Genomic DNA, 288,358 nt, shown 5'->3' with positions numbered 1-288,358 from the left:
TTAGGATAATATAGGATCTTATGAGTCATAAGTAATTGTTGACAGAGTATATGGTTTTGCATTTCTAGCCATCCTAGTTGTTTGAGGTTAAGGCAGTGGTGAGTTATTCTATCAACTTTCTGCTTTGTAGGGATGATTGTCCCTTATTGCTTTGTCCACATTCCTTACTCTGATGGGTTAGGAGGTGTGCGCTCTGTGCTTATGCTAAATCTGTTATTCTATCAACTCTTGGCTTGGTAGGGACAATTGTCCCCTATGGCTTTGTCCAGATTTTTTTCCTGATGGGTTGGGGGTGTTATGAGTGTTCTCGCCCATTTTAAATTGCTGAATGGCAATTCTGGAGTGCAGGGGGCATGTGTATTGTGATAACTCTGCTTTCAGACACACCCCCTGTGCTCGTACATGGAACCATGTCCATTTTACAGCACGGTAGTGCACCTTCATACATATGCATGGCGTGCTGCCGTGCTGAACAGGAACGGGCCCTGCCTTGCAGGAATAACTTATTCCTGCACTGCTGCTTTCTGTATCCAGGGGTTAGTGTAAGGACATGGGTAGTAAAACTTTTTCTGAAGAAACTAATAAAGAATTAGGAAAAGAGATCACACTATATGAATTAGAAAAAAAGTATTTAAATAGTTAAATGTAGAATCAGCATTTAGTCCAGATGGTATTGAGTTTGAAATGTATAAAAATCTAGAAAGATAGCTGAAAAATCATTTAATGTGCATATTCAATTAATGGTTAAATGACAGATTAAAGTATAAGGACTTGTGTAGTGGGGTATTACATTTTATATGGAAAAGGGGTGGAAAAGAAGATATAAAAGTTGCAGATCAATAGTTCTACATAATACAGATTATAAGAGATTTAAGAAAATAATACAGACAGATCTGAGAAATAGATGCAGTATATAATGAAGAAAAGTATATATGGTATAGAAGGAAAATAATGTCAACAATTATTAACAATCATAAGAGATATTATAGATAATAAAAAAAGAAAGAAGATATAAACTTATGGTAAGTAACTTTAATAAAACATTTGATTTAATACAGCATGATATACCGTGTAAAATAATGTATATTTGTTTAATGTTAATGATAAAATTAAGCAAGTGTGTAGAACAGCCTAAAAGAACAATAAAGTAAGAGTCTTAGTCAATATTTGGCTAAGTAAAGAAATAAATATGAATAGTAATATAAGACAAGGGTGTCCTATGAGTTGTATTTTATTTGTTTTAGTCATGAATATAGTTGGTAGAGAGGTCAATCAGAAAATAAGAATGCAAACTATAATATTCAAATGGAAGTTGAAAATCTAGTTGTAATATAATATGCATATTATATTATTATAACAATTAAAACAGAGAATAGACAAAAGAAGTTATTATCTATTTAGTTGAAAGTTTAAAGGAAAGCGGTATGATTCTTAATAAAGAAAAAAGTAAAGGATTTGGTAACAAAGAAGGCAATAAGAAGGGATGGGATACAATAGTAAAGGAAATAAAAGATATTTGGATATTATAGAAAATGTGCAGATTAGCATATAAAAAGTACATTGGATCAGTTTAGTAAATATGGATCAAATAGCATATTTATCTAATATTGTTATCATTTCTAGAATGTATGAAAAACTTTTATTAGAAGTATCCTTCTCCTTTATATGGGGATCAATGTTAAATCCTGTTAAAATTGATGCATTATACATGAGTAAAGAAGGAGGATTAGGTATGATAAATCCAATAGTTTATGCTGCATCATTAAATTTGCTTAAGGTATTGAAATGGTTAAATGAAAAAAAATGGAAATTAGTGAAAATATATGTAAGTACAATTATAAGGAATTCCTGGAAAGAATAAGAAATAATAAGAGAACAAAAATGTTTTAATGAAGAAACAGAGAATTATTGTGTTGTGTCTGTTATCAACAAAAGATAAAAATGCTTGACTGATAAAGTGGAAGAAGATAAAACAATATGGTATAAAACATTATGACAAAATATTATTGTATTAACCTATGGGAAAATATTCCAGAAGTAATGATTAAAGCAATTAAAGGAATAAATAAATGGTGCAGACATAATGTTGAATGTATAGATTTCTTATTGAGATTGTAAATTAAAAAAAAAATACCAATAAAGGATAATACTCCTTACAAAAAGAAAAGTAAAAAATATGTTTACACTGTGGGAAGAAGAAACAACAAAACACATTGTCTTAAAATGTGACAGTTAAAATACTGTTTATTAAATTATGAGGATATGCTTAAGTATGGATATTATGAAAATATAAACAGAAATTTGAAAGTAGACTTAGACAAGAAAATATCTTATGTAGTTTGGGTGTCATGGAATGAAAAAATTAATAACATTGTGTTTAATAGAAATTGGATATTGTCACTAATACTGAAGAAGATTAGATTGCAGTTATAGAAAATGGAGTGGGGGTTGATATAGAATATATGAATTATAAGTTTGATATATAAAATTTGAAAATGAACATGACTTAAAATGATTGTATAAATTTGTAAATGCATATACACTATATATGTATGTGTGTGTGTGTGTGTGTGTGTGTGTGTGTGTGTGTGTGTGTGTGTGTGTGTGTATGTAAATATGGTATATAAATGAAGGACCCCCTACTCTTTTTGATAGTTGCTGTGGGCGCTTTTACATCCACCTGCTTTATCAGTAACAAGCAGACATGGCCTGTGTTTAATGTCTCATCCATAGGAATGCATACTCAGGAGTGCTGAACAACCCTTATACTGCTCAGGAGTGTCAATGTTGGAAAATTAATCCCATAAGGATGTGGGAATAGATGCTACATCTTTCTGCACCACAGATGCATGTGGTACTTGTTGTTTTACTGAGACTATGTAGCAATCTTGTATGTAAAACTTACACCAGTTCCAGGATAGTAACAACTCCTCAGGGATATTGATATTATTCACATGCTTACCTTGCAAAACACCCAACTAAATAAGAACAGGTTTGAGAGCAAAATGCAAAGGATCCAGTTCACATTCTTTACTTAGCAAAACATTTCAGGAGGTGAGAAAAGCTATAATGCATAGCTTTTTACCAGCCAGATGAGTGCTTCTAGTCAGTTTGCTCCAACAGAAACCTCTTGAGACAAGTAAATAAGCACATCATAGAAGGATGACAGATTATTAATTCTCACAACAATTCTTCTGCAGTAGGCTCCTTCAGGGCCTGTGTATTTGCTAAAGCTAGTAACCATTTGGATATCTGAGACTCAGAACTGTGAATCCCTGAGCAGCAAAACTCAAAGTACAATGAAGTCCAAGGATGTTATTTTCAGAAGTTTCCTCTTTTTTAGAGGTCCATCAATCTTAGATCTAGAGCACACAAAAGAAAGAGGTAGGTGTTGGGAGCAATGTGAAGAACAGTTCTCCACATCCAGGGTGCTGAAGGTTGAGGGCTTGTCCATGCAAAAATACAATTCAGTTGGAGAACAGTGAGTTTTAGAAATGTTTGTTATATTTCAGAATTGCTTTTCCTTTTCACAATTTTAAGAATCAAAGTCCTCTCTGTGGTTAGTCAGTCACACATACTACTTTTTACACATAACTGCCTGGACTATCACTATTTCTGATCTATATTTTTGTTCACCTTCACCTTTGGTTTCACTGTCTAAATAGGTGCTCTTCTTATAACATGGACTCTGCATTTTTGACTAATTTCACTTGATTTACTAGCTTACTTCTGTATAACATAGTAAAGTGGTTATGTATTTTGTAAGTGAGACATCATTGGTATTTAGCAGGACAGCTACTGTTTTATACAGACTTTTCTCCATACTTCTTATAACATAATTGGTGTGACATTATTCTTTGCTTGCCATATGCATTGTTTTGTAATAATCTTATTTTATTATGCATCACTATAGAATACATAAATATTTATGCTATTGCTTTCGCTCATTTCTCTTTTCTGCACTTTTGATGCTTCTTAAAGTTTTGCTATACTCACATACATCTTTAAGTGTCAAATCTCGTTCTGTGAGTATCTTTCTTCCCAACTTTACTGGATGACTGCTGTTTTATTATTATCTGTGTTTTAATCTCATTACATGTGCCTATAAATCTTCTGCTGTATGATAGCATTTATTTTTTTCTCTGATACATGTTAAACTACACTGTGCTTTCTTGCATATCATTTTTGAACCTTTATACCTCAAGCAAAGATTGTTTTTCTTTTGCTAAAAATGGTGACTTTTGATATACATCTTGCTGTCTGCTTGTCTCCCCTGCCAGTGTATTAAACACATGATGTACCTTACATTTTCCCCTGTAAAAGTAGTAAGAATTTTAAGCTTGAGTCAACAGTTAAATATTAAATGCAGTTTCATAACTTTTAAAAGTCTGCATCCACCTGCAACACTAGGAAACAATATACATTGACAGTATGAAATAATATCAGAAAAAGTATAGTGTAGATATGTTTTTATAGTTTAAATAAATATTACTTTTTTATTTGTCAGTGTTTTATGTAATTCTGTCTTACACAGATTTAGACTGCGGACATGTGTGTGTGTGTGTGTGTGTGTGTGTGTGTGTGTGTGTGTGTGTGTGTGTGTGTGCGTGTCTGTTCCATAATCAGATGAATAATTGTCCATTTTTTGCTGTATGGATCTCTCATGATAAAACTAATTTGATACTTTTTTGTAAGCATGATTGTCCTGCTTAGGTTGTTTCCCTGTATATATTCCATAGAGGACAAATAACTTTCCATATTTCATTTAAATATACTGTGAAACCTTCACTTAGCCTAAGATAATTCATTCAGTGACAACATCTGGTCAATGCAGGTGTCCATCCTCAACACTATGAATATAGCAAAAAGCTTTATTTTGCAACATTATCTTATCAGTAAAATGAAGAGAACCTCTAAAGTACATTAAGTAATGTAATCAACAAACTGTCACTTATTAAGCGTTCCATACTTAGATACTCAAAATGAATAACTAAAATTTATTTTCAAAGGCAGTATAACTTTCTAGTTTTGTTACTCTCTATGGAGCAGCTTTGAACCACTTTACAAAAGACTTATCAAGATGGTGCAGAAGGCCTAGTGAATATTGAAAAGCTGTTGTATTCTAGTTATAACTACCATTGACAGGTTAACCCTTGCCACTCAATGGTTAAATCAGATTATTACAATCAAGAATCTTGTCTTTTATAAATTCATAGTAAGATGTCCTTGGATCTTCTGATATGCACAGTATTAAAGATCAGATTAATATCCAGACAGAATATTTCCATCAGCTGCTAAAAGCTAACATTAGTATTTGATAACAGGGTGGCTGGATTTGGAGAAGTTGATATAAATTTGCTGATACATAAATACTGCAAAAATGCTCCATTGCCCAAATACGTTTTCTGTTCTCATAGCCGGCCTTAGGCATAGGCCAACTAGGCGGGCCGCCTAGGGCGCCGCTCTAGCAGGGGCACTTTTCCAATATTTATTTGGTGTAGGTAGACCAGGATAGGGGCACCAGGTGGTGCAGTGGGGGGCGCCGTGGAGCCCTTTTGCCTAGGGCACCAGCTGACCTAAGGCCGCTCCTGTATTTACCTGGTATGAACACATTCATTTCATTTGTGACTACTGAGTTACTAACATATCAAATTAGGTGAATAGCATTGTCCAATTCTTGTTCCAATGTTCCACTTGTATTTATACCAAGCAATAGTTAATTTGCTTATAAAACATAATGCCACATGACAGATCATATAAATGCTAGTTATTCCTGGTACTAGATAAATTCCTGCATCTGCTAGTAACTATTCCTGGGGTCTATATTAAAATGCCAAAACCTCACTTACGCGAATCCTGAAAGGCCGACACATACACAGTGAACTGGAAGAACACCGAACGTCCTTAAGCGCGAAATTCAAAATATCGATTTGTCATAGGTGGCCAACTCCACCGCCTGCTACGTACTGCCTACCCAAACAAAATAAATATGAATGTATTACTATATATGCAGTTACCTTAACCCACACCCTAACCCTAAGGTTAGTAACTATTGCACATTTACGTTAGGGAGCTATACCAGATAAGGGAATCTTCTACTGACGTTTTACCTCACTAAACATGGTGTGGCCAACTATGGCAATTTGGTATTTTGAATTTCATGCTTAAGGACATTTGGTGTTCATGTGGTTCGCTGTTTATGTGTTGGCCTTTCAGGATTTGCGTAAGTTCTAATATAGACCCCATTCCTGTACTGCTCAAGTTACTAATGTCTTTGTTAAGTCATCATTGAGAATAACTGATCTGATATTAGCATGAGAATTTAATAATCACAGTAACCCTTTTTGATAAAAAATGTAAGGTATTGGGTCCAGAGCTTGGAACTATTCTAATAGCTAGTCAATTTCTTTATAACCTTTTTTTTTTGTTCCCTTCCTCCCTTGCTTCATACTTTTCCAGTCATCTACCCCAATGTCTCAGTCCAACACAAGGTATACCATCCCCTCAATCCATCCCCTAGACTACCACCTGAGTTTTTCATCTGGGATCACTGTGGAACTTAAGGGCATCCTGGGGGTCTTGGTGGCAACTGCTTCTTCAAAGAGGAGGGATTTTTTTATGTTATAACCTATCCCTTTATAGCTTCCCCTATGCCCATCCCAAAATTGTTCAAGATCTACTCTGTTCTTCATCAACTACACCTTCCCACAGAGTGCAGTAGGATGAACATCCATTCCCCTTACATAGACAAGCCGATCCCTCCCTTCCATTGCCTCAGATGCCCAAGCTGCTAATTTAGCCATTGACACCTGGGCCATAGTTAGGGCTTTATCTCCATATATCATAACACTAGCTTAATTTCCACACAACTTTTAGACCAAGTTGGTAGTGCCTCTGATTGCTTTTCCCAAATTTTTTCCTGCTGAACTCATTGAGGTACTGCTCATACTCTCTGCTTTGAGCCCACTGATAGTGTCACTTGTAGTTTTCTCTCATTTATTGGTGTTAATTTACAGCTAAGCTGATCCACCTGAAAACCCACGAGACTGACAAGAGAATATGTCTGTCTGTTTACCTGTCATACAAGAATCAGGCCTCTTAAGTGGATCGTCAATGAATGTGAAAGCTGACAGATTAACCAATTTTCTAGAACAAAGTAAAAAAATGAAAAAACAAACCGAAAACTCTGTAACGGCACAGTGGAAACAGTCACAAACTAAGCCCAATAGTAAAAACAAAGTATTTAATGAAGCGCTTTTCGTTACTGTAGGTACAGTAACTTCATCAGATAACATTTAAAAATTTTCAACCACATCTAAATAAAGTAGTTTAAACATCATATGACTTCATTGAGCCAACCAGAAAAGTGCACTTGAATAATCACCAGACTAAACACAAAAATTAAAGGGATACAAATCTCAAAACATCGCTGTCATATACTATAAAGTATTTAAATAAAACTTTAAGCCTTGCAACATTACCCAAACCGAGAATTTCATTCAACTATAGGAGCAGTTTTATTACTACTTTCAACTTGAACAGTCCTTAATTACCCATATTATTTTTAAAAATTGGGATCTAATAATTAATGACAAATTTTTGGTAGAAAAACTGGGTACTTCACCAAACATAGTATTCAGGAGAGGTAGCAACCTTAAAAACTTGTTGGAAAGCAGTCACCACAAACATATGGATAGAAAAGCTAGTATACTACCTTGTGGTATGTGTAGATTTTGCAAGTTGATTGAGATAGGAAGGATGTTCATAGTGAACAATAAGAAGTACTATCTCGATCTTAAATTAACATGTAACTCAAGATTTGTAGTGTACCTGGCTAAGTACAAATCCTGTACAGCTTTCTACATGGGTAAAAAAGAATGTAGATTACGTGACAGAATATACGAGCACATGTAGGCTATTGAATGGAAAAAAATGGACAATACCCTGTCTAGACACTCTCAAATGTCTGAAGGGCATACTTTTTCTATTAAAGCAATTGATCAAGTACAAGTAGATGTAAGAGGAGGTCCAGTTTCATTACAACTTGAAGAGTTAGAATTATATTGGCAGTTAGTATTAAATGCCTTTAGTAACCCTGGACTTAATGAGGCATGTAATATCGTGTGCCTGTTAAAACTTAAAAGTTTGAAGAGGTAAAATTATCTTTAAAACCTAAAGAGAGTTAAAATGACAGTCAGTGTTTATGAACTACCTAGCCGTATGCATACTTTGGTTGTTGAGAAATAGTCTTTTAAACTGTTTAAAATTATTAGAGTCAAAAGTAGTTTTGCGATTACCTTTAAGGCTTAAAGTTTTATTTAAATACTTTACAGTATATGACAGCGATGTTTTGAGATATGTATCCCTTTAATTCTGTGTTTAGTCTGGTGATTTATTCAAGTACACTTTTCTGTTTGGCTCAATGAAGTCATATGATGTTTAAAATACTTTATTTAAATGTGGTTGAAAATTTTTAGATGTTATCTGATGAAGTTACTGTACCTACAATAACGAAAAGTGCTTCATTAAATACTTTGTTTTTACTATTGGGCTTAGTTTGTGACTGTTTCCACTGTGCCATTACAGAGTTTTAGATTAACCAATTTTGGTTTTCTCAAATATATAGTTTGGCATCAGGTTTTTAGATATAAGACCTAATGGTTTAAATTAAATACAGCATTGATAAATATGACACTGAATTAAGACCATTGGTAACAGTTAATGTGACACTCTGATCCCATGTAGAACTAAAGTAAAAAGGGAGAATGCATGTTGAAGATGATGATGATGAGAAACAGGACACCGTAACTACTTCCTTTGGATATGCCCTCTCAGTTTAAGGTACATAGCTGCAATCAACCCAAGCAATAATGCAAGAAAGAGCACAAGATAACAATACTTTAAAATATTGCAAAAAACAAAAATGATGACCATTTTTTTCAGTATTTTATTACTGCTTTCTCAGCTGACCATCATGCACTTCCTTCTGGCTATCCTGTAGATCTGTCTGTTCCCCCAGAGTGAGAACCTTTCAGCTCATTTGGTCTTTTGGGTCAAGGTCATGGAGCATTGGACCCTGTAACTCCCATTCATGCTGAAGTAAGGAGGCGGGTTGCTTAAGCCTCTCATTCCACATGTGCATATGCTCATAACATCCAAGAAGGGGACGTGCAATGGTCTCCATGGGGGGCATCACTAACTGTATGATCAGTATACTGAGAGTCAGACATTGTTTTTCAGTGGTGTTATAGTACTCAACACAGTTGCATAAGAGTCTATCATTTGTGCTATTGTGCAAGGTACAGCACCAGCGAAGCACTCATTTCACATACCCACTGTTGAAAGTTCGGACTGTCTGAGGTTTTGGAGTTTCCTTGCACTAGTCCTAGTATTGCAACATTTCATTTCATTAGTGCAGAACATCTGTCACTCAATTTAGTGTTTCTGAGGATCAAACAATATTCCAACCATGTTTTTCTTCTTTTCTTATTCCTCCTATTATTTCCTTGCTACAGAGTGATTGTCTATTTAGGTGTCTCTTGTACCCATAACCAATGAATTCCAGATTATTACCTGTCTACATTTATCATTCCCTCCCCTTTCTCTCTCTCTCTCTCTCTCTCTCTCTCTCTCTCTCTCTCTCTCTCTCTCTATATATATATATATATATATATATATATATATATATATATATATGTATATATATTCATGTTTTAATACTATGGTGCTTGGTACCTACTTTTGAGAGTTTAGATTTTACTTTGTATAACTGATTGCCATGGGTTTGAACTCATCCAGAAAACAGTATGCTAATTATGTCTGTACAAAAATTGAAAGCTGATGTTATTTTTTTGCATGAAATTAAGTTAACTAAGTCATACTGTGTACCTTAAGAATCACTGGAACATCTTTTTACTAAGAATTATGCCATTAGAGCAAAGAAAAGGGAGGGGCGCTTGATAAGGACCAGAAGGAGATGAAAGCAGTTGGGTCTTAGGCATGGCAAAAATGGCAGGTCATAGCAGGGATACTTAGGGCAGCTACACCGGGCATGTAGCTCTAGATGGGCCCATGGTCAGCTGCCAAATATATTGCCATCTAACATGGAATGACAGCATATACCTAAAATGCAATCAAAGCACAGTGAGACACCAAAGAAATGCACTACTGGTTATTGTTGTGGAATGAAGGATTTGCCAGATTTCTGACACCTCCGTGACCACTTTATTTTACATACATGTAGTCCTGAAAAATATTTTCCTGCTTTTACGTCTTCTTGGTTCACATTTTCCATGAAAGTTTATACTCAGTAATAATGGTAGGTCACATTAACATTTGTTTATTTATTTTTTTGCATTTGTTTACTAGGAAACTCTGACAGGGCAAAGCCATTTTCAGCAGAGGCCTGTTGAGAAAGGCTCCATATTACATACATTTTAATGAGCTAACAGTAAAATATACTGTAACACTCAGGGTTATATAACATAGCAGGTAATCTCAATGTCACATACACTATGTAGTATTAACAACATGTTTAGCTCCAACATATCAATACAACATAGTATATACAGCATGTAAAACTCATGCACATCAGTAAAACATTTACAATTTTATTATTTATATTCTTTTCATCATTTTATAGTATATGTGTATACTTACACTGTAATATTAGCACAAAGGCAGCAAATAAGGCATATGCATATTTAATCCAAACAGTTAAATTCACTTAAGACCCATAACTGAACGATTACTAGAGTTAAAGTGTTAGAATTTAGTGATATTTATTTTACTAGACTGCATGGGGTGAAGAATTAGCAATGTAGTTGGTGCACAGGAAATACTACTATATTGATGGTATGATTTCCTTGTAAACTATTGATGACATAAGATTTAGAATAAGAAGGGGCCTTGGTTCTGCAGTTGCTATGACAGCAGAACCATTTGCTAAAGAGGCACATTTTCAAACAGATTTTAAACTGTATATAAGATGACATTTTTCTGATATCTGCTTGGATCGAGTTCCACAGTTTAGCAACATATGCAGGCAAAACCTACAGAGTATAGATAGTCAATATTATGATTTTTAGATCTTTAACAGAGTATCGTCTGTTTGTTTATTAAGCACAATTCTCTGGGGTGGTACTAGTTTATTAACTTGCCAGTGGCAGGATGTCTGTTTGATGGACAGGTTATTTTGTGGACAGTCTTAATATGAAGACAGGCTAGCAGATTACATAGCTCCAGCCATTTACGAGAATGAAGTGCAGCACAGTGATGTGTTTGATGAAGGTAGTCACTTGTAAACATTGCATTTCTATTATAAGGTTGTTCCAGTTTTGAGAGGGATATAGGGTATTGAAAATTTATAAGGAGTACAGAAGACTAAGGAGTAGACAGGTCTGAGCTATAGTCTTATTTACATATTCTGTTAGGAATGGTTTTGCTTTATAGGGAACATGAAATTTATGGTTAGATTTCTGAACTGCATGTTGAATAATATACTGATTGAATCATAATCTTTGTTCTTTTATTATTATTATTGGCAATTTTGTATTTTGTACTAAGTTGTAGTTATTGGGGCAGCCACAGTGGTGCAGTGGTTAGCATTGTTGTCTCACAGCAAGAGGTTCTCCGGTGCGATTCTCGGCTGGGGTGCCATCTGTGCGGAGTCTGCATGTCCTCCCTGTGGTTGTGTGGGTTTCCTCCGGGTGCTCCGGTTTCCTCCCACATCCCAAAGACATGCTGCAGGTAGATTGGACACTCTAAATTGATCCTAGGTGTGAGTGTGTGTGTGTGCCTTCTGTGGAAGGTTGGGCGCTGGGCTGGCAACTCGACACTTTAAAACTCCACTGCCAATCATGAGCGGACATGTGATCCACTGTGGTGACCCCTAACCGGGAAAAGCCAGAAGAAGACTAAGTTTTAGTAATTATTTATTGATAATATTGATAAGTTATAATAGTTTCATTGTCAAATTGGAGGTCAAAATACCACTAGTTTAGCTTTATTTGGATTTAAGTTTAGATTGCTGCAGACAGTTTTCATTTTTTTAGAGTAAGGTTGTAGGTCATCTTGGAGCTTATTGACTGAAGAAGCTGCCCATAGCAGTGAATAGCCATTTGCATATTGGATTAGATTAATTAATACTGTTCTTAGCTTTGTCATAGATTGTACCTGTAACAATGTGAGATATGGCCAGCTATGCCAGGAGAAGTAGGGCAGTGGATGTGTAATATGCCAGCATAGCTAGCTGGAGTTTTGTAAAGAATTATATGTCAATTGTATGTCAAACTGATTTGTACAAGTGCTTGTGTTGAGAAGGTGTTTGTAAAGTTGCCTGTGCTAAAAATATACAAACAGTGGGTCCTGATAGACAGAAAAAGAAATACACCTGTATGTCAGACTATTTTGTAATTATTGAAATTAATATATCATAACAGATGATACTGGAAGAAGAGAGGTTAATTTCACACCAGCTAAGTTTGAAAAATAGTCTTAAATTAAATTACTTGGTTTAGGCCATAAAGATTGTATCTTACAGTTCTGATTGCAGCCAGAGACAAAATGTCTGTAAAAACAAGGACTAGGAATCCTGCTGTATTGTCCTTAGCATCAAATTAATTGCTACCCTGGAAGGGTGGAAGTGTTGAAATGGTTTTATGGCTTCCAGATGCTATAACACATCTTAGGTAAGCTCTACTATGTGTATGGTAACACATATGTGTGAGAGTCTGGTTCACTTTCTAGTAAAGGGGGATAGTATGGGAACCACAAGTCAGATGACCAGATGGATGCTCTTGAAAACCTTACTGCATTGGCCAAGCACTACCATTTGTATTAGTATTAATTTTACTCAGTATAATTGGGTCCCCTTGTAAAAGCATTCAGTCTTGCTGTTAACGACAGATCAGACAATATGTTAGGCTATGGACTTAAACAGTAAAAAGCTAATACAGCAGATTCACATTTTTTAAGGAGTGTAAGACTTACATGATTCCAAGGAGCATAGCTAACTAGTTTTAAGAGTTTTAGTTATGGCTTTATGTCCCTTGGAAGCAATCTCATATGGACTATTACAAATGGTTATATGTTTTTTTTTCCATTCTACCTCCATCCCACCAAAGTGAAGATAGCAGACAGTGCCTTGCTTGTCACAACCATTACTGCTAATGAAATATGTAGGACCATGGACAGAATGTCATCGGGTAAATGTTATGACCTGATGGTCTCACTGCAGACTTATACATGAGATTTTATAAAATATTCTTCCTAATGATGTCTTCATTATTTAATGGCATTATAAAGAAGAAAGATACTCTCTTAATCTGTTCAATATTATTGTATTATCCAAATCCATTAAAAATTAAAAATAGTCAATTATAACCCATTTTTTGATTAATGAGTCTAAGATCTATGCAAAGATGTCAGCATCACATTTACAACCATTGATATTTTACCTAACATGCAAATATGAAGATGGGTTTGCTAGGTGGTGATCAAGCACTCATCATATCTAGGCATTGCTCACATTTGTACATGTTTGCATGCCTCCTGTAACCTAGTGGATAATGTAATTATTCATTCAGAAAGGCTTTTAATAGTATTAGTTTATAATACCTTTGAGATACCTTGTGAGATGTTGTTTTTCCTGATTCATTTTTACTGACAGTTCAAGACCTCTACAAGCAACCCCCTCCCATGTCTGTGTACTAGCAAATGCCAAATGATCATCTCCCTTTTCTGTGGTGTAACGTATCGCTCAGGACTTTTCACTGTCTCCTAGACTATTACTGCTGGCCAGTGAGACTTTGGTCCATTGCATTATTCATTACAAAAGCATTAATTCTTGGGTGACCTGCAAAAAGTTTATGCCATCTGACAACTGTTTAATATTATCCAAATGCTCAGAGGCAGACATACCAAAGGATTTTGTATTCTTAAAAGATTTCCCCTCTGTTATAGGCTTGAAAATGAATTGCTTAAAACCACTCACTTTCCCTCAATTCTAGCAGCCATTACCATGCCAAAATTCTACTCTACTATGCCTTTCCATTGAAGTAAGACTTTTTTTGCATTGACTTGGTATAAAACTTCTCACAAAATATGATTCCATTTTATAAATTAACCAGAAACTGGTGTGGCATAAACTGTATTTAGTGTTTCGTACCTGAAGAAGGCTAAACCTTTCACATACTAGGAAGAAAAAATATTAAAATAATGGTTTGCCCATCATTATACTATTTTTTAAATGTATTCCTACATCTTATGTTCATACAGGGCTCCAAAAACATCAACGATCAACAAGCTTCATGAGTGATGGTAGGTTGAACATATGTATTTTATGCAGAATGACAGCTGTATGAGGTTTTGGGTTTAACTGCTTCATGATATTTAGTACAGCAATAATTGATCCCTATGTCCTGCAGAGATGTACCCTACAACAATTGGAGAGGCCACAAAAATACCTCACAAAGAGGATCTTAGGCCTTAAACACTTGTAGGATCTTAGGCCTTAAACACTTGTCCTATATGGACAGACTCAAATAACTCCAACTATTCTCTGTCTCATATCGCCTACTTAGAGGTGATCTCTGCTTGATTTATAAAGCCATGTCTGACCAGCTCTGTTAGAAATGCTACAAAGAAATCCCAATCCTTCCGCACTACACACTACAGAGACCTCAACCTCATTACTACAATTAACAGAACAAGCTGGAGGGACAGGTTCATAACCCAGAGACTGCCCATGCTATGGAATAAACTTCCCATACATGTCAAGCAGAGCCCCTCACTGACCCTCTTCAAGTGAAATCTTGATGAGTGGATGGGAAATAGAAAATTCACCCCGGGGATCACTCCAGTGGCTCTACTTGACAGAGGCACTGGGAACTAAAGTCAGGTGGCATGATGCCAGGGTAATCCTATGGGCTAGGCTTGTAAAGGCTCCAGGGCCATTAGCCTAGTATACACCTATGAACCTATGAACCTATGTGGAATTCACATACTGTTATGATATAATTTTGAAGGCCCACTTATTGGAAAACATCTCCCACTTGGCCCAATCAAACAGTGGCCAGTAGTCACTCTGGAGTTCAGTGCACCAACTGAACTACGTAAAGTCACTTGTTTACACTCCTAGACTGGTTGCAATGCTACACTATGGAAGCAACCTCTGACATACAGAGACAGAGTGCAATTTTTGGAAGACTGTCATGATAATGTATTTTACTTGTTTATTTATTAATTTGCATTCATTGTCTGAAAAATTCTTTCTAGGCAAAATGTCCTTCTTCAGAGAAAAGTTCCACAGAGTTTACAATATCACCTCTAAATATTAAGAAGCAAAATTATAATAACATGAATATAATATATTTGTAATCATATCTCTCAAACTCTTAGTGAAAGAAATCTGGACAAAGCCCAATAAAATGGGGGGACAATGGCTCAAAAATAGGGACACATTTTAAATATTGCTCCTATAAACCTAGAAAGTTGCCAGAGTAACAGGATTTATTTTAACATGCATTTTCTGAAGGAATTGAAGTCTGAAACTCAAACGAATGCCATTATTTAGAGACTTCACTACTCAGATCATTTCAGTGATTTGCCAGAAAAACACAAATTTTATGAGGAACAAACCAAGCGTATGAGCCAAAAATTGGGACAATTGCGAGGTATGTTTGTAATAAAGATTTGAGGAGTGTATACCCACACACTCACACACACACACACACACACACACACACACACACACACACACACACACACACACACACACACACACACACACACACATGAATGTTTACAGCTATAAAAGTCAACATATCAAAATGCATACATTCAAAAGACTGACCCAAATAGACTGACATTTCATAATGTTGACACATCAAAATGCTGACACTCAAAACACTGGTAAAAAACATTTAAACCCAGAGGAAATACATCACAAAAAACACTCTACTAATATGATCATTTTACACTAAAAACACAATGGAACAAAACAAATTAAAACTCTATACCACATCAGTATTACAGAGCATGGTTTGTGTTAGTGCCCTAACCCTAACCTTGACTCTGCCCCTAACCTTGTACCTTACCTTATAAAAAGCCTTTCCCTAACAGTACAACTACACAAGATAGGCTCAGACACAGAAACATGCACCAAACAACAAACAACTCAAAAGTTATCCTGTTGCCTAACCCTTATACTCTAATCCTAAAGCTAACACTCACAGAAACACACTCCCACCCCTTATACCAACCCACTTAACTCTGTTTACATTCTGAACTGTCTATATTTTTATTGACATTTTGAACTGTTGATATTTTATACTACAGTTCTCACTGTTGACAGAGAGAGAGAGAGACAGTAGTAGTAGATAGCATAAGTAACTTTGCAAAAAAACTTAAATTAGGATGGGGAATTTGAACAAAGGTAAATGAAAAAAGGGATTTGGAGATGTGTTTGAAGAGAAAAGAAAAAAAGAGCTTTCCAGGAGATGGATTACACAAAAGATGACGATGTCAGATTGCATTGTCTATGACAGTGATGACGAACCTTTTGGGTTTGCCTGTCAAGAATTCGTAAAATGCCTAACTTGAATCTGCTTGCGTGTCACCCCCCAAACAAAAAAAAATTAAAATAAATTAAATAAATAAATAAAAATAAATAAAACAGCATGGCTCTTAATACATCAGGGATAAATCTCAACAGAATCAAGGACAAATCTAGAAATAAGAGACATGGACAGCTTTAAACTACTAATACTATTAATTTGAGACTGGCAGAAAAAAAATGAATGTGAATTAATATGCATTTTCTGAAGAAAAATCAGTGTATGAATCTAATTATTGTCATTAAGTTTAAAACATTGCCAGTTTTAGAAGGGATTAAGAGGAGCAGTTGAGGGGAATGTAAAAGAGCAAACTCCTAGAAATGCAGACTAGTTGCCCTTTGTAGAAGTGTAACCACAAAGAGAAAACAATGTCAGCACTGCCCTTTGCAGACTCTTATCGAGAAATTATACAGAAATAGTCTTTGATGACTTCCTTACCTCTGGAGCAGTGTTGTTGAACTGGCTCCAGGCCCAAAATAATTCAATGCACTTTACACAAGCAACAACTGCAAAAGCAGTTTCTTCAGTAACTCAGTTGTTGGTGAACCCTGGCGTCTCACTCAAAATGTCATGGAGTGTCACCTTGGACACGCATGTCATAGGCTCACCATAACTGGTCTATGAAATGAGATGTAAGTAGAATTTTAAATTGAGCAACTTTCCAAGTTTTATATTGAAGCAAAAGAAGAGAATTCAATAACCGGTTATAGCAGAGGAAAGAGCAATACCATGAGAATTGCTTGCTGACAATATTGTACCAAGCAACCTGTCAGAGCATCTGAGTGCTGATGGAGGAGAGTACTAGAATGTGAAAGGCGTTAGAGAGGAACATATTTCAAGACATTGTCGAATTTTTGTGAGCTTATTTCAGTTGATTGGGCTGAAAGATGTTAAGAAATTTGAGCCAGCTGAGTTATGACTGCTATTTAGTAATGAATTTATCTCTGTAAATTGATATCAGACTTAACAATATTTTGTGCATCTCTCCACGTTTCGAGAGTTGGGATATGTGAAAGTTGGTAAAGCTAGAGGATGCATACTAGCAGGTGGGCAGAAAAAGGGTGGGTGCAATACATTTCTTGATGAAGACTGTAAGGAAGTATTTAATTTTATGCAGCTGGACTATTTTTTAATTTTGATGTGTAGCTCAAATGTGAGACCAACAAGAATAGTATGGGAAACAATTTCAGCAATGGAGATGCCATTAGAGGACATTATGGAAAAATTGCAGCTGTGGTTCTGATAGGTTTAGGGATGAACAGTATGAGTTTACCTTTTTTTGCATTAAAGACTAGTTCTGTGTCTTTTAACCATAATTCTATCGATGAGAAGGATGATAGGATACGCGATTAAAGGTATTGTATTCTTTTGGCAGAAGAGATTATAGTAGAGCAATCAGGATATTAATACAAGCCTAGCTATCACCTCAGCTCTCTCCCTAAAAGGGGTCACTAACATAGTGGAACTGACTTGGTCAACAAAGGATGAATTAATACATATATATATATATATATATATATATATATATATATATATATATATATATATATATATATATATATATACATACATACATGCATGCATACATACATAAATAAGTATATTGAATAATGGAAGAATTACCAAAGTCTAAGTTGAATGATTAATCAAGATCTTAAATGGTAGAGGAGTAAAAGAAGGAGCCCTGATGTACTCTTACATGGATGCATGTTTTGCTGGAGAGTTGAGAGCTGAATTGGTAGAGGGCCTAATGTTGAAAGTTTAGGTGGGGGAGTTTGTGATGTGAAACAGTATCTAAAGCTTTTAATAGATCAAGTTAAACTACTAATGCAAGACTATTGCTTGTACTATGGTGGTGAAAAGTGTCTCTGAATGATTGTGCAGTGTCAGGACTGTGAGATGTGTGTATCCATGTTGAGATGTTGACAGAATGTTATTAGATAAAAAGGCATTGAAGTACTGGGTTATGAATGCATTTTTCACAGATTTTGAAGGAGGGGACAATATTGCTATTGGTCAGAAATCAGGAAGTTCAGTTGATGTGCCACCTTGATATGGATAAGATTTAGATGTGTTTCCAGAGAGGGAAACATGATGCTTTTACTGATCCCTTAATAGCATAGATATTGGATAAGCAATGACACTGACATCATATTTGAAGTATTTGTGTCTGTGATTATCTGGAACAGTTTGCTAGACTTTAGTTTGGAGAGATATGTCTTTATTTGTGAGGCTGGAATTGGCTAGGATAGGTAGAGATTAGTAAGTCAGTCTGTGATGATTTAATTGGGGATTTAGAGTGGAATTATGGTTGTAATGAGTGGTTGTAGAATTGATGAAGTTGGAGTTTAAGGTACACACTGTACTGAAATCAGGTGCACTGGGACAGGGATTTGATTGTGATGGTTTGCCTGAATTCAGGAGTTGAGAGATACCTAACCAATTTTTAAGGAATTGTTATTCAAGTTCTTGATATTTGAGAAGTATTTTCTTTTATGTAGAAGGACTTGGACTTTTGTCATATATTCTGACTGTGGTATACCTAGAAGAAAGAAAGAGTTTTATTAGTTCACCAAGTGTTCCAAGATTTGTGTCTTTGTTTTATTAGTTGTTTTGTAAGTAGGGATAGTTAATAGCAGGGGTAGACTTAGACATATGTGGTTAGAGTGGTCGATTGCTTCATAAAGGAGGAGATCTTTAAAGATACTGCAGTTGTAGAGTCTAAGGGATCCCTTAAAGATATCTTTGTTGAATTTGGATAGCTTTCTGTTGTGATTCTGTATGGTGGTCTTTTGCAAGAAAAGGTATTACCCAGGTGGAAGACTTGATGCAAATACATAATGATAATGTTACCTCTTTGAGACTGCACATTTATAGCCAAGATTAAACCCAGAGAAGCTGATCTGTGGAAATTTCTTAAAACACACATTTATTTCCTGAAACTGTTTTAAAGAAAATGATTTCCTCACTCAAATACTCACTCACTGAACTTTTATTACAGCATAACTTGCTAAACATTCATGTGAAGGCTTTGCACTTTTATAGCTTTCAGAATCTCACCTCTTCAACATCCACCCATATGTGTATCTCAGTGTATGAAGAATGACAAAACTTTGGTTTCCACAAGCAAATAAAAGTATTTCTCAGTTCTAACCACTTTTAAATATGTCTTAATTTACCTAATGACCTTTGATAAATTCCTACTGTTGCAATTGTTACATTTATTATAGAGGTAAAATTTTTATGAAAGTTATTGCTACTACATTGGCTCAGGCATAGGTTCAACAATGTTTTTAGTGTCTTTAGGTTGACTCTGCTTACTGACATAAACAGAAATGAAATCAATCAATAAATAAATAATCATAAATTGCAGGAACCCTGGCTCTTATTTATTTGTAATGGGTACTGGACAGTGTCTTACAGTTTGACAAAGAACTTTTGCACCAGAGCCATTTTAGCATTCATGCCATAGTGAAGTAAACATTTTGGAACTGCCCTCCGGTCACACATGTGCAGGCTTATGTGTCCCTGCTGGTGTCCAGTGTAACTACCTTGTTACATAACTCCCACACAAGAGTTTTGTATGTTACAGTGGTACCTGAGTGAAATGCCTCTTAATCAGACAGTTAATTGCTATTACAACTCCTTTTGTAGCTAAGCAATGGAAAAATCCCACTGTGATAGCCCTTTTTTTCAATTTCCAGAATTTACTACAAAAATGGCTGCTGCCTTAAATGCATTCTGCATTCAGTCCTTGTAGCTACCTTCCAGTTGATTCTATTTTTTCTGTTATTTTGCATTGGGAAGATTTGATACACCTAATTTATTGCTTTTCTCTTCCACTTCTCTATCATCTTGTTTTTCTTCGCTGTTTGCTTCGAGTCCAGCTCCAATATTTACAGTTATTTTAGTGTTATGTAACTTGTACTTTTTAAGTTTCGGTATAATTCAGTTTGCATATATGTGTGGAGCGTAACACAATCTAACCATTTGGAGTCTCTTAGCAATCATTTATCATTAGACAAATGTGATTGTTAAACATTATTCTTCATCATTGCTACATTTTAATAAGCCAGTACTCCAAATTTCACTCAACCAAATGTATCCTTTTCAGTAGTTGAACAATACCACTTAGATAAATTTTATGAATGGTAAAGAGGGGTCTGGGAATTTGCTCCTTTCCCACTGTTGTGTGATTTGGAGATGATATATCTATATCTATATATATCTATCTATATATATCTATATATCTATATATATATCTATATATATCTATATATATATCTATATATATATATATATATATATATATGGGACCCGGACACTTGCGCAAATTTAACTTTCACCGAAAGTTAAATTCGCGCTCACACATACCCGAAATTGCTGTTCATCGAAGCAGCACTTTCGGGTATGTGTGAGTGGTGTGCCGGTTGCACTGCAGTGCGATTAAGGGAATATTCCTCTACTCCACTGTAGTGTGACCTTGGAGTGAGAATATTTAAGTAGGGGGGGGGGTGCAGGGGGCAAAGCTCCCTTGCAAAAACATTTAATTTGTGGTTTTGTTTTTTTTTTCACAGTTTAACGGAAGCCCTTTTTCGTTAAACTGTGATCGGTATATATGGATTCGGACACTTGCTTTTTTGAGCAAGTGTCCTAGATCCATATATATATATATATATATATATATATATATATATATATGTGTGTGTGTGTGTGTGTGTGTGTGTGTGTGTGTGTGTGTGTGTATGTATATATATATATATATATATATATATATATATATATATATATATATAGGATGAGGGTTCATTATTTATGATTCAGTCTGAACAGATTGATTTTTTTCTTATTCAACCTTTTGAGGATTCACTATTTGATGAGACATTTTTTATATATATTAGTTATAAGCAGTTTACATATGTGCTGCTTTTAGTAATCCTAATGTGTAACTTCATGGAATAGACTAGCACTAGATACTTTACTGTCCTTAACAATGTATGATGTCTATGGCGTAGGTTATTAGCCGAAAGAGTCCATTTTGTCAGCTCACCTACCTAGTTATCAAATTAATAAAATATAAAAAAGGACTTATTGAACCTCATCAAAAAGATAATTTTAAACACACATACACACACACACACACACACACACACACACACACACACACACATATATATATATATATATATATATATACATATATATATAGTGTGTGCGCGCCCGCATGTGTTTACGTGTGTGTGTGTGTGTGTGTGTGTGTGTGTGTGTGTGTGTGTGTGTGTGCATGTGTGCATGTGAGTGTGAGTGCATGCGTGCCCGCATGTTTGTATACACATGCATATATATCTACCAGTACGTGCATGTGTTTGTGCGTCTGTGTATGTGTTATGTTAGGTCTAGTGGGTAATGGAAATGGGCATACTTTTCATAGTCTGTATGAGCAGAGGAAAAAGAAAACATTCCTTGACTTAGTGATGAACTGAAAAATGCAGTCCAAAGCAAGAAAGTATTTTTTTCTAGAGATATGTATGCTTAACAGCTCTCCCAGGTACAGCATCCTGGAATGGAGTGAGAATAGAAGGACCATACATTTTTAAAAAAATGTGCAAAATATGAGCAAGTTTATTTGAGACATTTTTCATTTATTTTGCATAAACTTTCATCTTCACTTGCATTACAGATGAGCTGCTGCTAAATATGATGTTAGACAAAAATAAAAATTCTAATGTGAGCATCTTCTATACCATAAAGATAACTCCAGGCAAAATCAGCAATAGTGTCATATTTTTCTAGATATATTTTTAGTCTTGCTTGCATTGTTTGGTAACCTTCTCAGAGGTTGTCCCCTTCAGTAGAATGGGACATTTAGATCTCAGATACAAAAAACAGAAAGGACCTTTAAAAATGACACGTATTTGTTACAGCCCCTGTATAAGAAGAGACAAGCAGTCTACCGTCATCCAAACCCCTGCACCCCACCTTTCACTCAGCATTATGAGCTGAAGTAAAGAAATGAAATATTGCCCTTTCACTGGCCCCAACCTTTGGAAGGCCTCAGATCTTATCTGTGTCAGCAATGATTAGCTGCCACATGGTGTACCATGACCCATTTGTAAGGCCATTGCACCAGCCTCAGTAATACAATCTTTTGGCCAACAGAAGTGCCTGGTCCTTCTGGGTTAACTACATTAACAGTGCTAGAGTGATGAAGCCTCTCTCATAAGCAGAAGGCTGCAATGTTCTGACAAGGTCTGACCTGGCTTTCCCTTCCCCCTTCCCTAGGAGACCATGTAGGTCAAGACCCCTACAGCATGCTGCTAGCTGAAACATTAACTCAGGGTGACTAGAAGATATTGGAAACATATTCCTAAGACCTAGGTGATTATGCAGGACATGGAAATGTGACGCAATTAGTTTGTAGGCTAATTTTTATGTGTGTTTACAGTTTCTTTCTTTATAATCTCTTAATAAGTCAAACAAGACCTTGCTAAGACATAAAACGGATGAAGAATGTTTCTGCATATCACAGTAAAGTAGCTACAACAGCATTTGTAGTCTTTGGTCTGTTTACATAGCTGTAACCAGGTTTTCTAATAGCATTTTATTCTGAAACGTTATGAGGAAAATTATATGAAAAATTATTTACAATGAATAATGAAATGTGTTGTCACTGAGTTACAAACAGACATAAAGCTATAGCTTGCTATATGACAGTTATGAAGTAGGAATGCTGTTTTGACTCTTGCTGACATTTCAAAATGCTGTTATTTCTCAGAAATAATGATTATAGAAATCTTTAAACTTGCAGTATAGCAAATGTCTCCCTGCAATTTCCATGCCACAGTAAAAATGGTTATTTAACTATATTTAAAAAGAAAAATACTATATAAGCATGTCATCTAATGACAAATAAAACAAATCATATCTATTCTATATTTTAAAGTGTATTAATGTTCTTCTTTAGTGGACATATTTATTTAGAGAAACAGTTTCCAAGCACAGGTGCATTAGTGGAAAAACAAATTATGATGTATTCTAGTGTAGTGATCAGTCTCTTTCAAAGCCCAGAGCATGCATGCACTATAAGATAGTATAATATAATTCGGAAACATTTAATGGCTTCACATTTCCATTTCATTGTAATGATATATTTCATGAAGTAAGGAATAGGAGAAGGGGAAGTGGTACAGAATCTTTTAATTCAGCCAGTTACCAATTTTTGATTAGTGTAGAACTCTAGAACTTTAATCTCGGATCACAAAGAATTGGAAGCAGCTTTTAGCAGAACATACCACTTGTTCATACTTAAAGCCTGGTATACTCTGTGTTCTTATATCGTGTCCATCCAAGCACATACACAGGATCATCGACCTCACAACTCCAGCATTATTATCTTTTTGAGGCACTACATACAAGTCCCCCTGGCTTAGGTTGTGCTTTTTGTAGAGTGTTATCTTTACTCATATACTTTCTGTTGTATAAACAGCTTTTGCAAAAGTATATTTTCTCTGAACAAAAGTGCAAATCTGAAAACTGATACAGGTAAGGCAAACAAGGCACTATATAACGTTTTTCTCTACTGCAACATTATCATTTTTGCATATACCCATTGGTCTAATAGGTATTATATCACATCTGTATCCCATTGATGTATTTTCTGTATATATCCAGAAAGTCTTCAAATATCTAATAACATTCAGATGTACTTTAAGTAACAAGTGTATTTCTTCTGGTACTATCAAAGAAAAAGCTTACTAAATGTATATGCAACTGTCTTATGCATTCAAAATTGTAAACTAGTCACACATTTTTTAAATAATTGTTTGTGAATGTCATTCTCTTATAAACATTTTATTTGCTTTAACATATAGTTTAAAAAAGTGTGCAAATATCATGAAAGAGGCATTGAGTATCGTATTCCATTTTGTAGAAGTCAAGCTGGCAGCTGAAATGCAAATCTATATGATGTAATCTGATCACATTATGGGTTACAATTGATCTGAAGCATAATGTCTTTCCATATAAACTTACTTTGGATTTGATGCATCTTCAGCTGTGGGAACATGTTACCTACTGCTAACTTGTTCACATAGTAGCATTATGACACTGCTTACTGACATACTGCATTGACAACATTTTAAAGTTGAATAAAAAAGAAATGGAAGACACTATGCTTTATACCAATTTTGATTGCTAAAATAATAAGAACATTACTTATAGATGTTGAAGTACAGGTCTTGAATGCAACTTTTAAAAATATTACAAAGTATATCATTTTTTGTTGCATTCCACTTGATCCTAACCTATATTGTTGAAATGCTTCACTTAAATGTTTATATTATTTATCAAACTTTATGCTTCATACATTTCAAATCTGAGCAACTGGAAAAGGTGAAATGAATCAATAACATTTTTATAGATGTGAGCCATGAAGCACAAATGAGGAAAGTTAAGCCTAATGCAGTAAATGGTGCACAATGAATACAAATTAATGCAAAGCATTAAAAGTAACACATGAAATCAGTCTAGATACATGGGGTGTTTGTTACAAATATGGTCAGAAAAGAATATGGCATGCCTTATCGCAGACAAAAAGACAATAAGTTGGGGTTAATGTATTCAAAAAGACAAACACAGCAATCACAATAATGCAAGAAATGTAAATGATCAGTCAATCATCTATCAAAAAATATGTATCAAGAAAAATGTTAACCCTCTCACCTTAAACCTGTAACCACTAAAGTACCTCAGTCGGGATGAAGCCATTCGCTTCTTCAATAGTACTTTCCTAAACATCCTAAATACACATGCCCCCATAAGAAATGCCAGAGTCAAGGCACAATACTCCCCCTGGCTACAAAAAAGCACCAAGTCACTAATGAAATGCAGGGACATGGCCTGGGAGCATTGGAGATCTACAAAACCACCCTCCTCTAGACAGTCATTCTTAGAATGGTGAAATAAGGTGAAAAAGCAAATAAAAGAAGATAAAACAAAATACTACCAACATGCCCTAAACTTTTCCCATCACAGCCCTAGGCAGTTCTGGTCCATCATTAAGTCCATTCTCCACCCAGGTAAAGTTGATACCCCCCATCAACTCTCTCTCTCCTCCTCCAACAATATTGCTACCTCATTCAGCAAATACTTCACTGAAACCTTACTAGCTTTGGCCAGGCAACACAACCCCTCCCCACCCTCTCCTCAGCAACACCAAATAACCTGTCCACTGTCTTTTCATTTACTCCAGTACCTATTTCTAACATAAAAAGACTTCTATTAAAACTGAGGCCTACTCAACTAGCTGCTGACAACCTCCCCTGTAAATACCTAAAAATAGCAGCTGAAGCCCTAGCCTACCCAGTCTCAATCTTGATCAACCAGTCCTTAACAGAAAACTAAGTCCTCACACTGTGGAAAGTTTCCCACATAATACCACTGCATAAAGGTGGCTGCTCCACTGAACTCTCCAACTATCGTCTCATAGTCATCCTCTCCCCTCTTTCCAAGATACTTGAAAGATGCATCTACCCGCAAGTCCAGGACTACCTCCTAACTAACAACCTCTTCTCCAGCACACAACATGGCTTCAGGCCATTACACAGCACTACATCTGCCTTGGTCTCTTTCACTAACACTGTCCTTCAACATAAAAAGTATGGCCTGTTCTCCTCTGCCATATTCCTGGATCTGTCTAAGGCTTTTGACATGGTCTCTCACAAACACCTAATCTCTGTTCTTACTATCCTATCCTTTTCCCAGTCAGTTACTAACTGGTTTAACAGCTAACAGACTGCCAACAGTCTGTTGTCTGGCTTAATCTATTTACTCAACTCCCTGTCACACTTGGTGTTCCCGAGGGATCCATCCTTGGACCACTATTATTCCCTCTCTTCACTAACAGTCTCTTCTCAGCCACCAAACAGGCTTCCCTCATTCAGTGTACAGATGACTCCACCCATATCTGTTCTGCCCCCACAATACCAGACCTCCATAGGATCGCCCAGGAAGCCTTTTCCTCAGTGGAAAGTTGCCTATCTGATGCCCAGCAAATTCTCAACCCTAACAAGACTAAACTCCTAATCATCCAACCCACAAAATCTAACCTTCCCAATCCCCACTTTGATATCCTAGCCAATGACAAAACCATTATCTCCCCAACAGAACACACCAAACTACTTGATGTTGAGATTGACAACCATCTCAGATTCAACATTCACATTTCACCAACCATAAAAAGAGTTCACAAAAAAATAGGCGCCCTATATAGAAATAAACAATTCCTCACCAAAACTGCAAGAATTTCTATAGCCAAGTCCCACCTTATCTCCACTCTACTTTACGCTGCTCCTGTACTTACCACCCTCAGGCAAACAGACATAAACAAGCTTGAGGCATGTAACAACAAAATTGCTAAATTTCCCACTGCAGCATCCTATTGCAGCCACCACTCTATCTCACTTAGAGAACTTGACTGGCTCAAACTCCCTCAATTTCTCCACCTGAATTAACTCTCTCTAGCCCACAAGATAGCTAACTATCCTCTTAATGTCCCATCTCTTCAAAATCTTCTCCAGCCCTACCACACCACCAGACCTTTATGCTCCAGTAACAAAAAAACAACTTCTAGTAACCAAAACCAAGAACTCTGCTGGAGAAGCTCTTTTCTCCAACAAAATAACCAGGTTATGTAACACTCTCCCCTCCAATATAACAACACTACCATCAAGAACTCTCTTCAAATCTGCTGTAATAACATACCTCAAAGGACACTGGTTATGTCCATGCACAAATCCTGACTAATAATCCCACCTTCTGTTCCTCTCCTTTCACTTCCATTCCTTTAGCCAGCCTGCCTTTCACTGTCTGAACATTGCTATAACTGTTTCAGAATATGGGATTATCTGCTAGTTCTATGTGTATATTACCTACTCGGATTTAGCAGTCCGTAGCTTGCGGCTGGTGTCTACCAATCGCTACTATGTGTTATTTATGTGTTTACAAATTGCTATTACTTATACCATTGGGTATCTTATGTTATCAATAGTTCTGCACATCACTTGTTCATATTTACCATGCTGATATTGCTTGTACTATCACTATTATTTGCATTAATATTGTTCTTCGTGTACTCTGTACTATTTTTTGTGTGGAGCTTTTCTCCCCGGGGCCACCACTGACCAAGAATTTCCCAGTAAACAAATGTAAATAAACAAATAAATAAATAAAGTAATTAAATTAATTAAGATAAATTATTGACAGTAAGAGAAGAAAAGAGAACACAGCAAACATGTCAGTGATCTGTTTTGACTAATAACACTGAGATAAAGGCAAAGCTTAAAAGGTAGATTATTCCAGGTACACTGAGTACCAAAACAGGGCAAAGAGTCTGGATGATATATGGTCTTCATAGACACTTGACAAAGAATTGAAATCCTACTGGCTCTATATGGAGGAGGGATATTTGGGCCAAGTAGCATGAAACAAAAGTCAGATGACAATTTGATGAGAGAAGCAAGTTAATGTGTGGGTGAGACAGATAAGAATTAGGCAATGCATAGCGTGTTTGGTGATCAATGAAAGATAGTTCTACATAGGAAATTGAGAAAAGGTGCATAACTCATTATGAAATAAACAGTGTCAATAGGCAGCATAGATATCAGCTTAAATGGGTGTCACAAGAAATACTGAAAATTCCATCAAGAAGCAACAAACTACATTCAGAAAATTATAAATAGGAATTTATTAGTTTTATGCCAGAAGAAAACTACAACTATTTTCTGTGATAGCTGAACTCCCAGCACGCGCGCGTGCGCACACACACACCCACACACACACACACACACACACACGCACACACACACACACACACACACACACACACACACACACACACACACACACACACACACACACACACACAAACACACATGCTTCCTGTTGCTTAATAAAGTGACTACTAAGGTGACTGTTGTTTAGATGTCTTCCTTCCGGGTTTCAGCAAAAAGTGCTTGAACCTGTCTGATGTGATTACTCGTGTTTTAGCAGAAGCTGCATTGTCTCAAGTGAGAAGTTTCCTAGTAAGCTGCCTACCAATGTTGGAAGAAATGCTGTATTTGCTATAGTAGGATATGGATAGGAAGTTGGGCAGTAGAGTGCAAGTGTGAACAATCTCTGTGAAACTGCATGCCTCTATAATGTCACTACATCTAAACATGATAGCACAGTCAAGGAATACATCATTCAAGCCAACAAAGGTGGCAGAGCATCAGAACTCACCAAATGTGGACAAACATTCCTTGAAGAATAAAACAGGATGAAAACATGACTAGGTGAATAAAAACAATCACACCTAGGCAAACTATATATTTTGTTCTTTTGAGGCAATCTCTCCTGCAGCCTCTCATTCCCTTATTTTATATTTCACGTATGAAGATGCAATATGCTATGGTCAGAGATATAATATACTGTTATAAGTGGCACATTTTCCTTTAGAAGCTACTTCCCTATCCTGACATATTATAATACCAAAGTTTAACCACAATATTGGGGGTGGTGATGGAATATGTTGGAGGATGGGGTACTTCCACCTAGAAAAACTTTTCCAATTTTTTTTTCTCAGCCAGTAAGCTGTAGATTGGACTGGTTGTTTTCTGTCAAGCCATGTTGTTCTGTCAAGCCATGTTATAGCCATGTATATTTTTGACCACATTAAGTGATCCAGACTATTTTCTGTGGACCAGCTTGTGGTAAAACATAGACCATGAATGAGGTTCTTACTGAAATATTGCAACTATTTATTGCACTTGAGAGAAAATGTTTATCTTGTTAAAAAAGAAACAAATAAAAAACTTGTACAATAATCAGCTTGAGCAGTTATTGATAACTTTAATTAAACAAAGATGTACTTTTTTGGGGTGGTATGCAGGTAGAGTGATGTAGCTAAACATATTATAGAACCTTTTGCAACTCAGAATTCTGCAAATATGCAGTGGTTCACTAACAATTGCTGCTCAACCATGTGCAGTGGACCCCTGTTTAATAACTTGAGTTACTGACATAAAATCACCCTGCTGCATGATATGAGTGTGTTTTTTTGTGTGAGTTTAAAAAGAACAAACTAAAGGACAATATATGGTTTTGAAGGCAGGGAGTTACCTGTCCCCAAACAAGAGATGCAGATTCCCCTTATGCTATAAGTTACTAGCATGTGTAAGATTTCAAACAGGACCATGTTGAACCTGGACAAAGGTGTATGGAATATTATTAAAGATCATGTTTAAATTTGCAAAATGAACTTTTCACAGAAAAAAAAAGTACTCACATGCATCTTTATCACAGGCAAACACTTTTTTCTATGAAAAGAAAATTGCATTTTGCAGCCTTTAAAAAATATCAGGTTTTATAGATTGCTTCCAAACATGGAAAGCAAAATTTACTAAGCAGGAAGTGTTACATCACTTTGGGTTCCAGCTGTAATTATACTGGATTAACACAGGGTAAATAATTGTAAATTAATTATGTAATTGTCAAACTATTAAATTAACAATCTGGCAAAAAAAAAAAAAAAAAGAAATAATAATTTTCAGTAACCCTTCTGTTTTAGAGACAGTCCCACTGCAGTGATTTTACACCATTGGAGGAATCCTTGCAATAGGTTACAATGAGGGATTTAGGGCTGCGGCTAATGCTAATTAACCATGTGGTCTCCCATGGAAGTGCACAGGGAAGAGATTTACTTGGCAAGTAATTTAAAAAATTACTCAGCTGTGTAAATTAGCACAATGAGCAATGATAATTAACATGTTTAAAATGATGCATTCTCCTATTATAGTTAAAGGGAGAAGCTGCATTGCAGGTAAGTTTGATGAAGTTCAAAGGAGAAACAGTGTTGGGGTTGTGTGAGTGTCTGTATGAGGGTGGCAGATTGTGTGCATGCCTTCAGAGATATATATGTTGCCAGATATGTGTGTGTGTGTATGAATGGGTGAGTGTGTGTGAGTGCATTCTAATGACATGGGTGTCATGTTGTATGTATGAATGTCTGTGAAGGGGGGGCATCTGTGAGACACAGTGTGTGTGTGTGTGTGTGTGTGTGTGTGTGTGTGTGTGTGTGTGTGTGTGTGTGTGTGTGTGTGTGTGTGTGTGTGTGTGTGCATGCGTGCATGCATGTGTGTGTGTGTGTGTGTGTGTGTGTGTGTGTGTGTGTGTGTGTGTGTGTGTGTTCATGCGTGTGTACGTGTGTGCAACATCGGCGTATGAATATCTGCATTTGTGTAGGAAAGATGCTGTGGGGAATTCTTGTGACAACATGATGCATGTGCTGACAGTGATAATTATTGTGAAAACTGTTGTTTAGCAGGTGGTTCAGAGACATTCAGATTAGCCAGTAATGATGCCTTACTTATTGCAGTGAAGTTGCTGAATCACATTTTATGTGACTACATAAATTGTACCTACCTGAGACATGTAGTCTACATGGCCACATGCCTTATCTTTGAATTGCGGGGATTGTTCATACTGCTTTTTGACAATATGTAATATTTAATTTTGGCAGGCCAGTTCATGGATAATCATGCAATGAGGTATACATTTTAACAGAAATGGGAAGTCTAGGTTTATATGCCAAGATGAGCATTCCCCTTTTCTTTAAGATTTGGTGGGGACCATGTTTCTTTTGAAATCAATTGTACTTGTTGAGTTTGCATTCACAGAACCAAAGGTGATGGATGTAAATTTGTTTACACTCTTTTCATAAAATTGATTGTGCCATTTTTAAAGGAATTATGATTTAACCATACAAAAATATTTGAAGATATCCTATTTATAAGAAGAAGAAACTGACAAAACAAGATAATCAACCAGAAGAAATAAAAATAAATCAGTATATTGTCCGATTTGCAAAAATCCAGCACAATTATTATTGACTTTTGGTGTTTTTTAGCATTACTGGGAAACATTTTAAGCCTGTATTAGTTCAAACCAGATTAGCGTTCACTGTTTTCATTGATGGATATTTAGCAGTCCTGATTACAATGTAGGCAGCTCCGAAAACTAGACCCACAATCTGAGGAGCTAACAAAGAGAGGTCGGAAGAATTAGTGGATGGTTTGCATCCTCATATCAATGAAAGTATTTGGAACTTTTTTCTGCAGAAACATCCTGCAGTGGAATCTAGCAATTCACTGGAGTTGGTAACAATTCAGCATGCATAAGGCAGTGTGCAGAAACACTATAGGACTAAGAATAGATGTAGTGTATAATTTTGTAACCAGAACAGGCTGGGAATGGTAGCACTCAAGAAAATGCTAACTGTATGCAAAAAGAAAACCAACACATAACAGCAGCTTAGACTCTGAGTAAGACAGTCCCCCCACCTTCAAAAAATGATATAACTCCAAAGGGTGATGCATGTACAAAAGGCCAGTGGGCTGGAGTAAAGTACAACACAATGGCCATCATTACATATTAAATGGTAACTATCACAAAGGTCCACAAACAGTAGATGTACCATTAATTACATATTTCTATTTACTATAGTAAAAGAAAATTCATGAGTATTGATAGGCTGTATGTTTAACAGTATACTTTTAAGATAACCTGCAATAATTGAATGACACAATATTAATTTGAAGAAATCCTCTATATTCTAATCCTTTCAAACCTGATATGACCTTCCCATCCCCCCCAAAATAAGAAGTAATACAAAAGTATTCTGTGTTAGTGTAGCTAGTATATTTAAGCAACTATGAAAGCTAGGGGGTTTTGTTATACAATGTTTGCTCATAAATGCTACAGTTGGATGACAACAGTAAAGCCTGGTTATTGTAATAGAAGCACTGATTCTAGTACTACATGTCGCTCTTCTTATGTGCATTAAGAAGACGTTGAGGCTTGGGTGTTCATTTAAGTAGTTTATTGTATACAACTACATCAGGATGGATGGCAGGAACATTAAACTTAAATGAACTAGCTAACTAACTGACTACATACTTGCATGCTCACGCACTGGCTGCTCACTCAAAATGGCACTCTTGGTTGCACATGCTCAGCACTTATATGCATGTGCTGACAACCTGGAAAGCTTCTTAAAGGTATATCAGACACTTTGATGTACATCCTCCCTCTTTAATGAGCTGGTTCATGTAAATAATGACATTTCAATAGGCATGCAATTATACCAACACTGATAAAGAAAAACAACAAATGTCCAGGTTACTGTGTATCTGGAACTAGGTTTCGAGATGTGACCTGGTCTCGTGACATAATAGTTAGGACTGGGTTTAGCAGTAGGGACAGTCACTTGAGAATGTTCTGCTTGAGGTGTTTCAGGGATTTTTATCAGGAATGGGGTTGCTGATGTAATGTCCTCTGGAACATAAACATTGGATAAGTCACTCTGAGAACTAGAGTCTGTGTCACAGGCAAGATGGTGTAACACTGGTTTGGACACTGGTAACACATGCATCCAATTCCATCTGAATTTCAGTCCTTCTGATTCCACAATGTACAATCTCTGCTCTTGACACAAACTTTTCAAAAATCTGATGCGATCAAAATCTTTTGTTGTTTGCATCCTCACTATCTCCCCTTTTTGTAAAGAATGGAGTGGTTTGCTGGTTTTATCACAGTAAGACATCTGGGACAAAAGTTTCTTCAACAGTTGGGCTTTTACTGCTTGGTTGTTCTTAGCACATGGAATAAATAAATTACTACTGATTGGTAATGTGGTTCTGGTTTGCTTCAACATAAGTCTCTGGGCAGGTGAACCAAGATGTGTGTCACAAGGAATGTTTCTGAGATTTAACAAGTTGAGAAAGCATTGGTATTGTCATGTCTGAATTTCTCTAACAGCTGTTTTGCACTTTGAAATGCACATTCAGCCAAGTCGTTTGACTGAGGGTATTCAGAACTACTTGTGGTATAAACCAAGTCCCACTCTTCTGCAAATCTCTTGAACTTCTGACTTGTAAACTGTGCACCATTGTCATAAATAACTCTGTGCGGACTATCATGGATGGAAAAATGTTGCTTCAACTTAGTAATGACAGTATGGGAGTTAGACGGGAAAGTAGGTAAATCTCGAACCAATTTAAATAAGAGTCTATTAACACCAAATAATGTTGACCATTCCACTCAAAGATACGTGTGATTACTGTCGACCATGGTAGTTCAGGAATCTGGCTTAACTAAAGTAGTTCTTTTGTTGAGGTGGCTTTGTACTATTGCATACTGAACAGGATGAAAGAACTTTCTTAATATCTCTTGACATAGAAGGCCAAAAGACTAGACCTCTCGCCTTTCTTTTGGTAGAATCAGTTTGTGGGTGGCCATGATGCAAGATCTTGATATACTCTTGTTTCAAGGACTGTGGAACAATCACTTTAGAACCTTTCATGATGATACCATTGTCAGACAAAATCTCATCTCTGTATGGAAAAATACGGTTGCACTTCTACTGGTAAACAAAATTGCTTTGGTGGCCATCCTTGACTGATAAAGAGGTTTAGCTTTTGGAAAATTGGATCTGAAACTGTGTGAATTCTGAACTCATCAAGATGTGTGGAAGAAACAATTCTCACTTCCATGACCTCAAAATCAAGATTCTCATTGTTATGCTGTTCTATGTTTTTTTTCTGGGTGGCCTGGATAAGGTAACAGCAAGATAATGAATTTTGCCTTTTGTGTAAACAAGACTGAAATTATACTTCTGCAATTTGAGCATCATACATTGCAGCCTAGCTGGAGCTGTATGCATTGGTTTTCTCAAAATAGTAACAAGAGGTTGATGATCATTTTCGATCTGGATAGGTTGACCATAAATATAATCATGGAACTTCAAACATGCAAACACAATTTAAACCAAAGAAAATCCAAACAACTGAAAAACAAGTAACACGGATGGACTGGGTTGCACTTCAAACAGTTTAATAAAACACAAAGCGCTTTTCGTCTAGTACAATACAGAAACTTCTTCAGGTAAAATTACACACAGTAACCAGCTCTTTATATTACTCTGCCACTCCTCCTAATTAATACAAGACACCACCTACTTGTTAAAAATAAAAGCGATAGAAACAATAAAGAATGACTAATATTATACTATTAAAAAACATTTAAAAAACATGCATCAACCTTTTATTGATTTTGGAATTAAATCTAAAAATAGATGTATGTAGTATTACATACAATATTGTAGCTACTAGATGTAGCTAAAAATATACTTGTATTGTATTTCCTATGGATCATATCTTTTCTACCTATGAACCTGTGCAAAATATGCATAATAAATATCTAAAATACCAACAAATAATAATCTGACCTAAACAATTTTTAATTAAGTGTACAGCCTAACATATAAGGCATGCTAAAATCATATATTGATTAAAACTGAATATTGAAGTTCATCATATACTCATCACTTTTATTTTTAACAAGTAGGTGGTGTCTTGTAATAATTAGGAGGCATGGCAGAGTAATATAAAGAGTTGGTTACTGTGTGTAAATTTACCTGAAGAAGTCTCTGTATTATACGAGACAAAAAGCACTTTGTGTTATTTCTCTTGGATTTATTAAACTGTTTGAAGTGCAACCTAGTCCATCCGTGTTACTTGTTTTTCAGTTGTTTGGATTTTCTTCGGTTTAAGTTGTTGCCGCCATGACCACAGAAGGTACTGGGGAGTCACTAACTGAACTGCCTTTATTACAACAAAGTGAGGTAGGGAACCTCACCTTGTTAATAGCAGCACTAATGCAGAGGGTGGATACCCTAGCTGCTAAATTGGACAATATATCTTGTATTCAATCCACTCCCCAATTATTACAATTATCTGGTTTGTTGGATGCAGCTACTAATATTGCGGGTATAACTGTGAATCAAACCAGAGACAACAAAATTAATTCTATGGAGTCAAGCAGTATTGGGCATAAATCGAGCAGCAACCAGTGTCAGTCCGTTTTATCAAATGGAGACACCAGTGAGAGGGAATCTGGACTTGGGTTTATTGGAGCTCTGAATTTTTTTGAATGGCTCAAGGAAGCACTGACAATGCAAATAGCTGTTGCCAGTCATACTACGGAGCAACCAGCTTTGGGTCCACCAGAAATTTCATCTCTCCTAAAAGAATTCAATCAGAAACTCTTTAAAAATCAAAAAACTACAGCTCGAGATTGCATACTTCCATGAGTGTATAAGTGAAGGTATAGTACCTAAAGGTTTGAGACTATGGCAGTATCCAACTGGATTAGTGGATGGATCTGCCTTCCACTGTGACTTGTTAAAATTATTTGACAGATAAGGTATTGAATTTTTAGAATTAATATGTAAGCATTATCAACTGCAATTAGACATTTTATGTGGGGAAGCAACGGTACTGGATAACTTGATCAAAGAGAATTTAGATTTTATGAGGTACCGTTAAGATTATGAACGTTTATTCACCAGCATTGACCAGTATATTTTAAAGCAAAAAGGTTTTAAATAAAAAAATTTAAACTGGGATCGACAACCATATGAAAATGTGACAGCCTATCCTAAACCACCCCCCTCACAAATTTCAATGAATCAAAAAGCACGTATACGTGGGGTAGGATTTCCTGGTGAAGAACCAGGAATAGGCAGTGTGAATCAGGTTAGGAGCACAGTAAACAATCAGGATTATATGAGTAATAATCAACAACAGAATCAGAACATTATTAATCCTACGAACCATGGGAATAATTATGCGAATATAGCAAAAGGACATCAACATTTTTGTGAGACAACCTCGAGTTACAACTTAAGCCAGCAGCCAACAAAGACTTATTACAACTCCAAAACAACCGGATGTGATTAGTGAGGCCGCCATAAGTGAAAATAGCAGTTGCAAGATCTATTATAATGACTCTAAAGACTTTAAAGTGTATAATTTTGCGAATATTGATATTTCACCAGTTCTAACAAATTTGTTAGCTAAAGGTTACACCTTTGTTCCAGACAGCCGGGCAGATATACCTACAATGCTCATAGATTTTAAATTGTTTATAAGAAAGCTGAATCTGGCAGTTTTGTTTGCCGGAATAATGTGGTATCAGATGTATTTAGGGTAGCAAGCACCTTTAATCCCCCCCTACACCCAACACTTTCTGTTTTTGAATGTGCATGTGAGATGGATGTTTCCAACTATTTAGGTAGGAACACATATAATAATAGAAGAGTTTTAAATATAACTAAACAGGAGAGAGAGGAGCTCACACTTTTAAAACAGTCAGGGCTGAGAGTAATGCAACCGGACAAAGGGGTGGAGTAATATTGATGGATTGTGTAGATTATATAGGTAGAATGGAGGAAATAGTTTCATCTGATACTTATGTAGAGGTAACAAAAGGAGAGCTTAATAAAGCCTAAAATAGAATCCGTATGTATTTAAGTGACATGTTTATTGAGGGTAGGGTAGATATAGATATGGACAATTATATGACTATGTCAGCACCTAGACTACCTATATTATTTGGAAAACCAAAGATTCATAAAAATTTGAATAATCCACCAATGAGACCATTGGTGGATTCTAGAAATAGTATAACCTATTCCTGTGCCAAAGTAATTGATCATATTTAAAAAATATATATGAGTGAAAAGCAGATCTGCAAAGATTCATGGACATTCTTATCAAACATTAATGAATTCGAATTTAAGGCAGATTATAACTTTTTAACAGTAGATGTAAAAGATTTGTATTCCTCCATTCCCCAATCACAAGGTATTGAGTGGGCAAAGGACTTACTACTATCTAAAAAAGCCCCAGATTCAGAGATCTCAATAGTGGAAGAGCTTTTAGCTATCATCCTGAGTTCAAATTTTATAACATTCAATGATAAATACTACTTGCAAAAAATTGGGGTAGCCATGGGTTCTCCATGTGGTACCAGTTTTGCAAATTTGGTTATGGCCCACTGGGAGCATGAATTTGTTGATAAAGTAGCCCCAATTTCAAGTCAAATAAAATTTTATACCTGTTTTCTGGACAATATCTTTATGTTGACTACAGGTGATGAAATAAAAGGAAAAGAGCTAGTTTCATATTTTAATGGTACAACTAATGTCCTGTCTTTTACATATGATTTCAACCAATATCAGATTTCATATTTGGATGGACACTTGAAGAAGGACATGGAGCGAGAGTGTTATGTGGCAAACATTTTTTGTAAAAAAAAACGCATTCAAATACGTTTCTTCATTTCAGTAGCTCTCATCCAACACACCAAAAAAAATCAGTTGTAAAAGGGCAACTGGTTAGGGCAGCTCAGATGGTTTCAAGGGAGGATGACTTTGGGTCTAAATGTAGTAAATTACAATCCATGTTTTTAAATTGGGAGTACCCTTTGTCATTTTTACACCCCTTAATTGGGAGGTAAGGATCAAAAGGACATCAGGTTTTTATAAACCTATTTTGACAATATGAACATCTTCTATTGATAGAGGGGATGTAAATGAAAATATAGACCAGGTGTCACATAGGACAGTAGACAAAGACTTGAACTTAGCATTGATTACACCATTTAATATTGACAGTAATGGTATCAGAAATATATTGTTTAAAAATTGGAAATTTATTGTTAGTGACCCCACGATTAAAGAGATCCTCAGTGACACACCGAACCTCATTTTTAAAATAGGAAGGAACTTAAAGAATATTTTGGAACAAAAGAACATTGAATTAGTTCATGAGAGGGGTAAAGGTATGTATAAATGTTGTATGTGCAGATATTGCACACACATGTTAACAGGATCTATATTTGTAGTCAGAGAATATTCATATATAACTACTAAAAGATTTAACTGTCAGTCAAAAGGTGTGATATATTTAGCCCAGTGTCAGAAGTGCCCTTCCTTTTATATTGGTAAGACTGACAGGAATCTAAGAGAGAGGGTGTATGAGCACCTTTATTACATTAGGAGTCAAAAAATGGAAAATGCTTTGGCCAGACATATAAAAGATAATCCAGATCACTTGTTTAAATTTAGGGCCATTGATAGTATTAGAAGTGATGGCAGAGGAAGTCCCGAATCATTGTTACTTGAAAAACTTGAGCTATATTGGCAATTACGTACAAGAGCCTGCTTGGTGCCTGGTTTGAATGAACTGCATTTGATTCCTTGTACTCTTAAATTGAAAAATTTAGAGAGGTAAATATAACAACATATGATGTATTTGGAATATCCGCGGTGGTGGTGCTGCGGTAGCGTTGTCGCCTCACAGTAAGACACTGTCCTGTTTGATTCACAGCTAGAGCGTCTTCTGCGTGGAGACATGCGTGAATGGGCGTACCTTCGTTGAAGGTTGTGCATCAGGGCTGGTAACTCGGCACGTAAAAATCAACTACCAATCATTAGTGGACCGGAGTTCCACTGTGGCGACCCCTAACCGGGAAAAGCCGAAAGTCACAAACATGATATATTTGGAATATATCTTAACTAATATTTATTATTTTTTAGTATGTTTATATATTTTTAATTGTTTAGGTTGTACCTTGTTACTAAATTATTCAATTTATTTAGGTCTGATTACCTATTGATTTTTTTAGGAATGTTCAGACATTTTGTAGATATTTATTATGCATATTTTGCACAGGTTCATAAGTAATAATGACATGGGTCATAGTAAACACACATTATAAACATACATATATATTTTTTCAGTCATGAGTATATGATGAACATCAGTATTCAGTTTTAATCAATATATGATTTTAGCATGCCTTATATGTTAGGCTGTACACTTAATTAAAAATTGTTTAGGTCGGATTATTATTTGTTGGTTTTTTTAGATATTTATTATGCATATTTTGCACAAGTTCGTAGGTAGAAAAGATATGATCCATAGGAAATGCAAGTGTATTTTTAGCTACATCTAATATTGTATATAATACTACATACATCTATTTTTAGATTTAATTCCAAAATCAATAAAAAGTCAATGCATGTTTTTTAAATGTTTTTAATAGTATAATATTAGTCATTCTTTATTGTTTCTATCACTTTTATTTTTAACAAGTAGGTGGTGTCTTGTATTAATTAGGAGGAGTGGCAGAGTAATATAAAGAGTTGGTTACTGTGTGTAATTCTACCTGAAGAAGTCTCTGTATTATAGAGACGAAAAGCTCTTTGTGTTATTTGTCTTGGATTTATTAAACTGTTTGAAGTGCAACCCAGTCCATCTGTGTTACTTGTTTTTCAGACGCAAACAATTGCCAAAAGCTCTTTCTCAATCTGGGCATATTGCATCTCAGTTTGGATAAGAGTTCTCGATGCATAGGCTACTGGTCTACCCTCTGGAAGAATGACTGCACCTAGACCAAATGTAGAAGCATCACAGGAGAGAGTAACTGGTTTGTGAACATCATAGCAGCTGAGAGTTGGTGGGTTAGCAATTTTCTATTTCAGGAAATCAAATACTCTTTGGTGCTGTTCTGACCATGACCAAATTACATCTTTGCATGTCAGCTCTCTGAGCAGTGCTGAAAGTTGACTTAAATCTGGAATGAACTTGCCTATGTAGCTGACCATGTCAAGAAAACATAGGGTTTGGACATTGTCTGGTGCTGGCATGTCTAGAATTGCTGTTTGCTTGGAAGGATCTGGTCGTAAAACTGAACGAGTAAATAAGTGACTAACATAAGTAACTTTTCATAGCCTGAACTTGCACTTCTGAGGATTTAACTTAAGATTCACTTCATGTGCTCTTTCCAGAACTTTCCAGAGCTTTCTGTCATGTTTGGCTTTGCCATTGCCTCCTACTGGAATATCATCTACTATAATAGCACAGGGATAGCCAGAATTTGCTCCATCACACGCTGAAAGACTTCAATGGCAGAATTTATTACAAATGGCATTCTCATAATTGTGTATCTTCCAAATGGCATACTGAATGTGATTAGCAATGAAGATTTTTCAGTCAAGCAAAATTTGCTAAATGAACTCTTTGCATCTAAGACAGAAAAAAAACAATGGGATTTGGCATAAGGGCAACAACCTCTTTGACTGTGTGCATTGGATGATGAGGCCATTTTAATACTTTGCTCAGATCTATTGCATCACTACAAATTCTGATATCATCTGAGCTTTTCTTATGAGCTGCTACCATGGAGGATATCCATTTGATATGTTCTTCTACTGGACAAATTACTCCTTGCTGCACCATTTTGTCTATTTCAGCTTTGACTCTGTTCTGCATAGCTACTGGAACTTTCCATGCTGACTTGACAAGGGGGCTGATCTCTAGGTCTAACCTCATAGAGTACACAACTGGTAGTTTGCCTAGCTTGTCTGCAAAAATATCAGCATACTCAGAAAAAATAGTTTGAAATTTGAACTGTTGTCATGCAGGCTGACATGGTGAACTTCTTTATTAAATGAAAGCAGTTCCATTTTTAAACTGTCTCTGAGGCCAAATAATGACTGCACATGTCTCTTGACTATGAAAAATTGCAAGTCATAGCTGTTCCCAGAAGAGTAACATGAAAACACCACTGAGCCTTGGGTTTGAATCTCTTCACCACCATAAGCAGCAAGATTTGCACACTGTCAAATCACGTTGTTCTGCAGCTTTTACTCTAGCAAATGCTTCTGCTGACATTACATTACACTTTGAGCCAGTATCTACTTTGAGCTTTACAGCACTCCCATTAATTCAAACAGTACAAAAGATCTCATTCTTTGCCGACAAATCTACCACATTAACTGTTTTTCCATACACAGACACAGACACACCATCAACATAAAAAGTAGGGTTGCACCTTTCTAATTGATCAACTTGCCTCATGGAATGCCCTCTTTTAATAAAAGAATGTGCCTTATTTGATTTACAAAATCCTTTGTAACGATTCCATTTATTGTAAGAATGACACTGCTGACCAAAAGCTAAACACTTTTCTCTTTTAGATTAATTATCTCCACCACAATTACGACAACTGACTATGAAACTGGATGGGGGCACATGTTTTGACTTTGCTGACTCAGCCTTGTGCTTCACTGAGTATGCCCTGGAATTTGCTTGAAAGAATCAGTGTTTCCCAGGGACTGTTACAGGACCTGCAGTAGCTGCCATGTGCTTGGATCTGTTTCTTTTTACCACGTGCTGCATACTATCAACATCAGCTTTGTCACTGTACCTACTACAGCTATTTTCATGTGTAAGCATACTTGTGTGCTTTTCTGTAAGCTCCTGTATCTGACAGATCTCAGTGGCCTTATTCAACATTAAATCACTGTCTTGAAGCAAAATCTTCCTCACTGTGTCATTATTAATACCACACACAAGCCTGCCCTTTATCAACTCATCTTTCAAATAACCAAATCTGCATGTTTTAGCCTTATGTGGTGCAGTGGTTAACATTGTTGCCTCACAGCAAGAGGTTCTCTGGTTCGATTCTCAGCTGGGGAGCCTTCTGTGTGGAGTTTGCATGTTCTCCCTGTGTTCGCGTGGGTTTCCTCCGGGTACTCCGGTTTCCTCCCACATTCCAAAGACATGCATCTGGAGCATTTCTCCCCGGGCCTCCACTGAAAACAGGCTCTGTGGAACCTAGTCGGACATTCCCGGTCAACAAATGTTAAATAAAATAAAAATAAATAAAATTATTTCTCAAGTCAGTTATATATGCTACAAAAGTTTCACCTGGCTTTTGATCCCTTGTATAAAATAAGTGCCTTTCCATTGTAACATTTATTTGTGGGTTACGCATTTCTCTAAATGTATGTTTTAAGCACTCAGGGTCTTCCCTTGTTTCAGACGGTACCACTATATGACAGTCTTCCCCTTCCCCTGCAAACACAGCAGGTGCATACAAAAATTGACACTCTCTTTCAATGGCCTCTGAACCAACTAAATTAAGCAAAATAAATGCCTTTGTACATGCGCCTTTGTCAGAAAAATCAGCCTGTATGAAAATATCATATTCCTGCTCAAACACTCTCTAATTTTCTGTAATATTGTTATCAAACATAAGCAGTGCGAATCTGCAAAACCCTTCTGCCATGCCCACAGATTACAGTAAAAAACAATGCAAAATTAACCCTTGTAATTATGTACAAACATTCACACACACTAGGTACTTGTAATAATATTCACATGCACAATAAACTCTTCAAAATACTGTACTCTGTAAAACATGTCTTGAAATAACTGTACTTTGTGAAATATTCTTTGAAACAATTTTACTTTGTGAAATAACTGCACTGTAATACTGCACACACTTGCAAACACTTTGCTCACTTTGAATACTTTGAATAGCTTCAGTTAATGAGAAAAAGTAACACATAGCAAAAAAATATGGCTGTTTTTCCCTTTTTTGTACATTCTATGCAATTTGGACATTGTTCCTAACATTTTCATAACTATTTTGAATACTTTTTCAATATGTTGCAGTTTGGGACATTTTGTTTAATAAGAAATTCAATCTGAACAGTCTGAGTGCTTTGTTTTATATTTGTAGTGAAAGAAATCATTTAATTGAGTTGCACTACCTAGAATTTGTTTCTGACCTGTTTGCAAGTCATTTGAGCAGCAGGGATGAGCCACTCCTGTATATTCCTCCAACTCTAACCAGTAACCTCATATCTGTAAGTCTGCATCCCATTCTGACACCATGTCACTCTTCTTATGTGCATTAAGAAGACGTTGAGACTTGGGTGATTCTTTAAGTAGTTTGTTGTATACGGATACATCAGGATGGATGGCAGGAAGATTAAACTTAAATGAACTATCTAACTAACTGACTGCCTACATACTTGCTTGCTCACACTATGGCTGCTCACTCAAAATGGCACTCTTGCTTGCATGTGCTCAGTGCTTACATGCACGTGCTGACTCACTGGAAAGCTTCTTAAAGGTATATCACACTATGATCTACACTATGTACACATACACACACACGCACACATGCGGGCATGCACACACCACACACACACAGACTGAACTTTCTTTTGCAGTTTGCAGTTTTCTCTTTCACCCTTTTTCTTTCCCATTTTCTCTCAGACCTCTCAAATGTCCTTATTTTGGAGGAACCGATTTACCTCTGCACATGATATACCTATTTTTGGAGCTGTGTTTCTATTTTTAGGTTTGATTCACCCCTTCACACAATTTTATGAATTTCCCGACATCACACAATTTTTTAACTCTCTGGTATATAGAAAACCACATGCACTATATGATTAACATACTAGTGGCACCAATCGTTTAAAGAAAGATGATACACATCTCACATCTCCCTTTTTTCATAAACAAAAAAAAATGATCTTGTGTGGTAGAATTTTGCAATACCACTCACTAAAGTCAACAGCTTTTATACTGTCTGATAATGTGCTTATATTTTTCTGTCATTTTTGTTACTCTGTTTTTAAACATATGTTTCTGAGTAGATTCCCATATTCCTACTGGAAGTGGAAAAAGTTATGTGCTATTTGTTGTTCAAATTTTATAATAATTAGATTTCCAGATACTTGACTGGATGTGCCAACTCTTCAAGGGCCTTTATACCTATTTTCAGTATCTGCAGGTTGAGAGTTATGCTCAGACTGTATCTTACTGCAAGTATCATTGTATTACTATAAGTAGTTTTTACTCTGACTTTAACTGCAGGTTATTTTTTTATCCCACAGATATATGCTGCACTTCTGAGAAATACTTTGAATGTGCTATCTACTTTGGTTGCAGATGTCTTGTGCATTCACTGCCTGTTCTGCCACTTGTAGTTTAATATACTTCATAAATGGAATGGTAGCCTTTTCATGTGGATTTAGTTTATGGTAAAAAATACCAACTGCAGTAATGAAAATTACTTTATAATTTCTTCTCACACACGTGACCATACTCACACACATAGACACAACTATACCCTCACACACAGACACACAGTCACACACAAGCAGAAACACATACGCACACATTCACACACATGCATACATACACAGACACATGTATATATACCCGTACCAATGTCTGGATTGTAGCTATGACATTATCTGCTGTTATGATGGCTGCACACATGAGTGGCAGGGTGTACAAAATGCCTGTAGGAGTTGCTCTGCAACTGTAGGAGTAGATTGTCTCTTCTACATACAATGCAGTTGATTGCACACTTTTATAGATGTAAACCTGTCCCCACACCTCCACCAGTGCTATGATATCACAAGTACGTTTGTCTCCTACCCAGTACCACTATCCTTTCATTTTTTTGGCGCCATGAAGCTGCATAGCTTAGAATCAGAATGGCAGAAAATATAATTATATTCTAAAGTGGAAAGTTTATTATCCTTCATATTTCTCCTGAGTCTTCACTGTGTAATACTTTAAACCAAGTAGTGGAGACCTGTGAAATATATGCAGATGACCCCTTAAGGACATACATACCAGTGTTCAGCTACTTGGCTTCTGAATGTCAATGACTGTTTACAACAATTACTGGATAATTCAGATGCCATGTAGCTGTAACACTGGTATGTCTTTAAAGGGACATTTGAATATACCTCACAGGTCTACTCTACAGGAGTTTTATAGTATTACACAGGGAAGACTCTAGCTTAACCAGGTCTTTATTCAGTTTTTACTGAATGGTTTCTCTGTGTGACCTTTTTACCCTTTGGTTTGGAACATATTTGTCCTAAGGCACTGAATCTATTGTATATATATATATATATATATATATATATATATATATATATATATATATACAATATATATATTTTTTTACTTTAGTAAAATTCTTTGCTAAAAATATCTGGTTGGATTTAAAACTAATTTGCTGGGAGAAATTCCAAGAGATTACCCAAAATATAAATAAAAGCTTCTAAACTTGCATTTCAGAATAATAATCATAAACCTTGCCTAGTAGATTGTTGGGAAAAGATTATAAAAGTTGTTTGTTGAGATTTGTTTGCCCCTTTCTTATATTAAACTGTGATTGTGTTAATAACTTACTGGTACTAAAGTGTGATCTATTTTCAAACTATATAAATTCCTTATTATCTTCTTTCATATCCTTACCCACAAAATATATATGTTTATTTCATCTTTTTGTTTACTGGAATATTCAAAACAGTTTTGTTTTGAACAATAATTAATATCTTATACAATGTTTATAGTAAAAAATGATTTGTATATAGATGTGTAATATTTATGTAAGTTAGGATTACTTTAGAATTAAAGTTGGACCATCTTATTTCAATTGATATATATTCTGTAAGACGTTTTTATTATACTACATAATTAAAAGGTAATAAAATGTATCTGGACAAAAATAACAAACATATGTTTTCAGTGAATCTAATTGCAAATCTAAAACTATGTATATTATATTGTTAAGAAAGGTACTGTGAAGGGTAGTCTGGCATATCCAAATGGGTGTGTTGCTGCCTCCAGTCATGAGTGAGAGCACTTCATGAATGTTTATGTCACATTGTTCATGACAGTGAAACCAATGTCATTTTCATACAACTGGTCTTTGGCTATCTAGTGCTGCCTTTTTTGTGACTGGCATCATTTGTGGCACATCAATGTAAATGTATGGCAGCTGTGTAACTCTTAGCTTGTCTTCATAGTAAGGTGGTCAAGACCACATGGTCAGCATATGTTCTTTGGTCACTGTAGATACTTTGTGGCCTTATATTGCTGGTTGGCACTATGGTGCCAAGGAGTGCAGCATAGTGTCAGGGCATTCTTCTCTGTCTATCTTATTTCTGATGCCAATAGGCTGGAGTTGTGTACCTGTAAACTGGTCACAGTAAATTCAGCACATTTTGAGCATTTTAAACCATAAACAAAGGCTGAAAGTATCATTTACATGTCTGACCTTTTCTAGATACACACAAGTACAGCTTTTATATGCAGGAGATATCCGAGCTTTGAGGCTGACACAGCATTTTGATACATGGATTCTGCATCTGTAAACATGCTCTACAAAATATGGCCAATGTTTCTCAATACTGCTAATGGTACACAGAGATTTAATCCAGAATCATTTTATTTATTTATTTTTTGTAATAAATGCCCCTTGTTTAACTTCAGTTATATGCGTGATTTTATTCATATCATGTTAGTGTTTTAATATTACATTTAAATTAGTTATTACATTCAATAGGTTGTATTTTGTGAATTATTTTATTTTTGGTATGAGTTATAGTTCTTTACCCCCTGAAGCTTTTTTTATATGAGTTTATATAGCTTCTTGAAACATGCTTCAGTTTTTACTTACTGACAAAGCTTCATAGACAAGTCCTACATCTCTATGCAGTGCTAAATGGTGAGAAACATGCATACCTCTCAACTGCTCAGATCTTCAAAGAACATCCAGATCTTTGCCTCATATTTTTTGGTCTGTTCCTCATAAACATGTGGTTTTCTGACAAATCACTGATGATTGAAACCACAAAAAAAAATGGAATACATTTGAATTTCAGACTTCACTTCTTTCAGAAAATGCATGCTAACACAAATCATGTATTTTTAACAACTTTCTAAGATTATAAGAACAGTATTTAAAATCTAGGTTCATAGGTTGGTGCTAGGCTATCAGCCCTAGGGCATATACAAGCCTAGCCATAACAGTTCCCTGGATATTTCTTCCCACAATATTTACTTTCCTGGATCCCTGTCTAGCAGGGAGACTGACGTGTTCCCCGGGGTGAATTTCCTATCTCCCATCCAATTGTCAAAGTTCCTTTTGAAGAGGGCCAAGGAGGCACTCTGCTTGACATGCATGGGCAGTCTATTCCAGAGTACGGGGAGTCTCTGGATCAGGAACTTATCCCTCCAGCATGTTTTGTTCATTGTGATGACAAGGTTTAGATCCCTGGAGCATGTGGCTCTGAGGGATTGGGATTTCTTTAAGTGGAGCATGTTCAACAGCTCAGGGTTTGATGTGGCCTCATATGTTAAGCAGATATCGCCTCTGAGTAGACTATATTCCATGGAGTATAGCTGTAGTTTTTTTAGATGGTCAGCATAGGGCATCTTCTTTAGGCCTGTGATTCTTTTAGTGAGGGTATTTCTGTGGCCTTTCCAGTTGTTGCAGATGTCTTATGAGGTACATACCAAATGGGGCGTTGCACTCTGTAATGGGCCTAATGAAGGATGAGTACAGTTGGACAATGACCTCCTTTTTTCATAGGTTCATAGGCTGGTACTAGGCTATTGGCCCTAGGGCCTATACAAGCCTAGCCATAACAATTCAGAGATCGCCTCTGAGTAGACGATATGCTACAGAGTATAGCTGGAGTTTTTTAAGGTGGTCAGCGTAGGGCATCTGCTTTAGGCTTGTGATTCTTTTAGTGAGGTATTTCTGCGGCCTTTCCAGTTGTTGCAGATGTCTTGAGAGGTACATACCAAATGGGGTGTTGTATTCTATAATGGGTCTAATGAGGGATGAGTACAGTGGGACAATGACCTCCTTTTTTCTGGATGAAAAGCCCTTAATGATGAGGTGTGCCACATAGAAGGATTTTCTGACTGTTGTGGTGATGTGGTTATTGAATGTGAGACCCTGTTTTGGGGCCTTTGTCCTCCCCCCATTATTTTAGGCTTTGTCCAGATTTCTTGCTTTAAGTGGTTCAGAGGTATGAGCATGTAGCATGACACAGCCGCATCTAATCAAATACATATTTGGGAAAACATGACACTGACATACTTAGGGAAGTACTACATGGTCAACCACAGCTGCTGCATTATGAGGAAAGGAGCAGTAGACCGACACAGTTCATAAGTGTACTACAGATGGATGTATGAGCAATATGGTGGATACAACCAGCAAACTAGGTTATCACAACACAGTTCATGTGCACCTACATGCACAATGAAGCACTACATAGCTGCTATGCTATAATGTTTACTGAGAGTCAACACGGCAAAGTAACAATCTAGTCCATTTTTGAAATGGCGGGGAAAGGAGGAGAAGGGAAAGTGAACTATACCAAAAAGAAGGATCCACACAAGGGCAACCATAAGGTATGACAGCTGAAGATAAGGATAATTTTTGTGGTGTTGAGTGAGCTTCATTTTCAATATATAAAGAAGTGTTTCTGGTGTAGATAGAAAAGAATGGTTGGTCAAGGGATAGAAGAAGAAAGGAAGGAAGCAAGGTTAGGCAAACAAGTATAAAAATTTAGACAAATGCAGACAGGGATGGTATACACACTTAGGTGGGAGTTACAGTGGATGGATACAGGCTTATTAAGTTTGGACATTTGCTGATTGAGAGACTGCACAATAAAAAAGGCATAGAGACACAATAGAGAGGGGACATGCATGGAAGCTGGCAAACCTCTCAACTGTCCAGAAATTCACCGATCTTATATTTGTTATCAGTTTGTCATAAATTTATATTTTTCTGGGCAATTACTAAAAATTAAGTCACTAAATAGTTGCAAGCATTTGAGCTTCATATATCATATCCTTCAAAAATGCATACTAATGCAAAATATGTTAGTCTAGAATATTCTTTTTACATTGATAAGAACAATAATTAAAACCTGTCCCTGATTTTAAGCCTTTATTTTCCCCATAATAATTGGCTTTTTTCTGAATGATTGCACTAAGAAGTTGAGAAGTATGGACACCAGGTTGATCCAAATATAGTCCAGCCATTAGTCACCTATTTGACTGATGGCATGAAGAGGCTATGCTTCTGGTGACCCAGTGGTTGGGGCCTGATACTCCCACAACTCAACAAACTATACCAGGACATCTTCTGCAGTGCTGATGCAGGCATTCAGTTCTTAATGCTTCTCATACGACAGTATCTCTATCTACTGACTGAGTATGGGAGACCACTCAGGGCAACTCTCAGAAGAGTAGCATATGTCTTCCTTCTGAGAAGTGGCCACATAGGCAACTGGTGATGCCTCCAGGTCAACATCAGCAGGATGACCACTGGTGACCCAGCAACTGAAATATCAGCCAATTCATGCCATGGAACAACTGCCACTCAAAGACTTTGTCCACAACTGGACTTTCAAAAGGACAAGCAAAAAAGAACACATTAGTGCACATATATGGCACAGATACAATTAGAGTTCTACATGTGGCATACCCAGTCTGATGCCTGATGAGCCATTATGTCCCACTGTAACATACTGTGATGCTTGAGTCTAGCTCCTTGACTGCTGCAAAATAAAATTTGCACACCACAGTGCACACGTACACCAGGTAAAAATGCTTACAATATATGTCCTTCTCTCCCCCTATTCTGTCTGTAGTTCTCCATCGGCCCCAACCACTACCTTACAGAGCTGAAACAGGTCAGGGTAGCACTAATGAAGTTCACTGTACTGATGGGGGAAGTTCCTACCAGAATGTATGATACCAGTGGTACCATTCACCATTCTGGCAAGCTAGTGCTAGGCATAAACTTTACACTGTGGCATCATATTGCAGTAGCAGGCATTCAAAGAAGTCCCTGTGCAAGAAGTATAAAGAATTTCTTGTTTTTTCTGCACATCATGCAGAAGTCATGATGATCATAGTACCTGAGGAAATCACAACTACTGTCCTAGTTCACTACAAGAGCAAAACAGTTGTCCTGTAAACATAGCTGCACCATCGGACATTATGTGACATGCAACATAATGCAGTAACTGGGCACTACCAAGCCTTCACAGCACAGTGCCACTGCTACAAATCCACACAGGCTGGGTGCACCAGGATACTGTTCACATGCTTTGTTAGTGCTGTGCTGAGCATGCCAAGTGCCTTCTAGTTGAGCTAGTACATTTCATTTTGGATGAAATTCTGAGAAAATGGCAATAAACTGACAAATTAGCTTAACCGATACTCTAAGAGGCCATAATCATCATCATTATCAACTCTTTTTTTCCCACTTTCTACATGGATTTGAGGTACTTTTACATCAACTGTCACCATCTCTCTCTTACTTTGACACTCATACCTGACTGTCACAGATCTTCTCTCACACAATCCATCCACCTCTTTGCTGGACGTCATTTCCTCTCACCTTCTTCCTGTCTGTCCCAAATCTTCTTCACCAGATTGTCTTCTGCATTTCATGCGCCTGAACCACTGTAATCTGTTCTCCTTGACCCTCACCTTGACTGGAGCTACATGAGCTTCTGCTCTGAAGTTTTCATTTCTTTATCTGTCCCACGGTGTGCATCATACTGATAGTCTTTCTAGCTATGATTCTTAATTCCATATATTACCCTTTATGTTCACAATGATGAGCAATTCATGCATCTACAATTACACTAAGTCTCATATGGTTTCCTTGTTCATACATTTTAGGTCAGTTATCATGACTTGCAACAGCAGGAGCACTTACTCCAATACTTAGCATTAGACAATGGGTAAAATATGCATCATTACCTCACTGGTGAATAAACATTCTCCAACATGATGTTAATGTACAAAAAAAATTCTGTTAATTCATGGCAACTTTCAGCATTTTAAGCTGTTATGAAACAAAGGCTGAAAAAAAAGCAAACAACCACCATGATTTACACTTGCTAAATGTGGCTTTGTTGTTCAGTGAGCATAAAATAACAAAATAAAGAAAAAAGAAAAAAAAAAAAAACACTCAACTAGTCAAAATATTAGGACTTGTCATTTTACCCTACCTCACTTTATATGGTTTAAAAAAGTCACATTTAGCAAGATGAAAAAGAAAAGTAATGGAAGTAAGAGAGAAAGAAAGAGAGAGACCATTTGTGTGTGCGTGTGTGTGTGTGTGTGTGTGTGTGTGTGTGTGTGTGTGTGTGTGTGTGTGTGTGTGTGTGTGTGTGCATGTGCATGCGCACACGTGTGTGTGAATGTATATGTGTGTGAGTCCGTGTCTCTGCATATGCATGTGTAAAAGATTTGTTTGAGTGTTCACTGACTTATTTTGGGTGCAAAATACTTCCACTAACAGCAATTACATATGCCACAGCAACTCTGGAACATTAGGTGGAGGAACTATTTTACATCAAAAATATAATAATCTATCTTTCTGTCTATCTATCTATCTATCTATCTATCTATCTATCTATCTATCTATCTATCTATCTATCTATCTATCTATCTATCTATCTATCTATCTGTCTATCTATCTATTTATCTATCTATCTATCTATCTATCTATCTATCTATCTATCTATCTATCTATCTATCTATCTGTCTATTTATCTATCTTTGAATCAAGATATATGGAGACTGGACAAGTGGTTGTAGCACTTGTAACTTTATTCAGTAATATTCTGAATCATGATAAAAACAGTGACGGGCATTATCTCTCTCCCACCTGGCCTGTTGCTTCAGTCCATTACAAGATCAATCATTTTTTTCATTTTTTTTTTTTACCAACCAGAATTTCTGTAACTGTAGTTAAGTCACATGTCCAACATTTTACAGTCCACAAGCATGGTGCCATTTTTCAGTCCATCAGCAGTCATCAGTATCGCTGAAGTAGTATTGTTTTGGCTCATAAAATGTTACCAGAAACAGTTTTCATCAGGTTACTAAGACATTTTCTGTATTTTACTGTTTACCACAGATTACATCAGTGCTTTGTAACATATTTAAATATCAAATATGAAGAATATTTGCATTTGTGTTGTTTGTTGAGAAAGCATTAAGCAAACACTAAACTGGTCTCCACACCTGGTGTTACTACTCATAAAATTGAGATTGTAACTTGACCGCATTAATGTCTCAGACGATTAAATGGCATGTTTGAGCACATACAATAAATTGCAGGTACAGCAGAGTAAATGTGTAACTGAAGTACACACTTTGCTATGTATACTTGTTCCTTAACAAGTGTATACCTAGTCATGGTATATGCAGTTGTATGTTTTTTTTTTTTAGTTTTTCCTTTCTTGTCTTATCTTCAGTACATCTTCAAGATTATCTCTACTAAATATACTGAACAACAATCATATGTTACTACCTGCTATACTATTAATTGTATGTCTAAACCACTATGCTTATGTAAATACCTTATGCAATCATGTTATTATCTGGTATATTTTATAACTGTATGTGTAATCCATAATGCTCATGTAAATACCTTATGTATAGTATGTTAGCAATTGTTCTGGAACTTTTCTCCCCGGGTCTCCACTGAAAACAGACAGCTCTGTCCAGTCGGACCTCCCTGGCAAACAAATGTAAAATAAATAAAAATAAGTAAATAAAATAAATAAATGCTCAAGTGCATAAAGTTTCATCATGACATGGCTGTCCATGATGTAAATGTAGTTTTGTATGTGCAGAAAATAAGAGCATGCACAGTACAATGTTAGATAAGGAATAGGCAAACAAATGTGAACTTCAGCAGGTTATAGATAACCTTGTATAGATTATGTGAGGGATATGTTTTGGGTGGGAAATTCATTTCCGTATGTGCAATGAGGCAGACAGCAGATAGCATGCATATATAATGGTCCCTGCAAAGTAAAACAACAGTAGAAAACAATGTTACTCCCATGCAAATGCCCCATTCATCACATTTATGTGCCATAGAAGGCCATGAGTAAGATCAATAAATTCCATGTCTGCAGTGGGACTTTAGGGCTGGATTGACATTCTTGGTATACTTCACATGAGGTTTAAGTGTTTGCACGAATCATTTTCATGTGGAGGTCAGCTTCTGTGCAGGCAGACAGTAATGATGTCTAGCAATCTGTGGTACAGAGGAATAGAGAAAGAGGCATGTAAGTTAGCTTTTGTCTTTGAATAGCCTGCCAAACACCGAGTCTTATAATAGTCTAGGAGGCATCAGGTCATGGTTAAATTGCAAATGATTCACAATATGAACTTAAGGACTCTTTACTGGCTACTGTAGGAGCTAGGAGATTTATTTTTAAACTGCAAATCAGTGGTGTCTTAACTGAATTCACTTTGTACATACATAATTTAAATTTCTTTTACATGCCGCAGTTTATTTTATTTTCAAAGTGCTTTCAAAATTGTATCCACATATATTGGAAACACTTTTAAATGGGATCAAAATATGTTGCACTCATAAGTAAAGATTTTTGTAAATAGCAAGATGAAGATAACTTTCATCTTGATCGCCCTCTCTTGAAAACTCACAAAAATATCCAGGCATTTCGTATGTGGTGAATTAAATATTTTGTTTATTAATTTACTGTATTCAGTTATTCTAAATTGTAAAGCCATTAATTATACTCCAAAAATCTCATAACAGTGGTGAGAAAAACAATTCCCTTACTCCACTTTCATCTGATCTCAGGAAAATGCTATGTACCATGACTTCATAACGAAAGTAAATAGTAAAAATTGTTCATATCCATCTGCATGCAGTGTTGCACATCTGTCTGTCTATCTATCTATCTATCTATCTATCTATCTATCTATCTATCTATCTATCTATCTCTCTATCTATCTATCTATCTATCTATCTATCTATCTATCTATCTATTATCTATCTATCTATCTATCTATCTATCTATCTATCTATCTATCTATCTATCTATCTGTCTATCTGTCTATCTGTCTATCTAACAAATTTATAGAAAATCTGTATGTGCCTTTAAATCTATTACCACAATATATGTCATTTAGCAAAGTTCTCACAGCAAATTAGTTAAATCATAAAATCTTCATTGAATATTAAAAGGGAGTAGCCAGGATGGTTAAATCCAGGAAGTTCGTTCCACACTAAAGGATCATCTGTTTGGAAGAAATGGAAGAGTGGAGTGAAATAAGGCCCACTTGGGGCTAACCTATTGAGTGTAATTTATGGATTATACCTTGTGGAAACACTTATTTAAGAGATGAAAGTAAGGCTCAAGAGAGGCCAGCAGCTTTAACTTTCCTTGGAGCTTGGGAGAATTCTGGGTCTTTCTTTTTGGTTATATGATAGTATGTCCATTGGAAGGGCTATGTGGACTGGACACTGTTATAAAGCTACCTATGTGGAATGGATACTGTTATAAAGCTACCTATGTGGACTGAACACTGTTATGAAGTTACCTGTTCATTTTATTTTTAAAATTAAAATGCCTAGTGGGCTAATATTCTAATTTGTGCAGTTTTAATAACTCTGTGGTAGTTTTTTACATATGTCTCATCTACACTGTCTACATGGAACATCCTATATCTATATCTATATATCTATATCTATATTACCACTTGTTTCAGTCAGATAATAGTAGGAAACCTAGGGTAACTTTAGTTAAAAACACAGTGGAAACTCCTAAATTCTAAAATAAAACAAGTATTTCACAGTGCTGTTCAAATGTTTCTGTATTCTTCAGCTGGAAAATAAATCAATCTTGACACATTTAAAGTGTTTTGCAACATTGTTCAGGTGATCAGAAAGTCCATGTGCTCTTTAGATTAAAAATAAATGTTTGTCAGTTTGCTGTTATTAGAGGATAGCATAGATGAACATATGGAAGTCCAAAAGTAAATTGCAACCTATCTGATTACCCGAAAGGTGTTTCTGAAAAGACCCTTTGAAAATGATGCCATAGCTATTTTGCAAAAGCCACAAAAATGAGCAGACGTTTGAACAAATTTAAGTGTTTGAAGTGTTTGTATATCTGCTGGTTGATTACCACAGCTTCAAGGCACAGTCATTGTTTTCAGTAATGATAAAAATAATTGACTACAGAATTTCTGAACTTTTGAGTTGTGGACATTATAGCAGCTAGTTTCTTGGTTTTCATTTAATGAACTATTTTATTTAGAGCATTCTTCGAGACTTTGACAAATTATAGCCTACAATGGAAAAATACTTTTCATGTGCAAATCTCTGGTTTTATTGAGCCTGAGTCTATGTTATAGGTTCATAGATTAGTACTAAGCTAACTGCTCTTGTGAGTCATTTTAAGCTTAGCCAAGTATTCCTTGTGAGACTCAAACCCTGCACCTTCTGTTTGTAAGGCAAACACCTTAACCATTAGGCCACCCTCCCAACCCTTTTTTGCAAAGGGGTTCTTATCTGTCTAATGGGTATTAGGTTCTTGTAAAAAGTTTGTAGCATTTTATCTCTGTTGCGAGTAAGGAAGCAGATTTTTATTTTCATTAAAGTTAATGACTTATTTTCATTATGGTTTAACCTACTCTTCACTGAGTGTAAAGGGAATGAAGTTCATACTTATTACGTTTACTTCCCCATCTCTGAAGTCATAAATCACTTTCTCCATGGGATATTGCTCCAAGTTCAACTTCTATTTGCCTGCTAGCAGTGATTACCTTGTGTCTTTTTGTTTTCTTACACTTATGAGGCCATGAAGTTATTCTACATAAGCGAAGAGGTGGTAGAGCAAAGCCCTCCACACCTAAATGGGGGTGGGTACAAGAGGGCTTGCCCCTTTGCAAAAAATAAATACCTTTTTCTGAAGAACATTGAATTACAGTTTTGACTGACCTGTTTCATGTTGTCAAAGCTTCATCACTTTCATAACTGCTGAAATCTAAGGGAAGTCTTTTGTGTCATTTAAGATTTTGAACTCCAGGGCATTTCACAGTATGTTTGAATCGGCTCTTACAGTCTATACCCTTTCTTTCTGGTAGCTCAAAAGTTTCTAACAGATGTAACACTTATTTTTGGATTCTGAATGCGTGGCTTGCTTGGGTTGAAATTGTGACTGGGAGATTCCTTTCTGGATTCCTTACTTAGAGCAAGGCAAGTTTTATACTTTGACACATTTTTGAGTGGCAGCTCCAGAATGACAGTACACAAATATATGAAGTCTCAGTCATGTTTCTTTGCATTTATTTCATGTTTATTTCTGTTTGGGCAAGTTTATGTGAGTTCCATTTGCCCACAAATATGAAGTAGAGAATCAGTTAAATTCTTCAGCAAATTAGTACATTTTCTCTTGCATGACTGTAGGAGATAAAACTTGATAAGCTTAGTAAGACATTTGTTTTCTTTACTATTTATATTAGTGTTAAAACATCACTGCTTCAACTAAAACATTTTGAACTGATTATTGTTGCAAGCAGTTGCCTTGACACTAATCCTTCTCAAATCATACTTATGTGAAGTAGAGGCCAGATGTCGAATGATTTATAAACATTTTCCACTGTGGATACTCTTTTTAAGAAACTTAATTGCATAGTTTTCTTGCCATGTTTATTTTCCAAAGTTCTACCGTACTCTTTAAAGTTAACTAATATGCCAGTGTTGTGCACTATAACAGTTACACCTGACATAGCATTTTTAATGTCCCTATATGAAGAAGCAGCAATTTTAAAGTTTGAAATGCAACAACAGGCTTTACATTTCAAAAGCTGCATTTTGCACTAAGTTATGACAGCCTGTATTAAATTTAATCAAATTTTAGATCATGAGACACAATTAAGTATTTTGAAATGAAAGCCAGAAAAGAGAGAAAGCCCTGAAGTAATCCCATGGAAAAACAAGTATTTTCTTCTGTCTGGATTTCTGAAGATATTAGTCTTCCTGCAGCTGCTACTGCATAGATACTTATATTCCTAAAAATTCTGTACTATTCTTCAATTTGATAAGCTTACTTTATCCAGTAAAGTTAGTAACAAATACTCAAGTTTGTAAACCGAACCCTGGTATCTAAGCAACCTCAGTCCCACTGCTGAACTACCAGTAGCAAACCGTATACAGCGAACACACATGTATGAAACAGATGTAGTGGAACACGTTGCTTACATGCATTTAGGCAGCGGCTACCTGAGTAATGAAACTGCACCCAAGAAATAAACATGCATGCAATAGAAAAAGCAAAAAGGAGAACAGAATCCCAAATATAAGTGAAGCACAACAGACAGTACGTAACTGGTCTGTTAGACCTTAACCAAGAGATACTGGAATTAGCTAACGACTGTACCTGTGTCATAGTGGTGTTCTTGTGTTTGGTGATTCATACTTCCAGCTCAAAACCTTTGAGACATGAGTAATGAAAGGGTTACAGTTTTAACACTCTGTCAGGACTGGCAATGTTTGAAACTCCTAACCTGCTGCACAGGCTTCTGAGTAAAGTAAGGATTTAAAGCAAGGTTTAGTCGTCATTCATGCAGGCATGAATGATCTTCAAACAACTCCACTAAGAATAAAACATGCCTGTTAGAAGATTGCAGTTGTTAGTAGTCAACTGATCATTCACACAGTCTTTGTGAAGTTTTGTCCTCTTTCTGAGGGACAAATTGTGAACCTAAAAAAATGGGATTCAGAAAGAATCCTGTCACAAAGAAACTGTTGCAGCAAAAAGGGATAGTTTTTATGATTGTGAACAACCGTGACTCCAAGACAGATTAGCCACAATGAAGAAAGACCTCATTACTGGTTAATTTCCATGTCTCTGAATCACATAGTGTTACCATTAGTCCTAGTCAGCCCTTTCTTGCAGTAATCACTGCTGGCAGCCCATGCTGCCTTTTGATGAATGCAGCCCTTTCACACACACGCACACACACACACACACACACACACACACACACACACACACACACACACACACACACACACACACAAAACTCTCAACTGCCTGTGATTTAACAGAATGCACATGATTTTGTATCTTATATTTGCTGTTTTTCTCATCACAGATGTATACTGTCAGTCAAGAATGCCATTCAATACAATTTAATGCCTCTTGTAGTTTAGTTACAGTTTCCTGCTGCAAAATCTGTTGTTCTATTAACTTTTTAAATTAGAGTAATATTTCAAAAATGCCGCAGGTGTATAGTGTCTTCCCTCTCATATTGCAGCCTTTGCTCGTTAGTTAAAAGGTATGGAATCTACACACAAACACACACACACACACACACACACACACACACACACACACACACACACACACACACACACACACACACACACACACACACACACACACACACACACACACACACACACACACACACACACACACACACACACACACACAATCCTTCACTGGAGACCATACATATCCATACAGGAATCCCCCAGCACTACAACTCTGCTTAATGTGCACAGACTTGCTTGCTACCTCTCTTCATTTGAAAGTAGTGAGTAAACACAACCTTGCTGCATTGTTATGGGAAAACACGTCTAATTATCATATGATGCTCCTCCAGAATTCCTCATCGGCACTGTGGTAGGCCGTGGAGACAGTCCACTTTGGACATTTTACAGACCACATAGAAACACTGTAGGGTGTTTAAAGGATTTAAAAGGCTACTGCCAGTTAAAGAATGGACATATCATGGCCTGCCACTGAAGGCAGCCCTTTCTAACTCCCAGTGATTGTATGTGAGCCTGCAAATTTAAGAAAAGATATAATATATTTAATTCATAAATTGCATAAATTCCAGATACAAAAACTTAGACTCCATCTTAGAGCTTTTCATAGAAAATAATTCTTTTTTCTTTACAACACAAGCATGCAAAAGCTTTAATAGCTCTTTGAAAGTGCACTGTACATACGAACATAGCCTATGCAGCAAACTTCATGAACTAAGCCTTTTAGCACCCACAATGAATACAAACTGTTAATGATTACAGAGTCATGAGATGCATTAGATCTTAATATACTAGGGTTTATAAAATATTCATATCAGAAGAACAACTTCTGGAAACAGTGTTGCTATTTTTATACACAATTATTTAATCAACAAAATAATATTACATGACAGAAAAAGAAGCAGCCTTCATAGAAGTATACATTGTTATCATTTACAAACCCTGGAATTTTAAGTCATACAGAACTATGAAAATAAAAAGTGGTAAACAAAATGAGTATTTTAATTAGCTTGCAGGCCTGCTTGAGAACAATTTCCCTACTTCTGCTGTGGGTTACTTCATCTACCCCTGTTTAGGTTGGGTAACACTGTCCTCTAACAGTTTGGCATCTGAATTTATTGGCTTATCATAGCTTTAGAATATTTATTACTTTCTCTACAAGTTGATTAACATTTTGCACCTTGTTACAAGTAATGGCATAAGTGAAATAATGATGGTTAGTTAAAAGAGAGGGAACTATCAATCCAGTCATCTCTGACTATAATTTTGTTTTGTATTTGAATTATTTCTGTACAGTATGATGAGGGGAGAGAGTGTCTGTCAAATGTAAGGATACTACACTTTTGATTAGTATTTAATATGAGACAATTTTTAATACCCCAAGAGTTTACTAGGGAATGTTCATTTTGGAGGGTTTGGGTATCAGAGGGTAACTTATTAACAATAACCCCCATTTTTCAGTCATCTGCAACCGTTGTTAGCCTGGGTCCCTGGTTGTAAATCTCAGAAGAAAATATAAAAAAAGGAATGTTACAGCTCCGTCTTCTGAAGGACACTGCTAGTAACTGGTCACATTTATACTTTCTGATGAGTCACCTGTAACTTGCACTGCGTGAGCTCTGTCATTCTACTTGTTTGTTATCCATCTTACCACATGTGGGTTGATCTTTAATTTAGCTTTTGTATAATATAAGCCATGGTGATACAGTGGTAGTGTTGTTGCCTCACAGCAAGAGGTTCTCCTATTCGATTCTCAGCTGGAGTGCCTTCTGTGTGGAGTCTGCATGTCCTCCCCGTGGTTGAGTGGCCTGTGAATGGGTGTGCCTTCACTGAAGGTTGGGCGTCAGGCTGGCAACTCGGCACCATAAAAATTGACTGCCAATCATTAGCGGACCGGAGGTCCGCTGTGGTGACCCCTAACCGGGAAAAGCCAAAAAGACAAACAAAACAAACATGATACCAGCAATAGGAATGATGTTGAAGGACTTGGCCATATCAAGATAAGCTGCATGTTTACATGGCCACTGTCATCATCCTTCATAACCCTTACAAAGAAGTTTACCAGATTCAGTAAATGAGATCTACCCTTCACAAAGCCAAACTGATGAGAGTCAAGTCCAATGAGATTCTTGATATTGTACTATGTGAGACTATCCGTAATACTGAGGACTGTAAGAATGTACAGGTCTGTAATTACCCGTGTCAATTGTAAGACCCCCTTATGGAAGGACATCATGAGTGCTTTGTGCCACTCATCAGAGAAAAAAAAACAGTAGTAGGTAAAAAGTTTAAAGAGTGTGGCTGCAAGGGTGTGTTTTACATTATTAACTAGGCAAACTGGTATATTGCCAGGACCCATGGAAAAAGTATTTCTAGTCTTGGACAGCACTTCCTTAGTTTCATAGCTTATGAATAACTGAGTATTGGTCATAAGGCCTTCCTATAAGTAGTCTCTGGGTTCAGAGAATCAACTAAATGCTCCATCCAGCAGTCAAGTGTTTTAAAAGTACTTAGTGAATTGTCCTACCTCCTAGTCATTGACAATTTGTTTCACAGACAAACCATGCAATGCAAAATAATTTTACCTTTAGAAAACTCTACATCTGTCTGTCTTGAAAGAGCCCCTCAGCAATGATAGTGTTGTGTGAAGAAGATCTATGTTCATTAGATCCCTGCATTCCTAATCATATAATTTACAGAGTGCCCAGTATAATTGCCCCTTAGTTGCCTATAACTGATAGAGTATAAGCCAAGTAACTCAAGTCTGATACAGTATCATAAAGACTTACTATAAGTTATAAATACTTTGTAAGATTTTATTTATATGTTCTTTAAAATCAACAAATCATACCTATTATGGGAACAAAACAGAGAGTTATATTAATTTTTGGACATAAGAAACAAAAAGCTTCACCAGAGTAATGAGTTCAGTGTTCACCTATCTCACTTTAACAGACATAGTTAGAGACAAAACAGAAATCAACTAAACATTACCTGCCCCTTCTGTTTCAAATATAGTCATATTTCAATTCGACAAAAGGAATCCATCCAGCCACAACCCCTTTTTCTCATTTTTGCGCATGGGGTTGGGGCGTCATTTCAACACCGCATACCTTTCAACTTCTTAGAGCAAAAAATCTGGACAAAGCCTAAAATGATAGGGGGACAAATAGGGACAGATTTGAAATATTGCTCTGACAAACTTAGAAAGTTGATAGAATAATAGGCTTTGCATTAGCATGAATTTTCTGCAAGAGTTGGAGTCTTAAACTCAAATGTTCATCATTATTTAATGACTTCAATACTCGTCTATTAGCCAGAAAAGTAAAGATTTTAGGAAGAACACACCAAAAATATGAAGCAAAAATCTGGACATTCTGTGAAAATCTATACAGTTGAGTGGTATCAACAGTGGCAATCATCTAGAGCCAAGGTTTACATTGCCAGATGTCTAGCCCTGCCACAGCTGTTCTTCCATGCCACACACTCCCATAACTATGGCCAGTTTAGAGTGTCCAACCAATCTACAGCATGTCTTTGGAATGTGTGAGTAAACTGGAGCACCTGGAGGAAACCCATACAAGCATAGGGAGTTTGCACAGAAGGCACCCCAGCTGAGAACTGAACCAGAGGACCTATTGCTGAGATGCGACAACCCTATCTGCTGCACCACTGTGCTGTCCCCAATAACACAAAAGGAATATATATATGTATATATATATATATACGTATATATATATATACATATATATATATATGTATATATATATATATACGTATATATGGGTCTACTTCATAACAATGAAATTTCCTAACATTGAATTTCATATCCCTGAGACCATAACATCGAATATTCAAAACACTGAAAACTCAAAACATTGAAAAATCAGAACATTGAAAGTGTGCTTCATAGCATTGAAAACTACATTGCTCAAGTAAATTAGATCTCCTCCACCTACAACAACACCTAACTAACAAACACTGCCCCCACACCCCCGTAAATTAAATATACTAACTCCAAGATTGCAGTACAGTGGAAAAAAGTTAATTTCCTAACCTCAGTGTATGATATAGCGAGGTTAGGAAATTAACTTTTTTCCATTGTAGTGTGATCTTCTAGTTGGTATATTTAACTTAGGGGGGTGTGGGGGATGCAGGGGGGCTTCCCCCCCCCCTGCAGAAACGTAGAACGAAGTGTGTTTGTTAATTAGGTGTCGTTGTAGGTGGAGAGGATGTTATTTACATAAGCATTGTAATTTTCAATGTTATGAAGCACACTTTTAATGTTCTGAGTTTTCAATGTTTTGGGTTTTCAGTGTTTTGGTCTCAATGTTATGAAATTTCACTGTTATGAAGTAGACCCATATATATATATATATATATATATATATATATATATATATATAGGTCTACTTGAAAACGCCAACATGCCAAAACACCGACAACGAAAACACCGAGACCGGAAGATTGACAACTGAGATGACCGACAGTTTAAAAGCCCGACACTGAGAACACCAACATGTTAAGGTAAGTGTGCGATAGTGACAAACTTTAGGGGGCAGGTTAAGTGAGTTAGGGTTAGGGTGCAGGTAAGGTAAGTGTGCGATAGTGACAGACTTTAGGGTTAGGGGCGGGTTAAGCGATTTAGGGTTAGGGTGCTGGTTAGGTGAGTGTGCGATAGTGATGGACCTTAGGGTTAGAGTTTGGGTTAAGGTTAGTACATGGATAGTTGTGTATGTAAGGTTTAGTGTAGGTTTGTGAGGTTTTTGGTGTGCTTGTGTTGTGTGTGTGTGTTTTTCGGAAAAGGTATTTGTTTTGTTTTGTTGATTGTGGGGATTGTGGCTTGTCGGGCATGTGAAGTTTTGTGCTTTTAAACTGTCGGTCATCTCAGTTGTCGATCTTCTGGTCTCGATGTTCTCATCGTATATAGATAGATAGATAGATAGATAGATAGATAGATAGATAGATAGATAGATAGATAATGTGTGTGTGTACATAACTATTTATTTATTAAGTGACTAGCATTTGGTGACCAGGAAAGTCAGACTGGGTCAGGAGCCCATTTTCAGAGGAGGCCCAGGGAACAGATAGAAACATATAAGAATTACAGTTATAACTAGGTAATGCATACATTTCTAGAACAAAGTATACACATTAATAGTTTTTACAGTTATACCTACGCATACATACACACTTCGACATTATACCATTTATCATGAAGCTAAATGACAGTTTATAGTAGATTATAAACAGTTCAGACTACAAATTCTGGTTAGTGTTGCATGGTACAATCAGAGCACACTAGGGTACACAAAGGCATAAAATATAGTAGTTTTGCTTTGTATGTATAAGGATCAAAGTTTAGTAAGGAAAAAACATAGGGAAGAGAGTATGAATGTATAAAGGTAGTAGCAGAGGTGAGAGATAATCAAGAGAGTTAAAGTCGTGGTAGGGAGGTTAATATGAATAGATATTCTATGAGGTATAGGAAAATATTAAGGAGATGAATTCAGTAGCGAGGTAATGTGATATATATTAAATGAGGTGTATATACATATATTTGTGTGTGTGTGTGTGTGTGTGTGTGTGTGTGTGTGTGTGTGTGTGTGTGTGTGTGTGTGTATATGTAGATACAGATATATCCAAGAAACATAACTGATAGAAAAACTATGACCAAAAGAAAAAAACAACCCATTTGGTGGCACATATCTGTCTATCTTTATCTGTATGTATAGATAAATATATATGTGTGTTTATATCTATCTGTCTATATAGAGATAGATAGATACATATTCACACACACGCACACACACACACACACACACACACACACACACACACACACACACACACACACACACACACACACACACACACACACACACACACACACACACACACACACACACACACACACACACACACACACACACACACACACACACACGCACACACATAAAGTTATATATAGCTATAGTAGTTACTTTGGTCAAAAGCTTATTTTATCAGTGGGTTGTGAAGCTGTCACAGTCTGGAGAGTTCACAGTTAATCAATGCATGGTATTGTCGAATGTCAGTATGTTGGCTATAGTATGCTTTTTACAGATCTACTTTGGTGATGATTGTGCAATTGTGGGGTTAGTACAACATATATAAGTAATGCTGCACTGGGGTGTAATCCCCATGTAACGCATGCTATATATTTGTGAGTTTGGTGGTGATATCTATGTGTTTGTTTGTAAGGTTTATAGTTTTAGAGTGTGTGCACACACTGCAATGCTTGTACTGGTAGTGCAGGAACTGTTTTGTGTACGTATGGCTGTTTTTTGTTTTTCTTTTTGGAGTGTGTGAAGTGGCTAGCATGTGTACTTATTCAGTGTGCTGTGCTTCAGTGTCTCATGATGTCTGATGAATGAATATTCAGTCTGCTGTGTCTGGTGATAATTAAATATAATCATGTGTGTGTGTGTGTGTGTGTGTGTGTGTGTGTGTGTGTGTGTGTGTGTGTGTGTGTGTGTGTGTGTGTGTGTGTGTGTGTGTGTGCACATACATATATGGATTTGTGCCATGTTATCTAATGGCAATTCCACTTAATGAGGAATCAGTTGATTCAAACGGTTGAAAGCCAATCTCATTTAAAAACAATTTGGTTGAAATTCCATTTTACTGAATGTGGTATAGCCACATTTAGTTCCATAATACATTAGTAGAAATGTGTTTGAAAATATTTAGCTTATACTTTTGGTAGCCTGTGCATAATCATTAATGTGAATTGGCAGTGATAAACTGTGCACTATATTTACAATTTCTATGCTGCTGTGAGACTGTGGAGTATATTTAAATAAGGGGGTATAGGTATTTTTGAATAATATTCCCTTGGATGTTTTTGATTGTATAATGATTCAGATATTTTGAATTTGATTAAATGATCTTTCAGTGAAGTAGGCTTTTGTTTGTTTTTTTTCTGAAACTCACACACACACACACACACACACACACACACACACACACACACACACACACACACGCACGCACGCACACACACACACACACACACACACACACACACACACACACACACATATTTTTTTCCCTCCATTTATTAATTTATTTTGACATTTGTTGATTGGGTTGGTCTGACTGAGCAGAAGCCCTTTTTCAGCAGAGACCCGGGCATATATATACATATACATGTGTGTGTGTGTGTGTGTGTGTGTGTGTGTGTGTGTGTGTGTGTGTGTGTGTGTGTGTGTGCGTGTGTGTGAGTGTGTGTATTTATTACTATGCTATTAGTAGCCAACAGAAATAGTAGTATCACAAGTAGTACATACCTATAAGTATTTAAGTATGTATTTATTTATCTGTCTTTGTTTACCAGGAAAGTCCGACTGGTTAATACCCATTTTCAGAGGAGGCCCGGGGAGAAAAGCTCCATTTGCTTACATTGCATTATACTAAGTTCCAGTTAAACACAGAGTTGTTACATTTCTATTTACATTTATACATGAACAGTAGTTACATTTATACATTTTAAGATTTTACAGAGGTGGGAGTTACTAAAGAGAAAGCCCTTGTACAACTTAGTGGATTGTACAGGCAACAGTTTTATATATATATAAATTGTTATATAATTTCAGTGAGAGGTTGAGTGTATTCTGTTTAAGGAGAGTATTTGGAGAGTATTTTATGGAGAAATTACATTTGGTCTAAAACTAGACTAAATACTTTAATTCTACTTAAAACTAACTAAACACAAGCTCAAAACACACAAGAACAACAAAGAAAAGTACAAGTGATTTTTGTGGGTTGACAAGCACTCCCCCTCCTCAAATCCTCCAATGTTATACATATCAACTCCATGTTCACAACAACTCATAGAAGGGAATAATCTCCCAAAACCATGGAATAACTGCTGTATACTCACAGAGAGAAAAAGAGAGAAAGAGAGGCAGAGGGAGATACATCAACATCGACATTATGTGTGTGAAATAAAGCTGGCTCTGAAGCCAGCAGTAGACATTCTAACTGTGGATTTATTTCCAAAACATAAAAAGAAATAACTCTCCAAAAGAAAATTCACAGTTTCATGTTCACTGTTAGTTTCAGTCCATAATATTCAGATTCTGCTAACAATTCAGAACGCAGTCTGCTTGGCTGGAGATTTAAATTACAGATTGTAAACCTTACTTGTAAGGACTGTAAATAACTCCACTAAACCTTTCTTCTGTACAATAGCTGCACTGTTTTGCTTTAGTATACTCAACATGGTTAATATAGCAACAGGAAGATTTCTTCTGATTTTTCTACAAACATACAGTAACATCCAGTTAAGAATGCTCCCATGTTCATACAAGATCATATATTGAGATAACTAAACTACTCTATTCCTGTCAAGAATCTGAACAGGTTAATGCTGTTACTCCAGTTGTAGTGCCTAGAGAACACTCATCTTAGTTGTCAGTGGAATCTGTCTCTGTTTAGTTCTGCTGTCCTTCAGGAAATATTTTATATCTGCCTTCATAGCCTTCCCTGTTGGAAAATACCACTCCAGCTGTAGTATATGCAGCAGTTAAAACTTCACTTTGTTTTCCAGGTGCAGTCACCATGTTACAATTTATATACACAATATGTGTCACATATGGATCCCCTTCAGAAGCTTGACATTTCAAAACTTCAAACATTAAAGGGCCAAGACCATAAGATTGAAGTTTTGAAACTGTGAATGTTTTGAATGGAGATCACTGTACAAGGTGGAATGGGATATTTACCATTTTCTCACTGCAGTGTGATCTTGGAGTTGGTATATTAAATTAACAGGGGATACTGGGGGTGCAGGGGGGGCTTGTCCCCCTGCAAAAACACAAAAAGAAATTTGTGTTTTTATTTTTTATTAGGTTTTCAGAGTTTCAAAACTTTGATTTTATGGTCTCGGCCATTTGAAGTTTGAAGTTTTGAAACTTCGAGCTTCTGCAGTAGGTCCGTTGCACACACAAACACACACACACACACACACACACACACACACACACACACACACACACACACACACACATGCACATACAGATGCACGGTAAAACAAGGCCATCTGAATAATCAAATAATTTTTCTTTTATTAATTTACTATTCATTGTAGTGTGTTACATCTTTCGGTGACTAAATCCATTGCTTTCATTAAACTTTCTCTAATTCTTATGTTAGACATTTTAATTAAAATACTGAGGAAAGTTACAGGTACTCGAGCCCAATGTACATAAAAATCACTGACTTTATCCAGTGGCTTGAGGGCCTTGTAGCTCAAGTAGACTTCTAGTCACTCTCAGACTCAAATATGAGTTCAGGCAAGCAGCTGTGGGTAGGGGCTAGAAGGACATTCCTTCTTCTATTAACCATTCACTACAGATTTTGCCTTTATAGTCCCTCATGTGTACCAAACATCCACCAGGCACCTGATATGTTATTCATAAGGTTGACATTTGAAACATTCTATGTACCTTAGCCTTCATCCAGGGGAATGTTATATTCTCTCACTTTATCCGTGGCCAGTAGACACTTCCAGGTCACATGCAATGCAGGAAGGCACACTGCTACTGTATCAAGATTAGGCTATAATAATAATAATAATAATAATAATAATAATAATAATAATAATAATAATAATGTATTTTAAAAAGAAAATACCAACATTTGCAAGCAAAAGGCTGCTTTTGCTAATTAAATTCAACATTGTGTTTCAAACATTCATTAAAATTTTAACCCAAGATTCATTATATATACATACATACATACATAAATACATACAAATATTTCAAGCACAGGCATTAATGCCTTTCTAGCCTGCCAATATACCAAAACAGTTGTTCCCATAATAAGTGTCCAGGCTGTTTTTAAAAATATCTAAACCAGTGCTTGTTTTAATGTAATTTGGTAGTCTGTTCCATGGATCAGCTGGTCTCTCAGAGAACCAATCAGTACACTTCTGATTCCTATAAAATCTTCTACACAGGTTGTCTGATGATTCTCTAGTACTTTTTGATAACCCCAAATATTTCCAGAGATAATTTTCTCTAAATGCCGTATATACCTGAATAAGATCTCTTATATATCTATAAGAGACGCTGTACAAGTTCAGATATTTTAGTGGCTCACAATAACTTAAATTTTCACATGCATGGATGCCCTTGGTATATTTTCTGGTGTACTGTTTCAAGTTTACTAATGCTTGTTTTCTTATAAGGTTTCCATATTGTTATTCCATACTAAAGTTTGGGTCTAATGCAACTAACAAACAATGATTTCATCATTTCTGATTTCCTAGACTTTATAAATCTTGTTATGCAACCTATAGTTCTATGACTATCATTAACTAATTGGTTGCTATGATTAGAAAAACTCAAAGCTGAATCTACTCATATGTACTCATGTCCTTAAATAAATCTACAGATTAAATCACTGTGTGCTGTATTAAAAATTCACGTTTTGATTTATGTCTCCCAAATATCATATGCTTAGTTTTTGATGTATTTATAGGCATATTATTCTCCTCTGTACAAATGGCCAATTTAGTCAAGTTCTTTTTTCAGACGTGCCTTATCTGTAACATATGTAATCAGTTTTCCCAATATCAGGTCATCTGCATGTAGACTGTAGAACACCTCAGATGAAAAAGTGAGGTCTGAAAGATACAAGCTAAACAATTAAGGGCCTAGGACAGAGCCATTTGGGACAACCTGACTGTAACCAAGGATTTCAACTGTCTAACTTCTATATGATACTTGCCATAGCCTATTTGTAAGCCATGCAGCTACTCTTCTTATCAAGAATATATCACCCTAGTTGCTCTAGTTTATTGATCAGCATTTTGTGTATGAACCTATCAAATGCTGAAGTTAAAACTATATAAATTACATCACAGCATTTTTTTTTTTATTCTTAGCTGTTATTATATTGTTATAGACATGATGTTACAGGTGGTAATCGATGTATTTTCAACATATGCTTTTGGGGAGAGACTAAAGCAAAGATAATACAAAAACTGAGAAAATGGAAAATTTGCTATATGGATATGCATAGTAAGATACAAGCAGTAAAAATGTTTTTAGTCCCATTAGTCTTATATTTTTATCAACCAGAGAAGAAGTTGTGGACAGCAATTAATAAAGAGCTGAAGGGCTTTATCTAAGACAGGAAGACAGCAAAAGTCAAGTTGAATAAGCTGATTCTTCCAGTAGAACAGGAACAATTGGGATTACCCAATTTGAAGGGGTGACCTACACAGTTAAGGCTCCTATGCATATTACAAGCAGAAAAATATAATTCAAGGGATGATGCTGAAACAGGGGAGGCTCAAGAAACAAGGAGAAACTGAGATTTTGTATGTAGGCCTTTAAGGAGAATAACAATAATCATACAGAATATTATATCCATAAAGTAGCAGAAAGTATTCTAAGAACTAAGCCAACATGGGAATGGAGAAAGGAGATTCTGCCAATAGGGTATTACTGCAATTAGGGATATAGACAATAGGCAAGAGGGGGCTGAATTTATTGGAGATAACTGGCATTGGAGCCAAGGTATTAGGAGGAAATAACTAGAGAGGGAAAGGTAATAGAATGGAAGATGCCAAGAATTCATTTGGACTGCAGGTTAGAGATTGCCTTCTCTATCAAGGATTGATTCTAGAGTATAGGCAAAGAGAAAGAAATAGGGGGGGTCCTAAATGAAAGACCAGCACTGGTAGAGTTTTAGTAGAATCTAGAACAGAAGCTGCCATTATAAAGGAATAATTAGTACAGCATATAAAATATTGCATAATATCTGTAAGAATATATCAAAGGAGGGTATAAAAGATTGGGAAGAGACACTGGATAAGCAATTTGCAAAAGAAATAATGGGAGGATATATTTTTTATTTTACATTTGTTGACCGGCTAGTAGTAGGCTGGAGAAATTTCCATTTTCAGTAGAGAGGGAGAAAAAAAAAAGCTCCAGTGAGATACATTCAGAGAAAAAAAAAAAACATACAAACAAAAATTGTCATACAAAAATGTAATGAATGTAATTATATAATATAAAATCTAAAAGTTAGTAATAGTGTTTGCAAGCAAAAAAAAAAAAAAAAAAATAAAAGATATATATATAAAAAAACTAAAACTACTTACTTAGTTCACTACATACAGTTCAATTCTCAATTCATTGGAAAAATACTGAAAGGAAAAAAATATAAAAGGAAGAATATAGAAGGAGAATAAAAAGAAAAATAAAAGAAAAAGGTGGGAAGAGAATAATAAAAGTGGATAAAAGTGGATGCACTAGGGAAAGAAAAGAAGGGAAGGAAGAGAGAAGACAGGTATGTCTCCCAAACATGCAACAAAATCTAGAAGATAGGATCTTTGCTTGGAAATGCTTACATAGATATTTTTATACCCCTAGTAAACCCCAGAGAATTTTTCCTCAGGTAGACAACAAATGTTGGAGGTGTTACTGGACAGAAAGAGGTACTTGGGAACATATTTTCTGGGAGTGTGGTGGGTTGGCAGACTTTAAGGATTCCCTGTGGGTTGCACTATCAGAGATTATGGGTGGATGGATTGGTGTGACGAGAGAGATGATTTTTCTGAGCTATGATACAGAATCAAAATTGCCTAGACATGGTAAGGCCTTGCTGTGTCTAATTATTGTGGCTGCCAAAAAAGCAATTACTAGAAAATGGAAATCAAGATCTAAACCAACTATATTAGAAGTAGTGAATATAGTAACAGAAATAAAACAACTGGAATTGAGATCTTAAGAAAAGGGTAGCAGCAAACTACCTAGGAAAAAAATGGGAATTGTGGGAACAATACATATAGGGACGGAATGACGTTTAAAAGATGGCAGGACCTACATGAGCTATATAATGTTTGACCTGAAAATGATTAGGTAGCTTGTAAGTGATGTATAATGTTTGTACTTTACAGTGTGTCAGTATGGTTTGTGATGTAAAATGCTTGCAGCTAGGATTATGTCAGTATGGTTCATTTTCATTTATATAAATATATGGTTGCTTACAGTGATGGTTTAATGAAGGCATTTCTTGTTTAAAAAAGGAGCAGGAATTGAATAATGTGTGTAATGTTGCTTTGGCTATATAATATATAGCAATATATGTGAAGTATAATGTTTGTTAATGTTAATTTAATACAATTTGATTACTTTTGTATACATGTAAATTTTCCTATGTCACATGTAGTGATTCGATAAAGGTATTTAAAATAAAAAAAAACATATGCATGCTGATATATACTTTCAAGTCCCAACCTGTCCAGTTCTAACAATAACTTATCCAATATTACCTTCTCCATTATTTTTCCACAACTATGACTCTGGGTTTGTCCTACTCCCCTTTCCCTTAAAGACAGGGTTAATAAGCACATCTCCAATCTTGAGGAATCTCTCCATATTCATATGACCTAGTAAATAATAGCTATAATATTACTGTAAGGTCTTGCTGAAATGTTCTCAGGTCATTATTACTAATTCCATCTCCTCCCTGTGGTTTGTTTGGATCCTTTTGTGCAGTTCTTTTTCAATATAATCTAATTTGATTCCAATTTCTGGAGTTATTTGGATGTCACTAGGACAACTTATCACCCCATTTGTGGAGGCAAACTGTTTTTCATAAGATTTTTTAAATATACCCATAATCTGTTGTGTCTGAAAATACATTTTAGAATCTAAACATAGTTTATCAGTGTGTCTGTCTTTACTCCTTCCACATCTTATGCATCTATAAAAAGGTTTCCTAGTATGCTCAGTATCTTTATATACATTTTCTTCAAATTTTTCTTGATCTTGTTTCACACTATGCTTTATTTGTTTGTGCCGCTTGTTTATTTCAGTTTTCAAAGTTGTAGTTTGACCTCTCTTCAATATTTTTTATATTTTTGTCTCTCATTCTCTTCAACTGTTTTATATTTTTTTGTTTCTCCCCTCAGTCAGATATCTTGTTGTTATGAAAATATATCCCCATGACTTTGTATGCCTAGATCCTGATATTAAACTTTTTTTTTTTTTGCACTCAGTTTCTCTTTCAAAACTTTCCACATTCCATCTGCAGTTTTTTCCACGAAACATATCACTCCAGTTAGCTTTGCATAGTGACTGTTTTGCTTCCATATAAGCTGTAATTAATCTTCTGTGCATTGGTTTAGAATTTAGTCTGGCAGAATTACCTAGCAAAAAAACTAACTTTTATAAACCCATGATCAATACACATCAACAGTGGTAAAATATGGCTGAAAATAATGGTAGTTTCTTTAGGAACACAAATTATGTCTAGTATGTTCCATTCCCTGGTAGTTTTTTTGCTACCTGAAGCAGTTGTTATTCCTGAGCATAAATTGTAATTTGTGAATAATTTCCTTGCTAATGTTTTTGAATAAATATTATTTCAATTTGTCTCTGGAAATTTAAGTCCCCAGATAATATCATTCTTCTCTCCTGTGCTTCATGTAAGAAATGCATGAATTTCTCTAGGGCATCAGCATTTGACTTTGATGATCTGTATACTCCAACAATTGTTATATTTTCCAGGGTTGTCTTTATTGTCACAGTTACACAAGCTATAGTATTATTGGCATCATTGAACAAGTAACAATCACAGGTCTCATAACTATCTTTAAATCCTATCATAATACCTCCATCTGATTTTTTGTTAGAATGTCTGTTACAGTAAAATATTTTTCCCTGACATAACTAGTTTCCAATCTTTGTTCTTTAACCATGTTTCACAAACAGTAACAACATCAGTCTTGTGGAAACGTAGTAAATTTTCCAATAAAAAACGTATTATTAATCCTCCAAGCATTAACAGCCATCAGAGATGCATCAAATTTTGTTATCTGTGAAGTGCTAAATGTTTAACTTGGCAAAAATCCTGCCTAGCGTTTGTCAGATATTGCAAAATATCTGCTGCACAATTTATCTTACCTGATCTTGGCAAACAGACACCATCCTCTGAACACATATTCCCTAAACTAGATCATACCCATTTTTTAAAACAGGACATTTTTTCGATGGAGGTATTTAGGAAAAAAAATCTCTTCATTGACGATGACCTGACTATCCTTTCTATATGTGATTTGTGAAACATGCATCCTAACACCAGTACAAACTATATTACCTAAGAGGGCTGTAAGTTCCCTAATAACAATCAGAGAGTCCATGCAGATGAGAACATTTGTACCGACATGAATAAAAACAGATCCGTGCATCCTTATATTAAGGCGTTCCAAGGCTTGTCGCACATCTTCTATTTTTGCTCCTGGCAAGTGTAATGCTATTCGATGTTCATTATCTTCTATGCAAAGTCTTATGATCCTGACTCTCAACGTTTTTATGTGAGTTAAGCTGACATTTGACTCTAGTTGGAATTTTAAAAAGAAATTGTGGAAACTATATTGCAGGAAATAACTGTGAAATTATACTTTGATACCTCACCTACTAGGGAAAGACACATTATGCTAAATATTTATTTCAACATACAAAGTATTAATTTTCTAGTCATCCGATGAAGTGCAAGTAGAAATACATCAACATTATAATTATTGATCTCAAGTCATATTCTGCAGCTGAGCACTAAACTTATATCTCGGACCATAGGAATAAGGGAACCCTATAACCCTCCCTAAGTATTGTTGTTGAGGTCTTGGTTGGATGAGGCTACAGTGGAATGATCACATAGGGATGAGAGAGATGAGGAAATTGAGTTTGATAAATTAGGTTGCATCAGTGCAATCAGAATATAATTTTCAGGGATTAGGCTCCCTCTGGTGACTTTGCTAGGGGGCTCTTCATATAAATGTGAGTAAAAATATCAAACTACAAAGAATGAATGAAAAGTCTTTTTAAATAGAAAGGAAATACACTTGTTGTTATCAAAGAATGTTTTTCTTTAGTATTGGGACTAATGCTGGTGAAGCAGATTCACACTGTGAACTTCTAAGAGGTAGCTTCTCACAGGACCTTTTAAATGATATGTGGTTATCGATGAGGATTTTTGTCTATGTTATAAACATTATTTCATATCTGATTTGCAAAGGGTAGCTGGTCAGAGCAAAGAAAATTAACCCCAAGACTCTTAGCACCAGTTGTCACTTATGAAGGATGCAGATATGGATGTTTAGAGGGAATACAAAATGGACATTTCCTCTTTTGGTATTAGAATCAAACCATTTTACTGACGTCAGGAAACTGACATATGAAGACTCTAACCTGAACGTGTGCGCACTTTTCTGCTCTCTATCAAGGCTGCACATCCTATAGTCATCTTTAAAATGTTTTTCAATAGAAATACACATAGGACAGATGACATTTTTCATTAATTTTATTGACAAAAAATAAAACTATGGTTTAATTTCTAAGCCATGATATTTTTGCATTTTCCAGAAACTGCCAGTGTTGAATTGAGCAATCCCATTATCAATGATGAGTGGTTATGTGTAAGCTGTGGGAGAAGTTTAAAAGCCACGTATCAAAGGAATCTTCAGTAGAGATGAGAAGTTTATAAGTCACGTATCAAAGGGATCTTCAGTGGAGATGAGAAGTTTATAAGCCACGTATCAAAGGGATCTTCAGTAGAGATGAGAAGTTTATAAGCCACGTATCAAAGGGATCTTCAGTAGAGATGAGAAGTTTATAAGCCATGTATCAAAGGGATCTTCAGTAGAGATGAGACGTTTATAAGCCATGTATCAAAGGGATCTTCAGTAGAGATGAGAAGTTTATAAGCCACGTATCAAAGGGATCTTCAGTAGAGATGAGAAGTTTATAAGCCACGTATCAAAGGGATCTTCAGCTGAACTGGTTTGATCACTTTGATCTAAGCTTGGTGGCGAAGAAAGTATTAGTTTTTCATTTCAGTGAGTCTAAATAAGAATAGTGTTGTTTCACATCACCAGTGGTATCCATACATGTTAATTAATAATCTGAGCTCAGAGATTAAAGGAATAGCTTCAATGCACTATGTAAGCATGAACTGACTGTGCAGTCAGGCTGCACTGATGCAAATCAACACAAAACCAGAACAATTAATACATGTTAAGGCAATGGTACACATGATACTAAAAATGGCTTGCTTTTATACACCAACATTTTTGCAACTAAACAATTAATATCATGGGAATATTTTGCACTGCTGCATCAAAATACCAGATTATTCATTTCCTATGCATGCTGTGTGAAGCTCAATGCAGGACCAAAACTGGCAATTAGTACATCTTTTTAAATAGTATTATAACAGTAACATAGATAAAAATGCATTAATAAAAAAAAATAAACCAAAGTGATATTTCTAATTGTTTTCTTGCAGTATATATTTTGAACAATTGCAAATATCAGAAATATGTCTGGATCAAATGGATATCATAAAATGGTCATAAAATGTCTGTTTTAAGCCTTTTTTGCTACAGGGCACAATTTCATGAGCATATATTTATGAATGTGTAATTACCTGAAGAAATTAATAAATTAGCTAAAATCTGCTGTGTATTGTCAATGGCGATTATATTTCAAATTAATGAGACTCTTCAGTTCATTGCAGTTCTGCATAACTGCATTTGTTTTTCTATATCAAGAAGCATTTATATACTACTCTTTGAAAAGTGGATATAATAGAACTGCCTCAGGATAGAGTTAAGCTACATAATTATGACATATTACCTTATCAATTCCTCTCTAAACACAACTTTTTTTTGTTATTCTTAGCTTCAGACATTTTAAAATGCATCATGAAATAATTGGATCTGATGTGAGGCTGTACCGCTTGATACATACTATCAAACAATTTTGTAGACTCATAAGTTTCTGCTTTACTGTCCACTACATACAATGCTTAAAAATTTTTACTTCAGCAGTGATATAAGAATTAGAAAAAGACCATATTTTATTTTGTAATAGTGACGTGTATTATGCAACAGAAAAATAGCAAACATACTTGTGAAGTCCTTGCTATAACACTTTCCCTAGAGTACTCAGATGTGACACCAAAATAGAATCCATCATGATGTGAGTACCCATCAATGGTCCAGAAAATAAAGATAATTTAATTCTTGACCATAGATATTCTGTGAAACAAAAAAATTGCAGTCAAATATATGGCATAGTGTCATTTCACATGTAATATCATGTTGTGTAATGTTATTATCCTTATAGGATTTTATCAGTTATGAGAAGTCCTTGTTTAAATGATTTCCAGATAGCATGATTTTTTATATATACATATAAATATATATATATATATATATATATATATATATATATATATATATATAGAGAGAGAGAGAGACACAGAGGGGGGTATATACTGATATATATATATATATATATATATATATATATATATATATATATATATATCAGAACATGAACTGGATATACTATCTGACAATACACAGAAACTAACAACAGTGAAAACAACAATGTTAATATTTAAACGATTTCCACAAAATGCTGAATTTCTAAATAGAGATTCAAATATACAAAAAAGTGTTTGTGCAGGGTGCAAACCTCATGGATTCTCCTCATGATGGTCTTTAACCTAATACCATTCTTCTTTATATATAGCAACTCCATTGTAATACAACAGCAGGGGGAAGGTTGATAATGAAACAAGTATGAAGGCCTTTCTGTAGAACACTTAAGTACTTTTTACCGATTCATTTTAAACAGCTTAACAGTACAGATACAAATATCTTTTAATTATAGTTTTCACATAAAATATTCCTACTTCCTAGCTAGACCATATATATATATATATATATATATATATATATATATATATATATATATATATATATATATATATATGTTTGTTTGTCTTTTCCCGGTTCTTCCGGTCCGCTAATGATTGGCAGTCAATTCACGCATGTCTTTTGTAGGCCACTCGACCGCGGGGAGGACATGCAGTCATGCGTCTGACTTCTGATGTTGGGCATTCTGCATTTGTATTTCCACTGTGGTGCACGCACACACACACACACACACACACACACACACACACACACACACACACAAACACACATATATATGTCGACTTTCAAATGGCCGAGACCATATGATCGACATTTCAAAAGTTCGAAAACCTGAAAAAAAACACATAAAAATAAATTCCTACATTTTTTTGCAGGGGGCAAGCCACCCTGGCACCCCCACTCCCCCTTCTATTTAAATATATCAACTCTGAGATTGCACTACAGTGAGGAAAAGGGAAATTTTCCCGTTCCGCATTGTATGGAGATCTCAGTTCAGACCATTCGAAGTTTTAAAACTTCAGTCATATAGTCTTGGCTATATGAAAGTCGAAGTTTTAAAATTTTGATCATGTGTAGGAGACCTATACACATATTTATATATATATATATATATATATATATATATATATATATATATATATATATAGAGCTAGATATAGATAGATAAATATGTATATCAACTTACCTTGACAAAGCAAATGACCAACAACCATATAATACAAGAAAACAGTGTGATTACACAAATACCTGACTACAAAAAACACTGAATCCAACATCATCCGATGACAATAAAAATCCTCCTCAACATAATCTGAACCAAAAATATTTGTTTTTGGTAGTGGCAAACTGCTCCTGAGCACCACTCCCACCATGTTGTTTTATATATAACATTCCCAACACCAAAATACAGTGAGAAAATTGCATATTCCATGAGTCAACTGTAAAACGATCTCGCTCCTGGCCATACAGCAAAGAAAGTACAGTTGTGTACACTTACCATAAATGTGGATGTTCGAGTGTTCTCACTGCTGCAGTCTTCACCATTGGGTTATCCCTGTGTGGTAGCCTTCAGTCAGTCTGAATACCAGAGTCAAGGTTTTGTGCATCGGCTGCTGTCACTTGCTGGGTGACGTCAAGTCGTCCGAGCTATAAAGGAGAGCAGGAGACACCATTACCTAAGTTTTTCTTGCTTTAACCAATCAAACAAGTCCAATTTTAATAATTATTAGTAGTCCTGGGGTCAGAGATCATCATAGAAATATGTGTCTCTCTAAGGAAAGCAGATATCAGGGGGAAGGAGGGAGGGAAAGCATGACTGCAGCAGTGAACACACTCGAACATCTACATTTATGGTAAGTGTGCACAAATGTACTATGTTCTTTGTTTCTCACTGTTGCAGTCCTAACCATTGGAAAGATTCCCAAAGCTGAGGAGAAGAGTGGAAGGTTGATAGAAACATAAGATTGGGAGAGCATGCCCTGCAGAATTGCAGAAGCAAACCCAGCCCTAGCTTTTGAGAATAGATTTAGATGGTAATTCTTGGTGAAGGTGTGGATTGAAGTCCATGTGGCAGCTTCCAGGATGTCCTTGGTGGGTACCCCTCTAAGGAATGCTGTGAAAGTAGTGGTTGCCCTAATGGGAATGGGTTCTGATGGTCCTATGGGGTGGTTTTCCATGCAAGGAGTAGCAAAATTGGACGCTGAGTGCTATCCATTTGGAAATGGTCTGTTTGGATATAGATTTCCCCGTGCCCCTGTTTTAAAGCTGACCAAGAGCTGGTCAGTTTTCCTCAATGTCTTTGTATGATCCAGATAAAATCTGAGTTGCCTGTGCACATCCAAAGAATGCAGTATGCTATCCCTGTTGTTCTGAGCGTTAGGGAAGAAGGTGGGCAGGTGGACAGCCTGGTTGAGGGTAACATCCAAAACCACCTTTGGCATGAAGGAGGGGTTGGTTCTCAGGGAGAACCTATCTGCATGGAAGATGATAAATGGCTCAATGGCCATTAAAGCTTGAAGCTGACACTTTCCTGGATGAAGTGATAGCCAGGAGAAAAGCAGTCTTCCAAGAGAGGTACTTTAATTCTGAGAATGCTGCAGGCTCGAAAGGGGGCACAGTAAGCTTTTCTAAAACATAGCTCAGATCCCCGGCTGGGATGGGCTGTCTTCTGGGAGGCTTGTTATTAGAGGCTCCTCTAAGGAATTGTTTGATTAGAGGGTGGGAGAACAATGGCTGTTCTGTATCATAGTGTGCCGTGATGGCAGAAGCATGGATCTTTATGGAGGAGAAGGAGAGACCCTTACTAAGGAGCTCAGCCAGATAATCTAGAATAAGAAGAATGGAGGGCAGATGAATGTCTGCCCCTTGGATGGGCTCCAGAAGCAGAATCTTTTCCATTTTCCAGCGTAAGATTTTCTGGTGCTGGGCCTTCTGGCTTCTGTGATGATGTCAAGGACTTGCTTGCTTAGCATATATTCCTTGTTGTTTATGGTAGAATAACCCATGCTGACAGCTTGAGTATCTGAAGGTCTGGGTGCAGCATTGTCCCACCCCCAGGATAGCAGGTGAGGTTTCAGAGGTAGCTGACAGGTGGGCTGGAGAGATAGGCTGTGCAGCAGTGGATACCAATGCTGTCTGGGCCAACTTGGGGCAATGAGTATTCCTTTTGGTGTTTCCTCCCTTATCTTGATTAATACTTTTGGAATGAGAGGAAGAGTTGGGAATACATACACAAAGAGGGTATTCCAAGGTAAAGTCAGGGCATCAACCTTCCAGGCCAGATGATGGTACTCCCTGGTGCAGAATTTCTGTACTTGGTGATTTAAATTAGAAGCAAAGAGGTCCACATGGGGGGTCCCCCACGTGTACATAATTTGCAGAAAAATGTCTCTGTGGATTTGCCATTCATGTGGGTACAACAGGTTTCTGCTTAAGTGGCCTGCTAGGGTGTTGTTGATGCCCAGTAGGTATTGGGCTATAATATGTAGTCCCATGGATAAGGGTGATAGCCACAGGTTCTTGGCTAGTCTGCACAGGGGGTAAGACTGAGTCCCTCCCTGTTTGTTGATGTACCACATGACTGTGGTGTTGTCTGTTTTTATGAGAAGAACCCCTGGTTTGAGGTAGTGTTTGAAGGATGCCAGAGAGTTTTGCACTGCTATCATTTCCTTTTGGTTGATGTGCAAGGATAGTATTTGTGCCCCCCAGAGACCTTGGGCGCATCTGCCTTCTAGGTGTGTATCCCAGGCTATGTCTGAAGCATCTGTAGTTATGGTCTGGTTTGATGGATGGAGGGTGAATGGAAGTCACTTGTTCAGAGCACAGGCCTGGGCCCACCAGTGGAACTCTGATCTTATGCAAGGGATCACAAGCAGGGAGGTGTCCAAAGGCTGAGAGTGTTGACACCATAGGTTCTTTAGGTACCACAGAACTTTCCTCATGTGCAATCTGGCCAGAGGTACCAGGAGAGTGCATGAGGCCATGTATCCTAGAGCTTGCAGGAATTTCCTGGCAGAAAGCTGGGTTTGGAAGCCAGAGTAATGAAGTAATTAGGTAGGAAACTTTGTTTTTCTGGGGACAGAAAGGACATTTGCTGTTCTGTGTCCAATAAGGCTCCCAGAAGTATGATTTTCCTGGTAGGTGTCTGTTTTGATTTCCTTTCATTGATAGTGAAGCCTGGATGAGACATTCATCCAGGTAAGGGTAAATCTGTACATTGTTTTGCCTGCAAAAGGCAATGACAGGAGCTAGACATTTGGTGAATACCCTGGGAGCAGTAGATAAGCCAAATGGCAAAGCAGAGAATTGAAAGTGTAATGATCCTGCTCTGAAGTCCCGGAATTTTCTGCATGATTCCCTTATTGGGATGTGGAGGTAAGCATCCGTTAGGTCTAAGGTGACCATCCAAGCTTTGCTTGGCAGCATTGGTAAAAACTGTTGCAAGGTAAGCATTTTGAATTTTGGGATTACCAGGAAAATATTGAGAAAGTATAGGTCCAGGATGAGATGCCAAGTTCCCTCTTTCCTGGGAACAAGGAATAGTCTGGAATAGAATCCTTTTGCAAATTGTTCTGCAGGCACAGGTTCTACTGCCCCTAGGGCTATTAGGTTTTGCACTTGTTTTAGTGCTTCTGCCCACTGGTTTGGAGGTAGGTCTGGGTACCCTCTTGGAGGTGGTAGTTCTCAGAAATTGAATTTGTACCCCTGAGCAATGATTTTTAAGACCCACTGATCTTTTGTTATAAAGTTCCAATTTTCTCTGCAAAGAGATAGCCTTCCTCCTAGCTTTTGGTGTGGTGGAGGCAGGCTGAGATGGGAAAGGTGGTCATTGAGAGTTTTTAGCATAAAGGGTTGTTTTTGAACTCCCTGCTCTAGTGTTAGCAGGGGGCCATTGTTTAGTTCTTTGCTGGCCCTGAGTTTGACCCCCCGGAGGGTCTGTCCCTATGGGTTTTGCCTTGTGCCTGCCTGTTTGGTGCAGGAAAGGAGCAGTGTTAAGAGGGAAAATTTCTGCTGAGCCTAGGAGGTTGTACTTGACCGAAATCTTTAATGGGCTGCATCAATTTTGCTTTGTCTTCCATCTTTTTAAGTACCTCATCAGTTTTCTGTCTGAACAAGCAGTCTTTGTCAAGAGGTGAATCCATGATTTTAGCTTTGACATGATCAGGGAGAGGTTGTTCCTTCAACCTTGCATGTCTTCTGATAACAGATCCTGTCACTGCTGCCCTGCTAGAAGCTTCTAGGGCATCAAATCCACAATGCAAGGAGTGCTTTGCCACCTGAGATGAAGAGTGCATTAATTCTGCTATCTCTTTATTATTGGTAAAATCTGGTAAAGCAGAAATGTTTTGTTTCAAAAGTTCCAAAATGTGCTGTTGATATTTTAACATATGGAACTGACAGTTGAAAGCCCTTATAGTTAAAGTTGCAGAGGTATATACTTTTTTACCCCATCTATCTAGGCCCCTGGATTCATTGTCTGAGGGAGTAGGATTCTTTGCAGAGGTAGCCTTAACTTTCTTAGGTCCCTGAGTAATCACCTCTGGATCTGCTATAGGATTTCTGTAGAGGAATTTATGTGAGTCAGGTACCCTGTAATACCTGTCAGGTTTTCTGGAGGCAGGTGAAAGAGTGTCAGGGGTAAGGCTGGATTCTTGGTAAACATCATCTAACACCTCCAAGATGGGTGGGATGGCCAGAGGCCTATACTGGGGTAGGTCCAGAAACACTCTTAGTCTTCTTGGATTGAGGGAAATTTATTGATTCCCATTGGAAGTGTTCCCTGAGGGTGTGGAGGGTTTCCTCAAAGGAAAAGTCCTCTAGAGTTGATGCAGATGGAAGAGATTCTTCTGCATCTGAGTCTTCATAAGCAGTAAGAGGATTTTCCTCTTCAAAAACAGAGGAGTCAGATCCCTCTGAGTCTAAATCTGAATGGATGTCTAGAGAAGGTTCCCTTCTCCTTTTGGCTGGAGTGGCCTGATTACCCCGGATGAAAGTGATGAGATCCTCTGCCATTTTAAGCATTCTAGTTTGAGGAGGGAGGAGTAGTGGAATGGGGACTTTTTGCTGTTTTCTTTGGAGTCAGTCTAAGTCTGGCCTGAAGGGTATCCCTCGGTGCCATTGGTGTGTTAGTAAGAAGAGAGGGTGAAGGCCTTGAAGTGAAATCCAAAGTGTGAACAGTATCCTTGGAAGTCAGTGCCTGCTTAGCGGCTCTGGACCCAACCGAGGGCGAGACAGCCAAAGGCTTGTTAGACGATGCAGACATCTGCAGCATACAGGACTCCGAAAGGGTCTCAGTAGAGGCCTGTGAAGTAATCTAGTCAGGCATCAGGGGCTGTGAAAGAACCTCACTGAATTCAAAAAAACTGATGACCTGCTTAGAAGTGGTGTCGTTGGAAGGCTTGGCCTTATGCGGTCTGTCTCTATCCTTATCTTTACATTTTTTTGGAAGATCTGCAGTTTGCTGACTGACGGATGTCATATCAGTAATAGGAGATGGAAGATGAAAATAACTGGCTACAAACAGAGCTCTCTGATGAATAATTCTAGCATTAAAGAGGGCCCAGAACCAATAGCGGGGTGCGTTGTGATCTGGGCCTAAGCAAGTGATGCAGTGAGAATGGAAGTCTCGGTGTGGTATTTGCTTTCCACAGGCAAGACAGATATTGACTTTTTCGGACATTGGTTAGTGCAAGAAAAAGGAAGAATCCCCAATGAAGTACTTAGCTTTAGATATTTTCAGCTGAAGTTCGAAATCTGGAAACAGCAGACCAGCACTACTGCGAATTGCTTTTGCTATGGGCTCCATGGCAAGAAAGACTGAGATAAAGATGTCACCTACTCTCCTTTATAGCTCGGATGACATGATATGACCCAGCAAGTGACAGCAGCCGATGCACAAAACCTTGACTCTGGTATATAGACCGAATGAGGGTTACCACAGCATGGATAACCCAATGGTGAAGACTGCAGCAGTGAGAAACGAAGAACATCAATAACATAACCCTATAGAAAAATCACACAAATATGTGATTACTGAAACAGTTGCTAAGTTTCATAAAAGAAAAAACTTGTCAACCCAAGTGGAAGCTGATCTTTCCACCAACACTCATATATACATTTTACATATATATATATCTATCTATATATATATATATATATATATATATATATATATATATATATATATATATATATATATATATATATATATATAGATAGATATACAAATAAAAGAACAGATAATACATATACATAGAAGAAAAGTGACATTATATTACAATATACAATAAATACATAGACTAATACACACATGACATGTAGAATAATACCCATATACCATCATTAAAACAAGAGAAATACAATATCATGTAGCCCTGAAATGTGTTGAGTTTTATCAGTCCGAGAGTTTATTACTCACTCATAAAACAATGGTCAGAGTTGAGCATTCAAACAGTGAATAAGGAGGAGTAGCGGAAGGTAAGGGAGAGTGAGAAATAAGTATTAGAAGTAATAAGTAAAGTAGATATTGAAGGCAGGAGAAATAATGAGTAAAAGTGAGATAAAGAATAAGAGAAATAAGATCAAAGAAATGGAGAGATAGGGTATATGGGATCGAACAGCCACATGGCTGAACAGCATTTCATCTGAAATGCCATTCGTCGAATCATTCTGACTGAGATTGCATTACTGTAGGGATCAGGAAATTTGCCATTTCCTCACTGCAGTGCAATCTCAGAGTTGCTGTATGTAATTAACAGTGGGTGTGGGGTTTGATGAATGGCATTTCCAATGAAATGCTATTCAACAATGTGGCCGTTCAATGAGATAATATAGACCCAGAGTCTATGTAGGTATTAGAGGAATAGGAGCTGAAATTATTAGTCAGGAGAGAAAAAATGTGCAAGGCCAGGAGTCTCAGAGGAATTCATTTAGTTGCAACTCAAATAAAGGAATATTATACATTGCCCTGATTATAACAGGGATCATATTCTAGACTTTTGTTGCACAGTGCGAGTACAGACTTTCACTGCAGCTTTTGTAAGGCTTACGGATGTCAAGCAGATTTTTGTCAGAAGATTGAAGAAGACAATTTGGGAGGTAGTGGTGGAGAATTGTACTTATAGCTGAGCAGAAAGTTGAATATAACAGTTATAACATGGGAATAAGAAACATTTTAAGTAAAGAATGGGACAAATTTGCTGCTTTAACGGATATAGAAGGAATTAACTGTTTCAAACCAAAGATTATTTTTAGAAATTCAAGAAGTATAAAAAATATGTTAGAAAACAAAAAGGATATGGAGTATAGGAAGAATGATTTGGAGGGAAAGAAAGTAGGAACGTACAAATGTGGACGGTGTAATCAATGTACATATATCAGTAATAAGAGTGAGATATTTATAAATAGTAGAAATATCCTAATTAAGAGTAAAGGTAAATACAGTTGTGATACAAAAGGGGTGGTGTATTTGGCAATGTGTGATAAGTGTCCTTCATATTACGTGGGAAAAACAGAACGAGAACTAAAGAAAAGAATATATGAACACGTATACGATATGCAAAAAGGGAAAGAGACTAGTGCTTTATTATGTGGATGGTTCGTGGAGCTGCTATTAAAAGATTTGAAGTGGACTCGTGGTTGCAGTTTCCTTTGGCTCGTAGCACTTGTTTGGTGTTTGTTGGTGCTTTCAAGTGCTTTCTGTTGTCTTTTATCCAGTTCGTGAGGTCTTTGGGCTAAGGGAAACTTTCAAAAGAAGAGAAAAGGATAGCAATGAGTTCGGAAGCTTCGGAGGAGCTCGGCCAATCAAGGAAGCTGATTGGACAGTTGACCGAGCTCATAGATCTACTCACTCCCCTTTGCCACAGGATGGTAGGGAGTCAATCCAAGGTTGGTTGCGGTGGACCTGAGTTTGAGGAAGTATGGCAGCATAACGGTAACGGAAGAGGCAGCTTATGGGCGAAGATGATGACGACTTTTCCGAGGGTTCAGCAACCAATTTTAATCCTTTACTTACTCCAAACATCCTAGGGTGGAATCGGAAGGGATTGTAGAGACTGATGAGCGACGAGGAACAGCTGTAGGAGCTCAACGGAAGAAACCAGCTCGCACGGATCTAAGCAAAGGTACTGTTTGTTCTAACCATGTCAGTATTAGAGACTGGTTAAACAAGAATATTGACTTTGGTTTTGATTCACACATTGGTGTGGACAGACAAGAAGGAGAGACTTATGTGGTCAAAATTGACAAGCTTAAAAGCCTTATGACTAGATTTAAAACGCTACATATAGAAAATGCATATTTATCTGAATGCTTAAAAAAGGAAATTGTTCCTAAAGGTTTGCGTATCTGTAAATATCCAAACAATGTCATTAGTGGTTCTATTTTTCATAAAAACTTGCTTAAGGTTTTTAATCAATGTGGTTTAGATGTCATTAAATTAATAATGGAAGAGAATGATAGAAGTATTAAGAGCCTGACTAAGGACATTGATGAATTGGATGATGCTATTAAAAACGACCTAATATTTAGCATAAAGGAAGAGAAACAACAATATTATAATATTAGGCATGAAATTGACGAGAAATGTAATGTGGTTATGCAACGTAAAATAGGAAAACTACATAGGGACATCAATGAATATGAAAATGGAACTAACTATCCAGAACCTAATTTGTCTAAAAAGAATGTGAATAATTTTGCTAATAATAGGAAGTGGAACAAACCCATTTTTAGTCACTTAGACTTTCAGGATAATTTTACCTATGACCAAGAGTTTCCTCCCTTAGTAAGGGAAACAGAAGAAGTATACAAGCCTCATAATTATAAGGAAAAATTTTTACAGGAGGGGGGGGAGAAGGGGGAGGGGGAGGTATTGATCAACACCCTCTCTTCAAATAGTTTGATTTTAGATAGAAATGAAGTAAGCGATATTAATGTTGTTAATAAGGTTACTCATACATATAAGGACTTTTCAATTTATAATTATGGTAATTTTGAGGTTAAGGTTAACCATTTCAAATTACTTAGTAAAGGTTTTAAATTTATTCCTAGTTCAAAGGGAGACACCGCCACCACAATTCTGGACACCAAGTTGTTCATGCGTAGAATAAATTTGAGTGTCCTGGCAAGTAGTAATGGTTACATTAGTGACATTAGAGGTAATAAATTGAAAAAGAAATCTACTTTTAATCCACCTTTGTTACCTCAGTTACGAAATTTTGAAAGAATTCTGGAAGAAGGTATTAGATCTGAACATAAAAATTATAATAGGAAAATTTGCGATAGTAACTTAAATAAAGATGAAAAAGAAGCATTAACAGAATTAATTAATGAGGACACGATCAGAGTAATGAAACCTGATAAGGGGGTGTCATTATGGACAATATAATTTATGAGGGAAAGATGAATATGATATTAAGAGATGAAACTAAATATTCAGTAGTATCTAGAAATGAGGTAAATGTGGCATATTTTCGAATAGACAACATGCTGAATGATTTGGTGTTAGAAAAGTGTTGAAACCTGAATCACACAGGTTTCTAACAGTTATAAAACCTAAGATGGCCACTATGTTCGAATCGAAAGTCCATAAAAATGTGATGGACCCACCCTTAAGACCTATAGTTACTGCAGGAGGGTCCAAAACAGAACCCCTAGCAAAATATATAGATATCACAACGAAACATATTTGGACAAGTAATAAAGTAATACTTAAAGACTCATGGGATTTTTTAAAACAATTAACACCTGAATGTTACAGTACCGACCTAATATTTATAACTATAGATATAGTGGATCTTTTCTCCTGCATACCACATATTAGTGGAATGAAGTGGTTTGAGGAATGTGTATTCTTGGACAAGACTATGACACAAGAAGATAAAATTTTATCAGTGGCACTCATGGACACTGTCCTAAAATACAATTTTTTGTTATTTGATGGAGAATATTTTCAACAGAGGACTGGGGTGTCCATGGGTGCAGCATATGCACCAACATTTGCTAATATAGTCTTGTCCAAATGGGAAGAAGAATACATATTAAAATCAGAGTTTAGGAAGGAATGGATCCTGTACAAAAGATTCCTAGACGATATAGTTATTTTTTGGATAGGGGAAGATTCAATGAATTTCTAGAATATATTGGTAAAACTACCAACTTCCTTAAGTTTACATATAATATGAACCATGAGGTATTACAATATTTAGACATTGAATTGGTTAAAAATAATATGTCGAAGTCTTTTTCATCCAGGGTATATAGGAAAAAAACTTATGTCAATTCCTATTTGCATTATGAAAGTGCGCATCCCCTACACTGCAAGCGTAATATTGTTAAAGGGCAGTTTGTTAGGGGATCAAGGATGACTACCCTGGATGAAGACTTTTTGGTTGAATGTAACACTCTGCAAAAAATGTTCATAGAAAGCGGATACCCAGAGAAATTTGTATATGACATTAGAAGGGAAGTGGAAATTGGTAGGGCAGACAGATTCAAACCAATTATGGGTAGAATGGATTTTAAAACTATAAGAGAAGAAAGTAAGGATAGGGTGACTGAGGATAATCAGTACCATAAAAATCTCATAATTGAATATAACAGTTATAACATGGGAATAAGAAACATTTTAAGTAAAGAATGGGACAAATTTGCTGCTTTAACGGATATAGAAGGAATTAACTGTTTCAAACCAAAGATTATTTTTAGAAATTCAAGAAGTATAAAAAATATGTTAGAAAACAAAAAGGATATGGAGTATAGGAAGAATGATTTGGAGGGAAAGAAAGTAGGAACGTACAAATGTGGACGGTGTAATCAATGTACATATATCAGTAATAAGAGTGAGATATTTATAAATAGTAGAAATATCCTAATTAAGAGTAAAGGTAAATACAGTTGTGATACAAAAGGGGTGGTGTATTTGGCAATGTGTGATAAGTGTCCTTCATATTACGTGGGAAAAACAGAACGAGAACTAAAGAAAAGAATATATGAACACGTATACGATATGCAAAAAGGGAAAGAGACTAGTGCTTTATTATGTGGATGGTTCGTGGAGCTGCTATTAAAAGATTTGAAGTGGACTCGTGGTTGCAGTTTCCTTTGGCTCGTAGCACTTGTTTGGTGTTTGTTGGTGCTTTCAAGTGCTTTCTGTTGTCTTTTTGAGCAGAAAGTGTGTTTAAATATAATTTTGTATATTAAGAGAAGCTGGGTATAATCTAGTTGATGGAATATTTCTAGCCAATTTAGAGTTTTTAGTGAATAGTAAAATGTTCTGTGACTTGTATTAGCTGAAAATCTAGCTAACGTTTTCTAACACTGTTCTAGTTTAGATTTTAGGATGGCCTAAAGGTTATTCAAAACTGGAGAACCATATAATAGAGAGCAGAGAAGGTATGCAGTGGCAAGTTTGACTGATGGAAGCAGTAAGGAATTTGTTGGCTCTATATAACATGCCTAATTTTTTGTGAGTTGTTTTTTATATTACTCTTTATGTAGAGGTCATATTTAAGGATTTCATGTATTTTAACGAGCAGCAGTTTTGTATCGGGCACTACTGCAATTGGCATATTGTTTGGGGATGTGATTTTAGCTTTATTATTCTCATGGCTAAGTGATTTAGGCAAAATTTAAAGGAGCTTGGTATTCTTTGGATTATAAAGGAGTTGGTGGTTACAAAGGTAACTTGCAATAGAGTTAAAGGCATGTTGTGTGATGTTTTCTAGATTTTCTAGATTGTCTGAGAAGTAGATAAGGGAGGAATCATCTGCATACTGTAGAAAGAATGCTTGTTGTATAGAGGTATGAAGATTGTGTATAAAGGTATTAAGTGGATGAGGCGCAAGGATAGATCTTTGTTGGACACCTGTATTGATGGGTAGATAAGGGGAATGATAGAATTCCATTTGACAGCTGGTAGCAGTCTGACAAGTAATTATTAAACCACTGAAGAGCAGGTTGTGAGATACCAAATGTGGGTAGTTGTAGTGGGAGGTTATTATGGGATACAGTGTCAAAAGCTTTTGATAAGTCTAGCCATAAGAAAGCTTCAAGTTTACCTCTACCCTTGGCTGTATTTGTTATTTGTATAAGTAAGGAGGGCAGCTGGTATATTATGGCCAAGTATTGCTTAGTAACTGTTCCTTTGAGAGATGCTAGAGTAGCTGTTTAAGGACACATTTTTCCGATATTTTTAAGAGGGGGGATAGGATGGCAATAGCCCTGAAATTAGACATCCTGGTAGAAGTTCCTCCTTCATGGAGAGGAATCATATAACATTTTTTCCAGATGGTAAAAATATAGGATTCCTTTACTGCTTTATTTATAAGAATGGAAACTAGATATGCAATTTTGTTAGCAGCGATTTTGAGGTATTCTGCTGGAAGATAATTTTTACATCCTTCATAAAAAGTTAATCCAAACTTAAATCCTTCTCACCCTCTGTAGATAACCTCATAGGTTCATAGGCTCATAGGTTGGTACTAGGCTATTGGCCCTAGGGCCTATACAAGCCTAGCCATAACAATTCCCTGGATATTTCTTCCCCCAATATTTACTTCCCTGGACCCCTGTCTAGCAGGGCGACTGACATGATCCCCGGGGGGAATTTCTTTTCTCCCATCCAATCATCAGGGTTCAAAAGCTCTGTACAAACTGTCATTTTCCAACGATCATCTTTTAAAATTTGACTTGCATACCTGAAGGTCAGACAACTCTGGAAATTCCTTAAATTCAGCATGTCTTGCGATAGCATGCACTGCCTTTTCACCTAGCAGTGTGGGCACAGAGGTCTCTTTGTCTTTACTTTTACCTCGATAGGGTAATTTATACCAGTATTTTTGTGCCAATAGCTAGCCATGCCTTGTTCCCTTTTTTTGTTTAGTTTGTCCTGATTCTAATGTATATAACCCACTTTTTTGCCTAGATGCTCTGTATTCTGGTTCAGTGGAAACACCATACAGTCTCTGTTTAAGGTTATATTGATTCTCATTATATACTACATTATTTTCCTCTCCTTTATGTGGCACACCTTCTGTTTCAGAATGGCTGAACACTAGCCACTCAACTTCTTTCACTTTTCAATCTTGCTGTTCATTAGTTTCAGTGTAACTAAGAACTACTCTCTTGATTTAGTTCTTTTTTCTCTCGTTTGTTTTCCTTTTCTCTTAGTGTGCATGAATACCACCCTTTCACTGTTTTCTTCTCTGAGATACTTTCCTTCTGAAAAGGGTACCTCTGGAAACATCCTGCTTTCACTTTATTTTTAGTTCGATATAAATATCAGTTACCTGGAGTTTTCCACTATTTGATGTCTCTGTTTTATATTTGCAGCATTGGGTTTAGAACTCTCAGCAGTACTCCCTGAGATTTAGAACTTACCACAATGCACAAGCCTTAACTCATAAGGTTTCTGCAGCTCAGTAAGCTTGACCAATTCAGAGGCAGCTGTCCCACTACTATTTTCCCTTAATGGTGGATGTAGCTTGGATAATGGTTACACTGGGGAAGTTGTGTGTAAATACGGCGGTCTGTTGGAGTAGATAATGCTAATGAGTTTTCTTTCAGAAGCAGTGGCAGCTCCAGATTAACATGGAAAAGCAATTTAGAGAACAGTTGTTCCAAGTTATTTTTTTCATAAGGAGGAAAGACTGTGCACCATCTTTTGATGGCATATACCTACTCATCCCTATTGGACTAGTCACAGCTTTTGCCACAAATACAAGTAAGTACACTGGACCAGTGAATGTTTGTAGCTGTGTGTGTGGGAGCACATGTGTGTATGTGTGTATATGTCTATGTATGTGTGGCTGCACTGCAGCATATAAATATAAGGAAGCCAGTTGTGTGTGTTTATGTGTATGTGTGTGAACCGTGTCATGAATGGCAGCATATCAGTAGGTGTTTATTTATTTAGTTATTTATTTGTTTATTTATTTATGCATGCACGCTTGTTTTGATGACTGGGTTAGCCTCAATACGCGAGTGGCCTCTTTTCAGTTGAGACCTGATGTAGTAGATATCAGAGGGCTTCTTCTATTCTTTTTTTTTTTTTTTGATAACTGCCATGGGATCATTTAGTAACATTTGAACTATCACCAACTCATAGAGCCAAGTTTATCATCTCATCTCATTTGAAGGACATCAGACTCAATACTATATCATCCCTTATGTTGCACTGCACTGTCAGGATTGGAAAATAAATCCATGCCCCTAGGTTGGCAATAGAACCTATAGGCTTTAGATCTTCCAGCACCAAAGATAAATGTGCTACCTGTTGCCAAACTTGTTCAATTTCTATATCGAAAAACTAATATTATTATTAATCAGTCAAAGAACATATCATCATTTTATTTCAATATCAAAAACCCAAATAAAATACACAGCCTTTGTAGATGACCATAATATTTATTTTGAGTTCCCCAGTACTGATCTTGGTAAAATCTTAGAATCCATAGACAGATTTTCCAAACTATCAAATTATGCAATTAATCCTAACAAGTCAATTATTTATCCGCTAAACCCCCTACGTCATAAGGAATTTTAGTTTCCGGAGACTAAAATCAAAGTAGAATATACTCTGAAATAGTTAGGAGTAGTCTTTGGTCATACACAATCAGATATGATTAACAACAACATCTATAAAACTTGGTCTAATATAGTAAACCAAGCTGGAAAGCACAAACTAGTAACTTTGAAAATGAAAATACCAGGATCCAACCAAGAGACACACTGAGGCACAATGAGCTAGCGCTTGCATCCACTTTTAATGATGTGAACTTCTTCAGAAAAATAAATAATAACCACCTAACCACCTTTTAATTGATTCATTACAGGAAATTATGTCATAGTCTGCACAATGAAATAAATTTAAAGTAATACTATGTAAAATAATTGATATATCTATAAAAATGTATATACATACATATAAATAAATACAATATATCAATATGTTATTCCATGCTCTATTTATCTATACTTTAAAAAACATTTTATGTTAATGACTTCATTAAGCCCTGGGTATGTATCAGCCCCAAAAAGGAGTGCCAAAATGCTTCCCTCTGTTCTAATATGTTGTTACCCAGGGCTTAATGAAGTCATTAACATAAAATGTTTTTTAAAGTATAGATAAATATAGCATGGAATAACATATTGATATATTGTATTTATTTATTTATATGTATGTATATACATTTTTATAGATATATCAATTATTTTACATAGTATTACTTTAAATTTATTTCATTGTGCAGACTATGACATAATTTCCTGTAATGAATCATTTAAAAGGTGGTTAGGTGGTTATTACGTGTTTTTCTGAAGAAGTTCACATCATTAAAAGTGAATGAAAGCGCTAGCTCATTGTGCCTCAGTGTGTCTCTTGGTTGGATCTTGGTCTAATATAGTTTACAATATTAACAGATGAAAAAACTTAAACTCTATACCCGTTCGAAGGCTTGAATTGTCAAAATGAATATACTCCCTAACATTTTATGTCAACTGAATGCCACATTCATTAATTCCAATTACCTTTTTTAATAAGATAGAAGTTTGACTAGCAAAATTCATTTGGTATCCAAAAAGCACTAGAATCAGCTACCATAAGCTAATGCTTCCCAAAGAAAGAAGAGGTCTAGGCCTCCTGGACTTCCAACTGTACCATGAAATCATTAGTGCCAGTCGTATTATCCAAATAGCAAATTATGACCCACTGGGAAAAGACTGGAGCCCACTATGGATTAAATTATTTCACCAAAATATAATATAATCTAAAGTTAACCCTAGAACTATTCCCTTCCTAAACCAAGAAACTCTCAAGACATTAAAAATTCACCAAGTTTTAATAAATAAAAGTGAAATATTCAAGAAATTGTTAACATCACTAAAACTAAAAAACACTTCCCCAGATTTAATATTCTTCCATGCAGGACTAGCTCAGTCCTGCACGGAACCAGCCGTTTAGGAGCAGGATGGCAGCGCTCCATGCATATTAATGAAGGCGTACTGTCTGAGCTCCTAATCTTACAGGGAGCATATAAGACAGCAGAGGACATGTCTGAGAGCAGAGCTCTCAGAATATACATACCCCCGAAATGAAGAACTGCAAAAAGGCCAAAGGAATAAGTGAGACTGGGAAGTCTGTGGGATGATCCCAGATATCTAGGCAGCAAACAGGGAATACAACTGATTGTCACACATCTATGAGAACAACCATGTCACTCTAGCAACTCCCGAAACTGTTATGAAATTAATAAGCCTAGTATGTCCTATAGACACCCCCATGTTGTCAAGCTGTGACCAGAGTGCGTACAGTAACAGAGTGAGATGTATGTGTATAATACTAATGTGTAATCTGATGCTTTGTGTGGCAACATTCAGGAAGTGCTAACAAGCATTGCTCCCACAGGTACGTCAGATACAAACACTGTGCTGAGAAAAAGAAAGCTTGATACACTGTACTGGTACTGTTTACTCTGGTATTGTATGGAATTGTGAGTGCTGCAGTTGCTCTGAATAATAAGGTATCACTGATCACTGTCACCCACACTGTGCTACATAATATAACTGTGTAGGAAAGCCTGTATAAGAGTGTAGTAGTTCACTAAAGGTTGAAGAGGGCAATAGTCTAGATATGTCCCAGTACACCTGCATGTGGTCAAGACATGGTCAGAGTCTGTGTAAGAAAGAGATGGACAGCTATGTGCACAACATCAACTTGGAATCTGGGAGTATGTGTAGAAATAGTTAGTTAGTGTTAACAAACATTTCCTCCACAGGTATACCAGGTAAGAGGTGTATACAGCAGGTAAAGCCAGTTCATGTATAACAATGATGACAGCCATATCACTGTCCAAACTAAGGCTATAGGGTAGTGTAGTAATACTTGTAAGGTACAGAAAACAGCACTGACTAGGAAAACAATGTGGACTGCAGGAATATACTAGTTGTTAATTGATATCCTTCTCTCCCCTCCACCATATCTCCAACAATAAACTACATACCCACCTCAACTGGTATGTAATGACTGCTCTGTTCTGTTGGGACATATGTCCCATTGGTTAATAATTATTTTAACATATTTCCATGCATGTGCTATATTGAAATACTCCAAGATTGGTGGCATGGTGCCATCAATGTATCTGCATGCTGTTGTTATTACCACTGTGGTCCCATATATGCATGTGTTCTGTTTGCTATACAACTGTTCCATATCTGGTGTTTGGATTAATGGGAATATCTATACATGCTGTTATACCTAACCCTGGAATGTGTTGACTATTACTAACCCACATATGATGATAACATTTAAACACTATAGCACACTTGGGAAGGCCGGTCCCAGCAGACCCACATGTCCCACATCAGCTGGCCGTGACACCAGGCACCAGCATGTCTAGTGCCCAACCCGGGACCTCCTCATCTGTTGGTCCTGCACCACCTCTGGGTGGAACCGCCTCAGGGGATGGGGCTCATCCCCCCCTGGGAGCCGGCGCAGACAGGAACCTGTCACCCAACACCAGGTCTAGGTCATGGTGCATAGCAATCTCCACAGGGAGGTTCAGAGATCTGCTACACCAGCTCAAGGGCCGTATGTCACAACTAGAGGGTCGGCCTGGCTCTGCGACGCAGACCCCAGCACAGCCACCTTCGGGGCTGTGAAGGTGCAGTGTTGACTGCCCATGGGTGGGGATCTCAGTCCCACTGTTTCCACTAGGGGACTCATGAGCTTCCAATGTCCCAACACCCCTCCCCATCAAGGTGTCTACCCCACATGTGTCATATACCACCTCTGTATGCATCTTGTTTGTCTTGTCTGTTAACCTACCCAGCCTATCTCTCCAAATATACCTACTATCCCTCCCTAACATCCCACTTTCACTTAAAAAAAAGGGGCAATCTGTTCCAAAAAAAAAATTTCGCACCATACATAGCTGTCCATTTCGCACACATGTCCACTGGACACATGTAATCTAGTCTAATTGGCATCACAACATATTATTGTTGTCCTCACCCTTCTCTCAGGGGTTTGAGTGTCCAAATCTACCTCCAAATTATGTGTATATGCACAGCTGTTGCTGTAGAAGAAATGGGCAGCTGTGGACCTTCCCTACACCCTTCCTGCACATCCCTGGCTATTTTCCCTACTAACTTTCCCTCTTTGTGCCCCTTTTTCACCACTTTGCTATCAACCCTTTTTTCTTTTCTTTTAAAGAAATTAGCATGGGGGTAAGAGGGAGTAAGCACTTTTAAGCAGCAGTAAGCGGGTTTAAGCCTGTTTGCCCAGGGATAAGCAATGCCTACACAGGTAAAGCAACTGAAAAGCTAACTGAATATGAGAACCTGTAACCGGAGGTTAGCAGTGCTTACCTCCATGCAAACCCACAAAAACCCGCTTCCAACTGCTTAAAAGTGTCTTAATCACTCTGTATCCAACGGTCCTTGTTTTGCCCAGCAACAAAATGAATAGCCTTTGCAGGACTTGAACCCAGGGCCCTGTACACTAAAGTCACAACACTTAACCATTACGCCATGACCACTGTGAAGACAGCTATTGTTTCACCAGTATAGCTGCTAATACACAAACTGAGTAGTATTGAACAATTGCTTTTACTTCCTAAATGGTGTAGTCCTTGTTATGAATATGATTGTTGCATCACATATGTTGTTTTACCATAATGTACACATAGAAGATACATACAGTGAGATACATCTGTAAGGGTATACACAACCGTGAGGTTTACACATGAAAGGAATATGGTTATATACATATAATAGGTCTATATATGTCTACATCTACAAGTATATTCATACATGTTTGTATACACATCTGTTTAGTGCAACATATATATGGCCATGTGTACATATCTCCGTATATGTGTGTACATATATATATATATATATATATATATATATATATATATATATATATATATATATATATATATATATATATACACATATATATACATATATGTATATATAGATATATGTATATATAGCTATATGCATGCACATACTATGTGTACAGTTATGCCCATTTTTGTGGATATATATGTAGATACCTATACATATATGTGCATACATATCTAGTCTGATATGCCTATTACTGTCAATATATATATGTTGATATCCATACGTATATCTGCATATGTATCTCTATCTGTATATGTATAGACCTATATTGCTCTGTATATGTATATATCTGTGTGTTTATATATATATATATATATATATATATATATATATATATATATATATATATATATATGTACATATACAAATCCATCTATGTATGTTGATATGTATATGTGTATATATCTATACAGATATATGGATAATTATATATACATATATGTTCACCATATGTCCTGAACATGGAGTGGAGCCCTACCTCAGGCCCAGTAGTCCCAACCTCTTAGTGCAAGGGTATGTATTGCAGGTATATTTGTAGACTACTGCTACTGTAATAGGGATTGTCTTCACAGACATGGTGTATGTGGGAGGTCACATCTGCCTTTAACATGTGCACCATTGGCTACTGACATACATCCTATGGACATCATAGTACAGTACCACTGCTAGCACAGTAATGCTCCTATGGACTACAGCAGAGATACGGCCAATATATGTGGACATTCTGACACACTCTGGTCAGTCCAGAGGTATACACAGAACCCTTTAGTGCAAGACATGTGGACCAAGCCTGCAATGTGGATGTTAACAGCCATGTAGATGGGTATATCACGTAAATACTGATATACATTTGCCCCCATAGATTATGCATTCATACACCCCTGTCTGTCCTGACACATAATAACCACTGGTACAGAGGTGCCATGGCCACATACTACCCACTAGTTAGTGACATATGTCTGTACAGCATCCCACTGCTTTGTCTGACATACATGACTGTTATGGTGGCCCAGCAGCAGTACATTTGGCAAGTATCTGGACATAACATCTCACTGGGTAAGTACACTAAGCTACTAGGCATTTTACAAAGCATTGTGCAGGCTACAGGCAGACTGCCTCAACACTGGCCTGCATTCCTTATGGGGGAATACACATGTACCTGCATAAATAGCAGGCTCTACAGGCATATCACAGCACAGAGTAACAGACACCTGTGTGAAAGTGCATAACCACAACTAATGTGAACACATCCACAGCCACGTATGGTAAGCTAGCATAATATTGCAGTATATCGACTATCTGATCAACATCATCCTCATATGTGCCACTCACACACCACCCTACATATACTGGGCCACTACACAGTGTGGTCCGATGCCTGTCTGTGGTATGGGACATGTGTGTGTTTGGCCCTACAAACATTTGAGCCGATAGGGTAACATACAGTGGAGCAGCATGTAAAATCAGATAGAACAGGACCAAGACCAGTGACATCTACCACAGTCTGTACACAGGCCAAGGTACATATTCACAATGCACACACTGTTGACAATCACCATAAGTACACAGACCTCAGTACTGTACACACAACCACAGAATGCCCAGGTTATGTCCTCAAATATAACCCCTACTATACATAACATGTGTAGCAGTCTGATATCTCACTGGCTTGTTATCAGATATGATGTCAATAAATATGGTGTACTGAACATATGCACCTCTTACTGCATGACATATGTGCACAGGTTGACAGGGTTGTGGCTGGAGGCACAAACACAGGGTCAGTATTGACATGTTGCTGTGACAACCTCATACATTTACTGTTGTAACAGGGTTTGCTGCAAGATATGTCCTATGAGGGATATGAAGCCAGTAACTCTCACGGCTGTCACCATCTACTGACTGCAATCCTCACACCACCTTCTGCAGTTCACAGATAGGTGCTCTGTGGGTAACACATGAAACACAAGACACCACATACTGCCCAGTCTGGAGATGGCCCTACAGATGGGGATTTCTCATAAACACAGCTCTGACATGACAGGTATTAAAACATGTAGGACAGCCATATCCATGCACACCTTGTTAAACCAACATTACTCCAAATGCAGTATAGCAGCACTTACAGTCTGTTGTCAAGTCAGGCACATCCCCCTCCTGTGTGTTGGCCTGTTTACACAGTGTATGTTGTTAGAGGTAAATCCCCAATCCATCTGTGATGCTGTTTGCCAAACAACAGATCTAGCTTCTGCTCACAGTGAATGAAAAGGCCCAACACCAACATGATGTTCCTAGACATTGGATTGTGTTTCCATGCAATTGGCTATTGGAATGTTACCACAGCTGTTCCGCATGCAATCAACTAAATGAGGGCTGAAATTTGTGCGGAGGTCATCAGCTGATCATGAGCATCACTTACAATACACATGCTGCTGCCTAAGCAAAGCTGGTGTAAGTCTCCATATCCACCAGAGAGGGAGTGAGAGAAGCAGACAGAGGCTAAAATAAGTCAGGGACGGGTGGGAGAGTAAAACTTAAGCATGTTTGTGTCACACATCTATCAGTACAGTGTATCAAACCCCTGACTAACTAAGTATTGCTATTACATGTCTATGTAGTTATTTGATGTGCCACATAGGTTACATGTTGAGGAGCCCTCCAAACATATATGTGATGGTGAGTGACGTCTGCAACAGTGATATGGTAGCTATATGGTAGGTGCAGTGCACGTGCCTGTCCACATGAACAGGTGTCAGTGTCAACACAGCCACATTCTCACAGGGACCCACACAAATTGACACACTTGGCAGGGTCAGGAATACAACTCATCACTAGTTCGATTGCCACAACACAGTACTGTGTAGATATCACATGCACCACAGGGGTTATACAGAGGATGTATGGGCAAAGGATATGTGGAGGTTTCTGACATCAGACAGCATGCTTCAGTATGCCAGTGGGGATTGTAGTGAGTGTGAATGTGGTCATAGGCATCATACACCACACACACAGACACAGGGTGCCAGTAGTGACATGCATGGGTGCATTCTTCACGGGTGTGTAGTGGTCGACTATTCCAGATGCTATACAAGGCTAGGTGATGGGTATACCTTGCCATCAGGCAACATGACAATGGACTGCAGTGTGGCTCAGGGGTGTAGTGTCTGGAGTTGCCCACACAGGTGGGTATTGTATTCACCATCCAGTCACCTGGGTAACTATTGTGTGTGGTCATTGCTGTGCATTGCTTGCCATGTTTGTGTTCCTTAGTCCATGACATGGAAGGTGTCTGGGATGTGCACACCTCCCACATGCATGTACAATGACATGTGGAACTGTACCCGGGGTGTCTGGCCCATGTTGTGTACACAGATTGTTATCATCAGATGTGTCAGTCCTGGCTTCCTGTGACAGGAACTGTTAATGGGCAGCAGGTTAACACTGCACCTACATTGATAGCATGATACAGGTATTCCCTGGTGTAAGTGGCATCTGTCCATACAGGGCATCTTTTTCAGGCATGGTATGTCCTTTGTGGGTCAAATTTTATGGCACCACAGGTGTTACAGGTGTCCAGTGGGGAACATAGGGAAGGTGCATTGTTGGCATGTATGTGCCTAGTGTACTGATGGACAGGGTGCCATGCCCTCTGTAGCACACTGCAATCACACCATGGTTACTATCAATGGGCAATATGCAGGGTACTACCAACATAGCGGCTGTTGCCTAAGCAAGTGTGTGTGTGTGTGTGTGTGTGTGTGTGTGTGTGTGTGTGTGTGTGTGTGTGTGTGTGTGTGTGTGTATGAGACATGAGTTGAGTGTGTTCTCTGGGTAATAAAAGGGTTGCTAACTTTGTTCACCTGGCCTTGATGTCATGTTTAGGGGTATGGATTTGCACCCCAGCCTCTCAGCTATTTCACATCTGTTATTCCTGTATGGTGGACATTGTGATATATAAGAAAGTCATAAAACCCACTGTACATTGAATCCAGTTGTTACACACTTACAATCACCTCCACACAGGATACAAATGACAAACACAGAGAGACAGACACACACACACACACACACACACACACACACACACACACACACACACACACACACACACACACACACACTTGTCATGTCTGGGATTAGAACTCCTACATAACTAGTTTATTATACTACAGCAGTACACAGTTATAGGATGTGTCAGGGAGATTATTGGAGTGCTCCTTCCCCAAAGGTGTATTTCACAGTGAATGACATCAGAAGGATTGCCAACATAGGACATTTGAATTGAAGTGAGTGTGAGTAGCCTAAAATGCATTGCTCCCTACACAGGCATAGAATCACACACAAAAACATCCACAACTGCCATGTGTGGGACTAGAAGCCCTACCAGAGTTCTATATCACACTACAGCATTACACTGTTATAGGATGCACCACAGGGATTACTGGAATACTCTTTACCCAGAGGTGTATTTCACAGTGACTGACAGCAGGATTGCCAAAGTAGGGCATATGAATTGTAGTCAGTGTGACTAGCCAAAAAAGCATTGCTCTCTTCACAGACAGACACACACACACACAAACATACACACACACACACACACACACACACACACACACACACACACACACACACACACACACACACTTGCCATGTCTGGGATTAGAATGCCTACCTAACTAGTTTATCATACTACAGCAGTGCTACGGAGGTTACTGGGCTACAGCTTTCCAAAAGGTGTATTTCACAGTGAGTGACATCAGCAGCCTTGCCAAAGAAGGGCATTTGAATTTGAAGTGAGTGTGACTAGCCTAAAAAGCATTGCTCTCTACACAGAGACACACACACACACATTTGCCATGTCTGGTATTATAACTCCTACCTAACTAGTTTATCACACTACAACAGTACACTGTTATATGATGCACCACAGAGATTACTGGGCTACAATTTTCCAAAAGGTGAATTTCAAAGTGGATGATCTCAGCAGCCTTGTCATAATAGGGCTATGGGGAGGGCAGTGTGTGTGCATGGGCCGTAACCCATTCATCTAAAGGTTGATACACCACATGCGGGCACACACAGGGTTATATTCCACAGGTACATGTATACAGCTGCTAGATGACTACTTCCTTGTACAGTCATGTTGCACAGCTAGCACTTGCACCACAAAGTCTGTAATACTGATGGATACCTGTGGCTAATGTCCACATTGAGTGACATTTAGACCTCATGTGGTTGTAGCCATTTGGCTGTGTGCTGGGTGGGACAGGCCTCATAATGGATGGCTCCTTGTTACAGTCACTCTCTTCCACACATCTATGTACGTCTACTTTTGGCTTATTATCGTGTGTTGTCCATGGATATATGTCTTTATTCCTATCCACTGTGTGTGCGAAGTATGACTGGTGCATACTGAGGAGTGTCTGCACTAACATCTGCAACTGCCAGGTATGTATGGCCCACTGTTGTTTGCAGACATGGGCTTCATTTGTTTAAGTGTGTGAGCATGCCCAGTATGATCTTTCAGTATGTTGTTGTCTGACATTGCCTTCATTTCTCTAAATGTGTGAGCATGCCCAGTATTCCCTTCTGTATTGAATGAGTGGATCGATTCCAGGTAGTTTGTACTCCAGTGCAGACCTTTGTGATGTACACCTACAGGTAGCAAACTGTTTCTGCAGGGTATCCGTCAATCATTTGGCAATATGGGGACAAAGTGTGCAGGGGATAATGTGTACTGTAGCTGATTTTGTCTGTGCTGCTTTGGCTGCATGGTACTGCTGTTATCAGAGCTATTCAGGCATGTGTATTGTTATACACTGTGATGTTTTCTGTCCTCATGTACTGTCAGGTGAACATTCCTGCTCACAGTGATGTCTTGGGGGACAAGGGTGACTGCAGCTGTATGCAGTATTGTGGGCAGATGCCTACATATTCATGGTAAATTATGTCATTCTGTAGGGGAAGCTGCAGACACTTGCTGTTGAGTCTATGTATCCGGTTCAGCACCTTGGTACAGTGCTGGCAGAGGATCCCATACGTGTACATCCATTGACATGACAGTATGGGGTATATTGCTGTGGCAATACCTCACAGCTGTACATATTCACATAGGTTACCCAGAGGCAGGGGCCATGAGTCAGGACATTACCCCTATTGTGATGTACGGGCCGGTATGTAGCCACCCATTTATGTGTTTGCAGCCGGGGATAGTGTGTGTACACAGCTTTGTGTAGGACCCTGCACATTCCATGCTGCCTATGCTCTCACTCACCCCCCCCATTATTCTTTCCTCTTCCATACATTATGCATACATTCTCTGATACTTTCCCTAAGGTTATCACCCAGTCACAGCTGTGTCTTGGTTTTGGTCCACAGTTCATGCAGTAGGACATCGTGGAAATGTTACTGTGGTTTGTCCACATGGCCTTGCATATGACTTTTGTGGAATGTGTTATGTTGTCATTTGGGTGTCCATGACATAACATGCATTGGCAGTATGTGTGAGACACAGGCCCTCGGCAGAGGTCTGTGGGCTATTAGGTGTTGATGCGGGCCAGATGTGGCAGACTGTTGCATTCTGTCAGTTCTACAGTCTCATAACACCATACAGTATATTCCATTGGGGTGACAGGGTAGGTGTGCTAGGTGTTCATGCCAATACCTTCTATCAGTCTTGTTCAGGTAGTCTGGATGCTGGCAGAGTGCTACCTATGGCTAGCAACACACCTGCATGGGACACCTGCACTGCATGCTGCATTCTTTCGCTATTGCCATATACAGGTGGGGTCATATTGTACCCATTCCCCACAGCAGGGATACGACCAGAGAGTTATCTATGGGTGGTGTTTGCTTCAGCTGGGTGCATGTGTGCTATGGACACTACTTGCATCTGACACACAGATATGCATTGGGCATTCCAGGTATTCTGGCATGTGCAGGTACATCAGCTGTTTCCCAATACATCAGCCCTACCTCCTTTGTGATCTGCAAGTGTTCGGGCAGACAACACCGGTATCCCCTACTACAGGACCAGTTAATGTGATGCATACTTGTATGTACAATTCCAAGGGTGTTTCCATTTCACAGTGACATAATATATACTGTATGTCTGGGGTACTTCCCCCTGTGTACTGCTTGTATATCTTGCCCAACAGCCATGCCTTGTCAGTCTTTCAGATGATAACACATATTACCATCATACAGTTACAATGGCTTACTGCTAGCATGTGTTATACTGGTGGGTATTGTCTTTGGCACTGCAGTTGTGAGGACTTGTTCCTGTCATCAGCAGTAGTAGGCAATGGCCACCAGGTCTTACCTCAACATGCATACATACTGACCACTCTCACACAATATGAAACACGCACCAAGCTAACACACATATACCTGCATATTGTGCAGATGCTACAACCTATCCTGCTACCTTGGCCACCTCTGTGCATCTGTGCTCCACTGGTATTATACCTACACATACATGTTACAACATTTCTACATAGGGTTGTGGGGGGGTGTACCTGACTGTTACGACGTGTGTACATCAGATTGGGGGGCACACCAGACCATTACTACATTTATAAATAGGTTTGGGGGGCACACCTGACTGTTACTACATTTCTAAGTAGGGTTGGAGGAGCACACCTGCCTGTTTCTACATTCCTACACAGGATTGTGGGAGGGGGCACACTTGACTGTTACTACATTTCTACACAGGATTGGGGAGGGGACACAGCTGTCTGTTTCTACATTTATACACAGTGGTTGGGAGGAGGCACACCTGACTGTTACCACATTTCTACACTGGATTGGGGGAAGGGGCACACCTGATTGTTTCTACATATGAGTGGGAGGGCAAACCTGACTGTTACTACATTTCTACATAGGATTGTAGGGGGACACACCTGACTGTTTCTACATTTCTACACAGGATTGGAGGGGTATACCTGACTGTTTCTACATTTCTACACAGGATTGCAGGGGGCACACCTGACTGTTACTACATTTCTACACAGGATTGGGGGTACACGTGACTGTTACTACATTTCTACACAGGATTAGTGGGCACACCTGACTGATTCTACATTTCTACATAGGATGGGGGGCACACCTGACACTTGTACACATTTGCTATGACTGTACTGGTATGTCAGGTACTCCATTTCATTCTATATTCTGACCTATCATGTTGAATAGAGACATATCAGTGTACTACAGGTCTTAGCTTTGATTGACCTATATATTAGTTTCTGACTTTCTACCCTTCAGAACTAACATCCCACTGCCTGACCTGCTGTAGTCTGTCTGTGTAGGCCTGGTGGGGGGGGGGGGGTTACCAATAGGCATCATTCAGAGGCCATAGCACAGCCTTTGTCTGTGTTTGTCTACACCTGTCCTGCTGGCTGAGACTGTTGTTGGGTATGTGAACCACCCTGACTGGCAGGTGTGAGTCATATGCACATTTCCTGCAGTGTGTTTTGTCACCCTGTGTAGTACTGGCTACTATGGTGACACCAGTATTTGTTACAGATCTCATGGTGCCACTATAGGTGTCTACTATGTACTGGCATACCATTCAGCCACCCGATTCCCTTGCATGCTCACATCCATACCATAGATACAGGTAACAACACATTCTACTCTATTCGGCAATTGGTAGGTTGAATGACTTACCTTGTGTGTGTGCTAGTATTGAGGGTGGTGCTGCAGGGCTGCCTATGTCAGAAGCACATAGTACACACCCTACACATGGTTGAGCACAGGTAGTGTCATGTTTGGCATCTTTTTTACTGTATGTGTGAGGCAGAGAGAGGTGTCATTCCCTGGGTCCCTCCTGTGCCAGTGTATGTGCTGTGTATTGCCTCTTTGTCAAGGCCAGGGCACACTGGGCAGACCTCCTTCTGCCTACTGGGGCAGGCTCAGGTTGTTCCTTCTCTGAGTCACTCTGTGCCTGTGCAGGCCTTGGCAATGGTGGGGGGCTGTATAGCCCTGCACCATGCTGTTTCTGCTGCAGCTGTTTCCACAGGATCATATTGTGTAACATGGCACATACAATGACAATTTGGGTACATGTAGCTGGTGAGTAGTGCAAGGCTCCACTGGATGTTTCCAGGCACTAGAACCATGACTTGAGCATCCCAAACACATGCTCTATTATAATTCTGGTCTGTGTGTGTGCCTCATTATGGAGTTCTTGTTTGGGTGTGTGTGCATTTCTGATGGGAGTAATCAGCCACAGCTCCAGTACGTAACCAGCATCCCCCACTAGGTGACCGTAAGGGGTGTCCCCATTGGCATATCTCTGGTACAGCTGCGCCAGATGCCAGATGCCAGATGTGGGAATCATAATAGCTTCCAGGGCAGCCACCACACACATTCATTATTATGCCCTGGGCATTGCACACGATATGGCAGTTGATGGAGGGGAAGCCCTTGCGGTTGATGTAGACCCTACCCTGCTCACCGGGTGGTGCTTTGATGCATATGTGCATGCAGTCTATTGCACCCACTACCTCAGGGTATTCTGCTATTTGGTGGAACAGTTCCATATTGCTGGCCAACACCTCATGGCTGTTGGGGAAATATACGTGCTCACCGGCATGTGCTGACATGGGCTCCAGGAACTGGTGGAGTACCCTGGATGCTGATGCCTGTGAAATCCCCATAATATCTCCAGTTGGCCTTTGGAAGGTACCTGTAGCTAGTATTCTTAGGCCTACACATACCTTATTATCCACTGGGATGGGTTCCCCTCTGTTAGTTCTTTGTGTCAGGCGTGGCCAGCACAGCTGAACAATTTGCTGTATGAGGTCCCTGTCCATCCTATAGTAATGCCCTATCTCAAGCTTATGTAGCCCCTGGTATGTTACTCTGGGTCTGTACACTCTTCTCCGTCTCCTCACTGTGGGTTAGTCGACAGCATTCACATCCTCACCACCGTCAGCCTCTTCCACATGTTGTTTATTTATTTTATTTTATTTTACATTTGTTTACTGGGCTAGTCTAACTGGATATATTTCTATTTTCAGTAGAGGCCCGGGGAGAAAAGCTCCAGTGTTAGCACAAATAATTTAAAAAGACAATATTATCACAAAGTAAAAGAGAGGATTTCAAAATACTAACAAAGTAGCATTAAAATGAAGAAAAATTACACTAACAAAAATTGACATACAGGATAAGACAAGTCATTTTACATTATGATACAAGGTAAATATTTTATTTTTATTTTGCATTTCTTTACCAAGGTAGTCCAACTGGATATACTTGTACACTCTTCTCCATCTCCTTACTGTGGGTTAGTCAACAGCATTCACATCCTCACCACCTTCAGCCTCTTCCACATGTTGTTGTATGATAGCTATTGCATCCCCTATCATTTTGTTGTTTTCTTTGTTAAAACTTCCACGCTTGTATACATCAGTCGTGTAGAGTATGGGAAAAAACAGAGGGAAAGGTGTTTGCATAGTTTATAGTAGTGTTCTGTGCTGGGCTGGTCTGCTGCCTGTGTAATTGGTGGATTCTGATACATTTCACCTGCCAGCTATGCTAGTTCTCCTAGATAGCCTTCCTACTGCTGTTTTCCCTTCCCATTGCCTTCCTGTTTAAGCCCAGGGGTGTGCCGCACAAACACAGTGCACAAATGTGTACAAAGCTGCTATTTCCTGGTTTACTTTATCTTTTTCCTTTAAAATGGTCATGGCATGCACACCAGCTTAGGCAATGTAAAGAGTGCTAGGCAACCTCAGACATACCCCCTTGCCTAGCTATGCTAAGCTAGGAGCAAACCCCAGACTCAGGGCTCCAATCCACTTACAGCATGCCTGACACCCCCTTCCCCATGATGTCAGCTAACTCCTGGGCTTTCACCAAGCTATTCCTACTCTTACACTGTTGGGAGCTGACTAGCATGCAGGGGAAATCTGGGATTCACTAGCATTCCCCTCATTTGCATAGGATTGCCTGCTAATGTATAGTTGCATGTCCTGCACTGAGCCTCTCCCCTTAGCAAGCAATATTCAGTGGCCATGTTGTCTTCTGCCTGCCATTGGGTATAATGGCAGAATAGTGATTTTTAGTTAAAATGCTTATTTTAGGTTTATTTTCTTATTCCCACCCCCCTGATCCCAGTTGTGCGCCGCTGTCCTACGCTTAAATAGCCGATATCAACTAAAAAAAATAAAAGTTGATTTTTTTTTATTCAAGTGTTTTCCATGCCAATGGCCTTATACTTGGCCATTGGCATGCTTTCTACATGATATCCACCCTTTATTTGGAGCTGTCATGGCTCCGTTTTGTAATGTGCAGAAATGCACTCCGTTACTGGCGGAGTACATTTCTGCAGATTACACTAATCCTGCAATGCTGGTTTCCAGCTTCCTGGATCACAAATTCACCTCATTTGCATGGATTTCTCCTGCAAATGGGGTAATTTGCATACAGGGGCTGAGTCCATGCAGGACTAGAGCAGGAGCAGTCATCCATGCCCCTACAGGTTATTCCTGGATCGCACGGCAGGCATATTGCCTGCTGGAGCTCCTACACTAATCCGGCATGCCGTGCAAGGCTTGCAGAATCCGGGAGAAGATCATTCTTCTACAACCAAAGCACAGCAACCCTTATATAAAACTAGCCAACTCCATGTTAAACTTAGATAATTATCCATTAATAAAGAATCATACGGTATGGGAATTTTGCCAATTACAAAGCCTATCAATGGGTAATATCAGGATCCTATTAAAAGCAAGTGATAAATACAACTTAATAATTAAACAAATCCTATACTTAGTTAACAAACTAACTACAGATATCACAGTAAATGAGCAAGATATCAAATTAGCACAACAAATTCAAAATATGCTTTTATACAAAAAAAATGCTCTCAAACACTTATAAATTAATAACTAAAATTAAATTTCAAAATACAATTCTGTTTTCAAAATATTGGGATGAAAAAAGTAGTAACATGACAGTAAATCAGAAGGAATCAGCCTTTGAAAACACCATGAAATTAACACATTTTAAGAAACTAATCTACACTCACATCATGATCTTTAATAATGCATATCATACATCTGGCCTTCTCAACATTTTTAATCCATCGAATTCACCATATTGTCCTTTTTGTCCCAATAAAGAAGCAGACATTCTTCATATTTTCTGGAGCTGCAAAAAAGGTTTATATATTATGGTGCTCATTAAGATTCCTGCTAGAAAAACAGGATATTCAAAATCTACTCTTTCATGGGAAACAGCAATATTACATATTTTTACAGGCAATAACAGTAGTCTCATCAAACACATCATAATAACACTATGTGCCCTATTAAAATCTTACATAGCTAAAAACTGGTTGGACAGATCCAAGCTTACTTGGACAGAGTATAAAACATGTCCAAAAAACATGTATTGGTTAAGAAACTTTATACAAAAAGTCAAAAGAACATAGCATACTACCAAAACTATTCTAAAACCCTGACTGATATATTATCATGAATGGTAAAATATGTTAAAGACACATATAGACCTTAAATATAGTCTACAGTCAAGAGTAGTAACAACATGAATAAAGGTGACAGCTTGTTGTATATATGTATATACTGTATAGGTAGCTTAGTTTTTTGTGTGTTTCTGTGTTGGTGTTAAGTTTCATGACAATTTCTTATTTTATTACCAGTATGTGAAGGTAATTTGTTACTATATAATCTTACCTCTTGATTGAGTCACAAACATATTCTCAACTTTGTTAGTTCTCTTCTGTAGACTTTATTCTGAATTGAAGTAAGTTTCATTAAAATATCTAGATGTCTAGTTTTGATAATCTGCTCACATTGTGTAAACAGTAACATCAGCAGTTTCTTGTTCTGATTTTTGTTTTGATTTTATGGAAAATAAATACAAAGCCATTTGAAAAAAAAAGTGTGCTACCTGTTGACCTACTGAGATCATCCATTAGTCTGCTTAGGCCAACTACAAGTGAAAAATATATTAATTGGTTTATTTCACATTTGAACTGATTTTAGAGCAACATGTGACTACAAATCTCTGATATTCTTTATAGTGATGGCAGAAAGAATGCTAAGGGGAATTAGAGAATTCTGCCAGCTTTCCTTGGGAATCACATATGTGTGTGTGTGTGTGTGTGTGTGTGTGTGTGTGTGTGTGTGTGTGTGTGTGTGTGTGTGTGTGTGTGTATCTTTATTTGTCAAAGTTACCATGAATAAAGGGTGGGAGCAAAAAGACGAACCACAGCTACTGAAGACTTTTCAGTTAAAAACTATGCAAAGTACTGGTAGGCAAAACTTAAACTCACCATGACTGTTATCAGTAAAAGAAAAAAGACTTTATTTTAACAAAGGTAAGCGCTTTCGCGTATCTCCTGATACGCTTCTTCAGACCATGTATACAGTGAATGAAGTTTCAGAGAATATATAGTGAAGATACATTCAAATTATTCAATTAATTTAACAATAAAACAATCAACCCTTAAAGGAACGCTTAAAGCAACATGACTATGCATGCTAAAAGCTTCATCTGAGCAAAACAGTAGGTAGTGCAGAACTTTTTCTATTTATAACAAATTTTATAATTTAAAATTTAAATAAAAACATTAATTTTACTGATAACAGTCGTGGTGAGTTTAAGTTTTGCCTACCAGTACCATGAATAAAGGGTCACTAAAGGACATTGGTTCACAGAGAGAGTGGTGAGACAGGGGGTACGATTGCTGGGCCAAAGATCCAGTTCTGTGAATGGCAGGTGAACAGCCAATTTTGGTGTGGATGTTGGAAACCGACACCCAGAGTTATAGTCCATATTTCCTCTATAATCTGGGTGCCATGTTATACTTTATAAACTAGTTACTGAAGCAGATTTGTCTGCACTTTTTTTGATATTGCTTCACCATTTGGACACAGTGGTTACAGCTTACCTTTATATTTGGTTCCAAGAATCATTCATCCTCCACATTTGGTTGTTAGTCGAGGGATTTGTTTTAAGGGCATAGAGGTGTGTTAGTGTGTGTGTGTGTGTGTGTGTGTGTGTGTGTGTGTGTGTGTGTGTGTGTGTGTGTATGGGTGTGTATGTGCGCGTGCTTGCATGTGTGTGCGTGTATGCATGTACAAATGTGAGTGTGTGTGTGTGTGTGTGTGTGTGTGTGTGTATGTGTGTGTGTGCACGTGTGTGTATGTATGTGCTTGTGCTTGCATGTGTGCACATGTATGCATGTGCAAATGTGAGTGTGTGTGCACGTGTGCACGTGTGTATTTATGTGTGCGTGCTTCCATGTGTATGCATGTATGCATGTGCAAATGTGTGTGTGTGTGTGTGTGTGTGTGTGTGTGTGTGTGTGTGTGTGTGTGTGTGTGTGTGTGGTATGGGTGCCTTAGCTACTGTGATGCATTGCATGGTGGGAAGAAACACTACCATAGTCAGATCTGACAGCTCAATGTTTGATTCAAGGACAAGATAACTTTCTGCTGTATGTCTTAACCTTGTCTCTACAGCAGAGATTCTTCCCATTGTATCTGTGTAAGAATGTTGAAAAATGTTGACATTCATAACATCGATCCCATATCATCAAAATGGCACAGCAGTGAAGTGCCTTGAAGTCAAATGCTAGAACAGTGCAAGTAGGTGAACATAAGAGACTGCAGTACAGCTGGCTTTGAGGCTTTGTCCATTCTCAGCTGTAGTGCAGTCATGGTGTTGGTATATATAAGCATCAAAAAGTATGAGGGGTGCAGAGGGTGGATTGTCCCCATTAAAGAATATTTGTTTTTAAATGTACTGATGCTCAATTTTCTGGCACTTTGATGTTGTGCCATTTCAATAATGTGGAGTCATGTTATGAATGTCAATATTTTGATAGTCGATGTTCTAACCTAGATCCTTTCCATCATGCTAATTGACGAACCCATGTTAGCCAATTAGTGTAAGCAGAGTAAATCTCTCTCTGATCACGGTTTTTCCCTCTTGAACTACCTTGGTGAAATCAGAGTAATTATTCTACCTCTCCTTCTGACCACCTACGTGCTACTTATTTTAGCTTTACAGAAAGTTTAGAATTCAGATAAATAGCATATTTTTTTGTACTTCACAATTAGACTTCTTTAAAATGCAACCTTTCAGAGAATGATTCCTTTTCCTCAGTCCTGCAAGACACCTCAACTCCCTCTTTCAAACTATAATAACATCTCTTACTTCAGATTGCATTAACTATCTGCTCTCTACCTTGTAAAACTATTTCCAAACTAGTATCTTTTGTTAAGGCCTTTATTTCTATCAGTTCTGCTTTTGCATGCTGCTTTGTCACATTCAGTTGCAATATCTTCATGTGTAAGCCCATCCTCTTCAAGGATCTATTCATGCAATAAATTGTTTTCTTTTTTCTTTTTTTCTTCTAAATACTGCTGTCTTTTAATTCTGGATCAGCATTCTTATTGCTGTCTGACCTTCTTTTCTTCTTACAGTTTCATATAACTTTTGTTCAGGAGTCTAAATAATATTCCTCAATCCCATTTCCATTGTTAGCAGTTGCATCTGATGTTAGAAAAGACTGTCATTTTCCTGTTGTTCATTCCATTCAGACTATGATTGGAAGGGTTTGAAAGTGTACAAACCTTCTGTTCTTTACATTTGTTGCTCAAGGCATCATTGTTTATTCCTTTTTCTCAGAGTTTCCAGAATTTTCAGGTATAGAGACATCTCTTCCTACCATTATATCGTAATGCAAGCCTGAAGCCATAGCAACAGGTTCAAAGCAGTTTATATATGTACATCACCTTATATCAATTTTGCAGTGATAGCATCCAATTTACATGTTTTACTATTGCTAATACTTTTGTATAAACAATAGTGTATTTTCATTTTGGATCCAGTACCTCCCTTGCTACATTCCCATTCACTGTATACTTAGTTCTCCAAGTTTCAGCTTTACTAGTGTGTGTATTTTCATTTTTCATCTGTTTCATACCTATAGCCTTGTTAGGATTTATTAATTCCTTTTAATGAATGCAGTTTTAGTATACACATTTGAGCACACACAAACATTATGCACTCTCCTACTAGACTATAAACCATGTATTCATTAGGAACCATACTGTAAGATACATTTTCACTGTTATTCTAATTGCTTCTAGTAAAAAGATTTAGACAGTTTTCTAATTTAATTAAAACAGTGTTTATATCAGTTTGTTGGAAAACAGAACTTTTTTTTCCTACAATCTTCAATGCTATGGATACTAAAGTCGTAAACAGAACAGTTGAGTAACACAGAGCAAAATGAAAATTATAAAAAAAGATAAAAATTATTATTAACATCTTTTCCATAAAGAGCTGCTAAGTATAATTCCATTTTTCAATCCATGTTTTGACATTTTTAACTGCTTCTTGAACTAAATGTTGTAGTGTATTCTTGCATCTAAAATACACACACACACACACACACACACACACACACACACACACACACACACACACACACACACACACACACACACACACACACACACACACACACACACACACACACACACATATATATTTTTTTAGCATATCCTTGTATCTATAAATATGTTTTGTTCATTTCTTATGTGATCCTGTTCCCTCAGTCTGTACCTGCAAAAAAAGTTCTCTCAAATCTCTCAAAAAGATGAGGACAAAAAAAACATGGTCCTTTCAAAGCATATCTGAAACTCCAAATCAGAAAACTGCAAAGAGTACACCATAACCTAAGTACACTTCGGACTGCAGTCTCTGAACTGTTGGGGAGGTATATTAACCCAGGAAATAATAGTGCTGTATTTCTTCACTTTTGAGTACAGAGACATTATTTCCTGGAGTCTGCTAATCACCAGGAAAAAAAAAAAAACAGATAAGTGTTTCATAGGAACCGGCTTTGAATTTGTGTTTCTGTTTTGGGTCATTAATTCCTGACCATTTCTGATTTTGCAGAGTCAGTGTGGGACCTTCATGAGTGATCTTACATCTATTCAAGGTACCTACCAAGAAAAGGCTACAGCAAGCCTACAGATCCCTGCATCATCTGGAATGTGACTGTTGGTCACCAAAAAGCCTGCGGCCTCCTTCTCTTCTTGGTATTAGTGCTACTGTGTTTCTTCTGGTAAGAGAAGAAGCACAGAGCCTTTGAATCCCAGCAGCGTGGAGTTGTGGTAAAACTAGCACAAATAATAGCCAGGTAGTAACCAATTAACTAAATTCCTACTATTCACCATTCTTGACAAAGCTAATTCTCTCTTTTTCAATAAGTACTACTTGAATAGCTACTGTCTAACTTAACCTTAGAGTATCTACCTCAATTCTTCATTAATAAGTTGTCAGGGTCAAGTCTATAACATAATGTCCCTCATGTCTTTGACAGTGCGCTGTATAGATGCAGGTACCTTGAGTTCACATTTTCCCATAAAAGCATCTTTGCAATTTCACCAATACTTAGTTGTGCACAGGGAAACTAGTTTGCACAGTGACAAGGCCTGCCCACAGAGTTACAAATCAAATATTACCATCTTACCATCTAACTGATAAGAAAAGAGCATACTTCTATGGATATGAATTTTCACACTGTCTCTGATGTCAGCTTGGTGGATATGGACATCTTGAGGCAATACAGAGATTGTCTCATGTTCACTGACAACCAACTAATTCTCAAAAAAACTGATAAGAATCAGATGTACCTACCATATGGAAACAATCTCACATCACCCCCATCCTCAAAGGAGGCAACTCTTTTGATCCATCCAATTTCTGTCCTATAGCCATCTTGTCTGCCATATCCAAAATTCTCAAGAGAGGTATCCATCAGCAGGTAATGCAATATCTATTGCAAAGCAATCTTTTAACCAAAACCCAACATGGCGTCTGACCTAGCCACAACACAGCTACAGCCCTATTATCTTTTACAGACACATTGAACAAGGCCAGCAATGCAGAATGCTATACAGCCTCAGTATTCCAAGATCTCTCCAAGGCCTTTGACACAGTGTCTCACCCCTTACTTTTGAGCACACTGTCTAACTTAGGCTTCTCACATAACACAGTAAAATGGTTTCAGAGCTACCTCAAGGATTGTAAACAAGCAGTGAAATTGTCCAATGAACTCTCACCCTTTCTCCACAATCCTACTGGAGTCCATCAAGGCTCCATCCTAGGACCCCTACACTTCAATATTTTCACAAACAACCTTCACACTGCCTCTCACGCTGGGACCCTCATTTAATATGCTGATGATTTCACCATAATCTGCACTGCTCAATCACTACTAGAACTACTTTCAAAAACTCAACAGTCCTTTACTGCAGTCAAATCCAGGCTAAGAAATCCCCAACTCTTTCTTAATCCAAAGAAGACAATACTAGTACTTTTTATCCCCAAAACACCTCCCCTGTCACTGATCATTTCAATATCATTGCATCTGACAACACTGTCATAGAAATAGTGCAGGAAACCAAACTTCTAGGTGTTATCACTGACGATAAACTTTCACTTGACCCCATATACAGCAAAATATAACAACAAAAACTGGGACTCTTATATAGAAACATTTCTTTACTGCAGAAACCAAAACCACCCTTGCAAAAACATTTTTACTTCCTTCTCTTCTTTATGGTGCCCCTATCTCAACTAACTTACAAACTTCTACCCTAAGCAAGATGGAACAGTGTTACAACAAAGTTGCAAAGTTTGGCACAAACTCTAAATATCACACACACCACTGTAAACCACTCCTAAAATTAAACTGGCTTGAACTCCCCAACCAGCTTGCCTTTATTCAGATATACACCTTGTACAACCTTATTTTCAAGTCTACTGCCTGCCCTGCACTAGGCAATCTAATCATACCTTACACACCAAATTGATCCCTATGATCAGAAGACAAAAATTTTTTAGCTATCTCAAAACCCACAAGAAAACCAGGTCACTCTCTATATTCAAACTCTGTCTCTATACTTTGGAATTCACTACCTCTAGCTACCAGATCTATGCCTGGCCTAACCCATTTTGAAGCCTCTTTAAAAAAAATCAGCTCAAAAATACATGGCTCTGCTGCTGCAAAAAGGCTGCTTAATGCTCAGGTCTTCCTCTTCTTCCACACTAACCTCATCATCCTCTTCTGTCACATTTCAATCCCTCACAGACTGCAAGATCCTAAGGTTCTTCTAACTTCTCCTCTGTTTCTGTACCATATCTTTAAGCTACTGCTCAGGCTTTATTGCTTCTATTCTTCTTAACTAACTCTCACTGTCTATATGCATCACTAACTTTCTGGCTGCTATTTTCCTAACTGAAACTAACATTCTATTTTTCATGTATTCTAATAGTCAATGTCACATAGCACTACCTACGTACTATTTTTTTGGACACTATTTACATCATGTATGGTGAGATTGACTATTATTGTCTGTAATGTTTTAACTCTATAGAATTCTCTAGACGTGTAGTAATATATTGCAACATCTTGTAACACAGTTTGTTCTTTCAACTCATTTTTGTATAGCATTTCTAATGTAATTTGTATTGTACTGGATTATACTGTATTTGTATTGTACTGTATGTGGAGCTTTTCTTCCTGGGCCTCTACTGAAAATGGGTTCTATAGACCCAGTCAGACCAACCCTGTAAACAAATGTCAAATAAATAAATGAATGAATGAATGAATGAATTAATTAATTAATAAGGTATGTGAGAGATGCATTTACAGAATGTCACTGAAGGAAAACCTGTCACAGTAAAGCACTCCCAGTGTCAATCACACTGTCAGTAATACACACGCTGCATCCATCACACACAGTACAAACTAGACACATAGACCCACATATGCTAAGGCACTTAAATATACTCTTCTCTTTAAACCCCAAATACCTCTTAGATGAAGTATATATAACAGATGGTCTCAGCAGCCCTAGATGCACTCTTTCAAAATAACACCCACATATCATGGAGCCTCTACTTCTAAGCCCATAAGGCAAGCCATAACATGAGACAAATTCTGGTAATTGGAAACTCCATTGAGAGACACATTAATGTCCATCACACTAGGCTGAGTAAGAAGAAAGTCATGGCCAGTTGTTTATCAGAGGCCAGGATCTGTCATATTATGCACGCAGTTAAGTTATTGGATCAAAAGTACATATATGACTTAGTCATAGTAAATGTGAATGTAAATGACCTGAGACATACCTCCCTAGACTATATGAAGAGAGACACCATGGAGCTCTCGGAATATGTGTTCCAGGACAGTATGAGCCTATCACTGAGCAGCCTTCTTCCTTCTCCAAGGATGATGCCACAATATGAACAGAAGGTAACTAACTTCAATAATTGGTTTAGTTTTCTGTGTCATTATAAGGGGGTGCAATATTTGTCAGCATGTAAGGAGATGGTCAACAGGGGACATTACTTAGGTGGTGATAGCCTGCATCTTTCCCCTCTAGGCTTTTGTATATTGGCTAAAACATTTTTCTCCTCCATGGTACCTTTTTTAGACATTGCCAGCTTGACAATCTTTCCAACATAGCTAATGAAAAATGAGAAAATCAAAAGATGTAACTACTCAATGCTAGGAGTCTGAATTAGAAACTCTACTCCCCACAAGCTCTCCATACCTTAGAGAATGCTGATGTCTGTGCAGTCACTGAGGCATGGCTTAAAGCCATGGAGAGCACCCCAGCAGTGCAAGGCTATAACATTTTCCACCTATTTAGACCAGCTACTAATCAGGCAGGATTTAAAGGTGGAGGTGTCTTGATATTCATCTAAAATAAGTATACCTCAAGGCTGGACAAACAGGATAATGCACTTGAGCTTCTCCATGTAAAAATCTGTATAGGAAAAATCCCATACCACTTCCTTGCAGGTTATAGGTATCCCTCTATGACACAGGAAACCCATAACATGTATTTAAGCTTAAACAAAAACAAAACACAAGGAAACCAACAAATTGGAGTAACTCAAAAACAAAACAGCAAAACACTACAGAAAGGCTGACAAAGGAATGTTTAACTCAAACTCAGCTTATTCAGTGTTTTCATCTCATGAACCACAAGACTTCTCAGAATACCAAGACATAGCAACAGCACATTTAAATACTACCATTAATTAATACATTAAGACTGTATAACATTAAATTAAATTAACACATTCAAAAACAGTTAAAACATTAAAAAGAACATCATGCAGAAACATAAATTAACAATAAATCACTTTTTTCTCAACTACATTGATGTCAAAAAACATTTGACATTAATAACTTCATTCATCCATGGATATTTGTGCAGTCTTAAAGCAATTTGCCATCTGGCTTCCCTTTTTTATAGTCTCCAGCTCTGTAATCAGATGACTTATTATCAATAACCATGAGAAAAATGTTCTTTTTATACACACACTGTTGAGTCTCTTGGTTTAATGCATTATTCATATCCTTTTTTCTAATAACTTAGTAGTTTTCCCTAATCCTAGTGGACTGCTTCCTTTTGATCATGCCTATATAGTAATCATAACAGTGGATATAAAAAGTTAAATAAATCACCCCTATAGAATTACATATAAAGCAATCAGTACTGTAAACATTTTTTAATGGCATAAGACTATAAAGGCACTCTCATGAATACAGGAACGCCACATACACCATCTACAGGCATTAAGTTCCCTTCTTGTTAGTGTATATCAAAGGTACTTGAGCACTATCAGTTTGTAATAAACTTTTTAAATTAGTGCCTTTTCTATATGCCCAAATAGGGGTGTTTCTTAGTATGCCATTTAAATATGAATCACCACTAATAATTTCCCAATGTTTTTTAATACTGTCTCTTGTATTACCACTGTCAACAGACACACACAAACTCTTGGCTTTGCTAAAGGGACTTTTGCTATGAATAAAACATTTAATATTGTTAAACCCAGCAAATAATAAGGAAGTTATAAAGAAGTTCTCTTATTAATAATCCAGTTCCTAGTTTAGGGGTTATATCCTCTGTCTTAAAATAACTGACAAACATAATCAAGTTCATCACAAAAAAAAACATTTGTTCATGGTTAAAGGAGACACCCATATCATCTGACCTTTAGGGATATTATTTCTAATGTAAAGCAGATGATTGCTCTTAAAATGTACATAACTGTTCAGAAAAGTATTCTTTTGGTGAATACAGCTATCAAAATTCAAAATTCCTACTAATAATGATCATAGTTAAAAAGACATACAAAAACATTGTAGTATCCATCCATGTGTGCAACAGAAAATTCCAGATAACTAGTACTAACATTTAAACTGGACACAAATCCATAACATTCCTCCCTAGTGCTGTCCATATAAAACAAAAAATCATCAACAAAGCATTTGTAAAATATAATTTTAGTAAATAAACAATATTACTTAAAATAAAACAATCTCACCATCCGAAAACAAGATTGATAAAAGAAGGGGCAGCTTTGGGCCGCATGGTTACCCCTAACCTGCTGATAGTATTTGTAATGAAAAATAAAAGTATTGTTATCAAGCAAACCCTAGGTGGAGTACATACAGTATTAATAAACATAGTATTTGGCAAGAATAGTGAGCTAATAATAATCTAATAAATTCATATCCTTCATTTTTTGGAATACAGTAAACTCTCGGTTAACCAGAACTCAAGCAACTTGCTCTCTCAAGCAACTGGCAAAACATATCGAAGAAATACAGTACAACTTTCATGCGTTGCACTTTCTGTCCCCCCTGCAGAAACATACCGCACATTTCTAGAGTTTTGGAGTTTTAAAAAGTAAGACAGGATTAAATTCCCTCTCTACACAACCTGAGAACAAGTCAAACCAAGCAAATAGTATAGGGTACAGTATTAGTCAGACCTATTTTTAATAATAACTCTCAAGCAACCAGGAACTACAGTTATCCAGCATCTACCATTACCCACGGGTGCCAGTTAACTGAGAGTTTACTATACTAGCAAACAAGCATTTAGTATCCGAGGTAAACATAAATGTCACATCACCCTGGAAAATATAACTTTTGCTTTTGACCTTATTGAAAAAGTCCCAGGAATCCCTTAAATAGGAGTCCAACCTTTGATCAAATGGCTTAAAAACCTGATCCAAAAATATGGAAATCCCTTCCATAACAAATCCTGGGACAGAAACTATCATCCTAAACAGAGGAGAAAAAACAGTCTTATGAACTCTAGGCACCTTGAACAGCAAGCACACTTAAATGAGGATAGTCAACATTTATAAAAACAAGCAAAGTGGCATCAGTATACCCTTAACATAATAAATCCTCCAAGATATTCCTAATATATATATATATTGACAACTATTTTATATATATATATCACATAAACCTTTTTAATTGCATTTCATTAGATAACAGGTTCACAGTGGTTGCAGCATACTCATTCTGATACATAATAACAAAGCCTTGTCCTTCATAAACCTTAGTTGTAGGCTTCTCAACTGTTGAATAGGCTTTCTATCATCAGAATCAAAACTATAACATTTATATGGGGGTTACAACATTATGTTCTGAAAGGTTAATGATATCCCCTTAACAGGTTTCATAGAAAGTTTGTAATGTTGCAGCCAATGATGGATTATATACAGATGGCATTTCAAATGTGCCATTTTGTTGAACATGATTATCTTTAAATCAATATCTCAAATTTAGTTTATGCACAAACAATTTCAGATGAATGATGGCCTGTGTAACTTTACACCTATGACTGAGTATAAAGGAAAAGCCAAGGGAAAATATGCTAAATTGTCATTCAGTAAAAGATTCAGGAATATAATTGAAAATAAAATATTGCTTCAGTGGACAGGCCATACCACAATTAAAAGGTTTATGGTTGCTAAGTTCTTCAGAAAGTTAAAGGAATGGTGTTCCCTCTTCCTCTCCTTCAAGACATCACACTCTTTATCAATTATACAATGACCCTCCATTAATATTCAAAAACGTGCATGCTGATTGGTCAGCGTGCACATTGTAAATCAGGGTTATAGTAATGGAAAAAGGTCCGGTCGCCCGGACTTTTTATATTACTATAACTCTTTTTTTACAGCGATGGAAAACGCAATATCTCCATTGCTTCACACTGTCTCACTATGTACATAGCGAGACAGCTTAAAAAAAAGCAACGGAGATTCTCCGTTGCTTTTTTTAAAGCTGTCTCGCTATGTTAAACCCATTTAACATAGTGAAACAGTTTGTAAAAAGCAACGTAGATCTTGCTTTCTCCGTTGCTTTTGCCCACAGCTCTGATGTACTGTGTAGGTATACGCATGCGCAGTACATCAGAACTGCCGCAGAATACCAGACAGCTGCAGAAGGGCAGCAAGGAGGCATTATACAATGCATTATTTAAGAAAAGTTATTTTTTTTTTCTTAAATAATGTCATTCTATAACAGCAATAACCCACTTCTGGGTGTGGGTAATGTTGGATTTACCCACGGTTGTCTTTGTTTGGCCACTCGAGCTTCGCCCTTGTGACCAAACCACACCGACTGTGGGTAAATCCAGCATTACCCACACCCAGGCATGGGTTATTGCTATAATAATCCCTTGAGTGGAATGCCCAAGGGTGGAATTCAGTAGACTGATGTCCCTGGGCTGAAATCCTAATTGGCCGTCTCAGAGTAGGAGGAGGTAGAGTGTTCTGTAAGGCAGAATTCTGGTTCTCAACCCTAAGAATTTTTTTAGTAGAAACATCTATACCACGGCCTTCAGCCTGAAAGGAAGAAAGAGCAGACTAAGCAGTTCCATCGCCATACACTGTGATGTAGCACAGCACCTTTTTCTTCTTCAGCTCAATTATAGATTTGATGTACCAATCTGTGAAAATAAAAATAGCTTCATATTCCACAGTATTAAAATTGGTCAAGGCATGGATCCTAGAATCTAGTTCCTTCAATTCCCTGTTGAGCTTTTTATGTCTTTAATCAATGTCATTAATTAACTTCTACAATAAATTCAACAAAGAAAGGCACCAGCAACTAGGATTAATGGACTGTTCACTATAAAACAATATATCACGTACTTAAACAAAAAGAGAACAATCCGAAACATGGCCAGGATAAAAATGTTTTTTTATGGTCATCACTTTCAAGAGTCACTTCTTCACACCAAAAAACCAAAAAACAAAAAGAAAACCAAATCAAAGGAAACCAGAAAAGTATAGTAATAGCAAAACACCACAGGAAGGTGAAATTTTAATGCTCACTTGGTTTAGTCAATTTTTTGTCTCACAAACCACAAGATTCATAGTTTCATAAATGTGTTACTAGGTTAACAACCTGGTGGACCTTACTAAGCTTAGCCAAGTTTTCCCAAAAGAATATTGATAATCTATATCCAAACACAACATCAAGGGCCACACATTTATAAGCTACCTCTGTCCATACGGGTCATGGGTGCCAGGCCAGGTGTAAATTTCTATTCCCCATCCACTGGTCTAGGTTGCACTTAAATTGGGTAACAGATGAACTCAGCTTCACATGGATGGGAAGCCTGTTCCATAGGAGGGGCAGTCTCTGGGACACAAATCTGTCTGACCAGCACATTCTGTTTTAGTCACACACAAAACTCAGGACCCTAGACCTTGTATTTCTGCTACTGTTTGACTTATGGATATGCAGGAGATTCATAAGTGTGGGGTTTGTGAATGCTTTGAAAGCCAGTCATAGATCACCTCTCAGCAATCTATAAGAGACTGAACAGAGGCAAAGGCTCTGAGTAGGGCAGGTTTTGTTATGCTTTGTATTCTTTTTGTAAGGAACTTTTGAAGTCACTCTAGTTATTGCATATGACTGGTCAGGTATATATCGAAGGGAGCATTGTATTCTATGATTGGTCTGATAAGGGCAGTAGAAGAATGACTTCCTCAGAATACTATGACACACTAACAACACATTTAAGTAGTGTTATCAGTTAATTAATTAAGACTGCATAACATTAAATTAAATTAACACATTATAAAATGCTTCAAAAACATTAAAAAAAAAACATCATGCACAGTGGCGGCTGGTGCTATCAGACTGCAGGACTGCAGCCCTCCCACCTAGAAACAAAAGAAATAAAAATAAATTGTGAAACATAAAATTAAAAAAAAAATTTACGAGTACCGGAACTTCCGCGCAGGCGCAGACACACTCAGACTGCCCCACAGATGCCCAGGAATCTATGCGAACTCTGACTGCCCCAGTCAGCAGTCCAGATACAGGCAAGCTATTTTCTGCCCCGCAATCTGTGCAGTAGACAACCACACAGAACAGAGGAGCTCCAGACTGCTTGATCCGCAGACAGGACCAATCAGGAGAGAGGTAAGTTGAGTTTGAAGCTGAGCTGGACCTGGTGTGGCTTGCAGGGAAGCATTGAAGTCAGTCGAGCGCATTCCAGACAATGGAGAGAGGTAAGGTTTGCTGAAGTCGGTCGAGTTCTACTGCTTCAATCAGGAGAGAGGTAAGGGTGTGTGTGGTGTGTGTATGTGAAATGCCCCTGTTAACACATAGTGGTGGGTAGAGATACTCAGGCTTGAACCCTGTACCTTGGATGCAGGTGGCAAGGACCTGAATTCCATACCAACCACTATTTGTAACAAATTTCAGATTTTTGCCTCGTATTTGTTCTGTTCCTTATAAAATCTGTGGTTTCTGTATCTTCAGTTTTCCTTGCAAAGATTTGTAGTGCACTGGTAGCATTGTTGCCTAACAGCTACAGGTTCTCTGGTTTGATTCTTGGCTGGGGTGCTTTCTGTGTGGAGTCTGCATGTCCTCCCATTCCTTACAAAGATGTTTCTCCCTGCTGTGCTGAAAATTGGCTTTGTTTTGTTCCAAGTCAGACTAATTTCCTGGTTAACAAATGTTTAAAAATAACAGGCATTTGAATTTCAGACTTCATATTCTTCAGAAAGTACATGGTAAAACAACCTTTTTATTCTAGCAATTGTCTAAGTTTATAAATGGATATTTGAAATTTGCCCATATTTTTGGCACTGTATTCCCCCGTTATTGGCCTTGTCCAGGTATTTTGTGCTAAGGTTGAGAGCTATGGTGAGAAATTAATTCACTGAATGTTTGGGGGTTGTATTCCCCCCATTACTGGCTTTGTCCACATGTTTTTGCTAAGAGGTTGAGAGCAATGGTGAGAATTGAATTCACTGAATATGTTTGGCAGCTGTATTCCCACATTATTGGCTTTTTTCAGGTGTTTTTTGCTAAGAGGTTGACAGCTATGGTGAGAACTGAATTCACTAAATGGTAGTCATTTAAGTTTGTCTTCCTCTTTTTCAGCTGATTTGGCATAGTGGTATGTTTCTCTGACTGTTTTGCACAGGGTTCCCTGGGTTCAAGACGTGGCAGTGAAATGTATGGTGGTAACACAGCATTTTATTCTAGCAACTTTCAAACATTATACAAGCAATGTTTAAAATGTGTCCCTGGTTTTTGGCCTTTGGTCCCCCCCCAATAAATTTTGGCTTTTTCCAGATTTCTTGTGCTGCAAAGTTCAGAGATACAGCTGAGTGTTGAGTAGATTTTACAAGGAGCTGAGAGCTGCAGGGGAACAAAAGTTTAATGCTGCTTATGCTAAGTCTGCTTGCGTTATTAATAGCACAACAGGTAGTGTGCTTGCTTTTGATGCAGAAGGCTGTGGGTTCTACTCCCACAGTATGTAGATGCATTGCTGATACTGTACTGTGTTGTAAAGGGAATGGATGCTGCAGTCCTCTTTGGTGAAGATACCTAGTAACTATGAACCCGTTATCAGTTTACCATCCATTCCCTATTGCAGTATTACTAGCTTATCATTTTTTAATGCATGCAATATAGGCAATTTATTCTTCAAGGGCAACAGGCACTTTATTTGTAGATGAAACAATGACATATAAAGTTGTTTGCTAGCAGAAACCTCTTTATTAGTTACAGATTTCTTTAATGTGGATTTTGCTACTTCAGAGATTGTGCATATTTTCTGATACTGGTGGACTATAGAAGGTTGAGTAGACTTTTTATGATGGAAATGTTCTGAATTGGGCAGTTTTGTCATTGGTGCATGCATTTTGTTTCATTGTTTACTGGAAAAATGTTCAAAACAATACATTTAAAATGCCCTCTAACAACTGTACTGTATTGTACAAGGAATATAATGTAATACAGTCAGGAAAGTGTATCAAAGAGCATGTGTATGTTTCATGTTCAAGGGGCCTATGATTTTGAAAACAGCCCAAAGTTAATCTTTATCTGCCACTAGCAAAATGTATTTTCTTTGAATGTGGGTTTCAATGCTGTTTCAATGCATGTGAGTTTCAAGGGCAGATAAGTTTTAATGCTAAGTCTATTTTCATTGTGAGACTGCATTACTTTGTTTAACAGATATCTATTAGGGTTTGTGCTGTAAAATGCAAAATAAAACTTTCAAATGAAATCTAAATCATTGCAGAAGTAAAGCAGTATGCACATTACAGTGTTTATGGTAAATGGGGCAAAATAACCAAAGAATGGAACATTGGAATGGCTGCAGGGGGGAGGTTCCATTCGATCATGATTTTGTGAGGGGGGGAAGGGTAGCAAATTCAGACAGCCCCGGTTAAACTATATCTCTCAGTTGTCCATATTTTTGCAGAATGAATAGATATTTGCTTCTTATTTTTGGTTTGTTCCTCATAAAATTTGTGGTTTTCTAGCAAATCATTTAGGAATAAAGTCACTAAATGACAGACATTGAGTTTCAGACATCATAACCTTCAGAAAAATGCATGCTAATGCAAGACCTGTTATTCTATCAACTGTCTTAAGTTTATACAAGAGCAATTTTTAGTAGTGTTTGTATGTTCCCCCAATATATTTGGCCATGTCCAGATTTCCTGCATTAAGAGGTTAAGAGGTAGGTGCAAATCACTTTGTAGATTAGGAATATCCAAACCTCTCAATTGTTCCCAATTTTGGCTCAAAATGTTGCTCTCCACTAATAATCCCTCTTCAAAACGACAACTTTGGAAGAAAACGTGGAGGGTTTACAATTATATATAACTGTAATGATCAGAGTTATAGATTACTTTTATTTCAGAAATGCATGTAGATGCTCTTATTTTGTTAGCTGCTCAAGTTAACAGTGTTAATATTAAAAAGTTTCCCCTTTTTTGACAGGTTCCCAGCTGTATTGTGTGGCAACTTTATATTTTTGCATCACATTTTTGGTCTGTTTTTTTATAAAATTGTGGTTTTCTGGCAAATTAGTGGCAAGTCATTAAAGACTGAAGTTAGAAAATAATGGCAGACATTTGAGTTTCAGATTTCATACCCTTCAGAAAATTCGTACTAATGCAAGACCTACTACTGTTCTATTATCTAAGTTAATAAGAGCAATATTTAAAAATTGTCCTTATTTTTGGGCCTGTGTCCCACTTCTAGTTCTATGTATGGCTTTGTCCAGATTTCTTGCTCTGAATTTGAGAGGTATGAGTGTCAGAGCCATCACTGTCAGCCAGAGACATTTCAAATTGTGACATACTTGTTGCACCCCACTCCCCATTGTAGTGGCTCTGGATGTGTCCAAGGAAAGCAAGGAGCAGTTATGCAGTGTAAGTGTGCAGAGTATTCCCGGATCCAATGTAGACCACAAGTATGACCGTGGCTTTTCATCTGTCCTTGATTTTGCAGAATGTTCTGGTTTTCTGTAATACTTTTATACTGTTGATTTATGCTTCTTATTATTCAGGAAATGCATACTGTCACAGTGCCCTGTTGCTCTGTTTAAGTAGCAATGATTTAATGACCATCAGGTAAGCTTGTCGGAGATTGTAAGATGCAAGTAAGCTTTAATAAGCATACTGTTAAAGAATTACCAGCATTGAAAGCCTTTTCATTGTTGTCATGCAGAGAATATTTACATAACTAGATAATGTATAAGCCTTGGGTACTGAAATGCATATGACAGTATTTGTAATAAAAGTACAGGATTACAGTATTTTCAGAAGCTCATTACATTTGTTGGAGACTTGCAGTCATATTTTGTTGGAGACTTGCAGTCATCTTTGCAGGCTTTACCCTTAAACTAAACAGAATGCCAATCTATCATGTGTGGTCCATAACTTGTGCAGGAATCCGTTAAGCAATTTATCTTGCGCTTGTTTCTTGTTTGCTGTTCATTTTTTACTTTGATCATGTCTTCCCCATGAAACAAGTAGATAGTTGTGTCAGGCAGCAGGTCTTTTGGATAAGAAACATTTTTACAAGTGGAGGTATCACTGAGATTGCTACGTTCAGTATGTTACTTGGTAATTTTATAAAGCTGAATATAAATTATAATTAGAACTGCAGTGCAAGGAGTAGTGGTTTCATTTGAGTGCTGCTTGTTTTTTATACTTGATTTTTGACTGGCATTCCAGTAATCTATTTAAAAAGTAATTTATTTTTTCATGCCTCACAACCTGTTTCCATCTGGATATTAAGTAAGTTGTCATGTAGCCAATGCATTGAAATATTTTTTTCTTCTACACTTCATTTTGTCTTGATTGGACTCTTGTAATGACTGTTTGGCACCCAGGGTAGCGTATTTAATTAAAGTTCCAGTTGTTGTGGTTTTGAGCATAGCCCCACCCTTTCTGGTTGGCCCCACCCCTTCCCATTGGCCCCACCCATTCAACTGTCTCCTGCAGCCCTCCTTTAATTTGAAGTCACCAGCCGCCACTGATCATGCAGAAACTAAATTAATAACAAATCACATTTTCCTCAACCCCCAGTGTGTCGGTATAAGGCATTCTTCATATACATTTTGTCATAGTAGTGGCACCTAATCTTTGGGATAGTTTCCTTGTGGTCATAACAGTGGGTACAAAAGGATAATTAAATCACTTGTACAGAATTGCATATAAAATGACTAGAGCTATAAACAGTTTTATTTAAATGGAGTAAGAATATAAAGGCACTCTCATAAATATAGGAACACCACTTACACCCTCCATAGTCATAAATTACTTTTATCCTATTAGTGTATACCAAGGTATTTGGGTGCTACCAATTTTGCAATAGAAAAAAGGATATGAATATGCCCTGTATATATATATATATATATATATATATATATATATATATATATAAAACAACATAAAAATATATTTCTGTTCATGTTTATTGATCATGAGCCATCTGATTATATAGGTAGAGTCTATAAAAATAGTATTAGAGAAGAGGGAAGCCAGATGGCAAATTGAGTTAAGCTCAGACAAACATCTGGGGATGAATGACATCATTAACATCAAATGTTTCCTGAGATCTAGGGGTTGAACAAAATTGGATTTGTTATTAATTTATGCTTCTGCATGACTTTTTAAAATGTTTTTGATTCTTTTTAGAATGCTTTAATTTAATTTAGTTTTATGCAGTTTTAAGAGATTAACTGATACCATTATTTAAATGTGTTGGTGTGTCATAGCATTCTGAGGAAGTCTTGTGGTTTTGTGAGATAAAAATGCTAAATAAACTGCATGAGCATCAAGCTTTTCTTGATCTGTCTTTCTGTTGTGTTTTACTGTTAAGTATTTAAGCTTAATGGAGACATTCACCATCCAACACAATACCATATTCATGGGTTACATTAGCAACACACAATGTGCAAGCATAGAGATTCCTCACCTTTATAAACACAGACTCTCAGGACCAGATTGTCAATATGCCAGCCAGGGGTACAAACATACTAGCCCTCACTAATATAGGAGAAAACTGTACACCCCTAGTGTAATGTTCTTTCTGATAAGGTCAAACCACAAAATGGTCTCCTTTGTAGTAAAAATAAAGCCAGGAACCTCAGCTAACCCTGGAGTATTCAGGAACTACTCTAAGGCTAATTTCCTACTAGGAAGTGATAATCTCCAAAATTTCCATCACCCTTAAACTCTGAGAACACTGTTGTCTATGTGGAACTGTTCAGAGAAATCCTATACAAACATGTTGGTAGCTGCATAGAGGGAGCTGTACCCACCAGGAAAAAGTACAGAAATAACTCTAAAAGCAAGCCAACCTGGTGAAATTACATCGATAGGATGAACAACATAAGGAAAAAATAATTGCAAAATTTAAAATCTGTAGCACCCAGAAGACTAAAAGTGCTCTCATCAAACTAAGCAAATAACTCAGAGGATAAATAAAGTCTGCCAAAGCCAAATTTGAGGTAAATCTGGCCTTCCAGGCCAAGGATAACCAAAATACATCTTTAGCTATGTCTTCAACCTCAAAGGCAATATGGAGTATAGTGTCCACCTATATAATCAGATGACTTATGATCTGCAGAGCTCATTGCTAATAAAGCCACCTACACTTTTCCAGAACATATAGCAAGCCAACTGGCAGAGATTTAGCTCTAATGTTAACCTTCTCTCCTCTCCTCATCAGCCTCCCATCAGGAAATGCCACCATTATAACTCCCTCAACTATCACTAGTGAACAGGCCTCAATGCTGTCCCTAAGGCCAAAAAAATTGCATTGATAGGCCTTGACAATATCCCAGGCTGCCTTCTAAATAGCATGACACATGACCTGCCAGACCCTGTAGAATCAATATTTAGCCGTAGCCGGCAATCAGGTTTCATGCTTCATGAATGGAGAATTGCAACAATTCTACCTCTGCACAATGACAGGCCATCCACAGACCCTGGAAACTACAGACCCATAAGTGTCACTTGTCTAATATGCAAAGCTATGGAAAGAATTGTCATGAAAATGTTTGATAATGAAATAAGAACCCTCCAAATACTGGACCCAACCCAGCTTGTTTTTTTCAAGGGCAGGTCATACCTACTCAACCTAATGGACTTCCTTAAGATGGTCAACAAAGTAATGGATGAGAGCAACATCATTTACACTGCATACCTTGACCTGGCCAAGGTACCTGACACAATACCTGACTCAAGCATTGCTGATAATCTCAGCAGGTTAAGTGTCAACCCTTATGTCAGATGGTAGATAGCCAAATGGATCACAGAGAGGACATAGCGCATTAGACTAAGGGAGTCCACCTCTACAAAGAAGCCAGTCACCAATGAAGTTCCTCATGGATTGTTCCTGGGACTGCTCCTTTTTGTCATCTACTTCCTTGAAGTCAAAGCCAAAGTCAAGGACCTCTGGTTGACCACATTTGCAGACAATTGCAAATTAGAAGTCACAGAATCCTCCATGGAGACTAATGTTTCCTAAGAAGGGCCGACATGCAGAAATAACTCAGAGCCATGCACTAAAACTAAATGCCAAGAAATCCATAATAATATCCTTCAGGATGTCAACCACTCCTGGTAACTACCATATTGACAACAAATCCCTAAGATTTGATCCAGTAGTCAGGGACTTTGGGACACATGTAGACAGTAATCTCTAGACAGTAATCTAGCTTTTGACCATCATGTGTCTATAGTAGTGAGAAAATCATTCTATATCATGCAACTTATAAACAAAAGTATGATATCTAGGTGCAAGGAGGTCATTCTTTCACTGTATCCAGCACTCATCAGACCTGTCATTGAGTGTAATGTCCCATTTGGTATGTGCTTAACTAGGCACATTCTCTGGTTGGGATGTCAACAAAGGTTCTTCACTAAAAGAATACAGGGTATAAGGAACATGTACTATGCAGACAGCCTCAAAGCCCTATCCCTGTATTGCGTCTCCTACAGGCTGTTGAGGGCAGACCTACATCCAGCATACAAGGCATCATCAGACCTCACTTTAATTGATCTCCTGCATATCTGCTAAACAAACTGCATCTGTCTTGCACATTCAAAAGACTTAAACCTTGCCTGTGCTATAAATAGGACATGCTGGAGAGACAGGTATGTATCCCAGAGACTAGCCCTTCTCAGAAGTAGGCTCCCCATCCAGGTAAAGCAGAGTTCCTCCCTAACCCATTTCAAGTGTAACTTGGACAACTGGATGGGGAATCAGTAATTCACCCCTGGTTTGGCATCTTTGTCTCTAATGGGCATAAGTAGCCTGTAACTGGTTCATCACCAAGGCCATTGCTTGTAAGTGATTCATCTCCCAATCCACTGCTTATACTTACCAAGGATACAGAACTTGTAAGAGACTTGGGATGCATGGCTTGGCTTAAAAAGGCCACAGTGGTCATTAACCTAGTACACAGCTATGAACCTATTAAAATACTGATTTCTATCCATATGGAACTGGTGTGATTCTAGGCTATGGCTACATCACAGTAGGAGTACATTTACCACACCTTGCAATCATTTAACTTTGTTAGGGAATGTACTGCTGTAAAAAAAGATAACACATGTCCTGGTGGTAGAAGGAAGCACCTTTTGCCTGTCAATGCTCACCATGTTTTCTGCTTGCATTCATATAGAGAATCTCTACTTTCAATCCAAAGCAAAATTTATGGATTTCTTTAAACCATAACATGAATAGCAGAACCATAGGTCAGGAATGACTATAGACGGTGGTGCAGAGAATTAAAAGACTTCATTAGTAAGGAAAAATAAGGAGATACAATTCCTTAGATTTTGATGAAACATAACAGTTGGTGTCATGGCCTCTGTCACTTAAAGAATTAGTTTTGATTCCTGTTTTTTGGAGGGCAAAACCTACCTACTCATCTTTATGGCACAGTATGCCTGAAGTGGGGAAACCCCCTCACTATGGAAGCCATGTATCAAGCAAGTTTTTATAGGTTCATAGGTTCATAGGTCTTTACTAGGGACTTTTTAAGCCTAGCCATGCATCCCAAATCTCTGACAAGTTCTGGTACCCTTGATTAGTGTAAGCAGGGGTTTGGGAGTTGAAACATTTACAAGCAGGCATGTGGAACTATTTGCAGGTTACTTGGGTCCATTAGTGACATAGTTGCTGAATCATGGATGAACGTCCTGTTCCCCATCCAATTGTTCAATTGCCCGCCTTTGTACAGAGCTGTTGCATGATATTCTAAAAGTCTGAAATTTAGTTTACTTGGTGTGTGAGGGCACACAACATTTGCAGTCAGATGCATTTGCTTTTCCTGACAACTATCTTTTTTCCTTTATAACCAATGTAATCATAAAAATTTCTTCTTAAAATTCTGCTTTATTCCATTCATTTGTTAGTCAGAAGAGTTGATTCTGTAGGTGGTGTCCATGGTGTTAAAGCATGCAGTAGCTGAATATATGGCTTTACATTTATCTAGCTAGAGAAACGCATGTGTTTATCTTCATCTAGTTATGGGATTAAGTATTTCATGGATAGTGTTCCAACTTATGGCATTGCACATGCATCCAGACAGGATAGTACCACCTAAAGATCACGGCAGAAACGTGCCATACAACCATGGAAAAAAATGCATCATTTATTATGTGGAATGGTATTACCAGTCTCAGCAAGCAACAAAATGCATCATTATCTACATAATAACACAAAAGAAGGGAAGTAAAATCTGCACTATTTCACAATATTATTTTTTACTCAAATGCATCTGCTATTAAAATGCTTCTTCAAATCCTCTCTTAACTGGATAAGTAGCAAATATGAGGACAACTTGAATTCAATGGAATTATATGCAATATTTTTCAGGTAAAAGCAGATAAATGACTTGAACATGCTTACAAATGAAAATCTGTTGAGGAAGGGGAATCGATAAATATAACTTTTATTATCTTTAGCAAAGGTTATTAGCTACATACTCCGAATGGGCACAGGTTCCTTCTAAAGTATTAGCCAGAATAATAAAAGGTAACCAATCTCTTTCTAGAATTTCGTCACTAAAATATAATAACAAGATTTACAACACTGATCAGGAAATTTTACAGCTTTTTACATCATTGCTCTCAGAGATATACTCAAAGGAAAACAATTCTAGGGATAAACAACAGATAGTGAATTTTTCTATCAATTTCCTAGATTAAATGATCGACAAAAAACACTCTCTGCCACACTGACTGTTAAAGAAATATCGGAAGCTATTAGTAGACTTAAGACCAGTAAATCACGGGACCAGATGGCTTCACACCAATTTTTAAAATTTACTCATCTGAACTTTCACCCCTTCTCTTTGAAATTTTAATTATATAATGATTCATGGTATATCTGATTTGTATTGGAATACCTCAAAACCATTTTAATTCTGAAAAGAGACAAAGAAAAAACTGATCCTAATAATTATAGGCCTATTTCCTTGATTAACATTGATATTAAAATTTTAGCTTCTATACTTGCTTACAGATTAAAAAATGTTTTATCATCTTTAATTTCTACGGAACAAGCGGGCTTTATGTCACATAGACATTCATGGGATAATACCTTGACAACTGATGCTCTTATCCATTTTACCAAAAACAATTCAAATCCTATGTATGCATTAATTCTTAGGCTTTTGATAGGGTTAACTGGGACTTTTGTTTCACATTATGTCTTGTTTCAATATACCATCTACTTATATAGACACTATTAAAATACTATATAAAAACTCTTATACTTTTCTTTACATCAATAGGAAAATATCCAAAAATATAAGGATCATTAATGGCACAAAGCAAGGTTGCCCATTATCTCCTTTCCTATTTAATTTATATATAGAACCTCTATTATTATATATAACACAAAATACCTTCCATAATATTCCTAGGATTTTTAACACTAAAGTTTGTTTGTCCGCTTTTGCAGATGATCTTATATTATATTTTCAAACACCCAGCTCAGATTTTTCTAAACTAATTGGCTCCATTGAAAAATTCTCAAAGGTCTCTGGATATCAGATTAACACTCAAAAACACATATTCTTCCCATAAATCCAATTGCTCACAAGTCATATTTATTTCCTGACCTCACTTTCGGATAGTTCAAAATTTCAAATATCTAGGTATTCATATAAACCATAATGGTCTCTCCACATTTCAAAATAATCTAGCTAAAGTGTGGTCATTGATTATACTTGACTTGAATAGATGGAAACTGCTAAATCTATCACTTTTATCAAAAGCAGCTATAATAAAATGAATATTCTTCCCAGATTGTTATTTCAATTCAATGCTGTGGATCAGCTGATTCCAAAATCCTTTTTCTCAAAAATTAATAAAACTTTGGCTAACTTCTTATGGTTTCCTAAATCAGTAAGAATTTCTTACATCAAGCTAATCTCACCTAAAAATATTTTTTTACTTGGTCTTCCCAATTTTAATCTTTATTATTTGATTATCTCGGCCAATAAATTATTAACTATCTTAAATATAAAAACTGAGAAATATAGTCAATATCCTATTTGGACAAAATTATGGTATCAATATATTTTAACTAAAAACATCAATCCTCTAGCTCTTCCTTTCCTTTCATTAGGTGCCATGAATAAGTTAAAAATTCCTAATTCTCTAAAACAAAAAATTATTGCTTTTCAAGAACTGTTAAAACTTGTAAATTTAGAAAATACATTTCAATTAATGCAACCTCTCCATTTAAATCCTAATATTAGTTTAGATAGTATTTCTTTTAATCTTTCAAATTTTCCTCTGATTAAGGATCTTACTGTCTGGGATCTGATACAATACAAGAATGAAACTCTCTCAAATATCGTAAAACTCTCAAAGTTAATATTAATTATCTAACCATTCTCGTCAATTGAGAGATGTTATTAATGCTAAATTTATACACATCATTGTAGATAGCACAGATATTAATAATTATAAAGTGTTTTAAAAGTCCTCATGCTACCAGAGAAAATGTTATCTAAATCTTATAATCTTATAAATCAAATAATTCATAATGCAGTGTGTCTCTTTTCCACTTATTGGGACAAATACAACTCTCACATATCTATAAATCAGAAACTCTCAGCTATCAAAATTACATTAGAATACTCACCCTTCAAAAACTCTTCTACACTCAACTAATGATTAACAATAGCATATTTTACTCCTTCTAAACTTAATAAATTTGATTCTAATAAATCGCCCTCATGTTCTTGTTGTTCACATCCTAATGCAGATCTTTTACACATTTTTGGTCTTGTCATCATTCACACAAACTTTGGACATCCCTAAAAGTTCGTTTACAAAAATGGGATATCATAAATCTACCTTATCTTGGGAAACTGCACTACTACACTTACCAAATACTTATCTCTCTAAATTGGATATGCATGTGTTAATATACATATGTTCACTTATGAAATTATATATCTCTCAAAATTGGTTGGATCGTACCAAATTGAACTGGAATAATTTTAAAATTTTGGTCCACACATACATCAGTGAAAATGATAGTGCAAAGTCCCAAGAAGTTAACATTTATTAACAAAGCTATAGAAAAGGTGTTACATATTATTAATAGCGTATAGATGGCCACTTTTTTTTTTTTGGGATTTGTAGACCTCAGTCTCATTTATATTTTTATACTTATTTTTATTTTAGATTAATACTTACCTAGATACATTCTTTGGTTAACATTTGTATATAATGTAAATAGTTAAATGTATATTCTCAAAATGCATTGTGACAAAACATTCATTTTACAAATTGTATCTTCATAAATATCTCTGAATGTTTCATTTTTCACATGTATTCTAATTTTGTTGTTGTTGATTTAGTTTTGTTTTGTTAAAAATTCAATAAAAAGTTTTTTGAAAAAAAAAAAACTTTTATTATCTTCACTGTAATAATGAGTTAATGCGTGACTTGCTCCTGCAGAATCCAAAACCTTACCTGAAAACAGTTTATGTTATTTTATGTTATTTATTTTAATTTTAAGAAACAAACAGTGCATTTAAAGGAAACCTTGCATGACGAGCAAATGATTATATCCCATGTACATAATGCAAGGATGAAAATGTCATGCAGCAAAATAAAAAAAAACAATGAAACCAAAGTAGTTTATCACACACCGTGGTGCTACTGTTTATCAGTATTTATTGATTCAAACCCACAGAGTAACTAGATATACAGCAGATAAAAGACTAAATTATCTTTCATTGCAAACGATGTGAAGTTATTCTTATTTGCCAGTATTTAAATGAGACTTCAGTATGGAAAATATTGAACTGTGAACAGTTCACTTCAACAGTGCAAACAATTGTATTTGATTAATGGGCAACTCTGAAATTTCAAAGTGCCAAAACCATAAAACAATATAATCACATCAATGAAGAATGCTTTGTACAAGATATGTAACTCACATTAAGAGAGTCAGTCATGAGATGAAACATAAAATTCCTCACTAAATGTTAATCTTAAAGTACTAGAATATATTCCATCTGCTGCTCAGGAAAAGACTGAACTGACAGCTTTATTTAAAATATGAGATCTGATAACTCAGACACTTGCAAGTGAGTAGTCACTTCAGGAGAGGTACAGATGACTGGAAAAATGCCATTGTTCTATTTGAGCACAGTGTACTTTGTTATTTCTCCTTTTTCTTTCCTATTATGCAAGCTTACCACAAAAACATATGTTCCTGTTTATATTTGTGTGTGTGTGTGTGTGTGTGTGTGTGTGTGTGTGTGTGTGTGTGTGTGTGTGTGTGTGTGTGTGTGTGTGTGTGTGTGTGTGTGTGTGTGTGTGTGTGTGTGTGTGTGTGTGTATTGAATCTCACACTGACACAAATGTCCTCCAGGAGGGGCTGACACAGACAAACATATGCTGTCAGAGCCATGGACTGAAACTAAATGCCAAGAAATGCATAATAGTATCCTTATAGGTTCATAGGTTCATAGGTTGGTACTAGGCTATCAGCCCTAGGGCCTATACAAGCCTAGCCATAACAATTCCCTGGCTATTTCTTCCCACATTATTTGCTTTCCTGGACCCCTGTCTAGCAGGGCGACTGACGTGATCCCTGGGGTGAATTTCCTTTCTCCCATCCAATCGTCAAGGTTCCTCTTGAAGAGGTCCAAAGAGACACTCTGCTTGACATGTATGGGCAATCTATTCCAGAGTCTGGGGAGTCTCTGGGTCAGGAACCTATCCCTCCAGCATGTTTTGTTTATTATGATGACAAGGTTTAGATCACTGGAGCGTGTAGCTCTGAGGGATTGGGATTTCTTTAAGTGTAGCATGTCCAACAGCTCTGGGTTTGACATGGCCTTGTATGTTAAGCAGAGATCGCCTCTGAGTAGGCAATATGCGACAGAGTATAGCTGGAGTTTTTTAAGGCGGTCAGCATAGGGCATCTGCTTTAGGCCTGTGATTCTTTTAGTGAGGTATTTCTGAGGCCTTTCCAGTTGTTGCAGATGTCTTGAGAGGTACATACCAAATGGGGCATTGTATTCTATAATGGGTCTAATGAGGGATGAGTACAGTGGGACAATGACCTCCTTTTTTCTGGATGAAAAGCCCTTCGTGATGAGGTGTGCCACATAGAAGGATTTCCTGACTGTTGTGGCGATGTGGTTATCGAAGGTGAGACCACTGTCCACCTGCGTCCCTAAGTCTCTTATCACACTTTCTGTATTTAGTGTACTGCCACCTATATGGTAATTCATGGATACATGTTTTTTCCCAAAGGGGATAACAATACATTTCTTGGCATTGAGCTTGAGCCCATGGCTCTGGCACCAAGCATCTGTTTCTGTAAGGCCCTTTTGTAGAGTATACACATCATTTGGGGATTTAATAATGGCTCCCAGTTTGCAGTCATCTGCAAACTTTGTTAGCCAGTGTCCCTTTGTGTTGACCTGTACTTCAGAGAAGTAGATGCCAAACAAGAGCGGCCCCAGGACTGAACCCTGAGGTACTCCACTTGTCACTTGTCTGGAGCTGGATTTGGAGTCGGCTACTTTTACAGTGTGGGTTCTATCAGTAAGCCATTTAGCAACCCATTGGGTGACATAGGGATTAATGCCCAACTTAGTAAGTTTATCTATGATTCCAGAGTGGGGGATGGTGTCAAAGGCCTTGGCAAGGTCTAGATAGGCTGTGTGGACCACCATACCCTTGTCCATGGCTCTGGAGACTGATTCAAAGAAGTCAATCAGGTTCAGGAGACAAGATCGGCCCTTCACAAACCCAAACTGGGTGGGGTCCAGTGTTTGAAGGTTGCCAATGTCTTTGTTTATAAGTTCCATGATAATACGCTCCATGGCCTTGCAGATAAGGCTTGTCAGACTGATGGGATGGTAGTTTCCGGGATCCAAGGTGGATCCCCCCTTGTGGATTGGGATAACTGTAGCTCTGCGGCACTCAGTGGGAACGAAACCTGAGGTGAGGCTATGATTAAACATGACACTTAGGTGAGGTGCCAGTTCATATTGTAGTTCATGTAGCACACAGCCCGGGATGTCATCTGGACCCATGGATGCTGTATTCGTGGCTTTAGAGAGTGCGTTTTGTACCTGTGTGGCCGTTATTACTGAAATTTGGCAATCTTCCGGTATTGAGATGGGCCATTTAGGGGGTGAGAGGGGGTGAAGTTGGCACTGTATCGATCTGCCAGGATATTGGCAATATCCTTCGGATCAGTATATTTAATGCCATTCTGTTTTAGCTCAGAGCAGATCTGAGCATTGCCATTTAGATTCTTGACATAGTTATAGAATGCTTTGTGGTTGTCTTTGGAATCTTTGGCAATTTTATTTTCGTAACTAGCTTTGGAGGATTTTATGAGGCATCTCAGTTTCTTACTGAGGCTAGTAAGGAGTTTTTGCATCCTGGGATTTTCCTCTTTTCTGCAAAAGTTTCTTCCTTTTGTTGTAAAGTTTGTTTATGGCAGGGGACCACCAGATTGGCTTCCTTTTTGGATGAGAGCATTTTGGTTCTATTTGGGATGGCATGATTCATGCATGAGTGGATGTGCTCGTACAGTGCCTTAGTGTAGGATTCAGCAGTTGAACTTTCAGTTCCCGTCTGCATGGGTGTCATGAAGTTTGTCACTTCTGACTTGAGTAGCATGAAGTTGGCATTGGAGAAGTTTTTTTATGGTGGTTTCTTTACTGGGGGTGGGGTGGGATGTGGATGTTAAGGGTGATTAGCTTATGGTCAGACCTGACTAACGAGGGGGTGACCATAGGTATGGAGCATTGATTTCCCATGTTGGTAATGACCAGGTCTAGGATATTGGAGCCCCTGGTGGGACTATGGATTAGTTGATCCAGGGCATTGGAATTTATGAATTCCAAGAACCGTTGCGCAAAGGTGCTCGGACATGAGTAGTTTTCCCAGTTAATGGCAGGGTAGTTAAAATCACCCAGTATTAGGGTGTTTGGTTCTATCTTAATATTTTCCAGTATGTTTAGAAAGGTGTAGTGAGAATCTTGGGGTATGGTGGGGGATCTGTAGCAAGCTACAATTTGTTTGCAGTCTTACCTAGTGTTAGTTGCACTTGGAGAATTTCAGACACATTGTGTTGGCCAACTAGCCTGGTGGTGTGAATATCCTTGGTGAATATTGACACTCCTCCACCTTTAGTGTTTCGGTCATGATTTGGTGGCCAAAAAGTGTGGTAAGAGTTGTAGCCTGGTATTGCAGGGGTGCTCTCTGGAGCCTTGAACCAGGTCTCAGTTACTGCAGAGATATCGATGTTCTCCATTTTTAGGAGTGCCTCGAGAGAGTGCATTTTGAGGTTTAGACTTCTAGCATTGAGTAGCATTATCTTCAGATTTTGCATGCTTGTACCTGTTATGGTGGTGGTTTTGTCCTTTGAAGTTTGCCTAAAAAAGGCACTATAGTGGTGGCAAGAGCCTTAGCCAGTAACCTGAATCCCAGGGGGCGACAGGTGCAGACCATCTCTGGCAAAGCATCGTGGTCTGTCAATCATGTCATCCCAGGCAGACAGATACTGGATCCCCTTTGAATGACACCATAAGCTTAGCCAATTGTTGAAGTCAATCATTTTATCCTTATATTGTGGTATCATTCTGGGCGAAGGCAGGATGCTACTCAGGGCTAGGGTCATACCTGCCTGGGCCACATGATCCGAGAGCTCTTCCATGTCTCTTTTCATGTAGTCCAGGGAGATACATCTCAAGTCATTCACTCCAACATGGACAATGACAGAGTCATATTTGTACTTGTTGTGGAGTGACTTGAGTGCATGCGTTATGTGGAGGATCCTGGCACCCGACAGGCAGCTGACTGTAATTTTCTCCTTATTCAACCTGGCGAGAGGGACATCAGTGTGCCAGACTATAGAGTCACCTATGACTAAAGTGTTAGGTACATTGTCTTGCCTTAGGGGCTGTTGCTGGGTGGCACACTGGTGTTGTGAACTATGTGACACATTGGTTGTGACTGGTGTTTGTTTGCGTTTCAGCTTCAGAGGTCTTTGTTGCTTGGGCAGGTTACAGTTAAGGGCCTCTGCATATGTGGATTTAGTGTTGCTATATGTGGGTGTTGGTGGTGCGGGTTTAGAAGGGCTATGTGTTGCTTGAGGTGTAGTGTGGGTGTTAACCTTCTCCTCTTGACTGTTTAGCACAATCTTGGATGGAGAGAGCTTTGCTTCCATTTTGGCTATGTAAGTGCATCTCTCACAGGTTGCAGTGTTGGGTGGTAGTTGATGGTTGTCTGTGTACATGAGGCAATTGCTGCATTGCCCCAGTATGCCCAGATTCACCAGGTGGACAGGAGAAATCACCGGAAGCTGACCCTTGGACATGCCTGGTTTGGGGCTTTTTTTTTTTTCCTTTGTAAAGTATAGGAGCTGTTTCTTTAGCAAGGTACTTTGCAATTATAGGCTGTTTAGTGCCTACTATTAATTTCTCCTTGTTAACAAGGAGAGTTCAGTGTTTGTATGAGTTTAAGGCTTCCTAGTGCTTTCCAGCAGGTATTAGAGAAAGTGCTAGTCACAGGGATGCTTAAAGGTAAGATTGAAAAGAATGCACTCTGCAGTGTGCACTAGAGAAGTTAGATGTGAAAGTAGGTAACTTGAGTTTTACCTGTTTAAAAAGTTAAGGTTTAGTGGAGAGTTACTATTTTTAAAACAGCAAGATGGATTGAAAGGGGTGGTCACTTTTGTATTTTGGTACTATGAAATACTGTAGGATGGCCAATAAATTTAAATAATTGAAGGTGGGATTTCAAAATGATGATTTTGTGATTACTCACATAAGCCAGTGAAAGTAGAGAGAAATGAGATATATGGTCAGATTAACATAAGAGGTGGGCAACTAGAAAGACAGTGCCTGACTCAGAACAGACAGAGCTGTGATCTCTTTTGAAGTTTTAATATGCTGTTAAAACAGAATGCAAGCAAAACACAAGGTAAAGAAAACAAACTACAGTATTCAAAATATAGAAAGGCAATACAGTAATACAAAAAATAAAAGCAAACTAACCTTTCCTTCACAGCAAAGTGTAGCAGAGTCCGGATGAGCCTTTCTGGTAAAGCTTTGGGAAGTCATCTATCCCTGGTAACTATCGTATTGATAACACACCCCTTACAGTTGACCTAGTAGTCAGAGACTTAGGGACACACATAGATAGTAATCTAGCCTTTGATCATCAAGTGTCTATGGTGGTGAGGAAATCATTCTGTGTTGCGCAACTTATAAACAAAGGTATGGCATCTAAGTCCAAGGAAGTCATTGTTCCACTATATTCGGCATTCATAAGGTCTATCATTGAGTACAATGCCCCCTTTGGTATGTACCTAACCAGGCATCTCCAAGAACTGGAATGTCCACAAAGGTTTCTCACTAAAAGAATACAGGATATAAGTAATATGTCTTATGTAATGATGAGATCGCTAGGGGAATAAGGGTGGCATTATGACACCATCCCTAGCAGAGGAAATTTAACATGGTGACAGGATCACTAAGAGAAAAAGGGTGATGTGCTGACAGCAATGCTATTGTTCCACTATATTCGGCATTCATAAGGCCTATCATTGAGTACAATGCCCCCTTTGGTATGTACCTAACCAGGCATCTCCAAGAACTGGAATGTCCACAAAGGTTTCTCACTAAAAGAATACAGGGTATAAGTAATATGTCTTATGCAGACTGTCTCAAGAGGCTTTTGTAGGGAAATCTATGCCTGGCATACAGAGCATTTTCAGTCCCCACTCTGATGGACCTTCTGCATATCCGCAAAACAAACAGCACCAGAATTACCTGTTCTAAAGACGTAAACCTTGCCGGTGATATACATAGGATCTGCTGGAGAGATAGGTATCTATCCCAGAGACTACCCCTTCTATGGAACAGGCTCCCTATCCATGTGGAGCAGAGTTCCTCCCTAACCCAATTCAAGTGTAACTTGGACAACTGGATGGGAAACCAGAATTTCATACCCAGTTTGGCACCTATGTCTCTAATGGACACAGGTAACCTGTAAATGGTTCATCTCCCAGGATCATGCTTTCACTTATCAAGGGTATCAGAACTTGTCAGAGATTTGAGATGTATGGCTAGGCTTAAAAAGGTCTTTGTGGTCATTAGCCTAGTAAACACCTATGAGCCTATGAGAGGACTGCATCAAGACAATGGGTAGAGTAGTGACAATATCACCAGCAGAGGAAGGTTGGTGTGATGACAAGATTACTACAGGAAGAAGAAGAGTGGTGTGATGACATGACTACTAGCAGAGGATGGGTGGTGTAATGATGAGATCGCTAGGGGAATAAGGGTGGCATTATGACACCATCCCTAGCAGAGGAAATTTAACATGGTGACAGGATCACTAAGAGAAAAAGGGTGATGTGCTGACAGCAATGCTAGGGGAAAAAGAATTGTGTGGTGATAAGATCACCTAAGATATTAGAGTAGTGTGCTGACATGATCAATATCAATGGAAGGGTTGTGTAGTAACGGGCTCCCTAAGGCAAAAAGAGGAGTGCAGAGACTGGATCACTAGCTGAGGGAGGCTGATTTGATAGGATCACTAGGGGATGAAGGGTTATGTGATAGCACAATTACAATGTGAAGAATGGTCGTGTAGGGACAAGATCACTTGGGGAAGGAAGGTGTTGTGGAGAAAAGGACACTCGAGGCAGAAGGCTGGTGTGGTAGCAGGATCACTAAAAGAGAAAGAGTGATGTGGTGGCAGGATTATTAGAAAGGAAGGGAGGTGCAGTGACAGTATCCCTTAATGTTGATAGAGTACCATGGTGATATGATCACTAGAATTGGAAGAGTGGTATGGTTGCAAGATCACTTGGGGGAGGAAGGGCTGTTTGACACTTGGCTCCATAGAAGAGGAAGGATGGTGTGGTGACAGGATCACAAAGGGAGGAAGGGTGATGTGGTGACAGGATAAGTTGAGGAAGAAAGGTGTTGTGGTGGCAGAATCACTAGAGGAGGAGAAGGGGGAGGAATAAATGTGGTGTAGTGACAGAAAAATTAGGAGCCATTAAAAATAATAATAAAAAAATAGGAGAGGAAGGATGCTGTAGTCACCAAATTCCTAAGAGAGGTAAAGTAGTCTGGTGACATTATCATTAGTAGATGAATATAGAATGTGGTAACAGGAATACCAGGTGAGGAAGGGCTATGTGATGACAAAATTCAAATGGATGGGGTGTGGTGACCAGATCACTAGGTGAGGAAGGGAGGTGTGATGACTGGATTCCTATTGGAGGAACGATGGCATTATGATATGATCAGTAGTGGTGGAAATGTGGTCTTATGTGGTAAATGGATCACTAGGTGATGAAGGGTGGTGTGTTGACAGGATGTCTGGGGAAGAATGGTTGTGTGGTGAGAAGACATCTATAGAAGGAAAGGTGGCATGCTGACTAGATTCTGAGGGGAGAAAAGGTGGTTTGCTGGCATTTTATTAGTAGGTTCTGTGACAAAGGGAGATACTACCAGCATAGCTATATGGAATTTTGTAAGTAATAATATGTAATTTGTGCATATCAACATGATCTATATAAGATGATTGTGTTATAAATGTATTAGAACTGTATTTCATGTGTATGTCAAACTGCTGGTACAGATGAATGTGTTGCAAAGGTATTTTGTAAAGTACTGAGCTTAAAGATGTACCCACAATGTGCCCTGCTGGAAGAGAATAGAAATGCACATACACTATTGTAACTGTTTAAATGTATATATTTTAACAGGGGAAACTGGAATACAAAAAGGTTATCTTCAGATAATAGTTGAAATTAAATTACTTTATGGCAGCTAGAGACAGGATTTCTATACTAGGGAGCTTTCTGTATTATTTTTAAGGTGAAATAATTACTAGTTTTGAATGTGAAGGAATGTGATTGTTTTACGACTTCCAGCATCTGCCAAAGATCTGAGGTTTATGTATTTCACAGGTAGATGCTAAATACTGCCAGATTCCAGCAGCAGGGGGTTTACCTGTGATAGAGTCAGATGACAAGAAATAGTGTCATTCTGCAAGCTATCAAAGCAGTAATATTTGAGATACTGATTTAATAAGTCTCTTAGAGAGACACAGTGTTCTGTATTCTGTCTTGGACCTAACAACTAGAAGATCCATTCGCCACATCTGGCTTGCTCTTAAGTAAGTTAACTGGGGTATAGTAATTCTCTTAGATTCAGACAGGAATATAGTGAAGCTTAGTTTAGATATTTTTCTTTATTTATTTGAGACTGTCCTTCAATGCTGTTTTAAATATATCCTGTGAACTCTGATGTCACTGTGATTCTACTCTCTCTCTCTCTATACATATATATATATATATATATATATATATATATATATATATATATATATATATATATATATAATATATACATTTAGTATTATTTTGTTCTTTTAGTTATTATTAAATATATTTAAACCTTTCATTGTGGCTGATCTGTCTAGAGATATTTATGTTTTGAGAATACTTGCATATGTATTTGGTGACACTGTGGGCCTCTCCTAATAGCCTTGCTTTTGGTCAAACTACCATTTGCATTAATATTAATATTACACAGTAAGATTGGGCACCATTTGTTAATGGCCTTAAAGTAGCTGATAAGAGTTGGCTAGTGGCAGTGATAACTACCTTACAGTCTGGGCAAAAGGAGGTATAGCTAGTAAGCCTGTGCCAGCGTTTCCCATGGTGTGTGTGTGTGTGTGTGTGTGTGTGTGTGTGTGTGTGTGTGTGTGTGTGTGTGTGTGTGTGTGTGTGTGTGTGTAAATCAATCCTCAGAGTGTGTGTGTCAGCTACTTGGGCAGGGACACAAAACACTGGTTGGACAGAGCGGGTGCTGGCAGTCTTGGCTTGGCCACACAGCTGAGATCTCAACTCTATAGCTGTGCCAGTGTGGATTCTTACTGGGGATCTGGAGAAAGAGGAAGAAACCAGTCCCAGACTGTGGTGTCTGTGTGCTCTTAAGGGAAATTGCACTTGATGCAGAAAGCTGCATCTGGAAATACTGTGAGTGAACCTGTCATCTTTCTAGTGTACGTCCCCACTTTTGCCAGTGGTGAGGATTGTGGCTCCTTAATTACTGGTCCAGTGGTGGGTAGTTACAGGTTCATGTTATTTAAACATCTGTTTTTCATTATTTCATTAATTCTGATGAAATCTTGGCATATAGCTAGATGAAAGCTCTCATGTTTTTATGTATCATGTGTTATTTTTATTATTTATTATGTGATTTAAGTGATTTAGTGTTGGTTATGGTCCATTTTTTCTTTGTTGCCCTTGGTATTTCAGCTTAGTCTGTGTTGGTTTGCTAACAGGATCACAAGCAGAAGAATGGTGATGATGTGGAAATATAATCAGCAGAGGAAGGAAGGTGTGATAACAAAATCACAACAGGAAGAAGGGTGGTGTGCTGATAGGAGTGCTACAAGAGGATGGTTTATGTTTTGATAAGATCACTAAGACAAGAAGGGTGGTGTGGTGACAGCATCCTTGGCAAAGGAAGAACTGGGAATTGGGAGATGGTGTCATGGTGTAGGTGTTTACCTCACAGACTCAGGGTACAGAGTTTGATTCTCACCTGTGGAAGGAAAACTGCCTAGGCTTAAAATGGCACAGAAGGGCAACTACCCTAGTACTTACCTATGAACCCTATTGCATGCTGACAGAATCCCTAAGAGATGTGTCTTTACCAAAGCTGAATCTAGCACTAGGTGGCCTAGTCTTGCCTAGTGCCTACTGGCCAAGGGGTATGTCATCAAGTGTGTGTGTGTGTGTGTGTGTGTGTGTGTGTGTGTGTGTGTGTGTGTGTGTGTGTGTGTGTGTGTGTAAAATGCCCAGATAGGAATGACAGGTTGGTAAACTTATTCAGGCTCAAACCCTATACTAGAGAATACAGCCTGAATCCTGTGCATCAACTACCAAACTGTCATCAGCAGGTACATTTTCAAGGACTGTTGGATTTCTGTGCATTTTCTAATAATGTTGAGGTTCTGTGCATTTCCAAGAAATTTTGAGTTTCAATGGAAGAGAAGTTTGCTGTTGCTCAGGCTAAGTCTGTTTTCAATGTAACTGTTTAGTTTAGCAAACGGCCATCATCAGTGTTTGTGCTATAAAATTTGAAAGCAGTTAGTAGCTCAACAGGTAATATACTTGCCTTTGGTGTAGAAGGCTGTGGGCTCTACTCCTACACCATGTAGATGGTACACTGATATTGCAGTGACCTTTAAGGGAGATGGGAGTGCTACACTCCTGGGTGGTCCTCATTTGGATGAGATACCTAGTAACTCTGAACTGAACCTATTCCTGGTTTGACAGCCATTCCGTACTGCAATATTAACAGCTTAACATTTTTTTTTTAATGTAACATTAGCAATTTATTCTTCAACGGCAGCAGGCCCTGAATTTGTACATGAAACACTGAAATGTATAGTTGTTTTCAAGCAGCAACCTCTTCATTAGTTATAGATGCCTTTAATGTGGAATTATTCAGAAGACTTTTACTTCGGCAGAGATTGTGTATATTGACTCATATTGATGGATTATAATGACAAATGTTTGAATGGCATTTTGTGGTTGAAATGTTATGTAATGGTTAGTTTTGTCTTTATTGTTGTTGTGTCTTTCGGCTTTTCCCAGTTAGGGGTTGCCACAGCAGAACTCCGGTCCGCTATTGATTGGCAGTAGATTTTTACATGCCGAGTTGCCGGCCCTGACACACAATCTTCAACGAAGGTACACCCATTCATGCATATCTCCACACAGAAGATGCTCTAGCTGAGAATCGAGCAGGACATCTTACTGTGAGGCGCCAACGCTATCGCAGCACCACCACCGCAGTCTTAGTTTTGTCATTATTGATTCATATATTTTGTTTAATTGCTTACTGAAGAAATGTTCAAAACTACAGCTTTAAAATTCACTCTAACTGGCGTTGTTGTATTGTACAAGGAATATAATTAAATTCAAATCAGGATGCTGCATATAACACATGCATGTATGCATGGTCCTATAAACATGTGCAAGGGTCCTCTGGTTTGAAAACAGTCCAAAGGTAAACTTAATCCACCACTGGCGAGATACATTTTATTTAAATGTGTGTTTCAATGCCGTTTCAATTAATGTGAGTTTCAAGGTTAGGTAAGCTTACTGTTCATGCTAAGTCTGTTTTCATTATGATACTGTATTACTTTGCTTAGCAAATTACTGTCAGTGTTTGTGCTGTAACATTTGAAATAAAAGAACTAACTATCTCTAATCATTGTAGTACTAATAAAGAAAATAGTATGCACACTCACAGGTTTGAACAGGGTTTATGATAACTGGGGAGAAATAGCCAAATAACGGGACATTTGAATGGCTGGGGGGGATGCTACCAGGGGAGAGGTCTGCCGTGAGTGAGGCCCTGATCCATTACCCTGCCTAGGTCCCCACTTGACCATGATCTGGCTCTGGTCCTGACAGTATTACTTGTGAGGAAAGATTATGCCATGAGAAGATCACAAGGAGAAGAAGGGTTATATGCTTGTGACAGGATACCTATGGAAGATAGGGTGGTGTGGTGACAGGATTCCTAAGGTAGGTAAGGCTAGTATGATGACAGGATCTCTACCAGATTAAGGGTGGTTTGGAGACAATATCAACACCAGAGGAAGGATGGTGTGATGACAAGATAAGTACAGGATGAAGGGTGGGTGGTGACAGGATAACTAGGAAAGATATCTGGCATGGCTATAAGATCATTAGACGAACAAGGGTCATGGCAAGATCCCTATAGGGGGAAGGATGGTGCGGTGTCAGGATCAGTAGTGGAAGAAGGGTGGTGTGGTGACACAGTCACTTGGTGAAGAAATGTGTTTAAGTGACAGGGTCACTAGAGGAGGAAGGCTGGTGTGGTGGCAGGATCCCTGGAGAGGTAGAGTAGTATGGTGATATGATCACTAACAGGGGAAGTGTGTAGTGGTGGCATGATAACCAGGAGAGGAATAGTATTATGATGATCTCTATGTGTGTAAGGATGTTATAATGACAGGATCAATAGGGGAGGGAGGATTTTGTAATGATGTTACCCCTGTTGGAGGAAGGATGATGTGTTTATAAAGTCACTAGGGAGGAAAGGTTATGTAATAACAGGATCTCTATTGCAGGAAGGATGGTTAAATGATAAGATGACTAGGGCAGAAAGGGTGGTGAAAGGATCACTAGGGTACTAAGGATGGTGTCATGTCAGATTTAAAAGGGTAAGAAGGGTTGTATGTTGACAAGATCCCTACAGAAGGAAGGGTAGTGTGGTGACGTGATCAGTAGGAAAGGAAAGGGTAGTGTGGTGGTAGGATTCCTAGGATAGAAAATATAGTATGCTTAGAAGTTCACTAGCAGATGAAGGGTGGTGTGGTTATAGGATCACTAGGGGAAGAAGCATGGTATGGTGACAGGATTATTAGTGGCAGAAGGGTGTTGGTAGTGACAGAATCCTAATGGAGATACAGTAGTATGGTGATGTGATCACTTGCAAAAGTAGAGTGGTATGTTAGTAGGATCACTAGGGAAGGAAGGATTATTTAATGACAGGATCCTTATTGGGGAAAGAATGATGTGGTTACAGGACCACTAGTGGAGAAAAACTTGTGTGATGACAGGGTTACTTGTGGAGGAAAGGTGTGTCAAGATCACTAGGTGAGGAAGGGTAGAGTGGTGACAAGATTAACAGTGGTTGAAGAGTGGAAAGTTGAAATGATCACTAAGGGAAGAAAAGAGATTTGATGACATGAGCCCTAAGGGAAGAAGGGTGCTGTGGTGATCATGTCACTAGATGAATTAAAATAATAAAGTAGTGACAGGCTAACTGGTTGAGTAACAGTGGTGGAATGATGGGATTATTTTGCGAAAAAGGGTTTTGTGGTGACATGATCAGATGGGGAGGAAAGGTGGTATACTGACAAAATCTATAGAGAAGGAAGGGTGGTGTGGAGCCAGGATTAATAGAAAAAGAAACATGATGCGGTGACATGTTCACTAAGGCAAGAAGGCTTTTGTCATGGCAGGATCCCTGTGGGAGGATGAATGGTGCAGTGGCAGACTTAATATGGGTAAAAGGGTGGTGTGGAGACTGTATCGCTCTGAAAATGAAAGGTGGTGGAATCACAGATTCCCTATAGCAGGTACGGTGGCATTGTGACACAAGCACTATGAAAGATGGATACTCTGATCACCAGATCAATCGGGGAAGATGGACTGTGTGGTGGGAAGATTCCTAATGGAGGAAGGATTATGTGGCAACAGTATCACTGCAGGGGAATGGTGGTATAAGATAGGGTCAGTTGGGAAGGAAAGGAGTTCTGGTGAAAGATTTTCTAGAGTAGGAAGGGTGGTGTGTTGACAAGATAACTAGCAGATAAAGGGTGGTGTCATAACAAGATCACTAGCAGAAGGAGCGTGGTGTGGTGTCAAGATCACTATGGGAAGTAGGGTGGCAATGTAATAGGATTATTATGAGAGCATAGGTGGTGTGGCCATAGGATCACTGGGGGAGAGGGATGTTCTGGTGACAGCAACACTAGCAGAAAGAGAATTTTGTGTTAACAGGATCCTTATGAAAGTAAGGGTCTTATGCTGACAACATTACATTAGGAAAAAGAGTTGTGTGGTGACAGGATAACTAGGAGAAGAAGTTCCATAAGAGAAAAAGGTGGTGTGGTGATATAGTCACTAGATATAGAAGGATGGTGGCAAAATCATTATTGGAGGAAGGGTAGTGTGGTGACCTGATCACGAGTAGAAGAAGAAGTTTGGTATGGATAAAGGATAACTAGGGGAAAAAAGGTTGTCTGATGACATAATTACTATAGGAAGAAAATTGGTATGGTGGCAGGATTACTAGAGGAAAAGGGGTGGGTACAATTGCAGGACCACTAGGGAAGAAGGGTGTTTGATGATAAGATTATTACTGGAGAGTGATGTCATGACAGGATGCATAAAGGAGGTACAATAGTGCTGTGACATGATCACTAACAGAGAAATGGTGGTTGGGTGAAAGGATCATAAGACAAGAAAGGACTGTGTGATGACAGGATATCTATGAGAGGAAGGATAATGTGGTGACAGGATCACCAGTGCAGGAAGGGCAGTGTGATGACAGAATTAAAAGTGGAAGAAGGGCAGTAGAAGAGGATGGGTGGAGTGAAGTGGTGACAGGATTAATAGCAGAAGACTGGAAAGGCAACAGGGAAGAAGGGTAGTAAGATGTCAAAATCCCTAAGGGAGGAAGGGTAGTGTTGTGATAAAGTAACTCGGGGAAGAATGTTGGTGTGGTGACAGTATCAGAATTGAACTATCACTGCCACTTCTTAACCCACTTTAACATTTTCCCCATGTTACTTGCATTATATTTAGAACTACTGACAAAGAAAATAAGGCACTCAGAAATTCAAGAATATAATTGGTATGGTGGTCAAGAAAAGCTGGCTTTATTTGCAGATATTATTATTTGGGTCTATATCACCACATTGAATGGTGATAAGTTTGCGTTTATATCATGTTATCGAAAGATGAAAATAGCGAATGCTATTTCATCGGCCCCAAAACATCTAAACATTAAAATATTGAACATTCAGAACAGCAAATTTTTTCCCATGGAAAAAATTCGCTGCTCCGAAACACATACACACAACACAAGCACATAAAACAAACAGCAACTACACACATACATTTAAATTCCTACATCTAACGCTACACTAAACTAAACATACACTACTGTCTACCCACTTACTTTAACCCAAACCCTAACCCTAAGGTCCGTCACTATCGCATACTCATCTAACCAGTGTCCTAAACCTAACTCACTTAAACTGCCCCTAACCCTAAAGTCTGTTACTATCACACACACACCTAACCCGCGCTCTAACCATAACTCACTTAACCCGCCCCTAACCCTAACGTACAAACAATCGCACACTTACCTGAACCCAACCCATAATTTTCCACCACAGCGCTAAGAATAGCGAAGCCACAGCAACAGCCAACCGAATTCTTTCCCGCGGAAATAATTCGCTGTTCTGCAGCTTCGCTATTTTTAGTGTTCGCTGAATAGTGTTCGATATCAGAACATTCAAAGTTTTAATACTTCGATGTTCTGATATAGACCCATACGTTCGAATGGCCTTTGTTGGAACTGAAAAGTCCAAAAGCCCTAAATCGCAAGTTACGGAACATCAATTTTTTTTCCCAGGGAAAAAATTGGTGGGCTGTCTTTGGGGCTTTGCTATTTCCTCCACTGTAATGTGATCTCGGAGTTAGTATATTTAAGTAGAGGGGGTTTGGGGAGCACAGCCCCCCACTTCAGTTTGTTTTAAAGTTGTGATTTTGTTTTTTTTATGGAGCAGCTGTTCCGTGAGTTCGCTGTTCAGGGTTTTTGGACTTTTAAGTTCATAAGTTCATAGGTTCATAGGTAGGTACTAGGCTATCTGCCCTAGGGCATTTATAAGCCTAGCCAGAATGCATTGGATTTCGCCTTCCTTTTATACTAGATTCCTGAGCCTCTGTCCAGCAGGGCCATAGAAGTGATCCCAGGAGTAAATTTATGATTTCCCATCCACTCGTCAAGATTTCTCTTGAAGAGGGTCAGCGAGGGGCTCTGCCTAACAAGGACTGGGATTCTATTCCAAAGCGAGGGAAGCCTTTGGGATATGAATCTATCCATCCAGCATGTCCTATTTATTGTTGTGTTAAGGTTTAAATCCCTGGAGCGTGTAGCTCTAATGGTTGGTTTTCTTGAGGTGGAGCATGTCCAACAATTCCGAGTTAGACATGGCCTTGTACGTCAGGCAGAGATCGCCTCTGAGTAGGCGGTAAACAAATGAGTAGAGCTGGAGTTTCTTTAGTCGAGCTGCATAGGGCATCTGTTTGAGGCCCATGATCCTCTTGGTGAGGTATTTTTGAGGTCTCTCCAGCTGTTGCAGGTGTCGGGTAAGGTACATCCCAAATGGGGCATTGTACTCAATTATGGGCATGATGAGCGATGAATAGAGGGGCACAATGACCTCTCTTGATCTAGATGTGAACCCTTTTGTGATTAGGTGAGCTTTATAGAAGGTTTTTCTAACCAATTTGGCAATGTGATTGTCAAAGGAGAGGTTACTATCTACTTGAGTCCCCAGATCCCTAATTACTTCTTCCGTACTTAGTGGATTTCCTCCTGTGTGGTAGTTTGTGGGCACTTTGTTTTTCCCAAAGGGGAGGACTATGCACTTTTTGGCATTTAGCTTGAGGCCATGGTTCTGACACCAGGTATCCATCTCCGTAAGGCCCTTCTGGAGGATGCTTGTGTCAGCTGGTGAGTCGATTATGGCTCCCAGTTTGCAATCATCTGCGAACCTGGTAAGCCATAGTCTTCCAGCGTTTGCCTGTACCTCAGAGAAGTATATACTGAACAAGAGGGGTCCCGGGACTGAGCCCTGTGTGATGTCACTTGTAACTGGTTTAGAGTCAGACATGGCACCCATGACTCTGACCATGTGAGTTCCATCCCTGAGGCAGTTTGAAACCCATCTTGTGACATATGGGTTAATATTTAAGCTGGTAAGCTTATTTATGATGCCAGAGTGGGGTATTGTGTCAAAGGCCTTTGCAAGGTCGAGGTAGGCTGTGTGGACTACCTTTCCCTCATCTATGGCTTTGGTTACTATTTCGAAGAAGTCAACTAGGTTTATGAGGCAAGATCTGCCTTTAACAAAGCCGAATTGGGTAGGATCCAGTGTTTGGAGGTTCCCAATGTCTTTGTTTATGAGATCCATGATGATGCGCTCCATAGCCTTACAGACCAGGCTAGTCAGGCTTATAGGGTGATAGTTCCCGGGATTCTTTGTGGCGCCACCTTTGTGGAGCGGGATCACTGTTGCTGTACGCCATTCTTTGGGTACATAACTTGTGGTAAGGCTGAGTTGGAACAGTGAATTTATGTGATGGTTTAGTTCATTTTGGAGCTCATGTAAGATGCATCCTGGGATACCATCCAGTCCCATTGATGCTGTGTTTTTTACCTTGGGGAGGGCTGCTTTCACCTGTGTGTCTGTGATGTCTGGGGGACTGCATTCTTCTGGGATAGACACTGGCTCTTTTGGGGGGGATGGGGGGGGTAAAGTTTGCACTGAACCTGTCCGCCAGGATGTTGGCAATGTCAGTGGGTTCAGTGTATTTTGTGCCATTTTGCACCAGCTCAAAGCAGATCTGAGAGTTGCCACCCAGATTCCTGACATAGCAAAATAATGCCTTGTGATTATCTTTAGAGTCTTTAGCGGTTTTTCTTTCAAAGCTAACCTTTGATAATTTTATGAGGGATTGAAGTTTCTTGCTAGTACTGATCAGGGATGCCTTCCCTTTTTGGGATTTTGCCTTATCATGTAATAGTTTCCTCCTTCTGTTGTATAGCTTATTTATGGCCGGGGTCCACCAGACTGGTCTCCTGTTTTTGGAGGAGTGAGTCTTAGTTTTACTTGGGATGGCACGATCCACGCATTCCTGTAGGTGCTCATAGAGTGCATTTGTAAAGGATTCTGCGGTTTGGGTAGCATTTTCCATTTTCCCGGGGGCTTTGAAACATTCCAACTCTGTCTTGAGAAGTGTGAAGTTTGCTTTTGAGAAATTTTTCACAGTGGTTTCCTTGGCTGGCGGTGGGGTCGGGATGTGGATGTCCACTGTGATTAGTTTATGGTCTGATCTTACCAACGAGGGGTTAACCTCTGGTGTGGAACATTGTGCCCCCAAGTTGGTAATGACCAAGTCCAATATGTTGTCCCCTCTTGTGGGAGAGGTGACCAGTTGTTCCATGGTGTTTGAGTTTATAAACTCCAGGAACCATTGGGTGAAAGAGTTGAGACTTGAGTAGTTTTCCCAATCAATGTTTGGGTAGTTGAAATCCCCCAATATCATGGTGTTTGGTGAGACCTTCATATTCTCCAATGTTCTCAGGAATGCCGAACGGGGGTCCTGAGACAAGGTGGGTGATCTGTAGCAGGCTACAAACTAAAAAGCAGTTTTATCTATTGTTAGTTGCACATAGATGGTTTCCGCTGCCTCGTGCAGTGCCACTAACCTGGAGGTGTGTGTTTCCTTAATGAAAATGGATACTCCCCCACCTTTAGTATTTCGGTCTGAGTTCTGCAGCCAAAAAGAATGGTATGAGTTGAATCCTGGTAGTGCTGGGGTGCTCTCTGGGGCCTTGAACCAGGTTTCTGTTACTACACAGATATCGATTTTCTCCATACTGAGGAGTGCCTCGAGTGCATGCATCTTGAGGTTTAGACTTCTGGCGTTGAGTAGCATTACCCTTAGTTTTTTGTTTCTGGTATTTTTTATGGAGGTGGGTTTGTCTTTTGAGCCTTGCCTAAAAAAGGCACTAAGGGGGTGTTCGAACTTATCACCATTCAGTGTGGTGATATAGACCCATAATATTTTATACCCAGCAAAACCAGAAAGAGACATTACAGTGTTGTGGAATATTCTGAGACTGTTTCAAATCTTTTCAGGATACAAAATGTATTAAGCTAAAACAAAAGCAATAGCAGTAAGTTATGTGCCTACATATGAAATGGTTCAGCAATATCCATATTTATAGGGACATGATAAAATGAAGTCTTTAGGAATAAGGATTAAAAATGATTCTGGTGTGGCAGCTAAGGATATGTGGGATGAGACTAAACAAAAGACAATACAAAAACTGAGAAAATGGAAACTTTGCTATATGAATATAGATAGTAAGATACAAGCAGTTAAAATGTTTTTAGTCCCATTAGTCTTATACACAGGTCAGACATATTTTTATCAACCAGAGGAGAAGTTCTGGATAGCAATTAAAAAAGAGCATAAGGACTTTATCTGGGAGGGGAAGATGGCAAGCGTCAAGGGGGATAAGCTGATTCTTCCAGAAGAACAGGGCAGATTGGGACTATCTTATTCACAGCAGAAGCAGAAAAATATAATTCAAAGTGAAAAGAGATGATGATGAAACAAGAGAGAAGCTCAAGAAACAAGGAGAGACGGGGAATTTGGATGCAGACCTTTAAGGAGAATAACAATAATCATACAGAATATTATGTCTATAAAGTAGCATAAAGTATCCTAAGAACTAAGACAACATGGGAATGGAGAAAGGAGATTCTGCTGATAGGGATGACTGCAATTAGGGGTATAGACAATAGGCAAGAGGCGGGTGGAATCTATTGGAGAAAACTGGCAAAGGAACCAAGGTATAGGGAGCAAATAACTAGAGAGGGAAAGATGATAGTATGGGAAGGCACCAAGAATTTATTTGGACTGCAGGTTAGAGATTGCATTCCCTATCAAGGATGGATATCAGAGAATAGGCAAAGAGAAAGAAATGGGGGTGGCGGTCCTAAAGGAAAGACCAGCACTGGCAGAGTTTTTGGTAGAATCCGGAATAGAAGTTGCCATTAAAAAAGGAATAATGAGCAGAGCATATAAAATGCTCCATGATAACTATAAGAATCAATCAGAGGAGGTTAGAAAGAATTGGGAAGAGAGATTGGATAAGCAATTCGCAAAGAAACAATGGGAGGCTATATGTATGTATGTATGTATGTCTCCCAAATATGCAACAAAATCTAGAAGATTTAGGATTTTTGCTTGGAAATGTTTACATAGATATTTTTATACCCCAAGTAGACTACTGAGAATTTTTCCTCAGGTAGACATCAAATGTTGGAGGTGTGATGGGGAAGACAGAGATAATTGGGAACGTATTTTCTGGGAGGGCATTGAGTTGATGGACTTTAAGGAATCCCTGAGGGATACACTGTCAGAGATACTGAGTGGACGGATTGGTGTGATGAGGGAGATGACTTTTCTGAGCTAGCATACAGAATTGGAATTGCCTAGACATGGAAAGGCCTTGCTGTGTCTAATTATGGTGGCTGCCAAAAAAGCAATTACTAGAAAATGTAAATCAAAATTTAAGCCAAGTATACTAAAAGTAGTTACCATAGTAAGAGAGATAATACAACTGCGACTGAGATTTTAAGAAAAGGGTAGTAGCAAACTACAAAGGAAAAAAAATGGGAATATTAGGAACAATACATACAGGGGAAGAATGAGCTTTAAAAGAAGGCAGGACTTAAATCATCCATGTAATGTTTGACTGAAAATGATTAGGTAGATTGTAAGTGATGTATAATGTTTGCAGCTGGGAGCATGTCAGTGTGGTTTGTGATGTAAAATGCTTGCAACTAGGATTGTGTTAGTATGGCTTGTTTTCATTTATATGAATGTATGATTGCCTATGTCGTAACTGATGCTTTAATAAAGATGTTTCTTGTTTTACAAAAAAAAAGGCATGAATCATATAATTTATGTAATGTTGCTTAGGTTTTATGATATATAGCAATACATGTGAAGTATAATGTTTTAAATGTTAACTTGTTAATACAGTATGATTACTATGTCGCAAGTGATAATTCATCAAAGGTGACTAAAAAAAAAAAAAAACTCTACAAAATAACATTTTCACCAGGTCCTTTTGAAGGATTACTCTCACATCCTTCATTATTCCTGTTATCTTAGAATTTATTCTCTTATGGTTCAGTCCTGCTCTCAGTGACCTTTCTGATGTTCTTTGATAGGATTTCCCTGCTTACTATCATTTACTTCCTGCCACATAGCTGCCATTGTACCATTGGGTTCAGTTCCTCTTTGTCTTCATTTTGCATATCATCCACCAGGGCTGAACAATGTCAAAAACTTATGAAATTTAGTGACACAGCACCCACTGGGGTTTTTTTGTCAACGTTCAGTGCAACTGAGTTTTAAAGCTGGAACTGGTTGGACTGAAATGGCCTTTTTGCCACAAACCATTTTTTTAGACTGTTTTTCTCTAGGAAAGCAGTTAACATTTCCCACAGTGCTTTCTCCATGACATTCCTTACCAAAGATGTTAAGCTTCTGGGTCATCAATACCAGGCTAGTTTTAGATCCTTACATATAGAGTGGAACCACAGTGCCCTCTTTCTAGTTTTCTTGTGTCTATCTGAGACTGATTGCCTTACAGAAGAACGCCATCAGTGGACTTATAAACACACATACTGGGGTCCATAGCCTCTTGACATGTGTATTGACAGTACCTTGATCTCAGTCCTCCGATAAGTCCATTCATTTCATTTCTGTGGCTTCCCATGGTGTAATATTATATAACTGTCTCTCATTTTGTGTCTCATGATGAATGAGGCAATGAATTCACTGACAATGTCAGCCTTTTCGAATTTAATATACTTCTTTCCCTTTATGGTGAGTGACTATGACTTAACCTTCCTTCTTTTCTCTGCACACCTTTAACTCCTTTTCCATGTCTTTATTATTTGTGTTTGTTCTTTCTCTAAATGTATACTTTCCTAACTACATTTGTAGCCTTTCTTCATTACTTAATCCTGCTTCTGTCTTTAACAAAGGAATGTCCTTCCCTTTCCTTTCCTTTGCAGGGGATGCTTTCTAATCTTCCCAGTGAACTACTATACTTATATTATATAAACTCGCACTCACAGAGCCTTATAGTGAGGAACAATAGTATTCCAGCCTTATGGGATAAGTTGTCTCCTTCCCATTAGGAAAAACAATAGACTACAGGAAAAAATGATATTGTGAGCAAAAAAGCTGCTGGCTGGAAATCTTAAACAATCTGAAAAAAAGAACTATGTACTCTATACAAGCTCAGTTGAGACTTCAGAGTAATCAAGTACTTGTAATTATGTAAATATATATTGGAAGGTTCTGAAGTTACCTTGGCTAATTATGGGGCAATAATCATTAACCATAAATATCACTGAGAGCAAGGGTGTGATATATTTAGCCCTATGCTAGACTTGGAATGCATTTTATATAGGAAAAACTGTTAAGGGCTTTACAATCTGAATTTACCAACATTTATATGGAGTAAAAGGAAGATAAATTTAATGCTTTGTATAAGGATCTCAAAGACAATCACACCCACTTATTCAAGTTTACAGTGATAGATCATGTAGACTTAGGAAAGAGAGGTGGAACAAAGGAAGATTTTTTAGAATTTCAAGAACTTAAATGGTAGCTAAAAATGAATGACAATACAAGTCCAGGTCTCAATGAAACATATCTATCAGCAGCTTATTAAATTTAAAAGCTGCTTTTTTTCTGTAATCTCTATGTCCACATTATTTTGTTATACGCACATATAGTTTGTATATTATACAGCAACAGAAATGTTTATTCATGTATTTTTAAGTCTAAAACTACTTCAAAATCAGCCTCTGATAGGTGAAACAGAAAAAAATAAAACTCAAAAATCACAAAAAAAGAGATACCACTAGAAAAAAAACTTAAAAAAATGTAAAAACAACTTTATTTGGATGTAATTATTTGTTGTGAAAAAGGCCTTCTTCTTCTTGAAAGGTCGGAAGCGCTAAACCTTTGGTAATTAAAGTTGTTTTTATATTTTTTCCAGTGGTATCTTTTTTTTTGGTGATTTTTTGAGTTTTATATATTTCAAGTCATAAGCTGCCATTAGTAAGTTTATTTATTTATTTATTTACTTACTTACTTATTTATAGCTAAGTTTTACAACTGTGTTTTCTTAACATATTGTTCATTAGTAATCTAGTATATTTGTTATTTCACTTGACATTTTTAAGATGTAATTTACAAACGTTTTTCAGAACAAGTTGCATTTTTGATGCATGTGTTTTCAAATCATTTTTGTTAACTGAGCTATTAAAAAATGGCAGAGGTTCGCAGTGTATTTAAACCAACTGCATTATGTCATCTGTATTCTGTATTCTGATGAAGTCCATACTACCTAGGATGAAAGTGCTAAATAGTTGAGTAAAAATGCTATTTTATTGCTACTCTACTGGGTCTTGTGCTTTTCCTTCCAGTATGTTGATTTGTGGTTTGTCTTGTCTTGGATTTTGATGTTTTCTTATTTTCTTCTACAATAGGGTTGGCCTTTGGTCAGTGGGTGCCCTAGGCAAAAGGGCTCCACGGAGCCCCTTCTATACTACCCGGTGCCCCCATCCTGATTTACCTACACCATCCAGATTACTGGAAAAGCACCCCTGCTAGATTGATGCCCTAGGTGGCCACCTAGTTGGCCTATGCCTAAGGCAGGCTATTGAAATAAAATAGCATAAACACTAATAGCCATTTGCTAAACAAATAATACAGTCTCAGAATGAAAATATACTCAGCATGAGCAGTAAAATTATCTGCCATTGAAACTCACAATCATTGAAATGGCATTAAAACCCACATTCAAATAGAATGGATCTGGCCAGTGAAGAATTAATTTTACCTTTGGGCTATTTTCAAACCTTAGGCTCTTGCACACGTTTTTAGCACCATGCATATATGTATACATTCTTTGATTCACCTTCCTGATAGTATGAATTATATTCCTTGTATAATACAGCACCACTTGTTAGAGTGTGTTTTAAATTTGTAGTTTTGAACATTTTTCCAGTAAGCAATGAAACAAAATGTATGACCCAATAATGACAACCTGCCCTTTTCAGAATATTTTAATCATGAAAAGGCTACTCAAACTTCTATCATTACAATTCACCAGCATCAGTCAATAAGTACAATCCCTGCAGAAGTAAAACACATTAAAGAGATCTGAAACTAATGAAAAGGTTGCTACTGCCAAATAACTTTACATTTCAGTGTTTTATCTACAAATTCAATACCTGCTGCCCTGAAGAATTAATTACCTATGTTACATAAAAAAAATGGTAAGCTGGTAATATTCCAGTAGGGAATGATTGACAAACCAACAAAAGTTCATAGTTACTAGCTATCTCATACAAAGGAAGACACATTCAGGAGTGCAGAACCCCCTTACCCCTTTAAAATGCATCAAATAATCCACAATCAAAAGGGTACTGCAATATCAGCACTCCATATATGCAGTGTGGCAGTAGAATCTACACTGTTCTGCACCAAAGGCTATTATGCTACTAATACTGCTTTCAAATTCTACAGTACAAACAGTGATTGTCATTTAATAAACAAAACCATTAGTTGCACATTGAAAACAGACTTAGCATGAGCAACGGTAAACCTCTCTTCACTTAAAACTCACAATTCCATGAATTGCACTTGAACTCATAATCCCTTGAAAATGCACTGAAACTCATAATTCTCTAAAAATGTACTGAAACTCAAACTCACAATTCCTTCCGCAGTCTGGTAGATGGTGTAGAGAGGATTCAGACTCTGCCTCCTATAACTAAGTTAAAGGGTCAAGCCTGATCAAGTTAACAGACTAAACTACTACCCCCTAACTAGGGCATACCTCCATACCTCTCAACATCATAGCACAAGAAATACGGTCAAAGCCTAAAATAACGGGAGGAGGAGGAGGACAAAGACCCAAAATAGGGACAGAATATAAATATTGTTCTTATAGACTTAGAAAGTTGCTATAATAACAGCATTTGTCTTAGCATGCATTTTCTGAAGGTGATTTGAAACTCAAATGTATGACATTATTTAGTTATTTCAGTCCTCAGTGATTTGTCAGAAAACCACGCATTTTATGAGGAATAGGCCAAAAATATGAGGCAAACATCTGGACATTTTGTAAAAATATGGACAGTTGAGGGGTGTAAATGCCTCTCAATGTCTTAGTGTAAGAAATCTGTACAAAACCTAAAATAATGGGGGTAAAATGTCCTAAAATAAGGGAGAGATTTTAAATATTGCTCTTTTTAACTTAGAAAGTTGTTAGAATAACAGGATTTGTGTTAGCATGCATTTTCTGAAGGCTGTGAAGTCTGAAACTCATATATATGTCCTTATTTAGAGACTTCAGTCCTCTGTGATTTGCCAGAAAATCAAATATTTTATGAGAAACAGACCAAACTTATGATGCTATATCTGCACAGTTCAGTGGTATATTAAACACACATGCACACACACACCTACCTTCTCTCTGGTCTCACACTCACACAAACATACACATATGTGTGTGCGCACACGTATATATACACACATACACACATACACACACACACACACACACACACACACACACACACACACACACACACACACACACACACCTACCTTCTCTCTGCTCTCTCTCACACACACCTATCTTCTCTCTGGTCTCTCTATCACAGACACACACATCTACCTTCTCTTTGCTTAAAAGCAGCAACACGCACATGCACACACCTACTCTCTCACACAGACCTTCCTCCTCTCTTCTCTCACTCAGCAACATACACATATACGCACCTAATCTCTCCATAGACCTACCTTCTCTCTGCTGTCATACAGCGACATATACCTGCTCTCTCACACAGCAATACACACACACACACACACACACACACACACACACACACACACACACACACACACACACACACTAATACTGCAATACACACACACACTATCTCTCATTCAAACAGAATGGCCAGTTTAAATTACATACATACATACATACATACATACAGACATACATACACATACATATGCATGCACACACTTTCTCTCACATACTGAAAAATCAGAACTGGTAGTTTAAATCATACGCATATACACACACACACACACACACACACACACACACACACACACACACACACACACACACACACACACGCACACATATGCACTTACCTTTTTATAAATTTAATGACTTGTTTAAACTCTGCACATGAGTGCTGAATGGATTAACATCCATGTTGGCGTGCATGTATGCAACACATGCACGCTTCTCCTTAAAGGAGAAGACACCATCGCCACTGTGTTAAGAATTATTTATTTATTTATTTTTTTATGTTGAAGACTCCTGGCCAGAGTGGACCTCCATAGCCGCGGGGCCCTAGGAGAATGCCTATTTTGCTTAGTGCTGGCTCCAGCTCTGTATCTAACAGGAAAACATGAATGCTGTCAAAGTCATTTGTCATTATAAAAACAAGATAAGATAGCAGGAAAAATTCTTAGGAAAAAAATATGTCTGGATTGACAACATTTGTAACCTTATGACAAATATTTCTCATAGGTTTGCCACCTTTTAAGTAGACCAAAGTGGGACATAGGGGTGTGGTCAATATGAAACTGGCCACACTCTTTTCCATTACATTACCACAGGAGTGGTGAGGGAGATGTAGTTATGGGTACAACAGTATGAAGTTATTATAGCATACTGAAATCTCACAAACCATTTAAAATATGCAGCTTTAACAGTAAAAATGAAACATTACTGCAAACACACATATTATTCAGTTGCATCAGTAATTAAACTTTGCAGAAAATACAGTACTCATATTAAACAATTATGTTTATTTAAAAAAGCAAAAAGAAAACCTCTTAAAATTCTACATATTCACTAACCATGACTATTCTGATAGCAATAAACCTATAGCATTAATTTATCCAGCACAATGATGCAATAAAAATCAGGCCCAACAGCAGAATAGCCATAGTCGCACTATACTGAAAGCAGTACATTTTAAACTTATTAAAGACAGCATTAAAAATAAAATACTGTAGAGCATCGATTATCCGAATATCAATTATCCGAAACATCAATTATCCAAACGCAGCCTTTGTAGTACTTTAAAATTTATTTATTCCTATAAGCCTAGTGTAGTTACCACCTTGCTGTCGCATGTACATAATAGACTAACCTTAATTAGTCCAGTGTTAATCATATGGGTTGGGTGTTTCAGATATACATACTGCATCCTGAAAAAAAAAAAAAACAAACAAAACATTGCAGTTTGGCAGCAAATGGGGAAACACTCATAATGACTTAGCAGACATTGCAACCTTGTCTCCCATTTTTATTCCTGCATTTAACTGGTTATCATCTGAATATGTTCGGGATAAGTGCCCTGGTTCATCTTTGTCCAACTTATGATATATTACACAGATCGGGTATTTTACCATGTTGATTATTAAATGCACCATGCACTTACGTTATGCTTGTGAAATATTTGATTCACTCAGCATAATTATGCAAATAGAATGAAAGGCATATACAGATAGACACAATCATATCTCTCAAGTGTTACTGATTTTTAGGGACATTCCTTATTATGCCAGTAAATATTGTTGTGACCTCAAAAAAGGTGTGATTTGGTGGCAAAATAGTAGGGATTTAAAGTTATTACATAATTCCAGGCATTATTGTTAAGACTGAAAATGTTTATAAATGCAAGTGTTCCTATACAGTTAACTTTCTAAGGGAATACTGGCACTACTTCAGAAAGGCTCCTAATCTGTGACCTTTGTTCTCAATTACTTTTAGCATTGTACCTGATTTTAGAGAAGAGATTTGGAGAGCAATGTCCCAAACCTGAAAGACATACACACGCACACACACACACACACACACACACACACACACACACACACACACACACACACACACACACACACACACACTAATAACTCCACCCACCCTTGCAGTCTGTCAACTTGAAAATCAAAAAAGAAACAGCAGTAAGACTCTTAACCTGATATAAACTGTCAGAACTGTCTTGTGTTCTTGATTTTTTCTACACAATGTTTTTGCATTTAAAAACTCTTAAAGACATCATTCCATAATTGGATGTTTTTGCTATTCCTCACTACAAACAGCACAATTAATCAGGGAATGCAATGAATTATGCAGTGCTCCATTTCAGCTCTTACATTCCTCTCATCTCTCCTGATTTTCGCAGAATGTCCAGATTTTTGCCTCATATTTTTGGTCCGTTTTATATGTTTGATTATACGAACAGTTTGATTATCCAAACTACCCTCGGTCCCAATTAGTTCAGATAATTGACTCTCTTCTGTACACACATTTCCACTTATAAAAGCAAACTATCTTAAAACAGCCTTGAGAACGTGTACCTACTTGAGTACCAAATGCACTACATTTACCTATGAACATTTCCCCTCAAAAATAAAGTTATACACACACGGGTTTTCACTTTTAAAAGTAGTTCTTTCAAATCATCACTAAACAACATATAAAAGATACCCATAGCAGTACATCTTAACTTCAAGACAGCATTAAAAAATAAATTATACACATTTCTGCCCAAAAAGTGCAAACTGCCCCAAAACATTTCCATGTGTAAATGCAAAGTACCTTAAAACAGCCACAATAACATTAGAAACATATCAAGTACAGTACATTTATCCATGAAAATTGCCTCCACCAGAAATAAAAAAAACTCCTATACATGCATTTTAACCTTTAAAAATGACCACTTCCAAATCATCCCAAAACAACCACAACTATAGATTAAATTTTATATATATATATATATATATATATATATATATATATATATAGATAGATATATATATAGATATATATATAGAGAGAGAGAGAGAGAGAGAAAGAGAGATCTAGGATGTTTGCTCGACTGAGCAAACGACCGAAATCCAAATGGCTGGACATACTTACGCGAAAGAGCTTTTCGCCGAAGAAGCACTTTGTTGCCGAGGCTGTACGACAGTGCAGATAAGGGAGATTTCCCTTTTCCCTGCTGTAGTGTGGTCTCGGAGGGAGAATATTAAAGTGGGGGAGGGTGTGGGGGGCACAGGGGGGGGCAAAATCCCCCTGCTAAAATGTAAATGTAGTGTTTTTTTTTTTTTTTTTATTTGGTCACACGCTTTAACGAAAGCAATTTTTCAATAAAAGCGCTTTCATTAAAGTGTGTTCGGGTTTTATGAATTCGGACATTTGCTCAGTCCAGCAAACATCCTGGATCCATATATTTATATATATATATATATATATATATATATATATATATATATATATATATATATATTTACAGGTGGGTCCACTACGTAATTTTGAAATATCACAGTCTTGAGATTCATAAACTCGAGGCCAGAATCTCGAGATTGTGAAATCTCGAAACTAAGTACTGATCAAAAAAAAAAGGGAGAGAACATGCAAAACCATGTTTTTGCAGCACCCCACACCCCCTGCAACTTAAATATACTAACTCCGAGATCGGTCTACAGTAAAGACAATGGTAACGTTCCTGTTCTGCACTTTATACCAGTGTGTATTTCCATTCTCTTCACTGTAGAGTGATCCAGGAGTAAGTATATTTAAGTTGCAAGAGGTGTGGGGGTGCAGGGTGCTTGTCCTCCTGAAAAACATGCTTTACGTGTTATCTTTTTTTTATTTCACTTCTTAGTGTGAGAAGTATGGTGGGACTTCCTTTCATTAAATGCACATTACATTGTGATTTAGTATACTTTAAACCTTGATTATGCATCACACGGGAAAGATGAATTTCAGTGTCTTGTAGACGGCAGTCTATTTGGAATTAAGTAAACATATGTTAAGAAATTGCATGTTATTTGCTTTCTTGCAGTTTTTACTTAATTATTTGCCTCTGTGACTTTTTTAGCCTTTGATATGGATGCTGTTTTGGATATTTTGCAGAAACCCCAATGTTTATGGATATCTTCAGCTCTGAGTTTCTAAAGTATAGCCAAATATTCTACTTATGTTGTACTGATGAGGTAAAAAACACTGAAATGTGCATGTCTACAGCTAGTGAGGTTTGTCTTTATTGACTTGAAAGTACCCATAAAGAGTTAAAAAGTAAAAAGTCATGGACATTCCTCTCAAGTGTACTTCATTATGTGGAATGTTCCTCATTTGCGGTCTTAAAAAGTTCATGTTCCTTGAAGTTTCACATTAAAAAAAGGTCTATCACACATTCACTGTTAGGAACTTTTTTAACACATATCCATGATAAATAGAAAGGAATCATATTAATTCATTAAAATAACATTTGAAATAAAAAATAGCACATTTTAACCATCCTATGAGTTTCCTAGTTGAAGCTGTTAGCAAGTGTGCCATATTTTGCCTACTTGTTCCACATTATGAGAGGTAGTGTTCCTCATTTTTGGAGACAGAAGGTTGAGAGCTATGGTCCTGGGCATTCAGAAGCCAAGCAACTAAAACACTGATATGTAACTACAGGGGATATTTACATATATCCTATAAGCCTTCTCTACAGGAGGTTTAAGATATAACACAATGAAGACTCTAGCTTGGGTAGGTATTTCTTGTAGTTTTTACTGAATGGTTGATCTGTGTGATCTTTGTCTCTTTTGGTTTGGATGTTTATTTATAATTGTTTGGAAATTCTTAGATTTAAAAGGTTTGTATTTGTAAGTATTGGCTAGATTTGGGAGGACTCTCACTTTGAAATGCCTTACAGAGAAGAAACAGAAAGTACCTAACTAATTGCTTAGGTTTACTGGCTAGGAGCTCTTTTCCTTCCATAATATCTATCTGCTTTTTTATTTCATTTTCTTAGTCATTCTGATGGATTATTTGCATGTAGCCTTACTTTCTACATGCAGTTTTATCAATCTGTAGTTCTATGTAGACCTGAATACAGATTCATGTGGCCCAAGGAGCTGGTGACTTTAGGGATCCATGTTATGAAACCCTTGTACCATTATATATTCTGCAATGCCCAGCCTTGTGTAATCACCTACATGGATTGATGTGTCCTCAAATAACTGTGGAAAGTATTCAGTATGGGAGTAAGATATTCCTGTACATGATATCATACCATTCATCACTTGGCATTACATGCTGCCATGTATAAATGTATAGTCATAATACAGCAACAGAAATACTTCAGCTGGCTTCCTGTTTATTCATGAAATTCTGCATTCAGTTTCTTGGGGAACATATAATTCTATGCTCTTTTAACAATATATTTGTTATTATAATTCAGGTCACATTAAATCCTGCCAAGCTCTATGGCATATATGTCAGATTAATTTATACATGGTTACAAATGCATCATTATAATCTGCACTATTATAGTCAGGATCCTTAACTTCATATGGAATACCAAACTTTTCAGACAGCTTCACGTGGCCCCCATAATATCACAGTCTTTATTTCATTTGAGTCTTGTAAAACGGTTCTTGGTTGCCTTTGATATTTTATCTTAGATAAATAGTGGTTCCATTTCATTAACAGAAGAAATTCCAGCTATAGATATCTCCTTGCTTTGTCACAGTTGTGTAAATATAATTACAGAAAGCCAACAGATTTATGAAAATTATCTTTAAGAAAATAAACCCCTGCTGAAAAAATGTAAACATCTGGGAAAACTTTCATTCAAAAAAATAAATGCTTTTCAGCAATATTTTCCTTGCAGCTCTGTTATAATAACTCCCTACTCAAGACATTGACTGGAACAACCCTTATCATAACATACGCCTTATCTTGTAGAATGGTATTTCCAATGTCTTTCTTATTTAAAATAAGCATTTAAATCCCGTATACCTTTTATCTGATGAAAAGAATGAATATCTGATTGCATTAAGACTTGTTTTCAGTTAAAGATTAATTAAACAATGCAACGAAATAAGAGAAGCGCAGAATACTAGCTTGATTGAGGATATATGTTATGTACATTCTAGAACAACAGCACACATTTTGCTTTGTATATAATGTAGTATAGTGTCATAACAGATATTTCATGGAACAGAAGTTTGTCATCTGATCAGACAACTGCTGATCTGGGTTGGGGATTGGACATGTAGCACAGGTACAGCCAGTCGGAAGCAGTGTGGAAAGACAGAAAAGGAAAAACAGAAGATGGTCTGCATGTTTTTCTCTCAAAAATGGTTCAAGTGTTGGATGGAAATGCATAAATTCCATGAATATAAACCTTTATTCTTTTCTGGTCTACTAGGTACCACTGAACATGAAAATGTCCTTGCTCAAGCATGGCATCATTGTCTATGCGGCAAGAGACAGTTTAAGTAGGAAAAAAGGTTCCTTTTATCAGAACAGGTAGCATTATAGAGAAAGCACCAAAGTAAGTAGTACATATGTTGCAGTAAGAATATATGAGTACCCCTGATGCTCAGGGTGGCAAGAAATTTGGAGCACTGTACATGACATGAGAACACTTCACAAAAATGTATGTTCAGATATCTATCTATGTCAATATCCATCTATCCATATATATTTGTATATATCTATAATATATGTATATATATATATATATATATATATATATATATATATATATATATATATATGTATTTGACTGTCTCATGAAATATCTAACATTTATAAGAACAAGCATTAAAAAAGCAATGCTTTAGAGCAAATTAAAAAATATGGACTAAAATGATTTTTTTTGGAATGGGACAAGTCCCCCATCCCCCCCACCGCTGCTAATTATATATACTAACTTAGAGGTAGCTCAACAGTGGTGGAAGTGCAAATTCACTTACCTTACTGCAATCTTATCCCATAGAAATAGCTCCCAGTAAAAACTGTTTTTGAAAGAATGCTCATACAAATGCTAGTTGTTTTTTTTGTTGTTGTTTTGTTCTTTTTACCAACAGAGTCTTCACTATTTCAAATTATATATCTATAACTATATATATATATATATATATATATATATATATATATATATATATATATTATGCCCTGCTACCTTGCCACCCATCAGCTCCCTGTAGTCTTTTGGCCAATTCATTCTTTACAGGGGGGTAAGCTGTTCCCAGACTTTTCATTCCCCGTAAGGTGGCATTCAATTGTGTACTCATCATCCTGATAGCCATAAGGATATTTTTAGTTATGAGGTCTAATCCCACATCTGTTGGTGAAGCTGGTTTCTGCATCACCAGTGAGGAATTGTCTGGCCACCTGATACAGAGGTGTCCTTGCTCCGTAACACACATCTACAAAAGCTATAGTACTGGCTTGGGTGAACCCAACCAGATCCCACCCAAACTAGGGGCAATTCTTGGGGAAGAGACTGACACCACTCCTTATAGCACCAGGTTTCCAGAGGGGGTGAAACAACAACAACCTTTCCTCCAAGGTGAGTGCACCACCAAAAGTCACATGTCTCTCCCCCACACACACATGCACTCCCTGGAAGCACTCCTCAACTTGGAGGCTATAGATGTCTGTGCAGTTACTGAGGCATGGTTCACATCTACTAAGACCATGCAGACAGTGCACGGCTACAATGCTTTCCACATGTTCAGGCCTCAAAATGAGCATGAAGGAACAAAAGGTGGAGGTGTATCCATCTTCATTAAAACTAAATACACTCTGAGACTGGTCAAACAGCATGACTCTCTAGAATCTCTTAAACTACTCCATGTCCAAATAATTGTTGGGAAAGTCCCATAACACATCATTGCTAGCTATGGATCCCCCACCATGAGCCAGGATAAGCACTCTGCCTACCTCGATTTACTGGAATCCATCGCCATATAGCCCAACACCCTAGACATGGGAGTTTTCAACTATCCTTCCATAGACTGGAAGAAATACATGAGCAAAAACCTGCCCACCCAGTGGTTCCTGGACTTTATTAACACAAATGTCCTGGAACAGATAGTCTGCAGCACCACCAGGGGATCTAATGTTCTGGACATGGTACTGACTAACATGGAGCTGCCACTGTTCTTTCCCATGCATGATGCCCTCCCTGGTTAGGCCAGACCACAAATCAGATGTAAAGAAACTGATGTAGTAGTAGCAACTCACACAGGTCTGTTGCACACACCTGAAATATTACTACTGGACATTTAGAAGAGATCCCTGATGACATGTTGGTCTCCCTCACAGTCAAGGAGAGTCAGCATGTCTCTATACATGCATATGCCAGGTGCTGTCCCCGCAACTCAGATAGATGCATGTTGATGTACACCCTTGTATGAAAACATAGGCCATGTGAAGGGTGTGTTGAATTGTGTATACAACCATATCAGGATGGTGTGTGTGCTGGGTAGCCATAGGTGATCTGTGATGTTGTCACAGCACATTGATTCTGTTTGACAGGCCTGGATGAATGTCAGACAGTACATACTAACTATTGTGATCTGACCTAGGGTTCTGACACAATCACGCACAGGTATTATTGATAAATTCCGCAAGTTTGGGATTAAACCTCATGCCAGTCAATGGGTAAAGAACTGTCTCACTGACATAACACATCATGTAAAAGTTGGTGAATCAACCTGTATCTGTAGAGCTGTCACCACTGGCGAACTCCAAGGATGTGCTTGGCCTTTCACTGTTTGAAGTGTATTTCTTGACAGTCCAGCTATAATATATATCCTTTGGCTTAACAATTTTTCGGATTCTTGCATATTGTGTTGAATCATTGAGTCCACCAGTGGTGATAACATAGTACAGGAGGAGCTAACACAAATAACTGAATGGTGACCAAGGTACATGATGTACAAATAAATGCAGAAATGTGTGTTTGTAATGTTGTCTATGTGAAAAGTGGAGTTCCATGTTACTCACAGCATTAACAAAAGTTTTGCTTTGCAGAAACTCAGTGATGTAAGCACTGGGAAAATATTTAGATAGCAATCTGAGCTTTGATCACCAAGTGTCCATGCTGCTATCAAACGCCTGTGTTGTACACATCATGTTATGCCATCATACTTCGATCTTAAGATTATATGACAGTACTGTAGCCAATCCTCATTACAGCACTAATAGAGGATAATCCTCTTTTTTACATGCATCTCACCAGACACATGTAGCAACTGTAGAGACCATAGTGCTTTCTCAGCAAGATAACACAGGGTCTACACACCATGCCATGATGTATGTGGATAGATTAAAAGCCATGCCACAGTAAACTTTATTGTATAAGATGAAGTGACTTCTGGCTGGCCCACAAGCCAGTCTCTGACCCTGCCTTGGTGAGAGTACTATATATCCAAAAATGTGATATAGCTGATGATATCAGCACTGTCTGGTGAGAAGAACATAACAGTGTCCCACATGCTGGTGTAAAATTCTCTCTGTAATGTCAAGCAACAGCTCACATACACATCCAGTAGAATGCAATGTGAATAGAACCTCCACCTATCTAAATATGCAAACTACAGAACACAGCACTTTACACAAGTGCCACAGCTCAAATCTGACTTGGAGTGTGTCAGACAACATTTTATAGTTGATGACATCAGCAGTGTCTGTTGAAGAGAAGATAACAGTGCCCCACATGCTGGTGTAAAATGTTCTTTCTAATGTTAAGCAGCAGCTCACACACAAACACACACCCTGTTGACTTAAATGAGAACAGAACCCCTACCTATCTAAGCACAGGGACTACAGAACACAATATTTAATTCAAGTGCCACGGCACAAGCCTAATTTATACAGGAGTAAAGGTGAACGTATAGTAGATGACATCTATATGGGAGACAAGAGATTGAGAGGCCTGCATAGGCACATAACTTCATGAGGCTACTAGCCTAATAGCACCAGTGTATTTAGAAGCCTATATGTGTAGAAACGCAAGTACCCTTATTGAGGATAGCTGGATGGTCATTTTTAGCAGAGCACATTTGTGAGTAGGACCAAGTGGCCCTTTCCATGAAGGACATAGGTACCAGCCCAGAAGTGACTTTACAATCACCCAGCCATTTGTCAAGGTTGCACTTGAACAGGGTCATTGAAGAGCATTGTTTCACATGCAGTAGGACCCTATTATAGAAGAGTGTGAATAGTTGTGGGAAATATCTGTTTTCCCATCATGTTCTGTTTATGTCACATGCTAGGTTGAGAAACTTGGGGCAAATTATTGTTGTCCCATTTGAGCTGCAAATGTCCATCATTTCCAAAAGGGCAAGGTCTGAGACTGCTCTGCAGGGCAGCCATAAGTCACCTATCAGCAGCCTGCATGATACCAAATGCAGTGACAGGTATTGTCAGTCTTTCCATATATGTCATGTTTGGAGGCCTGGGATCCTCCCAGATACAACCATATGTTCTCTCCTATTGCTGCAGGTGTCTGGTGAAGTCCAGACCGATGTGACCATTGTATTCCATTACTGGTGTGATAAGGGTAGAGTACAGCAGCGGTATGACTACTCTGGTCTTGGATGTGATGTCCATATGTATAATGTGCGCAATACAGATTGTGTGTTTCACCACTATGGGCACGTAGTGATGAAAGTGTAGATTGCTATAAACATGTGTTCCCAAGTCTCACAACACTGTGTTTGAGCTTAAGGGGTGCTATGTATATCATAATTAGCAGGGGTACTTCACTGACAAAAGGTGACAACGAGTCATTGTATGCTTAAAGTTCAGTCCATGACTTTGTCACCACTCATCAGTCTGTGTCAGCCCCTACTGTAATCTGTTACCTTTATTGAGAAATTCCATATGAATGTGTCCAGTTACTAGTCATCTGCAAATTTGGTAAACCATAGGCCATCTACTGTTGGGAAGCATTTCCAAACAGTTGAGGGCCCAGCACAGATCCTTGTGGTATTTCACTGGTGAGTGGGCTAGTGGTGGAAGTGCAGTCCCTAATTTTGAGAGTACATGTTCTATCATTGAGCCAGTTGGCTAGCCATCTAGTACTGTATTGCCTAATTCCCAGATGGGAGATCTTCACTATGAGACTTTAATGGGGATAGTGTCAAAGGCCTTGGATAACTCACCATTGGCAGTATGCCCTGTTATCCCTCATCCAGGTCTTTGGGGTCAGTATCCAAGTCCACAAAGGTCAGTAAGCAAGAGCTACCCTTGACAAATCCAAAATGGATAGGGTCAAGTGTGTTGAAGGTCACCTATGTCCCTGTGAATATGGTCCATGCTGATTCCTGCACTAGCCTTGAAGATAAGGCTTTTTAGGCATATGGATCAATAGTTGTAGTTCTGTATGTTACCAGACTGATGTGCATTGCATAGCACACAACATTTTATATTTTATTTATTACATTTTGTAATGTGGTTGATATATGTGTGGAAAACGCACTGAGACCCCGGGGTTGTAGTGCTTGGAGGGGGCCAACACATGGATGCATTTCAAATACGAGACATACAGATAGATCCCTCAGTTTGTAATTGTTTCTACATGTAATTTCATGTCATAGAAAGGAAATGGGCAGTAAACAGCAGTAATACAGCATTAGATATACATTTCCATAGTAAAGTGCATACGCATGTGAGAGCCATTTGAGTCACATTGCTAAAGTCTGACAGTTAGCATTTAGTCTCTGGAATACACTTGCTACTTAAATGACTCTGTGGCAGCATGTGTTAATGCAGTTAATGCAGTGATACATTCCTTTTTGGGGCCAGCTGGTACTGGGTTCGATACAACTGCATCTAATACTTTTAACTACTTTCATATTACCATTGCTGAGTGTTGTTGTGTGATGAGCACCATCGTACAATAATGCATTAAAGAAAAGAAATGGGGAAGAAAGGACAGTGACAAAATGGGGAGCAAGCAGAGGGAAGAGCAAATGGAAAGTGGTATAGAAATGTGCAGGACGGAGGCAGGAAAGAACCACAGCTATACATTTCATCAACAGTAAAAACTGATAATATATGCAGAATGCTAGCTGAGTTTGGAATGTCACCTCCAAAGAAAGGGGTGACAATAACATAATCATGTTGCATAGCCAATTAGACCAAATCAAGTGTGTCAAGAAGACATGTGGTTGAAATGGAGAGTTATGTATGGGACAATTTTTTTTTTTGTGTGACAGGTGCACTTTTTTTTGTTTTGACAGAGAGAGGAATATTGGAGAAGGTAGAAATTGCAGACAGACAAGACAAACAAGACAAGAGACAGGGATTGTGATGGACACAAGAGGTCAGTGGACACCATGGATGGGGTGAGGGTAGGGACATCTAGGACCCATGGTCGTCAAGCTGGTGAGAGTGAGAATAGAGACCTCACCCACAGGACTGTCATCACTGTCACCTCACTCTGCTACTGGCTGGAGTACTTGAGGTCTCCTTCTCCTCCTCCTAGTACTAGGTAAAATGAGGGAGAGCAGCTTCTCTAGCCAGTATAGTCATCCACCAACAATGCAGCATACGGCCCTATGTATCAACCATGGGAACTTGGTGTGGGTGATAAACTCACCACTTCTGCCACTGCTCCAGGAGGGAACCAGTGGTCTATCCTCCAGAACAAGACTATCTGTGGGGGCAGATAGCACAGGAGCAGTAGAGCTTGTGCTGCCAGGATGGCTCTCAGATGTGCTGGGCAACACTGCCATAGCCAGTGGGGTGGGAGCAGGCAGATCCTGTGGGACAGGCCTAACCCACTGTCCTGCGGAGCATTTCGTAATGTGGTACACATGGATGACAAGGACACATTTTGATGACATGTAATAAAATAAAACAAAAAATTAAAAAATAAAAAATAAAATAAAGAAAGAAAAGGGTTGTAGTGAGAAAAAAAAGAGATAAGATAAGTACCTTCATACGTGACATACAATGTATTAATACAATTATTTTACTCTAATCTTAACATTTACTGTTAAGACTATCACCCTCTAAAAGATAACTTTTACTTTTAAAACTGCCTGCTCCTAACATATGCATACTACGCTACAGATTGCATCAAGTACTCCTTTACATGTGCATATATTGCACATATGCGTGTTCCAGTTATACAGATTACAGTTTACAGCAGGGCATGTGTTTCACTGGTATAGAACTTTTACTTTAAACCTTTAAGTTACACATAATTGAAGAATTAACAGTATTGTATATTTGGGAAGTGTGGTATTTGAACTAACAACTTCTGACTAAAGTCTAATATTGCACTCTTGGTTTGTGCTGCAGAGTAATGCATGCATACTTGTTTTACAGTTGTGATATGCATGCTCAACTTGACAAAACTCTGTAAAATACCAAAAACGTTTTCTTTAACTGCTAATGCTACAATAACACAACTCTTCTGCTGCATACATACCGCATGTCTCCCTCATCCTCACCAAGCTAACATCATGGGTCCTAACACTGACTTCTCTTTTCATGGCAGCTGTGGAAAAAAAACAGAACAGAGCAGAACACCATTATGAATACCAGTCTTGCCTATATTCAGCTTTTAAGTCTTACAAATACTCTCTGTAGTTGACACTTACACATTTGTGCGATGTCCACAGTCCTATATTCCTCAATCCAAGAATCAAGGGTATCCCTCTTCCTGTGACATAGGTCACAAAAGTAATGCCGACATTGGTCAGCAGTCTGCAGGATACCAGTGGCACTGGATACAGCATGGGCCAAACTATCCCAAGCTTCTGACTTATACTGGGAGCCAGAATAGTACCCATGAAGCAGCCTGGCACTGTGGTGTTTCACTAGGAGTCCAATAAAAATCTTGGACTCCTGGACACCCCATCTCTGAGCCCTAAGTCTCACACCCTCTGCATGAATGCCTGTAATGTCTACCACAGATCAGGGGCAACGAAGATTGATGGTTTCCCCTCCAATTCCAGTTATTGTATTTACTGGGAGTGTGCACACTGTTTGAAAATGTTGTGCACTGCTTACCATGGGGCTCAGCAGTGTACACTCCAGAGGCCTGCATTTGAGCAAAGGTAAGTGGTGTGAAACAGTGGCAAGAGGTGAGAAATTACACAGGCAGCTGTGTTTGTGTGTTAGGCAAATGTGAAGGCCATGACAGTCCAGATAGCTGAAATATACTTACAGGGATATAGCACACAGTATACCCACAGTCATACATTTGATAATAATGTGATAACACATAATGGGAATCAGGTCAAAAGTAAAACTTTATGTACTATGCTGTATTCGAACCTAGGACCATGTGTATGCCAGTCCTACACTTATACCTGTTGCCAGAAAACATTTGAAAAAACACTTGTTTTTATGGCAATTCATTGCTATAAATTGCAATGTCACAACAATAATACAAAGGTTTCGCACCCTGTACTAGAATCTAGGACCATCTGTATCCAGCTCTACACTTAACACCTGCTGCCTCAGGACTAATTACATGACATCAGTGGCATTAATTGAATATATCTAGTTTCTATTTTTGGCTGTCTGGATCCAGTCTGCTTCCTAGGTGGTCTAGTTATCCAGTTTGCACACTGTCACACTTTGCACAAATGACATAAGCACAGCCAAAACTTCCATTCATTTCCTCTGTTCTCATAATTGCATTATGTGCCACATCACACAAATACTGGCCAAAAAAAGACATTATACAAACAAAGACAGAAAAGGAAAACAGGAAGTAAAAAGGGGCAAGAGGCTGAAATGGAGAAAATCAAGGTATGACATACACACAAGAAAAAATCAATTCAGGAGTTAGGAACCTATATAGGCAATGAGCTGTCCTTCTATCACCATTTATACAATATTATACCATGACCCCCCCCAAAACGTGCACGCTGATTGGCCAGCGTGCCCGTTGTAAATCGAGTTATACTAATGGAAAAAGGTCCGGTCGCCTGGACTTTTTTCCATTAGTGTAACTCGTTTTTTTAAAACACTGTCTCGCTATGTTAAATGGGTTTAACATAGCGAGACAGCTTTAAAATAAGCAACGGAGATCTCCGTTGCTTATTTTAGCTGTCTCGCTATGTTAAACCCATTTAACATAGCGAGACAGTTTTGTTAGCGGAGAAAGCAAGATCTCCGTTGCTTTTTTTTAGTGTCTCGCTATGTTAAATGAGTTTAACATACCTAAACTCATTTAACATAGCGAGACACTAAAAAAAAAGCAATGGATATCTTGCTTTCTCCGTTGCTTACAACTCTGATGTACTGCGCAGGCGCGCAGTACATCAGAACTGCCGCGGATGCCAGACATCTGCGGAAGGGCAGTAAACAGGCATTATACTATGCCATTATTTAAGAAAAGTAACAGTTTCTTTTCTTAAATAATGTCATGGTATAATAGCAATAACCCACTTCTGGGTGTGGGTAATGCTAAATTTACCCATGGTTGGCTTTGTTTGGTCCCGAGGGCGACCACGCCAACCGTGGGTAAATTTAGCATTACCCACACCCAGGCGTGGGTTATTGCTATAATATAAGAAAGTCCTGTATCAGTGCACAGCTTATTAGCAAGGGAATGGTGTTCATGCCCTGAAATGTGATCATTACATTGTATGTGGCACTTATTAGACCAGTCATTGAGTAGAATGCCCCTTTTGACATGCACCTGTCCAAATACTTGATGCAGTTTGAATGCCCGCAGCATTTTCTCACCAAGAACATCAACAGTCTAAGAAATAAAAACCACACCATCATAAAACATTGTCCCTATTCTTGGTACATACCTTTCAATCTCTTAGTTCAAGAAATCTGGACAAAGCCTAAAATAATGGGGGGACAAAGGTCACAAAATAGGGATAGGTTTTAAATATTGTTCTTACACTTAGAAAGTTATTAAGATAAAAGGATTTGTATTATCCTGCACTTTCTGAAGGATATGAAGTCGGAAACTCAAATGTATGTAATTATTTAGTGATTACAATCCTCAGTTACTTGCCAGAAGACCACAGATTTTATGAAGAACAGACTGAAAGTATGAGCAAAAATCTGGACATTCTGCGAAAGTCTGAACAATCGAGAGTTTTGTCTTGGTATCAGACACGTTGCTAAGGTGGTGATAACTGCCTTGCATGCAGAGCCTTAGTATATCCTTGGGCTCACTCTGCTCCCCTCCCTGCCCCCTATTCCCACTGCCCCCACTAGTGCTACATTTCAACTAAACTTAGCCACTCCCCTCATGCTAACCACCAATCACTGAATCAGCCCCACCACTCTACCCATTTCCTTGTCTTCCACTATTCCACATCCTGTAAAGCACAGTCTTCCATCTAACTACCTTACAATCACAAACAACACCTCTCATCATCCACCACACCCACCCCATCCCAAGCAGATCTCTCACTCATGACCAAACCCAACCAAACCATGCCCAAACTATCCAAACCCACATACATACACCTCTTACTATTGCTCCTAGGTGTATCCACCCTCCCACTGCCAACTTTTATCACCAGCCACCAAAAACAACTTAATTTTATCCACATACCAAGAAAAACTACTTCCACTAACAGTATTACAACACACCCTTTTACTCAACTAGTCCCATATCTCTACTAAACCTTCTTTATTCACCACTATGCACACAGATTACAGCCATCACACTACCAGTCCCAAACAACTATAAAGAACTTTAAGACCCTAAACAAACTACTCAAACTCTATTTTTAATTCAGGCCCCAACTCATTAGCTGCGGTGATATACACCCAAACCCAGGATCACAAAATCTAGGAGCCCCAACCCTCAACCTGAAGGATACCTTACTCCACCGAGATAAATCCATGCTCCTCATTTTAAATTTAAATGTCAGAAGTATACTAAACAACGTCCACGACCTTCATGCACTACTCTCCTTTTATCAACCGGAAATACTCATACTAACAGAGACTTGGCTTAAACCAGGCAACCACAACAATGAAATCACTCCACCACGTTACAATATAATTTGTAGTGATAGAATAGGTAAAAAGGGGGGGGATTGCTATAGTATAAAAATCTCACCTCTTCCTTGAGAAAGTAGACATAACAACCCCAGACCTCGATAAAGTTGAACTCACTCTAACAAAACTAAAACTTAATGATAGTCAACACATCAACATCATAGGATGGTACATCCCTCCAGGCAACAATATCCCATTTACAGAAAAACTCCTAGAATGGATATATAACTCCCTCCACCAGGAAAGCATAGTATTGGGAGACCTTAATACTGACTGGCAAAACTGTTCCAGTCATAACCCACTCTCCCATATTAACCTACATGGCCTAACCCAACTCATCACCTCCCCCACAAGAACAGACAAGAGAAGCAAACACCAATCCACTCTAGATTGGATACTCGTATCCCACCCATCACTGATATCCCTAGCAGGGTGTCTACCAGAGTCCCTGAGTGACCACCAAGCCACATTCTTACTCAGATCAAAATCACCACAACTGACTCAAATATCTACACGTCTAATTAGAAACCTAAAAACACTTTAACCGCTCCAACTTTATAAACATCCTAAAAATGTGCAACTGGACCCCCCCTAAAAAATACCTCTTGATGAAGCTGTACTATATTTCAATACTACCTTCTTAAACACCCTTAACCATCACACCCCCTCCAGAACAACAAGAATTAAAACTAAATATGCCCACTGGTTAACCCCAGACACAAAATCCCCCCTCAAAAAAAGAAACAAGGCCTGGACCAGCTACCTCAACAGTAAATCCCAATTGAACAAACAAATATACTTTGAACTATGTAACATAGCCAAAAAACTCACCAAAACAGACAAAACATCTTACTACCAAAATTTACAGGATAAGCACAGGAACAACTCACAAAAATTTTGGGCAGCAATTGACTCTAATCTACAACCAGGTAAAACAACTACCCCAACCCCAAAAATAGATAACAACCAAGAAGACATCCCCACTCAATTTAATAAATACTTTACAGAAACCATCCAGACCCTTGCAAACAACCAACCCTATGACAACATCCCAACCCCTGCAAATCCACCCCCCACCCCAGCTAACAATTGCCCCAAGTTCAGCTTCCACCCAGAACCAGCCAAATCCATTGAAAAACTACTCCACAAGCTCAAACCAACGTCTCTAGCGGCAGATAAATTACCCGCTGAATACCTCCACCTGGCTGCAGAAGCCATATCATATCCTGTCTCCAGCCTAATTAACAGATCCATCTCCGAGTGTATAGTACCCAAGCTATGGAAAATATCACATATCATCCTTCTACATAAAGGGGGAGCCTCCCTGGAACTCAATAACTACCGCCTTATAGCCATAATACCCCCTTTATCTAAAATTTTAGAGAGGGTAATACACAAGCAATTAATGAAATATCTCCTAGAAAATAATCTAATAGCAACACAGCAACATGGCTTTAGACCCTTCCATAGCACCACCACCACACTAACAGAATTCACCAACATTGTCAATACTCACAGAAACAATGGACTCTGTGTATCTGCCACCTTCCTTGACATGTCCAAAGCATTCGATATAGTTAACCACAATAAACTCTTTCTTTCACTAGCAACTCTAAACCTTACCACCCTGCCATCTCCTGGTTCAAAAACTACCTAGAGGGAAGGAAACAAGCTGTCATGTGGCAAAACCAACTCTCCCCCTCCCTACCCGTCCCCCTAGGAGTACCCCAAGGCTCCATCCTGGGGTCACTTCTTTTTACCTTTTTCACCAATCAGCTCTCAAACAGTATTCCTAAAGCCTCAATAGTGCAATATGCAGATTATACCACCATAATATGCGCAGCCAAATCAATTGACATCCTTCACTCCCTAACACACTTCCCCTAGCAGAAATTTGGATTACAAACCAAAGCCTCATTCTGAACCCAAGTAAAACAAAGCTAGTACTCTTTAGCTCCCACAGAGCCACACCTCCCACTGATTCTTTCTTCATCTCCTTCTTTAACAAGACCACAATCACCCCCACAAATCATACCAAACTCTTAGGGGTTGAAATAGATAATCACCTTAGATTTGATCTACATATTTCTATAAGTATAAAAAAGTACATAAAAAACTTGGCCTATTGTACCGCAATAAAAATTTCCTCACTGACCACTCCAAAACTACAATAGCGAGGACTCATCTACTATCCTCCCTACTTTATGCCTCCCCCATCTTACAAATCTCCGCAAATCTGACCTAAACAAACTTGATAATTGTTATAATAAGATAGCCAAATTCGCTACAACCTCTCCCAGCAGAACACATCATTGTGAATGCCTAAAAAAACTCAATTGGCTAGAACTACCACTACTACTTCAACTCAATCAACTGTCACTAGCCCACAAAATAATACATAACTCTGAAAACACCCCAGCCCTACAAAATCTTTTGCAACCCTATACAACCGCCAGGCCCTTGAGGTCTAGCACACAAAACCTCCTCAAAGTAACCAAATATAACAATGAAGCTGGTAAATCTGTCTACAGCCACTGTATAGCAAAAACCTGGAACTCCCTTCCTGCCCACATAACAGACAACAAATCCCCATCGCAGTTCAAGAAACTTGTTAAAACTCACTTTTTGAATAATCGAGTGTGCTCCTATATCCCCCCTGGCTAATGTCTCATTAGAACACTTCACCTAACTTAAGTAACTCTGCTAAGCCAACCAATCATAGTACTATACCCACTTAGGACTGTTAATCTACTGCTCATCCCATCTCTCCAGGAGTTAAGGAAAACTACTCCAGCAATGTTGTGCTTTCCATAAGTAACCAAAACCAGGAGAAGACATATTGTAAATCAGTTTGTTATCCTTCTCAAGTAAAACCAGGTAAAGACATATAGTAAATCTATTTGTCATCCCTCTCAACTATAGCGAGCATCATCTGCTCTCTCGGAGCCTTATTCTACATCTCTCTTCCTTTACTCTGATAGTAAATCTATCACAGGAATCCTAAACTTAGGAATATCTTCTAAAATGTAATAGTATATTGTAGAGAATGAATTTATCCTATATATTAGTTAATATGTATGTCAAAGTCTCTTCTGTGGAAATTGTAAGTCAAAAGTCTGTCCTTAAAACTATGTTTTGTAAAAAATTGTTCTCTTGGAGCTTTTCTCCCCAGGCCTCCACTGAAAATGGACTTGCAATCCAGTTGGACTCTCCCAGTCAGCAAATGTAAAATAAATAAATAAATATCTTCTCGGACCAAAACACACCTACAAGTCCAGTGTTAGCATGAACACCCAACTCAAAAGACCTTAATTGCTTCTACAACATAAAAAGAACATTTTGAGGGATAAATATGTATTAAGGAGGATTCTGCTTCATTGAAATCATCTTCCCCTCCACATAAACAAAGTAATCAGCTTACCCTATTCAAATGTCACCTGTATGAATGGATAGATGGGAAACCTAATTTCATCTCTGGAGTAAGCACCCTTGTCTCTCACAGAAAAGGGCGACATGCAAATGTTCTGCCTGCTATGCTTTAGTTCTTTATTTATATTTAAATTACAAGAGCTAAACAAAACATTATGGTAAGTCATGGATAGGCTTCTAAAGATCCTTCAGGGACAATAACCTGCAAAATCATTTGAAGCAACACATTTTTCACTGTTGTGATGTGGAAGTGATGACATGTACCCTACTTTAACCTAGACATCTCTATTATAGGTTCATAGGTTCATAGGTTCATACTAGGCTAACTGCCCTAGGGCATTTATAAGCCTAGCCAGAGTGTGTTTGGCTTTCGCCACCCATTTTAAATTAATTTTGCTATGCCCTTTTTCAAGGTTAGTATGCTGTGCCTCTGTCTAACAGTGACACAGAAGTGATACCCAGGGTAAACCTACGATCTCCTATCCACTCATCAAGATTCCTCTTGAAGAGAGTCAATGAGGGACTCTGCCTAACCTGGACTGGGATTTTATTCCATAGTGAAGGGAGCCTCTGGGTTATGAATCTGTCCCTCCAGCATGTCCTATTTATTTCAGTGCTGAGGTTCAAGTCTCTCGAGCGCGTAGCTCGATGGGATTTGTATTTTCTGAGGTGCAGCATGTCCATTAATTCCAGGTTGGACATGGCTTTATACGTCAGGCACAGATCGCCTCTGAGCAGGCGGTATGCCACTGAGTAGAGCTGGAGTTTCTTTAACTGGGCAGCATATGGCATCTGTTTGAGCCCTATGATCCTCTTGGTGAGGTACTTTTGAGGTCTTTCCAGTTGCTGCAGGTGTCTGGTAAGGTACATCCCAAAAGGGGCCTTGTACTCAATTATGGGCCTGATGAGGGATGAGTAAAGAGGCACGATGACCTCCCCTGATCTAGATGTGAATCCCTTCATGATTAGGTGAGCTATATAGAATATTTTTCTAACCACTTTGGCCACGTGGTTGTCAAATGAGAGATTGCTATCAACTTGGGTCCCCAGGTCCCTAATGACTTCTGTACTTAATGGATTACCACCTATGTGGTAATTTGTGGGCACTTTGTTTTTGCCAAAGGGGATGACTATACACTTTTTGGCATTTAGCTTGAGGCCATGGCTCTGGCACCAGTTGTCTGTTTCTATGAGGCCCTTTTGGAGGATGCTTGTGTCGGCTGGAGAGTCAATTATGGTGCCCAATTTTCAGTCATCTGCGAACTTAGTCAGCCACAGTCCTTCAGTGTTGGCCTGTACCTCCGAGAAATATATACCGAATAAGAGAGGTCCCAGGACTGTGCCTTGGGGGACGCCACTTGTAACTGGTTTGGAGTCTGACATGGCTCCAGCAATTCTAACCATGTGGGTTCTGTCCTTGAGCCAGTTTGCAACCCATCTAGTGACATAGGGGTTTATATTTAAGCTGGTGAGCTTATCTATAATGCCCGAGTGGGGTATTGTATCGAAGGCTTTTGTGAGGTCCAGGTAGGCTGTGTGGACCACCTTCCCCTCGTCAATGGCCTTGGTGACTGTTTCAAAGAAATCAACCAGGTTTAAGAGGCAGGATCTGCCCCTTAACAAAGCCAAACTGGGTAGGATCCAGTGTCTGTAGGTCCCCAATATCTTTATTTATGAGGTCCATGATGATCCTTTCCATAGCTTTGCAGACCAAGCTAGTCAGGCTTATGGGGCGATAGTTTACAGGATCCGTTGAGGCACCACCTTTGTGAAGAGGGACCACTGTTGCTGTACACCACTCTTTGGGTACATATCCTGTAGTAAGGCTGAGATTGAACAGTAGTTTTATGTTTGGGTTTAGCTCTTCCTGGAGTTCATGTAGGATGCACTTGCGTCCTACATGAAACAACTGGTCTGATTATTGCAAATCAATTTTTATAGCCACAGTACCCATATAAAACAGCCACATGAGAGAATATTTAAAAGAGAGATCTTGATGCAAAGCTCAACTCATTCATGATGAATAGTATGATTATTTGGTTCACAAATTCTGCTTGAGAAAATGCACTAGCTCTTTATACTTATGAGTTGTCTTGATGTAGAATATAAGGCCTTTCTTTCCATTTCTCTGCAGAGGTTTTAATAATTTTTTCAGGGCTCTGTACCTCTGTCACTTTAAGCATGTTACTATTGCTTCTTCTGCTTTTTATTTTCACTTTTTTAACCTTAATCACTTAACTCATCATTGTTTAGTTTTCTTTGATCAGCCTGCATTCCGTTTTATTGATGTTCTTCATAGTGATTACTGCTGCAGTGGCCTTAGCCATATGGGTTATATCCTGCCAAGGATATTACAGCCGGTCAGCTTCCAAAGTTTCAGGGCACAGTCACCAGTCCCAAACTGTCAAGCAACTCAAGGTGAGTTGACTAAAAGACAATTTTGGTCACAATGCCCTTCAGATGTTTACTACCTCCGAACAGTATGCTCCTCTGAGGCTTTTGAAGGTCAATGGTTGGCTTGTGCTTTCCATTGCAGGGCAGATAAATTACATTTAGGGGTAAAATTAAATTTTCATATATTTACTGATCTTTTATTGTATTACTCTTCAGGAAAGTTATTTTAAAGCTAGGAGTGTTGCGTTTTAACGGACTGTCTCAAAATAGCAACATACTTTAAAATGGAGCAATGATTTTTCTGGCAGTTTTAAATTAGTGTAAACTAACTGGTACCAGTTTTGCTAAGAAGAACCTTTGCTAATTTTTCCATTGTGGGGCTGCTATAGTTTTTGAAAGTGCTTTGTACTGTGTTTTTTTTCTGTCAAAAATTAACTTCTGTGAACTGGTAATTTTACTGGCATTTGCTTCTTGTCTTCCCTGGGAAAGAGGCATCATTTTCAGCTTGACCATCAAACAGATTGTCAGTCACATGGTCTGTCCTTCTTCTAGCCAAAAAGCAAAAAGTTAAGCAAACAGTATTTTATACCAGAGGAGGCTAGCAATTTGCCTCATCCACAGGTGGGTGACTCTGCTTGTAGCCATTTCTTGTACCTCAGACCACTCATATTTTACTCAAATCCCTCTGGATTATCACTTACAGGCACTATGGACTAGGAGTTAGCCACATCCTCTGTGGCTGTTAAAGTCTTCTCAGTGGGCAAGGGAGAGTCACTTGGTCCTAAGCAAGGAATAGGGAAGTTTTCTCTGTTATGCTAGAATGCTGTGCCCCTCTCTGGGTAAGCAGTGGTAATAAAATGTTTGGCCCCAATTTTTCTGTCAAAAAGTAGCAGAAAACCAAACACATATCTACTCCTCCTCAAATTTCATTGGTTAGGAGTAGCATCCTGAGATTGGCTCAGTGTTTAATTCAGGCTATTGATACTTCTTGTAAAGTAGTTTATGTTAAAAAGAGGAAGGCCTCTTTTTCTGAAGAAGTTTAATATTCTGAATCTGAACAGGAAGATGCAGGATGGATTCAGGGTTTTATCCTTCAGTTTCTGATTCAGACTCAGAGGAGAGCTCAGTATCTGATTCTTCCCAAGGGGTGTCTCTTTCTCTGAGATTATTACTGAACTGTTCAAATGTTTTCAATGGGAGAACATTGAGGATTATTTGTCCCTCAGAAAATACTATGAGTTTTTGCAGAAGAATTTTCCAGAGACCTATACCCAATCCTCCTCCCCTGTCTGCTCTAGAGGATGTGTGTCTTACTGCCTGTAATTTTCCTGATAGTCAGCCAGCTGTCCCTAAAAAGGCAGGTAGGATATATAAAGTTCCTCATTCTTTTAAATGTGTATACATTATTCCCAAACTTGACTCAGCAACTATAGTCTTAATTGACTCAATTGTGGCTAAACTCTTAAGTTAATTCTAATCTTACTCTTTCTAATAAGGATGGGGAAATTTATTGATAGGTATGGGGAAAGTGTATTCTTTTGTAACTTCAGAATTTTAAATTGTCAGGCATATATGCTATAGTTTGTTCTGACATATTGTGAAAGTATGAGGAATGTTTTATCTACAGTTTCTTCTTGTGAAGAAATAAAATGCTTTAAATAACTGCACAGATCACTACTCATTGTTGCAGTGTGAGTATGATTCTGTTGATACTTCTTCCAGGGCTATGGCCACTGCTACTATATTAAGGATGGTTGCTTGGCTGCATTCTCAGAACTTCCCTGTTTATTTAAAAAGAGAGATTATAAATTATCCCTTAAATAGAAATGTATTGTTTGGCCCCTCTGCTGCAAAGGTGATCAAAAAGTGTGATGAAAGGAGCAAAGTGATCCAGGGAATCGCTAAGATTTTTAAACCATCCTTTTCCATAACAAATTCTCCTCATCCAGTTTTTGCAAATAAAACAGAATTAACAGTCCCAACCGTGTTCAGGTAAACAGACTTGTAAGAACAAGTGGCAAGGGGTTCCAAAAAGAAGTCTTAAAATTCCCCAAACCCAGGACAGTCCAACAAGTCTGAATGATTATTCAAGAGATATTGTGACCTTCTCTCACACTGGCTCCTATTCTCTTCCAGAAAATCTTAAACTCCATGTTTTCTCTTTGGCAACAGATTGCTTCCAACAAATGAGTTCTAAAAATCATTCAGTGTTAATAATGGCAGTGGGAGGAAATTCCTCCTTTCCAGGGGGTTATTCCTCACCCTGCAGGTCAGGTCTTTTGTTTTCTCCTGTTCTTCATCAAAAGCTGTCACAAGGAGTAAAAGAACCAGTTCCTCCTTCCAAGTTGGAGAATGGGTTCTATTCAAGGATGTCCTTAGTGCCAAAAAAAGAAAGAAAATGCTTGTAGACCAGTTCTGAATCTTTCTTTCCTAAACCTGTTTGTGATACTGCCCAAACTCAAAATGATGTCACTTCACAACCTATCTCTTCTTTCACTTTCAAGTGTTGTGGTAAAACGAGACTTAAAAGATGCTTATCATTGCATTTCTATTCATCCAGATTTACGGCATTTCTTAGGGTTGTGTCTGTCTGGTTCACATTATCAGTCCTCCGCCTTACCCTTTGGACTATCCACTGCACCAACAGTATTCACAAAGGGACTGGCTCCAATTACAGCTCATAGCAGGGTACAGGGTATCCTCATTTCCATATTTAAATGACTTGCTTATCTTTTATTAGAATGATAGGAGTCTCTCTCTTAGGTGAGATATTTATTGCACAAGCTGGGATTCCAAGAGAGCATTGGGAATTATTTCTTAACTCCCTCATACAAGATTGTATTCCTGGGAATTTAATTAGACAATCCAGTTCAAAGAGTTTTTCTTCCACATGAATAAATAGATCTTTATCTAGATCTATTTCCAATGTTTATCACTCAGACTTCGGTCACTGAGAGGGAAACCCTATGATGCTCATGATACCCCTGGCAAGAGTCCACATTTGAAAGATACAGTGGTATCTAAAATCTCTTTTGTCCCAGAATCAACACCCTTTATTGTATTAGATCTCAGAACTGGTGTTTTGGGTGAGACAATAGATTTCCTTAAGTACAATTCTCCCCTTCTACATCCCTGCTTCAAAGCAATCAGTCACCATAGACACTTCAGACTTTGCTTGGGGAGCCATTGTGGGAGGGATAAAAGTGCAGGGTGTGAGACTCCAAGGACATATGCAAGCACATAAGTGTAAAGGAATGCTTGTGTAATGCCCACCATTGCCACTAATATGACATCCCCATGTTGGTAAAAAAATGAAAATGACAGCCCAAATGCAACAAAAACTTCTTATTTTTTTACATCCCCACATTCGGCCAGTAATAAAAGAGCCTGAATCCTCACCACTAACACTGGTGAGGGATGTGCACTTGGAGCACAAATGAGTACACTCAGTATTTCCAGATGCAGCCCTCTCTGCATCAAGCACAATTTCTCTTAAGAGCACACAGAGAACACACACAGCCCAGGGTTTGGATTTTTCTATATCTGCCTCCCTCCAGGTCCCCAATAAGACTCCCCACTGCTACAGCGGTAGGGTTAGGTCCTCAGTTGAGTGTCCAAGCTAAGTCCTCCAGCACCCGCTCTGTAAACCCAATGCTTTGTGTCCCTGCCCCAGATAGTTGACACACACTCTCTAAGATTTTATTTTCACACACATACACACACACACACACACACACACACACACACACACACACACACACACACACACACACACACACACACACACACACACACACACACCTGGGAAAGGCTGGCACAGATTTACTAGCTATGCCCTTCTGCCCAAACTACAAGGTAGTTATCACTGCCACCAGACACTCCACAATCAGCTACTATAAGGCCCTTAACAAAGGGTATCAAATTATACTGAGTAATATTAACTGCAATGGTGGTGCTGCGGTAGCATTGTCGCCTCACAGTTAGACGTTGCCCATTCGATTCTCAGTTAGAGCGTCTTCTGTGTGGTGACATGCGTGAATGGGCGTTCCTTCACTGAAGGTTGTGCGTTAGGCCCGGCAAGCCAGCACGTAAAAATCTACTGCCAATCATTAGCGGACCGGAGTTCCTCTGTGGCGACCCCTAACCAGGAAAGCCGAAAGACACAACACAACATTAATACTAATACAAAGGGTACTAGTTGACCAAGATGGCTAGGCCTTCTGTAGTGGCCCACACAGTGTCACCAAATAAATATAAGTACTGTCAGAGGTTAGAGTCTTTCTACAAGGATCAGCCACAATAAAAGAACATGAAAATATTGGATACATTTTTACCGTAAGCCACAGAGTTCAAATCACAGAACATATTGAAATTAACATTAATGGGCAGACTCATACAAATAAAGAAAAGCATTCTCTAAACTAAGCTTCACTATATTCCTGATGAATTTATTGATCCCCTATTAACTTACTTGGAAGAAGCAGTCCAGGATCCACAAATGGTCTTTATTGAGCGCTTTCGTTTTCTAAAATAAAAAACTTCATCAGAATAAGGCAAATATTTTATTTTAGAAAACAAAAGCGCTCAATAAAGACCATCTGTGGATCCTGGTCTGCTTCTTCCAATACTTTTTTACTTAGTTTGCTATTTTGTTCATCTATTAACTTATTTGGGCAAGGCAAGATGAAATCCATGAACAGTCTTTCTAGCCAGGCTCCCAAACAGAATACTCAGTACTCTGAGATTTCTCTTTGTAATATCTAAAATATAATTTCCAAGAGGGCTAGCACAATTACTTCATCTAGTCACCTGACTCTATGTTCCCACAGTATTCCCCTTTGAAGCTGAAGCAGAAATTTAGCATAGATGGCAATACACATCTAAATGTGAGTAGGTTGACTAGTGGTGAGGAGGTTGGCATAATGGTTAAGGTGTTTGCCTTGCAGACACAAGGTAGAGGGTTTGATTCTCACCTGGGCTAAATGGGTAGGCTTAAAATGTCCCAAAATGTCTAATAGTAATCTATGAACCTATGTCTACAGCATGCTCTTTATAGTAAAAGGTTAGCATAATGGTTAATCTGCTTGCCTTACAGATACAAGGTGCAGAGTTTGATTCTCACATATGGTAATTGGCTAGGTTTAAAATGGCCCACAAGGGCAATAAACTTAGTACTAACCTATGAACCTGTTAAAAATGTTTAAAGTAGTACCTGGGGCTTCTTCTCTTTTTACTGAACTAATGAACAAAGGTTTTTTTTTTCCAGACCTAGCATCTCTGGTCCTATTCAGCACTGTGAGGTGCCATTTTAATGGTTTAACAGCTCATTTATATTCCCCTTTATTTTTCTTAAAGCAAGCTAGCTGGTTAACCATTGCTGTCACAATAGCCACTATTAAAACATATAGATTTAATTCAGCTACAATAATACATGTACATTTCTCTTCATTTCAGCAAGGTACACTGTTGATATATTTCAACACAAGCAAACCTCAAAAATACATTTTCAGCACAAGCACCTGTACAATCAGCTTGATATACAAATGACATACAGTTCTAATACATTTGTAAAACAAGCATCTTGTATAAATCAGTTTGATATTCAAAGGATATATCATTCTTTTCAAAACTCCAGTTGGCTATGCTGGCACTTGCCTATATCATTGCAGCTTGCACTGATCAAGGCATTCAACTTTCTGAACCATCTTTGATTCCCAAGACCTGTTCAAGTGGTTACAGACAATAATACAGTCATATGGTACATCAACAAGCAAGGGGGAAAAGGTTGTAATCCCTTAGCAGACTGTCTGTGTTACATCAGGATATATTTTCACAACACTGTCTCTCTCTTCAGGTATACTACATTCTTCCAGAAAAAAAAAAAGTGTGAAAGACAAGCTGAGCAGGACCAGGACAGACCCTCACAAATGGAAACTAGATCAGGGGTCTTACAAGATTTGATTAATCCGTGGGGAGTTCCTCAAATAGACCTGTTTGCCTCCTCCTGAAAAAATAACTGGCAAACTTCTATTCCAGGACTCCATGCAAGAAGGCCCGGAAGATTGACGCCTTTCTTTTCTTTGGACAGGAATGCTACTGTATGCCTTCCACCCTTTCCACTGATATCCAGGGTACTTCTGAAGATTCAGAAGGAATATCCCAAGATCATTGTGGTGACTCCCTTCTGCCCCAGGCAGTTGTGGTTCTCCTTTCTTTTGGAAATGTCCAGGTACAATTACCACAAGCTTTCTCACAGAATGGATCTACTAACACAAGAACAGGGGTGTTTGATGCACCCAAAATGAATCATTTTCAATTGACTTCCTGGATGATAGGGTATTAATTCCTTGTAGAAATCTCTTCTCTGAGGACTTGCTGCACGTACTAATAGAGGCAAAATGCCTGCTACTACAAAATCATATATTAGCAAATGGAAAAGGTTTTCTAGTTGTTGCCAACAGCATAACCAGCACCCACTCAGGGCAATCTGATGTATGTTTTTACAGTAATTCTGTGAGTTAATATCCTATGACCTTTCTTATTCCTCTATCAAAGTTCACTTATTAAACATGTCAGCATGTCTGCCCATGAATCTTCCTCTTTCAAGGCAGTCTCATGACAAAATGTTCTTGAAAGGGGTTTTGTATGAGAGGCTTCCAACTAAACTGGTAGCCCCTCCTCAGGATCTTAATTTTCTGTTGGAGAAGCTAACAGTTGTTCCATTTGAACCAGCTAATCTTGCTGACTTTGAGGTTCTTAACATGGAAAACAGTTTTGCTGATTGCTTTGACCTCTGTAAGAATGATATCTGAGTTGCAAGTTCTTATGGTGAGTCAACCCTACCTTATTTTCCATAGGGACAAGATTTATTTGAGAAATAATCCTTCTTTTATGCCTACAGTGGCATCCAAGTTTACTTTAAGCCAGACATATCTATCTATTCATTTTCTTTCATGAACCTAAAGATGAAGGAGAAATGATACTTCATTTCTTGGATGTCCACAGACAAATCAGGTACTGTCTTGACAGAACTAAATCTTTCAGATCTTCAGATCAATTGCTCATTTCTTGTAAAGGTAAGAAGGGACAACGTTTGTCAAAACAGACTATTTTCCAATGGTTCTCTAAGGCTATTGTTACCTTTTGTTATACTCACCTTGACAAATCTCTTCCAGGCAGGATCAAGGCCCACCCTACCAGGGCATTGACTTCTTTTATGGCTATTTGGAATGGGTTGGATACTAGAAGTATTCTAGAAGCTGCTACTTGGTTTTCTGTACATACTTTTGCAAAGCACTATAAGCTTGATTCTTTCTCCAGGTCTAGATCAAGTTTTGCTAGGATCCTTCTCCAGAACACCTGGCCTCTTCTCCTTACTCCACCCAAATAGAGTTAGCTATGGTAATATACCCATATAGCTATGGCTACTGCAGCAGTAATCAATATCAAGAACATAGTACAGGTGTGTAAGTTGAACTTACCATAACAGTAGATGTCCAAACAATCACTGCTAAAGTAGCTGCTCCTTCCCTCCATCCCTTTTGTTTTTTGGTGTGTTTTTATGCCAGGGTGTGGTCATTTAGTTTTTTGTTATTCCTAGTATTGTCATTTTGGGGCTCAGCCTCCCTGTCTTTGTTTGCAGGAAAGCTGTGAAGGGGTTTCACCCAAACTTGTCTTTTTGTCAGCTTATCTTGAGATGCTTGACAGTCTGGATGCATGGAAGGTGCCCTGCAGCTTTGGAAGCTGGTTGTTCTTTTTTATCCCAGGCAGGATGTAACCCATATAGCTAAGTCTACTGCAGCAGTGATCATTTGAACATCTACTGTTATAAATTCAGCTTACACAACTGTACCTTTACTTTAATCACGCAAACACACACACACACACACACACACACACACACACACACACACACACACACACACACACACACACACACACACACACACACACACACACACACACACACACACACACACACACACACACACACACACACACACACACATATGCACGTGCGCGCGAGCACACACACACACTCACTCACTCACATATGCATAGCATTGCTCTCATATACACTTTGTTTTGGGTCAATATTAGCTTTTTGTCATCTTTTCTGCATTTAAAATGCTCTTCCTCAAGTCCTTATCAGTCATAAACTGCATGTCCATTCCTTCCAGCAGCACTGGATACACTTACAATTGTAGAGTACTTCCTCTCCTGTTTCTAGTCTTATCTACTTGTTAATGCATCCCGCAGTACCCCTTTTTTCTCTGTGAACAAATATATGTTTTTCCTTCTGTTCTTTCAGTTCCTTTACCTTTCTTCTCTTCTGTTTCCAAAGTCAATCCCTTTATTTATAAACCCATTTTATTGTAGAGCACTCTGTGTATTTTGCATTTCTTATGATTTATTTATTTATGTATTTACTTAGTCTGTCAGTTTGTCAGTTAGTCAGTTAGTTTTAGGGAGGAGGACCAGGCCATGAGGATCCATTTTCATCGATGGAAAAACATAGCAAAATACAATTATAATTGTTTTTCTATATAATAACACTAAAATATGTTAATACATAGTGAAGACATATGATTTTTACATAGATGTGTATCTTTTATGCACATTGTGCATACACACACACACACACACACACACACACACACACACACACACACACACACACACACATACACACACACACATGCACGCATGTGTAAAGGAGGATCCACACCGAATGCAAACAACAATGCTAGAAATTGTCTGATAGGGTTATTATTTTGTTCAAGTAAAACTTGGTCCCTCCTCCTAAAGAATAATTACATCCTATTTCCTTGCACCGATCTCACATCTGGTGTACCATGTCTACAAGTAAATGTAGGTACCTTTTGAATATTTGTGTATAAGTATGACTCACTGCTCTAATGACTTCATGTGGATCTTGATGCTGAGTTTTAACTTTCCTGGCACAGCTTTTCCCGTTAAGGCTCTTTATAAGGGTACCTTTGCTGCTGCATCTAAAACAACTCAGTGCAATGATAGTACTGATGACAATTTTTCTTAACTTATCAACTGCCCTAAGCAATTTATTTCATGCTTCTTAAAAAAATAAAAAAACTCTTGCCTATTATTGTAATACATTACAAATTATTCCATTTCCAAGATCCCTAAGTCCATTTTTCATGATAAACGTACTCAGTTGAGATTTCATTACTAGGCTCTGCCCAGTCTGATATTCTTTTAGTGATGAAAGATGATAAACTGGACACTATATCGTTTGGCTTCATTGGTGAGTCCAAACAAAATTAACTCTGATCTCATTCAGTCAAGGATTTTTATCTGGTTTACTGTCTGTGCTTAAGAGTATTAACATGGATGAAATTATAATCTTTGCAAACTGTGATGTCATCTTCTCAAGAACCAGCTATTACTTACAATAAATGAACAAGTGTATATATATTGCAAATCAGTTTTGTCAGCCTTCTACTCCATTTGAAAAATGCTGGCTGTTGAAGGAACATTATCTGAGTTTGATGTATGATGTCTGAATATGCCCGTGCAATGGGTTTTCCTCTCTCCCAAATCAAAGCCATTTTTTCAGTTCAGCATTTAACTGCAGACCATTTATAATCCCATTAGGTGGTGGTCAAATCAAATAAAAATAAAGTACTACATTTAAAACCAGACAAGTTATTCTGTCATTTCATACTTTGCAGTACAATTTTATTTATTTCAATTACCCAAACCAGCTGATTGCCTTACTATAAAAAGAATAATGTGTGCAGTATATTAAAACTGTGATAAAGCTCTTAATATATCTATCTATCTAGATATATATATATATATATATATATATATATATATATATACACATGCACACACATACACATTTCTCTCTCTCTCTCTCTCTATCGTCAGTCTTATGCTTTTGTATGGGATACTAACGAAGCCAAAGTGTGTGTGCATGTGTGTGTGTGTGTGTGTGTGTGTGTGTGTGTGTGTGTGTGTGTGTGTGTGTGTGTGTGTGTGTGTGTGTGTATACAGGTGTGGAGGGAGAGATTTTGCTCTTATGGCTCCATGTTCTGTGGCCTAAGGCTGCCCTCATTTCATTGTCTATGGGTAGTTTGCAAGTCTTCCCAGGTCTCTGTGTGATTTCTGTTGGTAACCTAATTTTCTCCTACCTATCAAAAACTTGCTAGTTGACTGACTACTCTACATTGTGTGCCTGTATATTACATTTACCCTTGTTCTTGTTTCTCAGGTTGTAACCTAACTGGTCACTCTTTGATCAGTTAATTTACTCAGCTAACATATGAATAAATTAACATTACAAACAGAGGAGACTTGCTGTCAATGTGTCTTAAAAAATCTTGTATGGTTGGTGTGCTTGGCTTTTGTTATTAGGAGATGGAGATTAGACATCACTGTTAAACTCTGTTTTAAATTTGTGGCTCCCCACTTGGATCTACTGACCATCTGGCCAATTGTCTTGATCCCTGATCACTCATTCCATTCTGGAACATCACTGACTACAGTGAGTCATCTTGAAGGGGACCTTCAAGTTTTTTTTTTTCCCCCGTAACTTTATCATCCACTGCTTGCCATATAAGGCCATCACAACTGAGCATGTGACGGCTGGTTTCACGAGTCGCCTAACCCCTTAGATAACATCTGGCTCCATCAGAGCAGACAACACTGTCTAGTTATCCAGTGACCCTTGGAAACTCATTAGTGGGTGATGGACATGTAACATACCCTTCGACCTTCTCCCTGTGAAACCCAATATGACATCAGTTGTTCACATCTACAGTCCCCGGGCTGCTCTTCTATTGCAAAGGCCACTACTCAAAGCAGGTCACTGGAATTGTAGTCTGCTCCACCTCAGTATATCACAAAGCCATTTCTGGATATAAACAGTGCGACCATGTAATATACATCACTGGAAGTACAATCCCATAACCAGATATTGGTCTGAGTTATTAGGTAGTATAACATGCGTTGTAGTCATGGATGAATAAAAAGATGGCTAGACACAGTCAACTTAATTGCATAAAAAAGTCCTCCCCCTCAATTCTAGGCCACATTGATAATCTCGATAAAGCACCTGAGGTCAGCATTTCTTCCCATCCACAATCAGTACTTTTTTATTATAACAGAGAGGAACATTTAAGTAATTACTAAAACATAAAACGGAGCACTCAGAGTTTTTTTCAAAGATGGACTGTGGTGCCAGGACTGATGTCCTTCTAAGGGAAATTAATTTTCTCAATGTTATATATTTTCCTTCTTTTTTCTTATTTCCTGTTAGTCACATGGATTTCACAATGCTTGAGAAAGTGTGACTTGTTTCTATTTCTGAAAACAAAAGGGCATGTAAAAACATGAAATGCCTCTCTAATTTTCTTAAGTGCTTACATCTCATGGGTTAGCAGGTTATAAAATGTAACCATAGTCCATTAAAAAAAAACTGACTAGAACTTTGAAAATAATTAAAATGTAGACATTTAAGACATGTATGTTGACACCCTGTGTATTGATAATCTTGTGTCTGAGCTGGGGGAAGATAGGCCCAAAACTAGAGACAGATTTTAAATATTGTTCTTAAAAAGTTTCCAGAATAACAGGTGTTGCATTAGCATGCATTTTCTGAAGGATATGAAGCCTGAAATTCAAATCTCTGTCATTATTTAATGACTTCAATCTGCAATGATTTACCAGAAAAACAGAAATGTTATGAGTAACAGACGAAAGACATGAGGCAAAAATCTGTCCATTCTGTGAAAACCTGAACAGTTGAGAGGTATGTCTGCAACACATACTTCTTTGCTTATTTTGAAGTTTTTCTGCAAACATATATGTCCTGTAAGTAGATGGTCACTTGACTGCTTATTGATAACATACTACTTTCACAAATTTTACACTTCAATTTTCTGATGCGAGGAGGGCTAGCTCTGCAGTAGAAGCAATGAAAACGGGCTAAAGAAATGTAATATACATGTGTAGGAAGAATTATGTGGAACGTGACTCATGACAGTAACAATGAGGCTCTTCGAGTCTTTCAGCAAAAAAATACAGGAAGCATGTTTCAGGGAAAAACATGCCAGAACTATGGTGTGTAATTTTAATGCAGATAATGGCTGTTTAGGAACAGTCTGCTGCATTTTTTTTTTCAAAATAAATAAATACATAATGGCTATTAACAGAATAGCCCTTCTAGAGATGTAATGCATTTAAATAGACTGACACAAATTAGCTGTTATCTGTGCAAAAATGCATGAAACTGATGTAAAGCAGGTAGAGTAGACAGAAGGATGTTACTGGTTGTGTAAATGGTCATTTAAACATCAGACATGAACACTGGAATTCTGAGTAACCAATCATCCCTAGTTTGTTGTCACAGTCTGTGTCTAAATGAGATAATGTACCACTGCACCAAAAATATCATTACTTTTACTGCAGATAGAAAGACACTTATGAACATACTTACTTGACTCTTTTTTAAATGTATACATATTTTATGCATCTGAAAACACTGTTGTTGCAACTCACAAATATGTCTTATATGCATGCCACCATCAAACTTCAATCTGTTTATGGATGTATCACTTAGCATTATAAGTACAGTTGTCTGTGTTGAATTTTACTTCTATACAGATATGTGATCATCTTACAATTAAATATGTGCAAGTGAAACCTATGATGTTTTCCATTTTTGAAGTGTAATATACACACTGAGGGGATTCCCACCATTGGATATTCCCTGGAAATGGGTTAGTTTCCAGTATGACCAGCAAGTAAATAAAGCATAAATAAATAAATTAGTCATCTGTGGTTCATGCTCTCACTTCTTCACTTATTGCTAAAAGGGTGGAAAGTACTGTAAAGGAATTTCAGCTTTTATCTCTTGGTGTGTAATAGTTTCCCTATAATTAGCTGAATGTGGAATGTTTAAACTCATTAATTTCTATTTCTGAAAATTTAACTCCTTGACTGCTTTTTCTATAGGAAACATATCCTGTATGATACATATATATCATCATCTTCATCGTCGTCAACAACTACTGTTTTTCTACTTTCTATATGACATCAGGATGTTGCATCAACTGTCACCATCTCTCTCTCTCTCTCGATTCAGTGCCACTTTCCTACCTTCTTTGACAGTCATGCCTGACTGTTGCAGGTCTTCTCTCATGCAATTCATTTATTTGCTGAATGTTGTTGTTTCCTCTTGTCTTCTTCCTGTCTCTCTCAAGACTTCTGCACCAGGTTGTCTCTGCTTTCCTGCAAGTATGCCTGAACCTCTGAAATCTGTTTTCTTTGACCTTATCTGCAGCTGGAGCTACTTTGTCTTCTGCTCTGATGCCATCATTTTGTTACCACCCATCTCAGGTACTTTATCTCCATAATATCTCGCTTCCTCAACTGCTCTACTTTCACTGCCTAGGTTTCTGTACCATACAGACGTACTGGTCACACCACTATTCTGTATACCCTACTTTTCAGCTTCTTTGGCATTCTTCTGTCACACAGTAACATTGACACCATATGCCAGTTGGCTGCAGCCCTCTGACTCTAGCTTTGACCTCCTCATTCAGACTTCCCTTCTCTGAAACAACGCCTACCATATACTTGAAGCTGTTAACCTATTCCGCTATTTCCCTTCTTTCTCATTTCACATTTCTCAGTTTCTTCTGATTTCCCTCATTTGCTGCCATAACAACTGTTTTATCTATACTCATTTTATCCCATGAGTGTTCAGCTTTACATTCTGTTTCCCTATCATTTGATAAGTTTCTTTTTCAGAATCTGCTGGTAATGCTAGTTCACCTGCATTCAACAGCTTTTCTGATCTGTCATCCCCAGCCTGTTTGTTAATATAGTCCATCAACAGTATGAACAGCTGTGGCTCAGGGCTGAACCATGCTGCATATTCACTACAAACAAGAAACCCTCTGTGAGTCTAACTGCACTTGTGAAGTTGAGTCATTGTTGATAACCTGCTTTAGTTCTACCAGTGTTTCATTTCAGACTTTCACAGGACATCACAAATCAGATTTCTTGGGTACTTGTCATATTCTTTCTTCATGTCTAGGAATGCCCAGTTGGACTCTTTCCTCGTCTCCAGCTTCATGTTAATAGGTTCATTGGTTAGTACTAGGCTAACTGCCCTTGCAAGCCATTTTAAGCCTAGCCAATTATCCCTTGTGGGACTCAAACCCTGCACATTGGGTTTGTAAGTCAAACACCTTAACCATTAAGCCACCTTCCTAACCCATAAAACGGAGCACTCAGAGTTTATTTTCAAAGTTAACTCTCTGTTTCATTGCAAACATTGGGTCATTTGTATTGCATCCTGATAAGAATTACTCATTTCCCATCCTTCTTTCTACTACTCTGTGTATTTGTTTATTAATCACCCTTTCCAGCCCATGCAGTATGACAGGACTTTGATACTTTTATACTACCCACAGTTGTGAATGTCCTCTGTTCTTGTACAGTGGAATCTGGAATGTGACTTTTTCTGCATACTGCCTTCTGCAGCCATTTCTCATCTGACCCACTCAGCATCTTGATCATATCAGCCATGACCTCATCTGAGTCTACTGCTTTTTCCTGACTTTAGAGCTGTTCTCATTTCTTTTAGAGTGGGTTATTCTTCCTATTTCATCATAGGGTCTGTCTGGGCAGTAGAGCTTCTTTGGTGTTTTCTTCATTCCGAAGCTCCTGGAAGGACTCCTTCCATCTGCCTTTGATATCCTGGTGACCAATGTGCAGGTTGTCACTGGCATCACTTATGAAGGGTGACTAATGATTATCATCTTTATCTTTCTGTTGTTATCTTGCAACCTTATGCAGTTTATTTGTTCCATCTGCTGAATCACTTTCCAGAAACTTACAGCATGCCTCTCCTGCCTAGTCCTTTGCTGTTGTGTCTCTCTTAGCATCTTAGTTGGTCAACTAGTATTCCTTCTTAGCCTCCTCTGTCTTTTCTATCTCCCACTTTTTCCTGAACTCCTTCTTTCTTTTGATAACTTCTTTCACTTCTGTAGGACTTCATTGCAAAGAAGTGCATTACAGTGCCTTTAGGGAAAAGTAACACCCAGACTAATTACTCAATCGATAAGACAGCCCTATTAGCTGACCCAGTAGTCAGGGATCTGGGAGCATATGTAGTCAGTAATATGATCTTTAACCAAATGTGGCCAAGGCAGTAAGAAAATCATTTTGTGTCACCCAACTTAGAGGTAATGGCATGGCATCCAGGTCAAAAGAAGTCATAGTGCCCCTTTTTTGAGTATAATATCCCCTTTGACATGTATCTGACCAAACATGTGCAACAGTTGGAATGCCCACAAAGGTTTCTTACCAGGAGAATCACAGGCATTGCACCATCCTATACAGATCACCTTAAATCCCTGTCTCTGTATTCTGTTTCCTGCAGGTTACTGAGAGGTGATCTACACATGGCACATACAAGGCATCCTTGGATCCATCTCTGATGGACCTGTTGCACATCTACAAAACAAAAAGCATCAGAACCACTAGATACAATAATTTAAATTTTGCTTGTGATATAAATAAGACATGTTGATAAAACAGACTTGTGTCTCAGAGGATACCCATGCTTTGGGACAGGGTCCCCATCAATGTAAAGCAGAATCCAACCATAACCCTATTTAAGGCTAACCTTGACCAATGGATAGGAAATTGGAAATTAACCCTGGGTCTGGGAGAGAGGCAGGCAGTAATGCCCAAACTTACATACCCTCCACATAATCTTGAGAAACTTCCTAACTAACTTAGGCCTTCTTAATAAATGCCCATGATAGATAGGGAAACACATGGGTTGGATTGCACAGCTAGGCTATAAAGGCCTTGGTAGTCATTAGCCTAGTGTATATACCTATCTATTCCACCACCAGATTTCCTTATGTGCCTTACCTCTGAACCTGTCTTATCCATATTTCTGTTCTAAAGTCCTCACACATGCTGTCATGAGAGGCTGACAATCTTCTTCAAGTCATCTTACTTCCTCTTCTTCCTGTGGTGCTGCAGTCCTGAGTATTTCTTGAACTCTTGTGATTCTATCCATCAGTGTCTTCTCTTCAACCTTAAATGTCTACACAGTGGTTAAAAAAATTGTTTGGGGTACTTTATCTGATACTCATGGGAATCATGACAATTCGGCAACATAGTTTTTACTACAGAATATGATACTGATTCAGCAAGTTATACAGAGCAATGAAGTATTTGTAGCTGTCTCACAAAATGTCTTCTGTGGCTACCATATCCTTATGGTTTCTCACTAGAAAAGTAGAACTGTAAGACACAAGTTACAGAGATAACCTAAAGTGTGGAGCTGTAGCAGCACCATTACATAAGTGTGGTCAAATAACAAACCTGGGAACTATGGACCAGTTAGCCTCATGAGTATCATATGTAATGTTTTGGAGTGCATAATTACTGAAATGATAAACATTAACAAAAGTAGCCTTCAAACCTGACCTAAACCAATCTGGATTTGTAAAAAAGTGGGTTATGCCTACTAAACGTTGTTGATTTCTTTGAAAGGGTCACTGAAGTCCTGGAGGAGTGTCTAACAGTCCATTCTGTATAGGTTGACCTCAACAAGGCCTTTGATTCTAAACTCCTTTTTGATATTATAGATAAAATCTCCAAATGTAATGTAAACTCATAAGTAGTTCACTGAATTGTTAACTATATTTTCGGCAGACCTCACACTGTTTAGGCAAGGAGTACAATCTCTAAACATAAAAGTGTCACCAACAGAGTTCAACAGCGCTATCTCCTTGGCCTTCTCTCCTTCAGCATCTACATCTCAGAAGTGAAAGCAGATGTCTACTAACAGTGGGTAATTAAGGGACCACAATCTGAATACAATTAACAAATGCCCCTCAGACACTCAGATACACTAGCAGGACCTAGACCAGACCAAAGCATGGTGTGTCACTCATAGGTTCACCTTAAAGATAAAAAAAAAATGTTTGGGAAACCACTCTCAAACATGATACTCTGGGGCTTGAGTACATATATTGATAATCCCTTTTTTGATAAAAAAGTCTCACATGGATTCCTGGGGAGAGTGACCTCTGATAAATGTTTTCAACACCGAACGTTCCTACACATTTTCAACACCTCTGCCTTTGCAGAATCAAGAGTCTGCCACTCATGACAAAGATGTCAATCTATTCTGTAATAGTAACACCATCTGATAGCAAGACAAATTTGTATCACAGTGTACTCCGTGTTTTAGGAATAAGCTGTATGAATATGTCAGACACAGTAACACCCAAAGTCTTTCAAAATTAGGCTTGACATTTGGATCGCAGACTGTAAATCTGTACATGGGGTATTTGGACAGTAGCATAATTATGGTGGGGCTGCCCAGGTTAAAGCTTTTAGGGGGTATATTTGATACCTCAGAAGAATTGCTGATCAGACATGAGCATAGCATTGGCATTCATTTAAGCAGGCATAGCTGATACTGAGGTTGCATAAATGGCTGCTCTTGGATGCCAAAAACTGTACAAGGAACTCATAGAAGTCCCTGCTATAGTTATGTTGTCCCAAAAACCTTGTAAAAGGACATTTTTGGGGAGGTCATCAACTTTGGTATGTCAGTGTGGGAGCTGCACTGGATGCCATATGAGTTAGTTATGGCTTTGTATGTGGTAATAGTCTTCCTTCCAGTGTTAACTAATATATTCCCACTAAGAAGGGGTATTGTGGCAAAACTTCTTGATGGTCCTTAAATATTCTTTCATAGGTACCTATTAGGCTAATAATCCATGAGGATCTTTAGAAACCTAGCCATGTATTCCATGAAGTTTTTAGCCCATATATTTAATTTTAAGTGCAAATAACTCAGATTCATGTTGTCCCTAGCCGTGAGGTCAAGTGCATTATTCACAGAAAAATTTATGGTTACCTATCCATTTGTCCAGATTATGTTTGAATGGTGCAAAATAAGTGCTTTGCAGAGTGGAAGATGATGTTAAAGAAGTGATATTCTCTGCTATGCATAAATTTCCCTCCAACATGTGCTATTTACACTGCAAAACAGACTGTGATCTCCTGATCAAATGTGTATGCCCACACTGGGCTTATAGATGTATGGTAGGTCTGACAGGGGAAGGTATGTTGAAGCTGTCTATGCATGGCAAAGATCATCTCTCAGTAGCCTGTATGACACTGAGAACAGTGACAAGGCTTTGAAATGGTCCTCAAAGAAAAGCTCCTACATCTGACTCTCAACAGTAAAGGTACTACAGTTGAAAGAAAAACAAATACCTACCAAAAGTACCAATAATGATGCAACAAACAAAGGTGGTAGAAACTGAACCCACAACCATTATGCAGGAGCGACGTTAGATCAACTGGTACCCTAGGCAAAAGGGCTCCATGGCGCCCCACACCACACCACCCAGCACCCCCATCCTGGTCTACCTACATTAAATAAATACTGGAAAAGTGCCCCTGCTAGAGTGGCACCCTAGGCAGCCGCCTAGTTGGCCAATGCCTAAGGCCGGCTATGCCATTATGGCAAGCAAAGTGAAATACAATGCATTAATGGGTTGAACTACATGGAGAATAGATACACTATAGGTTTAATCTGCTAAGGACTTTAAAGAAGCTTGTATTGAATTTACTGCTGTATAAGCTCATAAATATCGGTTAGTACCTAGTCTACAAGGCACTATTAGACTCAGTTGTTCTTAAATCATTGTCTGTGGAATGCAGCCCATTAATCTAACACAGGTTCTGCAAATTTCCAACTACAACTAAACCTAAAAAAAGGGAAAAAGAAGGATGACTTTGTGTCACAGCATCTGCAAGATACAAAACAAACTACCTCATAGGCAATAAATCATGTTAAGATGTGGATAAACCCTTCAGTACTCCTAATGCTCCTACGATCAGACAAAGTCCGCCATGGATACCCATGCTTTATCTGCACCGCTGATATAGGTTATGCTGTCACAGAATGACATTACCTAAATTAGAAATGGCATATTACTTTTACCTAGGGAAGTAAATAGTGTAGGAAGAAATATCCAGGGAATTGTTATGGCTAGGCTTGTATAGGCCCTAGAGCCGATAGCCTAGTACCAACCTATGAACCTATGAACCTAATGTCACAGCATGAACAAAACGTCCTTTCCCTTCCTCATCCTTCTGCTGATTCAAATGTCATTGAGAGACACAACATACGCATCTGACTTAGTACATGATGACAGCGACACAGTACATCAGCATAATACCGGTCATGGCAGTTTAGCAGGTTACGGATTGCAATTCAGTTTTAAATGTCTCAGGAATGGTTCTCTTCTTCAGTCTACAGTGACAGCTTAGAATCATTTTCAAATGACTGAAAAGTGAATTATAGTCTATAACTTAACAAAGTTGGATGAACTGCAGTTAAGTTTAGTATTTTTTTAATTACAGCTGATTTACAAATTACTTAACTATTTGCACAACAGAAAATAATAGGAATTAGTATTTTTTATGTTTCAGCAGCTTCGGTAATCCATATTTCACAATAGCACCCCACACTGATATATGGATTACCATGGCTGCCACCCCACTTTCCATAATGAAAGATTTGTGAACTGGACTAATTCCCATCAGTGGCACTCAGTTTATATAAAGCACTTACTACTGGGCAAGCAGTGGTTGTTCAGACTTTTAAATATTAATTTAGCCATACTGCTGATCAATGGATGATGATAGATACAATAACTGAAATACAGCTATATAGACATATAGATTTATAGATCTGAAATATATATACACACATATTTTATATATGTTGTGGTTTAGTGCACACTAGCAACCACTGTGCAGTATATGAGGCTGCTGTTCTGGGGCAGCATGGGAGGAGGATCCCATACACTTAGCCATAGTGAATAAGGCCACTGCCCTTTTTATAAAAGTAAGGGCTGGACACACAGAGACAGAGGCACAGTCCGAGACAGAGAAAGAGAAAGACAGTGACAGAGAGCAGGAGAATGAAACCCCTGCTGAAGACAGAAGTAAGCCACTACTAGACAGGAAGAAGCCACTACTGAAGAGAAGAAGGCAAAGTCTTGGAGGTCAGAGCCTGACTTGGAAAGACATACAGGCTGGTATGAACCTGTGAGGAAAACTGAGTGAAACAGAAAGGCACTTAAAAGCACCGGTGTAGGCAAGCTATGGTTGTGATTTTGTTTTGTGGTCCAGGTTATCATGAGTAACTGAGCTCAAGTACAAGAACCTCAATTTTATCAGAGACTGAACTTAACATTTAAAAGTACTCCATGTGTTTTAGGTTACTTATGTAAAGTTGAATGTTTTATTTTGAAAATTACAGTCTCAGATGCATTATGTTGAAGTTGATAAAATGTGCTAAAAGTGGAGAGCTTTCTCTTATTGGGAAAATGGGTCAAAAAGGCTTGAGGTACTGAGTCCAAAAGTAGAAGAGGTAGATATGCCACAACAATCGAAGCAAACCAGGTGAAAGAAGTAAAATATATCCTTTTATTCCATAGAAGTAAGCGCTTTCACGTTACAAAGAACGCTTCATCAGACTTTAACATAGTGCATTAATCACATCACATTTAAATACTCATAAAGCACCAATGGCACACTTCATCAGTATCACATGTAAAATCACATTAAATCACCTCATCCACTTTTAAAGGTGCAGAGAAATACATATATATATATATATATATATATATATATATATATATATATATATATACACAAAGGTATAAACTCACAGTAAATATATATAAATAACTTATAAAACTACTTTAATACGCATTAGGGATGTAAATACAAATATATATGTATAAAAAATATATACTTATAATAATACTCATAAGGATATCCATAAAATACTTATAAAAATATATATATATTTCTTAAGATATATATATTTTTAAAAAAATATATATGTAAATATACCCATAGGGATACTTATAAAATACTTATAAGATACATATGAGAATACATATAGAAGCACACTTAAAACATATCAAAAACTTGCTAAAAGATTTAATGCACAAATGGTCTATCTACTAAAAATGGTTTCAAAGATAACTTATCATTAAGGCCATGCCCCTTATCTGCAGCTAGCTTAATTATCCACCTAGCTTCTGTTCTCTCTGTCTTATTCCTAATATTACCTAATCTTTCTGTCTCTAGTAACTGTCCTATAACCATGAATCTAAATGCATGTGTGATATCATTCTGCAGAGTATGCTTAGCAAGAGCATTCCCTTCATTCTCTCTATGAATAGCATAGAGATGCTCCCTAATTCTTTCCCTCAACGTCCTGTTGGTCTTACCTACATAAAAACATTGACATTTTTTGCAGGTAGCTAAGTAAATCACATTCCTTGATTTGCAATCTGCATACTCATTAAACTCATATTTGACCCTGGTATCAGGATGTACAAAGACATTAGAATTCATTACATAGTCACATTGATTGCAAGTACGACAGGCATCGGTACCCTTTCTCTGTGAAGTAACCCTATTGACAGGTATTTTTTCATAGCATAGCATCCTTTTCAGTGATTTAGTATTTTTATAACTAAAGGCCGGTCTCTCACCTACTATATCTTTAATACTATCATCTAACTGCAAGATGTCCCAATGCCTCTTAATAATATTTACAATGGAGGTATTATTATTAGTAAAGGGAATAACTACTCTTCTCCTATTTCCTTTCTTCACTACAGGCTGCTTGTTAACATTGGCATCATGCTTGATATACGGCAATCCTAACTGCTCACGTCCTATGTCTTCCTTCAAAAGAAAATCATGAGTTCGATAGCCTCTATCTACAAAATCACATTCTACAATTACAACTGCTTCCGAAAAAGCATGATCATCACTGGTTATGTGTGAATATCGTTTCAACTGATTCTTGACAATATTCTTATGCACATGCGGTGGGTGCATACTGCTTCTATGCAAGATGGCATTCCTCCTACATGGCTTCTTCAATACTCGAGTCTCAAAACACCATTGTTTTTCTCCAACGTAACATCTATAAAATCTATTTTCACCTGTGAAACTGTGCTTGTTAGAGTAAGGAAGGTGGTAGTTCCATTAATATAAGAAACAAAATCTTCTAAGCTTTCCAAATCACCTCCCCAAAGCAGAAAAACGTCATCAACAAAACGTTTGTAACATTTAATGTGCTTAGAGAAATTCAGTTGTTCCCACACATAGACGCTTTCCCAATAAGCTAACACTAGATTGGCATAAGAGTTGGCACATGAAGTGCCCATAGCTACACCTTTAATCTGAAGATAATAGTCACTTCCAAAGGTAAAAACATTATAGTTAAGAACTAACTCTAATAACATCGTAATTCTAATAACTTGATTATTACTCAGCCCTTTGTTAATTAAATATAGTCTTAAATATTCAAGACCTATCTCGTTGGGAATGCAAGTAAATAGAGACACTACATCCAATGTTACCATATAGTCTGACTCTCTTATAGTTCTATCTTTATTAAAAGGTGCTAGAATTTCTAAAAAATTGTTTAGTATCACGTAATACAGATTCAGTAGAGTCTACTGTAGGTCTTAGTTTTTTCTCTACATAGATCGACATAGTCTCTGTCAACCAACCTCTGCCAGATACTATGGGTCTGAGGGGAGGGTCAACCATTGTCTTGTGTATCTTGGGGAGACCTCTTATAGTCGGTATCACAGGTTTTTCTATTAAAAAATACTTATACCAATCACTGTCTATAATGCCACACATTAACATATCATACAAGTCTGCATGCACTGTTTTAATTATTTTATCTAAATCCAATCTAGTTAGCCTTTTATAGGTAGTTACATCTGAGAGCATCTCTAGCATGGCTCTATTATAAGAATTAGTATCAAGTATTACAGTAGCTCCCCCTTTATCTGCTGGTCTTATTACTATATCTGCATTATTCTGCAAATCATGTAATGCCATTTTCTCATTTTTAGTGACGTTGTAAAAATCAGGTTTAACAACATTTCCCTCAAACAATTTTAAAAAATCATTACTACACTACTACTGAATTTAAAGTGCTGAACTGATCTAAGTTTGTGTCCTCATTATGTAATAATTTTAAATATACTGTAATTTATATAGATAGATATACATATTATGTATGCACACTACATGTATACATACATACAGCCACACAGTATTACATATCCCTCTACTCTGTCTCATATGGATTCCTTAAGGGGTTAACCTCTGTTAAATCATTTCAACACTAAGGGGGTGTCCTCTGTTAAATCTTTTCAACACTGAAAGTGCTTACACTTTCTGAACACCTCTGCTTTTGCAGAATGAATCATCTACCACTCATGACAAAGATGTCAACCTACACAGTAAGAACAGTGCCACCTGATAGCAAGATAGATTCTTAAAACAGTATACTCCATGCTTTAGGAATAAGCCCTGCAACATGACAAATACAGTGATCCAAAAATTCTTTCAAAATTGGACTTGAAAAATTGACAGGACATTGGAAATTCATATGTGGGGTATTCAGACAGTAGCATATTTAGGGTTGGACAAAGTGGGTGGCTGCCCAGGCTTAAGCTATTAGGGGGTGTGACTGACATCTCAGAGGAGCCAAGGCTGATATTGAGGCTGCTTAACTGCCCTTAAATGTTAGTAGCTGCTGCAAGGAACTAGTATGTTATGTTGTTCCAAAAACCTTGTAAAAGGACTTTTTTTTTTGAGGGGTCATCAACTTTGGGTTGTCAATCTGAGAACTGTACAGGGTGCTGACTGAGCCAGCTATGGCTCTGTATGTGGCAATAATCTTCCTACTGGGGTTAACTAATATATTCTCAATAAGAAGGGGTGTCATAGCAAAGCTTCTTGATGGTCCTAAGCTATAGGTTCATAGGTTGTTATTAGACTATTGATCCATGAGGATCTTTAGAAGCCTACCTATACGAACTTATAAGTTTTTAATCCTTATATTTTAAGTACAAGTAACCCATAGAAAAACAGAATATTTGCATATTTCCCCTTTTCATTCTGGACAAGGGTGTTACACCAGGAGTGGATTTGTGGTCATGCATCCATTCATCCAGATTATTTTTGTATCTTTTTACACCTCAAAAAACATTATACAAACTGTACATTCTATCATTTGAGTTGCACACATACACACACTCACACACACACACAAACACACACACACACACACACACACTCACATATGGGTCTACTTCATTTGACCAAAAACGCATTTGACTGACACCCATTTGACCGACACCCAAATGACCTAAATTTCATTTGACTAACAGCTCATTCGACTGACTCCCATTTCACCAGCAGTTTAGGCATAGACTTGTTGTGGGTTTTCCTTCACCTGTGACTTGCTTGTGATAAAAATAATTACTGTAACTTGCAGTGCTGACTGCTAGAATTCCGATAGCCATGTAGAAAGTAGTGCTGTAGTGTTTCTAAATGTGGGTTTGTCTCTTTACATTTTTATGGGGAGCATCTAAAGTAATTTGGCGAATGTTTTGTGCATTCCCAGCAGTAGTGATATCATGTAGAGTACTGTAAGGCAAGTTAAAGGTATATGCCCTTTTCCCCACTGTGAGTTTGTGAGTTTTAGGTCAAGTGAAGTAGATCCATATATATATATATATATATATATATATATATATATATATATATATATATATATTTAGATCTATCTAGTACATATAACAACATTGAACATAGGTAAAGAGGAAAACATTGTTGTTTTGCAGGGCCAAGCCCCCCTGCACCCCCACCCCCCCTGCAAACTACATATACCAGTTCCAAGATTTCACCATAGCAGGAAAAGAGCAGGTTCCCACCACTGAACTAATTATAATTCTATATTCCCCTACTAATGATCAAAGACATCTGGAAAGCTTCTGATCGTGGCTCTATTAGAAATCTAATCATTACTCCCATTGGACACTAGCCTATCAGTGTTTAGTATTCCCACACCAAACTCTCATATTGAAGGTAGACTGCATGCTCCTAATTGAATTGATATCTATTCTCCTCCCATATTAATATTCTCTGCCCCACCTGCAACTGCTTCCAGTATATTGAGTCTTTCTTCCTGTTATAAAAATGCTGACCCATAGTTTCACTTTGTTATTGGGTAAACTGTTCCCCTATGAAGCCTATAGTATACAACTTAGCTTGCCAGCTTCTAATTTTTACAGAGTATGTTAATTTCCTCACTTCTTCCAAGATATAGTGCCATTTCTTTCTTGATCCTAAAAAGCTAATTTCCTGTCCCTTTCACCAGACTCTCTTTCTGAAAGATCCAGCACCTTCACCTTCGGTGTGTGCACTTCTTCTTGCATTGCATAAGACATTTGTAATTGGAGGCTTCATAGTATCCTTTCAGATTAGGGAGACATAAGCCTCTTTGTACTCGTGTCAAGAACCATTAATCCCATCTCATTCTCAGGGGGTTTATCATATCAAATGAGTTGATTCAGGCATTATTATGTTGCTTCCACATATCCTCCAGTGGGTAATAGTAATATGACTGCCTAGTATAGATTAGTATTTTTCTTCCTTTTCTAATAGCGTAGCTATGTTTGTAAATCTTTGGAAATTATTTTTCTTGTAGCCCTACCTGTACAGAAAGCCTGAAAACTCAGGCATTCAGCAGTACAGTCTGCATTGTTAGCATGAAAATTAAGATGTTTTGGTGATGTGTAATGTGCTGTATTAGAAGAATAGAAAGGACTATTAGCATTAAACCTGCAGTAACTACAGCAATTACAGGAATATGTACCTTTTAACCCACAAAGTTTCACTGTTTCTCTTATTTTTCTCAGTTATCCTTTAAGTAATTACCTCTCTTGTTTATTAAAATAGGACATTCACCTATTATAACTTTGACTAAACTATCACCAGCTAAAAACCACCAGTTGTTACTGATGACGTCTTTTATAACTGAGCTGTCTAAAGTATTTGTCACTATGATTCCATTGTCAAAATTATCATTCATTTCAGGGGCCCAGTTTTCTTATTTTATTCACATCTCAGTGATTAGTTTATATCTACTTGCCCTTGTTTTATAAATTCTGTCACCTGTTTCCTTAATCAAACTTGCTGATTAACCTTTTTCAACAACATTTGATTTCAGGCTAGCCATTTCAGTATAAAAAATCAATTAGCAAAAGTGGTCAGAATGCTAGCCCTTATCATCTATTATTTAATAACATTAGCTTTATTATGCTGAGGATGTATATTAGCCGCAGTGGTGCAGCGGTAGCGTTGTCACCTCACAGCAAGAGGTTCTCCCATTCAATTCTCGGCTGGAGCGCCTTCTGTGTGGAGTCTGCATGTCCTCCCCATGGTCGAGTGGCCTTTGAAAGACATGTGTGAATGGGCATACCTTCGTTGAAAGTTAGGCGTCGAGCTGGCACCTCGGCACCATAAAGATCTACTGCCAATCATTAGCGGACCGGAGTTTTGCTGTGGTGACCCCTAACTGGGAAAAGCCAAAAGAAGAACAACAAATGCTGAGGATATATACTACTGAATTGAAATTATAGCTACTATCCACTTCTTTTCTTGCTAGAGGGGTGAAAAAAATAAATAATACTATACAGTGTGACACACACTGAGGAAATCCTTTCAATATACCATGCTATACATAAAAGATTAATGCACACATACATTTACAAACACACACACACACACACACACACACACACACACACACACACACACACACACACACACACACACACACACACACACACACACACACACACACACACACACACACACACACACACACACACACACACACACACACACACACACACACACACACACACACGCACACTAACTCACACATGCACTTGACCACATATAAAACAAATAGATAAACCTTACAGAAATAGCACTTCCAGTTATGCTTGTGTGTGTTGTTCATTCAGTGATCACAAAGAAAATTACCTCCTCTTTCCTCTTTGATTACAGCCAAATATTCTGTGCCCTTTAACATACAACTTTCCCATTAGACCTACCCTTAAAACTGCTAACCATTTTTGCAGATGCTATTTCTTCTGGTAACTATTTTCAACTGGCAACTTCCCTTGCACTTAAAAAAGACTCATAACTTGTTGTCAGTCTATATCACTCCTCCATATAATGAAACAAAGTGCATTTCATTTAACTGAAGTAAAAAGTGATATATGCTATAATATCTGGCATAATATAGTGATTTCGTTTTTGTGCAGTTTTGTTCAACAACATATAACGGTATACTGGGTCTAACCTGCTCAACAAGGCATAAAAGAAAAATAAAACAAAGTAAAATGACAAGAAGAAAACAGCAAATGATGACTTACAATGCAAATGCAGTAACCCATGATACATTGCAGCTCTACAGGACAGATTTTCTGCATTCTTACGTTTAGCTGCCGCATCTTTTGGAATACTTAAAAAAAGTCATCTAGATTCTTTAATTCAGTAAACCCACTGGAAGTAATTGAGAACCAGAGAACATAGCATAACAAGTCGAAGAAGAAAATGACATAGGCTGCTATCATTAAAAAAATGAATGACTTGTGTAAAGTGAAATAGAGCTATTTATCTATATGTTTCACACAATGATCTCACAGTACTTTCTCAAGATAAAAACCCTAAAATGACAATATTCAAATGATTTCATAATGGCATAACATTTCAACTGTACCAGTAAAACAATTGATTAAACATATGATCAGGTTGCTCCTTAAAAACTGGGAACAATGAAAATCTTTCATTTAGCTTTATGAGATGTGTGCTTTATATAAATGTTGCCATTTCATTTTTTTGGTTTACAGTGGCACTCCCACTGGTAGTTTTGCTACAATAATCAAAGCCTTGAAACTCAAAAAAATATGTGCATTTCCTGCACTATTAATATGTTTAAATAATGCACTATGTACAGCTTCATTCTTGATGTTCGTGTACTCTATTAGGCAACTCAGAAATCACACTAAATACCAAATCAAAATAAATAAAAAAAACTACTATACTACTACTATACTAACCTACAATCCAAAATCCTTCAACACCCAAAATGCATTCTGGTCAGCTATTAACAAAATCCTCAGTCAAGGCCATGCCTCCCAACCTGAAATCACCATGTTAACAAAACAGAAAACACTGCCACTTTCTTTAATACACACTTCATAATGTCAGTCATATCCCCTCATCAAATACCATGCCCATCCCATCAGCCCCCAACCCCTGCAACAACTGTGACTGCCTCCTTCCATTGCAACTGGTTCCCACCTTGATCATTAAAAAACTTCTCTTCAAACTTAAAAAACAACCTATCACTCGACTGTCTACCCATCGAATATCTAAAAATATCTGCTGTGGCTTTAGCCTATTCTATTTCCATGCTCATAAACTGCTCTATCACATATGCATACATCCCAACACTACTAAAAAAGTTATATCCTACCACTACATAAAGGAGGAAATAACAGTGAATTCAGTAACTTCAGCACTATTGCTATCCTGTCCCCTTATCTAATATTCTTAAAAAATCCATTCAATCCCAGCTCTTCTAACACCTCGTAAAAATAATCTCCTCTCCCCCTGAAAAAAAGGATTCCATCCTCATCATAGCATTACTACAGTCCTCGTACATTTCACTAATAAAGTAATCACACAAAAGAATGAAGGAAAGCTAGAACCTGACCTCTTTTTAGACCTTTCAAAGCCTTTGTCAGTGTCACACCCCATAATCCTACCAAAACTCTAATTTTTATAATTTGATGAACCATCTACCACATGGTTTAACAGCTATATTTTTAACAGATCACAGGCTGTAAAATTGTACAAAGATTTCTTACCTTTCCTCCCAGTCTCCACAGGCATCTCCCAAGCATCTATTTTTATTCCCATTCTTTTCAACATCCCAGATGCCTCCAAATCAGCCACAATAGTTCAGTACGCTGACAACTGCAGCCTCATAATGTAGCACCCAAAACCTTAACAATCTGTAACAAATCACTCAAGAATCCATCTCATCCATTGAAGCCTGGTTAACAGACTCACAACTCTTTCTTATCCCCAGAAACCCTCCTTCATATTATTTCAACAAATAACACTAACATTAATATTGTACCACATACTAAGCTGCTTGACATCTATATATATTTTTAAACAAAAAATATCTTTATTAAATTATCACTTATGACATAGGCAATCATACATTTATATAAATGAAAGCAAACCATATTGATATAATCTTAGTTGCAAACATTATACATCACTCATAATATACCCGATCATTGTCAGTCAAACATTACATAGCTCATTCAAATCCTGCTTTCTTTTAAACCTCATTCCTACCCTGTATGTGTTGTTCCCACAATTCCCATTTTTCTTATGTAATTTGCTGCAACCCTTTTCTAAACATCTCAATTCCAGCTGTTCTATCTCTGTTACTTTATTCACTACTTCTAGTACAGTTGGTTTAGAATTTGATTTCCATTTTCGAGTAATTGCTTTTTTGGTGGCCACCATAATTAGACTTAGCAAGGCCTTACTATATTATGCAATTCCAATTCTGTATCATAGTTCAGAAAAATAATTTCCCTAGATACACAAATTTGCTCACCCAGTATCTCTGGTAGAGTTGTCTGCAGGGAATCTTTAAAGTCTGCCCACTCATTGCACTCTCAGAAAATATGTTCCCAGTTACCTCATTCTTCCCCATCACACCTCCAACATTTGCTGTCTAACTAAGGAAACATTCTCTGAAGTCTCGTATACTAATGAGAGCTTAAAATTTGACTACCACATCTAACAAACAGTAAAGAAAACTCACCAAAAACTGTTTTCTCTATATAAAGTAAAAACATTTCCTTACTGACCAAACCAGAAAACACTTAGCCTCTAATCCCAACACTTCTCTACTGAGACACTCTTTTCACTAACTTACAAGTTTCTATCTGTTCTCAAAGCTTTTGCAATGTTATCACAAAGTACAAAGTTTCTAGGAAATCACCCACAAAAATCTTATCACTGCCCAGCACTCAGTGAAGTAAACTAACTCAAGCTGCCTCCATACTATCTTACTCCCAACTTGTGACTACTCGTAACCTCACCCATAATTCTATAAACTGTCTATCTCTGTCTTTTCTAATCCAACCATGCAAATCAAAATGACCCCTTTGCTCAACTCAAATGCTGATCCTCCAAGTCACTAAATACAGCAATACAGCTGTTGACAGTCTGTTCTCTAATTATGTCACCAATGCAAGGAACACCATATCTTTCTCTCTAAAAACAGATTGACATGTTAAATATTGAAACAAAAGCTAAAGTCATTAAATTCAGAATATCTGGCTCTGCCCCTGCACTAACCCTGGATAAAGTACTGCTTGACTAAACCATAATTCAACAATTTTTTGGGAGTATGGCACTTTGTTGAATCTCAAAATAGCGAACATCCCTTCATCAAACATCTATTTAGCAAAGCTGCTGATCGTTGAATGGACTTTTCAGTAAAGATTTTCCTACGGCAAGGCAACAGTAGGCAGGTCTATATTAGAACACTGAAAGTTTGATGGTTTGAATCACTAAAGGTGGACCTTTAATGATCGAACTATTAAAATTTTGAATGTTTAGAAAAAATAAAACAAAAAAAGAAAATCTAAAGGGTGCAGGCAGGGGGGCAAGCCCCACTGCACCCCCCACATCCCCCGCAACTTAAATATACCAACTCTGAGACCGCACTATATTGAAGTAAATGGAAATCTCCCCTTACGGAGATTTTCATTTACCCGTTCAATGTTCTGCACTTTCGCTATTCTCGTGTTGACAATGTCGGATTCGACATTGTCGGCTTTTGAGAATATAATAGGTAACCCAGTAGACTACCCTAGCAGCCAAGAAGAAAATAATAAAAGTTAACATTTACCCAGGTGGGGGGCTACACCTACCATACCCCTTGATGTGAGGGCTGTGTCCCCAGCTCTCCCAACCCCGAAATCACACTACAGTGGGGAAAAAGGCAAATTCCAGATGGTGGCCAACTATTACCTTGCCCTGTGAAAAATGTCACTGAAAACTCTGTTTGATGATCTGTAGCTTCACTAAAGCAGGTGGTCAGTTAAGAGGTGTTTGCTATTTTAGGATTCGATGAAATGTCATAGAACCCTATTTTTCCTACACTTGCGCTACCTCCCTCTCATCTCTTTGTCACAGCCCTTCTCTACACTCTCACCCACTGACAATAACTGACTTCTATCCCCCCACTTTCACACTGACTTCATCCTTCTTACATTCACCTATAGAAATGTATTTTCCCCTCCATCTCCTTCTTCTTCATGTTTTCAGCATCTTCTAGTCCATCATCTTCTTTAATCAGTTTTACTCTACCATACCAGTTGCTAAAAAAAACACACAAAAACAAAAAACAAAAAAAAAAAAACAAAGAACAGAAGGATGCTGCTTTTCAGCAATTGTATGTCTGTTTTATGCCTTTATTATGAAACTGCTTACTAAATTAGGCAATGCTACTGTAACACTGAAATTTATATCTGTATATTGAATTACACTCATCATATCTTCCTCTGTATCTGTGCCTTATTGTGCTATCTGCTATGACTCCATTACTATGCAGAATTTTTAAAATACTCTTGAATTACTTTTTGTTACCATGTATAAACTTTTACAAAATGTGTTTACTCACTAGACTGTGTATGCACTTGTAAAACGCTGTTCTTTTTTCTACGCTATGTATTTATCTAATATGCATCATTTGGGGATTTCTTCCCAGTCCACTGCTAAACACCTCAGTCAGACTTTTCTAGTAAACAAGTACAATAAATAAATAATGCTTGACTTAGGAAGACCTTTTAAGTTACTGAACTAAATAATTATGTCATCTTTTCCAAATTTATGTAAAACACATCTCCTGTGCTCTGTGCTGTCTTATACAATAATGTGTACTGTACACAGTGCTGTACTGTGTTGTGTTACGCATTTAATGTTATATGATACTAAATATGTAAAAAGATTTTATACATATAATGATTTACCGAGTAACATGTGAATCATAAAAAAGCCTCACATCTCTATAAACTGCATTTAAAAGTAAGTTCTAATTATCACTCAGCATTTAATTTTAAACAGTTGTTTGTGAAGGGAAATTACTTAAAAGAAAAAGAAACGCTACAAGGTTGCAGGACAATAAACTGTTTTGGTTTTCCTATATATTTTTTTTTTTTTGCCAAATGTTTCATATTTTCTTAATAGATAAAGAGAAAAGAAGAAAAAAAAGAAAACAAACTTGGTTTGTTTATTTGACAGGCCATCTACTAATGCCACTAGCAAACAGGGTGCTAATTAAAAGGCTGGAGAGGGAGGATGGACTGCCGACTAACCATTTCATCCTCCCTCAGAAGTGTAGAAGTGAAGTCTTCTTGTCACCTGACTTCCAAGTCTTTGTAGTTGGAGGAGGAGCAGCAGGTGGGAAAACTGCAACCCCATGACAGTCAGAGGAGTTTAATGTGTACATTTTGTTTAACATAGTTCATTTTAATATACAGAACTACTTGTTCTAAGATCAGCTTTTTAAGTTATTCATTCATTGATAATTGCTATTATAAAAGAAGAAGCAGGGACCAGCCCACTGGAACAGGGTTGAGGTGCCTGATACTACCATGGTGACTCAGATTTGAGAGTGTTTGGGTCCTGGAAGAATGTTTGTGTGGATAGATGAAGCAACCATTTAAGCAGCTCTGTTATCCCATGCAGTGGGTGTGGAATTGATCTCTGTCTGCTTGACCTCTGGTATAGGCCATGGACTTGCATGCTACAGTTTCTAAGAAGGAATTGTAACTGGATGTCCAATGCATGATATGTAGGTGCTTATTTCATGGGCACTGAAGTCACTGTATGCCACTTTCTCATTTAGAGACTGACTGACCACCAAGGAATGATCGTGCCCCACTTCCCATATGAGTCACTGTTCCTTGTGCATAAGCTTTAGTAGGCATAATGATCTGCCATCTGAAAAGGCTGTAGACCTGCCCAGCAAAGGAATATCTATCTGGGATCACCTGGAAACAACAGAAGGTGGCACTTGTGGAAAGTGGGAGGAGACTTGTGAAACACGTGACTTATGGGGATGGAAAATGCACTAAAAAGGTAAAAAGCTGTAGTTATTAAATAATTGCGTTGCAAAATTCTACCACACAAGGTCATTTATTTTTGCTTCTGGAAAAGGGAGTTGTAAGATATGTGTCATCCTTCCTTAAATTATTGGTGCCACTAGTATGTTGGCCATGTAATGTGGCTTTCTGTGTACTAGACAGCTTCAAAAATCATGCATGATCAGGTGGATTCAAAAAATTGTGCAGAGGTAAACCAAACCTAAACATAGGGGCATAACTCCAAACATAGGTACATCATGTGTATGGGTAAATTAGGCCTGAAAATAGGTATATTCCTCCTAATAGGGACAGCTGCAAGGCATGAACTAAGAATGAAATTAATGTTGAAACTCTTTTGCATTACTGATAAAGGATATTTAACAGACAGCTTAACATTAAAACAAACTAAAGAACTGCAAAATACGGCCGAATGAGGTCAAGCCCAATGAGGATCCTCATGTTTGTTTTTATATTCTGTTCCACTTCCAAGTACTACCACCATGCAGATCAATATTGTATAGTGCTATTATCTGCAAAGTGTTCCGGAATCAAATAAAACAGCGAGCCAGTGGTTCTACTCTGTTAAACTACATGTAAAGTAGTCAAATATTTATTTTGCATAACTATTTGAAAATCAGGTAAGCGGTCTTGTCTGTTGACTATTTTCAGCTATATTCTTCATACATGGCTTCAGTATGAAAACTGCAATACACTCCTTTGTGGAAAAAAAAACATAAAAAAAACATGTTTAACATGCTACTGCTTGTCACAGCTTATTCTGTGATTAACATCTCAAATAAGTTATAAAATATCATGAAAAAATGTTAAAGGTGAATGAATATCAGCTTTCACATACTGGATTAAAAAATAAATATATATATATATATATATATATATATATATATATATATATATATATATATATATATATATAAATGAAGATCACTACAATGACTATAAAGCTGACTAGTTCCAAACCATCATATACACGCTGTGCTCATTTTTGTAGAATTTAAGGTTATATTGCTCGTTTCCAGTTTTAATTAGTTTTAGTACTTGGCAGTATCTGCACTGTAAACTCTGTCCTTATCCAACAAAAAAGTATTTGCTTAAGTTATTTAGCTAAATGCATTGCTGTAAGCTAAACTGAAGAAAGACTAATGGTGTGGAATATTAATTCCCCATTGCAATCTCAAACAATGTTCCAATCTATAGCACTTCTAATCACTGCCTTCCTGTCACAGACCTTTGTGTGTGTGCTGAGCCTGAAAGTTTTCCACATATTGACACATTTTTTTCTTCCTACACCGCAATACATACATACATGCTAACAATCAAGAAATCAGGACTCTCTCTCTATCTCTCTCACGTGCGCGCACATGCACAGACACACACACACACACACACACACACACACACACACACACACACACACACACACACACACATCTCATACATACGTATCTTACTTTTCTAATAGTGGAACGCCTTCTTGTTTTAATTTATCTAAACTAAAAACATGCAGTGCTGAGTTCAGGTTTATGGTGCCTGTAGGCTTTCAATCATTATGATGATGTAGGCTGCAGAACTTTTCGTGGTTTTGCCCTTCCCTTTTGCCTGCAGCTTCCTTATACTTATACCTGTACAGGTACTGATAGCGCCACCTGCTGGAATTAACAGCAAAGTAACAAGCTCTACAACATGATAGCTCTAGGCCTACCTGGTACTTTGTATTTTATATATATATATATATATATATATATATATATATATATATATATATATATTTATATACCTCCTTCTGTGTTCATTTCTAAGCTTTTCATTTAATATGAATACTGAGAACTTTTTGATTGTTTTAATATTTCTGAGTGGCCAGGCTTCATCAAGTCACCCCATCCATAGCTTTGCACAAGCTGTCAGAACTTTCATTTGTTACTGTACAGATAGCTTTCTTTAGTATGTATCAGTGGATTTAAACAAAGTGCACTATTTGCTTTCTATTTGCTGTTATTCGGTTGCTTTTTGTTTGCTTCTCAGAAAATAAAAGAAAACAAAGATTTCACTTCATCTGAGGTACTAGGCATGTTTAATTCAATGTTACCTCACACAGAGTTTCCATCAACAGAATCCTGCTTTTCATTACTCATAGATTAGATAATTTCGACCTCTGATGACCATGTATGTACAATTGGATGTTTGTTGCATCTTAGACATTTATGGCTTTACCCACTATTACACTTATTTTGTTATTTCAACTACAGTGGATTTAAACAAATTGCACTATTTGCTTTCTATTTGCTGTTATTCTTGGGCTTCCATTTTATAATGCAAAAAAAAATGGTTTACAAAGTTATGCATTATTATATAATTTACTTACCTTTAGAAGTATTTTAACTCCACTAGATGTAATATTAGTAATTTTAGAGGCCAGCTATAATGTGAAAAATTCTACTTTTGGGGAAAAGATGTGAATTCTCAGTTGACTCCACATGACATTGCACTGCAGATGCAGTATTTATTTGTAAAACAGAATTAGCTTGCACTAATGCAGTGGTTGACTGTCCCTGGCTAACTGTTTCTGGACTGTTATAACAGCATTCATGTTAGATGGAGCTGTGCCAAATTAGATGAAGACCGTCTCTATAGCAGGCATCGCCTGAGCAAGCCTGGGATCATAACAGATTTGTTGTGAATTTCTTCTGGCATGCAACTGCTTAAAGAAGAACCAATCTCTGTAGTAAAAACAGGAGTCAGTTAACATAATCATCACATCCTTATTCATTCTGAAATCTAGATTGTTTTTATTTATTTGTCCAACACATGCATTTCCTCCAGCACCAGGGAATATGAAAGTGACATCCAGTATGTTTATTTCAAAAGTGGGAAGAAAGTGGTATACCCAGAAAAAAGGTATATATATGTGTGTGTGTGTATATATATATATATATATATATATATATATATATATATATATATGTATCTGTGAAGAACATGTATACACCACATTGTCAATAACCAACAGTCCAATATGAACCATTAAAGAGAAAGCTTAATTACTGAGCCACGATGTTTTAGCAGTTACTTTTCAAAAACATTATATGCATATGTCATCTGTTGATATCTGGAGGACACTCCTATTTTTTTTTTTTAATTTTTCTACATCCCTCCCAGAATTGGAAATTATTTTGAGAAGTTCTAAGTTAATAGTACCAACATACAGAAAGTGTCCCTAACTTGGGATCTTGTCCCAAATTACTTTTTTGCTTTGTTATAACTCTGCAAGTAAAAGTTGATAGATATGAAAATATTACTTAGTTTTGAAATAATAAATTCATTCATTCATCATTTGTTTAAAATACATATTAATAATCTTCAGTGTTCATTATACAAAGTTTATTTTATTTGTTTATTTTGCACTCAATGAAGTAATCCAAGAAGTAATGGACTTCAGGTTGAGAGTTTTTTTATTCCATGCTTTGCAACTAAATGCTTTTTTAAATGACATATATCTCTGTCAATGATACACATTTCTCAATTGCTGAAGCAGCTTTAAAATAACTATTGACCTCCTTTGGTGAAGCACACTCCTCATTTCTGCTCATGTAATTATCCTGCAGCAGGGACAATCACAATGAGGGAGTGGTGGGAGAATACAGTTTTGTCACTCATGTTGAAAGGTGTTCCTTCCAGTGTTACAGCATCTATGGTTCCCAATATATCTGTTTTATTTATTTTGCACCGTGCTCTTTATTTATATACATGTATATATACTTTGATATGTTTAGTATAGTAATAATTGTTCTCTAGAACTAAAGTTGCTCATCCCCCACATTGCATCTGACTATAGTTAAACTATATAATTAGATTTCTTCTACAGGAATTTGGAATATTGTAGTATTTTATTCATTGAATTACTTCTGTAGTTCTACTCCTGTAAAATTAAATAACTGTTAATACTGAAAACCACCCATATATTTTAACTAGCTTTTCTAGAAACTCCTGGCCCTCACTTATGTACTAATAATTGCTGTGTTGGTAATCTCTGTAAGTTACATATCTCATCATGCCAAGTATCTGACTACTTGTTTTTTCCTAAACTATAGGTGTATTAGTATGCCTGAAGTACAGTAGTGTAACTTAATACCTGTTCATTTTGCCTTTGATATGGAGAAGAAACAAATGCATAGAATTATTTAAAATTGACTCCAGGTTTTCTATAACCCAAACAAGAAAGAAAAAAAAACAGGAATGTAACATTTCCTACAAAACACGTGCACACCTTGATTTGTTAGTCCAGGAAACTAATGAGTGCATGTTGACCCCTGGGGAAAATCACTTCAGCCTTCAGCTTGTTCACCTCTAAGTGGATTCAGCCGTGGCAAGTTGACTTGAAGTGGTGTAAGGTCAACATACACACGACAAGACAACCTTCTTATACAAAAAAAAACGGAAGGGAGAAGCTAAATGAAATGCTTGGTTTTTTAACCTCAAACATCTGGTAGAAACTAAGAAAGGGCAACAGACGGGCTTGCAAATGGCAAATGACATGAAAGGTCCTCTGAGCTCAAATGTCTCTGAGTGCAGGCTGAGGTCAGCATGCAGCAACAGATCAGGCCTGGCTTGCAGGCAGCTAACCTAGGAAGAGCAACGATTTGCAGATGGGCCAGGGAAGATGATACACTCACGGAAATGCATCTGGATCACTCATAGCTCACCATGGGGCCTACTCGCATTAATGAGGCCGAAGCACATGAGACTTTGCTTGAAGCAATTAGAACATACTGCCCATTTTTCTTGGTTAGTCTGTGTGTGATTGTGTGTGTGTGTGTGTGTGTGTGTGTGTGTGTGTGTGTGTGTGTGTGTGTGTGTGTGTGTGTGTGTGTGTGTGTGTGTGTGTGTGTGTGTGTCCACATTGAGGGATGTTTAAAATTACTATAGATGCTGTTGTTCCACAGTGCTTATGAGACCATGAGATCTGACATATTTTTAAAATCCTGGACAGGATAGAACTGTTTTTGAAAAGAAGCAGAATGACCACAAGCAATTTCTTTAAAGCATGACAAAAAAAGGGAAAATAATAATGTGTGGCATCAGTGCTTAGGAGAGAACAGCAGGTTTAATAAGAATAGTCTGTCAGCATGTTTTACTGAAACAACCAAATGCTTTAAGAACTGTGACAACATCCACAACTTTGTGCAAGAATAGAACATTTGACAGAAAAGTTGTAGAATCAAGGAGTTCTTAAGGAAAGGTAGATAACTGTTTCCAGCAAAGGAGTGGTTTTCCCAGCTAATGACAGAGTTCTAGGCATGTGTTTACTGCACATTAATAACATGCTTCTGGTGTTATGAAGCATGAAACTAAACAAACTCATTTACGTGACCAAACATAATGAAGATGGAAATATTCCTTGACATCGGAATATCTGACTGCGCATATATAGCATGCTATATTGCAGTGCCAGTGGTTAAAGAGACAGCATACTCGTGTTTGTTGCTAGATGATTAGAAATCTGTGGGTTCTAATCTCACTCCAGGTAACTGGATTTGTTTTAAAATTGCTGACACTGCTATGCAGCATATGGGTGGTGGGGTGCTACACTCCTGAGTATGTTGTCCTTCACATAAGATGTTAAATCAATGCCCCATCTGCTTGAGCTGGTGGTAGCACAGCTGAATGTAAAATATCCCATGACACCTATTGATAAGCAAGAAACATTCCCCAATGCCCTGGCCAAATTTCCTCTCTTAAATACCATCTTGAGTTTCCCCTGAAAATTGGTTACTAGCCTAGTGGATCTGTCCTTTTTAAGAAAGGATAAATAAATAAATTGTAAATATATGATCTGTATTCCTAGTCTAATATACTCTATATGTAGTAACCTTGAGCATTTCTACAAAATTAATAAATCTTCAAGTGTTTTGCTTACTCTACAATATTAACATAACACAAAGTATATTTATTTGTAAATCCGCAGTGGTGGTCTGTGGTAGCGTTGTCGCCTCACAGTAAGATGCTGTCCGGTTCGATTCTCAGCTAGAGCATCATTTGCGCGGAGACATGCGTGAATGGGCGTACCTTCGTTGAAGGTTGTGCATCAGGGCTGGTAACTTGGCACGTAAAAATCAACTACCAATCATTAGCGGACTGGAGTTCCGCTGTGGCGACCCCTAACCGGGAAAAGCCGAAAGACACAAACACTACTTTGTGTTTTGACTTTTACCAGAGTAAACTGCAATTAACTATGTACTTATGTTATTCTTACTGCTCAATTCCTGACTTCTTTGTACATTAACTATTTTCTATAACCAGATGTCCCAAGTCTTTCCTGAGAGGGATCTTTCAACCAATATATTTACTAGGTTACAAAATGTATAAATAAATAAATACACACACTTAGCTTCAAAATTTTAGGACAAAAAATGCACATTGTTTTTCATTTTTCATAGAAAGCATATTTTTAACATTTCTTAGTGATTCTACTTCTAATCATTACTATAGTTTTCAAGAAGCTAGCATATGAAAAATGGGGGTTCAATTAAGAAGCTTGAAATACTGAAATCTCGAATTTCAGTATTTCAAGCCCAAGAAGCCAAATCCACATAATAGTGAAAGTTTAGAAGCGTGGAATTCAAAACCTTGAATACTGGAGGTTTTGAATTTCGCGTTTCTAAAGTTCTGCTATGGTTATGTATCCAGGTAAGTGTGTGTTAAGGGGTTTGGGTAGGGGCTGTGGTATGTGTCAGTGTGTTTTGTTGCTGTGATGTGTGTGTGTGAAGAGAAAGTAGCTTGTATGGTGGTGTTTTGTGTGTGTTTGTATGTAGTGCGACCTCGGAGTGAGAATATTTAAGTGGGTGGGTGGGGGTGCAGGGAGGCTTGCCCCTCTGCTTTCATGTAGTAGAGTGTGTGTGTGTTTGTGTGGTGGATGGAGTATGTATGTGTGTGTGTGTGTGTGTGTGTGTGTGTGTGTGTGTGTGTGTGTGTGTGTGTGTGTGTGTGTTTGTGTGTGAATAGTAAAACCGCAAAATTCAAAATTTCCGGTATTCAAGGTTTTTAGTTTTTGTTGTTTTGTGGATTCCACTTCTTGGGCTCTAGATACTGAAATTCGAGATTTCAGTATTTCAAGCTTCTGAAGTGAATCCGAAAAATGGACATATTATCTGACTATGAAGTGAAAAGAAAAATTAAAGCAGCAGCTTTGGGATATTCCACAATAAAAACAGTGTATTCATAAAAAAGTAGTGTGCACTGCATGTCAAATGGCTTCCATATAGCAGGACTTAAGAGGCAGCAGCCATATTCTTAATCAGCACCAATGCACAGACTTGTACAAATAGTATGCCAGAAAAGATGCATTTCTTAGGGCACCAAAGTCTTCCACTCTCTCTCTCTCTCTCTCTCTCTCTCTCTCTCTATCTTGTCTTAGAACACTCTGGTGCCATTTATTCACTCTTGGTATGAAACAGTACCAACTGGTATTGCTATGTAGAAGTGTATTACCACAGCAAGACAAGTGCCCTCGTGGGACAGTTTAAGCAAAGCCAATTCCCCTTTTTGTGCTCGAATTAACTGATCCCATTTAAGTATAGATTGGCCTTATCCATCCCATGGTCAATAATTATATATTATTCCTAATGAGAATAGCTGGGATCCTACCATAGATAATCTGGGAGTACCCATGCATGGGATATAGCATTTTGGAGCTGCTTCTATCCATTAGGAGTAGTACAAGGGGCAGTCCTGGGATAAAGTTTCTGTTTCCCATCCATACATCCAAGCTGTGCATGAATAAGACCAGGGATGAACTTTGTTTTATGTCTTACCTCCTTTTAGCATGATGTAGTTGCACAGCTGGCAGAATTTCTATCACAGAGTTTCTGATTCTCGACAGCATCTCTGTATCCACATCAAGCTTTGTTGGATGTGACTGCTTCCACCTACATCTCAAAGTCAAACAAAAGCTAAAATGATGATTCCCTTTAATGCCATTAGATGTATGCATTTATATATGTCACACTATGGACTGATGTCATGCCCAGAATTATTTTTTCTCTTTTACTCACTGAGCGGTCTGACTCTTCTGTGACCCTAAGGATGATAAAGTGAGTATAAGAAAATAAATCAAAATCTGTCTACCCACTTTCAGATTCCTTTAGGTCTGCAGGAACAGTCAAATACAAAAACATGCTCATTTATAGTCAGCTAGCATTAGATTATTAGAATACTAGAAAATGTATTCATACGCAGCTTATCAACTATCTAACAGATAACCAGTTTTTGTGTTCAACCCAACTCAACTCTTCCATCCTCATCACAGCACAACAACTGTTTTGTTGAATTTTGCTAATATTGTCAACACCCAAAGAAATCCCAGAAACATAATCTCCACCATCTTCCTAGACTTATTCTTAGAGCTCACAAGCTGCTCACTGCAGTGATTACATAGCTACCTCTCAAACAGAGCACAAGCTGTAAAATGGAAAAATGATTTGTCTACCTTCCTGCAATTAAATATTGGTGTCCCACAATAATCAATACTAGGCATCATACTTCACAACATATCCATAAATGATAAACCAACTGATGCACAAAATAAAAAGTTGCCTTATAGCAAAAAAGAAACAACCACCACTATATCCAACAGATTTAATAAAACTCTGACATCTCGGCCAAAGTCTTCATGGAGTCTAATACAAAGTAATAAACTTGCCCCATATATACACACACAAATATATCAATTAAACAATCATACAACTAAAGAAGTACGCTCCAATTACAGTGTTCATTTAGTGCCCCTGGAGACGGTGTCAGATTTTAAAATGTAAGTAGATTCTTTTAAAAGCAGCTGTTTCTGGATAAAAGAAACATCAAATCCAGATATTTGTATTTTTTCCCTACAAGAATCAGTACTAGGCCCCATACTTTACAACATATCCATAAATGATCTCTACACTGCTACAGAAAATGCTGACAACTCAGCCCTCATATGCTCTGCCAAATCTCTCTCTAAACTTCAAGAACTTACACGACAATCCTTATTGACTGAAACATGGCTAAATAATTCTCAACTACGTCTAAGTCTTAAAACCCTAAAACAATGCCTTTCACCCAGTAACACATCTGTACCAAAACAACATATCTTCTCTCCCAAGGACATCATAATAGAACAAGTAAACTACAAAAAATTGCTGGGTGTCATCACAATGACCGGTTGAAATTCAATCACCATGTATCACATGTGGTTAAAAAGGTCATCAAAAATTAACATTATACCAAATAAAATCCTACCTAACTGGCATAGCCAGATGATATATAGCTTCTACTTTTTTACTGCCATCTCTCCTGTACACTGCCCCAATCTTCACTGAACTTAGTATCACAACTGTCCAAACTTGAGCAATGTTATAATAAAATAGTCAAATCTACAGTAAACTATAACAATAGAACACACCACTTCCTAGCCCTCCGAGAATTAAACAGGTTAGAAGTACTATATCACCTAGCGTTTCTTAGCTAAGTACAATATACAGACTTCTCTATAAGCCAAACAATTGCCCAGCCCTTAACAACTTAATACAACACTATTTCCCTGACAGAATTTTGTGCTGTACAGAAAAATAACTAATCACTATAACTAAATCATCTAATACTGCAGGTGACACTCTACATTCAAATAATATAGCTAAGCTGTGGAACCATATCCCACTACCACTGAAATCCATTCACAATGCAGACTTATTTAAAATTAAAAATACAACTAAAACTTCACCTATGAAAACAATGGATCTGCTCCTGTGCATCTCTGGGATAAAAGCCACTGCTGTCTTCAGCTTGTCATATCATCAAACAATTTCTCTTCATTCAGAGTCCTGTACCCCACAAGCTGTCTTCACCAACACCTGAGCAGTTTTATTATCATGTGCACATGCTTGTATGTATTACATATATATTTTCAGATGCACACACACCCATGCACACACACACACACGCAGACACACACACACATACACACACTCACACATGCACACACACACACACACACACACACACACACACACACACACACACACACACACACACACACACACACACACACACACACACACACACACAGACACATGCACACACAAAGACATATAGATACATAGGCACACACACACACACACACACACACACACACACACACACACAAACACACACACACACACACACAAACACATATAGATACATAGGCATACACACACACACACATGCACGCACACACACACACAGGCACACACACACACACACACACACACACACACACACACACACACAAAGACATATAGATACATAGGCACACACACACACACACACACATGCACGCGCACACACACACACACACACACACACACACACACACACACACATGCACACAAACACATATAGATACATAGGCACACACACGTGCGCGCACACACGCGTGCACACACACACACACACACACACACACACACACACACACACACACACACAATAGTTTAAAGATTCAAGATTGCACAAACTTTTAAAGGAGGCATGCCTCTCAACTGTTCAGATTGTCACAAAATGCCTAGATTTTTGCCTCCTATTTTTGGCCTTTTCCTTATAATATTTGTGATTTTCTGACAAAATCAATGAGAATCAAAGTCACTAAATAATGATGTACATTTGTTTCAGTCTTTATATCCTTCAGAAAATACAAGCTAGCACAAATCCTGTTATCCTATCAACTTTCGAAGTTTATAAGAGCAATATTTAAAATCGGTCCCTATTTTTGGTCCTGTGTCCCTCCATTATTTCAGGCTTTGTCCAGATCTTTTGCTCTAATAGTTTCAGAGTTATGAAAGAGGGCAGAATGTGAGAAAAATATGACATTTACATTTTCAGTCTTCTCCAAGTCTAGCGACCATATCAGTACATCAAGGAAACAATAAATGTACAAGAAAGCTTTTGTAACACCAGCACAGAATAGTGAAATACATGACATTCTCACGTATATGTTGTGCCAAATGAGCAAAAAGAAAAAGACATAAAGCATCATGTAGATATGAAACAGGTAAAAAAGCAGTGACTTGTGTAATAAGTCTGAAACAGAAGCAGATCTACATTAAGAATAATACAATATGAGACAAATAAATATCTTTCTATCATGTTTAAAACAGAAATATGCTTTCATAAAGTAATGAGAAGATTTACTTATTTTGCATTATATAAGGTTTTGAAAAAGGAGATGATTTGCTTATCCAGTCTGTCCCCCTGGGTAAATCTAATATGTAATTACTGTTTCATCCTCACACAATTTTCACAATTATTTCCAGCTTTCTTATGCCTTCTTCCAGCCACCTGGGGATTCAGTAACTGCCACTCAGTCAGTCTGGCTGTTTCAAGGACCTACAACCCTCTCCGTGAAAAAAAAAAAAAATCTTTTTTGAGATCATCAAGTGAATTCAACTTTACATTTCTTCATCCCACTTCATACTTTTTCTCTTCTCTTTTTTCACAAGACAGCCTTATGCACTCTACCCTTCTTCATTCTCATCCTCCTCTCACCTACAATGCTCATTGTCTCTACTTGCATTTTTTCTTTATTCCTCTCAGTATTTTTTCACTTATCTTTCCTACTGTTTTCTGCTTTCTTTGCTTTCCTTTCTCATCTCACTGCCTCTTTTCCAACTGTCAGCCTACCAACCTGCATCTCAGCTGTTTCTGAATACTTTATGTATTGTAATGTAACTAAGCATAATTGTAGTGCCATCATTTCAGTGTTATAAGATACTATCACAAAATTTCATCATATTGCTTTGTTGATTTAAAATCGTATTGTACAGCATTATATAATACAGCTTTCTTTCTCTTACATGTTGTACTGTTTTCTTTCATTGACTCAGTATTCTTGTATAACTCTTAACAGGTTTAATCATTAAGTGTAAATTGTGTTTTTGTACTGGAGCATTTCTCTGTAGGCCTCTGCCAAAAAAGTGTCTTTTTAGGCCCAGCTGGACTGCAAGGTAAGTGCCAATAAGTAAATTCATGAGATAATGATTAAATAAAACAAACTCCAACTACATGCAATGGTCCATATTCCTTCCTCTCTTCTTCATCTTCAGTTATACCAGTTTAATTTTCCATTCAGCATCTTCTATTATAATATCAAGTAACAGACTCCCCCAGCCTAAGTTTGGAAATTGCAGAGACCATTCATACACACTTCCTTACATCCCACTGCATGCCCTTAGGCTGAATTTTTTTTTTTCAGTTGTTTTGCGTCTTTTTTCATGCATGGCCTCCAAATCTGCATACAGTATTTTAGATGTCATCTCATGCAAGTGTGACAGATTTGGAATACAAGTTAGGTTCATAGGTTGTGAAGTGAAGCTTATGGCCTAATGGCCTACCAGATTTTTAGTAGCCACTAGCTATTATCCTACACTGGAACTCAATAGGCTTTATATAGTTATTTACTTAGTCCTTTAAAGTAACATTATAATCATAGTGTTAAATATTTAGTCGAAGCCTGTTACAAGGGAGGTGGAAACGCAGAGAAATTGTCTTGTTTTGTTGTACTTTCAATGATGTGTTTGAGATCATAGACCAAAATCTTGAGATGCCCCTATCATTGTGTATTAATTGCTGACACCCTCAGAAAGCAGTTAACCCTTTATTACTGATGTGTCAGACACAGAGTCACAAAAAAAAATGGCATTATGAAAATAGGGAACATTGATAGTATCTCCCTGGATTATTCAAATCACTGCGCCAATCATTTTCTTGAAAAAATATTTATTCATAAAACTACAAAAAAGGCACTGTACTCTAAAACAGAGTGAATGAGAAAGATGTACAGTGGAACAACTACCTTCCTTGATTAGCAAGATATCGGCCTTAACATTAAGTGTGCTGTTGTACAAACCTTTCTAATGACTGCTGCAGTGTGCTTTTTAGCACATTAAATCATCTTCAGTCAACACCTGCAAGTTCTTATTAAGACTGTCAGTTTTTAATGTCTGTGTCTTGATGGACTATTTACCTGGTTCTGTCTCCTACCCAATGAAAATTGTGTTATATTTTTTTAATATTCAGTGGTAGCCCATTGTTAGTACAAATAGAATTGAGATCATCCCTAACATGCAGTGGATATGTCCATATGGACATCACAATGCTCTCGACCACAATCATGAGGATACGTTTTGAACCAGATATTATTGCTCAGTTCTGCACTTGAGAAGAAAACACTGATACCACTAGAGCTCCACAAGTGATATGGGCGAGTCCTGAAATGTGTCCACCCACTTTGTCTGTGTCATATTTGTACAAATAATTCTTAGTCAGCTGAGTTATATATCCATCAACTAACATATCATTAATCTGGCTTATTATATCAGTGTCGTGGTTACTGCCTGTGGCCTTTGTGAAGTCAGAGTATGCACCCTGAATGATGACACCCTTATCCAGAACAGCAGATGTTCCCTCATCAAAGTTCTCTAGATATTAACAGCAGAAGGTTCCTTTAACAAAGCCATGGTGATTTATATCCAGAAGTCATAGGTCAGCTGGGTCAGTTTGTTCCAGATCCATCAGACTAATCTACTCTCAACAGAAGAACAGCACCATGCCTTACCAGGCACCGAAAGGTGTACAACAAAAACACAGCACTGTGAAAATATGATAGACTTGGGCATTGAAACCATGGAGTGAAAGGGAACTTGCAGCACCCGATATAGGTGGAAAAAATATTTCTAGGGAAAAGGCATGCTGATGCATTATCACTACTGGGTCTAGCTACTGTCATTATCACTGGCAGGGCAATAATTTTAACAAAAACATATACAGTTACTCATATTAGTGCAGGAAGGAAAGATAGACAAAGGAAGGTAGTAATAGGGATGCTCCGCTGCAGTCAGCACCTCTGTGATGATAAGAATGACATTGAATGTATGGAGAAGTAGACAGACATCAAGCAGTTGATCCTCGGGGGGCAGTCTGCTTTACCATGAGAAGGCATGGAACTCTATGATGAAAGAGTAGAACAAGAGACCCTGAAGAAGTAATTTACAGATGCAGGATGTGGAAGAGAGCTGTGGGAGGCAGAGCTGAGTAGGAGACTGAGGCTGAGAATCATGTCTTTCTTTCCACAGCAGTACCTGAGCTGCAGAGCAGAATACTGCTGCTGCTGGGGAGTCATGCTTGGGCTGACAGGTGGAGAATATTGCCAATAAGGCATGCAGTTGTACGTCAGTAAAGGGACACATTTTGGAGCAGCACAACAGGGACTGAAGAGCTGTTAACAGGGCACAGCTGCCTGCAGGGTCTAGCAGTTTTTCATCAAAAAAGCACAAACATTTGGTTAGCTAAAAAAATATCTGCAGGCTAATAATAGGGAAGGACAGCTTTGCCTTGAACAATGAATGCACAGCTTTATTAACTGAGAAGAGGTACTTGCAACAAAATAATGCTAAACAGAGGATGGTTGAATTCCCTGCTTATGCAGCCACAGTCAGAGATATCAACGTGTTACGGTGCTAAGCTATGTCATGAAAGAGTAGCACTGCCATCACCTGTACTGGCCAGCAACCTCCAGCTAGCTCTGTGTCAGGTTACTGCCACCACCCTGTACTGCCAGGGACCTCTAGCTACCTCTTTGTCAGGGTACTGCTACCACTCTGTACTGGCCAGGGACGTCCAACTACCTCTATGTCAGGGTACTGCCACCATCCTGTACTGGCCAGGGTCCTCCAGCTACCTCTGTGTCAGGGTAGTAGACTAAAGTGTAGAATGAGACAGCCCCACAGCACTGGAACAAACTGAACAAAACCCTTAGATGCTGATGTCTACAGCAGAGTACAATGACTGCCACTGCAGAGTATGCTGAGAAAGTTCTGACTGTGGAATTCAGTGTATTGTAGTTTGAGGTGGTAGAGCATGTCTCATAGATATTAAGAGATAGCATTGGTAGGCCTGGTTTGCATGACCCACTACAGTGTCTTATTCTGTCTTTGCCAAATGGCCTTCTTGGTCTTCAGAGCCCTCCCATGTTCGATAACCTCTCTTATCACGGTATGTAATGCAATGCTGCTTTTTACATATCAGTAGTAAGAGCTCATGAAGTCCTATGCATTGTGTCCAGAATAAGGCTCATAATATCCTCTGCTACCTGTTTTCACAGTTCTGGATATGTGAGTGATTCTCCACTACAATGTTTTTCATTAGAATGCCAGAGGGAAGAGCAATGGTAGGAAAGATATCCATGCCAGACTCTCTAGTTGTTTAATCTTCTGCTGGTAACTGGGATACATGCAGTATTTCAGCTATAAATATGTCTGTACTCAGCTCCTGAATATTTACTTGAAGTGAGCTAGGTAATCTTGTATTCCTGCTTTTTGGGAATATGCATCATGCTACAGTGCATGTTGCACTAAGCTGCTCTCTCAGAACTAATTATGATATACAGTGGACTCAGCTGTAAGTGGCACTGCTCCATTATGCTACTTACACACCAGGAAATCTTCATACGTATCCCCTGACTAGTCTTCCATCAGCACGTGCATGAGTGGCACAAATTTACAACTGTTCCCTGTAACTCATACTGCCATGTATTTTGTACAACTGGTGTACACCATGCATGTGTTGGAAATGTTCTCTCTGTCACCTAAAGTGGTGACATAGACGTACAACATTGAGCAATGACTTCTGTTTCCCTGGCTACACCTGTCTGCTGCTATAGTCTTGCCATGAACTTCACCCTCTCTTCTTCACCTTTTTGAGAAGACGATGATGCCCAGTAGTTTCATTCAGCTCTTTCTCATCAGCAGCTGTTTGCAGTATAGCTCTTCCACTGCATGCTGTGGGGACATGACGTTGCAGCACCAATAGATCTTGCTGTTGTACTCAGCTCTCTGTATCAGTAGTAGTAGCAATAGTAGTACTAGCAGTAGTAGTAGTAATACTAGCAGTAGTAGTTGCAGTAATTGTAATAGTTGTAGTAGTAGCAGTCATAGTAATAATACAAGTAACAGTAGTAATAGCAGTAGTAGTGGTAGTAGTAGTAGTAATAGAAGCAGCAGTAGTAGTAGTAAGAGTAATAGTAATAGTAATAACTGTAACAGCAGCAGCAGCAGTAGTAGTAATAATTGTAGTAACAGTAGCAGTATTATCAGCACAGTAAAAGTAGTAGTAATAATAGTATCAGTTGAAGTTGTAGTAGTAGTGGTGGTAGTAGTAATAGTATTAACAGTATCAGTAGTAGTAGTAATACTAGTAACAGCTGTAGTAGTAATATTAGTGGTAGTAGCAGCAGCAGCAGTAGTAATAGTAGTAGCAGCAGTAGTAATAACAGTAGTAATAGTAGCAGTAGTAGTAATAGCAGCAGTAGACAAGGTAGTAATAGTAGTAGCAGTAGTAGTTGTAGCAGTAGTAGTGGTAGTAAAAGTAGTAGTAGCAGTAGCAGTTGTAGTAGCAGCCTTCTTTGTATAGTATTGACTTCCCTCTCATGGATAGCACCATTTAGATGTTTTCCCTGAGAGGCCCTGCATGCAGTCCTCCTTCTCTGACCCTGTTTGCTTCCAGCTTCTGGACGTTTGTCATCTTGGCAGTCTATTCTTGGGAGATGGCTTTGTTAAGAGATTGTGCACCTCTAGTTGCCTACTGCAGATGTGGTCATACCCCTTTTATTTCATAGTACTAGGTGAATTATCTACAGATGGCATTTAGCACTACCACATCACAAAGCAATGCACTTTTGATTCTGAGCACCATAGCAGTTGATCTTTTGTCAGACTGCTCAGTGAGAGAACACAGATAACAAAGCATAGGTAAACTAATCCATCTTGATGCCGTCTTTTATTTTGTATTGTATACAGATGAGACTTGGAGTCTGTAGTCATTTAAGTAAAAGCTGAGGAGCCTTCCTTATGCTTGGAAACTATCATGGCCTGCCGAGACAGGATGGGGCATAGCCTGTAAAGAATTTGTTAAAAAAAATATACAATGAGCTCCATAGGGTTGGTGGCATCTATTCTAAATCAGGATGACTCAACACAGTCAAGTAAAATGCTTAGTGCTGGGAGGACCTCACAGGTCTTACAGGTATAGAAGAAGTATTACTGGTAGCTTGGAAGTTGGTACTAAACTTATTTACTTGGATAGTGATGGTTTCCTATGGGTATGAGATTGTTTTCCAGGTTACAGCATTACTGAATTTATGTCCTATTTTCCTGAGAAGCAAAAAGAGCCAAGTAATTCCTCTTCCATTTAAGACCAGGTATAAGTTCACTGTGGCCTTTGTAAGACTGCTGAAGTCCCCGTGTTTCTGTACCACACTTTGTACCACATTCAATCTAGATTTATGCACTGAGAAGTTAACACTTGTATATGTACTAGGTTTTCTCTTTGTTGTATAATTTTTTAATCTAAAACCCTCCTACAGTAATTTCCAGCTGAACGTATCACCGCACTTGTGTCTTATCAGTACATATTTAGAATTAATTTTAGTGGTGGTACAGAAGGCATTAAATATATCTTTTGCAGACATGTTCAGAGCATTTGAAGTCAAACTTCAGTCTATACTGTTAATGCTGTCACTGTTAATTATGTAGTTGCTCTTTGAGAACTCAGGAAAGGTTGATATGTTTTTGGCTATACTAATTTTTGTATAAATGGATATAACAACATATTATGATCTGATCTGACTGTAGAAAGGATGACAATGGGAGTGCAGTTTGCTGATGTAGTGTTAGTCATGACAATGTTATTTATATTTTCCCCATGTGGATTATACAGCAGTTGTTCTATATGATGACTAATGATGAATCTCAGAGACAACATGTGCAACCACTATCAGTGCTGTAATTCTCCCAGTCACTGGCTTAGTCCCATGCAAAGAATGCACTTTCCCTGGCTATGAATTTAAGGGAAGGAGATATGGATGGGGTTTGAATCCAACAAATGCTACCTAATATGCCATGGACTGATGACACCACTGTCACTTTTGTGAAAAAAGGTCCTAGCTGACACCAGAAGGATGGTGTCTTAAATAACACTGCTGCAGAAAATGTAACTGAATAAGCAATATACAAAGTGTAATATACCCCTTAGAGCATAAAGAAAATGTGCACTGCTGCCCTGGATATGGGTTCTTATATCCACACAAGTGTTAGAATGCACACAAATAGCATCTTCATAGCTGAGTCACTGACCTACCACCCCAAATTCCTTGTTCCCTGCTCTTTCTGTGAACAACTGTACCTTCTAGTGTCCCTTACTCATGGCAACTGCCTTTCACTAAAGTTATTTTTGCATACACATGTATACACACACAAACACACACACACACACACACACACACACACACACACACACACACACACACACACACACACACACACACACACAGAGTTCGCATAATTCTCCAAGTACCAATAACTTTTCCTTGGCCCAGTAGTACTACCACCACACTATACTTACCAGGGATCTCCATTTAGCTGCTGCTCTTAATTAAGCTAACTTTGAAATAATACACAATAATATTGTGTTGGTAGTATTTTATTTTATTTATTTATTTTTTTATTTTATTTTATTTTACATTTGTTAACCGGGAAAGTCCGACTGGATATATATCCATTTTCAGCGGAGGCCCGGGGAGAAAAGCTCCAAGTTATCCAAAGCATTTAATAGCAATATTAATAGAGATTTTGATATATAGTAGCAACTAATTAAGTAGTTAACATGAAAGTAGCAGTAAAATAATTGCAAGTTCTCAAAAAGCATTTAATACCAATATCAATAAAAAATGTAGATATTAGTGAGAAATAATTAGGTATTTAACAAAGATATAGGAATAGATCTATTTACAAAATTATTGTAGCCATTTAGGGGGAGAAATGGAGGTTAAGATGATCTTAGGAAGTTAACACTGGGTCACAGTCAAAGCATTAGTTGAATGTCCGTAGTTAAGACATGAAAATCTTTATGAAGCAGAGATTGATTAGTCAGGAATTTAGTATAGGTATATCTGAAAGATACCCTTTTACAGTTGGTAAGGAAAGAAAGCTAAGAGAGGTTTGTGGGATAATGATTATTTAGTCGGGGTTTAGACATGGACAGGCCAAGGCATTAAATATATCTTTTGCAGACAGGTTCAGAGCATTTAAAGTCAAACTTCAGTCTATACTGTTAATGCTGTCACTGTTAATTATGTAGTTGCTCTTTCAGAACTCAGAGAACTCAGTCAATTCCTGACTAATCAAAGCCAGACAAGGACAGATAGTAGGCCCAAATGATCTAGCCAAGTAGAGATGGGAGCCACAGCTGGCCTATGTATAGTGATAAAAGGTAACCCTTATCTCACATAATACATAGCAATAATAAATATATAACTAAAAATATGAGCCACAAGAGCTTAAAAGTAAATACATGCAATGACTTAAGTTATTCACTCTTGATCAACAAGGCGCTAATTTATCCCCTTGCTTTCTAAGCTCTTTTATGCCACAAAATACTTATTTCCCAAAAACTTTTCTCCAAAATCCCCTACTGAATGCATATTTCATTAAATTTGTAATATCTGGTAAATGACTTGAGTTACAAAAAAAAGTAAATGTATTTCTTTATTTTGTTTGTATTTGTTTTCCAAGGTATAGCACTAATCCCAGCCATGGGCCTTTTTCAGACTTAGCCCAAGAGCGGTGTCTTGTTAAAGGACTTGCACTTGCTCTGAGTCACACAGTTAGGCAATAGAGGCTGAAGGAATCAAACTTTGCACTACTGAATCAAAGGTATATAAATACAGTATAATAAAGTAAAATCTGAATACTTTTCTGTAGGCAGTTGGCTACATATCAATGTAAGTATCAAGAGTCTGCCTGTAGATGCAGATTTAATTTTGCAGATTTATGAAAGAAAATGATATATTGTTTGCCAAAAAAATTTTGTGTTATGCTCATACAAAGGGTTATATCTCCACAAGTGTACAACATAAATCTAAGATATTAGTGGGGAATTGTTTATTTGTATGAGAGCTTTCCAATAATGTATGACAAGAGGTTGTAGCATGATGCTACATAGGGTTAGGAGGGTGGCCTAATGGTTAAGGTGTTTGCCTTACAAACACAAGGTGCAGGGTTTGAGTCTCACAAGGGGTAATTGGCTAGGCTTAAAATGGCTCACAAGAGCAGTTAGCTTAGTACTAATCTATGAACCTATGATGCAATTTTGTGGTATTGCACAATATGTGAAAATTATGCATATAATATTTCACAATATTTTAAAATAATATTCATCTATGAAATCAAATTCCAGGCAGAATGTATCACTGACAACTTTGTGTGCCTTAATGTTACCCCTGTCCAATATTTTAAAGTAATTTTACATTCACATGCATTGATTTCGTACAGCACTCCTGGCATGATGTAGTCTGAACTGCACTTCTCATTATTAATGTCAATGTGAAAAATGTCTTATTCTTTTCATAAATTTTTGCAAATACTGCATGGCAACTCCAGCTCAGTATATCCCATGGAGGCAACATCACTATGCATGCTTAGCAAATCACATCAGGTTGTAATATCACCTCAGGGCTTTAGTTTTAGGTATGCATCTGTATCAGGACTTGTTCACATGTAGATCACACAGTGTTAAATAATTTATTGCAGCTATGAAAATATACCTAATAGTCATAGCATCTTTGATAGAAAAACATGTATAACTCAGAATGTCTTCATATTACCCTCCATATTTTAAGGTAATTTTTCATTAACACCCATTGCTTTCATACCACCCCTCCTGACATGATATAATCACATTAGCGGGGAACTAATTAACCCCTTTGCTTCCTGACATCTTCTAAGCCAGACTTGCCACAAACTTTCCTCTCAAATCCACTTCTGAATGCATACTTCATAACATTTGTAATATCTGATAAATTATTTGAATTACAAAAATGTAAAATATGACTGTTCTTCTGCAGACAATTGGCTACACACCAATATGAGTGTCAAGGGTTTGCCTGTAGAAGCTGGTTTAATCTTGCAGATTTATTAAAAAAATGGTACTTTATTTGCCAAAAATTGTTTGTGCAATGCTAATACAATGGGTTACATCTTCATAAGTGTGCAGCATAGATATATAATAATAGCAGGATAATTGTTCACCTGTTTGAGAACTTTCCAATGATGTACGACATGAGGGGGTAGGATGATGCAGTTTTATGATACTGCAGAATGTATGTAAATTATGCATATAATATTTCACAATATTAATCTAGAATATTAACAATATTAATGTATAACATTACATGTCAGAAAGTATCACTGGCAACTTTGTTTGCTTAATGGGTACTTATGTATTATCGCAACCACATATTTGCGGTAATGCTGGTTGCTTCTGTTTAGGTGAAGAAATAGTAATAAACTTTTATAAAGTTTAAGAACATGTTTTCTGTAATGTTTTTAAGTTTTAGGAATGTTTGCCATTCAAACCGCTGAGAAAATAAGTATTGAAAATAGGTTTCCCGTTTTATTGCTAGCAACTCTTGTCAGTTAAGCATGTCCCATACTACTTCATATGCATTCCTTTTCTCGTGCCATCAAATGTTGTCAAAGCAATCCACATCTTCTCTGCTTTGTACGCAGAAAAGCATTACAACACCAACTAAACAATCCATATCTCTAGAGCCGTAACACATACTAAAATCAATGCAATTAAAACAGACATTGCACTAAAAACAGAAGCATCAGTACATAAAAGCAAAGCAGTACTGTCTACTTATAACAACGTTTACTAAGTATGTTTCATTTTTCCTAACAACCTTTCATTATATTGTTTGTAAAAGTTTAACCATTAAATACTTTACCTACATTAAATTGCATGTGTCCCATTTACTCTATACTGTTTGAAAAACTTAAACCATTAAATACTTTACCTAAATTACTTTGTATGTGCCCCGTTTTTTTCTTTTCAACTATAACATTCAGTTAAAATAAGGTAAACATGAGGAATAATCCTTCTGACTTGTGTCCCATTTCTTCTTTTAAGTAATAAGTCCAAAAATAACAAGGTAAAGCTGAAAAATAAATCTCCAGAAAGCTCCTCACATCGTACGTTAAGTCCCACAGTCCTTTCAGGCCACCATATGTACACATACAACCACTGTTATCACTGAATTAAATGCTCAAAGTCTTTACACCACTCTACCCACAACTTTTAAAATTGTACGTGCTAATCATTTATAAAAAGCACCATCAATATCCCAGCACACTTTATAACAGTTTACCCTTCCCTCTTACACTTCATTTTTGTTATTAAAATAAACATCAGAAACATATACCGTATCGCAAAATGTGGTTGCGATAATACGTAAGTACCGCTTAATGTTATGTATAAGATGACATCATATGTTCATACTTAGATCACAAAGTATTAATTTATTGCACAGATGAAAATATAACTAATAGGAATAACTTCTTTGCTAAAATGTATATATCTCTGAATGTCCTCACAGTACCCTCCATATTTTATAGTAATTTTTCATTAATACTCACTGCTTTTGTACACCACACCTGAAATGATATACTCACAACTACACTTTTTCATTATAAATTTAAATGTGAAAAATGCCTTTTTTCATAATGTTTTGGAAGCACTACAACTCCAGCTCTGTATATCCTATAGAGACAGTGTCACTATGCATGCTTACAGATCAAGTCAGGTTGTAAACATTACCTCAGTGACCTAGTTTTAAATATGCATCTCTACCAGGACTTCAGAAATTAGACATTGAAAATGTTGATGAGTATATTAATTTCATGTGTATAGGCACGTCTTCTGTAAAGATAAGTAAATGCTGAAAGGATACACAGAAACTCTACTTTCTTGACAACTATATTCTTGCAGGAAGCAAGAAGTTAAAGATTAAGGCAAACAGTGTAGTTATACTGGGTGGAGTACATGCAGAAACATTTAATCTACAGATAGCCAAATAGCCTAGCTATCTGTTATTAGGAAATACTGGCCTGACTAATCAAAGTTAAGAGAAAAAAAAATGCACAAACAGAACACAGACAATTTCATGTGTCACCAATTTCCCAGCAATGACAATACAAAACACAACCAAGCTCAAATTTATACACATTTAAGGTCATTGCGTCTGATTGGTTTTATACCTGTGACACTATTAAATCATTTCATTTTATAGAATGCATTGCCTCAGACTACATTATAATAACAAGATACTTCATCTTAATGCCCACCCCCAAACACACATGCAGTGGAGCAATTTCTTGGGAACAAGATTAATTACAACAGCCCTTTCCCGCAACAAAAGTAATTAAACCAGTTCTTCACCATTTCATTTTCTCAGGAACAATCCCTTTGCATATTAAAGACTACTTCCATTGAAGTGCACTTTAATTATATTAGATGATGCTTGGCTTTTCTGGTATCCACCCTTGTATGAAATAAGGATATGTAAGTGCTTATATCCTTCATGAGAAACTACAGAACATGATACTTAAATGCCATTTCATATCCCTATGTGTCCTTTTGTATTGAAAATAGAAACAGCCACACTATTCCATGCCATAAGAAATATGTTTTGCAGATTAAAACAAGATTTCAAACCCAGTTTTCAAAAATACCAACAGTATGCAAAAAGAAAGAATAAAGAAAAACAATACATCATATTTTAACCCAGATTTCCTTAGCCTGGCACCCCCTGCATCATAACTGGAGCTCGGAATTTTCCTAGGAAACCATTATGTTTCTGAGAAGACATGCTAGGGCTATAATACCCACAGAATGTTATCTACTACCGTTTACTTTGATCATGTCACTGTTGGGTTTCTAATGCCAATGTTTGCATTTTTTAACCTGCTTTTGAGGTTGTCATGGTTGGATGGATTTCTCCTAAAGGAAATTGCCATAAACACAAGTACACAAAGCATGCTCATACTAAATCTTTGCTTAGACATCCCTGAATGCAGATCTCACTGAATATATAGTTCAAGTCTACCAAGTGTCCTTACTAAAGAATATATCTACTTCTTGCCATCTCTATCACTTCCTTCAGTATTCTGTGTGAACAAATCTCCATCTAATCCTTCTGTTACACACCAACATCTCTCCTTTCAATGCTTCAAAACTTACTCCACTACTTCAACCCACTTTGACAGATGCCAAATCCCCACTACTGCTTATACTGTTCCACACTTCAGGCTAATATTCCCTATAACATAAATAGGTTCATAGGTTGATACTAGGCTATCTGCCCTAGGGCATTTATAAGCCTAGCCAGAGTGTGTTTGGCTTTCGCCACCCTTTTATGCTATAAACCACTCCTTGCAAGTCAGCAGACATTAAAAAAGGAATGCAATCCACATCAATTGCAATAACCCAAAATTCCTGATCAGGCTAATACCACTAACGTATGCTTCTCAACCTCTTAGTGCAAGAAATCAGAACAAAGCCTAAAATAATGAAGGGACTTAAAAAATTTGTTACAATAACAGGATTTGTGTTAGCATACATTTTCTGAAGAATATGAAGTTTGAAACTCAAATATATGGCATTATTTAATACTTCAAGCCTTGATGATTTGCCAGAAAACCAGAAATTTTATGAAGAATAGACCAAAAATATGAGGCAAAAATCAGGACATTCTGTGAAAATCTGGACAGTTGAGAGGTATGCACTATACTATTCCTAAATAGTAACATTAAAGTAGTGCAGACCCGTCTTTCCCTACTTTCCAAATCCTTCAGTCACTTCCACATTATACTTAAATATCCCTTACCTACCACTTAAGCTTAACTATTTATGATGATGGTACCATTAAAATAAGTTTGAACAGCTGTATACTTTCCTTCAGGCTAACTTTCTGGATGTTGCAATCACATCATTCTGAATTAAAGATGGTATCCCTGGGCTCATTTTGATTACACTTATACCATTGATACATGCCCATGAATAAGAAATGTTGGATGTACACTTATACTTTATAAAACCAATTTAAACATGCACTTCACTGATTATTTGGTACATAATATTGATTGAACCCAAACTGGCTGGTAGATAAAATTTTCCTTTCAAAATGTTTTCCCCTTTTATCTTGACATAGCCTATCTTCTTCCTCCAAAAATAATTATATTTAAGTAGTTTATCAACCATTTTCCCACTTTAGATCCTTATAAGAATATACTAATTCTAGCTGATTCCGATGTTAATTTCTTTGGGGCCCCTGAAGAATAATATACATGATTTCTGCAGAGACCATAGCTTATGCAAGTTTTGTCACACCAGACCAAATTTCAAAAACAATAATTACCCTCTTCTTTAATAATTACAAAATCACCTCAGAACATTTCTGATTTCTAGCTCATACCTTACTGACAACTCCTCTTTTTAATTTAACTTATTACACCACTCAACTCCAACCCTTCAATATTAACTTTTTATTCAAACTCAGCAAAACATTGTCATTCTAAATGTACATCTGAAATCTATAGACTGCTCTCCAATATTGAAAAAATATCTAATATAGCAACTAGCCCTACTAATAATTTCTAGTACCTCCAAATGAAACACTTCCCAGCAAAATCTAGATTATATTGAGTTGTATACAAATACTGGCTAGCTAAAGACATTAAGGATCTTATAATACTCAGGGACACTGCCAGGCAAGAATGGAAACCAACACACAACCCAGAAATTGGAGACTTACTCATATCCTTAAGTAATCTAACCAAAAAAGGCAGAAAGGAGGTAGAATGCAAATTCCTTACAGTCCCAGCAAATTTCTACTTTCAATCAATCTAATCAGTTTTTGAAATTAGTAAATCAAGTAACTGGCATTTGTCCAAACATTGACACATGATACTACTAGAGTCATTACTACTTTTCTTGGAGCCTTTTCATGATCTTCTATTTTTCTTGCATGAAACTGAGATATATTGACAAACTATTAAAGTAAATTCTAACCAATGGCCATCCTGGGGCTAATGGCATTCTGATCTGTGTTACTTTAATGTGCTAAGATCATATTACTCATTCACTCATCCACATCTTTAACTTTGGCTCTTCAATAACACCATATGGAAGCAAGTTATCATCACCTCTCTCCACAAAATCCCCAAACCAACCCTTGCTCTGAAAGCAGATACTGCTTCAGTTTTTTTACTGTTTAGAAACTCCTAAAAGAAATATGTTGTCTATTAGCAAGTTACCTTAAAAATGAAAATTGCTGTCAAGCTGGGGAGCATGATTTCACATCTAGCAGAAGCAATATGGCTGCCATTGCAATCTCGTTGACATCATTCTCCTAAAAAGTACGCAAAAGGTCTTTTTTTCATTGACCTGACTAAGGATTTTAACTTAGTTCTTTTACTGATTCCACTCGCAACCATATGAGTCTTAAATCCTTCTGCTTTAAAGATGCATTAATCAGCAGGAGTTTCAATGTTAAAACTAGCTCCCAAACCTCACATTCTAGTTATCTCATAAAAGGTGTGCCTCCTTGAGACTTCCTTTCCCCATTATTATTTTCAGCATTACTAGCAACCTCCACATCGACATGCCATATCCACTATTTGTCATATATGCTGATGATACTGTGATCTACTGGCCTTGCCTGTCACCCTCTACATCTAGCTACAAAAATTAATCTTATACTAACCTTAAAAAATGAAGCCATCATCCCTAATACCCAAAAAGCTGTTTTCAATGATCCCTCACTGGTAATCAATCCACAACAACTTTCAACCCACTGAACCAACCAACCAATGGCTTTCACTACCATTTGTTAATGACAAATCCAGCATTAACACATTTCTTTTATGGTGTACAAAAAACACAGTTTCTGTCAAACAATGGTAGAATTAAAGTTGGGAAAGGAATCCTACTAACCCAGCTCAAACACAGGATCATAGGTTCGTAGGTAAGCACTGGGCTAATTGCCCTTGTGGCATGATCTACTAAATATTTCTACGACTAAAGAAAAATGTTATGGGACTGCAGTCCATATCAAATTAAATCTGCAAATTCATAACATTCTCATTTGCAAAAAAAGAGTGCAGGTGTCATTGTTTGACCACTGAATAGGTTAATTGGCTACATGATGAACGAGTGGAAAAATGTTTACTTCAATAGATTTTATTTTAACTAGTGCAATTGGAATCCTTTCCATTACTCAACCGACTTCCGGCCATCAGAACATTTGCTCCCTTTGATCTCTTCCACCAGCACTACCTCCCTTCAAATCCCTCATAATAATCTTCACTGCATAGAAAATAGCTTTTCCATAATAGACCCTACACTTGAGGAATCCCTCCCAACCAGGATGAAAAGTAATTACTCATATTCTTAGTACCAATCAGAACTGAAAAAAAAATGTCATAATCAGTGCTGTGTTCATGTTCTAAACAGAGTTCAAGCACGTAACTGATACATGCCCTTTATACGAAACTCGTTATTATTCTGTTTCTTATACCCCTTCTGTTGACCTAATGTTTACCCTTCTTCCATTCTTAGCACTGCTTCCGTCTCCTCTACATTTTCAAACTCCTAATGATACACATTTTGTGCAGAACTGTAATTGCTATAAAAATTGAAATTCCTGAAATTTCACCATGTCAAACCATAAACAAATTAACAAGCAACTGTAAATAACATATTGTGACCTGTTGCTGTATTTGTTGAATAATCATCTTTTATCTTCATGCTTTATCTGTGCTGTTGTCATTCTCTTTTTGTCTTTTACATAGTGGTTGCACACACCGGGACGGCCTGAAAATGTCTAACTTTGAGCAGTGCAGTACATTTAACACATTTAAATAAATAAATAAACAAATGCAAACACAATAAATTCTAAGACATCTCCTAGATTAATTAAAAACAGGGATTGAATCCCCAAATGACTTAGCCATCCAGCAGGAAGGTTTGCTCCAGATAAATAACCAGTGTCAAAATCATGGGCTGAAACTAAATGCCAAAAATGCATTATTGTATCCTTTAGGAAGTCATCTACTCCATGGAAATACCACCTTGATAATATGCCCCTAAGAGTTAACACACTTGTTTGGGATTTCAGAACTTGAGTGAACTATCTTTTGACCAACGTGTGTTCATTGCTGTAGGGAAGCCCTTGTATATTGCACAGCTTATAAACAAACGGATTGTGCCTAGATCTAGAGATACCATTGCCCCTCTTTACACAGTCCTCACTAGGCCAGACATTTAATATAATGCTTCCTTTGGCATGTGTTTGTCCAGACACATTCAACAACTGGAACACCCACTGAGATACCTTATTAAAATGATTCTTCTTCTTCTTCTTTCGGCTGCTCCCATTTGGGGTCGCCACAGTAGATCAACTGTTTCCATTTCTTCCTGTCATCTGTATCTTGCTCTGTCACACCAACCACCTGTATGTCCTCTCTCACTGCATCCATAAACCTTATTTTAGGCCTTCCTCTTTTCCTGTTACCTGGCAGCTTCCTCCTTAGCATCTTTTTCCCAATATACTCTGCATCCCTCCTCAGCACATGTCCAAACCAATGTAATCTTGCCTCTCTGGCTTTGTCTCCAAACCTTCCAACCTGGGATGACCCTCTAATATACTTATTCCTAATCCTGTCCATCCTTGTCACACCCAGTGCAAATCTTAACATCTTCAACTCTGCCATGTCAAGCTCTGACTCTTGCCTTTTTGTCAATGCCACTTTCTCCAACCCATATAACATGGCTGGTCTCACTACCCTCTCGTAGACCTTCCCTTTCACTCTTACTGGTACTCGTCTGTCACAAATCACTCCTGACACTCTTCTCCACCCACTCCATCCTGCCTGTACTCTCTTCTTCACCTCTCTTCCACACTGTTGATCCCAAGTACTTAAACTCATCCACCTTCACCACCTCTACTCCTTGCATCCTCACCATTCCTCTATCCTCCTTCTCATTCACACACATATATTCTATCTTAGTCCTGCTGACCTTCATTCCTCTTCTCTCTAGAGTATATCTCCACCTCTCCAGGGTCTCCTCCACCTGTTCCCTACTCTCACTACAGATCACAATGTCATCTGCAAACATCATAGTCCACGAGGACTCCTGTCTGATCTCGTCTGTCAACCTGTCCATCACCATTGCAAATAAGAAAGGGCTCAGAGCTGATCCTTGATGTAATCCCACCTCCACCTTAAATGCATCCGTCACTCCCACCGCAGACTTCACCGCTGTCACACTACCCTCATACATATCCTGTACCATTCTTACATACTTCTCTGAAATGCCCATCTTCCACATACAATACCACAACTCCTCCAAAGGCACCCTGTCATATGCTTTCTCTAAGTCCACAAAGACACAATGCAGCTCCTTCTGACCTTCTCTGTACTTCTCCATCAACACTCTCAGAGCAAATATCGCATCTGTAGTGCTCTTTCCTGGCATGAAACCATACTGCTGATCACTAATCATCACCTCCCTTCTTAACCTAGCTTCCACTACTCTTTCCCATAACTTCATGCTGTGACTGATCAATTTAATCCCTCTGTAGTTACTGCAGCTCTGCACATCACCCTTATTCTTAAAAATCGGTACCAAAACACTTTTTCTCCATTCCTCAGGCATCCTCTCACTTTCCAAGATTTCTTTAAACAATCTAGTTAAAAACTCCACTGCCATTTCACCTAAACACCTCCATGCTTCCACAGGTATGTCATCTGGACCAGCAGCCTTTCCATTCTTCATCCTCTTCATAGCTATCCTTACTTCATCCTTGCTAACCCACTGCACTTCATGAAGCACTATCCACACATCATCCAACCTTCTCTCCCTCTCATTCTCTTCATTCATCAGCCCCTCAAAGTACTTTTTCCATCTGCTCAACACACTCTCCTCGCTTGTGAGTACATTTCCCTCATTATCCTTTATCACCCTTACCTGCTGCACATCTTTACTAGCTTGGTCCCTCTGTCTAGCCAGTCGGTACACCTTACTAAAATGATACAAGGCCTAAATAACACATCCTACAGGGACCGACTCAAAGCCTTTTCACTATACTCAGTATCCTACAGACTGCAAATAGGTGACCAGTGTCTGGCATACAAGGCATCCTCCAACTCATTACTGACTGATTTACTGCACATTAGGAAGTCAAATGGCATCAGAAATATTCAGTCTAGGGAACTAAACCTCTTCTGCAACATCAGCAGAACAATTTGGAGGGACAGGTATATCTCACAGAGGACACCACTGCTGTGGAACAGACTCCTCATCCACATAAAGCAAAGTTCGTCCCTGTCCATATTCATGCACAACTTAGATCTATGGACGGAATATAGAAAATTTACCCCAGGACTGCTCCCTGTAGTACTAATGGGCAGAGGCAGCTCTTAAATGGTTTATCCCATGCATGAGTCCCCTCAAATTAACGTTGGTATAATTCTAGTTATTTTCATTAGGGTTAATATATAATTATCAAGCATGGGGTGGGTAAAGGCAATCTATAACCAAATGGATAAGTTATTTTAAGCACAAAAAGGGAAATTAGCTAGGCTTAAAATGGACCACAAGGGTAGCTAGCCCAGTACTTACTTATAAACCTATGAGAATTACACCCTGCAATTTGAAAGATACTGGTTGAATCCCTAAGCCAGGTCTATCTGATAATACAGATATTCTTCCATTCAAATGCCAGAAAATCCTCAACATTGCCCATTTTGTTGTCTAGGGTTTGAAAACTCATTACATGCTAACATACCATAATTTTTTTTTTTTTTTTGGGGGGGGGGTTTCATAATGAAATGTTGATTGATTTCATCTTATCTAATGACTGTGTTATAGGGTTTGCAAATTTTCTGTTCAGGACTCTCACTATCTGAGGCAAGAGTATAGCTAAGCATACTCTGTGTGTACTCAAATGGGTACATTCTTTTCTGAGCATCTCTCAGAAACTTTATGACTCCAAGAGCACAAAATATTTGGAGTTGTCTAAATGAGTGTCTTCTGAATAAAGCTGTTGAAAGCATACTTAACTGCTAGAAATGCATCTTTACAAATTATCTTTTTATGGTTATAATTGGCAACAACTGAAAATAATGTGTCTCCTTCCAAAGCATATAAGGGCTGCATTCTATGGGGTGAGATTTTTTAAATGTCAGGTTGTTGCTGGGGACAAAGCATGAACTTTGAGTACAAAATATACATTTTTGGCTACACCATTAATTGGAGGGAAGTATGGAGTTTGTCCTCGGCCAAGTAATAAGTAGAAAGTACAGTTTTGTACCTACCATAAATGTAGATGTTCGAGTGCTAATACAGCTGCAGTCATAACAGATGTGTTCTCCTGCCGTCAGGCGGGTCCTCGGTCGGCCGAATTCCAAAGTCTAGGTCTGGCGTCGGTTGTCGTCGCTTCTTCCCTGACGTCAGTGCGACAGGGGTATAAAAGAACCAGCCGATGCCATTTTCTTCAGTCTTTCTTGCCCCAGATGTCAGGTGCCCCCAGAAGGAAGGCAATACATAAAATAATGTAATAATGCAATGCAATATAATCAAAAAAACAGTAGATGCAAGCAAATACACCATAAAAGAATACCCCTAGAGGGGAAGGTGGGAGGGAAACCTGGACTGCAGCTGTATTAGCACACGAACATCTACATTTATGGTAGGTACAAAACTGTACTATGTTCATCGTGCATACAGCTGCAGTCATAACAGATGGGTAGAATCCCAAAGCTAAGAAAGGGGTGGTAGGCACTAGGTGGAGCTAGGAGGAGCCAAAATGCCCTGCAAGACTGCAGTGGCAAAGCCTGCTCTAGACTTGGAGTATAATGGTAGGTTGTAGTGCTTAGAGAAGGTATGCACAGAACTCCAAGTGGCTGCTTCTAAAATATCCTTGGTAGGAACTCCTCTGAGGAAGGCTGCAGAGGTGGCTGTGGCCCTGGTGGAATGAGTTCTAATGCCTGTAGGTACAGTTTTGCCATGAAAGGAATAGCAAAAGCGTATGCAGTGGGCTATCCATTTTGAGATTGTCTGTTTGGATATTGACTTTCCTTGAGCTCCTACCGCATAGGCCACAAAGCTGTTCTGATTTTCTGAAAGGCTTTGTTCTGTCCAAATAATAACGCAGTTGTCTGTGGATGTCCAAGGAATGCAGTAATCTCTCCCCTTTGTTTTGAGGATTAGGATAAAAAGTAGGTAAATGTATGGTCTGATTTAAAGCTACCCTGGATACCACTTTAGGCATAAAGGACGGGTTGGTACGTAATGAAACTCTGTCCTGATGGAAGATGATGAAAGGCTGGACAGCCATAAGAGCCTGTAGTTCTGAAACTCTACGAGCTGAAGTGATAGCCAGAAGGAAAGCTGTTTTCCAGGACAAATATTGTAAATCTGATGAGGCAGCTGGTTCAAAAGGGGGCAAAGTCAGTTTCTCCAGAATGAAATTAAGATCCCAAGCAGGTATCGGTTGTTTTCTTGGAGGTCTTAAATTCTTAGCCCCTCTGAGGAACTGTCTTAATAGAGGGTGAGAGAATAAAGGTGGATCAGTGTTGTATTCTGCAGAAATGGCTGAGGCATGGATTTTGATGGAGGAGAACGGAAGTCCACTGCTTAGCAGTTCGGACAAATATTGTAGTATTTGAGGTAAATTCAGTTTTCCAGGGCACTGGCCCTTTTTCTCATTCCAAACACAAAAACGTTTCCATTTTGCAAAGTAAGCTTTTCTAGTTGATGGCCTTCTGGCCTCCAAAATGACATCCTGCACCTCCTTGGAGAGCAGGGCCTGCTGTGATGCTAAGGAATCTTCCATGCGGCTAGATTGAGTGTCTTCAGCTGACTGTGAAGAGTTTTGAAGCTGTGCTGAGTCAGAAGAAGAGGCATTAGAGGCAGGGTCCATGGTGGGGAATGCGTCAGGCTCCTTAGTAGTGGGTACCAGTGTTGCCTTGGCCAGTCCGGAGCAATGAGGATCATCTTTGGTCTGTCTGCTCTGGTCTTCAATAGGACTTTGGGCAGCAGAGGAAGAGGTGGGAAGGTATAAACTGTCATTGATGTCCAACTGAAAGAGAGCGTCCACTCTCCAAGCCTTTGGATGGAAGATCCTTGAGCAGAATTTTGTCAATTGATGATTTTGTGGGAGGCAAAGAGATCTATGTCTGGCCTTTCCCATTCTTGGATTATTTCTGTAAAAACTTTTGGATGCAACTTCCATTCATGTGGATCTGTCATATTCCTGCTTAGGTTGTCTTCCAGCATGTTTTCCTTGCCTGGCAAGTACTGTGCTTGTAGCTCCATTTGTAAGTCCATGGCCATGTTCCAAAGTGACATGGCCAGTCTGCATAGGGGATAAGAATGTGTTCCTCCCTGCTTGTTTATGTACCACATAACTGTGGTGTTGTCTGTTCTTATCAATAGCTGACCTGGTTGTAGAAGGTCCTTGAAGGCTATAATAGCATTATTCACTGCTAGCATTTCTTTTTGATTGATGTGAAGGTGCTTTTCTTTTTGGGTCCATTTGCCCTGAATGCACCTGTCTGTCATGTGCGCCCCCCAGGCGTAGTCCGAGGCATCTGTTGTGATTACTTGATTTGCTTGAGGCTTGCTGAATGGAAGACCTGTGTTTGTTTGGCATGCTTGAGCCCACCACAGAAATTCCTTTTGCAGACATAGAATTAGTGGTATCATTGTTTCCAAACTGTGGCTGTGTTGAGACCATATGTTTTTTAGGTACCATTGTAGTTTTCTCATAGGCAGCTTTGCACGTGGGATTAGTAAGATGCAAGATGCCATGAATCCCAGAGCCTGCAGGATTTTCCTTGCAGTCAGCCTGGTGCAATTTGCCAGTGTTCTGAAATATTGAATTAGTTGCCCTTGCTTCTCTGGCGTGAGGTAGGCCATCTGGGTGTTTGTGTCCAAATTGGCACCCAGGAAAATTATCTTCCGAGAGGGTATTAGTCTTGATTTCTCTTTGTCGACTGTGTATCCTAGAGAGTTTAATAACATTATTACATAAGCCAGATGTTTCAGAAGAATGTGCTTGCTGTCCGCTTGGATCAGGCAGTCGTCCAAATAAGGGTATATTTGTATCCCTTGAAGTCTGCAGTAGGCAATTACTGATGCCAGGCATTTTGTGAATACTCTGGGCACAGTAGATAAACCAAAGGGCAATGCAGAGAATTGATAATGTATTGAACCTGCAAGAAATCTGAGGTATCTTCTGCAATTTTGTCTGATTGGGACATGCAGGTATGCCTCCTTGAGGTCCAATGTTACCAGCCAAGACTCCTTGCCCAGCATGGGAAGAAGTTGCTGTAGAGTGAGCATCTTGAATTTTGGTACGAGTAGGAATGTGTTTAGGATGGAAAGATCCAAAATAGGTCTCCAATCTTTGCCCTTCCTTGGCACCAGAAATAGCCTGGAATAAAAACCTTGACCTTGTTCGTGTAGGTACCTCTTGAATAGCTTTCATGTTTATAAGATCTGAAATTTGCTTTTGTGCCTCTGCCCTTTGATTGTGTGGCAGGTTTGGCATGCCTTTCATTTTGGAAGGGTATGAAAATGGAATTTGTAGCCTCTGTTTATAATGTTCAGGATCCATTTGTCCTTTGTGACAATATGCCAATTTTTTGAGGATAGTGCCAGCTTTCCTCCTAAGGGTGCTGCCATTTGAGACCTGGTTGGTATGCAAAGGGGAAAGTCATTGGTTTTGCTTTCTGAAAGATTGTGAGTTGTCCTCACCACCTCTTTGTGTAGGAGCTTGCCATTGTCTGCCTCTGTACAAGCCTTGTGTTTGTCCTCTGCCCCTCGGGCGCCTGTATCTGCCTCTTTGGGGTCTGTCTGTGGCAGGAAAGGACCAGTTTTTGGAAGGCCAATTTCTACTAAAACGTGGGGGTTGAACCTGCAGAAATTCTTTCACAGTTTGCATTGATTTAGCCTTTTCCTCCATTTTCCGTAATACTTCCTCAGCATTTGCCCCAAATAGTACATCCTTTTGAAGAGGGGCGTCTAGTAATTTAGCTTTGACATGATCAGGCAAGGCTTGTTCCTTGAGCCAAGCATGCCTACGTATGACTCAGCCTGTAACAGCAGCTCCACATGAGGCCTCTAGAGCATCAAAACCACATTGTAAGGTATGTTTACCCACTTGTTCTGCACTATGCATCAAATCCTGCAACTCCTTCATGTCTGGTTGTTCAGGTTGTGACATTTTACTTTTCAATTGAGATAACAGAAACTGTTGGTATTTTAGCATATGAAACTGACAGTTTAAGGCCCTCATGGATAAGGTAGCCGAGGTATATACCTTTTTTCCCCACCTTTCTAAGGATCTGGAATCTCTCTGGGAAGGCAATGGGTTTTTGGCAATGGAGGCCTTAACTCCCTTGGGCTCCTGTGAGATGGTTTCTAGGTCAGCAGCATGGCATTTGTGTAGAAATTGGTGTGAGTCAGGAACCCTGTAATACCTGTCAGGCTTAACTGGAGCTGGAGGGAGAGAGTCCGGGTTAAGGCAGGCCTCCGAGTAAACATCATCTAGGATGTCCAGGACAGGAGGTATAGCCAGAGGCCTGTGCTGGGGTAACAAAAGAAATTCCCTGAGCCTTTTCTTGGAATCTGAATAATCCTGGCCTTCCCAGTGGAAGTGTTCCCTTAAGGTATGCAGAGTTTCACCAAATGAGTAATCCTCAGGGGGGGGGGGGGGATAGAGAAGGAAAAGATTCCTCTGCATCAGAGTCTTCAAAAGGAGAGTAAGACTGTTCCTGATAATCAGAGTGCTCTGAAATAATGGAGCCCTGATCAGAGGAGGGGAATCTTCCTCCACTCTGGGTCTTTTGTCCGGAGGTGGCTGAGAACCTCTGATTAGAGTAATTAAATCCTCAGCCATTTTAAGCATCTGTTTCTTAGGCATGGGGCCTGGAGATGGGCCCTGTGTAGCTGGTCTCTTAGGGTGCATGGTAGCTTTAGACTTGGTGAAAGCCTTGATGGAGAAAGAAGAGGAAGGTCTGAAGACACCTTGAGTGGAGGTGGACCTGTCCACATTCTGTGTTTCAATGCCAAGCGTGGTTTCGTATCTGTAGTCAGGGTGTGGGCCGAGGAGCCTGCGACTGGTACCGGAGACACCGCCAAAGATGTGTCGCCGGTAATCAGGGGCTGCGAGGCCTCGCTGAGAACCAGACCACGTGTAGTCGGCTTTGGTGTGGTGTCGGTAGAGGCGGACCTCGAGTGTCAGTCCTTGTCTTTGCTTTTTAGACAAAACCGAGTCGGAGTATCCGACGACATAGTATAGTTAAATGCTTTCCCAAAATAATGCTGGGCGAACTCTGCCCGATGCTTAATAGTGCGTTTGTTGAATGTAGCACAAAAGCGACAGACCGAGACGTTGTGGTCTGGGCCTAAACAAGGTATACAGAGGGAATGGAAATCCTTATGCGGTATTTGCTTCCCACAAGAAATACAATTATTAACTTTGTCTGACATCGGTCTGAGGCAAGAAAAGTTTCCCCAACGGGGTACTTAGCTTTTAAGAAGACTTCGGTTCCAAATTTTTTGTAATCTCAGGAGCTGGCTGACCGGCACTTGCGAACTGCTTCTTCTTCGGGCACCGCACGGCAAAAAAGACTGAAGAAAATGGTGTTGAAAAAAGAACAGGTAGCTTGAAATATTGCATCAATGGACCCAGACAGAATTCCAGGCTGCCTATTCAATAGCTTGAAACATGGCTTTGCAGACACACTTGGATCTCTATTTAAACACAGTCTACAGACTGGCTTTATGCCAGTAGAGTGGAGGACAGCAGCAGTCAACCCTCTGCACAAGGGGGGACCACTAAATGAGCCAGGAAACTATTGACACATAAGTCTGACTAGCCTCATATGCAAGGCTATGGAAAGGATAATCATGGACCTGATTAATAATGACATAGGAGATCTCCAGACTCTAGACCTAACCCAGTTCAGCTTTGTCAAGGGTAGGTCCTGCCTGCTCAATCTGGTAGACTCTTTGAGAAGATTGCCAAGGCCATGGATGAGGGTAAGACTCATGACAAGGTACTGCCTACCTTGACATGGCCAAGGCATTTTTCACAGTAGCCCACTTAAGTACTATAGATAAACTCACAAAACTGGACATAAACCTCTTCATCACCAGATGGATAGCCAAATAGCTCGAAGATAGGGCATGTTGTTAGCGTGGGTGAATCCACACCCAGCAAGAGGCCAGTCACCAATTAAGTAAAACAGGGCTCAGTTCTGGGCCCTCTCCTGTTTGGGATATGCTTGTCAGATGGCAAGGCAAACATAAATAGCCTTTGGAAGACCAACTTTGCCGATGACTGCAAGCTGGGGGCAATCATTGACTCCCCAAATGATGTTGATATCCAACAGAAAGATCTGATGCAGACTAATGACTGGTGTCAGAGATATGGCCACAAACTAAATGTGAAGAAGTGCATAATAATAATACCCTTTGGGAAATCAAATACCCCTGCTAATTACAATATGTATAGCACTTCTCTAAGAGTGAACCCACTGGTGAGAAATCACTGGTGAGAACTCTGAGTACTCAGATAGATAGTAATCTGAACTTTGACAATAATGTGTTTAATGTGGTGAGGAAATCCTTCTATGTGACTCAGTTCATAAGTAAGGGCTTGGCATCCAGATATAAGGATCTCATAGAACCACTGTACTCGGCCCTCATCAGACTAATAATCAAGTACAATGCACCCTTTGCAATGCACCTCACTAGACACTTGCAACATTTGGAGTGTCCTCAGAGGCCTGACACCAAAAAAATAAATGGTATAACCCACGTCATATGTGGACCAATTAAAAGTCCTATCACTGTATTCAGTTTTCTACAGATTACTGAGTGGTGATCTGTGCCTGACCTGCATGCTGGTCTCTGACCCAGCCTTGATGGAAATGTTGCATATTCACAAAACTAACCTCACAAGAGTTACCCACTCCAAAGATCTAAACCTGATCTCTCGCATGAATAGATCATGCTGGAGAGGCAGATATGTGTCCCAGACACTGCACCTCCTCTGGAAAAGGCTTCTTATTCACATGAAGCAGACCCTTTCAATGACCATCTTCAAGTGCAATCTGGACCAACAGATAGGAAATTACAAATTCATTCCTGGGATGGCACCCATGTCCCTTATGGACAGAAGCAGTCTGTAAAAATAGTCAATATTCCACTTGCTGACCATCATTATCTTTCCCATAGGCATACAAAATTGAGTAAAATCTGGGTAAAACTGGCTAGGCTTTGTATGGGATCTTGAGCTGTTAGCCAAGTAATCTCCTATGAAACTATGAACCTATGAACAGCTCTGCTATCTAGAACACTTTTCATATTCACTTGTTTAAAAGCAAAAATGCAACACATATTTCATATAATGAAGACTATGTCAAAGATGATCCAGAAACCATAACTCTGATTTGCTGTTAGCACACTGACTACAAGTATTCTACAAGATATGCAAATAAGAATAGCACTTCTTCTAGACCCACAAGTTCACATCATTTGGTATCCCACTAGTCATGTAGAAGGGCTGGCCAAAAACACTGGCTGTATATGGGTATCACACTACAAGTTCCTTTTCTTCACAGAGATGTCTGGTTAGTTCTCCCCTGCAACATCTGCTAATGGTTGCCACCTCAGAAGTCAACCTCTGATGAATAACTCCCTGGATGGTCATCAGAGCACATGCCATTTTCTGCATAAAAGGTTGTTACTCTCAGACAGAAGTGTTGTTCTGTTATGGAACTACAGCTCCTGTAACTTCAATATTCCTAGAGTATATATACCAGAAACAACAGCCCACCGCAGCCCTTTTCAGCATCTGTGATCTAATGTGTCACCTTCAGGTTAATGTGACCAAGACAGAATAACTCACAGATAGGTTCATAGGTTCATAATTGTTTGCTAGCCAAATACAAGGGCCTTTTAAGTCTAGCCATGCATCCTAACTCTCTGACAAATTCTAGTACCTTTGATAAGTGTAAGCAGGGGCTTGGAAGATGAGGCATTTACAAACAGGGGCCAGAGAGATTAACCATTAACAGCATGCCTGTATCCATTAGAGACATAGGCGCCAGACCAGGAATAAACTTTCTGTTTTCCACCCAACTGTCCAAGTTACGCTTGAACTGGGTTAGAGAGGAACTCTGCTTCACATGGAATATTGGTACTGTACCTGAAGTGCCAACTCCTTTCCCACCTGTAGAGGTTATTTTTTACCTTTTCAGTCTTTTTTCCTGTCTAAAACAGGACCCATGTTTTTGTGTCATCTGCAAATATGTTCCAACATATTAGTCACCCCCTGTGACATTTCACGAATTAATAAATGATAGGGGTCCCAACGTTTACCCTCGTGGCACTCCATTTGATATTTTCCAGACCCTTGACAGCCTGCCTTTAATTATCAGCTTTTGCATTCAAACTCAAAAGAATCTGTCACCCAATATGTAAGTTTGTGCCTACACCTAACCCTTTCAGCTTGTTGAGTAGTCTTTATTGTGGAACCAGTATAATAGCCTTACTGAATTAAAGAGAGACTACATTCACTGACATCCCTTAAGACAGCTGTGTTGTTGTAATCATAGAATTGTAGAATGTTAGAATTGTAGAATGTTTGACTTGGCAGCTCTTCTTGGCAGTGAAGATGTTCTGTCTAAATGTTTTAAAGCTGTCAACAGATTTGCTGGTTAGTCTGTATTGCTATGCTGGCTTGAGTTCTGAAGCTTTCAAGAAATTTATTGGGTGGCCCTTCTTGACAGTGACTATTGCTGTTCCTTAATCTGGACGATTTTTAGAAATGACTCACGCTTTTCTCTTGGGATCCTCTCAATCTCTTTCCAAGCTGCTGACATCTTGTTAACTGACTATTAGCTGCTGGACAAGTCCTGCTACCCTCGAACAGTATTGCAACTGAAGTTGTTTCCCATTCCACTACTACTTCTCCAATCACCAAAGCTCTATTAATATTTCTTTGAGGGGACCTGATAAATTATGGCCAATATAACTAATAAGCAAGATCTGGACACTGTCCTTTTTTCTCTTCTACAGGCTGACAAGTTAATTTTCCACTACTTTTCTTCCCTATTCACTCATCCATTCATTTATAAACTCCCTTTCCTTTCTTCTTCTTCTTCTCCAGACATAGTGTCCACCCATGTTTTCTTCTGTGAATAATAAGATGCTGAATTAATTTAGTACTTAATCAAAATCCTTACAACCATAACCTTCTGTATATCTTTGAAAATCCCATTTAGATTTGCCTCCACAACTTCTTCCCTGAAATGAACCTGAAAAAAGTCCTTTCACACTTAATCATGGGTTAGTTTCCAAGCTTTTATTTAACCAGCCAAAAAAAGCACTGTAGCAGAACCAGGCTCAACTCCTGATAATCCAAATAAACTTTATTATAAAAACATAAACACTTAACTAAATCACAGCATTTTCGTTTCACAGACTTCATCAGATGGAACACACTGAGCAACTCTGGGGTTTATGTACTCCATCTCACATAACCCATCATGTTGATTCAAGTGAAGTCAAGATTCATGATTCAACATTTATTTATTTATTTGTTCATTTATTGACATTTGATGACCGGGAATGTCCGACTGGGTCAGAAATCTTTTTTCAGTGGAGGCTTGGGGAGAAAAGCTCCAGCAGTTACAATAAAAGACAGAAAGTAGTTTAACATAATAATCGAATTAAAGACAAGTAATAAAAGTATACATAGCTGTAGGATGTACATTAGGTGGATGTGAAAGCCGGATAAATTATTTATATATCAACACAAATTGTAAAATTGTGCAGAGTTGTAAGATGCATATTAAGTGGTAGAGAAAGCCAAATAATTATTTACATTAAGATATTTTTACAAAATGTTTAAAGAAAATACAAAATATATAATAGCCATACATCAGGAAAAGAGGTGATAGCTTGTAAAGAGCAGATTGACTAATTAGGTGGGATAGAGCTAGAAGTCATAGTTATTGGAAGGATAGGTTATTAGGGATTAATGAGTTGTGTTATACTGAGAAGAATACTCCTCCATTTCTGTTTATGGGTTGCTGTACTATAAGCTGAGGATAAAGTGGGGTATGCAGAGAAAGGATTAATTTGGTAGGATGTTAGAGGCAGGGTGGAGTTAAGTGAAAGGAGGTAAGAGAAGGAGAATAGGAGGTGGGTGGGGGCTTAGTTGTTAGTTGTTGGGCATATGCAGATCCAGGAATTGTAGAGGTATTTCTTCAGTGTGAGTTTGAACTTTTTTTACAATTTCCTATTCTGGTAATATTTTACTGGCAGGTTGTTCCAAAGTTTAGCTATGGCATAAGTATAGAGACTCTCACCATCTCTTTTGTTGGGTTTGTGTACATCTATGAGTTGTCTATTGGCAGATGAGTTGTTTCTGGTGGCATTATAAGTTTGCAGGGTACATTTTAGAGCTGGACAGCTATCTGTTGATATATTACCTTGTGTATAATTGAGATTTGTAAATAATCAAGATGGTGGGGGAATTCTAGCCAGTTGAGCTTCTTTAATATATAGCAGTGGTGAGTGCCCTATGATGAGCTGGTAGCAAATTTAGCAATTTTATAAAAACAAGACTGGAGTTTGGTTTTGATTCAGGTGTGTAAATTTGTAGAGAGGGAATCAGGCAGGTATTAGCTAGAACTTTTTTTGATGTCTGGATCCATAAAATCTTTATATCTATACAATGTTCCTAGTCTGAAATGAGTTTTTTATGGCATTAAGTATGTGTTGGTTGAAAGTGAGTTTGTTACCTATAGTAATAACCAATAGTTTTGTACTAGTTATGATTTCAATTTCAGTTTTGTTATGTGATTAGATTTTGAAATCAGTTGGGTTAGTTTTAGGAGAAAAAAAATAAAAGCTTAGTTTTGTTAAGGTTTAACAATAGCTCTGCATCGATTAGCCATGATTTTATTGCGGTGAATGCAGTTTGTGTTTTTTGCAGAAGGTCAGACATATTGCTAGAGGAGGATATTCTTATGGAATTGTCAGTGTACTGGATTAGTGTGCTGCAATGGAAAGCAGTGTGAAGGTTATTTATAAATGTACTGAAGAGGAGGGGTCCTAGAATGGACCCGTGTAGGACTACAGGTTTGTTGGTTTGGCACTGAGATAGACAGTACTGCCATTTACGCATTGTTGTCTATTGGATAGGTAACTGTTAAACCATTGCTTGGAAGGTGATGTACAGCCTAGTGCTAATAGCTGCTGTAGTAATTTGCTGTGTGAGACTGTGTCAAAGGCCTTTGACAAATCCAGTAGTACTACGGACGTGTGTAGATTGAATCTCTTGACTTTCTTGACTTAGTCAGTGAAAGAGATAAGAGCTGTTGTTGTGTTGTGACTAAGCCTGAAACCATGTTGGGTGGGTGTGAGGAGATTATTATGGGTTAGATGGTTTAACAGTTGTATATGTATGCATCTTTCAAGCAGATTGGATAGAGGAGGAAGTATAGAGCTGGGTCTGTGGTTAGTAAGCTCATTAGATGAACCTCCTTTATGTAGAGGGGTTATGACACATTTTTTTCCACAGGATAGAGACATATGATTCTGAAATTGATCAATTTATAAGAATACTAACTGGGTAAGTGATAGAGTCAGTAGCAAGTTTTAAGTATTATGGTGGAAGATTGTCAGAAGAGGATGAGAAAGGCTTAAGCTTAAGAAGAGGTTTATGAATTGATGTAGTAGGAAAGGGTTGTATAGAGAAAGGAGGTATTGTAGGATCTAGGTGGTGGGTAGATGGGGTGTTATTGTTTGCATTGGTTGTTTTTGGGGGGGGGGTTGAGATTGTTGGAATGTGTACTAGAGTTAAAGCCTAGGACTAGTGTAGCTATACTGTCAATGAGGTTGGTATTAAACATGTTATCTGTTTTAGTTGGAGTCTTGTCTGGGTTAGAGGAGGGGTTTTGTGTGGACCTGGGGGAAAGGTGTGATGTGATGGTTTTCCAGAAGGTTTTTGGGTTGTTTTTATGGTCCGTTAGTTGTGAAAAGTAATTATTTTTATCTGAATTCACTGACCTGTTTAGCTTTATTGCATATTTGCCTGTAGTTTTGCAAGTAGGTATTATTTTTATTTTCCAGCCAGTTTTTCCAAGCTCTGTCTCTAGTTTGTAATAATTGTTTAGTTGGTTTGGTTAGCCAAGGTGCATGATTAGTCTTAGTTCTTTTTGTTCCAATTGGGGCTAAATTGATGAGAGCATCTAGGAATGTTTTATTGAAATAACTAACAGTGTCATCCAGAGGTAGAGTTTTTAAAGGAGCCAGATTAAGTGATTTAAGAATGTTATTAAACTGGTTTTGACTGAAATTTGTTAGATTTCTGGATGTTTTGTAGATGTGTTTTTTGGGCTTTTGGGAGGTGGTTCTGTAATTATAGGCTGTTAGGTGATCACTTAAAGTATTGAAGAGTATAATAGTGTTTGAGTATTTGAGAAGATCAGAGACAAAGATCCAGTCAAGGGCTGAGCCTGAGATGTTATTTTGTAGTCTTGTAGGGGAGGTGGTCAGTTGAGTAAAGCCATGGAGTTAGATACTATTGGTTGGTGAGCCCATAGACAGGTTTAGCTAATTGATATTGACATCTCCCATGATGATTGTTTCATTAGAGATGTTTAATGACACCCATGAGAGAAAGTCTTCCAGAATAGTGATGTTTAGGCCTGGGGGAATATATATTGTTATAATACAGAGTTGTTTATTATTGTTTAATTTCAATAATGCTCTGAGTATTTTAGCATTTCCAAATGTAGGAATAGATTTGGAGAATGGCAAAACTGTATAAGTATTGGGATAGATTAAGGCTATTCCTCCTGCTTTTTTGTTGATTTTATAGTTTCTTAGTATGCTATAGCCTGGTGGGAGGAGTTCTGTGTCTTTGATGTGTGGTTTTAACCATGTTTCATTGAGAGCTACTAAGTGTGGGGAGTATTGTAATAGCCATGTGTGGAATTCTGTTATTTTATTTACAGAAGATGCATATGTTTAGGGTGACTAGCATCACATGTTTAGTGGATGGTGTGTGGGGTGGGGTGAAGTTTTGAGGGGATCCAGAATTGGTCTGAATGTCACCACATGTTTTAGTTTATTAAGGTATGGAGAGTATTGCAGTGATTAACTAGTGTTTTGTTTACTGATATGGCCAGGTATATTTTTGGATTATGTTTTAGGGAGATGTCTAGAATTTGTCACTTTAAAAAGTAGAGTATGTTTGTGTTGATGAAGCTACGTGATATATTCATGAAGCTGTTTGAATGTCTGCTTTGGTGGTTGGAGGAGGTAGATAATTTGGAAGCTAAATTTGATTTATATGTGACAGAGTAAGAGAAATGCTATGCGTAAGCAACGTTAGAAAAATTAATGTGAAAATTGGTACAAGGGTGTTACAATTAGGATGTAACATTTTGAAATAATAAGAAGTTATGGTGGAGTTTATATGGATGTTATTCAGTATATAACAATGTATTAAGGAGGCTACAATATTTAGGATTAAGTAGTAATGGATGTGAGGTTTCTAAGAGCAAGTGGGAAGTAGTTTGTGATTGGGTAAGGGATGGATGGAGGAAGAGCTGGAGGCAGGGCTTGGGTAGGTATAAATGTAATTGATGTGGGGGTGTGTGGGAATGGGGATAGGGTATGGGAGCAGAGTGATCCCAAGTATAGTGAGGGCAAACAGAGTGGGCAGAGCTAGGAGAAGATCACTAGAAAGAAAAACTATCAGCCAGTAAGAAACATCCAGTGCCAGAGCTACAAGGTAGACAATAGCCTGGAGTTGTTAGCAGTGCATGGCATAGTCAGGATGGAGAGCTTACTAAAAAGTGATGCAGAGCAAGGAGTAGTGCCAGTACATTATGTGCTTCAAGTACAAATACAATATCTATAAAAACAGAAAAAAATGGAGGCGATTGGGAAAGAGATTTAGAAGTTAAGTAGTTAAGATGAGAGTGGGGAGGGAATAAGTTTGATGTGACTAAGTTTAGTGTGCCTGTCTCAGTTGATATGTTAACATTTACAAACAGAATGTTTTATTGGGTAAGCTTATATCTACAGGAGACATATGTGAGATGTTGGTGGGATAATTTGTCCCTTTTTGGGTCTCTTTAGCCTAGTTGAAATTATTTTCAAACCACAGGTTACCGGGGAGGGAGAGATGGAGCAACACTACTCCTCAGTTAGTTAACTGCAAAAAAATAGAAAATATTGGTATTTACCAGGATGAAGATAAAGGGGAGGTAGTAGATAACTGTAAAAGAAATGAGAATAAGATTGGTAGTTACCAGGCTAAAAATAAATGGGAGGTAGTATCAGTCAGAAATGGCTTAGGGAAAGTGGGAGTAGTGAGGGTATAGTGATAGTAGGGAGCAGGCCAAGTTATGTATTTAGAGAGCAGGCCAAGGTATGTAGTTAGAAAGGACAGTGGCAGCATTAAAAAAGGGGCAATAAGAGGTGGAAACAGTTTAAACTAGCTACAGTAGGATTGTAGAGACAGAATGAAGAGAAAAACAATACAGTAGCAGTAGAAAAGGCAACTGAGGAGTCTATACAATTTGTTAATAAAAATATGACACAAGCAATAGTGAGAGGACTAAAAAAGCCTATAAGCAGCAAGAAAAGGCAATATTTTACTTAATTAAGCACGGAGTTTAAGCATATACTTCACGAGTTAAGCTAATATACTTTACATGATGTCTATGTCAGTTGCACAACAAATCAGGCTAAAAAGGTGCAATTCATTATTGTAATACAAACAAATTAGAAAACTATGCTAGCACAACTGTAGAATACCAAAATAAGCTAGTGGATGGCAGGAGGTGTTATCGTTTCAACCACTAGTGCATGGTAAGCAAATTACAACTGGGAAAACACAATTCTCCATTAAAATGATGGAGATAAAGGAGTTACAATACAAAGTGATGGAGATAAAGCAGAAACAATGCATATTATTTAAAGTGAACTGTTCTGGGCAAACCTCATAGGTACCATACTAAGATAAGTCTATGCATTTAAATACATAACTTAAACATAACAGGTAGATGTTGAAAAGAAACCCCAAAACATTATTTAACTTATGTAAATTACTTACGTGGCGAGCACACTATTTCTCAGAGGGTCAGGGGCTGCAAAAGGGTCCTAAGCTGAGAGTAAATTAAAAATGGTACCCGTAACTTACAGGATGCTGAGAAGGTGAGGGTGTGCCTATGGGAATGGGGAGGTGTCAAGGTAAAAGCAGCAGGCAGGAGAAATATGTGTAGGGGGTAATGTAGTGAGTAAGTAGGTAATTTTAGCAGGGACAGAGCCAGGAGAAGACGATTCCTAGAAAGACAAACTATCAGACAATCAGAAACATCCAATGCCAGTGCTACAAGATAGGTGATAGCCTGTAGTTGTTAACATGATGGGTTATGGGAGATGGAGTATATAAACCCCAGAGTTGCTTAGTGTGTTACATCTAATGAAGTCTGTGAAATAAAAATACAGTGATTTAGTTAAGCATTTATGTTTTCATAATAAAATTTATTTGGATTATCAGGATTCAAGCCTGGTTCCTCTGCAATGCTTTTTTGGCTTGATATTGGTTGCTGCACTTTGTGTGGCTTAAGCACTGTTTCCCTGCTTAATTTAGGGCTTTTATTTAACCTTTACATCTTTTTAGTCACCTTTATTTATAGCTTTGATGCTGGCCTGCTAATGTTCCTCCCCCACAATTCATCCATCCATCCCCAACTCCCTTTTCCCATTTTTGCACATGGGGTCAGAGTGTCACTTCAACAGTGACAATCATCTCGAGTCAACGTCTACATTGCCATGTGTGTTTTCCTTGATTTTAATTATTTTTCTTTCTACCTGACTTGCCTTATTATCCTCATCTTTTCAGTGTTTTCATGAGTATTAATTCTCTGTTTTGAGCAAGCACCCATTTATAACTTTCAAACCTCTTTACAAATCTTATCTGCAGGTTATTCTCCCCTTCCACTTCTCCCATTGTTTTATGTACTTCACCTCCTTTCCCATTTACTTGTAGTCAGTCTTGCAGTAGTTCGACACTGTTGTCTCAGATCTCAACAGATATGCAGAATGTTTGTCATACTAAAGCAAGGCCTCTGTGACCAGAAAAACAATGACCTCCTCATTTTTTCCTGACCCAGTGAGGACTAAGTCGAGAATGATGTTTTTCTAGAGTCTTCTTGCATTACTGATAAAGAATCATGCTAAGCTATAAGTTTTATAAGAGTCTTTTCCCCTACTAGTATAGATGTAGTAACAGAGCAGTCTACACCTGGGAGAATGAGATTGCCTATCAGCACCACTATCTTTTTAGTACTGGCTCATGAGGTGGACAGACAATAATCATCTTGTAATGATGTATCCAGAGGGCAGGAGGTGGTGTCCAACCATTAGTTATCCCATGCCGGCCTGCAGTTTGGCTGCCAGTATATATACATTCATCACAGCTCTATTCTGTCTTGCTCTAGTTCATTTCTTTCCCTCATCACTGTATTGCTTTTCCATGTCTTATATAAACTACCACTCCTCCTTCACTCCCCTTATCCCTTCCTATGTAGAAGAAATATCTTCCAAGTATAATATCCCAGACCCAATTTTACATTTCCTGAGTCTCTTCGATGCTAGAAATTGTCAACTTGTTAGGCAGCTTCCTGGATAACTTGCAGCTTTTCCATCTTTTTTCAGGCTCCTGACAACACATCATACTACATTCCAGCTGTGGTTTTGGTTCCTACACTCACCTTTTTAGTTACCTTTCTGTGCATTGTTTATACTTTCTCTCCCATTTCCACTCTCCCATCCTCAATTTGACCTGCCTCCTACTTACAATACTCGAGAAGCTTCTTTGTTTATTTTCTATATTCCCATATTGCACCACAGCATAAAGGAACAGTGATATCTCTTTTAATGTTTCTCCTCCTTCCTTAAGAACAACAGATCGTTTTCAACACAGAGCCCTAACGTGCACCCCTCCAGCTGCCCACATCCTTGTTCTCCATTTTCAACAGTTTATTGCTAAAAACATCTTTTATTGGTGTGCAGCCCCCATGCAACACATTACTAATGCATGCTAACAATAACCCTTACTCTGTCTATCATCCAGAACAACCCTTTTTCTAACACTACCACTGCAAAAGACAGGCTCAGACACTGAAACATGTATCAACAAACATGCACGACACTAAAGCTATCACCCTACTTAACTCTTGCTCTAACCCTAACCTGCCAGTACTCACACAAACACACTTACCTGTGTCTGCATTCTAAACTGTATGCATTCTGAACTATCAGTATTTTGAACAGTAAATATAAAAATTCTACTTAAAAGGAGAGTCTTTTCTGCATTTGTCAATGCACGGAGAACACAGAAATGTTTCTCTGCATAACCCTTGGAGTTTTGCGTCACAAGTCATTTATACCCACATGAACCATCATAATGTTGTTGCCATACTTGTTCTGCTTAAAAATCCATGAAACATCAGAGACACTGACACCTGAAAGACCATAGGTAAGTACTAGGCTACCTGTCCATCTGGGACATTTTTAGCCTAGCCAATTTCCCAAAGGTGAGAACCAAACCCTGTACATTGTGTCTTTGAAGTAAGCAGCTTAACCTTTAGGCAAACCCTCCCTCTACTCATTGTAACCCTATTTTTGTAGAGTCTTGTCAGCATGCTTACCTGGATATGGAATCACCCATTACCAGTGTATCACGATTTGTAGATTTATGTGTATTGGTCACTGTCAGATATGAATGTGGAACTATGTGTAGTGGTGTATTATTGCAGGAGAGTCCTAGACTTGTTTGACCTTGGATGTTTAGGCAATGACATTATGACAGCATCAGCATATGACAGTTTTCAAGGTATTTTTGTGGAGAGTTGTGAAGGTATGTAGTAGTCACAGACTGTGTTCTTATTTGAGAGTAATGCCTTCATCTTAGTTAAACATATGCATCTCTCATAGATAGTTTGCAATGGGGTAAATATTAGTTCATTTTGAGCATCAGGTAATTGCTAGACTACCTGAGTATACCATGTCCTATGAAGCTGGCAACTCAAGGAACGTAAGTCGGATTACCTTCCATTTAGTCCAAGAGTGTAAAAATATGGGATATAAATGATAAGCATTTGAAATGTGATGGTTCACTAGAGCAAATCCCAAAACACAGAGACTAAAGCAGATTTACATATACACTAAGTCTGCGATGGCCATTTCATGGATTATTCCCTTTTCTCCAAGGTATGGCTTTCTTGGAGGTGGTATATACTTGCCCCATACAAACAAGAAGTTTAAAGGGGAAGAGCGGTCTTCCAGATTCACTCTTCTCCTGGGTCTTCTGTCTTTTTCTTTTAGTGTGTTGGCACTCAGTATTTCAAGTACTAATATTTTAATTTGGAGCCCATATAAAGACATATTTGTACAGTATTTGACTTGCTAGAAAGCCTCTTCCCATTAATACATTCTAATGAGTACAGTATAATAAACTTTAACAGATACAATAAAGCCTTTGGAGTTTAAAAAATACTAGTAGGGGTCTAACTAAAGTAGAAACAGTTAAAGCAACAAAACATAGTCCTGATGGTGGGGGCTATTGCTTTGGTGCACCTTTCTATTGGTTATAGCTCTCTCTGGGGTTCTTTCTATTGGTTATAGCTCTTTCTAGACTTCTTAAGAGTAAAACTTCAACTGAAGTGCCTACATCTATCGAGTATATGTTTGCGAGGTGCTATACAAACAGCAGCTCAGTGCAGTATAGCTAAGCTAAGAATTCAAATAAATCAATGAAAAAGCAGCTTTGCTAGCAGCCAATTATGCTAGTTTCATAGAAACAGCACTGCTGACTCCTGTGTACCAGACAAACTATGGCAGTGTGCATCAGGGTACTGCTGGTCTCCCTAGAGCTGTATAGTACAGCATAGGCAAGACTGTCTGATTTTAATGCGCTAAAAAAATCAACATTTAAATAGTATTGTATGTCTTGTACTGTTTTATATAGTGTATGTATGTAATTACAGTGCTTTTCTCCCTGGAACTCTCTAAACTGGGCCATGTCCATTCAAACTTCGCCAGTTAACAAAACTTTATTAAGTAAACAAGCACAAAATGAATAAAGATGGGGATGTGTGCATGTGTGTGCTTGTGTGTGTGTGTGTGTGTGTGTGTGTGTGTGTGTGTGTGTGTGTGTGTGTGTGTGTGTGTGTGTGTGTGTGTGTGTGTGTGTGTGTGTGTGTGTGTGTGTGTGTGTAAGAGTTGCACATAAGTACATAAAAATAAGGATGTGTGTGTGTGTGTGTGTGTGTGTGTGTGTGTGTGTGTGTGTGTGTGTGTGTGTGTGTGTGTGTGTATGTATAAGAGTTGCACTTAAGTACATAAGGATGAGGGTATGTGTGTGTAAGAGTTGTAGATGCATAAGCAGTGCCCCCAAGGGATTGTGTTTTATAACCAAGTGTTTTAAACTCACCCTCCTATTCAAGCATTCTTCAAATTTTGGTCATACAGACTGAAATTTTGTGGAGCATTTATTTCTGGCGCACTTTTTCACATTGCTAATGGCATGGCAAAAATGAAAGAACAAACTCGCTGTGAAATGCTGTCCATGTTGCATCCTTATTTTTATGTGTGATGTTATTTCCCATTGTACTGTGTTAATTGTGGGTAACCATTTGAAGTACCGGGACCTGCTAGAGTGCCATTTCTCAGAATTTTCCCTTTTCTTCAAGGTATTGAAATTTCAGACTTGGTAAATATAAGTTTGGTGGGGTGTGCGGGCTTGCCCCCCACATGCAGGAAGTGCAGAGGGGCTCTCCCTCTGCAAAAAGGAGTTTAAAGGAGAAGAGCGATTTTCATTTTTTTGGGGTTTTTTTTTTACTCAGATTGTCAATACTTGGCATTTTGAGTGCCAACATTTCAATAGGGAGCCTTAGTTATGCTACAGGAATAAACTCTGTATGTTCCACTTACACAACACACCAACTATTTCATTCTGATGTGTATCATTCATGCACAATGCTATTTAAGACTCGTGACCCTCAATAGGCAATCTACCATACATTACTGTCCTGTTAATGCATGCCCCAAATCTCAACAAAATTTAGCATGATTTTCCAGATAACAGCAATGTATGAAACTCAGGTGTTACACAATGAAAACATTTATATAGGGACAAGCAACCTTTCAACCCCTGATGTGAGGGGTGGTACCACCACACATGTAATATCTATTTAGCTATCTATGTATCCAAATATACATATAGACATACTGTGTATATATATTATATATATATATATATATATATATATATATATATATATATGGATTCACTTCAGAAGCTCGAAATACTGAAATCTCGAATATCAGTATCTGGAGCCCAAAAAGTAGAATCCACAAAACAATGAAAACTGAAAACCGCGAAATTCAAAACCTCGAATACCGGAAGTTTTGAATTTTGCGGTTTTACTACACACACACACACACACACACACACACACACACACACACACACACACACACACACCATTCACCACACAAACACACACAATCTTTCTACTACATGAAAGCAAGGGGGCAAGCACCCCTGCACCCCCCATGTGGGGAGCTGCATCCCCCACACCCCCCCTTCTTAAATATTCTCACTCCGAGGTCGCACTACATATAAACATACACAAAACACCACCACACAAGCTACTTTCTCCTCATACACACAGATCACAGCAACAAAACACACTGACACACACCACTGCCCTTACCCAAACCCCTTAACACACACACACTTACCTGAATACATGACCATAGCGGAACTTTAGAAGCGCTAAATTCAAAACCTCCGGTATTCGAGGTTTTGAATTTCATGCTTCTAAACTTTCACTATTATGTGGATTCGGCTTTGAGATTTCAGTATTTCGAGCTTCTGAACGGAACCCATATATCTTTATATATATATATATATATATATATATATATATATATATATATATATGTGTGTGTGTGTGTGTGTGTATGTGTACTTTTAATATTCTAATCACCCAAAATGTCAAAAATATTTAAAAAATCTTGACATGTTACTGCATAGGCTTTGACACATAATCTTGGGGTATGCAACAAAATCAATGCTTTTATAGGGTGCAAGCCCCACTGCACTCCCACAATGTCTGCTAATTATATATTTTCACTCCAGGACCACACATTACCAGAGAAAAGCGATATTCATTAACCCCAGTAATGCAGCAGTTTTCTACAATTTACCTTACAGCAGAAAAAAAGAAAATTCACTTTCATCATACTACATTATTTTAGCTGTTCTTTCAATCTGTAGTTTTCTTCTGAGTGTTTGCCAGTATATGCTGGGATTTGAAGTACTGAATAACATTTCCCCTGATATTGTTAGAACACCTACTAGTGTTACTCATAAAAATCAATTTATGGTACTTGCAAAGAATGGAATGTAACTTAAACCATAATACTGTCATTTATTAACATATTTGGCTGAATTGTCTGAAACTGTAGTTTCATTACTGTGCCTGAGGGCTCTTAAGCTCATCACTCGAAAACAATATGAGCAGTTCAGTATTACATCCAACATGCTACAGTAGATATCAAATTAATAATCTAAGAATTCATCTTATAATTTGTGGTTAGTTGTAAAGCATGGCACATGTTCTTTGAAAATGAACTATAATTTGTTTTGCATGCAGTTCTAAATGTTGAAGCATTTACACTGGTGTTATTAATATAACATTTTGCTTAACAGACCAGGGTTGGCATGCAGTATACCTTTGTATTAAAGTCATCTGCACACAACACCCAGTCCAAATCATCCTTCCCCAGCATTGCATGTGATTCACAAAAGGACCATCAGCTGCACATGGTCTGGTCCTGAATGAGTAAGGTCTAGGATTCGATTTGCATCCCTACAGATGGCATACTGTTTGTGAGCAGAGTAATTCCACATCCTTGCTGATAGGTTGCTCAGCAGACAATGCTGGATAGCATATCAGCACTACTATAAAACTGTTGCATTGTAGGAAATCCCTAGTGGAATGCCATGTAATGTGGGCAAACCTGCTGCCACATCTATATTTGTCCCACCACAACAGTGACTCTGTAGAGTTCCTCTAAGTGAAACTCGCATAGCAACCAATATCATTACCATATTCTACTGATGATTGTAGTCCTGTCTGCATGCCTGATGAGTAAAACACCTCAGCATTACAGCAGAGTACATTATAAAAGGGAAAAGCAGCTTAGATGGTCTGATATACCTTCCTAGGCAACTACAGATAGCTTCTTCATAAGGTATAGAATCCTTACTAAACTGCCCTTCACTGATTTGTTGTGTAGTTCTGTTATGCTGCATATACTCTATAATTGACTGGAACATAGGCAGGACTGTCATATCCCGTCAAGTAGTGAACTTCATGTTCATGACTTGTGATACTTCAAGATGGCGTACTAAACAGTATGCATATACACATCTGCGCACAATGTTTTTTTGAATAGCAGGGCACATATACTGTTATGCATCAAAATATAAGTTAAAATGGTACATATGCGAGAGATGCAATGATACAGCCAAACTGGAGGCAAAGCTCTCTCAACCCAAGACTGGAAATGACAGTCAAAAGGAGAAGGAAAATACTTGCAACACATCACCAGTCTCACATAGACCTACTAAACCAACACCAGCAAATAACACACATAAATACACGAAAACATACTCGGAGGCTCTAAATAAAAATCTGAAAAAGCAACAGAGACCTGCAAAGCAGACACCCAAGCAACCTCCACAGCCCATCACAAACCATGAAACACATACTTCACATAATCAGTATGCCACGAGATCACAGCCCTTAAGACAAAATAACATACCCAACACACTAGTAATTGGCGACTCTATAGTCAGGCACACTGAAGTCCCACTAATTAGGCTGGACAAGGAGAAGGTTACAGTTAGCTGCCTGTCGGGTGCCAGGATCCGTCAGATAACACAAGCACTCAGGTCACTCCAGAACAAGTACAAATATGACTGTCATTGTCCAAGTTGGTGTGAATGACCTGAGACGTACCTCCCTGGACTACATTAAAAGAGACAAGGAAGAGCTCTCTGAGCACATAGCCCAGGCCGGTATGACCCTGACCCTGTGTATCATCCTGCCCTCACCAAGAATGATGCCACAGTATAAAGAAAAAATTATCAATTTCAACAATTGGCTAAGTTTCTGGTGTCATTCAAAGGGGAACCAGTGTCTGTCCGCCTGGGATGATATGCTCGACAAGCTACGCTGCTTCACAAGAGATGGCTTGCACCTGTCACGCTTAGGCTTTTGAATACTGGCCAAGGCTTTTGCCACCCCCATAGTGCCTTTTTTAGGCAAGGCTCAAAAGACAAACCCACCACCGTAAATAGCGCAAGTAACCAAAAACTGAGGGTAATGTTCTTCAATGCCAGAAGTCTAAACCTCAAAATGCATGCACTCGAGGCACTCCTCAGTAATACCTGTGCAGTAACAGAAACCTGGTTTAAGGCTCCAGAGAGCATCCCAGCACTACCAGGTTATAACTCATACCATACTTTTCAGTCATAGAACCTGGACCGAAACACAAAAGGTGGGGGTGTACCCATATCCGGTTCCCTATTAGTAAGTCGAACGCTTACCTTATCGAATCCGTAAACGTTGACCCATCCTTATCAAAACGTGAAATCATCGAACGTCCAGAAGAGTGAAATCAGAAATATTGAATTGTCATGGTTGGCCTTCTGTGGTATAGCTCCCTAAGGTAAATGTGCGATAATTATGGACCTTAGGGTTAGGGTGTGGCTTAAGGTAAGTGCATGGATGGTAATGTACGTTAGATTTAGTGTAGGGTTTTGTTAAGTGTACGTGTGTGGATTATTTAGTTTTTTGGGGTTTAGCTTTTTAAGGTAAGTGTGTGATAGGTTTTGGACCTTAGGGTTAGGGTGAGGGTTATGTTAAGTGCATACTTGGTGGTATATGTAAGATTTAGTGTAGGGTTAGAAGTAGGGTTTAGTTTAGGGTTAGAAGTAGGGTTTTGGTTAGTGTATGTATGTGGTTTATTTCGTTTGTTTGTGTAGGTAGCATATAGCGGGCTGTGGGGTGGGACAAGTATGATAGTTCGATGTTTTGAATTTCGCGGTTTAGGGCGTTCCTTGTTTATGCTGTTCGATGAGGATGGGTCGACATTTAGGGATTTGATAAGGTAAGCATTCCACCCGCCATATTTATCAAGGATACCCACACCTCCAGGTTAGTGGCACAGAACAATGCCTTAGACATCATCCATGTGCAACTAACAATGGGCAAAACTGCAATTCAAATTACAGCTTGCTACAGATCACCCACCATGACCCAGGACCCCGATTCCGTGTTTCTGGAGACACTGGAAAATATGAAGGTCCTACCAAACCCCCTAATATTGGGTGATTTAAATTACCCAAACATTAACTGGGAGTACTACTCAAGTACTAACTCCCTTGCCCAACACTTCCTAGAATTTATAAACTCGAACACCCTGTATCAACTGGTCAACACCCCCACCAGAGGTGACAACATATTGGACCTGGTTATCACCAACATGGGCGAACAGTGTTCTACACCAGAGATCAACCCCTTGCTGATTAGATCAGACCATAGACTAATCACTCTGGATATCCACATTCCACCCCAACCCCCAATCAAGGAAACCACCATGAAAAACTTTTCAAAAGCAAACTTCACATTACTTAAGACTGAGGTGGAAAGGTTCACAGCCCCCATGCTAAAGGACAATGCTGTCCAAGCTGCGGAATAACTTACAAAGGCACTCTATGAGCACCTGCAAGAATGCATGGATTGAGCTATCCCAAGCAAAACCAAGACTCACTCCTCCAAGAAAAGGAAATCAGTCTGGTGGACCCCTGCCATAAACAAGCTATACAATAGAAGGAGGGAACTAGCACAGAAAAGAGTAAAATCCTAAGAAGGAAAGACATCCCTGATCAGTATCAGCAAGAAACTATGATCCTTCATAAAATCATCCAAGGCTAGCTTCGAAAGAAAAATTGCAAAGGACTCCAAAGATAACCACAAAGTGTTCTTTAGCTATGTCAAGAACCTAAGTGGAAACTCTCAGATCTGCTCTGAGTTAGTGCAGAATGGCATAAAATAAACTGAACCTACTGATATTGCCAACATTCTGGCAGACAGGTTTAGTGCAAACTTCACCTCCTTCTCACCCCCTAAAGGGCCCATAACCATACCAGAAGAATGTAGAGCCCCGGCAATCACTGACACACAGGTAAAACAGCCCTATCTGAAGCCAAAAACACAGCTTCAATGGGACCAGACGGTGTCCTAGGCTGTGTCTTCCACAGACTCCAAAATAAACTAACCCCTCACCTAAACACACTGTTGAATCTCAGCCTCTCTACAGGCTACACACTCATAGAGTGGCACACAGCAACAGTTATCCCACTCCACAAAGGTGGAGCCACAATGGACCCCATGAACAATCACCCTATAAGCCTGCCTAGTTTGCAAGGCTATGGAGCGCATCATCATGGAACTCATTAACAGAGACATTCGGAACCGCCAAACATTGGACCCTACCCAGTTTGACTTTGTTAAGGGCAGACCATGCCTCCTAAACCTGGTGGACTTCTTTGAGACAGTTACCAAGGCTTTAGATGAGGGAAAGGAGGTCCACACAGCATACCTAGACCTCGCAAAGGCTTTCAACACCATTCCCCATTCTGGTATTATAGACAAGCTCACCAACCTGAACATAAACCCCTACATCACAAGATGGGTTACCAGTTGGCGCATGGATAGAACCCACACAGTAAGAGTTGCAGGCTCTAGGTCCAACTCTAAACTGGTTACAAGTGACGTCCCCAGGGCTCAGTCCTAGGACCCCTCCTATTTGGTATATACTTCTCAGAGGTACAAACAAGCACAGGAGGTCTATGGCTGACCACGTTGGCAGACGACTGCAGACTGGGGGCCATAACTGACTCTCCAGCTGATACAGACATCCTCTAGAAGGGTCTCTCTGAGATGGATACCTGGTGCCATGATTCTGAAAAAATGCAGTCATCCCCTTTGGAAAAAACAAAGTACCTGTGAACTACCACATACGTACAGAAAATGTAATAAGGGATCTGGGGATCCAAGTAGATAGTAATCTCTCCTTTGATAATCATATTGCCAAGGTGGTTAGAAAATCATTCTATGTGGCCCACCTAATCACAAAAGGGTTCGCATCTAGAACAAAAGCGGTTATTGTGCCTCAATACTCATCACTCATCAGACCCATCACAGAGTACAATGCCACATTTGGGATGTACCCTACAAGACACCTGCAACAGCTGGATTACTGGCCTTAAACAGATGCCCTATGCAGCCAGACTGAAGAAACTCCAGCTGTACATGGTTGCATACCACTTACTCAGAGGTGATCTCTGCCCGATATACAAGGCCATGTCCAACCCAGAATTGATGGACATGCTCCACCTAAAAAAAAAATCAAATCCCCGAGAGCCACACGCTCTAGGGATCTAAACCTCACCACAATGATAAATAGGACATGCTGGAGGGATAGATTCCTGTCTCAGAGACTCCCCATGGTTTGGAACAGGGTTCCAATCTACATTAGGCAGAGCCCCTCACTAACACTCTTCAAGAACGAGTGGGTGGGAAACAGAAAATTTACCCCGGGGATCACTGCAGTGGCTCTGCTGGACAGAGGCACAGGGAACTAATGGTTCTGCTGGACAGAGGCACAGGGAACTAATCTAAGGGGGTGGTGAAAGCCAACACATTCTGGCTAGGCTTACAGACGCCCTCGAGCAGATAGCCTAGTACTTACCTATGACCTATGAACTTATCTCAATTTGTATTTGTTTTTTTTTTTATTTTATCTTTTAATTTTGGTAGAGCATTGAGTCACAATGACCTTTTCAAACTGAGGTAAGGAGAACATACTCAATAAATGCAGAAGTCATATAATATAAAGGAAGTTTGTATAATACATGATCAGGAAAAATATATGAGTTCATAAAAAAGAATGAAGAGTTATAAAATATATGATGAAGCACAATACATTTATTTATTTTATTTACTTTATTTTACATTTGGCTACTGGGAATGCCCAACTGGACAAAGTCCTTTTTCAGTGGAGGCTCAGGGAGAAAAGCTCCACATATAACAAAGATTAATAAAGTATGTATCCATAGTTATAGAAGCATAAGACTATACATTTTACAGTAAGATAAATACTAGGATAATCATATTTTAAACTGTCCAACAACTAAAAGTAAGTTAGAAGAAAAAGTACATTGCACAGGTGCAAGGATGAAACATCTTAAACAGAACAAACAAAGCAACATTCAGTATGGTATAGTCAATATACTAATATAAATATTATCCCCGGGATTCATGAAGCTTGCACCAGGTGCCAGATTAGCGTCGGCGATCTAGCGCCAAATATGGCCACTGAGCAATTCAGGTATGAGCTGTTTCCACGTGCACTACCAGTGTACGCCAGAGCTGCACAACTCCTGGCGCATGTATGCTAATTACCCCATGCACAGCAGTGTAGCATGCAAATGAAGGTATATAGCGATTCATGAAGTGGTGCAGGCATAGCGTAAGCATGAAGAAATGTTAACCAAAAAAAGGTTTAAATTTTTTCAAACATAAAATTGGAGCCATGAAAGCAGACCAAACTTACGTATTATAATGTTAATATATGCCAATGGCTAAATATATAGCCAGTGACATAAAAAAACATGCACAACACATAAAAAATAGCATTTAATGTCATGGCCACACTAACGCAAAGTAAAACCGCAGTGCATCTGTGCGCAAATGGGATCACAAGGAAAATATATTTAGATGTCATAAAACTGCAGTGTAACACAATTCATGAATTCCCCATAATAGTCAATGGCTCGCATGCAACACCACAACCATGGAGCAAGGGTTGCTAAGGGTCTGTGACAGTGTTCTCCACGGCAACTAGGAATTAGTAGTCAATGCCATTCAAATGAGTCAAGTAATACTGAATCGCAAATGCCCCGCCGGCGTAAGGATGTACCACATGGTGTAGCGGTACAACACCGAAGAGTGGCCTGGAGGTAAACATGACTTCAAGAGAGGGGTGTGCCACTGTAACTGTAAGCAAATTGGATCATTGCTAATCCGGGTTGCCTGTTGCTAAGCAAAGCCACAGGATAGGGGTGTGGAAGTAGCCATAGCTTTGCTTAGCTGAGAGCACAAAAGGTAACCGAAAGTGCATGTGAACGTGGATGAAAACACGCTCGAAACTCGGTAAATGGCTGTGCATGGCGCGTACCACAGCTGAAACAGGAAGGATACAGGAAGACAATAAGGAAATGCTGCAGCATGGTAATTGGAGTACAAATGAGTAATTAACACCTAGGAACTCATAGTGGGCCATTGACAACAGCTAGCAAGGCTGCTAGCAGCTACCTGCAGAACAGGAAAGGGGAAGTGCCGTACAGCAAAGAAAAGAGAACTGTCACAGTAGAACAAAGCAAACTTGCAGTAGATCAGCTACATAACACATTTCCCAACACAATCCTGAGTTGTGAATGTACAAAACAAGAAAGCCGGCAGCTGGATGCATGCCTGACAATAGGAGGGGAATCGGGTTGAAAAGTGAAGTAAAGGGCAATAGATGAATCATGGCAGCCAAGCATAAGTCAACACCAAAGGCCCCACAATAGCAGTACCTGCTGTAAAACCAATAATTAAGATACCCCGCAGCTGGAATTGTACAAAGACACCCAATTACACCAGCATCATCCATTGCACAATAGTATAAGGTGTGAAAGCCCCCCACACACACACACTTGTGTATTCCAAGACACTCTGCACCATTGGTGTATACAGATGGGGAACTTTTAATATGTACATGTTGGGGCCGCCATAGCTTTGATTCACCAGCATGTGTTGGAGACTGACAGTGGTGTGGAGGATGATGCTGACAACCATCTCAGGCACTGGAGGAGGAGAAGTGTTCAGACCCAGGGTAACCTACCAGAGGCTACTTGATCTGGAGATAGCAGAGCATTACAGGGTGGACAGGGACATCATACAGCAACTTGTTGAGCTGTGCCGGCCACGCCTCAGAGCCAGAAGTAACAGAGTGGAACCCATCCCAGTGGACATGAAGGTATGTGTAAGCTTGAGAATACTAGCCACAGGTACCTTCCAAAGGCCAACTGGGGATATCATGGGGATCTCAAAGGCATCAGCATCCAGGGTACTCCACCAGTTCCTGTATGCCATGTTACCACATACCAATAAGCACATATACTTCCCCCGAATGCAGGAGGAGTTGGCCAGTGATACGTGTCTCTTCCACCATGTGGCAGACTACCCGGAGGTACTGGGTGCAATAGACTGATGCACATACACATCAAGTCACTACCTGGTGAACAGGGTAGGCACTACATAAATCACAAGGGATACCCCTCCATCGACTGCCAGGTAGTGTGCAATGCCCAGGACATTATCATGGATGTGAGTGCTGGCAGCCCTGGAAGCTACCACGACTCCCACATCTGGCATGCCTCACAGCTGTATCAGGTATTTGCCAGGGGGGACATCCCATATGGCCACCTGATGGGGGATGCTGGCTATGCACTGGAACCATGGATGATGACTCCTATCAGAAATGCACACACAGCCACACAAGAACGCCATAATGAGGCACACGCAGAAACTAGAATCATCATAGAGCGCGTATTTGGGATGCTGAAATCATGGTTCCGTTGCTTGGACATATCTGATGGAGCCTTGCAGTACTCTCGGGGCACGTGTGCCCACATATTCATAGTATGTGCCATGTTACACAACATGATCCTGCGGAAACATCTGCAGCAGAGACAGAATGGTGAAGGCCTTCACAGCCCACCACCATTGCCACAGGCACAGAGGGACTCAGACCACGAACACCCTGTACTAGCCCCAGTAGGTAGATGGAGGCATACCCAGTATGCCCATGTCTTGGCAAAGAGAGAACATATAGCACACACACTGACAGTGTAGGCACTCATGGACTGACACCCTTCTCCACCTGCACAAACAGCAAACATGGGTGGCACACACACATGACCACATGTAAATTGTCATGTATAGGTGGTCTACTGTGTGCATCCTACATAAGTATCCCTCAACTATTGTACACACAACCACCATGGGCACAAGGAAAGTCAATACCTGAACAGTAAATTAAACTATCAGCATGTGTCCATACTATAGGTAGAGGTTCATAGATACATAGGTAGGTACATGCCTAATTGCCCAAGGCCACTCATAAGCATAAGCAAAAGTGTCTGCTGTCGCCACCCCATCGATTAACTAACTGTCCCTCTGTGGAGCAGAGCCAATTGCGGGATCCCTGGGGTGTATCCACTGTTCCCCACCCACTCTGGAAGGACTCCCTGGAGTGTTAGTGAGGGGTTTTGTATAATGTAATCAGGGATGTAGTTCCAAATAATGGGGAGTACCCGTGACAGGAATCTTCTCAGATGTTTGCATGTTACATAGTATACCTTAAACATAGCTTGCATATATAGGTATTATTCCACAGAATAATAAACATGTGAAACACACAACCGCTGAAATGTGCATTAATCACCCTTGCGCTACCAGTACCTGTTCTTTGAGGTAAAATACCACTGCCAGGATTAGAACACGCAACCATGTACACAATCTTCACAATAACATACCACTAAGCTACCTGAGATGTACCAATGGCAGCTGTGTATACTGACAGGATAAAACACAAAAGGTAGGAATGTGTGGAAATAGGACAAACCGGCATGTACCCAATGAAATGTGTATGTTTTATACATATATATATATATATATATATATATATATATATATATATATATATACATCATCATATATATATATATATATATATTATATATATATATATATATATATAGATATATATATATATATAGAGAGAGAGGGGGAGAGAGAGAGATATATATCGATATTTAACAACATCTACATAACCATGGAGGTACATATAAATGGGATACCTACCACATACCGACTGCTTGACATACCGACGCGAGTAATCCCGAGGCTTAAGGTCCGAAAGAACACAGTACCAAAACACCAGATGCGCGAGGTTTAAAATTACGATGTTAAGGGACAGTTAGTCAGTGCTTCTGGTGTTGTGGTTCAGGTAGATTACTGTGTGTAAGTATGTTTCTGAGGGCTGTAGTGTGTGTACGTGTGCATTCTGAGTGTGGTGTGTGTTCCTGGGGGACTGTAATGTGTGGGTATGGGTTAGCTTTGTGCATCTGTATGCGTGATCTAGGAGGTAGAGTATTAAAGTAGGGGGGTGTGGGGGGTGCAGACACCTACATGGGCGGTGTAGGGGGCGTGCCCACCTGCTCATACGTAGTGTAGGATGGTTTATTTGGATGTGGTGGGTAGCAGTGCGTCTGTGTGTGCGTGTGTGTATTCCATGTTCGTGTTACCTTCGCGAGTTACTGTCGCTTTCGGTAATGTGGGGTATGGGAGTCTGGGCCCGGTACTGTGGGCGTTGGAACTGTGTGGTTTCGGGATTCCATAGGTATCCTATATACAGTGGGTGAAGTGTTCATATATGAGTATAACATGGACCATAGCAATCACACATTCCGCCACGACCTACCTTTATTAACAAAGGATATGGAGAGTATATGCCTATACTCTATTACAAATATGTGCTATGGACATGAGCCAATGATAGGGTTACCACCTGTTCCACTTTGTGAGGGAGAGTCCCTCTTTGGGTGGTTGTGTCCTGACCAAATATATTAAACGTGACAAATGTCCTGAGATTGTAGGACATAATTATGTCCCATATGTAATGTAATAGTTGCATACAATAGTTCTTTCTGTATCTAAAATACCTGCATGTTACAAGAAACAGGATAAGCAACTAAACTGCTCCAAGAATAAGCTTATATTTAGGCAAGAAAGGAAAGTTCTATCCCTTGTACTGACCTTGGGTTTGTGTCGGCCTGTAAAATCTGATGTGTGTCCCGAAAATGTCCCACTATGGCCATATGAAAAGGTGGCAACCCTAGCCAAAGAGGGTCAGTCACCAACACAACTACAATGACTGCAAATATCTATGACAGAAATACACAGCTTTCATGTAGCAACACTTTATTACATTCTGATGTATTGCCAAAAGGATTCAAGGACTAACATCACCTGCATGCTATACAGGAATGACTTAACAGTGCCTTAATGAATCAGCCTGCAATTACCACAGTATTAGTCCACTAAAGGATAGGTGTTCAAATAGGGAACGAACCCTCATGCACACATCGATTATGTATAAAAGCAGTTCCTACACACCTGCATCTGCTATGCACACCCACCATCACCCCCACACCCAAACAAATTTCAATACAAACTGTAATAACATCACAAATCATTCACTCACTGTACGACATTTGCAGAAGCCTTAACATACCTTGTCAGAGACACACTAACATGGCCCTATGTGAAATAGTTGCTGTTATACAATGGAACAGCTGCTGATGTTAAAGGGTTTGTTTGAACTAATCCCGTTTCAGAGGGTTGTGTGTACACCAGGATGTGTTACCAATTACTAAGTAACAGCACAGTATGATACACATGTACACCAAATCAAAGATGTCTGGTGAGCACACTGTAAACCACATAACAGTTCATGCATAGCCATACAGCCTTGAGCTGCCCAAACATCCTTGCCAGACTTAAACATCTGCAGAAGTATCAGGTACAAACAAACCCTGCATAAGTAGCAATGTTCCGAAATATAACAGCTGTACTCACATGTAGAACAAAATCATCTAGCCATTACACACAATCCACGGGAGTCATGAAGCTAATATATCTCTGTCTGTCTCCATATAACTGTTGAAATACATCACAAACAACACATCCAGGCCGTCTTCCTCGAAAGTAAGGCAAACGGACAATGCCCAAAAGGAGTACTCACTTATACACCAATGTTGCCATGGTATCGGCTAATGGAGTACCTGCATAGCTGATGTGCATCTAATTAACTACTTTGGAACACCAATTGGTGGTCAGGATACCACATGTTACCGATATTTAACTAGAAAAGGATAGCTTATCACACATTCAAACCATCCGTTTATACCAGCAGAACGTTACAAAGAAGATTGAAACACAAACTGAAAAGGATTGAATCAACAGTCAGCAACACCTCAGGTTACTAATAAGGTATGTAGAACACTCAGTATGTCTGTGTATTTAGTACTTGTTCTGTAATATTTAAAGTGCATGCAATCCATATAGTGGAAACAGTTATCGTGTAGTGATGTATTGTTGAGCATAGTAACGCTTGTAGTATTTATGTGTGTACTGCTCTAGGTCACAAGGCAAACAGCGCATACACCACAAGGGATGCTATATAAGGGCTTTGAACACAAATATTCCTCACCAGCTGCTGTCAGTGGCAGGGCTGGTTCAACAAGTATGTGCTATACCATGGGATAGTATATGTTGATATATTGTAACAGTAGCCATATGTATGGGTGTATTACTGAGAATAACACGTCGAAGGTTGGCCCACTGTGCAATTATGATTTGCATTCTGGTATATTGTGCCAATAACTGTATAATGTACAGTATTGTAGACAGATATGTTGTACAAGTTACATAGCATTACTGTTATGTTAGGCAAACATTAGTTATGTCTATTGGCATTTACAATACACAATAACAGGATACATATGACATGTAGTCACCCGACAGTTTATCAGCATGATAACAAAGTAAAATGGATAAGCTAGTTAACTATCCATGCAAATAAGACATGTAATATGTGGAAAGGTAGGTACTAGGCTGTCTTACCAAGGGTATTTATAAGCCTAGCTAAAGTGTGTTGGTTTTTGCCACCCCCATAGGTTAGTTCCCTGTGCCTCTGAAAGGCAGAGCCATTAGTTCCATGTGCCTCTGTCCAGCAGAGCCACTAAAGTGATCCCCGGGGTACATGCCTGTCTCCCATCCACACATCAAGGTTTCCCTTGAAGAGTGCTAGTGAGGGGCCCTGCCTGATATACATTGGAATCATGTTCCAAAACATGGGGAGTGTCCGGGTCAGGAATCTATCCATCCAGCACGTCCTAGTCATCATTGTGGTTAGGTGTATATCCCTAGAGCATGTGGCTCTCAGGGGCCTCTGTTTAGGTGGAGCATATCCAGCAATACTGGGTTGGACATGGGCCTTGCATGTCAAGCAGAGATCACTTGTGAGTATGCGGTATGCAATCGAGTACAGCAGGAGTTTCTTAGGTTGGGCTGCATAGGTCATCTGTTTGAGGTCAGTAATCCTCTTGGTGTGGTACTGTTGTGGTCTTCCAAGCTGTTGCAGTTGTCTTGTAAGGTATATCCCAAATGGGGTGTTGTATCCTTTAATGGATCTAATAAGTCATGAGTAGAGAGGCACAATGGCCTCCTTTGATCTGGATGTGAACCCATTAGAGATTAGGGGGCCACGTAGAGGGATATTCTAACCACCTTGTCATTATGGGTATCAAAGGAGAGATTGCTATCTACTGGGGTTCCCAGATTCCTTATTACCTTTTCTGTATGTAGGGGACTAGCAGCTATGTGGTAGTCCATGGATAATTAGTTATATCCAAAGGGGATGACTATGCACTTTTTGGCATTCAGCTTGAGGCCATGATATTGACACCAGGTATCCATCTCAGTGTGACCCTTCCAGAGTGTGCCTGTAACAGCTGGGGAAATAATTATGTCCCCTAGTTTGCAGTCATCTGCAAACCTTTTCAGCCAAAGCCCTCCTGTGCTTGCCTGTACGTCAGAGAATTATATACTGAACATGAGGGGTCCTAGGACTGAGCTGTGGGGGACACCACTTGTAACTGGTATACAGTTGGACCTAGGGCATGCAATTCCCACTGTGTGGGTTCTGTCCATTAGCCACTTTGCACACCATCACATGATGTAGGGGTTAATATTCAGGCGGATGGGTATGTTGATAATACCAGAATGAGGAATGGTGTTGAAAGCCTTTGAGAGATCTAGGTAGGCTGTGTGGACCTCCTCACCCTCATCTAATGCCTTGGTAACTGTCTCTAAGAAGTCCACCTGGTTTAGGAGGCATTGTCTGCCCTTAACAAAGCAAAACTGGGAGGGGTCAACGGTTTGGAGGTACCCAATATCTCTGTGACTGAGATTCATAATGTGCTCCATAGCCTTGCAGACCAGGCTAGTCAGGCCTATAGGGCAATAGGTCCCATGGTCCGTTGTGGAGCCACCTTTGTGGAGTGAGATAACTGTTGCTGTGTGCCATTCAGGGGGCACTAAGCCTGATGTGAGGCTATTATTAAACATGGTGCATAGGTGGGGAGCCAGTACGTTCTGAAGTTCATGTAAAACACAGCCTGGGATGTTGTCCGGTCCCATGGATGCTGTGATATTGGCTTTAGAGTGTGCAGCTTTGAGAGGTAGGGGGGAAAGGTAGCACTGAACCTATCTGCCAGGATGTTGGCAATACCAGTTGGTTCTGTAATGTTCGTGCCTTCGTGCTGTAACTCAGAGCAGATCTGGGTGTTGACATCGAGATATTTAACATAGCTATAGAATGCTTTGTGGTTGTTGTTGGAATTAGTGGCTGTTTTCTTTTCGTAGCTAGCTTTGGAGGATCTTATAAGGGATCTCACCTTCTTACTAAATCTAACTAGGGAGCTCCTCCATGCATGGGATTTTACTCTCTTTTGAAACAGTGTCTTCCTCCTGTAGTACAGATTGTTTATGGCAGGGGACCACCAGATTGGTTTCCTTAATTAGGAGTATAGCATCTTGGTTCTGTTTGGGATAGCACAATCCATGCACTCATGTAAGTGATTATAGAGTGCATTTGTGTAGGATTCAGCAGTTGTAACAGTATTGTCCATATGCATGGGTGTCATGACGTTCACCACATCTTTCTTAAGAAGCATGAAGCTGGCTTTGTAGACATATTATACTGTGGTTCCCTTAATGGGGGTGGGGGTTGGATGTGGATATCAATGGTGTTGAGCTCATGGTCGGATTGGACCAACGAGGAGTTTACTTCAGGTGTGGAACACCGGTCACTCATGTTGGTAAAGCCTAGGTCTAGGATATTGTTTCCCCTGGTGGGTGTGTGGATATGTTTATCCAGGGTATTGTTGTTTATGAACTCCAGAAAGCGTTGAGCTAATGAGATGGTACACGAGTAGTTTTCTCAGTTAATGGTGGGGTAGATTCAGTGAGACTATGTGATGAGTGTGGTGTGGTGCTAATGTTTACCTGCTACACATGACTGTCAGGGACAGGCTTGGTTGGAGAGAGCTTTACCTCCAGTTTGGCTAGATAAGTGCATCTCTCACAGGTTGTAGTGTTCGGTGGTAGATGGAGAGGGTTGTCTGTGTACATGAGGCAATGTGTACATTGCCTCAAGATGTTCAGATTCATCAGACAGACAGGAGAGAACACTGGCAACTGACCCTTGGACATGCCTGAATATAAAACTAATTCCCCCTAGATAAGCGAGGAAAGTGAGTACAAGAGCTATTTTATTCTAAGCAAGTGAGAAAAGTATGTACAAAACCTGTTTACCTCTAGGTAATGAGGAAGATTGAGTGCTATAATAATTAGTAGCTTACATAGTGCTTACACGTTCTGAACAAGTGCTGAGCATGAATAAGCAATCCAGATAGGGTCTTGGATAACATAAACACACTGCCCCCCCAACAGGTACACAATCATATATCCATGTACACTACAGGGACACTGTACCCACAACTATGCAGGTACAAGCTGCAATCAGGCTACATGGGAGGGACCTGTCCACATCACAGGTTGTATCATACACATATGGCAAAACAAGATGCTCTCCATGTACACATCATGTAAAACATAGCTCCATGTCAGGCTGTGTACACACTGAATGGTGCACACAAACAGGTATCACAACCCACAAAGGGGGAGACACCACTGGTCATGGGAAGTACTGCACTACTACCCTGCTGAGTCTGGTCTGAAAGGCCATGAACCTTGATCAAATAATTGATGTCAGCAGTACAGATTTATATTACAGTAAGGTTGATTTCACACTGCATATCATAACCTTGCCAGGTCATAGGACATCATCACCCATACTGTGTTCCACCTACACTCGGTATACTAAATGTACATTCCTATGTCACAGAGGAGTGTTTTGCAATGGGACTGCTGGCAGAACCAACACTACAGAAGGTGTCTGAATAATACATGCTCATCACACCAGTGGCAGCTACAGTAAGACAGAGTTAATTAATTGTATCACCCCTCATTGCAGTCCATACCTTACAGACAAGCAGAAGTCATCTGCCTATTGAAGTATGATAATGACTATGACCTAGGAGCAATAGCCGACTCAAGAGTGTTGTGGACTTGCAGAAGGGGCTTTGTGGGTGAGGTGTGTGTGACAAATGGCCACAATCTGACAGCTACATATTGCATTGTCACCCCTATGTTAATAACCCTGTACCCATGAACTACCACCTAGGCAGCGGTCAACATAATGGACACTTGTGTGTAAGGGATGCAGCTGGGCAGTTGCCTTTCCTGTGATAGCTACATCACCACACCTGTCAGGTAGTCATATGTGGTAACCCTAATAATGACAGGGTGCCATCCATGAATATAGAGATCATTGTCCAGCCATACACAACACTCAAGTGACCCATATCAGATCACATATTTCCTTTAAGGGGTATTGGTCATGTGCAGATGGCCTACACCAGCCTTCCAATTCCCCATTTCCACTATGTAGCATGATGCATACCCTGAATAAATCCATGTCCAACCCAGTGATGTTGGACATGCTACACGTACACATCCTGATCTCAAACACATATTTCATGGACATCCATCTTCCACATGCTGGACAGATCCTTGTCCCATACACTTTACATAGTCCTGCCATACTATGCATTCCTGTCCGTCAAAGCTGCACATTGCTCCCCTCTCTGACATGGTGTGATGACCGCATAGTAAATGTATCATTAACCCTGTGGATCAGTAATGTGGCCCTGCTCCACCTGGCTCCAGAGACTTGCCTGTCAGCTACTGCCAGGTAACCTTTCATCCTAGATTCATACATGGCCCATGGCACATAGCCTACTAGTTGACTTTGATTGTACATGCTATAGTTGATATCCATCCCTGCAAATACCATCTGGCTAGCCAGTGTCCCATGTGTATCACATGGGCAGCACAGGGGATACATGGCAGGATGTTGAATTGCTGTACAGTGCCGTGTAGATGTATATGGCAGAACACATACATGTAAAACCTTATGTGAGCAAGTCTGCAAGGTCACAGGTCATGTCTGTTAAGGCAGTATACATCTTTATATGTGACATATACACAGCATCAAGGTCGACTGCATTAATGTGGACACATCCAGCCATGTGCTGATAAGTAGGAACACCAGTACAGGCAAACAGACATGCCCACATCAAGACAGCATCCACATGGAGTATGAGCAATGTAATCAGGTGACACACACACATATATGGTGATAATATCCACTCACCATTGAGTGTCACATGTGTGTGAAACAAACATGTCAGTGTCATGTAGATATGCAAATACAACTATTTAAATGTAATAGATGCAATACACATGTATGTTCAGCTGTAGCTCTGTATGTCTCTGTGTGTTACTGTGACCTATCTCCATCATTATGTCTTCCAGGTATGCCATGTGCAAGGCTACCCCCTTTTATGCGCTTGGAGGATGAGGCCTTCATCCCATACCTACTTGACAATCATGATATCCTGTTCAGCCATGTGCCACAGGATGCACATCAGCAGGACGCCCTGTGGATGGAACTTTGCAGAAAGGTTAATGATGTGGGTGGCCACAACTGCACATACCATCAGGTGTGCAGACACTATACAGACCTCATTAGATGGGCGAAACAGCCTGCAAATGCAATCGCCAGGGAACAAGGTGCAAAAGGTGGTGGACCACCAACCCAGCCCCCACTCACATGTACTGAGGAGCTACTGGCCAACCTGGGGACACCTGCGGAACCACATATACAAGCCTTGGCCGATATTGTCAAGGTGGGTGTCTCTCAACCACTGAGCCTGGAGTTGCCTGGTAAGTCAGTACTTCACCTATAAAAACTATATTCCATATAGTTGCATGTGTCACTGTACAATATGTAATGTAACATCATATGCAAGGCATGTATACACACATGCCGCATACTATAGTATGCTACTCTGTGTATGCACACGTGCATACACCATAGTATAGTCTAATGTACTGGTGTATGTGTTAACATGCACATTGCACACTGTAGCCAGCTTACAGGTGTGGATAATGCTCATACTGCTGTGTTACTCCTATTTAGGTACCTCTGGCATTCTGCTGCTACAGCAGCCTGTTGCAGGTGAGACTGTTATTATTTATCAGGCATCGTAATGCACAGATCTATCTACCATGTGGCCATTTACAACATGTATGTCCTGTCACAATATACAGGTCGGACCTGCAATGCAACACAATGCCTACCCATGTGCAACACTTGCAAACTATGTGAATCACCTCACCGACATGAATCCTCACAAACTGTCATTGCCAAATGTGTGGACAGCTGTGCATACAATGGTGGTGGTGCTGTTCACTGTAGGGACATGTACTACAGATCAGAACTACACATGTGGGGAATACAAACAGTACTACACATTGGGCTGGAGTATGGTCAGCCCACAGGATTCACTGGTGTTGATCATAGCCCTGCTATGAATGTCACACAATGTGGTGTGCTATCTTGACATGTCCATGACATCTAGTGGCCTGGCTGCAACATTGCCTAACTAACCTGAAAACATATCCCACATACCACCCTTTGTCTGCATAACCCTGTCGTCAGTAGAGCATATGACATCTATTGATGTATGTCATATGGGACAACACAGACATGTGAAATAGACACCTGTCACAATAATTTGGCCAACACATGTACAAACATGGCCATGGAGGATGGCCAGAGACATAAAGCAACACACACAGTAGACGTGATGTGCTTGTGTGTACACCCTGTTGTACCATGGCTACACATGGTCCAACTATGGCCTTTGTGTAATGGTTATATTGTAGATGTGGAACACTAGAA

This window comes from Protopterus annectens, chromosome 4.part0 (assembly GCF_019279795.1).
Source record: "Protopterus annectens isolate FY-2018-M chromosome 4.part0, PAN1.0, whole genome shotgun sequence".
In the NCBI taxonomy this organism is placed as follows: domain Eukaryota; kingdom Metazoa; phylum Chordata; order Ceratodontiformes; family Protopteridae; genus Protopterus; species Protopterus annectens.
The sequence above is the reverse complement of the archived record's forward strand: the minus strand, read 5'-3'. Positions refer to the sequence as shown.